Below are 243,793 nucleotides of genomic sequence, written 5' to 3'. Positions count from 1 at the left end.
CCAGAAGGGATTCATGTCCTTTTTTCCTGGACATGGCTCTCACATATCCCAGTTTCTCCAAGTCTTCCCATGGTTTCTCCCTCTGCCAAGTCAACTTTCACAGTCAAGAGGCCTGGGCAAGCACCCAAGGCCTGAGGAGAAAGTCCAGATTTGGCCCATTGCCCACATTTCACTGGTATAGAAACATCACATTACATTGGTTATATCAGGAATATTGATTACTCAGCTGATCATAGAATCACAGAATGGTTTGGGTTGGAAGGCACTTTAAAGCTCATTTGTTCCAGCCCCCTGCCATGGGCAGGGACACCTTCCACTGGACCAGGATGCTCCAAGCCCCATCCAGCCTGATGTAGATGGGAGTCCAGGCTACCCATGTCAGAAGCAGAGGCTGTTCAGATGAATGGGGCTGATCACCTGCATCAAATTAGGGAGCTCTTTTCTCAAATGGAGCCCAGACCTGTTTGGATTGGAGCTTTCCAACCACTGTGCTGAAGAAACAGAAGTTCTGCCATTTCATTTGGTTGCTGTTTCTCTTATCCTGCCATCCTGGCTTTGAATTTTCACTCTCTTATTCCAAGCACACATCTTGCCTGATTTGCTCCATCTTCAAGAGTTTTCCCAGTGTCCTCAGGCACTCAGGGAAGAGGCCAAGTGAGCTGGGCTTCCCCCAGAGCACACAGCTCCAAAGCTGAGCTGTGTTCATTTCTTGGCTGTCTTCCTCTCACATCAGAGAATATTCCAAATAAGGCCTCGCTGGTGTTGCTCAGAATCAAAATAGCTGCTTCTTATTTAGGTTTGATAACCCCTGGAGAAAAGTCCCTTGGACTTTGGCTTCCCCTCAGAGCTGCTGACTGCCCCAGCATATGGTCCTGTTAGATCTTCTCAGTTAAACACTGTTACATCACACTTCTGTCAGCTGTCAGTATTTTCATGTTTTTCTTGGAATGTTTGCTTCCTGTCCTAGACCTTCTGCCTCTAGAGTCAAGTGGTTGAGTTAGAATCTGAGGGTTTATTTTCAAAGCAAATTTCTAATCCTCAATGCAGCACAGAAAAGCATAAAATACCGACTAAGTGTAAACAAAGGGCTCAGAAACTAAAAGCAGAGACCAAAAGAGAACCACAAATATCAGTTCCTCAAACTCATTAGTTAAAAATATAATTCCAGTGTTTTGGAACAAAACAAACCAGGTGGTTAGGTTTTTCCCTGCAGTTTTTGACTGCCAGTTCCAGAGTGCAGAAGGCATTTCTGTTTGTGCCAGTGCTGGATCAATATCCCAGCTCAGTGCAGAGGGATGAGTAGATTTGCTCTCACCAGCAGCTCACTCAGGCTGAGTCCTTACATCTAATACTGATCATGGGCTTCCTGAAACACTCCAGGAAAAATAAGGAATATTAGCATCTGTGTTCTGGCTGACATTTTGGGTAGATATGCCTTGTTTAGCTGGTTTTCCTCATCTAACAGATTTCCCACATAATCCTTTTCTTTCCATACCCTCAGGCATTGCACTGGGATTCCTGGCTGCTGTAGCCCATCCCAGAAGCTCCTGTACAATATTTCTTTGTACTTGCAGGTGTTGCTTGCAGATTTACAGGGCTTTGGAGTTGGGTGTGTATCAGAGAATGCCACAGAATCCCAGAGGAGCAGGCAGGAAGGGACCTCAAGGACCCTCTGGTCCAGCTTTTCTTGGCCGAAGCACAGTCTAGACAAAATCTGGTCACATCAGGGCCTTGTACCTTTGGGTGTGAACCCTCCAAGGGTGGAGATCCCACTGATGGCTTCTCTGAGCCTTGTTCCAGGGTCTGACTGACACTGATTATTCTTTTCCTGATAAGCAGTCTGAGCTTGCACTAATTGTCTCAAAACATGCACACTCTGCCTCTTTTCAAACCCAAATGAAGTTTAATTGAGCTGGTTTTCCTTGAGAGATAATGTGACTGGAGAGCATGAAGTCCCAAATGTAGTGAGACTGCGTGAAACAAAAGAGATTATGGATTAGAAACACAAACCATTAACCTAGAACACCAAGAACAGTTTTGGCTTCTTTTTCTGCCAGCCAAATACTGGAAGGGCCACGAAAAAAAAATCATTTAATTGATATTTCTCGTCCAAGTTTATAGCTAGAGCTGATTAAAAGCCTCTATTTCTTTCCTGCTTCAATTTTCAAAGTTCTAAAATACTTAATTCTACAAAAGAGGTAATGAAAGTAATGACAACTCCATAAGGAAAACTTGCCAGAAAAAGAAAAAATGTTACTCAAAACAAAAATTATCACAGAATTTGGAGCTTTTGTAATTTATCCAGGAACTCTGAAACTTGCTCTCCAAAGCTCTTTGGGATCTCCTAAAGCCTCTGGTGTCCAAGCCAGGGAGCAAAGCTGGAGGTGGACCCTGAAGTGATGGGGGTGCCTCCAGGAATGGGAGCGTCCCCAGAAACACACTCCATCAGCTCCAGCACCTCCTGGTCATCCTGGCAGCGCTTCTGGGGTAGCTCAGAATCCTGCTGGAGCTCCTGAGCTCGTGCAAACCAGCCTGGATTCAACACACCAGCATTTACCACAGCCTCTCTGGTTTTGGAAGCTTGCAGGCAGCAGCATTTCCCATCTGCAAGGAAGAGTTTCACTTCCCACCCAGCATCCACCTCTCCTGTGGTGAGCCCTTGCCTGGGAGCTGCTCTGAGCTGTCCTTTCTTCTGGAGGCAGGGAGAAAGCAGCACCTGCAGCTCAGCGCACCTGAGCACGTCCCAGAGCATTTCTGCATCTGAACTAGGCTAAACAAGTTACCCCCCAGGCACCCTGACCCTTCTGGGGAGTACAAACATCCTAGTCCACACTGCACTCACATTATGGAGACCTGATGTAGTGCTGATGTTTTGAGATGCACATGCAAGCTGCTTTTCACAAGGTCAGCCCCAGCAGAGACAAGGAATTCTTCATTATTAGCGTGAAGACCTTGAGTTTTGAAAAATGCTCTTGCCTTTCATCATCATCTGCATGCTGGATTTTTCCATCTTCCTTGCATTAAATGGTCACTAGAAGAGGCTGGAATTTATGCAGCACTCCTGGCAGTTGTCTCAGGGGTTCTGTGCAATGAACCACCTTCATTTTAAAAGCTCCTTTTAAATAAATGGTCTCAAAAACACTGTACACTTTTAAAAGTGAACAGACAAGGGAGCTTACATGGTATGGAGGGAAACCTGTATTTGGTGATAAATTAAAACATTCAGCCACAAAAATGATGATGGCTAAGAGAAGATGAAGAAAGAAAAGGTAAAACAATGTTAAAGGAAGATATTTTGCTATTTAGACACATTCTCTCTCTCTCCTTGTGTAGAAAATATTTTAAAGGTGAGTCCTGACCCTGTTTGTCCTCAAGTGTTAATACCAGGTGCTTAGACAGGAAAATGATGTTGATCTGCCAGTCACTAATTGCCCTTGGGTGCTCTGTTTTTCTCCATGGCCCTGACAACTCTTCCCACACCAGAGGGAATATTTAGCTCCCATCTTCCTGTGGAGCAGCAATTTCCCTATTTCCATAGCTTAAACCTTCCCCACCGAGCAGCTGCAGTGTCTGCTTGAACTGTGGAGTATTTATTTTGTGGAGGTTTTCCTAAGTCCTGATCAAATTAGTTTGAGAGAAAAGATACCTACAATGTCCTAAAGAACAGCTGTTCCTGACAAATCCACCCCAGGAAACATTTTGTCTGTTTATCCTGTGAATTGGCAGAACATGGGCTGCTGTATCCTGAAATATTCTATCATCTCCCACTAAATAAATAGGGAACTGAACAGTTCCTAGCTACAGATCACAAATGGAAGTGGGAGGAAAGTAAACATCCAGTTTAGCTCTCACCTCAGTGCATTGCTGGCTCCAGCTCACCTGAAGATTCTCCATAATATCCGTAGGAAAAGAGGCAAGTACCTTGTGGGGCTTTTCTTTTACTGGACATCAATTTCTCTGAAGTGCTCACATCCTTCCTGTCTAAACTGATACATTCTACATGGATAGAGACATCTGTAAAAAAGGGAATTATTTTCCAACCTCTGTCTGGCCGGGGGCCAAAGGAAGCTGTGTGATGTTCAATCTTTCATTCATACAGTGTGGCATGAAAAATAAATGTACAGGGGAACTCTAACGGGCTCAATCAGCCACCCCTGAGGCTGCTTTTCAATACTTTAACACGGACATCTTTCCCTTCCATTAAAAAAAATACAAATATATGTATATATGTTTTATTTTAACACGGTGACCTTGAGGGATTGTGAGTTTGGGGTTTAGAGGCTTTTCTTCCCTCTAGGATTTCTAATGATTTCTAATGGCAGCAGGGATTCCTGACTCCTGCATGCCCGATTTTAGCTGCAGGCAGGGCAGCAAAGACAGGCTGTGCTCTGTCAATCTGGTAATGAACAGTAATGACAGACTCTAAGCTGTCATAAGAGGATATGACCAAGCCTTGTTTGGGAATGGAGAACTCAGCCCTGGCTGGTGACAGCCAGGATGGCCTCAGGGAAGGCACCTGCCCACAACAAAGAACTTTTGCCCACTCACAAATAAAAATGACCCCCCCACATGATGCTCCCAGCTTCCATCCCCTGCCCAGCCTCCTGTCTCTCTCCTGTTCCAGAGCAGGTGGTCAGTTCTGGGTTTGTTTTATTTTGTCCTAAGCACTATGTTAGTTCTGTGTTCTCACTAGACCACAGCTTGTGGGGGAGAATTTTAACCCTGGTGAGATTTCCCACCCTTGCAGATTCCCAGCTGGAGATTGCAGCAGCCTTTGTGCAAGCGCTGGGGCTGCCACAGGCTGTGGGATTTTGGGGAAGCAGTGGGGATGTACCAGCCCTGCAGGAGGAGCTTCCCTGCCCTGGGGCCAGGCTCAGCCCCTTCCCTGAGCAGCAGGGCAAGCAGCATTCCCATTTTTGTCCAGGAAGTCACACTAATTACAGAGCTATTGCTTTCCTCATTTAAGCAGGCAGTTCATCCCAGTGCTATTAAAATCCCAACATTTCCAGCTTCCCTCAGGAACACTGAGTGGCTGCTCATGGAGCAGGCTCTTCTGTGGTGACACTGGGCAAGAGACAAATGCTGCACAGTCACTACAAATTCCATATTTTGCTGCCCTCCTTCCCCAGGAGACAGGCCAGAGCAGCCTGGGGCAGGATCTGTGCTCCTGCTTCCTCCTGTGACAAAGAAGGTGCCACAGGAGGGCACAAGGAAAGTGAGTCATTCTTGTCATCATTAATTAATTAGTGTCCTGCTGTTCCCCCAGGTAAACCAAACAGATTACACAGGGCAAAATTGACATAAACAAGTAGGAAACTCTGCTTATAAAGGAACTTGGGAAGACATTCAGTCCCAAACCTGCCAGAGCTCCAGACAGTGTCCCAGTCTCTTTCCAGGATGATTTTGGGTGCTTGGATCCATTCTCCCTGATGATGGTGGTGCTCCCAGACTAAAGGATGAAAAAGACAGAAATTACTCTCCCTGATGAGATAAATGTTTCTGTCTCCAGCCTGGATGGGTGAAGCTTTAGGGTCTGACTAAACCAAAGGCAAGGCCCTCAGTTCCCAGCAGGTGCTCCATGGCAGTCAGTGCATGCCCAGGTTCCCAAGGAGCCTGTCTCCACATCCAGAGAACTGGGGGGATCAGGACAGCATCATTGCCATGCTCAGGCACCTCTGAGTTTGCAGAGACCACCTGGAGCAGGGCACACAGCAGCCCCTGCTCTGTCCCACCTCCCTGTGCTCAGGGACTGTGTCTTTTAAAACTGTTCAGACAGACACAGGTGCACTCTGCAAGAAAAGCCAAATCTCATCTGGATTTGTGCACTTCCTTGTCTCTCAGCATTCCTTGCCTTGGACAGCAAAAGCAGCCTGTCAGAATGTGGCCTTCCCTGGTGTCCCCTGAGCCACCCCACAGGAAAGAACTCCCCAGAAAAGGCAATATTATTAAAGAAAATAAACTTCCAGTCTCTAGAAAGAGAAAAGAGAAATCTTCCAGTCCCTCTGCTCAGAGCAAAGCTGCCTGGGGGTGTGCTCAGCCAGGTCCCTGCTGCCTGCCCTCCTGGTCTCTCCCAGCTTCCTGTGCCTCTCCCAAAGCTGCTGCTGGGGGAGGCTGAGCAGAGGCAGCAGTGATGCTCCCCAGAGCATGGGCTGCCTGCCAAGGAGCCCTGCCAGGTGCTGGCTGTTTAAATTGCCTAATATATTGTATTAAACAAAGATCAATATCAGGATCATGAGCTCCAGGCTTGCCTTGGAGCGTGAGCTTGTCCAGAGCTCACAGCATCCCCCACAGCTGGGCTGAGCACCCTCAGGGCTTCAGGGACCCGAGGCAGATCCTGCTGGTCATGCTCCACCTTCCCCAGCCGAGTACAGAGAGTGACTGCTCCTAAACTGACCCTCTGCAAAGCCTGGGCTGCTTTTTCCTGACCTCAGCAGGGAAACAGGTGGGAAAACCCTGGGATCTCCATGTGCCTGATGATGGGAAAGACCTCAAAGCTCAGAGAAGGGCGCAGGGCGCAGGGCGAGGCTGTGGGAGGTGAAGTCACTTTGGGGCTGATGGATAAAGCCACAAACCGTGCTGCTAGTCCCCATAAAGGTGAGTTTATCACATTTCCAAGTGCTGTGGGCTCAGGTCCAAGCTCTAATGGCTTCATTGTTGTCGGGTTACAATGGGCTGTGATAAAATCTCCAGCTCTACCGAGCCTTTCTTGGCAGGGACTCAGAGCAGCCAGCACACCTCGGTCCCAGCTGTGGCAGTGCCCATCAGCATCCAGGGCACAGCCACCAAATTCCTGTGGCATTGCCAGGTTGGCAGTGATGCCTCAGGTTTGGCTTTTCTATTTTTCCCATTCTGTGCTGCTTTAGTGTGTGGGTCTGGGCTCACATCAGGGGATGCTGAGCTCTGTGCACAGAGCAGGGAGACAAAACAATTCCTGCTCCAGCTGGGCACCAAGGACAAATGATCCAAATCTCAGCCCCAGAGCACAAACCCCGTGGGCTGGAGAGAGAAAAACAAGCAGGGTGGGACTGCAGGGGCTAAAGCTGGAATGGGACAATGAACTGCAAGGTGCAAATGGAGCAGAACTGATCCCAGGGACAGAGCCCGTGCCCGGCCGTGCATTTTGGGGCCATTTTGGTTCATCTTGGGTGCAGCCCTGGCTGGGCTCTGGTGCTGCCCAAGGTGGATCCATGCAGGAGATGCTTTGAATAAATCCCTGCTTTATTCTGGAGCTCTGTCCAGCCTCTGTCCTAGGGCAGCATCAGCATTTCCAAGGCATCAGCAGCAGCCACACAGCACCAAGGATGGCAAAATCTGATCATTAATAACTTGTGCTGGGCCTCTGAGTGAAGGATGATGTGCTGCACTTGGTAAGTAAAGTGTTTGAGGTCTCACAGCTACACTGGTTTATTAATTTGCCTCGTTAATCTAATTTGCTACGCTCTTTTGGGAAAGATTAAATGAATCATATGTAGGCATGAAAATCAGCACAAGGGAAAGAAACTAGGAAGTCTGGCACAAAAAAAAATGAAATTCAAAATTCACTTTAAAAAATTGAATAAATGTTTGTGGTGACCAGAAGCTAAAATAACAAATATTTGTTATGAGGAGGAAAATTCCCCTTTCCTCTGTAGAGAGGTGGGAAACCCCATGGAAACCCCATGCAGGACTGAAAATGAGCAGAATTTAAAGATCTCCATGAAGCTGGGAACCACAAATTGCTGACAGGTTCTGTGGTACACTCACATTTGTGCCTCTGTCCTTTTGTTTTCTCAAGTGTAGATATAGCTTTTCAAGGAAAAAAACCAAAATTACAACATGTGAAAAGCAAAATGCTCAAACAAACCTTGTGGGTAGGTCACCGCAACCCCTGGTAAGTCAGATGTGAGATAAACTTCCCTTGTTTACCCCATCAATTATGTGTGTGGTATCAAGGGCACATGATACTTTGTTATTTTCTGTCAGCCAGACTCGGGGGAAATCATCCTTTCAGATTTTCAGTAATACAAATTTTCCAAATTTGATTTTCAGTCATACAAATTTTCTGCTCAATTTTTTTTTTAATTTTAGCAGAAATTCTCTGAAATAAGATGGAAGCTGTTGTCTGATGAAGAGCCAAAGACAGATTCCAAGTCCAATTCACCTGATTTAGAGGCGGTTGAGACACTTGACAGAGAGGTGGGTTTCAGGATTTAACCCTTGACCACACAGAGGCATTGGCAAGACCTGGAGAAGGGCAGGGTTTCAGGGATTCTCCCAGCCAGGGGTTAACCTTTGCTTTGTTTAAAGGGGAATTTCCAAAATCCCCATGCAGGACATGAGAGAATGGATTTCTAGGCTGAGCCTCCCTGATTTCCCCCACAGAGCAGGCTCTCTTTCAGCTGTTGTTATGTTCAGCTGTTTTGCATGACTGAATTTCCACTCCCTGTCTGCACATGATGTCCCAGCTTGGAGCTGCCACCAGTTTGAGGCTTTAAAAGGTCTGCTCTCTCCTAGACTTCAGAGATTTCAAATTAGAGCTTGTCAGAGAACTCCCATGCCTGGTCCAAGTGGCACATCAGAAGTTTTCCTCCTTTGGCTCCAATGTAAACCCTTGGAACAACCCTTTGAAAAGCACCAGGTCCTGGACTGCCCCCACAGAAGACAATTAACCCAAGACAAGGGTCAAGACCTGCTTCCACCTTCAGGATTTTTTAATCCTTTCATCATTATGACACTTTAAAAGTTGTTAACTGTCCAGCTCACTTCATTTTCAGGAAGCTTCCAGCCAGGCTGAGTATCTGCCTCATTGAAATGGAGCATCACCATCATTTCTCACTCAGATGTCTCAGGGGTCATGGACCATCTCAGCTCCTGCTGCAGAATATCTAATACCTGCAAATAATTGAAGGGGACCTTTCTGAGACAGTCCTTTATCACCTGGGAAGGTGTGGATGGGGTGAAGCATTCCTCAGAGCCCATCTTCCAGAGCAGATTATGGAGGATTAAAGGGCTCAGGTGACCACCACAGTCCTGCAGGAGCAGAGTGGGGACAATAAACACTCCAGACACCAGTGAGGGCTGCAGCTCCACCTTCCCCTGGCTGGCAGCTGCAGTCATTGCCAGGAGCAGCACATGTGGCTTCCAGCTCAGTATCCAGCCCTGCCACTGCCCCATGTGGTGTCCCTGTCCCCTCCCATCCTGTCCCCAAAGCCTTCCTGCCACCCTGGCACCCTTCTGCTTCACTATCCCTTAGTTGTCCCATTTTCTCCCCCTAGGAATAAACCACTTTTTTTTTCCTGGAAGATTTTTAAGGCTTTTATGAATGTTTTCCCTGCTTGAATCCCGAAGCCTATGAAGGGGTTGGCTGTGCCAGGCAGGAATTTATTCCCTGTTTATTCCCAGGTGGAACCAGTGGGATCCACCATCCCCTGCCTCATGCTTGGTGTTTCTCTGCTGAAATGGGATCTGCTTGGCTCTCCCACCCTCCTGTGAGGGATTTTAGTGTTCTCTTCTGCTTCCCTGCTGAGGCAGCAGTGGGATGAACTCCTGGTCTGCCCAGTGCAAGGACAGCTCAGGCTGCCTGTGGAACCTGGGGACAGAGGGGATTGCTGAAGGATCCCAGGGAGATGCCTGGGAACTAACACTCCTGAGATCCCCAAAAAGGAGGAGAGCACCAGATGCCAGATTCTAATTCCTGTCCCGTGGCAGCAACTCAGTGATGAGCTTTAGGGTAATTTGTTTTTCCTCTCTGCTCTTAGCCACATAAAGGGATAAATGGTTCACAATCAGAGATTCCCAAGTGGAGAATTTTAACAGCTTCAGCAGAAGATTCAGCCCTAAGTTTGCCTCCCCCAAACACACAGCAGTGGCCAGAAGGGTCCTTTCAGTGCACATCCATCATGCTCAGGCAACCACACCTCCCTCTCCCTGTGCCTGCTCTCCCACTGCAACAATCAGACCTTTTCCAAAGACATTTACCAGCTCTTTCCCTGTTCAAAATATCCTAAAATAATTGTCAGGAGCTATTTAAAGCCCTTCACAGCCCGGCACAGCACGGGTACAAACAAAACCCTTCTGGGTGAGCCCAGCCTGGCTGTTTCTAACAGGACACACAAAGCTCAGTCACACTGCCCTGGGAGGCTCAGGCACTCCTGAGCACGCCTGCAGCTTTGTGTGGCCAAGCCCATGGATCATGACCCTGCACTTTGATAATCTGCCCTGGTCAGAGGCAGAGCAGGTTTGGGTAATGCTGGGTCACCCTGGTGACCTTTCCAGCTTAACTGGTGAAAAAGCTTCAGCACAAGGGGCTGCATCCCACAGCAGCCTGCAGGGAACACAGAGTGCTGTTCCATGGAGCTGCTCAGGGGCTGGAGAGGGAACCAGGCTTTGCATGTGGAAACAGGGAAAAAGAGGTATGGAAAACAAGCAAGGGGTCTAAGTGAGCCCCAGAGGAATCCAGCTGTGACATCCAGTGCTTTATTCAACAGCAAAACAAAAAATATTTTTTTTTTTGCTGCAAAAAAAATTTCAGACTGGATGGGGAACTGGAAACCCAGGGAGTTTCTTGCCACAAGTGCTGTACAGTGCACAAATGTCAGCAGACAGACTTCCAAGTGGCTGTAAGGTCATTCCTATAAATAAATCATGCCGGCCTGAGGAGCCCTACAGAGCTTCCCAGGAAATGTGCATCCTGGCAAATTGGATCTGAAAGGGGAGACAGGTAAATGACTGCTCCTTTCAATGCTGCAGGAACAGAGAGCTTAAGCAGGACCAACAGTGGCTCCTCCAGTTTTTCATCTCCCTGATGAATAATGCAGCACATCCCATGAGGGGACGGGCAGTGTGTGCCAACAAACTGACACCAAACACCAGCAGGGCCAGGGCTGCCTGCTCATCCACAGGGATGGTAAAAGCAGGGATGCATTCGCTCCACAGGAGTGGTGTTTGCACACTCAGGTGTGCTGGGGTGGGGGATCCCTGGCTTTTTAACCAGGCATCACCCAGTGCCCACCTGCAGCTTGACCTGGATCCCAACACAGGATCCTTACCTGGATCCCTACACAATGTGAGGAAGGAAAAAGGGCACTAAATTCCTGCCAGCCAGCCCTGGGGCACACCCTGCAGATGGACCATCAGTCTGCATGGCTGAAGGACCAGCAAAGAGGCAGCTGCTTCTTTTTTCCATGTCTGGGAATTCATCTGCAAACCAGGCTGGGGTGCCCACAGTGCAGAGGGTGATGTCCAAGCCACAGGGACACGTGAGATGGGACAAATCCCCCAGGGCTGCATGGCACCCTCTGCCACTGCTGAGAGTGAAAACCCTCCCTGCAAAGGAAAACACAACGTGTAGGCAATCATCTGATCACATGGTTCAATATTTGTGCAGCACAGAGCTTGCTATAAACTGCTCTGCCAGCAGAACTTGGGGTGCTGAGGAGGGGAGGCATCAGGGCTGGGGCAGGCACTGGGGGCCATGCAGGGTTTGCATGTCTTGGAATCAACTTCCATGGCCATTACATTGAAACCACCCTCTGTTCTTCCAGGAAATCACTGGATTTCAAAATAATAAACCATAATTATTTTTTTTTAAGTACTATTATGCCATGTTTATCCTAAAGCTTCTGCTGACCTCCAGCAGCACAGATCAGATCCATGTAACACCCTTTAGCCTCAATCCACTTTAAAATATTAATCCTCACGCATGGCACAGCATTATTATCCCCTTTCCTCTGGCTGGGGAAGGCTTGGCAGGGAGATGGGATGAGCTGCTGGTGCTGCAGGCAGCAAGGGGAAAGCAGGATGGGAGAAAGGATGGCAGGGCCAGGGGCTGGGACAGTGCTGAGCTCCCTGCTCAGCTCCCAGGGCAAATCCAGAGGGATGGCACCACCCCAGTGCAGGGGAAGCTCAGCAAACCCATTGCAAGGCAGAAATAATGCCTACCCTGTTTGGGGAAAACAGTGTGTGTGTGTGTGTGTGTGTGTGTGTGTGTGTGTGTGTGTGTGTGGTGCTCACAGGGGTCCCAGGAAGAGGGAAGAGATGAGAATCTTGACTCCATGTTTCAGAAGGTAGGTTTATTATTTTATGATATATATTATATTAAAGGAAATTATATACTAAAACTATACTAAAAGAATAGAGAAAAGATTCATCAGAAGGCTTGAAAGGAAAGGAATGGATTGATAATAAAATCTTGTGACTGACCAGAGAGTCTGAGCCAGCTGGGCTGTGATTGGCCATGAATTAGAAACAACCACATGAGCCCAATCCCAGATGCACCTGTTGCATTCCACAGCAGCAGATAATCATTGTTTAAATCTAGTTTCTGAGACCTCTCAGCTTCTCAGGAGAAAAAATCCTAAGAAAAGGATTTTTCATAAAACGTGTCTGTGACAAGCATGTGTATTAAAATACTCCCATAGTAAAATTATCTGTGCCTTTTTTTGAGTTAACATTAAAAATAGCTACAAATAGGAATGCAAAACAACCTCTGATTTTAATTGTTTTGCTTTGGAAAATGGAAGGGGTGGAGAAGGTTTCCAAGTGAGAGAGAGCTGCACTAAGAGAGAGCACATGTGCTTCGTGATTTCTCATAAAGGAGGAAAACTGTTGATTAACCTGAAAACATGGCAGGAAAGGTTCACTGTGGACTGAAAGGGCTTTTCTCTCAAAATGGTTAAAACAGAGAATTTATGCCCAATCCCAGTTTGGATTCCATAATGAGCTCAGCTGCAAATGGGTGGCAGACGCCTTCCCACCCTGCAGGAGCGGGAGATGGATGAGCCAGCCCCTCCTGCCCTCCCACTCCCATCAAACAGGCCCCCCAGAGGTGTTGCCAGTGGCAGCAATGAGAGCTTTTCACCTGCTCTGAGCCCTCCCCTGTGCCTCAGCTGCTGCCTGGGCCCTGCTCCTGCTGCACGGGGGCCACCGAAGGCTCTGGGCCGCACACTCTGTCACTGACACGTTTTATGGAAAACCCTTTCCTTGGGATCTTTGCTCCTGAGAAGCTGAGAGGGCTCAGGAACAAAATGTACCCAATGGTTATCTGCTGCTGTGGAATGCAACAGGTGGATCTGGGATTGGGCTCATGTGGTTGTTTCTAATTAATGGCCAATCACAGCCCAGCTGGCTCAGACTCTCTGGTCAGTCACAAGATTATTTTATCATTCCATTCCTTTCTATTTCTTTCAAGCCTTCTGATGAAATCCTTTCTTCTATTCCTTTAGTAAGTTTTAATATATCATTTTCTCTTAATATAATATATATCATAAAATAATAAATCAGCCTTCTGAAACATGGAGTCAAGATTCTCATCTCTTCCCTTGTCCTGGGACCCCTGTGAACACCACCACAATGCTCTGTCCTTGCTTTTTCACCAGGTCCCTGGCTGGAGCTCCCTGGCATCCACAAGGACCTGGGCAAGTGTCAGGGCACAGGATTTCATGGAATCACAGAAGGTTTGAGCTGAAAGGGACCTTCAAAACCATCTTGTTCTGCCCCCCAGGCATGGGCAGGGACACCTCCCACTGTCCCAGGCTGCTCCAAGTCCTGTCCAGCCTGGCCTTGGGCACTGCCAGGGATCCAGGGGCAGCCTCAGCTGCTCTGGGCACCTGTGCCAGGGCCTCCCACCCTCACAGGGAACAATTCCTTCCCAATATCCCATCTAACCCTCAGTGTGAAGCCATTTCCCCTCGCCCTGTCCCTCCATCCCTTGTCCCCAGCCCCTCTCCAGCTCTCCTGGAGCCCTTTCAGGTACTGAAAGGGGCTCCAAGGTCTCCCCAGAGCCTTCTCCAGGCTGAGCACCCCCATTGTGCTCAGCACATCTCACTGGGGACCTTGTGGCCATGGTCCATGGGGCACCCCAGCAAAGCCAAGTCCTGGTATCAGGGTACAGGGAACCTGCACCATCATCTGGACCAGCCCATCACCAATCAGGAGCTCCAAAAAGACACTGAGTGAAGCTGCCCAAGGACTCAGCAGCTCCTCCACCCTTCCAGCCTTGAAATCAAAAAGTACCAGGTCACCCTGTGAGGGCAAATGCCCATTTATCCTTCATCAGACACAGGCAAGGGACATGGGGGCCTCACCTTGTCCCAGCAACCAACCTTCAGTCTGGGTGCCTTCAAACACATCCCATTCCCTGGGCTTCAGGTATTGCTGCTGTCACTGAGTGCTCTCTGAAGAGTTTATTAAAATCTAGAAAAGTACAGGAAAATCTAGAAAGCAACACAGAAATATAGAAAGCAACGTGGAAATCTAGAGAACAACAGGAAAACCTAGAAAGCAACATGGAAATCTAGAAAACAATGTGAAAACCTAGAAAACAACATGAAAAATCTAGAAAACAAGGTGAAAACCTAGAAAACAACATGAAAACCTAGAAAATAACACGAAAATCTAGAAAACAATGTGAAGATCTAGAAAACAACAGGGAAACCTAGAAAATTCTAGATAAATATAGAAATCCTTTATTTTTAGCAAATAATCCTTTATTAGCAAAAAATTTAGCAAAGAAAATTTAGCAAAAGATTTTGCAAAAAAATTTAGCAAAAGATTTAGCAAAAAAATCCTTTAGTTTTAGCCTATAAAGGGGTGTGCCAAAGTGTGTCACAGTGTCCCACAGTGTGCCAAAGCATGCCATGGTGTGCCATGGTGTGCCACAGTGTCCCATGGTGTGCCCCAGTGTCCCACAGTGTCCCTCAGGCCTCTCTGTGTCCCTGCAGAGCCAGTCCCCAGCCAGCTCCCCCGGCCTCTCCTGCAGCCATCCCAGCTCCCCTGCAATTCCAGTTTTGCTGGAACCCTCCTGGGCCTTCCCTCTGCCCCCAGTGCAGCCCCAGCTCTTCCCAAACTTGGCTTTCCTCAGGGTGTTACCCCTGCCTAAATCATCCTGAGGTGTGGATTCTGAAGGGATGATACAAGTGCAGATCTCCCCTTCCAGCACTGTAAAAAGTTGTGCTTGGCTTCAGTACTTTGCATTCTCTCACCCTCCTCTGAAAAAAAAATCCAGTTTTTTTTTTTCCTTGTTATTCTGAATCCATTTTGGAAATGACAACTTGAGTCAGTGCCTTTTGTAACTGCAGCTGAAAAAATAAAAAAGGGTAGATGAAATATCTGCAGAGAAGTTTGCTGAAGCAAAAAGAGCCTCACACAATAGCAGGTGTCAGTCTGCACGAGTATTTCTGGCAAGGGAAAAGCACGGGCTGTTCAAATCAGGGATGTTTTGATTATCATTCCCCCCCACAATGACTGTGCAGTTCCAGCTAAGAATTATCCAAAGGTATTAAAAATTATCATTGCCAAAACCAGTAGGAATAAAGAAATTGTGAGCAGAGCAGTGGAAGGGTCTGGCTGGGCTTGCTGCAGGTCCCCACCAGGGAAAGTCCCAGATGGGAGGCCCTGCTTGCTCAGAAAAGCTGTGGCTGCCCCATCTGATTTTGTGGGGCCCTCAAATCAAACCTAACCATGAAATGGAAAAATAAAATCAAACCAGTTGTACTTAATGACAAAGACATGGACCATGAAACAGAGAAAATGAGAGGAATAGAGGAGCCAGGTGCTGTGAGCTGCTGGGTACCAGGGACTCCCAATTCCCCTGCTGAGGAGGGAGGGCTCAGATGTGATTCCCAGCATGAAACAAGCTGCAGTGGAGGTTCCAGGACAGCTGGATAAAGGGAATCACTCAGCTCTCCCTGCAAGGCTGGGTGTTACCAAGGTGGATTTCTGGGATACAGGTGGATTTCTGTGACCTGTGCCAGCTTCAGCTGCAGATCAAAGCAATCCCACAGCTCAGCCTCATGTGCCCCGGTCACTCCAGCTGCCAAGGACTCACTGCAGGGCTGGGGCTGCCACTGGCACCTCCTGGGCTCTGGAAAACACTGTCTGAGGCAGGCAAGCCCACCAAGAGCCTGGGGTTAATTCCACACCATCAGCCAACATTTGGTTTTGAAATTACCCTCCTACGACACTGTTTTTTAATCTGGCAAAATCAATCTCCCTCCTGGGGAACATCAGCACAGAAGAAGTGCCCAGGATGAGTCCCAGCCCCTGTCCCCATGGATTGCACACAGAGCACCCACACAAGCTGGGGAAATGATCTCTCACTGCTCCACAGTTTCTTATTGCTTCACCTGCTTTGAATTGCAAGTGCTTTGATAAATGAACTGAGGAGTTCCCCAGCTTCTCCTTGCCATGGGTGAGCAGCTCAGTGGGAACTGCCAGAATGAACAGGGTGATTTTTCACCTCAATGCCTTCTCCTGCTCCTTTATCCTTGCAAAGCCCCTGCTCTTCCAGCAGCAAGGCACAGGTACATTATACATTTTGGAAGACGGGCTCAACAGGCAAGGTCTGAATTTGGGTATAAAAGCTTGATTTAAGGATTTCTGTGCAAAATCAACGGCTCAGAAAGCAAACACTCCCTGGTAGCAACCTGTAGGAGAGCAGTTAAAAATGGGAATAGCAGCACTGGGCTTTGTGCATCCATAACAGGGAAAGGCACTGGGTTAAGATCACTTAAATGTGGCAAAGCCAACAATTCCCCTGGGTCTGGACAATTCACAGCCATGTAAAAATGGCAGAGCAGGAGCAAACCCCCCCAGCCACCAGGAACAGGTGAGAAAGCTGCTGCTAAAGTAACAGCCTTAATCCCACCAAAATGCCTGGATCAGACATTTGTAAGGATAACTGGCACATCCTTCCTGCCAGGGTGGGATCATTCTCCACAGGACGAGCAGTGTGAGGGCTCTGGAGCTCCAGGGTGGGCACTCCTGGCAGCTCAGTCCCTTGTCCCTCTGCTCAGAATTTCTCCTCACTCTCTGCTCAGGGATTTATTGTAGGGGACTCTGAAATTCAAGGATTAGAAGAGCCCGAGGTGTGCCTGCTCAACAGCACCTGCTGAAACCAAGGCTCCGTTTCTGTGGGAATTAAAACTCCCACTTTGCATGGCTGATACACCCATGGAAGTTCAGCTTTCTGCTCTGCCACGTGCCCAGGCTGTATTAAATCCCTTTTGCATTAAGGGTTATTATTAACAAGTGACAACTATTTTAATGTGCCCAAAGTCAGCAGAGCACTCACCTTCCTGCATGCCAAAACCTTGCATTACTGCAGAGAAATATATTATACTTAGAAAATATATATATTTTCTAATATATATGTATCTAATATAGTATATGTATTATATATAAATATATATATATTGTATAATATATATAATATATTAGAAATATTTCTCTACTTAGAAAAGCAGGAATTGAACCTACACTAGAGGAATCAAAACCCTCCATACTTCCTTTATATTACTTTCTAGTAGGGTCAGCTAAACAAGCTATACCCCAAAAATGATGGTTCAACTCCTTCCCCTGCTAATGAACCCCCAGGCAAAACTAATCTTTATCATTTAAAATATATCACATCAAACATTTATCACATTAAATATATATATTTTAAAGCAGAGAGCTTTAAACATTCCATATTCTATGACTCAAACCTCTCTACAGGTTTGAGATAAAAACTTTGCTGAGCACCAAGCAGTGCCTTCTGTGCTACCTCTCTGCTAAGGCTAAAAAGTTACAGCCACAGCATTTGGGTGATATCATCCTGTTTAAAGGACTTTTTCCATAAGTGCTGAGTATGAACATTTTATTTAAGATGACTCCATTTATGGCTAAAATTGGCTATTCCTTATTAATATTACAGGCTGCCAATGATCCCTGCTCACAGCTACAGCAGCCTCTCACTCTCGAAAATGTGTTAAAAATCACAAACTGCCACCAAAAGAATTGTTGGAACAAACCCCATGGTAGAAATGGGCTTTCTGAAGGGAAAACTTTTAGCAGTACTATTTTTCTTCCTTTGGAAAAAAAAAAGCCACATTTGCCCAAAGCAAAATGTTGAGCAGGAAAATAAATTAGGTAAAAGTTTTTTAAAAATATTGCTTATAATGGAAGACTTTCAAAACACCTGTGTGTTTATTCTGTTACTGACTTGTTCTCTTGTGGATTTTTATATTTCCCTTCCTAACACCTTCTCCAGCAAAGCCAGAGGAAATAAATACATGGCACACAATCCACATGAGGGGAACAACCAACTCTTCAGTACCAGGTGAGCACTGAGAGCCCTGGTGCTGGCAGAGCCTGGAGCAGGGAACAACAGGGTCTCAGGGGAGCTGGAAATAATGAATGCAAACCCCTGCAGTGGTGCAGAGCAGCTTTCCCAGCCTCGGTGGCCTTGAGCTCCTTCGGCAGAGCTCAGCAGGCACCTCTCCCTAATAAACCTGGAAAAGGCAATAAGGTGTTTTGTTTTCTCTGGATGATGCCTAGGGAAAAGACAAGGATGTGCGAGTTACCATCTTACTTAAAGGTCAGAAAGAGGAAAGAACTATTTTCCTAGGTGGAAAAGCAACTGGCACACAGTCTGCTGCTGGATTGACCCTGACCCACCCACAGCACGAGCTGATGGGATTGTGATGATCCTTCTTTCCTGAAGGAAACTCTTCCTGGGTGCAGCTGGCCTGCTCTGACATCCATCTCCACCTGCAGGGCTTGCCCTGGGAAGCTGAGCCTGAAATTCTCTCAGAATGAGGAGCACAATCTCCCAGGCTGGAGCTCTGGGAAAGCGAGGTCTCCTGAACTTCTGCTCCTCCTGTCTTTGAAGCCTCTCTGCTCCCACCAGTGGGAGTAACACCGGCCATTCCCAGAGGGGAATCCAGGATTTTTGTGCACAGCAAAGGAATCTCCTCTTTTTCTTCTTTTAGGAACTTCAGCCAAGATGCTGCTACACAATACAAGGTTAGTTATAGGTAAGAGTGAAGAGCAAGAAAACCCAGGAGTCACCAGTTTGAACATTCTGGCTCTTGGTTCCATGAGGGGTGACAGGTGAGTGCTGAGAGCTCTGCAGGAGCCCCCCAGGGGGACAAATGGGAATTTGAGCCACAGGATTTTCCTGTCACTGGCCTGACCACAGCTCACAGAATCCCAGAATGGTTTGGGTTGGAAGGAACCTTAAAGCCCATCCAGTTCCACCCCTGCCATGGCAGGGACACCTTCCACTGTCCCAGGCTGCTCCCAGCCCTGTCCAGCCTGGCCTTGGGCACTGCCAGGGATCCAGGGACAGCCCCAGCTGCTCTGGGCACCTGTGCCAGGCCTGCCCACCCGCACAGGGAACAATTCCTGCCCAAAATCCCACTTAAATCTCCTCTCCTTCAGCTTAAAGCCATTCCCTGTGTCCTGTCTCTCCACCCCTTGTTCCCAGCCCCTCTCCAGCTCTCTTGGAGTCCCTCCAGGCACTGGAAGGTGTCTAAGTACTTACCAGTTTACTAATGAAACTCTAATTAAATTCTGCTTTCTTCCCAAATCCGTAAGCTACAGAAGCAGCTCGATAAAGGTAGATTCAAATACCCCCACGAATCTAACATGACAGAGAAATGTGTGTGTGAAACCATAGATACTGGAGAGAAAACAGAAAGCCAGAGGAAGATTCACCTCAAAGGAAGCCAGAAACCAACACCCTTTTTGCTGATCTGCAGACTGCTCAGAGGCAGAACCATGGAAGAACCAAGCAAAGCAAGCCTGTTATCAAAAATAACCCTTAAAATAAACCTTGCAGCACCAAAAAAAGCCAAGTTTCAGACTGAATCTAGTTACATTCAGTGTACTCAGAAGCATCTTCCCACTTAACAGGAGTTTTATCAGTTTGCTTATCTTATCTTGATGTACACCAACAGTAACAGCTTCTCTTTACATTTTAGCTTAGGACATGTCAGAGGCAGTGAAATATCCCCAGAGATGTGAGACATGAACTCCAAACCTGCACAGTCATGAATATGCCAAAATTAACAATGCTCACAAGTCTTTCTGCCAACATGTTCCACCCCATAAGCAAAGACAGGACTTGGAGACTCCCAGAGTGTCAATCCAAGCTAATTTCAGGAATATTTGATGATGCTTCCTTTTGTAAGCATATGTGATAGCTCTAATTCATTGAGGCTTCCCATATGGTGCATCCCTGTTCTTCTTACTATCAACAGTCAGAGGGGGAATAAATTTGGAAATAAAAGAAACAGCAGTTCCAGGTTTGTCACAATCAACCAGAAAATATTTCACTGTACCAGGAAAACTCCAGGATTTGGAACAGAAGGACACAGAAGCCAATTTTCAGCAGCTTTTCCTCAGTGCTGCCTTCCTGTTAGAGAGGACACAGCTACAGGCCCTGCTCCTGGGGATCACCAACAGGGACTGTCCAAGAGTCAGAGTGGAAGCCTGGTGTGGCACAGGTGTGAAAATTCACCATTTAAAGCTGCTCCCTGCAGCCTTTTGACAGATCTCAACCCACCATTGTTTTCAACAGGGCTGTCAAGAAAACTGCAAAGTTTAAGCAGGTGTATTTTTACCAGAATATCACCTACATTAAAAACAAAACAAAACAAAAAAAAGCCACACCCTTTGTCCTTATGAATCAGCAGTCATGGTGAATGAAAATACCTGCAGGTAAGCACTGGCTGGAGGCACGATGACACACCTGTCCCACCTACATGGTGCATGGAAAACCAAGCAGAACTTGCAGCATTTTGTTAAATAACCCCAGAATTCAAGGATCTTGTATAAACACGTGTCAGGCATGGAATACTCCCTCTGCCACATCCCCTCAGCCCCAGCCTGGACAAATTTCACACACTTCTGCTTCCCAGTGAGGCTCCTCCACCGACGTGGCACCTGACAAGCATTAAAATCTATGGTAGGATTAAATAAGATTTTATTGTCACATGTAACTGCTTTCTCAGAGATGTACATTTTGCAGGTTTCTGTGCAGAATAAAAATGAAGAGGGTGGCTGCCAACCTGTCAGTTCTGATTCCAGCATGGACACGTCCACACCTGAGCCCCAGGTGCTCACAGGTGGTGACTCCACAGCCAGGTCTCTGTTCCAGGGATTGCAACACTCCAAGACAAAAATCCATCCAGTTAAGGCTAATGAGAACAATGTCAAATAGTTAAAACCAGAGCACTTGATGTTTAAAGATGGAACCACTTGGTAGAAGAGTGGCAATTTTAACATCTCATTTTTTTTCCCAAAGTTATTTTGCTTAATTTAGTACAGGTAAGGAGAGGGTAATGAACAGACTTTTGCCTATGGATATGATCCAAAAGATTAAAATTTCAGTGGGTAAATTGGAGATATTTAAATTTTTTCAGCAACTGCTTTGCTGTTCTGGGTGTAAACTGAAGAAGTGGCCATTGATACCTCAAAGTGATAAACGCTGCAGATAACCTCATCTTAAAATGTGTATTTTCTCATTTACACATCAGGGATAAAGTCCAATAATACAAACTTCTTAGTGGCACAATTTCACATATTTTGGGCAACGTTAGCATACAAGCAGTATTTAAATAAAAGTAAGTGCATCCAAACATGAAATTCTCTAAATATACCACACTTCATTTATCCCAAACGGCAGTTTTCTGACAAGAGCTGTAATTCAAATTAAAATAATCATTTACATGTTTCACCCAGAGGAAAAGAGGTAATAAACCCAGGGGACTCTCCAAACAATCTTCTCCTACCCTATCCCCTATTTATCACATAAAATAACTCATCTAGAAGCGTAAATCCAATACTCAGATGCAAATAAAATGCAAGTAGCAGTCTCTGATGTTTGCAATTTGCAGACTCTAAAGTCCAATCATGATGGAATTTACTACTTCTGTCGGTCATTTACTCCTGTATGTGCACTTCATATTTATGCTAAAAGAACACATGAGACAATAAATGAGGCTAGTGTGGCATAAAGTCATTGTAAACCCAGCGAAACCAGAATAATTCTATTTATGACATTCATCTGGATGATTTACCAGGCATCCCACCCCCCCAACATCCTTTACAGAAAAAAAGGCAACCATCAGTTGAAGTGAGACACATTCTGTTTGTAAAAAAGGTCAAACCAAACCCCTCCTCTGATGAGGGCATGCCCACAGAAGGAGGTTGACCATGTCTTTTCCTATCAGGCTTCTCAGAATTATCAAAATTTCTTTGCTTGCAAAGGTCAATTTGGCTTACCATAGAAAGCTATTCGGAAGGCGGCTGATATATTTATTATTCCCTTTCAAAAATTAAAATTCAAGGCATGATAGTGCAAGAGGTAAGTTTTGATTTGAGAACATTATCTGTAGACTAACTGTGCTTAGTTACTACATCCCAATTTATTGTCTTAAAGAAAATATGGCAACAAAAGCTACAAGATCTCTATAAATTTCATTTTGCCTAAATTTACCAGTACATCCATGAACCTCATCAGTATTAGTACAACTTGATTATCCTAATGATTCCATTATAAAACTTGCAAAATGTATCACAAGGTGAATAAACCATCTAGTGCAAGTCTTCTACATTTCGTGTGCACAGTAATCCTGTGTAGTTCATTTCCTCCGGGTTAAATCCCCAAAATCTCTCGGTAACAATTATGAAAAAACAGCGTCACGTGGATTTGTTCTGTTTTGCCCCCTATCAAATCTGAGAAGTTTGAGTGTTCCTGGAATCACCATCGGGATGTGCTGAAGGTCGTGACTCCCTTGTCTGTGAGTATTCACTGTCAGAGGACTCTGTGGGTTCAAGCAAATTCTCATAATCACTGTCTTCTGATTCGTCAACATTGTCAGGCAGCGCTCTTTGGGAAGATGGCATGGACGCTCCATTGCCAGAATATTTCAATCCTGCACTTGTGGAAACATAACTGGAAGAACCCACTGCCTGAGGCCGAGGCATGAAGATGCTGCTGCTCTCCAGGAGCCCGGGGCTGCCAGAGCTGTCGTGAGTGCTCGTGTTGAAATCCGAGTACGGCGGGGGAGGATCGGACACGTCGGAATCTTCCAGTGTGCAGCCTTCCACAGCAAAGCCAGTGTAGGACACTCGGGGCACAAACATGGGCTCCACGTTATCTGCTGGCATTTGCCTGCTTAAAATTGCCTGCTGCATTCCTACAAAGCAAAGAACAGGGGGTACTTAATGCTTTCTTGGCAACGTGCTCCACATCCCTGAGCTGTGACCGCCTCGCCTGCCCTCTCTTCTTTCCTTCTGCTTGTTACCAAATGCTCGTGCCTGGCACTGCTCTCCAACTCCAGCACTGGCTCCTGTCCTCTCAGTCTGCTCTACCCATCTTTCACACCTCTGATTTTAGGCTTACAGAGTCATCAATGCACTGCCCCTGTCTGTCACATCAAATCTTGTTTAACGCTGCACCCTTCTCTTTGAGCACGACAAACTCCCCTAAATTTAGCAGCGCAGCCTGAACCTCATCAGGATCAGCTCAATTATCCCAGTGATCCCTTTTCAAACCCAAAATGAGTCAGAAAGCAAATAAACTATCCAAGTGCAAACATGCTACACTTTCATGTGCACAGTCATCCTGTACAGATCATTTCCTCCAGTTTAAGCTCCCAAAAAACACAGCTACAGGATGTTTCCACAGCCTGTTGCTGTTTCCATCTCATCTTTTCTCTGTATTTTTCAGCTCCTTCTCACAACAAATAGCACCTGTGCTAGAGCTCAACCTGCCTGTTCCTCTCTACCTGTGTCTTAGTAAAACTCAACTCATTTTTCATCCATAATTGATATTTGATATTGTATCTTAAAAAAATCACTTTGTACTTTCATTGCCCCTTGTGCTAGGGGACAATCTCAAAACACCTGCAAAGAAATCACCATGTCTTCTTCCCTCAAATTATTATTGTCTTCTTGCCTCAAATTATTATTTTAATAACTTCACTCACATTAAAAATCTAAATGATGGAATTATAGCTGGGAGTGTAGCAGGGTATCAGAACAGGAATGTGAAAGTCATCTTAAATGAGCTGATTTGGAAAATAATTTGAGGAAGACGTGCACAGGAATAATGAACTGCAAGAGCTGCAAAATGAGGAACACTTGCATCCTTCTGCAAAAAAGAAACTTGATTTATGTAAACTATAAATCAATATGCATGAAGTGTGCTCAGCTGTGGAGATACAGGTATGTATCATTTCATTGTAGTTGTTAAAAATATGACCAAAATATATGTAACTATGAACAGCACAGTTTAAAAATAGGGAAAACTGGAGAAACCCTACAAAACACAAGGACTCATTAGAGATCTAATAATCATGACCTAAGAGGAAAGGCTGGAATAACTGGGATAATATGACCTAAGAGGAAAGGCTGGAATAACTGGGATAACATGACCTAAGAGGAAAGGCTGGAATAACTTCAGTAGGGAAGACTGAAGAAAGCATTTTATTCTTAAATGTGCCTAAGAGGCTGCTGCAGAAAGGTAAATTTGAGTACTGCACACTAGACAGAAGGAAAGACTTCCTGGCAGGAAGTTTGGTTAAGCACTGGGAGACACTGAAGTTTTTGACTGGTTCCTAAGGGGTTATTAACCAACAAACCTGCCAGAATTGACACTGGAATGTGTAAGGTGAGGGACACAATGGGATCAGCTCTATTTACTGGAGAAACCCCACATGGAGGGTGAGAGCTCCTTTAACCAAGTCACTGAGATGTCTCTTGGGAATGGAAAGAGCACATTCCCTCAGGTGGCTGCAGAACAGCACTCCATTTCTGGGCCACAACAGCAGAAGTGCACTGGGAGATCTCCTGGCATCTGGGAAGTGCCCAGCACTCAGCAAAGCCTGGAACATCCTGCTACATGTACAGAACTACTTCAGTGATCTGGCAGCTAAAGTCTCAATTGCCTTTTATAATGCAGTGTTTAAGTCATAACCTGTTAACCCAAGGTTTGTAGGAACACCAAGCTCTCACACAACACTCCCACAGGAACTGGAATCAAACTCTCCCTTTTCCTCACTAAAACCAAGGAAATTCTACCAGCATTGAGCAAGTGAGGGAACAGAAGGCCAGATTCAGTAATTAACTACTCACATCTAAAAATACTGCAGAGCTCCAAGCTGCATGTTTTCTTGTTTCAGCCCTCTCACATGATTCTCTGCTCTGGCATCAATTCTCAGTCCAGCATTTGCATCTCCCTGGTAGTACCCAGAGTTGAGCACTGACTGCTCTTCCTCCTCCTCCCCCATCTGTGCTGGGATCAGCTCCAGTCACACCAAATATCCACCTCTGCTTCCCCATAGTAGCAGCTCCCTGCCTACTTCATCTACAGCCAAGCAGGAAACAGCAGTGACTCATTTACTTCCACCTTTCAAATGGTCCTGGGCTAATCCTGGCTCTGTTACCTTATCTTTGAGATTCAAAGAAGAACTTGTGCTGACTAAAATGCTCATGTGATAACAGTACCTCACTGCCTGGAGAAAATTAAAATACCAGTCACAGCAGCAGCAGGCCCATTGCAGAGTTTAGGGTGCTCACCCACCTAAACCCCCTTTTTGTCACACACTGCTTTAGGTAACAGGATACAGAAATAATAAAAAACCCCTTGTAGCTAAAATGACAAAATTTCATTATTTGCTTATCATTTCAAAACATGGGTAAAAAGAGGCAGTGTTTGCTGAAGTGTGTAATTTGCTTATGAATTATTTAGGTTTTTATCTTACTTCCCATTTGCCTGTTCTCTGCCCCTGCTCTCTACCTTCAGTCTTCCCTTGCACTCACAAATTCAATTAGATCAGCAATGCCTCTTTGGAAGGAGCCAAGTGCTTCACAAAACTTATCTACTGCTAACCAAAGTCTCCTGAGGCCACACTCAGTTTTTAGGAAGGAAGGACAGTGTGGCAATCAGCCAAATGTGCTCACACAGCAAGGCTCACTGACTCAGGAAATTATGGAGCAGCAAAATAAGATGAACAACACCCACAAAGATTTACTTCAACACTGAGAAGTGATATTTCAGTGCTAAACATCTTTACCACTAAGTCAGCAAATGGGAGTGGGAATAAAGACTTCATAAAGCCAAGGCCAGCTCCTGGCCTGTGAACACAGTACCCTGTTTCTTTACTTCAAAAAGAATCTCTCCAGTATTTGGCTTTTTTTCCCCCCACTTTTCTTTTCCTACAACTGATCTTTTCCTGTGTTACTTACAGAACTGTCTTGCTCATTCTTTCTTTACAGTGTTGTCTCTCCTATATTTTAAGCTTGCTAACACTGGATGATTCCAGCAGAAATCCCTTCAACACACACGTTCACAGCTCAGGTGTCATTCAACACAAATCCATCACACTGCCCTTCCCACTGGCATGTTTTTTCCCATGAGCAATGCAACAATTATTTTAACTCCACAAAACATTTTCTCCTCACAGCACTTGCTTCTGAAAGGAAAAAAGGTAAATAAGAGGCAACTTACTTATTTCTTGTTCTTTTTCATTCTTCTTTTGTGCGATTTGCCTTTTTAACTTGTTTACATCAGCTTGAAAAGCTTCAACAACACGTTCACTTTTTTCTACATCTATACATACTGCCTGGGAGAAAAATGTAAGATATGCTAAGATTGGGCAAAAATGTAGGAAATCGTTTCAGGACAACATTAATAAAGCTACTATCAGGCAAGAAGGCATTGAAGCACAAAACTAAAAGCAGGATTTAACTGCAGCAGAAATACTCAGCCTCAAGATTGTTTTCTTTACTGGCTGTTGCTGCATTATAGGAAAAGCATTTCCAAATAATGCATCATGACAGGAGATTTGCAATTAGATCCAAAGTTGGTTAGTGTCCAGCATCCCTGGAAGTGTTCAGGATGGATGAGGCTTGGAGCACCCTGGGACAGTGGAAGATGTCCCTGCCATGGCAGAGGGTGGGATGAGATGAGCTTTAAGGTCCCTTCCCACCCAAAGCATTCTGTGATTCTATGAAATGAAATATTGGCCATGATCACTTTCAGAGATGCTGATTTCACCACTGTCCTGAGCAGCCTGTTCCAATGCCTGACAGCCCTCTCAGGGAAAAAATTGTTCCTAATTTCCATCCTAAACCTCCCCTGCTGCAATTTGAGGTGGTTTCCTCTCCTCCTGTTGCTAGTTACTTGGGAGAAGAGAGCAACAATGTCTCCTCTCAGCCTCCTTTTCTCCAGGCTAAAGAAGCCCATTTCCATTTTTCCAGACAGCAATTGAAACAACAGCAGAGCACAGAGGACAACTGAGCTCCTGGCAAGAACAGCATCACAGAACAATGCCATTAGCTAATGGACACAGCTCTGAAGAGAAATTTTCCTATTCCCTGAAGCTGCCTGGAAGTGTCTGCCTTCCAAAGGAGGCTGGAAGGTGCAACTTGCCAGTAAGAAAGAGCAGCTCCCCCTGTGCAGGCAGGTGCAGGGGATGGTTGGAGGGATTTTCCTCGCTCCCTGCTCAGGAGGGAACCAGCAGAGCTGAGCTGGAGCACAGACACCAATCCCCCAGGGCAAGCCTGGAACAAGCTGTGACTCCAGCACCATTAGCAGATGTGTGAGCTGCTCCCTGGGCAGCACAGCTCCACTGCTCTTCACACAGGACAAGCTGGGAGCTGACAAGCTCACAATGAGCAGAGCTGACACTCCAGGCATTTTCAGATGCTTTGGCACATTTGGAGCAGGATTCACTCATGCTCCACACAAAATGTTCACAAGTTTTAACTAACAGATGGTGCTCTGCTCATGCTCCATACCCAGAGCCAGGAGTCATTTTTAAACCTCTGCAAATCCCTACAGCCTTCAGCAGGGCTTCTCTTCACTGCAAACCCTTAAAAATGACTAACACCTCCTATAAATCACTAAGTATTAAATCCTTTACTTTGCAAAAGAGAAAAAATTGGTGCTATTTGTACCAGCCACTTTCACAGAAGCCACACAGAAGCACTGCAGAAGCCACTGCTCACATTAAATAGAAACTGAAACATTTAACTTTAAAGTCAGTCTTATTTTCCTACAGTTCATGATAATTCCTTATGAGCTCTAAAAATCTCCATCTCCTCCACGCCTGCTTTAATCAAAGGATGAATAAAAGATGCCACAAATATACAGACCAGTATGGAGTAAAGGATGTTACCTGTACTTTTTCCTGAAGTGCATTATAAACCTGATAGATAGCCCTGATGTCCTTCATCACTCCATCTTTGTCAAAAAAATCAGTACTAAAAAGAAAGCAGAAATCATTAGTGAGAAAAGACAATACAGGTTTCTAGCTCATGCTGTCTTTGAATTTCTGTTAAGCAGTCTATCACTGTATTTTTTTAATGTATCTTATTGCTAAATATGCTATTTCAGAAATAGTATATTGTTAAAAATGTACCATACTGTCATAAACAAAAATTTGTACAGCAGCATATTCAATTCCAAAACTCCTTCTGGAACAATAAAGTCTCATTTGAATGAGATTAAACTTGTGCCAAAATCTTTAAGCTTGTATAATTTCATTGTTAACAGCCAGAAAAGCTACTTTGAATTTATGGCATTTAATTGAAAATACTTAAGAAAAACATCAAGAATTCAATGTTTCTGTGGCAGAGTTGAAGTGCACACAGAATTCCTTGGGGAGGTGGGTGGAAATCAAGTCAGAAGCTTCCAGCCAGAAGGGTCCCAGCGTGGACTGGCCACACCAACTCTGATTTTCTGAAAAGTGCACTGAGTTCCCTTGGTTCTTCTAAAAGATCCAATTCTAACCAGGAAAAAAGCACACTGGGAACTGACCACTCTCCTCCAGACCTGGTTTTCTGCTGCTCAACATGCACATTTGTGGTATTCTCTGTGAGGTACAGAGAGCAGAGCTTGATGGCTGCTTCATTTAGAAAGGAGAAGTCCTTACCCGTGTTCCTTAATAACTTTGGCATAATTCTGAGAAGTATTTGGCACTGAAGAACCTTTGTATTCCTGTTGACTAGTGTTGCCTAGATTAGGAATAGTAAGTGACACCCTTTGATTATACCTGCAGAGAAGGTTCAGAAAGATTTTTTAATTCAATTGAAAAAGATTCTTTACAAAAGCATTGATATTATCTCATGCCTCTGATGATCAGAACTCATCTAATTTTAAAGCTTCTGCATTAGGTTTGTTATAAAAGTAGCTGAATATTACAAGCTGTGTTCAAAATATATGCAGGATCAAAAACCCTTAATACAGAGCTACCTCTACACCTCCAAGAACCTTTATAATGTGCAAACTATCAGAGGTATATACAGGTCCTCTAGAAGAAACATGGTAGTGACATCTGATGTCTCTTAAAATAGATTTTTTTTTGTCTGATGACTTAGAGATTGAAAAGAATTTTTGTTCACCCTAATATTAATTAATAAACTATTTGCACCAAAAAAAAAAAAACCAAACCAAAAAAACCAAAACCCCAAAATAAAACCAAACCTGTCATCATTAATAAGCACCCCAAGACATCATTGAACAAACACAAAGCTTTCTTTAAGTGCAATTGTACAAACTCTGAAATAGTTTAAAAACAGCAGTAAAAAGCAGAACAAAGAATGAGGACTGCTTCATTGGCAGAGTTTGCTCACCTTCTGTTTGGTCTAAAAAGCACATATTCTAAAGCATGGGTTGAGTTATTTGCAGTGGAAATGAAGCTGAAGAGAAGGAAGACGAGGTCAGGCACTCCAAGGATGTGTGTCAGCTGTTTGTGAATGATGTGCTCTCTGTATGACATCTGCTGCTGAGTGTTTCTCCTGAATCTGTACCATCCAATAACGTTCTGCAATCAAATACATCAGGAAAAACCCACAGTGTTACCTGAGAGACACAGATTTACCTTAAAGGGGCTGATATTGTGGTATCACCATTACCCAAAAGCTTTAGCACAACGAAACAAACTGAATTCCTCAAGATTTGAGTTTGAGATGGTCAATAAAGCCCTACACTTCTGGAAACCTACACTTAAATCCCCTGCATTTCTTGAAGGAAATTGCTCCCAGTTTAATCTAAGCACCACAAATCCAACAACTTCTGTACAGGATAAGCCCTGGATCAAAACAAACCATCAGATTTGTGAAGGAAAGTATTTATTCTAGTTAACTACTTTTTTTTTTAATTTGTTTTCCAAACCCATTCTTTCTAATGCCTACAACAAGAGGAAAAGAGAAAACTTACTTTTCTTCTGTCTTTGAGAATCCTGTCCAAACTCTCCTCATTAACTTTGCCTGCATAGTCATAAAAGCTTGAACAAAAAAGGAGAAAGGTAGGTACACAGTTTATACACACATACATAAAGTAAATAATTTCTACTTTGAGTGTTCTGCAAGTAGATGGCATTCTAGACAATACTAAGCAACTTCCAGAGCCTTACTTTTACCAACAGAAATGCACTGTGCAATTTTATTTTTACCAGCATTCTGTAAACCCCTGCTTTGATAATCAGAAGCCTACCAGCCCAGAAGAAATGAAAACAGGGCCATTTCAAATGCAACTCCAAATAAACTCCTTGAGCTCCAATCCTGCCACTGCACTCACATGGCTGGATCCTTGAACCCAAAACAGTCAGCAATAATTCAAAGTATCATGGTCTTTCCACATGGTTCTGCTTCCACAGCTGAACCCAAACCCTGAGATGTTATTTTGTGGACAGGGCAGATTTAGGAATTTATAAATCTACCTATGCAGACAGGTTTAGGTATTCAGGTAGATCAGAGTGCATGATAAAAGAAAAAAACCTTTGAAAATATATTCCTCCTTGGTCTCTTTCAAGAGCTGACATTAACACCTAAAGCAGTGCAGGAAAATGCTCTGGTTTAGGGGTCTGTGACTTCAATTTTTGGGGGATGGGGTAAAAAACCACCAAATCCTGAGCTCAGTGCTTGGCTGGTAAATAAGGGTGGAAATGCCATTTAGGTGTAAGTTGCTGGGAAAACTCAGACTACAACTAATGACAAATTTGAGACACTATGTTATAGTCACACAATTTTTTCAATTCATGTTTGCAATATTTATTTATAATCCTGGTGGACATCCAACTCTTCCTCTGTCTGTGCTTTATCTCCATGTGTGGAGTCTGCAGCATTTTAAATCACTGGGTTAAGAGTATCCTCTCTGTAATTATCAGCCAGCAAAGTGACTGACTGCAGCTTTTCTCTCTAATGCAACCACTGTCAATCATAATGTCTAAGCTACTGTGTCTTCTTAATTGGCTGGAAATCTCTCAAGATGAGAGGAGATTAATTGGGAATTCTTCTCAAAAGGAATTCTAGACAGTGCTTTAGAAGCCAACACTGGGTAACAAGTGAAGACTATAGAGAAAATCTACATGTAAATAGATGGAAGCTGTTCAATAGAATATATTAGCCCCATATTTCATTTAAATTCTGGAGTTCAGAAGATCAAAAGGCAGAAATAACGAGAAAGCTGAAGATGTTACAATAATTAGTTGGGGCAGGTTGGGTTGGTACCACTAAGCACAAACCAACTTGTTAACCCAGCAGGCCCAGGCAGAGCCAGCCTAGACTACAACAATTTCAATTGATTTTGACATTCCTCCTCATCATCAGAGTGGTGTGAGCTGACCTGACTGCTGCCCTACCTCCACAGCTCCACAGAAATCCAATAGATGGGGAAATAAACCCCTTCCAAGCTACATTACAACTGGAAACTCCCACTTTGATTGTCATGGTTGGTGCCACTTGCATGTGTTCCTGTAAAACCCTCAGATGAGCAAACACTGCTAGGGACATTTGAAATGCTAATATATTGCAGGGAGCTCCCTGTTTTTATATTCTGCAGCCACCACAGCAAGACAACAAAAGAAGCTTACCTAAAGAGTTTTGAACAAGGCTCATGGTTATGGATTTCTGCAACAACAAACAAATAAACCAAAGTAAGTGACATATGTCCAACTGCTCCAGGCAAAGAGAAACTACAGTGACATATCTTGCATGAACTTTCCACATCAGAGCTACTGAGCAAGAAACATTTGTGTCAGAGCACACACTGCCCTCACTCTCTCAACACCTGATGCCACAGCACCATACATAGAAAACTGCCCACACTTCATAATTTGACCTTTTACATAGAAAAATATTTCAATAAGCAAGGCATACACTTGCTCAGACACACAGAGATTTATCTGAGCCTCAAATACACACTTTTGATACTATTTGATAGTTACAAACTCCTCACAAAGGCATTTCTGATTTCTGTTTTCTTTTTTTCTACACCCTTCCACAACAGCTTATTTGCATCCATATACATTTGTTTCTTACAGCAGCAAGGAATAAAAAAGGATGAGGAAGGGAATCACTGAAATATTATACATTGTAGTGTCTAAAGAGGCAAGGCAAACAGAATCTCTAATGAGAAAAGGGGTTAAAAGCGATTTCAAATCATTTAGCTGCACTTTATAATTCTGTTATATGAAATATTAAAAAGTCAGGGCAATGTTTTTCCATTGAAAAAGTTGTGATAAATGCTAAGATGCTTATTTAACCAGCAAAGGTTGTAACATGTCAGCAATCTCAGAGGAGAGTGAGAAAATAGTAAAAATCCAATCTTACATTGTCCTTCCAACACTAAGCATGACTCATTTTTTAGGAGCTTGGAGCAACCTGGTGTAGTGGAAGGTGTCCCTGCCCATGGCAGGAGCTGGGGTTGAAGGTCCCTCCCAAGCCAAGCCCCCTGGGATTCTGTGACCACACAGCACAAATATTTGCAGCTGCAGCAGCAGAGCCCCACTGGGGTTCAGCAGAACTTTGCTCAGGCTCTGCCTCCCTGCAGTGATTCCCCAGCAGAGCACCAGGATGGATCACAGCTCCCAGGAACAGCAGCCAGCACCATCCACATCTCAGCACATTTGCTGTCTATCAAAACAAGGCCCTGAGCACCCATTCCAGGCACACTGCCTGACAAACTGCACATCCTCACTGGCAAGAGCTCCTCAGGATGCTGCTCTTGGAGATACTGACTCCTTTATTTGACATAAAATTGTATCAACTCCAATATTTTCACACCATCATGCAGGCATCTGTGGAAACAAGCTGCTAACAAAACCTTTAAGTACAATTATTCCAGCTTAGACCAATTCCTTCCAGCAAATACATTGACTGCAACAACATTCTTGGTTCTTGGGTGATGATGTTGTACACAGACCTTGTGTTTTGAGAAACAGGAAACAAGAAGCCTCCTGCTCAGACCCCATCAATCAGCCAACATTTTAAATTTAAGGTTTACACATTGACTTATTTATATATATATATATATATATATATATATATATATATATATGTATCTAGTACACACACTATGTACACATAGATATATTTAAACACCACCACTAAGGAGACAGAAAAGAAAGTAAAAAGTCATCTGTGACAACAGTGCCACAAAACTGTCAATCTCATGAGCTGAACTGGCAGTCCAAGAGTTAAATTGATGAATAAATATCAAAGTAAAAATGGCAAATAAAAATAATATCCAGCAGGTCTTCAGGAGTGGGTGATTTCCATTCTCACTGTAACCAATAATGTGACAAAGGGGTGATTTAAAAAGGGAGCAGTTTTTAACACCACAAACACTTGGCTTAGGAAACCAGGCCAAGGCTGCAGGTGGTGACATCACTGCCAGCAATAACCAGGATCAGTGACCACTGAAGAGCAAGGTCTAATTTAAAAACCTAAAAATGACTGGCTCTGCCAGTTTTGTCTGAACACACAGAGCCATCAGCAGCACTCTGGCAGTGATTATATGCAAACACAACAAATGTTGTGCATTTATCTTCTGTAATTTAGCTCATAACTGACACTTGCCAGTCAATTCACCACCTAGGGGGTTATTCCCTAGGTTCTCTAGGGAATAACCAGGACAGGAAACTGCTGAACCTTCTGGAGCCCAGAGCACCATTGCAAGTGGGAAATCTCTTGGGATGTAACATGGTGCCACTGCACATGTTCACAGATCACCTGTTTGTGCCAGAGTAACATCTGAGAGTCAATCCAGAGCTGTTTGTGTTCTCACTGAGCTTCATGCACACCCTGCTTTGGTATCTGGGATCACAGCCACAAAGCCAGGTATGGAAGGAGGTTTAAATCTATTTTAACAGCTGGTTTTATATCCAAAAACAAAAAGGCAGTTTTCTTTCAGGGCTTTCCTGTTTTCTATAAACCAAACACACAACAGCTTCTCACTCATGTCTTAAAAATCTCCTTCAACCAACACTTAACAGCAAGATCTTTGATCTTTGCTCAGTTTTCACAACACATCAGCTGCACAGAACTTGTGCTTATCAACAAATTGTCTGACTGATATTCCTTGTCCAGTCTTGCTGTGACAGTTTATGATGTCACCAACTCCCAGCCATCCATCCAAACCTGCTTCTGCCCCTTTCAGTACCAGTATATCAAGCAATGGAGTAATTTTATTTTGAGCACATGCTGTATTTAGGCAACTGTATCAAGCAGGAAACTCCTCACAGTAATTTTTCCATCACGGAATACAGACAAATATCTTCAATAAATAATCTTTCCTCCATAAAAGGAGGTGCATGAAACCCCTGTAACTTGCAAAGATTTGTTTCCTTTCTTCACATCCCAAGCACAAACACACAGACACTGTGGCAAATGTGATCCTGGAGGTCTGACACAGACAATCCTGTGAGTGCCTCACACCAGAAACAATTCTTAATGAAACCTCCTGAAAACATGAAACCTGAGCAGTGCCTGTTTCAGAACAACTCAAAGTTACATCACTTACCTATCACTTGTAGAAATTCAGTGTTGCTGATCTGTGAATCACTAATGCTGACAGTCTCTTCTTGTCTCACCTCTCCCAGCAGAAATCCTTCCTGCAATTTTAAAAGAAAAATATTCCACTATATGCAGCCATTTACTGTAACTTTCTTAGCTTCAAACTGAAACAAAGATGAAGTTTGAAAGACACATCTGAGCTGCAGTGAGTAGAAACTGCCCTGAGGTTTTACCAAAGCTGTTTTTTTTGTTTCGCCAGCATCCTTTTACAACACTACAGGGATGGGCTGTCCAGAAGGAACATTCTACACACAACCCACACAAGGCAAACACATGACAAAAGGGAGGGCTCAGCCCCAGATACGAGGGGGAAAAAGCTCCAATAAAGCCAAGAGAAGAGGAGTTCAAACCTGCAGGGACTTACACAAAGTGTGGAGCCTGGGCTGGACCCTGACCAACACCAGGGTTTGCAAAACCCAGGAGGCAATTTAAAAGTAAGGCAATTTTAAGGTACATTAATTTATTCTCCATCCCCACCCAAAATGAAGAAGGAGACTGAGCTGGAATCAGGAGGTTTTGGCACAAGGTGCAGAGGAAAAGAGCAAGCTCAGGCTAAAAAGGTGCCAACAAAACCCAGCGATTCGGGAACAGCCCGGCTCTGCACTGCGCCCGTGGTCGGTCGCAGCTGCTGGAAAAGCCTCTCACGGAGCTTTTACAGGAGCGTTTTCCTGCCACAACCCGTGCCCTGCGGGAGCCCCACCCCGCGGGGAGCACCCCGGGCACCCCACATCCCGCCCGGGCACCCCACATCCCGTGAACAGCCCGGACATCCCACGGGGAGCACCCCGGGCACCCCACATCCCGCCTGGGCACCCCACATCCCGCCTGGGCACCCCACATCCCGCCCGGGCACCCCACATCCCGCCTGGGCACCCCACATCCCGCCTGGGCACCCCACATCCCGCCCGGGCACCCCACATCCCGCCCGGGCACCCCACATCCCGGGAACAGCCCGGACATCCCAAGGGGAGCACCCCTGGTACCCCACATCCCGGGGCAGCATCCCCCGGACCCCACATCCCTCTCCGACACCCCACACCCCACCCAGACACCCCACATCCCGGGGGGGGGAGCATCCTGGGGTCCCCACACTGCAGGAGAAGCACCCCGGGCACCCCACAAGCAGGGGGGAACATCCTGAGGACCCCACGCTGCGGGAGAAGCACCCCACATCCCAGGGAGCAGCCGAGACACCCCACATCCTACTCGGGAAGGAGGAAACCGGGCAGCCCGTATCCCGGGTACCCCGCGGAGCATCCGGGGCACCCCACATGCCGGACACCCCACATCCCGGCCGGACACCCCACATCCCGGCCCGCTGTGTCCGTCTGGGGCCGCCCCCGCCCGCTGTGACCCGCGGCCGGGCCCCACCGGCGGCGGCGCGGCCAGGAAGCACCGCAGCGCAGCCGCCGGCCGGGGTGCAGCGTGAGGGAGCCCCGCGGGCCCGGGGCGGCGGCGGGGGGCACGTACGTGGTCGGCGCTGCTGTTGGCGCTGCAGTAGCACACGGAGCTGAAGGTGTAGCCGGAGATGGACGCCGCCATGACGGACACACCGCCGCCGCCGCCGCCACGGCGCACGCGCGCCGGACGCACGCCCGCTTCCGGCGGCGCCGCGGGGCGTCATGGGGAGTGTAGTCCTGGGGGGGGGCAGTGGGGTATCCTCATGGGAAGGGTGGGAAACGGTGGGAGCAGTTGCAACATTGAGTTTGGAATAGACCCCCGAGCCCATCCTGTGACCGATCATCAACTTGTCAGCCAGCCCAGAGCACTGAGCGACACGTCCAGGGGTTCCTTGGACATCTCCAGGGGTGGAGACTCCTCACCCTTTCCAACCTTTAACAACCTCTTCTACAGAGACATTCCTCCTGATGTCCAACCTGTCCCTGCCCTGGCCGAGCCTGAGGCCATTCTCTCTCCTCCTGTTCCTGTTCCCTGGGAGCAGAGCCCGACCCCCCCCCCTGGCTGTCCCCTCTTGTCAGGTGTTGTGCAGAGCCACAAGGTCCCCCCGTGTCTCCTTTGCTCCAGGCTGAGCCCCTTCCCAGCTCCCTCAGCCCCTCCTGGGGCTCCAGATCCTTCCCCAGCTCCGTGTTCTCCTCCCTGGACACGCTCCAGCCCCTCAATGTCAGTCTTGTCATGAGGAACATTGATGTGCTGGAGCTTGTCCAGAGGAGGCCACAAAGGTGATGAGCGAGATGGACCCACTCTGCTCTGGGGCTGTTCACCTGGGCAAGGCTCCAGGGAGAGCTCAGAGCCCTTCCAGGGCCTGAAGGGGCTCCAGGAGAGCTGGAGAGGGACTGGGGACAAGTGATGGAGGGACAGGACACAGGGAATGGCTCCCACTGCCAGAGGGCAGGGATGGATGGGAGATTGGGAAGAAACGCCGCAGTTCACACACACGGAGCTGTACAGGAGGCAACTGTACAGCAGGGCTGTTTATCACTCTCATTTCCTTATTAAAACACCTTGCAATAAACCTTGTAACAGCAATAACGTCTGTGACACTTGCAACGAATAAATATCGAAAAGAATATAAATATTGAGCTGATTTTCATGGAATCACGGAGCGGTTTGAACTGGAAGGGACCTTCAGGGCCATTTAATTACAACCCCTGCCATGAGCAGCGACACCTCGCACAGACCGGGTGGCCCCATACCCCACCCAACCCAGACGGGATTTTAGGTGACCGCAAGGATTGGGAAACATTAGAAACCACGCCAGGCTCCGGAGCGGGCCGGATTCAGGTTTTAAAACATTATAAACCACTCAGGTGCCTGCGCCCCCCTCACGGCCGGATCAGCGAGCCCGGCTCCTCCCGCCCGGGAGCGGCCGCGGCCGCTCCGCCCGCAGCGCTCGCTGGTTCCGGGGCGGGCCGGGCATGGCGCTGGCCGGGGACGAGCCCTTCAGCCCCTCGGTGCTGGGCACCAGGGAGCAGTGAGTGCCGGGGAACGGGCGGGTTCCCCAGCGGGGCGGGCACGGGCACGGGCACGGGCACGGGCACGGGCACGGGCACGGGCACGGGCGGGACGGGGCTCGGAGCCACCCGCGCTGGGGAAGGCGGGCCGGCCCACGGCGCGGGGAGGGGACATGGAAGGCGATTAAGGTGCCTCTCTCGACACGAACCGGTCCCTGGTTTATGTGTTGTTTATTTGTTTAGAGGATGTGTGATTCTGTAGAGTGGTACTGCTGCACAGAGGATAGAGTGCCTTTCTCAGCCTTTCATGGAATCAATGGAATAGTTTGGGTTGGAAGGGACCTTAAATCCCATCCATAGGCAGGGACACCTTCCACTGTCCCAGGCTGCTCCAAGCCCTGTCCAGCCTGGCCTTGGACATCCCCAGGGATCCAGGGGCAGCCGCAGCTGCTCTGGGCACCCTGTGCCAGGGCCTGCCCACCCTGCCAGGGAACAATTCCTAATTCCCAATATCCCATCAAAATCTACCCACTTTCAGCTTAAAGCCATTCCCTATGTCCTGTCCCTCCATCCCTTGTCCCAAGTCCCTCTCAGCTCTCTTGGGGACCCTTTAGGCACTGGAGGGGGCTCTGAGGTCTCCCCAGAGCCTTTTCTCCAGGTGAATCCACCCACTGCTCTCCCAGCCTGGCTTCAGCCTTTGGGGATCTCCAGGCATTCCCTGGACTCTCTCCCACATGTTCATGCTCTTCTTATGCTAAGGACCAATGCCTCACTACCCTCACAGTCAATTTCTTCCAAATATCCAACCTAAATCTATCTTTCAATTTTTCTTCCCATCCCTCTTTCATCTAAATATTTCCCAGTATTAATGATGATATCCTCTCCTTTCTTCCCTCCCAACTCCAGCTGGGATGCTGCCTACGAAAGAGAACTGCAAACTTTTCAAGACATTGGAGATACCGGGGAAATCTGGTAAACAAAATAACTTCTGCAGAGTGGTTCTGTCATTTCTTTACCGTAAAAGACATTGCAAAACCTCAGACAGCAATACAACGAGTTGGTGACAAAATGATGGGGAGTTTTCCCATTGAAACCAGCAGTTCCTCTCTGGCCCAATTTCACAGTGAAGATTGCTCAGCTGCACTTGGACAAGTGTCATTACACAGAAATTGAGCTGCTAATTGAGCTGTATGTTACTGGCAAATGTGCTTTTTATCCCTGAGCTCAGGTTTAACTACACAAGTTGCCCTTGCTCCTTCCTTTTTTAATATATGGATGTTTTCACCTGCCAGAGTTGGTGTTTCAGTGAATTTTAAGGCTGCAGGATTTTCAATCTGAAGAAAGCAAACATGAAATATGAGCTATGGCAGCTTTTACTTGAGTAACAGTAAAAAGGGCTTTGCAAAAGCTGAAGAGAATGAGTGACGAAATAAACTTGCTGTACCTTTTTCACATTTTTTTCTCTGGTTTAATTACCTGAGCCCTTGTTTTTTGCAGGTTTGGAGAGGAAAGCATGGTGCGCATAATCAGGTGGCTGGAAAAGCACAAGGTCCCCCTTGACAGCTCTGTGCTTGACATTGGGACTGGGAATGGTGTTTTACTGGTTGAATTGGTTGGTATTTTGCAAAGTTTGTGTATTTTTTATACAGAATCAGAGCAGTTCAAATACAGTTCTCACAAGTGGTAGTGGTAGTCATGTAACCTGTGTGAAACACCAAAAGTGTCAATACTTTAGGCTTCAAAATTTGAAGTATTTCTCTAAATCAATCAGCCTGAGCATCCCTTTTAACTTTATCTTCCTGTTTCCCCACATTTAAATCTGCATTTCTTCCCACTGTTGTTTAAACTCCCCCAGATAAGGAAGTTAAGTTGATTAATTCACAAAGTACCCTCATGTACAAAAACAGACCCTTTCTCTGCACTCAGTTCTGATCATAACACTCATTGTTGATACAAAAATGTAGATAAACCCAAGGGATTTTATGTAAATAACTTTAAAAGTTGTTGACACTTCTTTTGAAGAAGTGTCCATTTCTGTCAGGGTGGGAAATCTGATCAGGTGTGTTCTGAAGTTTTTGTTGTGCACAAGATGTTCAGGAATTCCAGTATTTTTTCCTGGTTTTGATTGATATTTTTTTTGGTGTAATACTGCAGGAGAGTTGGTAAGAAAGGGGCTGTCAGATTGTCACAGCTTCTGTTGTTTTTCATTCCCCTTTGGCTCCATTGGTTCCTGTAGGAATTGGAAGGACTGAAAGTCAAAGCCTGGTTTGAAGTGGAATTTTTATTTAACATGGACTTTGATTTTAGAAGATTTTAAAGCCTTGATGGAGACTGGCTGCTACACCACAGCACAGGAGAATTTATGTCACCAAAAGCAGAAACTGCTCTTCTCACTAAGAGAAATTAGCCTGATAATGGTGATTGTTGAGAGCAGTGATAGTTCTATCATGGTTGAAGTACCCAACAGAAAAATCTTATTTGTAAGACTTCCATTTTATACTGACTCCACTTGCAAATGGGAACTGAATTTTCATACTGTAATGGGAAAATGACAGCCTGATAGCTTTTAAAAACTATTAACTCCTGTGAGAGCACCCTCCTCCCTTACATTAAGCACCTCACAGTACTTTCTTTCATAGGAAATTATCAGTCCAGTTCCCTCTTGAAAAGTGGCTTCAAAAATTACCTTGTTTATTTTTGCTGAGCAATTCAGCATCTCACTTGCTTAGCTGATGTAAAAGGAATTTTTTGTGTTTTAGCTGCAAGGCTTGGAAATCAAATTGGAATTCTTTTGGCAGCTACCATAGGACTGTTCTGCCATTGGAGTTGGACTCCATGATGGGATAGAAATGGCAATACTGGAAAAAACTCAGTCATAGAGGACATGAGTAGCAGCTCTCTGCAAGGGAGCTGCTTGAGGGTACATAAGTATCACATAAGTGGCACCCCTTGCTGTTTTTATTATCCCTGTGAACTTCAGGGATCTGGGAGCTTGGATTCGTGACATAATTCTTTTGCCTTCCAAAAATTCCAGCTCTTCTGAGGAAACCTTGCTGCCACAGAAAGCTCTGGCCTCCTCTGATTTTTATAAGTGATGTAGGAGCCACCACTAATGAAGATTGAATCATCTCTGAAGTGGAGAGTGTTCACCAAGTGGGGGTGTCAGCCCTAAACACAGGGCAGAGCTGATAATGTTCCAAACTCCTTCTGCTCTTCAATCTCCTGCTCCAAGCAGCAGCAGCAGCAGCAGCAGCAGCAGGCTGCTGAAAAATCACCTCCAGGGCAGCTGCAGGGTGCAGTGTGGTCACGTTTGGCACAAGTGAGGGATCCCTTCCTGTCACAGTCAGGCCCTACAGGTTCTGCAGCATTTAATGTTGTTTATCTCTAAACCTTCCTTCTCTGCCCCCGAGACTAGAGGAGTGAATGGGAACTCCCTGAAGTGACTCAAGCCTTTCCTTTGCAAACAGAGGAGCTGTTGTGGGAACCACTCCTCCACCCCCAAACCTTCAGCACAGGCATCTGAGGAAGCCTGCTTTGCTCTGGGGAGGCTCGTGGGCAGGAGCCTGAGCAATAAATGTTCTCCATCCCATGCAAACAAGAGTGGCTTTGTGTTCAGCTGCAATTAGCCCTCAGTTCAGAACAGCTGGTTAGCACCGAGCTCAGGCCTGAGGGGCTGCTGCAAGGAGGAAGGACAGTTGTGGAAACTCCTCATCGTTTTCCTGGCAATTGGGGTGTCAGCCTCTGGAACAAGCAGACAGGCAGCTGCTTGCTTAACAGCACTCCATGTGTTTTTCCAAGCCCCAGCCTCCTCCCTGTCTGTGCTCTGACAACCTGCAGCTGGCCAGAGGATCAGAGCTCTTCCATCAGGTTTGCATCTTGCCAGACACGTGGGATACCCTGAGTTTCTACCTTCTACCCCAAGCTGGTCCCTTCAGCCTCTGCCTCAGGGCAAGGACGTGTGTCCCTGCTCCCCTCTCACGTGCCCAGCTCCAGCTGATGCCAGGAGCCCACCTGCTTTGCCAAAGGGCTGCTGGGATCTCACTGAGTTCCCTAAACTGAGTTATCCTTATCTCCAACAAACTTAGATTAACAAAGTCTCTGTGTGCTATTATATGTGGTGCATAACCTGCCTGAAAATTGCTGATACAGACACCTGGCAGCATGCAAATGGTTGTATTCAAATAGACATTAGCATGAATAGTTAGAAAAATGTATGATTTTGCAGTGGATTTCTGTTCTAGTGCCATGTATTACATCTTTTGGCTCTTAAAATTTGGGTTATAAACTAAATAATTGCTCAATCTCCCATGGTACATGTCAGAGAGGATTTTTTCTCTTATTTTGCAGCATCTGTCACGTCATCACTGAAAATTCCTGGTTTCTAAGTTACTTTTGGTGCAGATAAGAGAGCCTGTTCCCCTCCAGGGTGTTACTTTTCCCAGTTGTGCTCAGTTTTCCATTTGACATAAACCAGCTTTCAGTCACCAGTCATTTTGGTGACGTTTTTTTGGCAGAATAAAGTTATTCCAGCTCATTCAGCTATTGAGCTCTTGTAATGGTAACAGGTATAAAAATGACTAAAAGGTGAGTTGTGGGTTTTTTCCTATTATTAAGAGGAGTAGAGATGAGATGGATTATAGGTAGGGAATGTTCTGGCTGGATAAAAACAATTGTTAGCACACTGATTAAGATTCTCTTGCTTCTGTCTAGGCAAAGTCTGGCTACATGAATCTCACAGGGATTGATTATTCACCTTCTGCAATACAGCTTTCAGAAAAAGTAAGAGAGAAAGAAGGGATGTCTAACATTAAATTAAAGGTAAGTCTTGAGAGAAAGGTAATTGAGGAAATAGAAAGCAATTGAGCCCAAGATTAAATGAGCTAATTGATATTCAGATGTACTCAGTGTACTGAATGAATGATGTCTTTTGAGATTCATTTGTGAGAGAACTCTACCCAAATAAATCTATTTACAGGAAGATTTTTGGTCTTTATTTGTTTTTTATTTGTAATAGTCATTAAGGTGAACAAGAGTTCCCCTGCTTGGAACAGGGTAGTGGTTTACCAAATGGCAAGTTCTGTATTTTAGCTGCTACATTCTGAATTTCAGACTTGAGGTAGAGGAAGAAATCCTTAAGTGCTAGAATGCCTACCATTTGCTGAACAGCAGGAAGCTTGAGAGGCCTTGCTGGAGCATGGGTAGGAGCAGATGACCTCCAAAGGCCCCTTCCAGCCTCAGCCACGCTGGGATTCTGTGTCTGCCTGTCATTCTGAGCTCTCTGCTGTGCTCTTCTACCCTCCTGCTCCCTACCTGTGAGATGTCTCTGCTCCTGTGTGTCAGCTGTAAAATCTCTTTGTGGCAGGCTCTGTCTGTTCTCCTGCATTTGTGCAGTGCCTGGCACATGGCAGGGATCAAAGTACAAATAATGATTTAAAGAATGAGCTTCGAGTGTGTTAGTTTGAGCTTTAGATTCCAGCAAATAGATCATCACACAATGTGTGGAGAAGAAAGAAGCTGCCCTGGCACTGTGAGTTACCCCTCCCTGAGCACACCCATTGTCAGGATTGAAGCTTTGTATCCCAAACTCTTGCTTGACATTAAAGATTCAGCAGCAGAAGATTGTTCTCACAGCTGCAGACTTCTGGTTTAGGTAGAAGACTTCCTGGCACCCTCAGCTGAGCTGTCAGGCTTTGACATTTGCATTGACAAGGGGACCTTTGATGCCATCAGCCTGGACCCCAGCGACGCGGCGGGGAAGCGGCAGCTGTACGTGGCATCCCTGGGCAGGGTGCTGAAACCAGAGGGCTTCTTCCTCATCACCTCTTGCAACTGGACCAAGGAGGAGCTGCTGAATGAGTTCAGAGAAGGTAGGCAGCTGAGCAGAGCCCTCTGCCAACGTGGGGTTGCTGAAGGAAGGGATGAGGGAATTGGAATGTGTGTGTTAGCATATTGACTTTCCCAGATCAGGATTAGAGGAGGTGGAGCGATTAGTAAATGCTCCAGCCTGTCTTCCCTCTGTTTTCCTCAGGAATTACTGCTCCTGTGTTTGCCAGTGCCAAGGGAGGACAGGTTTGCTGACGCTTTGGAGTTGGGAATTTCAGTCTAATTCCCCTGGGAAAGTGTGTGTGTGGCTGGCTGATACTTTTTGGGTCCTTGATTACCAGACCCAGTTCACCCTTTGATTGCTCCGAAATTGGGGTAACATTGTTACCCATGTTTAGGGGAACTGGCAAGTCTGTGACCTTTTCTATCACTTTTGATCCACTTAGGGGTTTTTTTAACATGCCAGTCAGCTCCTGAATCTCATGCCTGAGGCTTGAAACTCAGTGTGGATCTGAAACAACCATCCCTTCTGGGGAACCGAAATTACTGGCAAGTTCTCATCTTTTCTGCCATTAATTTGTGCAAGTCAGCCAGCTAGGATTTTTATTATCCATGGAAGAGTTTCAGCTGTATGGAGCAGTGGTGCAGTGTAACAGTACAGTCCTATAAACTCACAGATTAACTGACTTGCAAGTTTTCCAGACGAATAAAGAATGGTTTGCAAAGGGTTATCCAAGAGGCGAATAAAACAACTTCCTTCTAATAAAAGCATTTCAATTTCTGTCTGGCAGGATTTGAAATTCTGGAGGAGCTGCCAACACCCAAGTTTTGCTTTGGAGGAAGAATTGGAAACAGTGTAACAGCATTGGTTTTCCAAAGGAAAAAAGTGAGGCCATCCATCTTGGACAAATTAGATTAGATGAGAAAAGTCTGAACTTTAAACCTGACAGAAAACCTCAGACACGTCTGTAAATAAATGCTTTTGGAGTGCACAGTAAAATACTATGTATGGAGCTCTAAGGGACTATAAAACATTGCCCTAGAAACATTTCAGCTTTGCATAATTTGCCCATAAATTGTGTCCTTGCTACAACCTCACTTGTTTCAGAGAAGCTGCAAGTTTGCAAGAGAGAGGAAAATCAGATGTGCCAAATACAGAGACCAATATAACTGAATGATATTTGTGTTTGAAACATAAAAATTATCTGATATTTCATTTCTGTGCTGGTAAGCAGTGACCTATAGAGGTAAAGGTATCCTACAAAGCAAAAATCTCATTTCTCTCTTGTGCAGTGGAATAGGGAACAAGCTTTTGCAGTGTGAGTGCTGGCTCTTTAATGAACACGAGGGTGCCTGTTAGGGAGGGAAATGAACACAAAATCCACAGCACTTTCCAAAAAGGACCAGTTGGTACTTTAAATTCACATTTTCAGACTTAGCATAATTGTGTCTCCTCTGAAGTAGCTCAGCTCTTTTCCCACAGAGGGAGTTTTTTAAGTCTCCCTTTCCTGAGTGTGTTCATGCCTGGTCAGTTCCTTTCCCTGATCTCATGAATACATAAAGGTGTGATGTTGCAGCCTCTGGTGTGTGACATATGCCTCCTTCATTATTAACCTGCTGTATGGGAATGTCTTTAGAGCCACAATGACATGAAGTTTCCCAGTGAATTTCTCAGGGTGGATTTTAACTGCATAAATCCAAAAGAATTCAAAGCATAACTATCCATTCCTTGTTCCTTTTTTTTTTTTTTTAATATGTATTTTTTAAACTTCTCTGTGCAATCCTTTTGCTCAATTTCATTGCCTTCATTTCTTCTGTTTTCTAATCTCAGAATATTGCTGTTGCTTGAAAGGCAGGAAAATGAGATTTCTTCATGCCTCGACAAACACATTTGCAGGTGACAATAAACTTGTTCTTTCAAACATCAAGGAGGCCCTCTTAGGCAATCAGGTTTAGTTTCACAGGCAAGGTCATGTTTGCTTATCAGGGAATTGCTTCTCCTACTTTCCATGCTTCTCCTCATTCCCAGGGCTTAGGAGATCTTTAAGGGTCAATAAATACTTCCAGTCCTTTCCCAGGATAGGAATCAAGGCATTCTTTTGCACAGTGGTGAGTCCTCCCTCTGTGATCCATCTGTTGATGTTTTCAAGATAGAAATCTTATTGCTGCACCTTTTTTTGCAAAATGAAATATATTCAATTGGGAGAATGGTTTGTCAGCAGTACTGAAAAAATTCAGTCCCAGAATGATTCTTTGTATATTTGGTCAGAGTTAGGTTCTAATCTGAGTGCCAAAAGCAAGGGCTTGTTACCATTTGTTGTAGTCCTGTGTTCTGCCCCTGCCCAGCAGCCAGCTGGACTGCTAGGAAATGTAACTGGGAATCCAAACAGAGAAATTTTTTTAGCATAGTAGCACAAAGGATTCAAAGTGCACTGCTGATAACAGCCTCAGTAAAAAGCCTGTGACATTTTTGGCATCAGGTAGGGTTAATTCAAGGAAATTTTAATTTTCAAGGACTCTGGCAGGATGTGTTTTGGGCATCTGTTTTATTCCCATCTGTAATTTTTGCTAATGAAGGCATGATGTGTATTTAATCATGGGATGAAAATAAAATCAGGACTGTCATGGATTTTCTTTTAATCAATTACTTGGAATTTAACCATAGATTCCCACTCCACAAGATATGGAAGGGTCAGGGCAAGGATTGTTTTCTCCTTTTCACAGAATTGATTATTATTAGTTTTTTTTTCTGGGTAGTATTTTTATATAACTCGTAAAGCTAAGAAATAAGCTTCTTAAAATTGCCTGAAAATAAGGATTTCTGCATCTGATCTGTAGTTTGCATATTCCTTCAGTCCCAAGCACTTCCAGGTGTCACTGGAGAGCAGAAAAACACTTGTAAAACACGTTTTAGGAGCTTTATTTTAGGGCAACAGTAACCAAAGGCTTACTATTTAAAATCTGCTGTTGGAAACCTGGCATTTTCTGGATAATTGAGTCTAGGAAGCTGCTCAAATACTGACTTAGGCAGTGGGGTAATTTTGGCCATGAGGATTTGGAAATGACTTGTCCAAGACTGTCCTTGATTTGGGGCAGTTCATGAAATGTTGATGCATTTCAGTGAAAAAAAAAAAACAAAACCTGGAAAAAGAGACAGAGGAATAAGCAGTGATTTAGGAGGAGCAAGTCTTTGCTGGAAGCTGGGGGAGTGCTCCATGATGCTTCCTGAAGGTTGGAATCTTCATGATTCCCCAGCTGTGTGACTCTTGGTTCCAGCTGCTAAATGCAGGAGGATAAATGCAGCATTTGCAACACGTTTCACTCCTATTGTTTTGCTATCTGAAAACTCTGCCTGTGATTTCACTGTCAAATATGAGGTTTGTGGGTAGTAAAATGAGCATCTTCCATGGATCCCAGAGGTGGCTGAGCCCACAGGCTGTTCCTGCAGGACTGAGTTTAGGCTGGCTGATGCTGCAGAGCTGGCAAACCTTCCTGGAGTGGTTTTGCATAGAGTGTGGGCAGAACAGAAAGGGTTTGTGTTCCCTGCTTCATTGACAGCATGCTGAAGGATGAAATTCTCTCAGGACTGACCTTTTATTCCTGGCAGATTGAGGATGGGTTTTGGTGCCTGGGCCCAAGCAAAGCACCTCCACCATCATCTGCTCTTGGTACAGCTCAAACCTGGCTCCTGATGCCTCCCATTGCCAAGAAAACTGGGTTTAGGGATTCTCTTCTGAGGCATTTACTGGGAGAGCCCATTGAATTCATTGCAGGGTTTGTGCTACTGAAAGAGCTTGGAGCCTTTTACACTGGAATTTTATGGGGCTTATCACAGAGCTGAACTGTGGATGAAATATCTGAGAGAGGTGAACAAGCGATATTAATGAAATAATTATTGATTTGAGATGTCTGTTCCAGGAGAGTTTCTACACATGGGACTCTGCTAGAGTGTCATATAAATGGGTTCTCAAGACAGAAAGCCTTTGCCCTTTCAGCATCACAGTACCTTCTTTAAATAAGTACTCCTGTAATCATTTTTATAGGGATTAAAAAGTGAGAAATACCAGACATGAAAATCATGGCACAACTGAATGAACACAGAAAATTCAGAGGGAAGGATAATGTTTCCTTACTCTTGACTTCCCTTTTGGTGACCAGCTTGTTATCTGCAAGAGAGGCATGTTCATTTGATGGCCCTTAAGGAGCAGGAATAGTTCAAGAATCCCAGAATGATTTGGGTCAAATGGACTTTAAAAACCATCTCATTCCAACCTCTACCATAGGCAGGGACACCTTCTAATAAACCAAGTTACTCCAAACCCTCCCCAGCCTGCCCTGCAGTGCTGGCCATAGGCTCTTTTTCTAAAGGTTGATTTTTCTTTTTCGAAGGCTTAGGAGATATGAAATGAATATTCTGTTCTTGAAACTCAGTGTAATTTTGTGGTGTAACATGAAGGATTTCTGGGAGCTACAACTGTTTTTAAGAACTGTTGGGTTACATCAGAAACACCAACAGAATTATGGCAGCTGCTTTTCCAGACAGGGCCAGCAGAGATGCAGCATGTGATTACAGGCTCTCTGTCCCATCAGGAGAATATTCCTGCAAATCATTATTGAGAGCATCGTTGCAAAGCGCTGCTGAGGCTGAAATAGCTGTTTGCATTATGGGCTCACCTTCTGGAATTCAAACCCACTGTTGCAACACCATTTCTGAAATCTGGGAAGAGCCAGCTGCCTTGATTGTATCATAGGGTTTGAGGTGTTTAACACCTATAACAAAGGAGATTCAGGGTTGTGGAGTTGTTTGTTTGTTTGTTTGTTTGTTTACCCTGTACTTTTCCAACCAATATAAAAAAGGAGCTTTCAGATATTTGGGGTTTTAAACCTGCAATTGCTGTTTACAACTCATTATAGCTGGGTGAGGAAATGCATGTCCTTCCTCACCCAGAGATCTCAGGTGTGATTCTCTGGAGAGCAAACAATGTTCTCTCGTACAATCTGAATCAGAATTATTTCAGTTCTACACTGGCTGTGAAATCTGTGAGCCCAAAGAGTCAAATGAATGGGCAAATGAGGGGATGAACTGAAATCCCTCACTTAGAACCAGTGGGTTTGTTCCCAGGAGTGCAGGGTGAGGCCAGGTGTGCAGGGCACAGCACACAGATACCTGCAGAGCTGCACAGCTGAGCTGACACAGCCCCTTTGGAGCTATTTTTATGTAAGGACAAGTTCTTGAATAGCTTTTCTGGTGCATTAGGCACAGCAGGCTTCTCTTCATCGCTGACAGTGGCTTCCATGTATTTCTGCATTCCAGGAATGCACTGGCAGCACTGTGGCCATTGTGAGGAAAATCTGCCTGTGCATATACTCTGCTGTGAGCCAGGGTGCCTGGTGTAAGGCTGCCAAATTTTGTGTTATTTCATACCAGACAAAATCTTTAAGCGTGGTATTTAGCAACATACAGCAAAATTTTCAGTGTTTTGGGACTGGGATTGCTTCCCTGATCTTTGCATGCTGAGAGGTGCAGAACATGGCTTGCTGCAACAATAACTGCTTCATTTTATAGGCTCTCCAAGCATTTTAATGTATGGAATCATCTCCTGTAAAACAGGAGAGCACAAAGGAAATAATTGGGCCAGGGCTTTGCAAAGCTGTGTGGAGATCTGCCTTTGAATTCCTGTTGCTTGCTGCCTTTTCTGGGATGAGAGGAGGGGGAGGCTGCCCTGCACTGCCTTACCTGCTCTGGGTGGTGCACGGCTCTATCCCATGCTTTGGCTGCAAGTAGGTTGAGCATGACCTAACCCTTGTGGTAGCAGCTAAATTGAGGAGCAATTAATGGCTACCAAGGGCTTTCAGTGAAAGGGGATGAGGTGTTATAGCCTCCAGACAAAGGAGGAAAAGGAACGCTGGCCTGTTTTGTTTAACACAAATAAGGGAAAAGCCAACCTTCGGCTTAATTTCCATTTGTTAGGTAACAGGATAGCTTGAAACGAGCCCATTTCTCTGTTACTGGAAATTAAGCTGAGTGCTGTCAGGCAAACCAGCTGCTGCCAGGTAACACATAAATCCTGGGTAATCACAAGTGCATGAGCCCGTGCTGGAGAAGCAGAGCTAATAGAGCCCAGTGAGGGAACAGACACAAACCTCAGCACAGTCACTGCAGCAGCCAGGTATGCATGGACAGTGTCATCTGTCAAGTAGCGGTGAGGAGAGTGTGCTTATATGAAGAAATTTTAGCTGTTGATAGGGCTGAGAGCCGAAAATCAAGCAGAAGGATCTTTCACCCCAGTTTTCAGTAGTAATTGGCCTTGCTGGTTGTTGCCTACCCCAGGGCTCCTCAGCTCCATGGGTGCTGCACTGCTGCTTATGCAAGGTGGGGTGATGCTTTGGGGCATGTCTGCAGCTGCCTCGGGCTTTGTGGATGATGGACAAATAACTCTGGGCTTATCTTAAACCAGTTGAAACCCAAATATGACTGACAAAGTGATGGACACACCAGGCTCCCTTATGTATTTCATGGCCTATTTATTTATCCATCAATGTTTCCATTGCTCCCAGTCCAGAGCACCCGGATCAGGTGTCACACCCTCTGCCAAGGCAGGGAGGGAGGCAGCAAGCACAAAGCTCTTACATGTGTGCAGCAAATGGCCTGTGACATAAAAAAGGGGTTTTTAAGTTTGGTGGAGATCCCACAGTATGCCAAATGCAGTCAGAACTACACTCCTCATCTCAGCCCTCTGCACAGCAATGCTTCACCTGTTTAGGGCATCTGTGATTCAGGTACTTCCTGGCACAGAGCACATTGATCACATTACAGAGATATGCTCATTCCCTGGGTGTGAAATATTTATTAAAAATACTTCTGCTTGCTGTTATAAGGATTTTGTGGATTTGAGGATTTCCCCTGAAAGTGAAGGGTGTTCCTGGAGACCTTTGGTGTAGCCAACATGTCCCTGTAGCCAACATGTCCCTGTAAGTATGTGGCTCCCAGCACAGCTGGGTGACTGGGACATCAGCCTGTGTCTGGGACACTCTGACTCTCTGGCCCTGGGCAAGCCCTTACCTATGTTCTTTGCCTGGCAGGAGAAGCAGAAGGATAGACCCATAAATAACTGGGATGGCTCAGGTGCTCGGAAGGACACTGCAGAGTCCTTGTGAAAGGCACAAACTTCTGAAATTGCTGGTAACCCTGGTGCATATGGCATGAATAACAACAAACTGGAGAGACAGCAAAGTGTTGGAAAGGCTACATGGAAAGAAGGCTGTAAATGCAGCCAGACCCTGTGTACAGGGAGTGAAGGAAATGCTGTCTATCCACGCTGCTACATTGACATGTCTCAATGGCTTGGACCCCAGAATCACTTCAGAAGGACCGTGGGGATCATTAGATTTTTTTTCCTATCCACTGTTTCCATCCCCATCAGGAAGGCTCCCAGTCAGTGGGTAGCAAATGCACTGACATCTGAGACAAAACCACAAATTAAATCAGCTCACAAATGAACTGAATGAATTTTCTGTCCATGAAGAATAAACTCTCTTGGCCAGTTCTTTAAAGCTTGAAAGTTATTTATTTTCTTTTTCCCCCTTCTGACAAAGGGAAAAAGCACTGTCCAGAACCAGGGCCTTTGGGCAGCCAGTTATTTGAACAACATTACTGAAAATGCTCTCTGTGCAAAACAGGTTTGTGCTTCACCAACAGGCTTTCACACGTGCTGGGAATTCTCCACAGCCAGCTCATCTGTTGGGAAGCACAGAGGATGAGAGGCAGAAAATGCTGGGTTTGGAGGGAGCTGCAGAAGCAGACAGAAAACAACTTTCTGCTTGAGTCTTGGAGCCCAAGGCTGCCACGGGAATGGATTCAATTATGCTCTGAGCTTTATTGCTGAAATATTCCACTGGGAAACCATAAAAAAACATTTTCAGACTTGATTCCCGAAGTTCTGGAAAAGGAGTTAGCAAGTGTTTTATTGCTACCAGTCTCAACATGTGATAAGAAAAGCAAATACTGAGTGGGATGGAGGAACATGATGCAAAAGCCCCTTCACATCATCAAATCCTTCTCCCTGTTCATCACCCACTCAGACTGGCCACTCCTGCTAAATTTTATGTGTACTGAGCACGGAGCCACTTTTGTTGAGATCAGCCCTCACTGTGTTGGTGGGAGCTGCTCCTTTGTTAAGTATCTGCCCGCTACTTCTGCCTGCCTTCCTCTTTCTTCACTGCATTAAATACTAAGTGGCAAGACTTCCTCGACAGTAATTTGTCGTCCTGGGCAGTGCTCAGCAGGGCAGGACACCCGGAGCACCGCTGAGCTCAGGGCCACAGCCTCTCTCACCATTCATGCCCTTACTTGTCCCTTACTTGTCCCTGCATGCCATCCCCAGCACCGTGCCTGGCCATCCAGCCGGGTGGATGAAATTCAGCCCCAGATTCATTCCTGATGGCATCTGTGTTGTCTGCTCGCATATGTTTACGATTAATGTTTGGGCTCTGTTTTGTAATGAGTCCTAAATCTTCCTTTTAGCTGTCATGTCGTTTCCTTGTTCGCTCGTTACGCTCGCTCTCGGAAGGAGCCCGCATGCTGTGCGTGGTGCAGCCTGGGTGGATGGAAAATGTCACCGAGAGCTCAGTGCTGCTAAAGGCCATTCCCACGTGAAGCCAAGCAGATGTACCTCTAGTACTGCAGGGGACTCATGGCTCCTTCCTAACCAGGATTCAAGGGAACTGAAGAGGGACTTGGCACAAGGGGCTGGACTCACAGGACAAGGGGGAACAAACTGACAGAAGGTGGGGCTGGATGGGATATTGGGAAGGAATTGTTCCCTGTGAGGGTGGGCAGGCGCTGGCACAGGGTGCCCAGAGCAGCTGTGGCTGCCCCTGGATCCCTGGCAGTGCCCAAGGCCAGGTTGGATGGGGCTTGGGGCAGCCTGGAATAGTGGAAGGCATCCCTGCCCATGGCAGGGGGTGGAACTACATGATCTTTAAAGGTCTTTTCCAACCCAAAGCAGTCAATGATTCTATGAAAGGGTGACAAGAATTAAGGAGCGGGATTTTTATTCACTGGTGGGTGCAGGGGCGCATGGTGTCCATCTGTGATGTGCCAAAACTTCAGCGCTACTTTTTGCGGGGACCCTTCCATGAGCTGCTGGTGAGTCCGGTTCTCTTGCTCCTCCCCGGGCCGGCCGTGCCACCAGGAGTCACTCTCGGCCTCCGAACGGGCGGCGGAGCCCCACGCGAGCCGCGCCCGCAGCATCGCGGGCTGCGGGGCCGAGTGCGGGCGCTGATGCCGCTGCCAGCTCCAGCCCGCGGCTCCCCGTGGGGCAGCGCCTCACCGCCGCCCGAATCCCCCTTGTTTATTATTTTCGGACTTTCCCCCCTCGACACACGCTCTTTCTGGCGATGTTCAACCCCGGGGATGCCCGTTCGGGGCGGCAGCCGAGGGCCTCCCCCGCCTCCCCTCGCAGCGAGCGCTCCGGTGCGCGGCTCCCCGGGGCGGGCGCTCCGCAGGTGCGGGCCGGGCTCTGCCGGCGCTGGCTCCGCTCAGGAAGTGACAAGCACATTTCCTCCTCCTCCTCCTCCTCCTCCTTCTCCTCCTCCTCCTCCTCCTCCTCCTCGCTCCCTCCCTCCGCCCGCCCCGCCCGCAGCACGGCGGCGGCGGCGGCAGCGGAGCGCGGTCGGAGCGGCGCCCACAGCCGGCCCGGCCGGGCCGCTCCGCCGCCCCCGCGGGACGCGCTCGGTAAGCGATGCCCGGAGCGCAGCGGGGCCGTGCAGCCCCGGGGGGTGCCGGGGGGGAGCGGACAAAGGGCGGCGGTGCGCCCTGCCCGGGGACGGGGCGGCTCGGAGGGGATGGGGTAGGAGGGTGGTACCCCCCGCCGCCACCGCATCCCCGCGGAACGGGCTGGGGATGTTCGCCTTTGTGCCGTCGGGTTTCAGCCCGCCCCGGGGTGAGCGGGGGGCACGGCGGAGGAGCCGCCCGGGCGGCCGGAGGGAGCGTGGAGCGGTGGGATGTGTGTCCGGAGCGGCGGGGGGTGCGGGATGCTGAGCCCGACGTGCGGGGATGGGGCGGCTCGCCGGAGTTTGGGAGCGGGCAGCGAGCGGTCCTCACCCGCTCCGAGCCCTCTGCCTTTGCCACTGGAATTATTTCCTGCGAAAGGATCAACACGTGCTTTCCTTTCTCCGGGCCGAGAGTGCTGCTCCGGGGGGGCTGAGGCTCGGCTGCCGCCGGGCTCGGTGCAGCCCTGCCCGCGTTCGGGGCTCAGCCCGGGGGAGCCGTGCCTGAGCATCCCTGCGGAGATGCTCTCCAGCTCTCCCAGGGCCAGCGCACCCTTCCCACCGTGCCGTGCCTCGCGTTTCACTCCTGGCACGTGTGAGGCGGCTCGGGGCAGCCGGACAGACGGACAGGCCGGTCCCCGGGGGGATCTCCAGCCCCGGGGCTGCTGCGATGGGACACGGCAGCGCCTTGCTGTGCGCAGTGCCCTGGCAGGGGGGCTGTCCTGGAAAGCCTGTAAGTCCTGTTTCTCCATTCAGTGGCGTCAGGTCGATCGGGTTCTAAGGTACGTGAAGGTTTCACGTACAGCTGTACGCAGAGATTTCACGGCTAAGGGGCTTTTCCTCGATAATTTTAGTTTGCTTGACACGGAGAGAGTTTGTAACAGCGCGGTGCCTGTCACTGAGTTGTGCCGCTGCCTCTCGGTGCCGTGCGGTCTCCACAGACGCTGGTGTACCTTGGCAGCTCATCCCCTCCTTAGGAAATCCTCTGGAGTGAAAAGTGAGCGTAATTTGTTATGAAATAGGCTGATAGACAAAACTTCAGTTGGCGATTGAAACCAGATGTGCATATTTTCCTTTTGAATCCTCGAGCAATACTAAAAGTCTGTTTTGACAGATTAAAAACTACTTGCAAATTGCAGAGGTAGCAGTGTTTTGTGATAATCCAGTAAAAACACGGAGGGCTGCGAGCATCTCTGCCCGGTGCTGGGTATTTCCGAGCACAGGAGATGCTGCTGCCATCACAAAGCACAGATTCCCTTGGCCTGCCTCTGTCGTGGGCAGAAATATTTACCAGGGCTTGGCTGAGGGCTGGAAAAAGAAATAAAGAAACCCCAAAACAGTGTAGATGATGTTTCTAGAGAAAATATTTGGGGTGGGTCATGAAACAGATTAATTGGAGTGATAGTAAAAAACCTGAATTTCAGAGCGGTTTGCTCTGTCCGTACCTCTCGTGGCTCGGTGCAGGTTTGAAGTGAGCTTCTGATTTATTTCTTCATTTTTGAGAGTCCTGTGGAGCCTGAGGATGCTTGTGGCAGTGGGTGTGTCACACCCAGCTCTGGCACGGCCCTGCTCAGGGTGCAGGATCAGGGCTGGATCAGGCACTTTATCGGCAGAAGCATTCAGCCTCCTTGCTTCCAAAAGCAGGGGGGAAAACCCAGCCAAAACCACCTGCCCTGGAATTGCTTCCTTCTCTCCACTTCACCACCCTGCCAAGCCCAGCCACGTGGAGCACGGCCACGCGTGCTGGGCTTGCTGCTGGATCCCTGCTGGCTCCAGGCTTTCTCACTCCCAGCTTCCACCCAGAGGAGGGAGGGAGGGAGGGGAAACTTCTGTGACTTCCAGCCCTGCACAGGGCCGAGGTGTCCAGGAACCACAGTGGTTATAGAAAGCAGATGGCCTTGTGCTGTAAATGCGAAACTTTGCATAGAAAATCTGTGCAAATCAGTTCAGTGGATAATTGATTTGTGCGAGTGAGATCCAGATTTTTGTATATGGAGATCAGGCAGACTGTGGGACACAGCCAGCACCAATGTAGGTTAATTTTCAGCTATGGATACCTGCATAAAATAAATACATGTGTATAAATATGCACACATGCAAATAGGCAAACATATACCAATAAAAATTCCCAAATCTGCATTGGTTAATTATATGCAATATTTTTTTTTCTAGTAGTAGCAAAGGATTGCTTCACTCTCAGCAAAAGTATAGGCAGAACAAGACACACAACTTTTTGCCAAAACACCTGAATTTGTGTGCAGAGCTGACACCATGGGCTGTGTCCTGCTGGCTGGGGAGGGGAGTGAGCTTTATCCCACTTGTCTATTTATTATTGCTGGTTGATTTCTGATTGCTCAAATGGCAGCTGTGTAGTTTGAGACTCTTCCTCCTTTTTTCTTTCTTTCTTATAATTTTTCGCATAGAATTTTTCTTTTACTTGCCAGGATGGAGGTGGTTTGCACTTGCCTTGTAAAATCTCAGATGGAAAAGAGGACACCCCAAGCTGAAAGGGTGGTTTTGGTTTTGTTCCCTTCCCCCTCCCGTGTCACGTGGTTTGTCAAATGATGTTGCTGGGAAATAGTCCTAATGAACATTAATCTGTGGCAGGGCAGACTTTGGACCAACGGGCTGGGACAGGGCGAGGTGCCAGAGATGCTCAGAGCTGTTTGGAGAGCTGGGTCCGGTCTCCTTCCCACATCCCAGGGGAGGGACAGGGCAGGCAGAGCCTTTGTGTCAGATCTGCACCCACCAAAACTCTCTCCTGGAATGAAAATCCCTTCAGAAAGACAAGTTATGTTCCCGTGGCCGTGGGGGACCAGGGCAGCCGAGGAGCTGGGATGTTGCTCCTCTGCAGCTCCTCGTGCAAACTCTCTCCTTGGCTGACGTTTTCTGCTCCTTTCTCTCCCAAAATGGGAGGAGGAGGAAGAGGAAGCAAGCCTGCTGACTCGGGGAAACAGAACTAAAACAAATAAAAGCAGGTCTGCCGAGCAGCAGAGGGCTGTGAGAGCCGTGGGTCTCACGTGTGGTGGGAGCCACAGGTCCCTTTGCAGGGGTCCCTGAAGGGCTGGGCAAAAATATCACCAAAACAACAGTCTGCTCCTCCGAGAGCTAAATATAAACTCAGAGGGCGAAGAGGAGGGAATTTTCCACCGTGCTTCTCCTCTGTGCCTGCCAGCCTGCCCAGTCATGAAGCCTGGGGCTGCTCCCCCCAGGGAAGCTCCTGTCCCGATCCCCAGCGTGTCATGGGATGAGTGCCACCACTTTCTGCAGGGATGAAACCTTCTGTAAATTCCTTGGAATTGGTCAGGACGTGGGCAGACCTGAGCCCTGGAGCCCTGGTCCTGCCCACAGGTCTCCCCACGAGCAGTGGCCGTGTTGTAGTTGTGAAAAAGGATTTCTCCAAGGTCACACTCTGTGCCTGCAGCTGCAGCCTGGCTGCCCATGACCCAGCTCTTTCTGCAGAGCAGCAATGCAGAACGTGGCTCTGCTACAGGCAGCTGCAGGGTCCATGGGCTGGTTTGCTTTTCCAAACTTTTCTGAGCTGGCTGCCTTCAGGGAGACAAAAATTCCCAAGCAAGAGCCTGTTTCTGAAACCTTGCTGGGATGGTGCATCTCAGTACAGGCTGTGGTCTTTTATCATCAACAGGTGAGGTGGGGATTGAAAATTTAGAAGTGTGGTGAAATTTCAGCCAGAATTTCTCCTGGCTTCAGGTGGTTTATCCATGAGTTTTGTAGCCTGTGGCATTGGATATGTGTGATACTGCATTTTATGCATCTGACATATGCTGTGTAAGATAAATAAGATTTGATATGTTACAAGTTTCTTTGATATATTAAAAATTCTTTTCCCAGCTATTTCTGCAGAGCAGCAATGCAGAACGTGGCTCTGCTACAGGCAGCTGCAGGGTCCATGGGCTGCTTTGTTTTTCCAAACTTTTCTGAGCTGGCTGCCTTTAGGGAGACAAAAATTCCCAAGCAAGAGCCTGGCTGGGATGGTGCATCTCAGTACAGGCTGTGGATGTGTGGGTCTTTACTTATCAATAGGTGGGGTAGGGATTGAAAATTGAGGTGTGGTGAAATTCCAGCCAGGATTTCTCCTGGCTTCAGGTGGTTTATCCATGAGTTTTGTAACCTGTGGCATTGGATATGTGTGATATTGCATGTTATCCATCTGACATATGCTGTGTAAGATAAATAAGGTTTGGTGTTAGAAGTTTCTTTGAAGTGCAGGGAGGAGTGAACTGCACTAGACTGACCTGGAGGAGCAGCACCAAACCCTGTGGCTGCTCCCAGCACTGCTTGCTGTGGGTCCCTGCATGGATGGGTGGGAAGTACCAGGCCAGTTTGGCTCAGTAATCACTTCATTTGAGTAATATTTTAAGAACTGGTTGAGTGAGTGTAAAAAATCTGTTCTGGTGCGTTGAGTTTCTGTACCTCCCCCCTAAAAGTGTACCCAAGGGAGACTTGGTCATGGTTTTTGCTTTTAGAGGATTAAATATAGCAGCATCATTGGTGTCACTCCTCTGTAGTCCATTTGAAGCATCCCTTGGGCCACATCATTCCCTGGATTTGTGGCTGCTGGCCATGGCTCTTGCTTTCAGCAGCCAGGGCTCGGGGCTGGCTGTGCGGTAGGTACGGGACCGTGCTGAAAGAGGAGTTTGACTTTTGTGCTTACAAATCCTTACCTCTCCTAGGGTTTGTAAAAAATGGGATCTGGCAAGCTCTGATCCAGCAGCTGGAAAACCTGCTCTCCCTCTCTCTGCTCAAAGCCAGCCCCTGACAGGAAGGAGCAGGGGTTCCTTGGATGGCTGGGGAGGAGCAGGGCTGGGGAGGGGATGGTGCAGGAGGATGTGGCTGCCCAGGTGCATCAGAGACTGGATTTGCTCTCAGTGACTGGTCTGGGCCAGGGGGTCCAGAGACTCACCCCTCATCCTGCTCCTAAAGCCAAGGGCATGACTTAAAGTGTGTTACTTACTTGCCTTTGAGGTATTTTTTCTGTCCTTTACCCTGTGACAACTCTTGCAGTGACCCCACACAAGCTTCGTGCTCGTCTGCCCCGCTTGTGCAAGTGCCATCATCACTGTTCTGCACCAATGGGAAATGTTAATTATAAGGAAAAGGAGTTAATGCAGACAACTGGTCTTTGCTTAGGACAGCCTGGCAGCACAGTTAGGCCAGGTGGAGCTGGCCATTTCTCATTTCAAGTGATGTGGAAAAGTCACAATAACTGTGATTTTTGTGCTTCTGTGGCTGCCTTAACCTTACTGAGAACATCCTTCTGGTGTGCTGGGCAGTAGTTGTCAATGCTATGAAATTACTTCAAGTGTATATATTATTATCCCAGTTACCAAGTGCTTTGGGTTTTTTTTTTGTCCCAGCTGGTACAAATGAACATTGTATAATATTTTCGAAAGGACAAGTTTTAATATTATGAACTAGGTGCCAAAAGCTACAATTGTGTGCCAAAGCTGAAGAGCCATTATAATTATAAAGATACAGAAAACATTGGAAATATCCATTTTTGGGTTTGTAGACTCTCTGTTAACTCAGAAAAACAGTAAAGCCTAGAAAAGCTGTGGCTGCCCCTGGATCCGTGGCAGTGTCCAAGGCCAGGTTGGACAGGGCTTGGAGCAGCCTGGGATGGTGGAATTTGTCCCTGGCCATGGCAGGGGGTTAGAATGAGATGCTCTTTAAGGTCCCTTCCAGTCCAGGCCATTCTGTGATTTTTGGGCTGTCAGTTGTGCTATAAATGAGATGCAGTGCAATGGATGGTACTTCTCAGAGTGAAAGCACCCTGAATGAAGATGTACATTGGCAAAATGCAAATGTTTCATTTAGAAACTCTCACCCACATTTTCGGTTGTGCGTGGTTTGTGTTGTTGGTAGGAATTATTTTTCTTGTGGTGGTTTCAGATGCAAGCATTTGAAACTTAATTTAAAGAACAAGTTCCAGCCCTGCAGCGGGGTGGGTTGTGCTGTCCATGCCCTCCCTGTGCCTGCCTTGTGAACCCCATGATACACCAGAAAGGTGGCAGCTTCAAGGGGAGCTGGACAGGAGCCAGGCCAGCCTGTGGAGGAGCTGCTCTGCCAGGCCACCCCCTGACCCCTGCACATCCCACGCTGGGCACGGGGTGCAACAGCTCACCTGGGCTGTGGGGCAGTGAGCCAGGGGAGCCCTGCCCTGTGGATCACCATTTCTGGTCATTTTCTGAGTTAATTCTTGCTAGAGCACAGACTCAGTGAGCTTAAAGGTCTTTCCGACCTAATGATTCAGTGATTCAGTGTCTTTCAGAAAGGGCCCCAGTGCAGTGATAAAGCTGTAGCACTTTATGGCTGAGAGCCCCTGTACAGTCATTTGTGATGCTGTAGTTTATTGCAATGATTATTGTCTGTGTTATTCAGGAAAAAAATTGCAATTTTCCCTTGCTCTGGATCTGCATAGCTCCATCTTCCTGCTGTGCTGGGAGGTGTCCCACTGCTGGTCTGCTCCCTCTGAGGGACCTGCTCAGCTTCTCCTGCCCTCTCTGAGGCAGCCAGGTCATGCTCAGCAGTTACCACTCCTGTCTTGCTCTGCACCTCAGTCTTGAATCGCCCCAGTTACTCCTGGAGTCCCCTCCAGACCTTGGGCAGAGGCGGGGGGAGGCTCCATGGAGTGCAGAACACAGAGGCTGTGCCATCCCTTCTCCTCCTGGAGACCCCAGATTTATGCAGTGGACACATCCCTGCATGCCTGGGGAATCTACTGCACCATGCAGGAGCCTGGGCTCGTGCCCCTGCCTTTGAGGTGAGTGGCTTTTAAGCAATTTAATTTTTTATGGTGTATCTCAACATCTCTGTCACCAACTGTGCTGGTTGCTTCTCTCTGTTCTGTACCACCACACTGTTCTCTGTATTTAGCACTTTGCTGGCCTCAGCCACTTACAGAGCACTGGTTTTCCTGTTTCCTCCCCAATTACTGCCAGAAATATTGCATGGCATAGGGTGGCAGTGCAGATTCTGCTGCAGTGTCACCAGGTACCTGCAGGGCTGTTTGGGACGTGCCAGTAAAGGGTTATCAGCAGCTGTCATCCACTCCTGTGCACTTTAATGAGGTGTTTTATACCAGTGCTCCCTTTCACCTGCACAAAGGCTCCAGGTGAGAGGAGAGCTCTTTCCTTGGTGCTGTAATTGTGATTCCTGACTCCCTGACCTTGCACTGAAAGCAGAGCCCTGCTCGAGGTCTCACCCACCACATTTACCAGCCTGGCTTGTGCCTTGCTCAGGACCATCCCTGCTGATGGCTCAGAGGCCTTTTTGGCATGATCTGATAAAATTGAAGGTGTAAATTTATTTGGAGCTGTTGTTTAAGAAGGATCTATATTTAGTGCCTTCTGTCTAATAGGTTCATCCCAGGTTACTCCTGACAAATGTGACTGTGTTGTTTTCCCTTCTGCTCAGGACAGTAATGTTTATATTCTCTATTTCTTCCTTTTCTGCACCCTGACTAATGATTCCACCATTCTTTCTGGTTTTGTCAGTATGACTTCTTATTGTCCTTAATATCTATAAAATCCCCTCTATCTTGTTTTCTAACAGAACCTGCTGTTTATCTAGCAGTCTCATTCATTTAAGGTGCTGGCCTTATTTTAGGCACTTCATAATGATTTACAAATTCCAGGATTCATTAATCCCTTTGCTCATTAGGGTTGCAAGATGATACATGTTTTTTCCATGTGATGAAGGTGGACGTTTTTGCTGCCCTATTTGTCCTGGGCAATCATTCATGTTTGTGCACTGACAGAATACCTGGCTTGGTTCCCTTCCTGGCAGCTTTGGAGCAGGGCTGGGATGCAGCATTTAGGTCAGTTCTCCTCAGGATGCTGTTTCAGGAGTGGCCTCTGTGCTTCACACCACGCCGGTGCTGGGGCCAACCCATCTGTCCTTTGGGCTTCCCCTTTCTGTGGCACCAGGGAATCTGTTTCTCTCCTGATTTTCACCCTTGGCATGAAGGAAAGAGATATATATGGGGACTATCCAGAGATGGAGAGCTATAGGGTGGAAAATGCAGATTTTTAATTTATTTTCCCCCTTTATTAGTGCCTATTCACGCTGTCATAACTGAGCTGGAGGAGTGAAGGACAGAACTGTGTTCCTGCCAGCCCAAATAAAACCAGGGGCTGTTTGCATTTCCACTTACTTTTTAAAAATTTTCCTCACCTCCAAAATGGGCTGCAAAATCTGGACTTTTATGGCTGCTAAGCTACAGTGGAGCTCATCCTGCCCTGCTCTATGGGAATCCTCTGTGGGCATTACTCCTCTGCCTGGGCAGTCCCCTGGTGGGTACCTTGTGTGCCAAAGCTGAAGAGCCATTATAATTATAAAGATATAGAAAGCATTAGGAATATCCATTTTGGGGCTGTAGACTCTCTGTTAACCCAGGAAAACAGTAAAGCCTAGAAAAGCTGTGCCTGCCCCTGGATCCTGGCAGTGTCCAAGGCCAGGCTGGACAGGGCTTGGAGCAACCAAGTTGGTGCCTCAGGCTTGCTGGAGCTGTTCCCCATGGGAAGCATCTCACTGCTGGCCCTCAGGGACCCCTGATGGAGCCAAACCTGCAGAGGGTTTGGGCTCTACGTGCTGCTGACACCTCTCAGGAGCCCTGAGCGTGTTACAGCAACAGATTCTGTATTATCCCAGCCTTGCAAGCGTCTCCCTGGATATTAAAAACACCAGCTAAAAGCCAAGTCCAAGCTCTCCATGAATGACTCTGTGGAAATGCTGTTGGGCACGTTTCAGTGCTGCTTTGGCTTTGATTTAGGCAGGTAAACACCGTGAGTGGGTGTTTGCTTTGACTTCTCCCTCGTAGCCAAAACTTCCTTTGAGGGCAGGCGAAGCCTCCAGTGCTGTTCCCCATCACAGCAGCTGCCCAGTCTGCCTGTGGCTGGGTGTTGGCAGTGCCTTCCCTGCATGCCTGGGCCTCGTGCTGCCCAGCAGCAGTGGGAACCCCCAGTTCCCCCAGGATCAGGGATGCCCCCAGCCCAGGGCTCTGCTCAGGCTGTGAATAACCCGGGCAGAGCCTGGGGCCTCCATCTGGCTGCATCCCAGCTGGGATGGTGCTGCAGGATGACATCCCTGGCTGGCATCTCCTGCTTGTCCCACACCCTTTCTGCTCTGTCCCCCTTGAATCTGCCCAAAACCACCTGCAGGATGGCTCTGACACCAGAGATAACCTTTGCCACGTGGCGGGTGATTGCTGGGGGAGCCAGGGTGGGTTCAGCCCATCCTCTCCTTGCCCTGCTGCACCAAGAGCCCCCCCTGTGCTCATCACACGTTCCCCATCTCCACCAGAGCCACAAACCCGGCTCTTTGGCAGCCCCTGCACGTAGGAAGCATCTTCTGGTAACAGATTGTTGTGTATTTAATGAACCCGAGGAAAACAAGGCAGGCGAAGGCTGCGGGGCGAGGCGAGTTTGCTCCTCAGTCTGCCAAATTCCCCCTCCTTCAGACAACCCACAGATGTTTGGCTTCTCCTGCCTTAAAGAGATTTATGGTAGGTGCAGGGCTTGGAAATTTATGGGGACATGGAAGTGACAATGTGGGCAAAGGTTTCCTGGCTCCATAGGGCTCCTTCCCTCCCTGCACTCCGCCTTCCCCTGGTGCTGGTGGCAACGGGTGGACAAACAGCAAGGAAAGTGCCTTTGGGTCGCTAGGAGGAGTAATAAAGGCTCCAGGTTTGTCTTTCAGGAGCCCAGGAGCTCTTTGAAAGCCACTTCTCAGCTGAGGAATGAACCCCCAGAGCCTGCCCAAGAGCCAAAGTACTTTGGTCTAATGCAAACAGTGTGGGGTGTGCAGGTGACAGCAGGCACGTGTGTCACCCTGTGTGGGCACAGACACCATCCACTGGAATTCTTTTTATACTGCCTGCTGAGTTCAGGGAGAAAATTTCAAATTTTGGAAGGTTTTCAGCGATCATTTTGTTTGGCTTCACATGAGGGCTCTGCAGTCTTAAAGGATTTATCCATGAAGGGGAGGTGTAGAAGATAACGTGGAGTCTGGCAGGTGATCCATCCATCCAGGATTTTCCTGCTTTAGATCCAGGCATGTCCATGAGGGCTGTCAGCCTCTACCTGTTTGCCACCTCAGCCTTGCAGAAGGGAGAAATCTGACTTACAAGCAGCATCCAAATTGGCTCTGACAGCCATGGTGGTGTTGTGGGTCTTGGCAAGTGCTCCCCAATTACTCAGTGAGGTGTCCCAGATCCTGCTCCTGCTTCATCTGGGTGGGTTTTTAGTGGTCACTGCTGAGCAGCAGTGTTACAGTCGGTGCTGCAGTGCTGAACTTGCTTTGCATCTCCAGGATTTGCTTCTCACAGGGACCCTGAGAGCTCTGGAGCCAGCAAGGGCTGGCTGAGAATTCTCCTAACTGAGGGTGGGGAGGCCCCTGGATCCCTGGAAGTGTCCAAGGCCAGGTTGGACAGGGCTTGGAGCAACCTGGACACACGGAAGGTGTCCCTGCCCATGGCAGGGGTTTGGAATGAGATTTAAGGTCCCTTCCAAGCCAAACCATTCAGTGGTTCTAACCCTGAGAGCATTATTAGGTGTCTGTAAGCAGATGGAGGTTGTTTGATACAGGTACTCTGAGGGGTTCATGAGCTATTTGGAGTTGTTTATGCTTGAGAAGTGAGTCAGTAAAAGCAGTGTGGTGGGGCTGACTTCAGCTCTGACATCTCAGGCTGTGTATGAGAAAAGAATATAAGGAAGGAACAAGAATTGGGTTTTGTGTCTGTTTACCAGAGCAGCATGCTCTGAGCAGTAATTAAAAGTAAACCCAGACCGTGCTGCCTTGTTCAGCATCCCTAGTTGTTGAGATTAAGCAGCCAAAGCAATTCTCAATTCAGCAATTCCTCAGCTTTTGGGAGCGTGGCCAACACTCACAGTGTCTCACAGACCACTGCAAATTCTTGTAATAAATCTCACAACTGGGGCGGCGGGGGAAACCCACAGAAAGGTGAGATGGACCAGCAGGCTGGACTGCTGCTGCTGCTGCTGCTCTGCTCCAGGGACCACCCTCCCAGGGACAATACTTCCATGGAAATGCTACTCAAAGGTAGAAGCACTCCCCTAATGAGTGGAATAGGCAACAGTTACAGGTTTGCTCCAAGAAAATGTGTAATTTCTGTGGTCACTGGGACTGGGATCAGCTGTAGGCTCTGTCTGCACGGCCCACACTTCCAGGGATGGGGCAGCCACAGCTTCTCTGGTTAACCTATGCTGGACCCTCACCACCCTCACAGGGAAGAATTTTTCCTAATATCTGATCCAAGCCTACTCTCTTTCAGTTTGCATCCATTCCCCCTATCCTGCTGCTTCCCACAGCTCCTCTCTTGCACCTCTCTCTTGCTGGTGGCTGTTTTGCAATGACTAATTTTGCTTTCTTCTTTTCCTTTTCAGTTGCCAGGGAGGAAAAGGCAAAGTCACTGCCAGCACCATTTCCTTCGAGCTAAAGATGTTGAGACAAAGCACCTCTGCCCCTGCCCTGTCCTTTCAGTCCTTCTGCTGCTGCTGTGCCCAGGACTCCCTCCCCTGCCACTCCTGTTCCCTAAGAGCACTAAGGGGGCAATAAACCTTTTACCCAGGTAGTTGCTGTGTAATTTTCCTTAATTCCTTATTCCTTTTCTTGTGAGTGCTTGCCTGCAGTTGAGGTTCAACCCAAGCACGTAGATCTGGGCATGAGCTTGGACTCAGGGCTCTCCCTGGAGATTTGGGGGTGTTTGGATGTGTGGTTTGGGGCTTGGAGTGCAGGGGACCCTCTGCCTTGTGTGACTTTGGTGTCAGGCTGAGGCAGTGCCCAGGCACATGGAGCAGGGGATGGGTTGAAATGAGAGAGTTTTGTTTGCTTGTTCATTCATTTATGGCTGTGGGCAGGAGCCTGGTTTGGCTGTGGTTCCTGGTAGTGAGGGTTATCTCAGGCTCCATCTGTGCTGGCTGCACGTGGCATTTTTGGTTCCTAAGGTGGCCCCATGGGATGGGTGCTGTCCTGGGAGACCTTGAGCTCCTTCTGGCTATGGATTTCCTAGCATGGCTGTAGTTCAGAGAGAAAATTTCAACTTTTGGAAGGTTCTAAGTGATCATTTTGTTGGGCTTCACATGAGGGTCCTGCAGTCTTAAAGTATTTATCCATCCAGGCTCCATCCAGGGCAGGTGAGCTCTGGGCTGTGCTGGGGAGAGCCTGTGTTCCTGTGCTGTTCCTCACAGGCACTGAGCTGATTATGGTTCCTGAGGCTGTGCACATCCATGGAGCCATGCTCACCTCACACACTGCTCCCCCCTTTGCTGTGTTACGTGCAGGAAAGTCCTTCACTTGTTAATTAGTGCTCAAAGTGTGTCCTTGCCTTGTTAGCCCTGGAGGAGTCTGGCCTGGGTGCAAGCAGAGGCAGAGGAAGGCATTTCCTTGCTCCTTTTCTTTGGCTGGTAGCCTCTGAGTGCCTGGAGCATGGGCAGCACAAGATTTTGCCAGGCAGGAGCTGTGCAGGAGCGCACACTGTGTGAGAGCCATGGTGCCCTGCATGGTGTTTGTCCTTCCAGCACCCTGTGCAGCAGGAGGGTCTGACTGCAGGCTCAGGGAGACATGGGCAGGGCTGCAGCCTTTCTCCTGCCAGGGCTGGGCATCCTGGGGCAGCTCTCTGCTCCTGACAGGGTCCCAGGGGACAATCCTGAAGCAGCTGCCCCCGTGGAAATTCCATCCTTTGAAGGCCACGTGTGCTGGCTCGTGATCCTGTTTGCTCAGGACTGGTCCATGGGGCATTTCCGGAGTGTAAAGATTTCTCCTTGGGCCCTCAATGGCATCTTTCACATTTATGGGAGGTTTTCACCCCATAAATAAAGTCAATATTCTCTAATGTCATAGACTCAAGCAAGGGGAACAAACTGCCCAGAGCTGGGCCTGCTCAGCCCTGTTGCAGAAGACAAATTATTGCCCGAGTGAGGAAATAAACCCAGACTGAGCTACATGCAAATGATAGACTTAGTGGATTTTTTCCAAATTCCTAGCACAATAAATCAAGAAATTGAAGATGTACCCCTTGGCATTGTCCAAAGCCCTGAGGGTGAGACAGGCTGTGCCATGAGGAGATTCAGTGTAGCCCAAATCACTTCTAAAAAGTGGAAGGATGGGGACAGAGGCATGACTTTTGTTTTGGGTGAATATTGTCGTGTTGTGCTTGCAGAAAACCCGAAACCCCACAATTTTCAATTACAGTCACCAGTTTTGGCTCTTTCCCCAAATTCTTTGTAGCCCCCTGTAGGGTTTGGGAGGGGGTGACCAGCTGTGCACAGAGAAGTCAAGGTGTGCACAGTGGAGGGAATTTCTGTGTCACTGGTGAGGGTGGGATGGTGGTGCAGCCCTAGAATCGTGCTCAGAGTTTGGCCCGGAGAGATTATGTGGGAAATGGATTTGTAGAAAATTTAAAAAATTTAACACAAGTTTTACATAGTGCATATTTGTATGTAAACTTTGAGATAAGAAATGTTGACTTAGAAATACTATAGAATAGGACAGACATTAAGAGAAAAATTGAAGTAAAAACAAATTTCAAAGGATGGCTTTGTAAATAAGATTAGATACTTTAGAGAAACAGAACTATTAAAATTGTATTGTAGCAGGACTTATTTGTAGTAGGACTACATTTATAGTGTATTGTAATTAGAAAATATCTTCTGATTGTGATGGTGTGAATTATAACATCTGTATTGCCTCACCCTTCTCATGAGACTGAAAATGGAATAAAAGTTTTTTAAAACACCTCTCAGTTGCCCCATCTCTGGGTCAGAAAGGAGCAGAAAATCCAACAGGATTAGCTTTGGTTCTTCAGACACGTGGGTCTAACCTGCATTGAATAAACTCCAGAAATCCCAGAGGCTCCTTGCTCAGCCATTTTCTACAAGCACAGCACAGGGAATGCTGCTGGGGCAGGGCTAGGGAGTGGGGTCCTCCTTGGGTCATGGCTTCTTCACTTTGATCAGCATTAAAAATTCAGCAGGGGCAGGTGATTTATATTCTGAGAGAATTCTCACTGTTCTGCTTGTGAGATGTATCAGTATGCAAAACACAGCTCCAGCTCCTTGTTCCCTGTGCCCTTTCCACTGTAAATAGGTTTTATGTCAGTGTGTGTGGCTGGAGATGGATTATTGAGCTGGAGAGGGGTTGAATGTGTTCTGTGCTGAGGGTGGTGATCCCACAGCAAGTGGAAATCTGTGTGATGCTGGTCCTCAGTCATCTCCACAAGGAATTTCTGGGGGTCAGACCATGGAATCATGGAGCTGGTAGGGTTGGAAAACACCTCTGAGATCATGGAGTCCAACTGTTTCCCCAGCACGGGCAAGGCCACCACTAACCCATGTCCCCAAGTGCCACATCCCCAGGGCTTTTAAATCCCTCCAGCAGGGATGGATGGGCACTCCAGGCTTGGTAACCCTTTCTGTGGGGACGTTCTTCATCATTTGCATGGGGATGTGACACTGGTCACTGCTCCCTCCAGCCATGGCAGAGCATCTGGCAGACAGTTTGCTGCATCTTGAGGTCCTTTCCATGCAGTTCAGTGTAGCAGGTGAGCAGGGCATGGCTGTGCGTGGTGCTGGAGCCTGCTGTGTCACACAGTCATGTGTGAGACCCCCCTGCAGGGAAGGGCTCTTTGTCCCCTGTGAGCAGCTCTAAGGCTGTGCTGGTGCCTCACAAGGAACATGTTTGCTCCCCAGAATTTATCTTTCAAGCCTGTGGATGAGACTTGGATCATTTCACTTATTTTTTTTCCAAGCCAAACACTCCATAGGCGTGATACTGTCTAGAAAGCAGCTCTGAGAGAAACCTCTTCCCACCTGTGCCACTGCACAGATCACATGAGGCTTCTGCTTGGTCTGTGTTTTGAACCGTGTGGAAAGCAGGGTTTACTAAAATTTGGGGATTTCTGTGCCCTAGAGTTTCTTGGGGGCTTTTCATAGAGCTCAGGAGATTGTGTCAACCCCAGTGGCCGTGGCTCTAAACTTAACCTTGACATCATGATGAAGATAGTTCCTTTATCTGATTGCAAATGAGGAAATACATTTCTTAAAGTAATTAATGGTCCCTGCAGAGCATCTTTTTATTACCATGTGTGTGTGTGTGTGTGAAAGCATGCAGGCTATAAATACACAGTGGTTTCCTCCTCAGCATCAATAGGGTCCATCCTGGCCCTGCAGTTTGTGTCCCATGGCACTTGTTTGCATGCAGAGGATGTGACAGGGCAGGGCCGTGCGTCAGGAGCCCTGGGAGGCAGGATGGGGAGCCAGAGATCACATTTCACTGGAAAGTTTCCCTTTTTTACTGCAGTTTCTCCATGGGGATGGTTCCAAAACCCAGCCAAGCAGTGGCTGAAGTTGCTGATACCTGCAAGTGCCTCGGCCCCAGTGCTGGGGGTGGTGGTGGCTGCCAGCTTGGCAGCACTTTGCTGTGTTGCCTGTCATTAGGGCTGTGTTAATTGCAGGGCTTGCAGAGGAGCAGGGAGGTGTGATGATGGTGTGTGCTGCATCCTGGCCAGGGCAGGGAGCCTCTGTCTGTACTTGCTGCTGCTCCTGCCTGGGTGTGTACCCGAGTCTGCTGCTGCAGCATTATCCATCACCTCAGGGAAGGGCAATTATTCCTGGAGAAATCATACCTGGTGAAGGTGCTTGGCTGCTTTCAGGCTGCTCTGAACCCTTGTTTGATCTTTGTGCCAATGGTGCCCCAGTGTCCTCCCAGCACAGAGTTTGTCACTGCAGCCAGCACTGTCAGGGACAGCTGAGATTGGGATAGATGGAAATCACAGAGTCACACAAGGGTGTGGTTCAGAAAGCACCTTAAACACCATCCCATTCCACCCCCTGCCAGGGACACCTTCCACTGTCCCAGGGGGCTCCAGCCTGGCCTTGGGCACTGCCAGGGATCCAGGGGCAGCCGCAGCTGCTCTGGGCACCTGTGCCAGGGCCTGAATTCCTTCCCAGTATCCCATCCAACCCTGCTCACAAATTTTGTGTCATTTTGACGCTCTGAAATGTTTACTTTTCTATCTGACAGCTTTCACTTGGTCACTGGGCTGCCCAGAGGTTTATGATGAAGTTACCAATAAGCTGTAAATTATGATTCCATTGATATCCCACAGAAAGCTGGAGACTGGACCAGGCACCCTTGGGAACAGTAAATCTTCAGAAAATGTATTGATTCCCAATCTTGGCTTTGCACTCTGGATGAACTTTGTCCTCATAAAATAATAGAAGGTGATTTTTCTTTACCAGCCAGCTGGCCTTTAAATGAGCTACTCTTAACACCACTGCAAGCTCTAATCCAAGTAAACATGGCCAGGATGATTCAGGAGCTGGGAAGAGAAGCCATATCAGTTCATGGCTTAATAAGGGTTAATACCTAGTGGAACATTTTCATCTATCATCCTTAAACATCACAATTGGCTTTGACTGGATGGTACAAGATCAGTATTTTGTGCTCTTTGGATTGTGCACATGGTGAGTTTGGTTGTTTGCATTAACAAGCAAAGCAGCAAAACAGAGAAACAGGATTAGGGGAGTGATTTGGGGAAAACGCTGATTTCGGTAATCAGATTTCAGTTGCAATCTGTCTGCTTGACAAGGGAATAAGTCTGCTGGGGAGGATGCCAGGGGGCAAGGCAGGGCTCATGGTCAGGGCTGTATGAGCTGGCTTGCAGTTTTCATTTCAAAAGCCTCCTTGTTGTCCAGCCTTAACTTTTGTTAGGGTTAGGGTTAGGTTCTAAAACTACCTAGGGTTAGGGTTAGGTTCTAAAACTACCTAAGAAATGGATGGAGATCAAGAGGCATGGTGTGGCCCTTAGGGTTTCAGGGCAAGGAGCTGTCCCTCCTTCCTTGCAGACTCTTTGCCTCGTGTTTCTCCCCACAGGGCTCTTCCTAGATGGGGAATCATGGAGGGACTGGGTGGGATAGGTGCATCCAGGGGATTTCACAGCCATAATGATGCTGGAGAGGCTTTTTCTGCTGGACATCTGCTCCCAGCTGGTCTGCGGGCAAAGGGTTTCTGTGAGATCAACCCTGGAGCTCTAATGAGCTCTTCTTTCAATCTTTTGTATCTTCAGTATGGGGGATGCCAGTCCCCTCTTCAAATGGAGAATTCAGAGGGAACTTTATTGATTTGCCTGCAATACTTGTGTCCCTGTGTAGAACCTTGTGTGCTTCCAACAGCTCCTGTGAGTGCCCCATGCTGTGCTGGTGGGGAGCAGAGGGACATCCACAACGTTTAAGATCCTAAAATAAACACATCCCTCAAGCAGCCACCATCAGGCTGGTTTTGGGCAGTGCTTGCCCCTTGCCCAGTGCATCCACCCCCCTAAAGCTGTTCCTCTCTCTGTCTCTCTTTGTGCAGGAGCTTTCCCCACCCCGAGGCTGTCCCTGCACATCCCTGAGGAGCTGGCAGGGCCCAGCCTCTCCTGGGGGATCATGGATTGACAGAGGAGCTTTGCCAGCCCCCAGCTGCCAGCACCCTTTGCCTGGACCCTGATGGAGGCAGGACTGCATTACCATGGTGATGATCTTAACCAAAACTCGGGAAAACAAAGGTGCTGATTCTGTAACATGCAGGACTGAGCTGGTAAGCTTTGTGAAATCTCTGCTCAGAACTCTTTCACTGCCAAGAACTTTGCTGTAGCTTTGTAATAAGGGTTTTCTTTCCTGCAGGGATGGATCTTTGGGTGGTTTGTAGTGCTGATTTCTACAAAGCTGCATTAATATCCAAGGAGCAGGTGATTAGTAAGTGATTGGAGTGCTGTGGCTTTTGCATATGTGGATTTCAGTAAGCACCAAAGGGGATAAACAGCACAAAAAAAATCAAATCAATGCTGTGAACAACACAGGTGAGAAGTTGCTTCACCGACAGAGAACAGATGCTGATCATTAATAGGAGGATGAGCAAGTGGGAAGCAGGATTAAGTGGGAGATGGTGAAGGGCAGTGCTGTGGTAGCTAATTTCTCTGGGAGCCTGGAGAGGTGCAAATCCACCACGCTGAACGAGCTGGCAACAACAAAAGAAAAAAAAACAAATGAGGGGTGGCAGACCAACTGAAGGATGCTGTGAGGGCTGAGTGTACCTGTGGGAGGGGAAAATAAGGGGCACCATGGCTGGAGGCAGGGTCAGAGGAAATGAGGAGGTGCAGGGTGATGGAGAGCCATCAGAACAAGGCTGGCTGGGGCCATTTGCCCCTCTGTTCTCCTGGAGAGATGGGCATGGTCTGAGGAGAAACTGGACCAAAGGCTCTGAGAGTGTCAGATAAGGGTGTGCAGGAACACAGCAGGAAGCATCTGGCAGGATGAGCCATAAATGGGCATTCTGAACATAAAAGAAATAGAAAAGCCTGAGTTTGCTGGGGATGGCAGAGTGTCCAGCTGGGCTCCCCAGGCAGAGAGCACACTGTGCTGGGGTGAAGGCAGGCTGCCCTGGCAGGGAAAGGCAGAGGAGAAGGTGAGCAAGCCAGCAGCAGGGGAAAATACTGCCTTAAAAGGGTGAGATTTGGGAAGGGTATTGATACATTGAGAAACACCCTTGCTGTAGTGTTAGCTCCTGCTGCTCAGGGTGGGAAGGGGGAAGCCTCAGCTTCCAATGCCAGCTGTGCCCTGGGCAGTGTGTGGGGCAGGTGAAGGGCAGCTGGCTGCAGAGAGGCAGGTGGGAGCAATTTCTTCTCCTGCTCAGAGAAGGGCTGGGTGCTCGGGGTGTCTGGTGGTAGAGATGCAGAGCTGTAACACAAAACTTTGCCCTCCTGGGTTTGCCCAGTGCTTCCCACAGCTCCGGGGCTGGGTCAGGAGTGCAGGGACAGTCCTGGGTCCACAAGGGGAATTGCTGGGTTGCCTGGATTGTTAAATTGGGCAGACAGTCACAAGAAGGCTGATCCACTGAAGAAAGCAAGAATGTTTCTGTTGTCTTCATGGGGAAGGCCAAAAAGCGAAACCCAAAGGAAATAAATGTCTGAGCACTGGGGCAGCGCCTCCTGCCAACAGCCAGTGGGCTCCTTTGGTTCAGCTCCCAGTTTGGTATGAAAATTCTTACAAAATGGTAATTATACTCGATATGGGACATATGTCAGGCTCCTCTCCCTCCTGCCTTGCAGACAGTGCCTGCTCTCTGGGGCTGGCACACAGATGTGCACTGGCACTGCCCCTGCCTTCTCTGGGGCTTGTCCCACTTCCATCTCTGCTCCACTTTGGCTGCTCCTTGGAGACAGCTGCCTGTCCTCTCTGCCTCCTGATTAATTCTGCTGATGGATCATAAGGTGGGGCTTGACAGATGGAGATATCCTCACTTCACCCAGAAAAGTGGCACATGCCCCAGAGGTGACTGACCCTTATTTACCTTCTCCACATCCACACCCTGTAGCTGTTCTGTGCCTCCCTATCCCTCTACACTCATTATTTCCAGCATTCTGTATAGGAGGTGGGAGCCTTTATTGGATTGCTCAGGTGCCATCATTTGGTACATTATTATTATTATTATTATTATTATTATTATTATTATTATTATTATATAATCTCCAGTCCTCATGATGCACTGGAGATTCTGGCACAGAGAAACTGTGGCTGCTCCATCCCTGAAAGTGTCCAAAGCCAGGCTGGATGGGGCTTGGAGCAACCTGGACACATGGAAGGTGACCCTTCCCAGGTGGAACTGGATGTCTTTAAGGTCCTTTCCAACCCAAACCATTGTGAGATTCTGTAGTTATGTGAGCAGGCAACGTGTGAAACGTGGATCAGGAGGGAAGGTGTGAGTGCAGTGGCCCAATGCCAGATAAAACACAATTATGGCAGTGCAGATGGACGTGGGGGCTGTGCTGGTGCTTCCCTCAGATGATGTAAAGCCCCAGTCAGACGGGATGGTGTTGCCAGGATAGACACTTCAGAAGCCAGAATATGGATATTTTTAGGGATAATAAAGGAACAATTAGTATGAAAGTGTGTTTTTGCAGGCATAGCTGAAATGGCATGCAGCTGTGGGTAACATATTGATTTATTACATGTGAACCCATCCATGCTCATTTTTAGAAGCCTGATGGTGTCTCTTACGCTGTCAAGAGGAAAATTCTTGAGGAAAAAAAAAAACAGTGTGAAAAGCAACCAGGATTATTTTGTACCCATGCAGTGGCATTTCCCTCTGTTTTTAGTGCAAATCAGCACAATCTGAGTGCAGACTCCCCAGAAGTGCTGAGGTGAGGATACCTTGCCTTAGAAACACATTAAATGCTTGAAAAAGCTAAATAGCTGCTTTGTACCTAGGTGGGGAGGCCTTAATGGGCTTGGATGAGGTTCAAGATACCATTTTTGCTCCTTTCTTGCCCAATCCAGGATTACCATTGAATTGCAGCTCCCATTTTAGTTTCTCCAGAGTTTTGGGACCTCACTGCAGCTCTTCCCTGAGGTAAGGGCTGGCTGCAGGACCCTTGGTCTGCAAGCCTTGTCAAGGACTCTGCCCAGAGTTTAATTAAAGTTGATTTTCTTGAGGAAAGGTGGCTGTGTCTGTCCCCTGGTCCCTGCTGGATCAGGGCCATGGGAGGCTCTGCCCAGGCTGGAGGGTGGTGTCTGATGCCCAGGCTGGGTCTGTGAGAAGTGAAATAGTTTTTCTGGTTGTTTGCAGCACACTCCAAAGATGAGTCAAGGACCTACCCTCTTCTCCTGTGGCGTGATGGGTGAGTACAGAAACTTCTCTCTGTGTTTCCTCTGCTCCCACTTCCTCACAGTGATGGGTGGGAGGCTGTCCTGACTTTTGGATGTCTCCAAAACCACTCCCCTGCAGCCCACCCCACCACACCTGTGCCCCTCTCCCCCCCAGAGGTACTTTTTGTGCCCTGTTGCCATTGCTGAGTGAATTGCTTATCTCCTTTCCCCTCCCCTTTGCTACATCTGCTTATTTTTAGAGCTACTCTTACAGCTGAGATGATAAACATTTGGGGTCTGAGGTTGTGTTTGAGTACCCAGCCCAAGACTGTTTGCATGATGCAAGCAATAAATAACAGCATTCTCACTGAGGTGTTCTACCACCTGCCACAAAGTGGTTGCCCAGGCCTCAAACAACAAGGAAAATGTCTCAATTTTGCTGTTGACAGGAGCCATGATGTAATATGTTTGATGCCATTTATGTCAGAGCTTGCTACCAGATTTTATGCTGAACAGCCACCAAAATGGATGGAGGATTGGTGCCTTGGCTGATGATGCTGAAACACTGATAGTGCCACAGGATGTGCTGCTGTGCTCTTCTCTTTGGCCTTCCTAGCAGGGAGCCAATCACTGGGCCAGGCCTCAAAACCCAATTAAAATTGTAGGTCAAGTTTGAGCCAAGCTCCTTGCTGTGAGAGCCAACCCTCCACAGACAAAGAGGCTGCCCCTGTTGCTCATGGGCACAGCTCTCATTAGTGTTAATGAGAGCACATGCACTGACAGGAGATGTCCCCCAAGCTCCCTGATAGCTCCAGCCATTGGCAGTCTGGGGAGATGGACAGTATTTGTGGGGTTTTTCAGATGAAAATCAAAGTCAAGAAGGGATAGAGACAGCCCCTTCCCTCTCCCCTGCCTTTCAAACATGAGTGAGGAACAAAGAACCCAAATCAGATGGTTTTGTCTTGCACTGTGGCACTGGCAGGCTCTTCAGCAGATACAGAGTCTCTGCCTAATTGAGGAGCAGCCTGTCTTTAGGAGCTTTTACAGAGCCTTCTGCCAAATTATCCTTCTTCTGAGGGAACTGAATGTCACCTCCTTGACCTCAGCTTGCCCTGCTGTGGTCCCTGTCATGCCCAGTCAAGAGGAGCCCATCCTTCCCTCCTGTGAGGGCATTGCTTAGCTTGAGTTTCATTTTAGTTATTTTCTCCGGGAGTTCTTGATGTCCCCAAATGTAGGCCACAATCACAGACTAACCCAGGATGAAAACTTGCTTGGCAATTTAAATAAGTTACTGTCAAAATGCAAAACTTGGGGAATATTTTAGTTCAAAGGGCCAAGTCCCTGTTGGTTGAAAGCACTGGGATAAATAAACACAGTGAAGTTTGGACTGGTAGCTCAGACAACATGAGGCAAAGACTCACAGTCCTACCTATGTGGGAGGTTTGGATGGACGTTGGCTGATTTTTTTTTTTTTGGTTTTAGATAAAAGAGAATCTTAGAAAATAACCTTTTTGATACCTTTGGGATGAGGGCAGCTTTGGGCAGGAGGGCAGTTTATTTCTGGACCCTGTGGCCAAGGGGCAGGAGGGCAGAGGGAAGCTCAGCCTCTGCCAGGGAGAGCATCATCCAAACCCTGGAGCTTTTCTTGTAAGGTACTAAACACTGCAAGAATCTGAAAATGGATTATAGATTGTAACCAAACTCACTATATTGAGTAAACATTCTTAAAGACTTGATATATTGGATGATGCATGGTTAGGTCCAATTCTCAGGGTGACTTAAATAATCTTTTGGCTTTTAGATTTGTGAGAAATATTTCTGCCAGTGAAATGATAATATTACTAAAAATATTGGGTTTTATCTCTACATAGCCCTTTGCTTGGAGGAAGATTAAAGGTGAAATGCCTAAAACTATAAATTCAACAACTACTGCTTTCCCTTCTCCTTGATGGGTCCTTGAAGCACCCAGGAGTGTGAGAATTGTCCTGTTGATGGATAGTTTGCTGGTTTGGTTTTTTTTCCCTCCTTTTTTTCCTTTTCTTTCCTCAGCAGTCTCCATGGCAGGTTCCCAGTGATAATATCTGTGCTAGAAAAAGGTGGCATATTGGAAAATTGTGGCATTAGAGTGGTGAGGGCCTGGCACGGCTGCCCAGAGCAGCTGTGGATGCCCTATCCCTGGAAATGTTCAAAATCAGGCTGGATGGGGCTTGAGGCAACCTGGGATAGTGGAAAGTGTCCCTGCCCATGCCTTTTGCTATCCACCCAAAGACAGAAAAATTCCAATACAGGAAGTCAAAAGTAATAGAATCCCAGAATGGTTTGAATTGGAAGGGGCATTAAAGATGATCTCACTCCACCTCTGGCCATGGCAGGGACACCTTCCACTGTCCCAGGTTGCTCCAAGCCCTGTCCAACCTGACCCAGTAAGAGAAGCTCAGTAGGTGTGTGCTGACAGCTGTGATCTCCTGCTTTCTGTGTAAGCAAGAAATTATCTCTGAGGGAAGCTGCAGGCAGGGTTTTATTGAGGCAGTGACAAGGTGCTTGCCCATGCAGGATCCCAGCCCTGGCCCTGGTTGTAAAAGGCAGGAGGAGGAGGAGGAGGAGGAGGAGGAGGGTGGCTTTGAGGGACAGATCCTGCACTCATCCTCTGGGAAGAGCTCTTTTCAAAGCAGCCATCATTTCCATTTTCCCTTGGAGGGCTCTCTGAGTTTGCCCTCCTAGGGTGCTGCAGCAGAGCAGGGTGAGGGATGGGGCACTCAGGTCGGTTTGTCTGTCCTTTGGCACTGTCACATGGCTCCTCCACCATGTTTGGCAGCATCATTGCTCTGAGCGTGCCAGGGCAGGGCTGCAGCCTTGGGCTCACTGTTGCACAGCTCTTTCTTGGAAGTGGCTTTTCACCATCCTTGGGTGACAGAGGAGAGCCAAGAAACCAGGAGAAAAGCCAGCTCATGGGATCATGAAGGTTGGAAAAGACCTCCAAGATTGTCAACCCCTTCATGGGGGTGATGGCCCTTGAATGCATCCATCCTGAAAGCACCTGCCAGGCTTTCATGCCTCCTCTTGCTGAACCAGGGCTTTCTGGATTTTGGGGTTTTTTTTTGGAAAGGCCATCAGTGAGGAGCATCTTGGTGCACATTCAAACACAGTCACCCTGCAGAGAGAAGGAGCTGCTGGGGGAGTTGTGCTGAGGTGTATCTGGAGCAGGCAGACCTCTCCAGAGCATCCCACTGAAGAGCTGGGCAGGTTTCACTGTCAGGGTTGGGATTTCCCTCCCCCATGCAGGCTGTTGGCACAAGGAGCCCACAGCCCACAGGTGTGTTTAATCTCCAGAGCAGATTTTGGGGCTGTTGTTTTCATTTCCCATTGAAGCACAGCTCTGCCCATTGTATTTTGATCTTATTTCTGCACTGGGAATGCTCCCTGGCACTGCCATCAGCTAATTACAAGCATTAAATGTGTCCCACAGTTAGAAATTATCTCCTGAACATAAACAGGGGGCAGTGGAAAATGCAGGCTGCCTTTTCCCCTGTGCACAGGAACTGTGAGACCAAAATTCCACTTGAACAACATGGAAAAAAAGGGAATTGGATGTGCACCTGTGCCCAGACAAATGTTTGGGTTAGGTTCCAAACAGAATTTATCTGCCAAAAAGGATAAGAAAAATTGATTGAAACCTCTAATTGCTTTACAAGTTGCCACAATAAATTATGTATTAATGTAAATTATTTCATGGGAAAAGAACGTAGAGGAAACTTGAGCAGAAGGATCATGCATTATGTATAAAAAGGAACTGTAAAAATATTATAGCAGCACATTTGTGTCGCTGTAGTTAAAGTTGTGTCAGCATTTTGGTTTTACACCCTTCTCTGTGGTTATGAGTGGCCAGTAAAATTTACTCTGTGTCACCAGAGGGGCACAGCAGTCATATAGAAAGCTCAGGGCCATCACTGAGCTGCCTGATGTGTCCGTGGGCTGCTCCTGCAGCTCCTGGAGCTCAGCCTTTGGAAACCTGGCTTTGGTGCTCTGAGGGTGGATCCTGTGCCCCGTGGGGCAGTGCAGAGCTCTCAAGTATGGAGGACAACACCCATGTCCCCAGTTTTGGGCTGTGACTCCAGCCCACGAGCACCATGAGGGTTTGTTTGACGCAGTGAAGGTTTTGTGAGAGAACAGCTGGGTTTTGTTGAGGTGTCAATGTTTATTTTTTTCAGTTTTAAGTCAAAATCCAGAAGTAAGGTGCTGTTTCATCCAGGGACACTAACAGCCAAGAAGGACCTGTTTAAGCAGGGCAAGAGCCCCTCAGGCTGCACTCACAGCATGCTCTGGTTGTCCCTTTGTTCTCCAACAGGCAAAGGAGAGTTTTCCAGCCAGGCAGCTCACTTGCAGACCAAGGGCTCTCGTGGTGGGTTTTATCCTGGAACAAATTGCTTGCCTCAGGGTAAACCAGGCTGAGGTTTGTAGTTTAAAAAAAAAATTAATACATGTTTAACTGCAGCAGAATTAATGGCTCCAGTGCAATTATCGTTATCAACGTGCGCAGGATGGGACTCTTAGTCTTTAAAAACTGAGCAGAAAACCAGCTGCTTTTCCTCACTAAGGCTTTCCAGAGTTCTTTAATTATACCCTCGGCCCTTAGACTACTCCATTTCCAATTTTTTTCAGGACAACCTGCTTCCTACTTGCACTGAAAACCCATTTTCTGGGCTACCTGGTATTTTGGGACTGGTCAGTGATGGCTGGGGACTTGGAGGGGCCAGGTTGTGCCAGCTCACATTGTGCAAGGGGAAAAGCAAATAACCCCAAGCTGGGGCTGGGGATAGTGGTGCTTTTACCATTTTCTTTGCCAGGTTTGGAAGATTTATAGCTGTTTGTGCTGAAGCAGGGGTGAAAGAGGAAGGTGTCCCGTATCCTCCTCACCAAGGCCTTTTGTACAGTCTCCAGCCAGAGGCTCGTGGCAGCTTGCCATGAAAAATCGGCTTCTATTTCTGTTTCTTTTGTCTGCTGACCTGACCCAAGAAATCTCTCTGCTGGCAGCATAGTACAGAGGAAAAATAATAAAGATCTAAACATAGATGGAGTTGTCTAGAGCAGATTTCTCACTTTTCATTGTGTTTATTAAAATGAGGAGAGCAACAGTTGAAATGCCGTGCGGTTACTGCGGGCAGAGCCAGGCTGTTTGTGGCTGGAGCTGTTATGGCAGCAGCTGGAGAAGGGAGAAATGGGAAAATTGGCCAAGAGTGGTGCAAGGGGCCCCAAATCTGACCTCCTGACTTGAAACCTTAGTCAGAAGCGTTCTGCACCGTTGCATCTTTCCTACCAGGCTGGTACCTGCAGCTGCGGGCTGGGCACGGCTTTTAATTCATCCTTCAGTTGCCTGAGTGGAAATACCCAAAAAGCCCCCAAAATATCGCCTGGTTTAGATACAATCATGTGAAACTTGGCAGCGAGGGTTCTCCAGCACGGCTTTGCTGTGTGTGCAGCAGCCAACGACAAAAACAGGCACTGGGGAGAGGCTGTTGGCTGATGACTTTTTTCCACTGCAGCAGCTGCGGGGTTGTCCTGCCATGGTTTTCCTGCTGAGCGTTGAAGGTGTATCTGCAAAGAGCCCCGTCCTTTGCAGGGCAGCCCAGCCCTGAGGGTGCTTTGCTTTCCTCTTTTGCTGTTAGTGGGATGTGTGTGGGAATGAGATCATCCTCCTTAATCCTCTCTTCCACCGTGGCTGTCCATGGGAAGCTGGGGAAGGGTCTGGAGCACAAGTTTGATAAAAACAGCTGAGGGAGATGAGGGGGCTCAGCCTGGAGAAAAGGAGGCTCTGGGGGCACCTTCCCACTCTGCACAATTTCTTAACAGGAGGGTGCAGCCAGGTGGGGATCTCCTTCCAGGTAAAAATGTAATAAAACAAGAGGAAACTGCCTGAAGTTGCACCAAGGGAGGTTTAGATTGGATTTTAGGGAAAATTTCTTCATGGAAAGGGCTGTCCAACCCTGGGCAGGGGTGGAGTCCCCATCCCTGGAGGGATTTAAAAGCCATGTGGCCCTTGCGGACATGAGGCAGTGGCCTTGGCAGTGCTGGGTTAATGACTGGGCTCAATGACCCTAGAAGGCTTTTCCAACCTCAGCGATTCTGTGATTCCATGTTTTTTAAATTCAGCTGTAAATTCAGGCAATTGTCAGTTGTGGAGCCCAGGACAAACCACACACATCTGAGACATGATTTAGCCCAGAGATAACCAATAGCCACAACATTTTACACTGCTGAATTCCCCTTAGCTAGTGCAACCTGGAATATTCAGAGGCATGTTTTTATCTTCTTCTAGCAGTTTTGCTCCTGCTGGGACTGTCACTTTGTCTCTCTCTCCATCTACACCACACAACCCACTCTGCTGGCAGTTCAGGAAACCATATTCCAAGAGTTAATTAATTTGTACTGGAAAACGTCCCATATGCTACTCTTTTTGTTTATGGACGTAGAAAGCGAGTCGCGGAATTAATTAACGCTAATGCCTGTGCGTGTGTGTTGTTTGTTTTTTTTTCCCCCCTTTCTTTTCTCCTTTCTGAACCAGAAAATGACAGATGGAGAGATCTCAGCAGGAAATGTCCACTCCAGCTCGAGCAGCCGGGCGCCAGCATCTGGGACTGCCTGTCGGACAAGGGCGAGGAGGGCTCGCGCTGGCCTAGGGACACGGCCGGCGCCTGCTCCGTCACCAACCTGATCAAGGAGCTGAGCCTCAGCGACCCCCACGGCCACCCCTCCGCCCCTCCCAGCAAGCGCCAGTGCCGCTCTCTGTCCTTCTCGGATGAGATGTCGGGTTGTGGGACCTCATGGAGACCCCTGGGCTCCAAGGTGTGGACGCCGGTGGAGAAGAGGCGCTGCTACAGCGGCGGCAGCGTGCAGCGCTACTCCAACGGCTTCACCACCATGCAGAGGAGCTCCAGCTTCAGCCTGCCCGCCCGCTCCAACCCACTCTGCACTGGGCAGCCCAGGAGATCGGCTGCTGGAGGCCACGGGGGAGACAGGGTGGACATTCAGAGGTCCCTGTCCTGCTCGCACGAGCGCTTCTCGTGCTCGGAGTACGGCGCGCCCTCGGCCTGCAGCACGCCCGCCTCCACGCCCGAGCTGGGCCGCCGCGCCGCCGGCCTGGCCCGCAGCCGCTCCCAGCCCTGCGTCCTCAACGACAAAAAGGTGGGCATCAAGCGCAGGAGGCCCGAGGAGGTCCAGGAGGAGCGGCCCTCGCTGGACCTCGCCAAGATGACCCAGGTAAGAGGCGGCGGGGCCGTCCCTGCCAGTGGCTCAGGTGTTCTCAAGAGCCTTCAGCGTCCTCCAGGGTGGGTGGGTGGCATGAAGAGTAGTGTGGGTGTTATGGGGAAACACATCCTGCTGGCCAGGCAGAATAACCCCTTCCCTTCTGAATGGATTTCTTTGGCAAATTCATGCGTTTCTATTCTCTTTGCATGCCAAGCGCGCCGTGTTGTCATTTCCTACTGGCACGGGTTTTGAGCAGGAATAGGTTAAACCCCTCATTTTTGAGTTCAGGGCAGAGGAGCCTTGGGCCTGCCATGGTGAGATGAAGGCAGCACCCCAAGGCCCCCAGCCCTGGCTCTGTCAGGTGTCGAATTCTTACTGCTACAGGCTTTACTTGCGCTTAGGCTCTGTAATTTTCCACTCTAGAGATGTTATCACGTTTCATTTTCAGTTGCAAACACAGAGCATAACCTCCCTCTTCGATCTGCTGCTCAGAGCCAGATAACAGACCTACAGCACAAATCAGGGACGATTTTGCTCCTTGGTCTTCTCCCTGCTGGACCAAGTGACTGGACATTAGCAAGAGACAGAGCAAGAGGCTGCATTGAAGGACAACATTTCCCTTCCACACTCATAAGATTTCCTGCAGTTTTATGATTTGACATTTCCCACATCAACAGTTTACAGTCACAAAGTCAATGAGACCATCAGCTCAGTGTGGAATGGAGATAATGGGGGGTGTGAAGGCCCCAGGGCTCTCACTGTGGGAGCAGGGGTGCCCTGGCCACTTCCCAGGGTGGGCTGTCACCTTCTGCTGGCCTTAAAAATTCCCCCATGGTTTTAGTTCCATGCTGTGTTTCATCCCTGTGTTGGGTGTGTTTGCCCTAAAGATTTTTTGTAGTGCTGGGGCCAGCAAAGCCTGTGTGGTGCAAGGCATCCCCTGTTGTCTGCAGGGAAACTGCTGGGAGAAATTCACCATATGGGTGAGATCCAACATTGTGTGTGCATTTTCCCCTTACAAGAACATGATATTTTATGGTGTTCTGGGCTTGGCAGCGCAGTGGTATTGGAGGAAGAGAGCATCTTTTCCTCCTCCAGAGGAGTTGGAGGATAAAAAGGGTGAAGAAGTCACATATTTGGGTGAGATCAGGCAAAAAACATGAGGATTGCTCTTGTCTTTTCATAAATCACAGCAAGAACGTTTATTATGCCAAGCTTATTTTATTAGATAATAAGCTGGATGGACAGTCAAAACCACATACATGTATTGCTATACTTTACTAGCCACAGGGTGGAATAGCACAACTGCCCCTGATTCTCTCTGTACAAGCAGACAAGCATCATTTCACTTCCCTGGAAGTGTTCAAGGCCTCGTTGGATGGGGCTTGGGACAACCCAGTCCAGTGGAAGGTGTTCCTATCCATGGCAGAGGGTGGAATGAGATGGGCTTTAGGGACCCTTTCAGTCCAGACCATTCTGTGGTTGTCTGGTATGATGGAAGGGAAGGAGGAGACTGTTCAGGCTCTGGCTGGACAGGCCTTTGTTGCCCTGTGAAGATGTTCTGAGGCAGCTTCTCCATTGCATCAGTCCAATATTTGCTGGCTGGTTTGAAAAAATGGGCTTGGCCTAGGAGATCCCGAGGGTCAGCAGGAGCTTCCCTTTCCCTCCAATGGATGCTGAGGCCAGGCACATGTTTATAATTTGGATGGCCATGGCTTTGACGTGGGTGGGTGATCCAAGGACGACAAAAAATCCAATGACTTGGATGTCCAAAAGCAGCTCAGTCCATGTTCCTGGAAAACCCTCAGCTTGAGGAATAGCTGTGTTTTCTCTGGCTGCTGTCCCCCACATCAAAACACCTTCCAAAGTGAGAAAGCAATGCCTGAACGCTCAGCATCACTCAGTGTCGGGGTGGTTCAACCTCTGGGAGAAGTGATACCACAAGGAAAGGCTTGGAAGCTCCATGCTGTGTGGCACAAGCTCTGTGGGAATGGGGAAGGGGTTGCCTGGTGCAGCATCTCTCCAAGTGTCCATGGGCAGCCCCTCTGCCAGCCCCTCCTGTCCCTCTGCTCCAGGCTGGGTGGCCGGAGCCGCTGCCGAACGCCCGGCGGTTGCTACAACCAACAACCAACAACAGCATCACTAAGGAGCTCCCCAGTGGGATCCAGTCCAAGCAGCTCCCATGGATATTTTCAGTTTCCAGGCAGGAAAGCCAGCCAGGCTCAGGTGCCCGTGGCAGAGGGTGAATCCCCAAGGCAGGGCTGTGCTGCTGGGTGTGGGGTGGCAGGGCTGGAGCAGAGTGGAAAGAAAGGGGGTGGGCTCGATGATCTTGAAGGTTTCTTCCAACTTTGTGATTCTGTGAAAGCAAAGCTGTGCAAGGGCCAGGGTTTCAGAGCTGAGGACTTGTGGAGAGCAGCACTGGCAGGCAGCTCTTGGCGTGGGAGGACTGGCACAGAGGGACGAGCAGGATGAGGCAAGTCACGGGGAGCATTCTTGCCTTTGGTGGGGCACAGTCAGAGCCCTCCCCAGGATGGGAATGCCAGGAAAACCAACTAATTCCTGGTGGGGAATAAATGTGCTCGAGAAAACCCTGCACATTTGGGCATCCCCCAGGCTGCTTTTAAGGCTTCCAGCCCAGGAGATGCAAAGTTGGGTGATTTCAGAGGAAGAGCTGAAATAATGGCAAGTGTCTGTGTGGCTGCACGTGTGCTCAAGTCTGGGTTTGTATGGGGTAGAAACACCTCGTGTGCAATGAGCAAAGCAAAGGACAGCCAAAGTGTCCAGACTGGACTTTCCAAATATCCACAAAGTACTCACTTTTCACATGGGGAAGCTGAGACATGGGGCTTTCCCTGAGTCCATGGGTGCTAATGTCAAAGTGGGAACAGAGCTTTGAGGTGCTGGGTACTGGATCAGCATCTGGCTCTGGCAGCAGATTGGTTAATTTTTCACTTGTGCTGGTAACCACATGTGTTTGTAGGCCTGAAACCTGGTACCATAATCAAAATAAAAATAATTTGACCTGAAAGAAATGTTTTCTTCATACTGGGAGGGATATTTAGGCCAAGCAGGAGGGGAGGGAGCCGCTCCTGGAAGCAATTACATGGCTACATAACTAGGCTAATTAAGAGAGAAAACTAAATGTTGAAGTTAAGCTGGCAGGGAAAATACTTTGGAAAATATTGCCTTTCATTCCTCAAAATCCTGGTTGTGTCTCTTCTGTCTGCAATTCCCATAGCCCAGAGAGGGAAGGTGAGCCCATATCCCTCCCTTTATTATTTGCTCATATGGCACCAAACCAGACAGGCTTCAACTTTGGGCAGAAACCAAACCCTGCACATGGTTGTCATTGAAATGCTAACAATTCTAAAAAGCCACAGGCACCACGATAATCCTTCTGCTCCTTTTGAATGCACATGAACTCTTTGCCTTGTGCCTCTTTGCCTCAAACTGGGAGTGATCAGGGGGGTCTCTGTCAGGTGAGTGGGTGACAATGAGGTGTCATTTAATTATCTCAAGTCCAGAGGCAGGTGAGGTGGGAAGAAACTGGTTTCTATCTTCACCCTAGTCATGGAGAGTTTGGGTACCTGGCCTGGCATCTCTGACTTCCTTAACATGAGGATGTGAACCATCCTCTCATTTCAGTGTAGGGTTTGGGCTTGCTTTCCATCCTCATCCTTTTATTCTTTCCTTCCACATGAAACACAAGCCCAAGGAGGGCACATCCCACCTCCCTGATCCCAGCAGTTGTTCTGGCAGAGTGGGAATGAATCTCCTCACAGCTTGCTCCCCTTCCCTGGAACAGTGCTCTTGGCCTCACAGCCCCAGGGACTGTGTCTGTAGGGGCAGGCCAGGATCAGAAATGGCTGGGATCAGATTTTTTCCATGAATTGGGAGGTTTTTCAAAGAGCTGGTTTTCCTTTTTCTGATGTAGGTGCATCTAAAATAAACGGGAAATGAGAAGTGTCACAAAGGTGACAGGAGGTTTCTTAGACCCCAGGAGTCCTCCCAGCTGGGCTGATTTTGGCACCAATGAGTGATTTTACCCTTTGCAAGTCACTCAGAGAAGCATCTGGGTGAATTAGGTGAGAAGATGGATTTTCTAAAATAAAATCACACTCTGCCAGGGATGCTGTGTGGTGGAGAGACACCCGCTGCGTTTTCCTCCCCCGTGGTGTGGTGGATTCTTCTCCAGAGGAACTTGACATGTCCCACCTCCACATCTGCTGCTTTCTGACATCCTGGTGTGAACATTTCCTGGGATCTCAGGCACTGTGTGCTGAAACATCTCGTGGCAGCACAAACATTGGGTTTGGTGGCTTGGCTGAGTCACTGACGGGAAGCTGAGCCATGGGCCAGCCCTGATCTTGGTGTGTGCAGATTGCCTTCCTTCACACAGGCTCTGGGCAGCTGCAGAGGACACGTGACACGTCCCCCACACCAGGGACTACCACCCTCAGTGGGAATTTGCAATAATCCCCAGCTCTGGCCACGCAAGCCCTCGCTATCTCTTCCCCATTCTGCTTCCTGCTGTCTGAAATTTTGATGTGGTGGTCACTGACAGATTTCAATTTGTGTTAGGATGGTTCCAAACACAGCTATCCTTGATACAGATGTGGTTTTTAAATGGATAATTTATTTTTATATATGCATTTATATATATATATATATATTTATACATATATATTTAAATGTTTAAGGCCAGGTTAGACACATCTTGGAGCAGCCTGGTCTAGGGGAAAGTGTCCCTGCCCAAGTCAGAGGTTGGAATGTGATGGTCTTTGAAGTTCCTTCCAAGTCAAACCATTCTATTTTTCTAATTTTTAATGTATATATGTATTTGTTCAACCCAGCCATGTTCCCTGCAGCACAAACCCCAGACAGGAGCAGGCCTGGCTGGAAGTGGGGGGTGGTGCTAGAGAGTTTGAAAATACAACTTTCCATGAAAAGAAAGGCACAAATATCTCAGTGGCATGTAAGGCTTTGCACTGCTGACAGGAATTGTCAGATGTGATGAGATACTGGTTCCTCCCAGTTGTAGGATCTGTGTATTGGTAGCAAATCAAGGCTTGGAGGTGGCTCTTGTGCCCCATTTCTGATGGCTCTTCAAGGTTTTAGTCCCTCTGTGAGCCTTCAGAGAAGCTGCAGTTTGAAGAGCTACTTCTCTCATAACAAATGCTGTACTCCTGGTTCTTTTCCTCCTGAGTTTCCTCTAAAATCCATTTAATTTTCTACAGAGGTTGTACCCATGAACACTGAGGATTTCCAGGCAGCTGCCATAGTATTTCTCCTATGCAAAGCTCTGTAATTATGTCATGTTTGCAGTAAATGAGACAGACAGTAGCTACTCTAGAATAAACAAAACAATTAAAATACAATATTGCTCTGCATCTCCATGGCCTATGGAGAGCATCCCATGGTCATGAGTCCAAAACTTCCTCTCTGTGAGGGATGGGTGGGTGAGAGGGTGCTGGCAGCAGTGGGCACAGCTGAGGAGGTGGTGAGGGTGAAGCCCTGGCTGTGCTTGCTGAGGGTGAGCTACAGAGAGGACTTTGTGCCTGTTGTGGGAAGGGTCTGGGCACAAGGGGACCATTGACGTTGTTCCCTGGACAGACAGAGCCTTTCATGGGTGACTTCACTGCCCTGCGAGGAGCACGTGCCTTCAGAGGATGGAGTCATCTGCACCAGGGATCACAGGAGCATCCCCTGAAATGAGGATGTGTGCTCCTTGTGGTTTTCAGGGTTAAAATCAGCTCCAGATAGAGGCAGCAGCCCTGTCACTCTGTGTCACCAATGCTCTGTTAGGCACTGAAGTTCTCCTGGTTCCCTCAGCCGCTCCTGGTGCTCCAGATCCTTCCCTGCCTCCATTCCTTCCTCTGGACACTCTCCAGAGGGTCTCCAGACACAGTGCAGAGTGTAATGCTTGTGGTGGTTGGGAGCCTGGCTGGCCCCTCTGCCTTGTTTTCCCTTCCAAACTTAGGAATGCTGGCAGTTTCCATGAGGATGCAGGCACAAAGGAGTTTGTACACTCCCAGGGCTGAAGCAAGCAGCTCACCAGTTTGAAATGATTCAGGCTGGTCTTGGCACTGAGTGGGAAGAAATTTCAAACTGCAGGGTGGGAGAAGGGACCGCTCCTCTCTGAGCACCCAAGTTTTCCCTTGAGGGGTAAAAATCTCTAATTTTCACATAAGGAGAATTTCTGTTTAAATTTGGGCACCTTTCAGGCTTGCTGGAGAGGGCAGGAGAGGTGGCAGTGATCTTGGTTGGCGTCAGCACCCACTTGAGCTGGTGACAAATGTTTCCAAATGCAGTGATAGGCAAAAAACTGGAGGCTTTAAATTCCATACGTATCCCAGGAAATAGTTTGCTATTGATGTAACTTCTGAGAGAGATTCCAGTTTCCAAGCCCCAGTGTTTTTTAAATAAACAGGAGTGAGAGCCTGCAAAGGTCAGTTTGTAGCTTGGTGGGAAAAAGCCTTTGGGTGAGGATCAAAAGAAACTGGTTTGAGGGTGGGAGGGACACCTTCCACTATCCCAGGTGGCTCCAAGCCCTGTCCAACCTGGCCTTGGACACTTCCAGGGATCCAGGGGCAGCCACAGCTGCTCTGGGCACCCCGTGCCAGGGCCTCCCATGCTCACAGGGAAGGATTTCTTCCCAAAATCCCATTTAACCCTGCCCTATGGGGGTATGAAGGCATTCCCCCTTATCCTGTCACTGAAGTCCCTCTCCAGCTTGAGTGCAGCACCTTCAGGCACAGGAAGTGGCTCTAAGGTCTCTCCCAGTTCCATCCCATTCCATCCCCTCCCTGCTCCTGGCTGTACCTGCTGCTCCTGCCTCCACCCTCCATCCCCTGCTCCCTGCTCCATCCCACCACGAGTTCCAGGGATGCAGGGCTGAGTGCTGCACTCACATGGGAGGACAGGGCTGGGAACACAAACAAAGCTTGGCAGTGTCTGTCCCAAAGATGGACAAAATCCAATTGTGTCCCGAGGATGCACATCTGATTCACCACGCGCTCATTAACCCTCCATCCCCGGGCTTGTGTGCTCTGTGACTCCAAAACACAGCTTTTAGAAAGCACAGGGATTCACCCCTGAAGGAGTCAGCATGCTCAAAAGGGGCATTTTGGCTCAAAAAAAGTCAAAAGGGATTTTTCATGATGGTTTACAAAAAAACCCCAGCACTCTAGGAGCTATTGGGAGTTACTTGGAACCACTTGCCTTGCAAAAAACTCCCAAAGCATTTGAGGAAGGCAAAGCATTTCAGGAAATGGTGCTAAATAACTAAATAATAAATAAACAAATAAGGGCCCTTCATTTTTCCTTTCCAGAGAGAGATGCTCAGGGCTAGCCCAAGGCCAAGGCTGTGACAAAAAAGTGAGGTGTATTTCAGGTCTGCATTGGATTTGCAGGAGGTCTTGGCAGGTGAGGGCAGTGGTTGCAGGTGCCACACACTCTGGATTTTTGGTCATCCACAATGTGATTTTATCCCTTTACTTGCTGGTATTCTCTTTTCACTGCTGCTAAAACTGTGACATGAGGTTTGGTTTTAAATTTTATAAGGTCCTGCCTTAACATTTAGGCCCTGAAGTGAGAACCACAGTGGCACAACAGAAATGTTACTTCTGTGCTGAAAATGATGAAGTATGGAAATGGAATAGGGCTGAGAAAAAGAATAACTCCATGTTAGTGATGTTTCATCCTACCCTGGGACAAGTCAAATCACTGAATTTCCCCAAAGATGAGCCACTCCAAATCCTGGGGTTTTGGCAGTTCTGGGGACAAGTCAGGCTCAGGTTTCCCCTTTTCCACTGAAATCCATGGCACTGCAAAGCCATCACTGGGAGAGCAGCCCTGCCACTGTCCCCACTGGGCTCCTGGCACTGCTGAGTGTGTTGGCATGAGGGGCCTTGCTGGTTTTTGGGTTTTCTTTAATTTTTGTAAAGGTTGGGGTTGAAGTTTTAGAGATGGTATTTTGTGTTTAGGTTGAGATGTTTATTATTTTTATTTCTATTATAAGTTGTGAGTTTTATAGTATTTTATTAATAAGTTATGAAATGGTTAGCTATTTTTATATAAGGTTTTTAAAGGTTAAATTATCTAATTAATAAATGGTACTTAAATTGTTTTAATTTTAATTTAATAATTAATTATTTGAAGATTGTAATGCGGATTTTTTGTTTAATTATAAAATATTATTTAAAGTCATGAAGAAGAAGGTGAAGAGGAAGGTAAAGGAGGAGGATTAGTTAGTGCTTTAAAATCTTAATTTTAGTTTTATATATATATTACTATATTTTAAAACTTTAACTTTTCTATTTAGTGATATTATATACTTCTAATTAAATGATACACTTTGTAATTTTAGTGTTATTAGTTAATTTTGGAAGTTTTCTCTATGGCTTTAGGTCAAATGTAGTGTTTTCTTAGGGGTTAGAGTCTGTTAGTACAGAAAGTTTAAAATTCTCAGGACTTTACCAGGGCCTGCAGTGCTCCAGGGATCTGGATCCCCAGAGGATGCAGAGGAGGAGGCAGAGGTGAAAAGCTGGGAAGGGCAACCAGTAAATAAATAAATAAATACACAGTGATCACTAATGACCTGTCTGAGCAAATGGATTTTTCCAGCTCATAGCAAAGGGTTTGGTGTCTGTTAGGGAAAATATTTGTTCTTGGCAGGAAATGAGGGTTTCCTCCAATTATTGTTATGAATAGGAAAGGGTTGGGAGGCTGTGCTGGGCCTGGGTCCCCACGTGGGGATGCTGTGGGATGCTGTGAGAAGCTGTGGGAGGCTGTGGGAGGCTGTGGGAGGCTGTGGGATGCTGTGGGATGCTGTGGGATGCTGTGAGAGGCTGTGGGATGCTGTGGGATGCTGTGCTCAGGTGGGACAGGGGAGCCCCAGAGTGGTGTTCTCTGCTCTCTGATTCCCTGCATTGCTCTATTTCTCTGTGATTGCTGGGATTTGTCTCTCCAGCCTCTCCCTGGGGCTCTGTAGCACCAGAGGGATTCCCACTGGGGGTCACACCTCAGCTTTTTTCCTTGCAATTATGGAATCTCCCTGAACATCCTCAGTGTCACTGAGGCAGCCACATACTCCAGAGACAGAGCAGAACTGTGAGTAAACCCAAATTATCTTCACAGGCTCCAAAGGCAGCATCAGAACTAAAGACTTAAAGCCTTCTTCTTGCTTTTTTGGTTTTGTTTGTTTAATACTGTGGTCAGAAGTGGCTTGGGAGGATAAGAGACATTTCTGAGCCTGCTCTTGAAAGCTGGTTTTCATACCAAACAGAATAAAAGCAAAATTATCTGCTGAAACTTCGAATGCACCAAACAAACACTGGTGCCTGTTGCAAAATGAGGACTGGGGCTGAGTAAAGGTTGTTCTTTAGTGAGTGAGAAGGGAAAGACTGGGAAGGCAGACCCTAAGACCAGGGCAGGGATGTGGTACCCACTGGGGGCAGAGCAGGGATCCATCCCCTGCTCTGGGATGCTGCTGCAGGCACATTCTGTATCATCTTGGCCTGGTGGAGGTTGTGGGGCTGCCTGTGAACCACTCAATGCCTCTACAGATACAATTTTTAAAGAAAATGGAGTAGCAGATGAGTTTGAGCTCCCTGACATGACAGCACTGTGCCTAACCCAGCTCTGCTGTGCACCAGGCACACGGGCTCCTTTTGCTTCTCACACCCCCATCACTGCCTCTCGTGATTTCCTTCCTCAGCTACTCCAGCACTTCTTTCCCAACACTTCATCACTCAGAGGAGTGATGAACTCAGAGAAGTTCATCACTCAGAGGACTGAAACACTTCTGTGGGAGGACAGGGTCGGTGCAAGCCCCCTGACCTTCCCCCAGAGGCAATGTGGATTTTGGAAGCCATGTGGGGCAGTTGTCACCAGTGTTCTTTAGGGCAGGGTGGCTGTGTCTCCCTCTTTTTGGGGAGGCCAAACTGCAGCAAGGGAGGTGCTGGTGAGACTGGGGCATGACTGAGAACGTGCTTGTGCCAGGGCTGCAGCCTGGACCTGCTGGCAAAGCTGCTCAGGTGCTCCTTTGTTATAAAGAGGAGAATTGGTTATTGGAGCCTCAGGATTAAGCCATGCTTGCTGCAGCTCCCTCCCCATGTCCCTTCCATCTCCACTCCCCAGGAAACCAGCCTGGGCATGGAGTTGGAGAAGATTGTGGGTGCTCCAAAGGCAGTGCAGAGCTTTGAACCTCAGTGATGTGTTTGTGTGTGTGTGTGTGCACGGCCCAAATCATAGCAGCTGCCATCATGAAGTTCTGCAGAGCTTAAAAACCAACTCAAGCCCATTTTCCAGTCTCATTTTCCAGTCTCAAGCACCTCTCCCTCCTCCTCAGCAGCACGGATGAGCCCTTTCCCTGGCACAAATGCCAGGCAGGATTTACCGCGATGAAACAACCAGAGCATTTATATCCAACGATATAAAGATAACAACCCAGGCTGGAGGTGTTTTACAGGAGATGTTTGCCTCAGAGAGTGATTTAAACCTGAGCCAGGCAGAGAATCCCCCAGTGGAGGTGACTTTGCTGGCTCGGGAGGGCTGGCAGAGGCTCCTCATTCCCTCATGGAGCTTGCTGCCCGCTTTCCCCTTCCCTTCTGGCACCGCGTTATTTTCAGCTTTCTGAAGCAACTGTAGCTTTCTGTAGCCCAGTGTGCTAACAGGAGATGATGACAGCCTGGGAGGTAGGGCTGGTGCTGCTGACAGCTTTTAGTGTTACACCTTTCCTGGGAAAATTGTGACAATCACCTGGCAGGGTGAGGGGAAAAAAGAAAATAAAGGTGTTTGAGCAAAAGCCGTGATCCCCACAGAGATCACAGTCCTGCTGATGTTTGTTCTGGTAGAGCCACCATGTTTGCAGGGATGTGTTTTGGGGAAGAGCTCACAGCTGGGTGTTTCACCATGGGAAAATCAGACAGGGGAATTCTGAGGGATTTCTCTGGCTTGTTGCTGGGGCTCTGCAGCTGCCAGCCCCATCCTTGATGAGGAGGGAAAACCTGAGGAAAAGGATGGATGTGAGGGGTAAGTTGCCTCCTGCAGCCTTCTCTGATTGTAGCCTTGGTCCCTGCACAGTGTGGAGCATCACGAGACCCTGTGGGAAGGAGAAGCAGCCTGAGCTTGGTCACCAGCATTCAAGAAGGGCTTTGATCTGGAGAAACCCTACAGCTGATTCCAAGTGACCAAGAATTTCTTATTGATGTATTTTTAGATGATTTTTCAAGTACTTCCACCAGCAATGCCTCATTTTCTCTCTGAGGGCTTGCCCAGTGTGCTGGATTAAGGCAGCTTTGGGAAGGGTTGGGAGAAGAAAAACCAGCACCTCAAATGGTCAAAACCACGTCCCTGTGGTCAGTAAATGTGGCTTTGGTCTAAGGTGCGTTACAGGTGCTCATTGGATGAAGTCAGAATGGCCAGAAACATCTCCCAAAATCCATCTGTGCTGGATTCCCACAGTGTCCCTGAGAGCAGCAGGATTTGAGGTGCCTGATACCCCTTTTTGTCTGGCACTGGAGGCCAAGGTTGTGGAGGAGCTCGGAGGGGCCCAGGGCTGCCTGGCCATGGGGGGCAAGCACTGCATTGTGCCACCAGACCTGCTCTTTGCTGGCTTCAATAGAGACTTGACTGCCTGGTTTCTCCAGCTCAGCACCTCAGCACATGCTAAATTCACCCCATAAATAAAAAATGAGCAAAGAACTCTGGAAGGGCTGCAGACAGGCACTGCATTGATGGTGGTGGCTGATCCACCACAGCTGGAATCCACCCATGGAATGCTGGCTTGGTGATCACCATCCTGGGGGGACCCTCCTCACCCCAGCCACTGGCAAGGTGAGCTGTGGCATTTTGTGGCAGCCAATACCTGTGAAAACTTGCTTTCTGAGCTGTCAAACCTGCCTAAGAGGGAGCATCTCTGCCCAGAGAGTACCCTCTGCACGTGGCCTTCCTCCACCAGCAGCTGCTGCAGCACCAGGACCATCAGAAGGGGTTTTCCATCCTCTTGCATTCCCTGGAATGACTCCAAGGCTTGCAGCCTGTGTGGATTTGAGCAGGGAAAATGAGGCTGTTTGCTTGGTTGCCCGAGTCCCATAAAATGCAAAATTTCACTGAAAGTCAAGTAACTTCATGGCTGTTCCCTGAGATGTTGTCCGAGCTTGGAAATGTGCTGTTGACCTGTTGGGTTACTCTCCAGTCTTCATCCTCCTTCATCCACCACCACAGGAATCACTCATCTCCTCTCCCACCCTCTGAGGATGCTCTATCCCACCTGTAGCAGCCCAGCATGTCCACACCTGGGTACCAAACCCTGGGAAGGGTCTGATCCAGGAGATGAGCTCGAATAAGAAGGAAAAAAATTAACATTCCTAAAGTACCAGAGTTTTGTTTGTAGAAGGGATTTGCACTTCTGAGAGGGCTGTTGACTTTCAGGAGACCTAGGCTGTTCAAGTGCCTAAATTACTGTTGGAAATATGCTTGCAAATTTTGTGAAGTGCTTAGAAAATATTTCTACTATGTCCTCGGGCCTTCTGCAGTGGTAATTATGAGTTGTCCATTAACCACAGTGTGCAGCTCTCTGCTTGAAGCTGCTGCATGCTCAGCACCCAGAAGACAGAGGAATGGCTGGGATTAAAAAAAAATATGACCAGGATGACGTGAAGGCTGGGTGCAATTGCATACTTAGAGAACAAATGTCCTTTTTTTCACACGGGCTTGGGGTTTGTGGGTTTTTGAAGGTTTCAGAGACTGAAGGCCATGTGAAATGTAGCTTCCCCCAGCTTGGGCAGTGGCCAGGCTGGTTCCTGGGGCAGCAGGAACTTCTCTGTTTGGATAGAGCAGCCTCTGCAATGACTTTTTACTATGTGTATGGGGTAGAGGAGCACCCAAAGCCTCTGGTCAATGGGTCCAACTCAGCACAAGGCCCTTTGGTTTGTTAAGAACTGATTGGGGTGTGATGCAGAGCCCCTGCATCTCCCTTAGGGGCTCTGTAACTGGGTGATCTTCCTTTGTTTACAGCCTGGGGTAGGTTATTGTGGTGGAGTTTCTCCCAGCTCACCTGGATTTGAATGAAAAAAACCCTCAAGCAAATGTGCCTAATTCCTTGGAATGCCAGTGGGGATGTTTTGTAGCAAGGCTCTATCTCAGGCTGTGTGTTCAGTCCTGAATTGGGCCAGCCAGATCAGATAGAGGCAGCAGCCCTGTCACTCTGTGTCACCAATGCTCTGTTGGGCACTGAAGTTCTCCTGGTTCCCTCAGCCGCTCCTGGTGCTCCAGATCCTTCCCTGCCTCCATTCCTTCCTCTGGACACTCCTCAGCCCCTCTCTCTTGTCATGAAAAACTGACCAGTAACGGGTGAACATCTCTAGCTAGTGAGGGGCTGCCTTCCTCCCAGGGATTTATGGAATTCCCATTCAGGCCTATCCCATGGGATGTGTCCAGGCCAAATGTCTGAGAAGTGAACGCTCCATCACTCACTGGCTTGATGAGAGGCTCCACAAGCTGCTGAGATCCTCCTCAGCCTCCTCCTGCTCAGAGCACACACTCTGCCACTGGCATGGCCTCAATATTTCCATTGGCACTCAGTCATGAGAGTTTAGTTTGCTCTTTTAAAACCCAACCTGGGCTAAAGGCATTCCCTGGCTGGTGAGCACGCTCGTAGCCAGGCTGCATCCCTGGGAGGTTCTGCGTGCTCTGCTCTAGAGGGTTTGGAATGCCTGCATGCTTCTTGTCATTCTCAGAGTTTGAAACCATGTAGAAGGTGTGACAGTGCATAAACTGAATCAGGTTTCTGGCCAACGTAACCAGGCGTGGAGACTCAGGGAACAGACAACTGTGCTTGCCTGGTCTTTGGTGAAGGGAACAGCCATGAGCCATCACAGAGGAGGGTTTAGCAGGACACAAGCTCCAGCTACTTGAAGTGCTGAAGTTTCTCTTGGATAATATGGGGAGTTGTTGGAAATGTTCATTCATTTTCAGTGAGCTCTGTTCTGCCTTACAAGTGGAACTGGGCAATGCATGGGGTGGAGATGGTGATGGCACCGATCCAGAGCAGGCTGGGGGTGGTTTTGATGCCGTTGCCTTTGCAGGGGCAGGGGGCCACAGGACCTGCCATGGATGGGGAGATGAGGGATTGCAGCATCTCTCCATCTCCTGGGGACCTGCTGAGTGTTCTGCTTGTTTCCTGTTGGGCTGAGGGAGCTCGGGTTTGGGGTCGGGAACGCTCCTAGCTCATGGGATGATCGGACCGCATTATCCCGGTCTCCACCTCAGCTGCCTCTCTCCCCTTCCTCTGCAGAACCGCCAGACTTTCAACAGCCTCACCTGCCTCAGCAGCACGGCCGAGGACGGCTCCCAGCGGCTGCCGGGCCCTCAGGTATGGGCGGCGGCCCCGGAGGTGATGCCGGGCCGGACCCCTGCCTGCACCCCGGTCCCGGAGCCGCCCCGGGCCCGGCCCCCTGAGCACCGGGCCAGCAGGGACGACCTGTCCTGTGAGGAGGAGGAGGAGGGCGCCGCCAAGGAGGAGCACAGGGCGGCCTGGCGGAGCACCGAGAGCCTCTTCCAGCTGGACGGCGAGCTAGACATCGAGCAGATAGAGAACAACTGAGGAGGGAGCAGCTCTTCCCGCCCTGGGCTCTGAGGGCTGCCAGCAGAGCCAGGGAGGGCTCCTGGTTGGCAGCGAGTTTGTGGGATCCTGTCACTGCTCCCCTCCTGCCAGCTGGAGGGGACCAAGCAGCTTTGCCAAAATTTCATCAGGTATTTAGAGGAATTCGTGTGCATGCGTGTGTAAATCTTGAAATTCTTTGTAACTACTGTAGCCAGAGATCAGCCAGGCCGAGGAAAGTGCCTGTCCCACAGGGAAACCAGGCACGGGGATCGCCAAAACCTCAGAATCCACTAGTAAATGGCTTTTGCCAGCATAGGGGTGGAGCTGATGGAGCTGGCCACGCTCCCACAGGTCCCACCTGTGCTAATTCAGAAAGGAGAAACCACCAACCACCCCTGGGACTGGGGAAAGGGGGCGAAAAGCAGAATATTGAGATTTGCAAAGCGAGCACTGGTTGGTGGCACCGGGGTGGCCACGGTTCCTTCCCTTTGGCCACATCCCCTGCGGCCCCAGCACCCCCTCGCTCCCCATGTCCCTGACAGTGCCGTGAGGAGGAAATCACAAGTGAAGTGTTTTGCTTAAATTTAATAATGGCAAGAGCTGGATTTTTACTCCTTTATTTTTAGTTTTCCTTTTCCTGATGAGGAATTAAACAGATCCCTGGCCCATGTGGGGCGGCATCCGCAGCAGCGCTTGCTGGGCGCTGAACAGGGATGCTCAAATGCCTTCCTTCCCTATTTTTTTCCTTCCCAGCCCCCCTCTCTCAACTCTTTTGGGGAAAAAATACCCTACTCAGGCTCTGTGCCACCCTCATTTGGGTTCCCACCACCCTGTTTGGAGCAGGGCTGGGCTGTTTACCCATTTACCAGCAGCTGTGCCCACTTTGATACCCAGGGCATGGCTGCCACCCTCTTTTTTTTTGGCTTTACTGTGAAGGGCTGCCTGCCCGAGGCACGTTGTGGAGGGGTTACTTGACAAAGTCAGCTGGCAAAAGGCTGAAAATCCAGGTAGCAGCACTGAAACCTTTTCCTCTTCCTGTGCCTTTTTAAAGCACAGATAAAGTGGTGACCATTATGTTTGTACGATATGAATTCTCTTTGCTAAAAATAAGCTGTCCACTTGCTAACAGGTTTAGAAGGACACATATTTCTTTTTTCTCCCTCTGGTGGTTTTTTTTTTTTATTATTTGTTTGTTTGTTGAAAGCTCTAGGAAAGCTGTACAAATGGCTTCCAGCATCTTTTGGATTCCTTCTGCTGGTTCCTTCAAGCTCAGGGGTCACTTCCTGAGCTTTGCAAACCTGAGAAAGGAAAAAAAAATCATTGATACCAAGAGCAGCTGAAGACAGGACATTTTTAATGGGGTTCAGCAGCCCCACTGGCAATGCCTTGAGGGCCCATAACTCAGAAAGGCTGAGAGCTGCTGGTACAGGTTCCATTCATCATTTCTGGTTATGTTAGTGCACTTTTTTCCGCAGTGGTTTGGGATGTGTGTGGCATCTCCCACCACAGTGGAACCCATTGGTTGTTACCCCTGTCCTGGCACTGCTGAGGTTTTGCTGGTGGCTGTGGACGTGTCCACTCCCTCCAGGCAAGCAGGACAAGCCCCAGATATTCAGGGAGGGGATGCCAGGGATGTCTTTTCATTTTGGAGAACCCTCCAGCTCTTTTAAAGTGTCACTTTATGCATCACTTAGAAAAAAAAAATATATCCTGGGTTAATTTTTATCCCTCCTGTTGTGGAGGGTCCAGCCACACCAGTGTTTTCCCAGGCTGCTGCCCCTCTGTCTGTGCCCCTGCAGTGGCACCCTCACAGCAAAGTTCTTGGCTTTGAGTCTTCCTGATGCTCCCTCCATCCCTCCCTCCCTCCCTCCCCACCACTGACAGCTCCTGGTCTCGGGGCACACAGCTCCTGCTGGCCACAGGCACCTCCTCAGCTGAGCAACAAAGGGCAAATTCACCCAAACCCACGTCCAGCCGCCGTCCAGGCTCTCACCTGGGCATCCCCAGGGCTGGAATTCCTAAGGGCTTCTGTTTTCTTTCCAAGGGCTGCTCCTGGTGCCATGCTAACCCCCAGAGTGGGAGGGTGGCCAAGGGACCACGGCCCAGCTGTCCTGGACCCGGTGGCCGACGGGCCACGGCCCAGCTGTCCTGGACGTAGCCGTAGCATTCAGTTTACATTCAGCACAACCCGTTTGCCTTACTAAAAATGCTTCTCCAATGAGTCATGGCCTTAGACTGGGCACGTTGGCGTAGGCACAGACTACAGTTAGCGACAGTTTTGAGGCCACAGTGGTGTTCTGCTGGGTATTTCTTGTTGGGTTTGTATGATTTCATGTACTTATTCTCAGTTTAAGAAAGCCTTACTTTTTAATTTTTTTCTCTCTCTCTCTCTCTCTCTCTCTCTGTAGAGGTAAAACATTTGTGGATTTATATATATATAAATATATATATAAATAAAGTAATTAAAAATATTAAATATAATATAGTATGTGCCTCAGATTCAGGGGACATCCTGTTGATTGTAAAGTCAGAAGTGGCGTTGCTCCCCTGGTGTCAGGAGATCTGTCCCCTAGGCAGTGGGAGAGCAGGGCATCCCCTGGGGGTCTTGCTCTTGCTTTGTAAAGGACTTCACCTATTACACAGATGTTTTGGGAGCCCCCCAAACCCCCCAGCAAACCCCTGCCGGCTGCCAGAATGTGATACTAAAGTAATATGCAGACAAGGGATGTTATTCCTTGCTAGGTAGCTAAAATAGGTTCATTATTGTGAAGGGACTCAGTGGCTTGTCCAAGGTGTGACCCAGTCTGGGCAGCAGCTGTTTTGGGATGACACCAAAGCTGTGGCAGCAGCAATAAAGGTTCTTCATCCTGAAAAAAAATAGGATTTTAACACAGAAAGTCTTAGCAGGCACACGGGAGTTTTGCTGTGTGTTTTGCAGATGTAGCTCTTTGAGCCTGTCCTATGAAAGAGTACACGAAAAAAGGAGAAACCAACGAAAAGAAGCGTTTGTAAAATAGATTGTAATTTTTCCACGTGCTAGCATAGCCTGTCTGGCCAATAAAATTGTGTTTCAAGTGCATTGTTTAAAGCTCCTGGCTGCCCAGGCAAACAGACTGACGTAGGATGTTCTAGGATTGTAGCAGTGCTTTGCGGCGTGTGTGGGTTCCGTGTTCGAGAAAGAAAAAGAAGAGGATGGCCAAATAAAAAAAAAAACACACAAAACAAAACAAAACAAACCAGAAAGATGGGAAGAAGAATAAAAACAAAGCCTTCTGAAGCTATGACCTGTAGTAGCCAAGTCTCGCTGGCAATTGCACAAGCGCCGCGGGCCGAGCGTGCCCCGGGAGGGGCTGCCCCAGGTGTGCCCTCCCCGGGCGGGCCAGGAGGCTGCTCCTGCCCCCTCCATGACTTGATTGCACTAGAGCAGCTCAATCTCAGGAAATTGCTTGTTACTTTTACTGTGTAAATAAAGCTTCCTGGTTCAATAAGCCGTGTCTGGCCTCTCTGTGCTGTCCCTGCGGCCGGGCACAGTTGTGGTGTCCAGGGGTTTGGGGACATCACTGACCCTCAGGGTTGTGGCACTGGTTGGAGTCTGATGGGGTTGGAGCTTGATGGAGACCCCTCCTCTCCTTTCCTGGCTGCAGCTCCTTGATATTTCTATAGGTGCTGGGAAGGGTGTCCCAAAAAATGTCCCAAAAAATGGGTGGGGGTCAGGAAAGGCCTCAACCAGGAGCCTCCCTTGGGGTGTCTGTGGAGGAAGGGTCCCAGCCATGAGGTGCACAATAAAATGGACATTTTGTGATACTCACATGCAGGCAGACACGCTGCACCCTCCCCATGGCAGGGGGACATCTCCCATGCCTCCTGCCCAGCCTGTCATTGAGCTGTAACACAGCCAAAGATATAAACAACAAAATGCAAATTGAAGTGCCAAGTAGCACCTCCTTCTTTGTGTTTGAGGAAAAACATAATATCCTGCCTCTTAAAACCTAAACTCAAATCTAAACTCAGAGCCCACAGCAGGCCAAGGGCACATGGGGGTGTTAAATAAGTTCTTGGGGAAATAGGGCAGTATCTCCCTGCAGCCTTTGCAACCCAAAAAGGAAAACGGCTGCACTTCCTCCAGCAGGCAGTGTAAAAACTTTCATGACAGATGGCAGGATGTTTATCTGCCTAAACTTAATCAGATTGAAGTGATAGGCTTAGTATAATAGAACAAAAAAGGGAAGAATTAGGAGTTAAAAAAGAAATTCTCAGTGATCCATCACAGCCTGAACGTTTGACCAGGGTTTACAGCATCCTTCCATGAGTGTGCATGCTGACAGTACCATACACTTTGGCTGAACCACTACCCAGAGGACAGAAGATGCAAAAACAGACCCAAAAAATTGCACTAAGGTCATTTTCCCAGATGTAGTTTATTTTATTAGAACTTAATTCCCAGTCCCCTTTCCCCTGCTGTCCCCAAGGGGTGCTATGCAGCTCCAGGGCCAGCTGGTAGCTCTGAAAAACAAATGCTCCAACACTGCAGAAACAGGCAGCATCATTTTGGTGTCCTTCAGTGAGTGGGGTCATCTTCAGCTGCTGGGACTGCTGGAAACAGAGCTGGAATTATCCTTTACCTCCTGCTTGCAGATGCAGAGAGCAGTGGCTGAATGTGCCAGGGTCTCCCCCCACCTCACAGGGAGAAATTTCTTCCCAAAATCCAATCTAAACCTGCCTTTTTGAAGCTATTCCCCCTTGTTCCATCACTACATGCCCTTGTGAAAAGTCCATTTTCAGCTGGAACTGTGTCTGACTCAGCCCCAACAGCTCAGGGACTGCACATCCAGGACTTTAATGGGGAGAGGCAGGAAACCCACACTCCCTCCTACACAGGCTGCTCACAAACCCCCCCACACAGAGGGAAGGCAAAGACCATCAGTCCCCTGGCCTTTTCCAGCTTTTCCAGGCAGGGAAAAGAATTTCAGGTCCTGTAAACACCTCTGCCAGCACTGATCCAACAGAACACAACAAAACAGACCAGATTCAAAGGACAGGGTTTATTCCTGACAGGATGGTGCAGTTATTCCCTAATGTGTTACTGATTCCTGTGCCCCCTCCTGGGGCTGCTCCAGACAGGCTGGTCCTGGCAGAACCACAGCTCCTGCCTTGCCAAAGCATGTGGGGCTGTCCCTCTCCCCAGGGCTTTTGTGCCACCCAAGGCACACACAGGAGCTTGGTGGCCTCCAGTAGCCCCCAAGGACATCCCCTGTCCCACACAGGTACCCCAAAAGGCACAGGACATGGGGGTTAAACAGGCAAATCTATTCATGAGGGGATGCCCAGGCTCCCTGTTTCCCACCTCCCCAGTGTGAGCAAAGATAAAAAGGGGCAACAGCTCCCCAGCATCTCCCAGAGGAGGCTGAGGCCCCTCACAGGCACCAAGGGCAGGACATTCAAGACTTGCCAGAGGACAGCAGGTTTGGTGTTCCCTTGGATGGGAGGTCAGTAGATCATTTTAGTACCATTATGTGAAATATTTCAGAAGGCAGGTGCCCACCACCCTGCAAAAGGCTTGGCTGGGTTCATTCAGGTGAGATGGAGGTGGGAGAGGATGAAGTGGTTCCATGGAGGGGCTGCACGTGAGGGCTCATCCCTGCTCCTGCTGGGATTTACAGCTCCTGGAGGATGATGTCCACAGCCTCAGCCAGGTTGTTCACGTAGGCATCAGGCTTCACCTCAGGGTGGTTTTCATCGGACGGCCTAGAAGGAGACAGAGGGGCACAAATGAGCAAGGGCAGGATCCCAAACAGCTCCCATGTCCCTGGTGATCCTGCTGCCCACAGAGCCCAGGCAGTGCCAATGGAGCACCCCTGAAGTTCACAGAATTCCCAGAATCACTGGGTTGGGAGAGACCTTCAAGATCATCGAGTCCAACCCATCCCCAACAGCTCAACTCAACCCTGGCACCCAGTGCCACATCCAGGCTTTGTTAAACACACCCAGGGATGGGGACTCCAGCACCTCCCTGGGCAGCCATTCCAGAACTTTATCAGCCTTTCTGTGAAAAACTTTTTCCTGCTATCCAACCTGTATTTCCCTTGAGGCTGTGTGCTCTGGTTGGGTCAGTGCTGCTGGAGACAGAGCCCAGCCCCAGCTGAGCACAGGCACCTTTCAGGAGCTGTGAGAGTGATGAGGGCAGCCCTGAGTCTCCTTTCCTCCAGGCTGAGCACCCCCAGCTCCCTCAGGGTTCCTCACAGGGTTTGTGTTCCCAGCCCCTCTGGATGTGCTCAGTGTCCCAGGGTCCTTCCCAGGCTGAGGGGCCAGAGCTGGGCACAGCACTCCAGGTGTGACCCCAGCAGTGCCCAGGGCAGGGCACAGTGACCTCCCTGCTCCTCTGGCCACACCATTCCTGACTCACATTCCTCCCTCTTCTGTTTGTTTTTCCCCTTTCTCTCTTCCACACCCAGGTCCTTCTCACATGCCCAGGTGGATCCTATGTCCTTTGTGCAAATGAGCTCAGCAAAACTTTGCAAAGCCTCAATTGGAAGAGAATTTCCAATTAGTTAATTAACTAATCCAAGTCAATGAACTGCATTTTACATGGCACTTCTTCATCCAGGCAATAGCAGCACCAGACAGGGATTGCTGTAAGGACCTCACTGCAAGCCTGGGACCCTACAAAATTACAAATAATTATTCTCCCAGAGTTTTTATCTAGAAATAGGCAGAGAAAAGAACTATTCCCTTTCAACCTAGAGACACAGAAAGCCTTCACACCACTTTGGTGAAAAGGAAGGTTCTGCCAGGAATTTTGCAGGACCACCATCTCTTGCAAACCCAGCAGTGCTGGTTTGAAACTCCACCAGAAGAAGGTTCAGCCTCACCCTCCACCAAGTCACCACCCCAAAGCAGAGTGACTTGAAGCCATTTTTTGCCAATACTTAATTAGCAGCACTGGCCTAACGAGGCACAGCTGCACAATCCCATTTTGCTGATTTAGCAGCACTGCTGCTGGGGAGGGGGGCAGATGTGGGAGGCAGAAATTTTCCAAACCTCATGGTCCTGTTACGGCTCTTCGGCTGAGAAACTCAACAGCTGCTGAAGGGAAAACATATGTATTTTATACACTTAATGACCTTCCTTTGGGAGAGAGATGGGAGCCCAAATGTCCACCTCCCACCTCTCCTGCTCCCTGGGAAGGGCAAACCTTTATTTAGCACAGCCTCTCCGTGGGGAAGATGCATTTCCCACAGGATGCAGGGGAGGCACAGAGATGATGATGATGATGATTATTATTATTATTAACAATGTGCAGGATTTGGTGAGCACTTGTCTGTACAAGCACCAAATCACTTCTTCTGTCCCAGCACTGAAGCTCCCCAGGGCTGTTTCCTTCGTGCTCTTTCTCAGCCCTGCTCCTCACAAAGGCATGGCCTCTTTTGGAAGCCCACACTGTGTGCTTGAGGCTCTGCTTGCTGCAAAGTTGGGCTATGAACTAGGAGAAATGAAATAGTTTTGTATTTTCAGCTGATATTCATCTTTCCTTGTGTCACCTGCAAAGCCATGCCCAGCACCAGGCTCCAGGAAACAAACTCTGCATCTTACTGAAAGGGTGGATGGGCCTTTCTTTAAATATCCCAATTCCATCTTGTTACAGGGCTAGGGAGCAATGAGAATAATTATTATTATGTTTTTTTAGGTTTTTTCTCAACTGAAAAAGAGTTTGCTGATGGAGAAAAACCTTCACACATAAAGCAAGTAAAAATCCAGTGTGTATCCACCCCATCAGTGGTAATTATTGCTCATTCCTGATTTAACCAAGTGGCTTTGATGAACACAAAAATAACTTTGGGCATACAGTAAAATATCAATTTTTTGTCACTAATCCTTAATTTGAGTGGAGAACTAAATAAAGCAACGAACAAAACTCTCTTTGCATTTTACACCCTGAAGAATGTTCCTTTCCTAGATTACACATTAGGAGAAAATTCTAAGAACTGCCTGAAATGAACGCTTCTACAAGAAATTTTCAATTACACAGCACTCTTTGATCTATTAAAAGGATTTTGTGATTAATATCTCTGCTGACTACACAGAAATCCATCTGTAACTCAGCTGCTAAATGCCACTCATCAAGGGAAAGTCCTGTACACACTTAATGTGTCCTGTGAAAAGGGAGTGTGTGTATGTGTATATATATATACAATATGAATATATAGAAATATTATATATATGTACAATATAAATAAATAAATATATAGTTATATTAAAATATATAATATATATTTAATACATACAATATATTTATTTTTATTTATTTATATAAATATATATAACACATATATATTAATTTTTTTTTTTAACCATTTGCCCAAATACCATGGGATCACATCACACTCCTGGCTCCACTGAAGTTAACATTAAAACACAATAAATAAAGCTGTCTGAACTCTGCAGGAAAGCAGAGAGCTGGATTAAACACACTTCCCTGCTCTGCTGCCTTTTCCTAGGGCTGTCTGTGCATGGGGCTTTTGTCCCTGTCAGTGCCACCACAATCCCTGTTTCATGTGGCCCCTTCCTTTGTCTCACAGGCATTTTGTGGCTCACAAAAACAGCCAAGGGATGGCTTTGCTCCCCCCTCTGGCTCAGGGCTGCTCTTGAAGCATCCAAAGAAAGGGAACTGCAAGCAATAACCTCCAAACTCTAAGGCCAAGAAACAAAGCTCCAAATGCAGCAAAACAACTCAGGAGCCCAAGCCTGGGTGCCAGAAGTGAGGCAAAAGAGAGAGCTGTGCCATAAAACCTCTGGGCAAACCCAAATGCTGGAGGATAAGCCTTTATTCTGTTGTCCAGAGGGAGCAGGGACCATGGCTCTACACCTGCCTCTTCCCTGGGGAATTTGGGCTTTTTCCCAAGAGCAACACCAGCCACTGGGAGTTTTAAGATGCCCTGAGGTGAAGCAGTGCTCTAGAGCTCTGCCCTGATGTCCTGGGCATTGCTTTGATGGCTCAGAGCCTCCCTGGACAAGGGCACTGGGTGCAGGTGGAAGCTTGAGCCAAGAGCAGATTTTGGTCTCAGGGGTCCAGCTCAGCTTCTCTCTCAGTGACAACAACCCCATGGAACTGCAGGTCACAGAACTGACACTGAAGGTTACCTTTTACTACTTTCTTATTTCATATTCCAGAAATAAATAATAATAATAATTTTTTTAAAAATCTAAAAATATCTTTAATTTGCTAGGTCATTTGAAGAAGTTAGCATTGAGCTAACTTTAGGACAGACTCCTTCTGATTTTTTTTTCTCATATGGGACTCTGGTTACAGAGAAGAGCATAAATCAAAATGACAGAAAATTATATACTGCAGCTGAACATGGAGCTGTCAGCACTCTTGGCCAGTGCACAAACTTGCTTGTGAAAAATCAACTACAGCCTTGGGAAACAGTCTCTTCCATAGAGCAGGACTCCTTGGAGTGGCTGAGCACCACAGCCTGGAAGTGCACAGCATTTGCCAGCCAAACTGGCCATGGCACTGTGAAATGTGACACCTCTGCACTGCCTTTGGTGGCCACCTTGATGGCATACAAAGGGGTCAGGGAAAGGAGTGGCCTAGCACAGGATCCCTCAGAGAGCCAGGGTGGCCCTTCCTGGTCCTTATGGGCACACAGGGTGATGTTAGAAGGAGAAAAGCCACCCAAAAGGGCCAGTGCATGGAGCACATGAACAATATGAGCTGTTTTTAACATGATACAGCTCAGACAGTGGTCCTGAGGCTCCAGTTACTGGTGTCCATCAAATGCTCCTCAGGAGATGCCTGAACATCCTCCTCTCCCAGGGGTTATTTATCACTGTCAGGGCTGCAGCAGCTCTGTGGCCCCCCGTGCCCTGAACCAGACCTCAGCCCACACTAAACTGGTTAGTTCAGATCAGTGCTGCACCTGGAGACCTCAGGGAGGAGCAGGGTGCTGCAGGGAACTGGCTCTGCAATTTTAACTCTTCACCTGGGAAGAGAAGCTCCAGTTAACAGGGAAGCTCCAGCGTCAGAGCTGCTGCCTGCCAGAAAGTGATGGCTTCCTCCTGCTGGAGCATGAAACCAAACTGTACAGGGCTGGTTTAAACAATCAGCTTCTGCAAGAAGAAGGAGGTTCACTTCCTGTGTGGGTCAGATTTCCACTGCTCTGGCAGGCTGAATTCTCTGCCTAGACTCAGCTGTCAGGAATGGTCTTGAGTTGTCCCAGCTTCTGGGCAATTTTCTGGGATGGCTCACCCAGCTGCACCTGAGCATCTCTGAGGGATGCAGGGATCTATGCTGGCTTGCCTGGTCCTTTCAGAACTGCTAGGAGTCTTTGAAGCAAATGCAGAGGAAAGGTGACCCCAAAGCCCAGGCTTTGAGTCAATTCTTTTGTTTCCCACAGCAGTTGGGATTCCAGGTGTGCTCTGTGGGTTGGAGAGGATTGGATGGTGCTGCCAGCCAGTTCCAATGGCACTGCCACAGGGAATCACTGCTGGGGAGGGAATTGCACCTGCACAACGTGGCATGGGACTGACTCTCTACGAGCTGGCAGCAAACCATCCCACCAGGAGCTAAGAGGGGATGTCTGAGCTCCAGGCCCTCCCAATGCTGTCCTAGGGACCCTCACACACAGCCTGGAACAGCCTCCTCAGCACCCCACTGGTGCCCTTCTGCAGCAAACCATGGGAACAGAAAGGAAACAGCTGGGTTACTGCATGGGCAAAACATTTAACAGATCAAAGGCCAAGTGGATGTGATAGATGAGTAATGCCATGATTGACTCTCACAATTAATGGACAAATATCATGTGTACAGGTTAAGAAAAGTTTTATAGATTTATAGTAATCTTGTACCCCCTCACGTGGTTATCAAGGGCCAGCTGGAGTTGAGACACCTGGGAGGGCTGGCTTGTCACTGTGGTGACATCTCACCTCCAGTCAGGATCTGAGGAAGAGATCCCCACAACTGGACAGCAAAGAAGGGGTTCAGGGACAGAACTTTGGGAGGAGTTAAAGGGAAAACCTCCATTGTGAGGGGGCCGAGCACGTGGTGGGGAAAATCTTCTGCTCCTGGTGCTGCAACCTTTTTTCTTTATTCAGTCTTCTGTTGTATTTTTGATAAGGTTTAATAAACCTTCCTGAACTATGAAAAGTGAGGAGCTATTTCTCACATGGAGGTGGCTGACATTGGATAGTCGTGGTCACAGGGGTGGAAACAGCACTGGGATCCAGCTCAGCCTGCTGAAACCTGCCCTGAGAGTGAGAGCAGACAGGCATTGATCCACACCTGGTTGGTATCACAGGTTAAAATTAGCTCTCACACAGCCCTTCAGAAACTGGGGTAGGCAGGAAAACACCAAGCAGGGCCAAAGCAAAGCACCAAAGTGAACTTGAAAAAGACAAATGATCCCACATTGCAGTGCCACAGTCATTGGCAAACCTGATCCCAGCTCTGCACCACTTCTGTCACACAGCAAACCCCATCCCAAAAGTCACCCTCTGCTTGACCAAGGCATCTCTGGGTCACCCTTCAGACTCCCCACAACAGCACCAATTCCTGCTCCATAAAATGAGATAAAAAAAGCCTGAGACCATTTCTCCTGACAGCATATTCTTCAGGGGCTCTTAGCATGGCTGTAAAATATGCAAGACTGGGTTTAACAAGGTTTTCTTTATGAGGAATGCAGACACTGTAACCTTTGCTGGTTGCTTTGGAAAAATGCAATAATTAGACTTGGTGCCATGAGTGAAACTCTGTTTTTTTTGGTTTTTTTTTTTTTTTTTGGTGAAACATGCAATTTAATCAGTTTGGCACTGAAAACCCAGATAAATCACAATGACTGACAGGTCCCTGATGGACAGCTGAGGCATGGTTGTAAAGCACATTTCCTGATCATACAATTAGAGAAAAACCTGCACCAAAGTCAGTAACAGCACCCAGGGCTGGAGCAGCTCCCAGAACTCCAGGAAATCCCATACCTGGACCCTCTCATGTCATGGACAGATCCCTAGGATAGGAAGAGAGGCTTTTGTGGTTAAAAGACTGGATTTTGGAGAGCTGCAAGCAAAGCAAACCTGTGCCAGAGCAAACCAGCATCTTCCACTGCTCCTCTCCTGCCTCCCAGAACTTCACACGGCACTAATTGTGTTTAATTGTGACTCATTTAAATTCAAGCATCCACAAACGGGTGGAAATTACAGCCAAATTGTTTGCTAACACCTGAAGGAAGTCTGTGGGCTTGTGACTTAATTGTTCCCATTTCTGTTAAACTGCTGCAGCTTTAACTGAGCAGAATAAACCAGATTAAGTCCAACACTTCTCCAGGTAATACATCTCAACATGTGGACAGTACTAAGATTGAGGGCATAGGGAGTTATCCTTCTGCATGGTTTACCTAAAATTAAGATTAAATTAAATTACCAAATGCTAGAAATAACAGAATCATGGTTTGTGTTAGAAAGGACTTAAAGGTATCTCTGCCATGGGCAGGGACACCTTCCACTGTCCCAGGGTGCTCCCAGCCCCAATGTCCAACCTGGCCTTGGACTTTTCCAGTCCAGGGGCAGCCACAGCTTCTCTGGGCACCCTGTGCCAGGGCCTGCCCACCCTCCCAGGGAACAATTCCATCCCAAAATCCCATCCAACCCTGCCCTCTGGCACTTGGAAGCTGTTCCTCCCCATTCTGTCACTCCATCCCACATCCAAATTCCCTCTCCAGGTCTCCTGCAGCCCCTTTAGGCACTGGAAAGTTGCCATCCCCCAGCATTTTGTTTTTCTGAATTTCAATACACTTCTTGGGGTGAACACTTGTACTTTTCAAACATACATGTGCTGAGAATTTAATTGGAAGTGTTTAATTGGAATTTGTTAGTTTGTAATCAGTTGGCTGCGTGGAGATGCTCTAACCAAAGCTCTCAGATACACAATTCCAGAAATAACTGCTCAGAAGAGGGTGCTGAGAGCACTGGTAGGGCTGGAAGAGGTGTGTGAGGAGTGCCTGGTGTCCCTGCTGCACTCTGCTCTACCAGGTTTTCCACCAGGTCTTTGTAAACTGCCAAGATCTGGAGCAGGACATCACTCTGGGAAACAAGGAACAGGTGGCAAATGGGGATTGTAACCACAGGTATGAAGAGGTTCAGGAAGAGCAAGTGGGACTTTGTCAAAATGAAGAAGTTAAATGACCAGAGGTGAGAGAACATCAGGAGCTGGAGGCTGGCAGGAGCCAAATTCCATGGGTTTCACATAAAAAGCTTGGGAGAGAGAACACAAGTATTTCCCATAGTCCTCTCCACAGGCATGACATTTACTCGTGGTGATTGCAAATTAACCCTTGAGGAACCCCAGTTCCTGGCATCTCTGCAGGCTGCAGTGCACCCTGCACTCTGAGCACGCAGAGCTGAGGAAGCAGATGATGGCAGCTGCTTTCCTCCACCCATCCCTATTTATTTTCTCTCTCAGGAAACCCAGCACATGTGAACATGCCAGATTAAAAGCTCTGGAGAATAGAAGTCCTGAAAGTCTGTGCAGAGGATATATACACATCTACACAGTAAGAAACAGGCACAAAGGAAGGCAGGATGGTGATGGGAAGACGTGATGTGAAGTGCTGCTGCTGGGACAGAGGGTACTCCTGGCTAAATGCTCTCATGTCATTACACCAGAGCATGAGATTTTATCAGTGCTGACTTCTTTCCCTTACCTCCAAAATCCCTCATGGAAAGTGAAGCTGGTTTGAACAAATATTTAAACAAGCACAGCACTGGTGTTCCGGCAGCTGGGCAGCAATTTTCCTGTCAAAACTGCACAGCTCTCTCATCTTGCACAGCCAGAGCAGTTCAGCAGGGGCCAGGCATTAAAAGTGTGCATACCAGCATTATGGTGGAGGAGAGGGAGCAGCACACATGCCTGATCTGGTTTTGGACTGGTTCCCAGCCTGCTAATCCCAAAACAGCTGCACACGTGTCCTGGGAACAGCTGGCATGGCAGGGAGAGCTGGAACCTGCTGGGCACAGGATGGGGGACACCCAGTCACTCCCTTCTGCCTCAAGGGGCTCTGTCCCTTCTCCTCTGCCCATAATCCAGGGATCTTGTGGGCTCTGAGCTGCTGTGGTCCCATCAAGCCTGAATGCAAAGGTGAAGCCACCATGGCTCCAGGCTGGGTGGTGGAAGACACAGGTGGAAGGGAGTTACTGCATCAGGAACTGCCATCCTCAGCTCCAAGGAAACCACTTCAATCCATCTCACACAGTGATGGAGTGCACTGCAATATCTGTTCAATGTCCTCTGTTAGGCCAACCAGAACAGCCAGAGGAAACACAAACATCTGAGAGCACAAAATGCTCCTGCTACTGCAGAGCTGAACATTCACCCTCAGCCACCTGAGGTTCCCCAGCAGGCTGGCCCAGACCCATTTCACCCAGAGCTGTCTGTCCAAAAACAACATGCTCTGCCCAGGGTGGTCACCTGGACCTCTCCAGGAGCCTCCTGCTCAGGACAGACAGGAAAGGGGAAAGGGGAAAGTACACACAGAACCACAGAATCACTTAGGCTGAACCTAACCAAGAACCATAGAATCACTTAGGCTGAACATAACCAAGAACCACAGAATCACTTAGGCTGAACATAACCAAGAACCACAGAATCACTTAGGCTGAAAAGGCATCTGAGATCACTGAGTCCAACTGTTCCCCCAGCCCTGCCAAGGCCAGCACTGCCCCATGTCCCCAAGTAACACATCTACATGTTCTTAAAACCCCTCCAGGGATGGGGAGTCCACCACTGCCCTGGGCAGCCCCTTCCAAGGTGTAACCACTCTTTCCATAGAGAAATTCCTCCTGGTGTCCACCCTGCCCCTCCCCTGGCCCAGCCTGAGGCCGTTCCCTCTCCTCCTGTCCCTGTCCCCTCCTGGCAGGAGCTGTGCAGAGCCACCAGGTCCCCCCTGAGCCTCCTTTGCTCCAGGCTGAGCCCCTTCCCAGCTCCCTCAGCTGCTCCTCCTGGGACTCATGCTCCAGACCCTTCACCAGCTTTCTTCCCCCTTCTTATTCATCCCATGTTCATCCCAGTTTCTTAGATAACAAGTCTGGATAGGAAATAACCTCTGGAAGAGATGATTCTTTTCCCTACTGACTCTCTTTAAACCAGATGACAAGCTCATACCCCAGAGCCAGTTCTTGGACAGCCAGAGTTAGGGTTAGGTGTAAAGAACCTAACTTTTCATAAAATACAGATAAAGCTTAGTGAGATAAATCCAACCCCTTGTTGGAAATGAGCCATGAATGCCAGGCATGTTGTTGTCAGTGCAATGACCCCCTGGCTGGCCTGGGGTGCACTGGGGGACCAGAAGCTCTCACTGCACATGTGGATGCACCAAGTGCTGCAGAGCAAGCACAGCACAGCTGTTTCCAATAAAAGCAAAGCCTCCCTCTCCCCCTCAAAAGTGAAACAAGCACATTTGCTTGTTTTCTGAGAAAATCTGAGAATTGCCCCTGCTCTGCCAAACTATCCAGTCTAACAGGGTGTTTGCAAGCACCCTGAGACTCAGCTCTGCCTGCTTGGATTAATTATTGATGACCTGCTTGGCTTTGCCAGATGACCTTAGTCAATTCAGTAGAAAATAATTTTAAACGCCCCTGAGAAAGAATTTGGACATAAATATTTTCTTTGTGCATACACACAAACAGATGTGCATCTTAAATGGAGCTGATGCATTAGCTATTAATCAGATTTAATATTACACAGGAGTGAGAAAGATTAATTTCAAGGGTTGAATGTAAAGCTCAGTGGTGCTCAGACATCTTACTCTGTTAGATACTTTTAAAGACCTTAGCCTAAGAGAATATTTCATTGCTTTCCTTTAATATATCACTTACAAAATCCCTGTGTGAAAGGTGTAAAATGAATGCTGGCTTCTACATTTGCAAAGCATCTCACGGAGATTTAAGTCACAGAACTCTGGCAGATGCAGATTCTAGCAAGAAAGGAGCTTTGCAGATTATAAAAGAAAGAAGCCTTAATTTAAGGTTTCAAATGCTGTTTGGAGAAGTTTGACTTAAAAGCTCTTGGGCCAGATTGGCACTGATAATGCAACCCTTGAGACAAGACACTCCAAGTTACAGCTTTAAAAGACTCTTTCTCACCAAAGAAGAATTTGAGCTACCCTAAGGAGAATAATATTTGTCTCCAGATGCTGCTCACTAAATCAGCTTTAATGTTAAATGAGAATGAAACTATGAGCTATCTGTGCCACTCCCAGGAAACCCAAGCAGACAGACATGCAGCCAGTTCTCCTTCCAAAGGGCAGGAACAGCCAATTCACACACGTGTTGGGAACCAGCACCACCCTGCTCCAAAGCCCTTCTCACGTGGGAAGTCAGAAAAGCACCTACACAGGAAAATTAAGGCAAAATTTATATTTTTGTCTGCAAAATTGTTCAGCCTGGACAAGGCAACGGCATGGGGTCTGTCTGACTTCCCTTCCCAGACCAGATTCCAGATAGGAATATTGCATCCAACCACACTCAAGGATGTCAGGAACACTCTAAATGTGCTCATGCTGAACTGATATAACAAAAGGGAATATGTATTTGGGCTAAACCCCAGGAGTTCTGCCTTGGCTTTGAGTCAGTACATGACTGATGCCCTCTGGAAGGGCTCAGAGACACCTGAGCATGCAGAGACACCCAAATAACTCAGCCCTGCTCCTCAGAAACTCCTGCCCCTTCTAAAGCAGAAACTTTATTAAAGTTATTCCAAATTATGGCTCACTTGCTTATGCAACTCTGTAATTGAGATCTTCACAATCTTCTCTTTGGAACTCTGCATGGCCTGAATGTCTGCCTGCCTTCCCTTCCATGACCACAGTGCCAAGGAAATGAAACTTCATTTGCTTGGGAGGTATATTTACCAATAGCTGGAAGTGTTTGAGAGGCTTGGAGCAACCTGGGATAGTGGAAGGTGTCCCTGCCCGTGGCAAGGGGTGGCACCGAGTGGGTTTTAAGGTCCCTTCCAATCCAAATTATTCCATGATTCTATGAAGTGATGGAGCTGGCCAGGTTTGCTTTTTGCTTCGTTTCACAGATGAAAAAACCCAGATTTGCTGAGCTGTTGAGCAGGTAATGCAGGAAACTTTGTGCCTGCAGCCTCCAGGATGCTGAATAGGGTCGCTGGGGCGTAAGACCCTAAACCCAGCAGAAAACAACACAGCTCTGTATGGACCAGCACAGCCAGCCCATACTGGATCCCTTTCATTTTTTACCTGGCAATGGGGACCCCTTCCCTGCAGAGGAAGGCAGGATGTCCTCTGCAGATGAGGCTCACAATGTGGGAAGCTGCTCACAGGATGAGGACACGCCGCGCTCGCAGACCGCGCTTCGCCCGAGGATCCCAGGGCTCCTTGGAAGGGCTGCAGGAAATGTGCAGAACTGCTGCCCTGGAAACACCAGCGCTGCAGGGATGGCTCTGGGCTCCTCCTCCTGCTCCTGGCTCTCCTCCACCCCAGCAGGATGCAGGAGGGAGCCTGGGCTGAGGGAAGGCAGCGAGCACATTTTTCAAGGTGTCAAACCACAGCTAGGCTCGTGCTTAAGCATGGATTATGGAAAGTGCACTGAGCTAACAGTGTTAGTGCAAGGATTAAATCCCCACGCTCCTGGCAGCCAGCCCTTGGGCTGGACACAGAGAACAGGCCAAGGTCTGTACCTGCTTCCTTCCAGCTCTGACTTCCAGCTCCTCAGATGGAGCTGCTCGTGTGTCCCACTTGCTGTGTGCTCAGAGCAGGCTCAGAGCCAGCCCCCGGCTGAAGCCTTCCAAGAGTTTTGTCAAATACCAAGTCATGTCAACAGGGATTTTGCTGCATGTTGTTAAAGAGATAATCCCAAATTTGCAACAACTGAGTGATGAATATTTGGGTTTGGGGTGCTTGGTTTCAGTGCAGGGAGTTGCACAGGTTCAGTCTGTGTCCTGTGCTAACTTACACATCCTCCAGCATCATTTTCTCTGTCAGTCCCTTCCACCTTCATAAATACAATGGTTAATTCTATGGCCACCTCCAAACATTTTTAAATTAGTTTTTGTGGGACTGAGAGGACATTTCCCACAGCAGTTTATTGCTGGCTGCTATCACACGTGCAAACCACAGCCTGGAACCACAAAATCATCCAGCAGGATGAGTTTGTACCACACCTGGCACACTCAGAACAGCACCAGGCACCACTGCTGCTTCCAAACCCTGCCACATTCACCCTCATAGGGCTGAGGTGGTTTCTGAGTCAGCTCTTCATGAGCTCCAAGACCAGATCAGCTGTGCAAAGTGCCCAAGAGGGCTGGGAATGAAAGGGGTGCCCAGGGGCTTCTCCACCTCCAGGGCAGCTGACAAGGCTTTCCCATTTTTAGGATCAGACTGAACTTGGGACATTTCTTAACCATGAAATCAATAAAAAAGACTCAACAGCTTTAGAACAGAGGAGGAAAAACCCCAAACAAACAAAAGCAGTGGCATGGTAACTGCTTCACCTTCTTGGTATCTGCAGTATTTGCTTTTATCTGAGCCTTGTGGTTGAGACCAGCTTCCTCCCTTTGCATCAGCTTCAAGTGAAGACTGATCCTTTGTAGAATGAACAGCCCATAATACTGGTTTTAGCTGTGCTTCTGTAACCCAACCTGGCCTGAATGAAGTCTATTTACATACCATGCTCAATACCTTTGAGAAAATCTAATACTTCAAATACTTCAAAGGTCTACTTTGTACTGGAGGTGGGACAGCCAAGGCTGTGGTCTGCACATATTGCTAAATTCCAAAGGCATTTCAGGGTGGAGTTTGTGTCTATTTGTCTGTGGAGTTAAAAACAACCCAACAATAAGCCAGTCCCCTTCAAATTGCATTCAAAGCAGCACAGAGCAATCTGTGGAGGGCTGATCAATCCTCTGATGTTTTTTCTCAGTCTAAAATGAAGCAGTGGCTTGGGGGTGTGTGCTATATAAAATATATAAAAATATAATAAAGAATTTTTTGAAACGAACCACCCAAGCCCTTGTGTGGAAAGGGCTTTAGCAGATCATAAAGGAAGAGACTTAATCAAGTGAAACATTAAAGGAAATGCTCTAACTTACAGCACCATACATTAATGCTCAGCAATGTAAAGAGTTGAACTGCCTGCTGCTTTCCCACCATAAATTACTACCTGCAGCTAATGGAAAACCTTCCTCCAGACTTGTTTATGCACCTCACTCTCATTTCATACACTCACATGGATGGAAAAAACAGCAAGGCAGCCTGGAGTTGTCTGAAGGCCCTGCAAATGGGCATGTCCTGAGAAAGCAAGGAACATTTAAGAATACCACGTGTTTGGTACAAGTTGCTTGAGCAGCTCATCACATATGCAATACTCTGCAGGTTTTATGATTGTTTATATTGAATTTAATAATTAGCTTTAATGTTAAACCATGCTGCCACTCACACACAGCTGTTTCCTCCTCAGGAAACATTTCCTTCTTTTGGGGGGGGGAAAAATATTCATAGAACCATGGAATGGTTTGGGTTGGAAGGGATCTTAACGACCATCTAGTTCCATCCCAGAGAAAGGGGCAGGTGGCTTAAAGGAGGAAGAAAAATTACCCATCAGAGGGATGCAGAAATGCAGGGTGACATTTGGACCTGGGTTTCCCTACTCTGCATCTGGGAGATGCTAGTTAGATACAAACCCAGAGCAACAAGCCAGAGTCCCAACCACTTTCCCAAAGGATTAATTAAGGAATCCTCCTCCCAGCCCCCATTCAGAAAATTCTGGCTGGAAACTAAAAGTACCAGCAACTGTTTACCCCATTAGAGCTGTGCAGTATGAAAGGACAGCCTCCTACAGCTTCCCACAACTTGGGGCAAGATAAACATCTTTGTTGTAAAGCAAGAGCCTCTCCAGTTTTATTGATGGAGACAGAAAGTGCCAGAGAATGGGAGCTGCTGAATCCAGCCTCTGATTAGCAATTAAGCACTTGGAGAGGGGCAAGGCTCTGGGCACAACGTGCTCCCCAGTGATTCATAGCAAACCTTCTCACATAAATTAGCCATCCCTGTGATTTCACTGCTTGGGTGTGCTCGTGACAAAGGAGCCTCACAGGGCTCTGTGCAGCTGAAAATCTGGGGGAGGCTCCAAGATGGACCCGTGCCCCCCTCACCACGTGTGGACAAGCCCCAGGGTCACGGGGAGCCGCCAGGATGCCACAGTGCATTGGGCATGGTCCCCCTGGCTGGAACTGCCACCAACACCAAGAATGGGAGGGGAGACAGGCAGGGGCTGTGCATGGCTCTGTGGAGCTCCCTGAGGCCACAGCAACCTGGCCTAGTGGAAATTGTCCCTGCCCATGGCAGGGGGCTGGAAATAGAGGAGCTTTAAGGTCCCTTGCAACCCAAACCATCCTGCGGTTCCTCGTGCACCCTGGGCTGGGGTCCAGCCTCATGCACCCACCTCCACAGCAATGCTGTGATCTACCCTGGCACATGGAGGAAAGATCAGACCAGGCATTTTCTCTACAAAAGGAGTTACATAAACTCCAAAGGCTGCTCACATGCACAGTCCATGTCCCTAATTGAAATCTGCAAGGAGGCTGGGCTGATGGATCCTCCTGACACAGTGTGCCCAGAGAGGTTTGCAGAACTCATCTGACACTGCTGAGGGCTTGGCTTCCCCACACACCTCCTTCCCCCACAAAAAACTACAACTGAAAAGTCCTCCTGGTCCTTGGAGGGAGCGCTGGTTTTTATCAGATGGTAACAATGAGTACATCATGAAATCATTTAATAGTTCTCATTAAATGCCTTGCTGGAGAGCAGCCCTGATTTATGGACACTATGCTGTGGGTATAAATAAAGCTGCAGTTTGCTTGTAACACAGCTGGTCCCGAAAATTAATGTTTTGTTTTCCATAACCTTTGTACTCCCCCCTTCCTCTGCTACTATGGCAAAGCTCAAGGCGCGTAACGCGATGGCTCTGGGGAAGAGCAGACACATCCAAGGGCTCTGCCCTGCCTTGGGATGCAGCTTCCCAAGGGCAGCCCTGCTCTCCAGCTCTCCCTTACACGTGGATGCACCTCCCTGTTTCAAAACACAGCCCTCAGGGGCAGCCCTGCCTCTTGAGCTGGAAGTGCTGCTGGAACAGCCGATCTCCCTGAGCCCAGGTCCAAGAAATGCTGATATATTTAGCACTGCTGCATAACTTTCCATCCTTAGAAGCCCAGTGTTCCTTTTTCTTTCTGTGGCCAGGGAATAGGACAAAAGCCACCCAAACCAGATGTACATCCGTCTCCAGAGCAGAGGAAATGTGAGGCTGCTGTGACACAGGACAGTGGCCAGAGACATTTTTTTAATGCTTATATTAACCACGGCACCTAATCCTAAGCAAACACTTCATCAGCTGCACAGTGGGTTTTTTTAAAAAAGACTGTTTAGCCCCAGCACAAGGTGTTCACTTAGAGTGTGACTGAGCACAGGGAAAACTGCACTTCCAGGCCAGGCAGATGTTGAGGAAGCTTAGGAAAGAGTCACTTTAAACAAGGACGGGGAGCAGGGCTTTGCAATCATATGGTTTGCAGCTGGAATTTACAGGCATGATAATTTTATAACCCTCTCCTTGCAGGTTTGAAGCAGTGCAATATTCTTTGCTGCTGCAGGGACAGGGCTGCAGGAAACATCCTCCTGCATCTGACAATTTAATGTGGCCCTGAGCCTGCAGCCTGTGCTGTAAAACAGGCAGTGGGAGCTGGCAGAGCCAGGGGAGTGCAAATGGGCACTTGAATTACACAGGCATTGAAACATGAAGTCTTAAACTTGACCAGTTTACTTGTGCTCACAGCCAGGCCTGTTATATCTGATTGATTTTATGAGTATACACGAGATTTTCTTCATAAAAGTCGCTTTCTAGTGACTTCATGTAGTTCTTTTCTGGTTGAAACCAAGAAAGCTCTTACTCAACCAAGCATTTTTCATGTGTATATAATACATGAGGCTGCAAAACGATTGCAAGAGGAGACTTTCAGGCAGGAGGACCTCAAAGCACTGAGACAGCTGAGAACAAAACAATGAGAAAATCACCTCTAACCATAGCAGGAAATGTGGGAAAGATTAACTTCTTTTAAAGAGTAATATTTTTACATTTCCACAGACACAGCCCCAGTGCATATTCCAGGCACTAACTGTACATGGACTCACAATCTGCCCAAAACCAAACCTCAGCTATCATCAAGCTTAGTTTAGCCACATATTTGGCCTCTAAACACAAAGAAATTAAGAGTTTTTCCTTGGGAGGCAATGCAGATTCTGGCAACAGCTATTGAGTTTCAAACATTTGAAAGTAATTGCTAATGCACAAAGAAGCTGGAATTGAGCAGAATTTTCCCCAGGTTGGAGATCAGTGCTGGTTTCCACTCCAGCAGCTATTGAAGTCACTCAGACTCAGTCCAACATGCCCTACACAGATGTCAGCACTATCCCCAAAACAGAGATACTCACAGACACCTACATGCATTTGGAAGTCCATTTCTCTGTAGAAGGAAAAAATTTATATTCCATTACCTTCCTTTAAAATGATACATAAAGCAGGAAGACAACTTGTTACAATAGGAAAAATGTATTAAACTAGTTTCTAGGGTGTATTTATTCGTAATATAAATTTTCACTGGGTGATGGATTTAGATGAATCTGACCCAAAGACTCTGGCTCTTTTCTCCTACCAGTTCATGTCTTGATAATTAATAAAGATTTAATTTTCTCTTGGAGTTTAGTTATGTAAAAATACATCAGTTTTGCAGAGTTCATTAACTCCAGGGTTTGTACTGAGCCACGGGGTCTCCATGGTTGATCTTGGGCTGCTGTAGGTTCCAATACAATTTTTCTTGCCATGAACCTCTGTTTAATTTTATTGCTCTTTGGGTTTATGAGACAGGCTGGGAAGGAACAGAGGACATGGAGAATCTACTGCTGCTTCTGACACTGGTGTGTGACCTTGGGTACATCACTTGGCCTTTCTTGGTTTCCACAACTGAAAAATGAGAATAACAACACCTTGCTCCTTAGCCTGAGCACCTCAGAACTTCCTTAGGGAAAAAACAGATATAGAAGAGTGAGGTGTTTCCAGGCCCTGCAAGACTAGGCAGGGAGAAGATTCAGAGTGATGGATGAATCTGTGGCCAAAAAGAGAATGAATCAGCCACAAACTGTTTGGGAGGATGCCCTGAGCAGCTGGGAGCCATAAATGGATTTTGGAATTGACTTCAAGAATTTGAGAGTCTGACCTTTTACATTGCAGGACCTCAGGTGTAAACCAGAAATAGCAGAATTTCTGTCTTCCCATCCCCTCTCACCAACATGGATTTTGCACCCCTTAGGGACAGACTGTGTCTTACCTAAGGTGTTAAACTCAGATTTGGTAGGAACCTGGAGGAAGACTGAAAGGCAGTGAGACAACCCTGCAAGGAACACAACCAGCAATAAGAGGAAGAAGAGTGAGACAAAATAAGGAGGAGTTGTTTGTGAGTCAGCATTGAGCCCCTCTGGGCTGCAGCAGCCATGGGGTGTGGGCACAGCAATTTCAGTGATAAATTTGTATATAAACTATGGGATAAATCCTGGTCTCTCTGAGCAGCTTCCTTTGACTTGAGTGGGAATTGCTTCCTTGCAGCTGAGAGCAGGATTTGTCCCTCTATGTGTAATGATAAAAAAAGAGGAAGAGCCTTCTTAGATGATCATCACAGAAAGGATCTTGGCCTTTCTAACACTGATACCAAGAATTCAACTGATAAGCCTCCCTTTGTGATTGCATTTCTGCCAGAATAAATTTAGAAATTCAGGTTGTTGGCTCGTGTGCAAGAATGTTTGCACAAAGTTTCTACTGATTGTGTACAAGAAAGCAATGGACCTGGAATGGATGGAAAGCTTCCTTCCATCCCTATCCATGGAATCACAGGATTGTTAAGACTGGAAAAGACCCCGTGCAAACCCCTGGCCCAGCAACACATCAGGTCCTTCCCCCTGGACAAGGGGGGTGGCAGCAGCTACTCCTCAGAGCAGGTCCTTACAGTCACTGCCCCAAGGAGGGGAGCTGCTGCCAGGAATTAAAGGCAGCCAGCCTTTCCTTGCTTACTGTAAATATTCTGCAGCCTCTTTCAATCCTCCACACTGGAAAATGCTCGCTGTTCCCAAGGCAGGGGCAATCTAAAGCTTCTTCAGCTTCCTTTTGGGGCTCTTCTGGGGTTCTCCAGCCTCCAAGGGACCATGACCAGCAGTCTGACTGTTCCTGAGGGAGGTGGCTTTGGACTCAAACAGGCTGAGCCACTTCTTGCCCAAACAAGAGAATCACAACAAGCATCCGCCTCAGGAAGAGTTAAAACGAAGAGTCCCGCTAACGCCTAAGCGTTACAAATCTTTCCAGTTAAAATAAATTATTCAGGAGATGTCAGCCTCCCATCAGCACCATATGAGCTACATTTTTAATAGTTCTGTGCACTGAAGACATTCTGTCACAATATCAGTGAGACTGAGCTGTGAGACGACGAAGACGAAAGACGAGCTGCTCTCTCCGCAGGGCCGTGGAGCACACGTCGCTCCAGGCAGAGTGGAGGGGACTCAGACAGACAGAAATAATGCTCTGACTTCAGCAATCGTAGCTGCAGCCTCTTAATTTCCCTCAAAAGCGTTGTCCTGATGGATAATTCACCCACCGCCTTCCACTGTCTTGAGGTTTCATTTCTTGTGAATGAATCCACTCTGTGGCTCCACCAGATTTTTCCAAACATAAGCAGGAATCGACACCTGCCTTAAAGTCTCCTGTCTTAACAATGAAGAATCTTCTGCTCCATGTCTCTAGGTATAATAATAAAAGAAGGGAGCTTTTCTCTTTGCCTCAGATGTTAAAATAACCACCTATCAGCCCACTGACCCATAAATCAATTCATTTGTCCAAATCACAATCCACTTGGCCAAACTCTTCTATCTCCCTCCCATCTCTGTTCCAGAAGAGAGGAAAAGGACCACATTTCCCACAGGGAAGCTGTTTGGGGTAAGTAACCCAAGAGCAGAGTCTCTTGTCCCATTTCAAGGGAAATGGGCTGTTGAGGAATGACCCCAAATTCCCACCCTTCTTGCTTCTGAATAGGAAAACAATTTTGCCTGCAGTGCTGCAGCTTCAGCTGGTTCAGCTTTTAACTGAGCAAGGAGACACAACGAGCCACTGCAAGGCTCCTGCAAACCAAAGGAGAGAAAAGGGATGGGGATATGGGAGACCCACAGCCTGTTCCAGCAGCACTGGGAGGCACATCAAATCCCAGCTTCTGAGGAACAAACACCACCTGTGTCTCCTCTCTTACAAATGAGAACAGCTGCTGACACAAGCGTAGCAGCACCTCAGTAGGTCTGGTCTGCTTTTAGGCTGGACCCAGCCAGGTTAATTAAGGATGTTTTACTAACTGGTTCTCCCCAGACAGACTTAGATTAAGAGATGGCTGTTGAGGCCAACAAGGCAGCATATGGAGGATGGAAGAAAGGACCAAGGTTTGGCAGGAGTTGAGGAAAAAACGCAGCTTCTTGTTGATGGTTCCAATGAGTACAAGGTGTGAAATCCCTCTGGATGCCCTCACACACTGCCACTGCTCACCCAGCACCTCCCTGGGACTGGAAAGAATCCTACAAAGCACAAAAATGCTGTGGTCAGTCCTGAGCAGCCAGCAGAAAGAACCCGTACGTGCCCAGGCTGGAATGAAGAAAATCCAAATGCAAATATGCTGATGGATCACTTTCAGGAGTCAAGTCCCCTGGGGAGTGGCAGGATGAGCCAGCATGGTGGTTTCTGAGAGTCAGGCCCGTGCCCTGGAGAGCTGAGTGATGCCATCAAGCCCAGGGAGTGCAGGAAGGGCACTGAAGCCTGAAGGTACAACTGAACTACAAGCTTGGGGCAGCAATGCTCCTGCCTGTGTGAAAAGGAGAGTAACAGCCCCTGCAATAAAGCCAGAACTCCATCATTTCCCCATTTTGATTGATGCCTGCTCCCTCAGCTGTAAACAGCTTAACTCCACTCACCTGCAGCAGATGGGTTTCATCTGCCATGGCTTTGTACCTCATAAACTTGGATGCAAGGGGGAATGAGCTGGCCCTGTGGTCAGCAAGAGAATGCTTGGTAAAGGCCAATCCATCATCCAGGCTGGAGCCCACAGACACAGGAGTGGGCTGGAAGCCAGCTACTGTGTGGATGCACCCAACATTTGGTGGAACAAGGGTAAATAGAGAACAGGAAGAGGCAGGGATTGGAACAGTGCCTGTCCTCACAGCATACAGTGCACGTTCCTGCAAGACTGTGAGGAGGGACACCTGGGGAAATACTTTCCTTTGGATACCTGGGAGCGTGAGGAACCTTCATCCCATCAAGTGTGAGGTGAGCAGAGCACCAGGATGGAGAGGCAGAGCAAGGGTGGGAAAAGCCAGCTGCTGTTGTTTGGGAGCAATGCTGCCCAAGGTATCAGGGAGGTCAATTCCCTTCCTCATCTCCTACTCATCCCATGGAAAAAATAGTTTATCTGACATTCACAAAAGAAACACTGATCTTTTCCAGAAGTACTGAGCAGAGGATTAGCACCAAGATGTACCACAATGAATTAATTCTGGGCCAGGTGCAGTACTGGTTACAGTTATGGTACCTCCAACAGGAATTGTGCTCTCCTAAATGGAATTTTTAACAAGGATAAAAACTGAGCCCCTGCAGAACTCATCTCCCTGAGAAAAGCACATTTCTGAGTGCCCTCTGGAAAGGTGCTCCTGGTCATATTGCTCTCCATCCACTCTAGCAGTCCCACTCGTTCCCTGGGAGGCTGAAGACAGTTCCAGGTATTTCCAGACCTGGTCTGTGTTAACCAGAAGTTGACCATAGTGCAGCAGCCAGAGGTGCAAAAATGCAGTGACCTTGTGAATAGCAAAGACAGACCTCAGCCAGAGCAATTTGTGTTGTTTGGAGCCAGCCTGGCAGTGGCTGCATTAAGAATGCAGGGACTCCAATGTGGAACATGTGTTTGCTGAGAGTAATAAAGCCTGAGCAGGAAAGCTGGGGCTGTGGAGCCTCCTTCCCTCTCTTGGCAGCCTCAAAGTTGCTTCTGGTTTATGACTCTGGGGGTGAGAGCACGATCAGACAGGTGGGCTGGGAGGAGAGCAAGGGTTTGTCCTGCCATCTGTCCCCAGAAATTGTGTGTCAGGAATGACCGGCAGCAATGGGAGCAGCAGCATTTGGGAACATCAGCAAAGCTGGGGTCAGGTCCAAGCTGCTGCCTGCTCTGGCCAAGCCTTGCTTTTTATTTAAACTCCTAAAATCAGTTGCTGCTAACCCCCTGAGCAGCTTTTTTAGATTCTGTGAAACACTGATCTGCTCCAAACACCCCACGTGATGGCTGTGGCAGCGGGGGCCACTGAGGGTCCCTGGCAGACAGGGCTCCCCAGGAACACCCAGACCTGGGTGACTGCTCTGCAACCCCAGGAGATTTTGGGGCAAAGCCAGCCTGGCTATGGCCCAGGGAATTAACCCCAGAAAAAGCCCTTGTGCTGGGGAGCAGGAGGATGCACAGGTTCAGGTCCTGCCCCATGCATGAGGCTGCCAATGTGGGAAGGGTTAAGGTAACCACAGTCCCAGGCTTGTTTACCCCAAGCATTAGAGAGGGATAGTTTGCTGTGAACACACTGATCAATATCTCCCAGCTGCCAGTTTAATCAGGATTAAGTGAGCAGCTATTAATTCTGCTCTTTTCCAACAACATTTAGCCACCATGTGAAAACATTTCTTCCATCACAAACAAATTAACCTTGATATCATCTATCCAGACATCTTAAAGGGACTTAAAAAAGAAAACCCCAAATCAAAACACTAACAAGAAGGGCCAAGACCAATAATCTGGCTTTAATTAGAAGTTTTCCAGCTCACAGCTCCATGGAGGAGCAGCAGGGATGCTTGCTCAGAGCCAAGGTGTGCTTGCCTGGCACATGGAGCTGGGTGTTGAGACAAGGCTGGATGGACACCTGCAAATTCTTTTAGAGTCCTAAAACATTCTGGAGGAGCAGGGAGCAGCCACCAGGTCCCCAAAGCCCCTTCCAGAGCAATGTCAGAGCAGAGGCAGCTCCCTGGGACGTGGCCAGACACAGGTGCCCCCACAGCAGGGCACGTTTGACTCCTCAGGTGCTAACAAAGCAAATCCCTGGAGTGCCCAGCCCTCACAGCAAACCCCAGGAAATATTTACCAGCCTGACTGGCACAGGCTGCAGCTCACCCACAGGCACTGGACATTTGTGTACGTGCAAAGTGCTTCTCCTGTGAGGCACATCCACCTTGGGTGAGGGGTGGCGTGCGGCCACGCATACAAACACAGCACAGCCATTCAGCCCTGGGACTGAACTCCCCAGGCTAAAGATGACAGATGCTTCCAGAGCCACCAGCAAACGGCCACAGCACAGCCACTCTGAAGAGCCAGCTTCTATTTTGTCTCCTTTTCCCTAAAAAGTCTCTTGTTCTCATCCACGGGGTGACTCATGGAGGAAGAGAACACAGCTTAGGAAGAAGGGAAGCAGGACACACAGAAGCCCAGCTCTGAGCTTTGTAAAAGCCCTTTCTCTCAGCTATTCTGCACATGGCAAAGGCACCAGAAGTTCTCTGAAAAAAAGGATGACAGACGGGGCTGGACTTTCTTTCCAAGCTTCCTCTGAAATCACACTTGGCACAGCAGCCCCGGCCTGTTGAAAGAGCATGGGAACGTGCGTGGCAAGAGCTGCTCTCAGGTTGGAGCTCTCTGGGCTTTTCTAAGCCATCTGGGCTCTGATTTAGCTTGCAAGTCTGCCAGTCCCAAATGAAAAGTCAGCTCCTGACCCAAGGGTTCAGCTCAGGGTCGACAGCTGAGGAGTGTCTGAAGCAGTCACTCTTTAATCCTCCTGGTTAACAGCAGCGGGGAAAGGCCTTTGCCAGGGCAGAGGAAAGCTCACCTGATCCTTTCCCATTTCCCAACTCCACTGCCTCATCTAGCTGGAAAGATTCTGCTGTTTCCCCTCTGCTGGCAAAGGAGGGAGAGACCCAGTGCAGGCAGAGCTCAGGAGCTGATGATTTTCACAGTGCTGGGTTACACAACCCTTCTTCCAGCCAGCAGAGCAAGGCAGTGCTTGAAAGGCTGGAGCTCTCCCTCCAACCCTGAACCTGAAATCCCACCTGGATTAAGTTTCCTGCTGCTATTCCCAGGTGAAAACCCCAATGGCCAGGTGAAAACCACCATGCCCAAGTGGTGAGCAGCCTTAGATCAAACAGCTCCAGTGCAAGCTCCATCTGCTGCAAATCCTCATTCTTTATGAACTCCAAAGCTTTGGGAGATGCAGGGACCCCCGTCTCCCTCCTTCCCCAGGGGGACCCAGGGAGGTCCTTGAAGAAGGGACCAATTCCACCATGATTCACCAGCTGGTGTGAATTCTGCCCTCTTGGTGAATCATGCAAGCCACAAAGAGCCGGCCTTGGGGTGGGGAAGCACGTCACGAGTGGTGAGAAGCCTTTTGAGAGCAAACCTCAGAACTCTTTCATTGCAGAGCTCGGCTTCCTTCCTCACAAACCATCCCTGAACTGCAAAGTGACACCCAGCCCTGATTAATAGATGTGTGGCTCCGGGCCTCCACCCTGCCCACTTGTGTCAGGAGCGGCGCTGATATGGATTTAACTGAGGAGCCTTTGTTCACAACGGGCCAGGCCGGGCCATATTTCATCCAGGAGAGCAGAGATTGGAGGGAGGCTGGCACATGGCAGGGCAGGTTCAGATAGCACTGAAGGTCAAGCCAGCTGCACTGTGCAGGGCTGGAAGTTTTCAGGATCATGGATAAAATCCTGCTCTCCAAGGACTGGGAATAATCCGGGTGACAGCCGTTACCCAGAGCTGCCCCTGGGAATGTTAAAATAAGGCTTTGCAGTGCTTCTTGAGAGATCTTAGAGAGTTTTACAAACATCAGGGAACCAAATCTCTCGGTGCTCCCAGGGTGCAACACAAACAGGCTGGGATAACCCACCGAGGCAGGTCTGGAAGTGCCAACGACTCCTGCATTTGTTTTACTGAAAGGGAAACTGAGGCCCCAGGGGAATTGAGCCAACATTTCCTAATTTGAATGCCTGATGTTAGGCAACTCATCTGCATGAAGAAATAATTTATAATTTTTACTACTACTTCTTTTTTTTTTTCTTCTTCTTTTTTTTTTTAAATCAGATTAAAGTATTACAAGGTTGATCCCCTTCCAGACAGCTTGGTTGGCTTCATTGTGTTTCAACACTTGGATTTTTCCCACAAAACCACCACCACTATATTGCAGAAATTTGTCATAGGTCTGCACATGCTTACACAGAGAGCCTTGAAAATGGCAACACCAAATAAGTTTTTCCCACAAAAACAAAAATTCCCTTTGAATATTACAGCTGATAGATAAAATATATACTCACTACTCCATAATTAAAAAAGCCTCCACAATTTTATTGCATATTGCCCTTGATCATGTGGAAGCAAGGAAGAACAAAATCATTAGAAGCTGAATTATTCTCAAAGCCTATTATCATGGTATAATCTTATTAAAGAAAATTCATGCTGGTGTAGCCTCTTACCTTCACCACTTACAGAAGAGCCATGTGGCGTAGTTCTGAGTGCACAGAGATAATAAAATTACAGTGAATTATGTGGCCTGTGTATGGCCAAAGGAGCATAATTCCATCCCTTCGAGGAGGGCTGCTGATTTTTCTCAGGGAGGCGACACCAGCACTCCTCAGTTAGTGTGCATAAAAGGACTATTCATCATTATCTGCAGACAAGCAATTTTGGAGAAGATCTCGTGGCTGCCAGGGCAGAAAGGCACAGCTTGCTGCCACGGCTCGGCCAGCAGCCAGTGCTGCCTTCCTCAGCTTCCATGGCTGTGGGTGCCTGGACTGCCCTGCCAACAGCCCTGAGAGTGTCCCCTGGCACACTATGGGAGCTGTGGAATCAGATGGTCTATCTGTGTGTTAGATGTTCCTTCCAACCCAAACCATGCTGTGAGGGAGGGCAGTGCCACTGCTCCGGCTTCCCCTCGCCCTGGCTGTGCCTGCAGCTGTCCCTGGGATAAAGCACCCAGGGCAGGGAAACCCTACCTGCACCGGGCTGATAACGGGGACAAAGGATGCCTCAAGAGCCCAGGTACAGCAGGAGGCCAGAATAACCTGTCAGCACTTGTGGGAGAGCTGGACTGGCCCTACAGCTCCACTCCCCACCAAAACTGGTGAGATCTGAGCTGGTCCAGCCCACCACAGCACCTGCACAGCTCCATCCACCTGAGCCAGATATCTGGGGACAGGATGGGTGGCACCGTGGGGTTTGGGGCCAGCTGCTGTCTTTCCTAACCAAGCTCTACAAAGGGAGTTTGGCTGCTCATGAGTTAGGGACACAGTACAGGACACATGAGGAGAGAGTTCTTGCGTTCATTGCCAGGCGTGAGAGGTTTGCTGTAAGAGGCTGGGATTATCCTGCTCACTTAACTTTATGTAAACTTTTCAGAACTAACATTTCATTTCACCCTTTTACTAAAAGAAACATTGGCTTGCATTCCTGTTTTGCAGATGATCACACTTGACACTCTTGGGAACGAGGAGCTCATTTAGTCTTGTGAGGTGCCTCTTGCTCTTTTGGGTCTGCACATGTGTCCAGGTTCAGTTTATCTCAGCTAAAGTGGATTTCCTTTGTTTTGTTTTTCTTTTCCTTTTTTATAATATCTAGTTTATGGATCTGTGCTTGGCTGCAGTTCTGTTAAACATTTGTAGATGTTACTCAGCTCCTCTGTTTTCAGTGGAACTCTAATGCATTTATTCTGCTTTAACAAAGCCTTAATCTTGCCCCCTCCTGAACCTGTGCAGGGTTCAGTGTACACCATTACTCCCTGGAACAGCCAAAACACCAAATAAATTTGTCTGCTTCTGCTTGGTTCTCAGCACAAATTGCAATTAGTGAGCAAGGGCTTCACTCTAAATAATTTTTCTCCCATTGTCTGCCCCGAAGCTGGAGAGGAGCAAGAGATTGGAGGAGATTGAGCCTGGCAGCAGTGTAGTTGAAGGCACATCCCTGCTCCCTGCTGTGCTCCCTGAGGATGTGTGTTCAGAAAGCAGGAGGCTTTAGCCATGAGAGCCATGTATTATCACCCTTTGAATGGCCTGCATTGCTGTTCTCCTACAAAAACCCAGGGAAGGCTCTTTATCTGAAACCAGAATTGCATGAAAATTAGCTGAGGCTCATGAAGTGGCATCTGTGGTATCTTTTTTTTAACTCTGCTTTACCTCTCCTCATCCCAACATGTAAATCCTGTCACTAACGAGATTAATGGCACAGAAACCTCAGGAGCTTTTGGAGGAACACAGAGCTGGAGTTTTCTCAGTAAATCACATTCAGGTGCAGCTCTCAGGTGCCTGCTGACTTCCTCAGTTCTCCCCAGGGTTCCATGGCCATGTTTGCACACACACAGACACAGACCCACATGGATTTGAGGCTTCCCCATGTCCCAAAGCCCTGAATTTATCCTGAATTAGACTGAATCACCTCAGAATCACAGAAGCATTTTTAGGTTGAAAAAGACCTCAAAGAGTCCAGCCCCACCTGAAAATCTTTTAAACCCCTCCAGGGATGGTGACCCCCCCACTGCCCTGGGCAGCCTGTCCCATTCTTCTCCTTAACTTTATTTCAGGGTGTTGAGTTGTTTGGACATTTCAGGGTGTTGAGGACTTTGGACATTTCAGGGTGTTGAGTTGTTTGGACATTTCAGGGTGTTGAGGATTTTGGACATTTCAGGGCGTTGAGTTGTTTGGACATTTCAGGGTGTTGAGGATTTTGGACACGGCCTCTTCTGTGTGCTGCCACAGGAGTGACATTTTCTCATGCTCATGAGTTCCCCTTACAGCATCTCCTGTCCCTCCAGCTCCTGGCAGCCTCTTTGGCACATCCTTAGCTTTACTCACTCAGTGCTACTCCTGCTCCCTGCTCAGGGGGTTGGGTATTTCTCTTTGCAGAGCTGAAGGCTGCACTTCAGCCCTCACTGGGCTCAAACCCTCTCTGCCTTGCTTGTGAACTCATACCACAGACTTGGACATCAGGCAAGTAGAACTCCTAAATCAACCTCCAAATTCTGGTGTAAAATCCCCTGCTCTATCAATGCAGGGCACACCCAGGCCTGCACAGCCAAGGACTTGATAAACTGAGCAAACACCAGCTACTGACTGGCTTAACATGGCCAGTTAGGGCTCTCTAAAATGAGATTATCCTGGAACTGCAGAACTCACAGGTGTGCCACTGCCATGGCAGGGCTCAGCAGCTCTGGAGTGCTGCCAGGGGTTTGGGATGATCCCAGACCATTCAGGCACTGATTTGGGCAGAGAGGGGTGACCAGAGAAGCCATGCAAGCAGAGCTGTGCTGCTGTGTCACAGTGTGAGGGCAGAGAGGGGTGACCAGAGCAGCCATGCAAGCAGAGCTGTGTGGGGAGAGCTGTGTGAGGGGAGCTGTGTGGGGAGCCCCAGTTACAGATGTGTCACTGGAGGTGCTGTGACCAAGACCAGAAGGGTTTGCACTGCCAGACTTGCTGCAACAAGGGCCACACCTCAGCCCTGAGCTGGTGTGAGGAGCTGCTGAGCTTGGCTGGTTTCTAGTGTGACCCAGATGAGATGTTCTGACTGGAGGAAGCCTTTGGTTCTGGTCTAGGTGTCACCTCACGAGCTGCCTGGTGACACCCTGACTCATAACCACAGGCTCTTCCTGAGCTCACACCTTCTGCTCCCCAGCCCTGCCCCTGAGCAGCTGCTGCTCTCACAGAGCCTCTTCCCTGCTCCTCGTGGCCAGCAGAGCACGAGGCATTCCCAGCTCTCCCCACACATCTGTCTCTCTGTCTTCTGGGGGAAAGCCAGGCTGGAGAGCAGATCCCTTCCACCAGCTTCTGTCCTGACCATGCTGGGGGCACCTGGAACATCTGCTGGGCTGCTCCTCAGAAATCAAGCCCTGACACCAAATTCACACAAACGATGCACCAGCCTGTCAATGCCTTAACTGCCCATGGTAGTTTTGGGATGCTGCTCCCCTTCAGAGGTGAGTTTGCATTTCCCCCGTGCCCTCCCAAGGAGCTCCAGGTGGTTTAGAACCAGGAAGGGTTACTGCAGACAGCTGAAGGTCATAGCTGGGAGAACAGGGATCACAGATATCCAAAAATACATTTTTTGGTGGCTGGAGAGGCCTCAGAAGCAGTGAGTGTTTGACTTTGCAAACATGTCACTTCTGGTGGGAGCTGGGTGGAGACACCACCTCCAGCAAATGACTTTCTCCTGCCCCAGGCAGCATCCAGAGAACAAGAAAGGGCTGTGTTTTGTCTTAAAGAAGTGCAGAAACAGGTGCTGCCAAAAGAGTGGAAGAAATTAAATCCAGTGCTTTCCAGGGAGAACACTCTGTTTGCAATCCCTTCCTCATCTGGCACTAAAAATTTGGATTAAAGTAGGTCAGTTCCTCTAGAGCTGCAGAGGTGAGAGGCAGAGCTGAGAGCCCTTCCTGACCCCCTGCATTCTGACATTTCAGCTTGAGCTCTGCTTTTCTGAGCACAGCCTTCCCTGGGCATTGCTGCTGTACCAACACTGAGCACCTTCCCCTGTGGCTGCTGGCAGCAAAGTGTGCTCTTTAATCCCTGTCCATCTCTGCAAGGAAACAACAACCTCCTGGCCCTACTCTCTGTGCCCAGAACAAGGCACAAAACGGTGCCTCTTGCTCAGCAATTAGATATGCAAAAGGTTCAGAACTGCAAATTCCCCTCTCGCCCACGGGGCACAGGGCTGGAGGGCACTGAGGAGTCAGGATCCAGAGCTGGAGGGGCAGCATGGAGGAACAATCCAGATCTGTATTCCCTCTGTTTCTGAGAGAACAAGAAAATGATGAATGGATGCATCCTTTGAAGCAACCCGAATTCCACTTGGATGAAGAATTTAATTAAGTGCTGCAGGCTTTAGACAACACATTAATATTTTCAACAGTTTGATCCCAAACAGCAATTAAAACTCTTTCTGATATGTGCTGTGTTACACGTTTTTGTTTTAATTAGAACAAGATTGTAATCCATACTTCAGTTAAGTTCATTACACTTAGAATCTTAATGCAATCAAAAGACCAATCAGTCATTAGCTAAGTCCATTTTAATTAGCATTTACAGAAAACTTTCAACTGTGTGCCTGTCCTTCACAGCAGATGATGAGATGAAGAATCATCTCAAGCTCTGTATTTTGTGTCCCTAACTCATGACCAGCTAAACTCAGCTTGCAGAGGTTGCTTAGAGGCAGCAGCTGGCCCCAAAACCCCAAAATGTCACCCATTGTTCCCTGAACAGCTCAGCTGGGCTGGCCCAGGCCAGGATGGCATGGTCAGACCTGGCCATGGAGGTGTTCTGGGGGTGTTTCATGGAGGTGTTCTGGGGGTGTTTCATGGAGGTGTTCTGGGGTGTTTGATGGTTGTGTTCTGGGGGTGTTTCATGGAGGTGCTCTGGGGATGTTTCATGGAGGTGCTCTGGTGGTGTTTCATGGTTGTGTTCTGAGGGTGTTTCATGGAGGTGCTCTGGGGCTATTTCCTGGAGGTGTTCTGGGGGTGTTTCATGGTTGTGTTCTGGGGGTGTTTCATGGAGGTGTTCTGGGGTTGTTTCATGGTTGTGTTCTGGTGGTGTTTGATGGTTGTGTTCTGGGGTTGTTTCATGGAGGTGCTCTGGGGTGTTTCATGAAGGTGTTCTGGGGGTGTTTCATGGAGGTGTTCTGGGGGTGTTTGATGGTTGTGTTCTGGGGCTGTTTCATGAAGGTGCTGTGGTGGCATTTCATGGTTGTGTTCTGGGGGTGTTTCATGGTTGTGTTCTGGGGTTGTTTGATGGTTGTGTTCTGGGATTGTTTCATGGTTGTGTTCTGGGGGTGTTTCATGGTTGTGTTCTGGGGGTGTTTCATGGTTGTGTTCTGGGGTGTTTGATGGTTGTGTTCTGGGGTGTTTGATGGTTGTGTTCTGGGGGTGTTTCATGGAGGTGCTCTGGGGCTATTTCCTGGAGGTGTTCTGGGGGTGTTTCATGGAGGTGTTCTGGGGCTATTTCCTGGAGGTGTTCTGGGGGTGTTTCATGGAGGTGCTCTGAGGGTGTTTCATGTTTGTGTTCTGGGGGTGTTTCATGGTTGTGTTCTGGGGCTATTTCATGGTTGTGTTCTGGTGGAAATTGGAGCAGTAGGGCCAGTCCAGCTCCCCCACACCTGCTGACAGGTTGTTCTGGCCTTCTCTGTGCCTGGGCTCTGTCCTCACATGTCCCTGTATTCCTGACACCCCATCATGAACCAGCTGGCTCTGAGTCATCACCTGCCCTTCCCTGGCACAGCTACAGAGGAAACCTTCACATAAATCTCTGCAAAATCTGGAATGTCAAGGAGATTGCTCAAATCAGGCTGAACGCAGCATCTTCTCAATGCCCAGCATTCCAGCCAGGAAATGTTTCAGCTGCCTTTGCTGAAACAAGGAGATGGATTTTCCAGACTTCCCCAAAAATCAATGGGCCAAATTTGTGAAGCTCAGGATATACATACATACATACATACACACACACACATATATATACATACATATATATATACATACATATATATACACATACATATATATATATACATACATATATATATACATATATATATGTATATATGTATATATATATCTATGTATGTATTTGGGAACAATATGAAAACTAAACAAGGAAAAGTCAAATTGGAGCTGCTGTTGGACAACTTCCACATGGCTTTTGTAGCACTGATTTTATCTTTTCCCATCAGACTTTGCCCCATGTTCTGGACAAGGCTCCCCACAACAGGGAGGGAAAGGATCTCCCTGTCCCCAGCTCTCTGAAAACCAGAATGCAGGATTTTGTTGCAGGACTATAAATGGTGAATTGCATAGGGCAGGAGGAATTAATTATTTATTCCTTCATTCCTCAGTGCTGGCAAGGCCAAACCCTCCCTGTCTCCTGGGAGTGCATGTGAGAGCCAAGGGCTGTGGACTGATCCCTGAGTCCCCAGGTATTGCTGGGTGAGGTGTTTTATTGTGTAAAACCTTCCTGAAACTCCAAATGAGGAGGAATATGTTGGGACAGAGGGTTTGCCCCTGCACAGCAGCATTCTAAGAGCACACCCACCTGTCCCTTCCCAGAAAAATTACTGATATTGTGTTTCTTGTTGACTTCAGGTGCCTGATAAATCTCCAAGTGTCACCTGGAGAGGTCCCTCCTGCCTCCCCTTTCACTGTTCCCAGCCTCCCAGCCCTTGTAAGCAGGGTAACACCTGAATGGCCCCAGGCACTGTGATCCCTTCCTGCAGAGCATCGGGTTGCTTTTCTTTCAGCTTCATTCCCTTAATCTCCTTCTCCCCACAACACCTGTTCCTCAGGCTCTGCTCACTCACTCCCAGGGCACAGGATGACAAATTGACTGCCACCTTTCATTATTTTTCCTGGGAAGGAATCTTTTCCCTGGCACTGTGGTACATCCCACCTGGAAAACACAGTCCAGCTTCACCCTGTGAAAGGGATTTAGCTGCTGGTGTTGGAAATTTTTCCAGCATCCTGGGCTAAGTTTGGGCCTTAAAAGCCAAATCTGAATTGATTCCCTGCCTCAGCTCTCTGCAGAGGGGATGCTTTAGGAGCAGCACTGATGGATTGCTCACCTGGAGGATGCTGCTCCCACCTGAGGTGGAGGCCAGGGCACACCTGGAGGCTCCCACCTGGCCCTGGCCCTGGTGGGCACCAGGCTGGCAGCCCCAGGGTGCACCAAGGCAGCAGCACCCACTGAAAGGTGCCCCCAGTGCCAGCACCACCTCCAGCACTGCCATGGGACCACAGGAGCACCCACTGGCCCAGCTGAGCCCTCTGTTTGCCACCCCAGAGCCCTCAGGAGGGCTTAATCCTGTTTTTAGGAGATCTAATCCATTAAACAAAGTCATTATGCAGATTTGCTTTTCTCCTGGAGCTCCAGCAGAGCTCTGTGTCACATCTCTCTGTCACCCCCAAGGTTTTTGCAGTGGGCTTGCTCCGAGCACAGGACATATCAAAAATCTGCCTGGCACAGACCAACCACGCTGCAGTTTCACAGATTTTCCAGCAGGAACCCCAGCCATGGACACTGCCATGTGCCTGCCATGCTCTGCCTCCCTCAAACCTCAGCCCACAGCCCAAATCCAGCCTGAGGGAGCCAAAGTCCCCCTTGAGCAGGTGAAGACTGAAGAGCACAGCCCAAAGGATATGTGGTATCTATGGCCTAGTAAAGAAGGAAAGGTTATTTATTTTTTTTTCTTTTTGAACTTACAAATAGAGCAGAAGACAAACCCAGTGGGAAGAAATTCCAGCTCTTTCCTTTTAATTGAAAATAGATCAATAAAATCCTCCTAAGTCTACTGGCTAATGCAAGCACTGGGAGGCAGCTGGAACACACTTCCCAAGGGCAGGGTATGTCACAATCATTGCATTTAAAAGTCACAAGGGTCTTAAGTTTAAAAGTAAAAACTACACTGATGTTCCCTCTTCCTGCTCTCACTCACTACTCCTGAGCTCCTTCTGCTAATGCAGGGAGCCTGATTTTGGAACAGTCCCAGAGAGATCAGAAATAATGGTGAGTCAGTGATGAAGTTTTAAAGGTGTGATGTGGCAGTGATTGGATTTCCCAGTGTGATGTCTCAGCTGCAGTCTGGCAGTGTGCTGGACCTGCTGCTTGTGGGAAATCCCACAGGTTGGACTCAGGAAGAGGGATTTCTTCATGTCTGGTAGATCAATGACCTCCAGCAACTATGAGGTCTCTTCACAGTTTATAAATAAATAAAGAAAAAGGAAGATTTAATCTCCCTACTATGCAGGGCACTGCATATGCAAATATAAAGTAACCTAAATTCAGACATCAAAACCTGCACCTGAAGGTCTATAATTAAGTTTTCTACACATTTTTCAGGTGAGATTGTGGCTGAATGGTCAAAAGTGAGCAAAAAGCCCCCAGTCCCTGCTGCTGGGTGGAGAACTGGGCACCACGCTGGTGTGTGACATGGGACAGGTCACTCAACAGTGAGACAAAAGAAAAGCAATGCACAGCTCACTTCTCACAAGGAGCTGGCCTTTCTTACAGGAATATCTGCTCCAGAGCTGTTGGGAGATGGGACTGGGGGGGTGGAACTGTGGGAAAGCAGCCCTTGGATCCAGCAGAGGAATGAGCTGCCTGTGATGCCATCTGCTGGAATGGTGGCTCCAGGGCCTGGGACCTGCTGCTCTGCTGGAGAGCACAAAATCAGGGCTTGCCCCCATGCTGCAGGTGGGAGGCAGCCTTGGAAGGGCTGCCAGGCCACAGTGATGCTCTGCAGGAGCCAGGGCTGCAGTGGGATTTCCAGCAGCAGAGGATTTCAGAGGATTCCCACTGCAGGTGTGCTGGTCCTGCCAGCCCAGAGATGTGCAGGGAGAGCTGGCAGGGAGGCAGAGCCCAAGGAATGCTGAGAAGTGGATCTGCAGGAGGTCATGGCACTCCTAGCAGTGCAGAGGAGTGTGACAGTGTTCACAGGGGTCTGAGGATGAGGGAAGAGACAAGGATCTGACTCCACGTTTCAGAAGGCTTGATTTTATCATATACATTATATTAAAACTATACTAAAAGAATAGAAGAAAGGATTTCATCAGAAGGATAGCTAAGAATGGAAAAAGAAGGAATAATAACAAAGGCTTGTGGCTTGGACAGAGAATCCGAGCCAGCTGGGCTGTGATTGGCCATGAATTAGAAACACCCACATGAGCCCAATCCCAGATGCACCTGTTGCATTCCACAGCAGCAGATAATCATTGCTTACAATTTGTTCCTGAGGCCTCTCAGCTTCTCAGGAGGAAAAATCCTAAGGAAAGGATTTTCCATAAGAGATGTCTGTGACAGAGGAGGGACACAGCAGCTCCTTGAAGGAGGAAGAGTTTCCTCCATTTGCAGCCAGAGCCCAGTGCAGGTACCAGACTGGAAGCACACGAGGCTGGGCTGCTGCCTGTCAGTGACAGGAGAAGCAGGACTGGGATGGTGTGGCAGAAATCCCAGGATTTTCCCATGAGGATGGGCCAATCTTCATCAAGTCACTGCACAGCAACACCCAAGTCATCCTCCTCCTCCCCCGTGTGCCTTTCAGAGCACCAGGCCAGCTCATACAGGAAAAGCAAGGCTCAGATCCCTGCTTATCTCCCTTGTGCTGCTGCTGCTTCCCCTCTCACTGAACCAAAGTCACCAGGTTTTGCTTCATGCAGACCCTCTGCAGGACAAACAGACAACACCTGGGTGCTTTTTGAGCCCTAGCTATTTGAGAAAGATGTTAAACGCCATATTTCCCATTCCTGGGGTGATTATTTACAGGAGCTTGTGCCTTTTCTTTAGGAACCACAGCAGGTAAGACCAAGACTGGCCCAGGGTTGTTTTTCTCCCTGTCCCAGTAATTATGATTTGCAGATAGGAAATTGCTGACGAGCGTCCCCTTGGATGGCAGACCCAGCAATCTGAGGATAAAGGACATTTCTCCCACACTGCCTCCCAAAACAAGCTTGACAACATAGTGGCAGCCACGTGGGCTGGCTCCTCCATCAGCCTGGCAGCTCCAGGAGCAGCAGCCCCTGCCGAGCCCTCCTGTGGCTCCACAACACTGCTGGGCCTTTGGAAAGCTCCTCTCTCATTCTGTTGTACAAAAGATCCAGCAGGCAAAGGCAGGGAAGGGATTGGCTGCCATGGGGAAGGAGTAAAGGTGGTGGCAGACAAAGTGTGGGCAGTGAGCAAAGAGCAAACTTGGATAAACCACAGGAATAAACTTTTCTCCTGTAGCTCCATGAGACTTCCCTGTTATTTGAAAGGACAGCTGGCCAAAGCAGATAGAGGAGAAGCCTGAACTACCAGCAGATCTTCATAACTCCACGCTGCCAGTATCTGCAGTCCAATAAACACACAGCCCAGCCAGCTGGCCCCTGCAGTGCTGTGCCAGGGGGTTGTTCTTTATCACTGTTTGTTGCTTGGACAAGCAGCAGAACCAAGAGTTTTCAAAGGGAATGAAAAACAAGCCTGAGAAAGTCACTTATCTGGAAATAAAAGCCCTTTAGAGCAAGATGGATGGTGAGGATCACATTTGGGATTTGTGTGTAACCCCAAGGACAGGACCCACCTTCAGAGCCCATTCTGCAGCATGTCCCTTCTTCTGAAGGGGCATCACAGAGCACAGCACCCCTGGGAACCCAGCAGGGACCCCCATCCTGGGTCCCAACACCACACCCAGCTGCCTCCTGTGGCCTCCCAGCACAGAGCAAAGCACAAGAGGGAATCAAGGCACATTTTATAAATAAAGGAACAAATAAATAAAAACAGGAGTCTGAGGCAAGGAGATGGAGAAGGGGGAAAAAAAATGAGGAAAATGACAGGATGAGTGAAGACTGGACACACCTGAGGTGTAATAAGGGGAGGGGGCTGACTGAGTAAAAGAAAAAAAAGGCAAATTCAGTATATTCTGCTCACAGGGCCACACATAGCCCTGTTTAACAGGTTTTGTTGCCTCCAGCATTTCCTGGGCATCTGCCACGGAGATCTGGGCTGCCTCTCCATCCAAACAAATGGGATTGATTAAATCCTATCAGACTCTCAAGGATTTCTACAGGCAGGCTGTTCTGTACATTTGCAATGCGGCGCTCTGACCAAATTCCCCACAGAGCAATTGCTATGGAAAAACTGTTGTTTTACTACCTTGTCAATCCTCTAGGAGGTTCCCATAAAGGCAGCAGCTCCTGGATTTACTTGGCAATCAGCCTCTTTCCCCAGGATGGCCACCTGGGAGCTCGTTCTGCTGTCAGGATGAGATGCTCTGGGAGGGGGCTGAGGGATGGGCTTTGCCTCCAGCCACCCCTACAGGAGTGTGGAATTCTCCCTTTGGAAAACAGGGCTGCACGTGGGCTGGGACAAGCACCACAGCTTTTTCTGCCTGCTTTTCCTTGAGTGCTGCTCTCTTGGATAAAGCCTGCCTGGCTGTGTGTGTGGGTTTGGCTCAGAGCAGGGCCAGTGCTCTGATTCCAGCCCCTCCAGCACGGGCTGGGTTGGCTCTTCCCTCAGACATCTCCCTGCACCTTTCCCATTGCCCAGGTGAAGTCAGAGGGTGAGCACAGCCTGTCCCTGAGGGGCTCTGAGCAGAGCCTGGCTCTCCCTGGGAAGCACTGCCTGGGATGTGTCCCCACAGCATCCAGCAGGGACTGGGTGGGGACAGCTCAGCCCTCAGCAAGGGGGGACCCTCCTCAGCAATGCCACCCTGTGCAGGGGGAGTGGTCTGGCAAGCAGGGCACAGGGGCACAATGCCAGCATCAGAGAGGGCACTGAGGGAGGCTTTTGATCTTCCTGATTTGCCCAGAGGCACAGAGAGATGGTTTCTGCTCCCAGGAGAAGGATATCATCCCTGGGTGTGTTTGACAAAGCCTGGATGTGGCACTGGGTGCCAGGGTTGAGTTGAGCTGTTGGGGCTGGGTTGGACTCCATGATCTTGAAGGTTTCTTCCAACCTGGCCATTCTGTGAATTCAGTGTATAGGAAGTCTGAGAGCAGGCAGGCAGTGTCAGGAGGAGCTGGAGCTGCTGGCACTGCTGATGAGCCTCTGCCGACCCTCCCTGAAGCCAGCAGGAACAGCCCAAGCTGGGGCTGGCACAGAGAACCCCATCAAGAGCCCTGAACAACCAGAATCCCCTCCCTGAGCAACCTGCAGCCAGGCAGGGACAGGCACTGGGACAACCCCAGGGAGCTGAGCTGCACAGCTGCTCATCCATCCCATCAGATCCAGCAGCAGATCCAGGCAGCACCCCCAGTGTGGAATGGCACCCTGCATCATTATTCAGCCTGGGTAAGGGTTGAATGTTTCTATGGCAAACTCCACTGCTGCCCTTTGACTGTCCTGTCCTGCTGGTGACAGGCTGTGCTTTGCAGGGACAAAGCTCCTGGGAATGGCCACACAGGGCTGTGGGAGGAGGGTGCAGCACTCTGGAGCTGAATGGTGCTCACTGCAGCTGGAACAGAGGGTCCAAGCCCTGATGGAAGCCAAGGGAGTCACTCCATCCCACCCTCCTCAGCCTCCCTATTCAGCATCTCCTGCAATGCACTCCCCAAAACCCCCCAAGAGCAACTTCTAGGACACCTCACGTTTACACAGCATGAAAATCCCCTCCCAAGACACAGCATGAACACTGTCACAGCATTTTGCAGCTGAAAACAATCCCAGGTCAGGATTTCAGGAACAGCCCTGCCTCTTGCGACTGTGGGCTGTGATGTTTTAAAAGTAAAAAAGAAAAAAGAACAGGAAGATTTGGGAGGTGCAAGATGTTTTCCAGGAGTGATGGAGAGGCTCCCACTGGCTTCAGACAGGGAGGGACCAGAGCCTGCTCATCTCTGCAGCCTGGCAGGGCTGCCACACACAGCTGGCAGCACTCCCTGGCCCACAGCTGCTGCACAGCTGCAGCACCACCACAGCCACTGCCACAGCCCTGGCTGGCACCACTTCTGCCAGGGCTGCAGCAGGAAACCTGGGAGACAGAAAGCCCTCAGAAGTGGCTTTGGTTTCCTAAGCCTTGGAGCTGCTGCTGGCCCCCAGGATCAGCAATCTGCCTAAGGGGGGTTCAATGTGGGGCAGAGCTGGCACTGAGGGCACTTGCTCTGCTCTGGACAAAGGGAGGTTCATTTTTTGCTGCTCCCCACCATTTCCCCAAGCACATGCAAGAATTCCTTCCTTTGTCTCACTCAGGCCAACTCTTTTGTAACGTCCAGGTGACAAAGCACAGATGGTCCCTCGTAAACCACCAGCCCCACACCATCCAACAGCTCACCCCAAACTTTTCAGGGCTTGGACACCTGCAGAAATGTGATCAGGCATGGGGGGATGGCAGCACAGAGGCTGGGAGCACAGCACTGTGGGGACACTGCTTTGGCAGCAGGGACACTGCAGCCTCCTGGTACCCCCAGACACATCCCAGCCCCCCCTGATTGTCTGGGGGTCTCTCACTGCTCACAGTGACCCTGAGATGTGTTAAAGTCTCTTTTCCCAGCCTGGTGCTCAAAGAAGGAGTCAGAGCTCTTCAGGTCTCAGTCTCAAGGTTGTTTATTGTTCCTTATCTATAAAATTCTTTCTCCTGTCCAGCCAAGGTCTGCTCAGCAGGACAGTTCCAGGCACTCTGCCTGCCCCAGGGCAGTGTTATCTTTTTATACTAAAAACTACCTGTACAATATTTACAATTACTTTCCAATACCTATCACCCATGTTAGACAGTGAGCTTCTACTCTAAACCAATGCAAAAGTGCCACCATCACAGCAGAAGATGGAGGCCAAGAAGGAGAAGGAGAAAGGCTGGACACGCCCAGATCCCTCCCTCTTGCCCCCTGAACCCCCATTCTGGAAAACCCCAAAATCTACTTTTCCACCCCGTGATAAATTCACTGTCATTCTGCTTAAACTGTTGTGGCTTGCAGATCTTCATCTAAGGTTGGAAACTTGCTCCATGGGTCATAATCAAACCCACAGGGGCATCCTGGGCTCTGTGCCAGGGCCTCTGAGCCCCCTGGCAGGGGTCCTGGCCATCCTGGACAGCACAGCAATCCTGGTGACAAGGATTTTTTATTTATACAATTGTTTTGACAAGGCCCCCTCTGTGTGCTCCCGTGCAAAGTGCAGCAGGAAAAATCCTCCAGACAGGCAGCCTGAGCTAACTCTGCACTCCACCTCCAGCAGGGGCCAGTTCCTGACAGTGGTGTAGGAAAATGTGGGAGATTTTACATTAGAACTTGTGCCCCGAAGGAAAAATGCCTTTTGAATTTTATTAGGAAGAATCTGGCTTGTGTCTTAAAGCATGAAGGCCTCAAGTGCTGCTGAACCCCTTGGACTAAACCCCTGACTCAGAAGGAGGCAAAGGAAATTTTCCTTCTTCTTTGGACAATCATTTTCAGCTTTCAGGGTTTGTTGTTTGGGGGTTTGCGAGTGCTTGCAAAAACTCCAAAATCCCAAATGCATTAGATTTGAACAGGAAATCAAGACTCTGTGTTTCAGCTCCTGCTGCACTGGGAAGGCACTGACTTTTGTGGTAAGAAAAGAGTAAATATTCAGCCAGAAGGCAGCACAGCCCATAAAGCCACAAATGCAGACAGGCCTAAAAGTTATGAACTTATCACAAAAAAGACCAGAAACAATTATAAAAACCCAGCCCAGGTATTTTCCTCTCTTATTAAATGATGGCAGCAAATGAAGCTTCCAGGTGCAGAGCTCTGCTCCTTTTCCTGCCTTTCCACAGGTTCTGGATAACCTCTTTTGTTTGGGACAAAAGCCTCTTTTGCCCCAAAGGGATTTTCCTTCTTGTGCTGCTATTCCTGCCTCTAGCAGAGGTTTTCAGTTTGATAAGACTGTGGGGGGGACAGGTGATACCCATGGCTTGGCACAGGGTAACTGCAGTCAGCTCTCCAAATATCCCCAAATACTGGGCACTCTGACCTTCCTTGCATGGGGAATTTCTGAACCTTGCCTCTCCTAACAGAGAATCATGGAAGGTTTGGACTGGAAAGGACCTTAAAAACCACCCAGTTCCAATCCAGACACCAGCAGGGACACCTTCCACTAGACCAGGTTGCTCCAAACAAACCCCATTCAGCCTGGCCTTGGACATTTCCAGGGATGGGGGAAACATCCAGGGGAAAAAAAAAAAACCAAATATTCAGGAAAGAAAAAGGGGCAGGTCCTGAAGAGGGGAAGGAAGGAGCTTTGGTCCCTTCCCACCCACAGCTGAAGCTGGCCAGGTCCTCCTCACCTGCAGAGCCCAGTGAAAGGAGAATGCTTGAGTGCCTCCCCTGTGCTCCCATCTGCATCCCCAGCTCCCAGGGCCTCCAAGTGGTGACAGTGAAAATAACCAGAGCAGCCCAGGCAGATGAACTCCCAAGTATTCAGATTACCAAACTGCACCTCCATAAATCTGTCAGATCCCCTGCTGTTGGAAAGGGTCTGGGGTGTTAAACAAATAGGCAATAAATTTCAGAGGATTTGGTAAAATTAGGATTGTCGTTACTTTTCCATTCCAAGAAGACTAATCTGGGTTCTAATTATCCCAGCTACATCCAGGCTTTTCAATAGCTCATGCACTGATAAATGAAGCGTTCACTCTCACAAATGCCTCTCCTTCCCCTGATGGATGCAATGTGTTCCAGATGGATGGAGAAACCTTTTTTTCCCCCCTCTTTTACACTTGCTAAGCTATTTCCAAACATCCAGAGCAGCACAGGTGTAAATCAGCAGAGCTCTCCCCATTTACTCCACTCCTTGGAGCAGCTGAGGATCCAGCCCCTTATTTCTAACCTTAAAAGCACAGATTACACATAGGTGATGGTCCCATAAACGAGTGAGGTAAGAAAAAACCCCACCACACAAACACAAAAGGCATTAATTGCACAAATCACTCTGGGCCTGCCAGCCCCTGCAAAAAGCCACTTTAATTAGGCTGATTGAAATGCAGACAGGGTTTTTTTCCCCCCCCCTTTCCACTGAGGTCTTTGTACCCATTTTGTATGAACAGGAGCTGGCCTCCCCATCCTCAGCCAAAACCTGTCCTCTCACTCCTCTCCCAGGAGCCAGGACAGGGGGAAGAGGAGCCCCAGAGGAGAGCAGCCCCTGTGGCTGATCACTGCTGCCTGATGGAGGGAGGCAGAGATGCCTTTGTGATCACAAAGGTCAGTGCTGCCCCGCAGAGGAGCGGATTCTCCCTCTGCCACGCCACGCTGTGGTTCCCAGGCTTTCCTCAGGGCACTGGGATTTTCTGAGTGCCTGCCCAGGGCCAGCTGGGAGCCCATCTGCAGCAGGGCTGAGCCCACACGATGGCCCTGAGGCGGTCACGAGTGGCATTTCCAACATATGTTTGCACAAAATGCTCGCGTCCTTTCAGAGCGAGCACGTGAGCACACAGCCCTGTGGCCAGTGCCAGCTCTGAGCTGAGCCTCTTGGCCCTGGTGCACAGGGAAGGATTGCAAAGCTCTGCTCCAGAAATAAATGCATTTATTATGCTTGTGTTTAACGACCAGAAAGGCAACAGAAAAACAGAGATGACTGGAGAGGGGAAGGTGCTGTTCTATGAGTCCCCCACAAGTGTGCAATGGGGAAATGAGGACTCAGCACAGGGAAGGGGATGTGTTTCACCAAGCACTGCTCCTCAGAGTAAATGCACAATATGGCTCAATTCATGCTGTAATGGTCCTTTAACATGCAGTGTTTTTATCTGCATGTGATCTGACAGCTCGTGCTACGTGCAGCAGCGCTGGCCAGCGCCGTGTCTGCCAGCGCCTCTGGCCACTGCCTCACAGCCCCAGAACCCACTCCCTCCTCCAGGCAAGGCCCATCTCCAACCCTCCCTTAAACCACAGCACAGACATCTAGGGATGTGTTTTCAAAGAACTCTAAGAGCTTATGCACATAAGAATACAGCTTTGTACAAAACTACTGCATCACGAAGCTCAGGGGCTGTTGAGAACAGAGCGATCAGTCATGCCAAAAACTGCAGGAAGGGACTTTTCAAAGCAGAAGTCCATTAGCTTGGGTAAAAAGGCAACTCCCCACCTCTCCACATAGTTTATGGATGACAGGGAAGTCGAGTGTTTGCTAGAACATCTCAACCAGCAAGGAAAAATAAAAGTGCTCCGTCTGCAAGAACGAGAGCTGGCTCGTCCAGTGTGTGCTCACTCTCACGTCTGTCAGCTCCACTAATGCTCACTGGAATGAAGGCTCTGTGCTGCAGCAGGACTGCCATTCACTCCTGGAGTGCCAGATTTATCCCAGCTGCTCAGGTTTAGGCCCCTGCCACTCACCCAGCTGCTCCACTTGGGCTGTGCCTCATCAGGAGTGCCAGGGATCAAAAGCTCAGAGGTTTCACAGCCTGGCTGCAAGCAGAGATCTGTCCCTGGGTCAGGCAGGCTTCAAGATTTCATGCAGAAAAAGGGTAAACCATGGAAAAAAACTGGTCAATCCCCTGGGAGCTTGACCTCCTTGTATTTGGTGTTGGCATGGAATTAAATTCCTGACCCTGCCTGGGTATCACTGCCTGCCCCAGGCTCAGGCAGTGCCAGTGCAGCACCTCTGCCACCACAGGCACATCATTTCCCAGCACACAGCCAGTGTCACTGCTGTCATGATCTGAGAGTGCTAAAACCCCAAGAAGGAAGGGCTGGTGTGCCTGAACCCCGTTCTCAGTCTCTACCCAATAAATTGGTTTCCTATCAGATGTCTGTGTTGACATGGCAAAACTCCTTTCCTCTTTTCATTATCAGAGTTGGGTGAAAATGCCCAGCAGCACACATGAAATCAGCTCTTGACACAGTGTTTACACAACAACAGCAGCTTTTCCAGCTTCACTGGGGACCCAGAGACCAAACAGTGCCCATGGTTGTGCTCCAGGCATCCCTGCTACAACAGCATCATAAATACATAATGAGAATTTAAAAGGCAGAAGGGAAACAGATAGAGGAGACTCCTCATATCACACTCAGCTTTCATCCTCTGCAAAGAGCTGCAGATTTCAGCACTGAGGGAAAGGTGCCCTCGTTAGAGGGTGAGCACAGGAGCTGCCTGGCAGCATCCACAGGGAAAAGACACCAAGCTCCAGAGGAAAGCTGCCACCACATTTCATACACACTGTCACTTTTACAGAAGAAAAAGCAGCTCAGCACAGAAGCATGAGGAGCTGTGTTCAAGCACAGAACAGCAGCAGCAAGGTCACCCATGCCATGTGAGCACAGATTTGGACCAAATCCCTGAAGGTTAGCCTGGGAAAAGCTGCTGCAAATATCAGAGAGGTGAAACCAAGGCAGTCAGTCAGCACCTGGGCACCTCAGATGCTTCCATGGCCACCTCCAGCAGTATCCAGGCACTTGAAAATCCAAATCGTGCACAGCTGTGGCCAATATCACCACACACCACTGGGTGGTTTCACAGCCAGAACCTTGAGAGCAGCACAGTAACTTTTAGCACACTTCAAAGGAAAGAAAAATGTCATCCTCACAGGACAGACTCAGCCTGAATGGACTTTAACATCTATCCTAAAGCTGTACACAGGCAACACTCCCAAAACTCCTTTCCAACCTGCAGCTCCAATCCTGTTCCTCCCCCTTCAGGTCCTTCCTTCCCAGTTCCTCTCTCCCCTGATTCATGGCCACAGCAAATGTGCTGCTGGATTATCTGCTGACACATGCATTTAGCACTTCTCCACGGAAAGCAACGAGTTTGGAAGCTTTTCCAACTTCCCCTCTGGATGATGTCACCCTGGGTGGGTGCCAGGCTGGGTTTCAAGTGAAAATCCTTCACTTTGGGGTCAGACATCCTCCTATTTTTAGGCCTGGACTCTGTTGTGCAGCCAACAGCTGAGCTGGACAGTTCTTGTTATTCCACGAGGCTGCTGGCTGTGTCCTGCCCCACAGAGCCCTCTGGAAATTCCCAGTGAGAAATGTGTCCCTGCACTGGGAATGGGCATGGAGAAGGGCCCTGTGGCTGCAGCCTGGGAGCTCCCACCTGGCTCTGACACCTCCATCAGCCCACCCTGCCTCCCCAAATTCCTGTCAGTGCCACTGACCCACAGCCCCAGGTGCCACATCCACACAGTTTTTAAATCCCTCCAGGGATGGGGACTCCACCACTGTCCTGGGCAGCTGTGCCAGGGCTGCACAAACCTTTTTGTGAAGAATTTTTCCCCAAAATCCAACCTAATCCTCCCAAGGCACAGCTTGAGGTCATTTCCTCCTGTCCTGTTGTCACCTGGGAGAAGAGGCTGACACTCACCTGGCTGCAGCCTCCTCCCAAGCAGTTACAGACCAAGAAGGTCCCCCCTGAGCTCCCTTTCCTCCAGGCTGAGCCCCCCCAGCTGCTCCTCATCAGACTCATTGCACTAATTTCCCTAATTGCATCCCCTGATCAGCCAGCGCCTGTGCTGTGCTGTGGCCATTTAAGCAAGTGATGTTTCACTGTGCACACAAAGCAGAGAAGTAAGGAAAAGCCTTTGGGATGAGCTGCAGATCCACCCAAAGAGCAGCCAGGCTCTTCCCTGCTCCTCACAGACACACACAGCCTGTTTTGTAGGGAGACTTTTGGTTCAAAGGCCCAGAGGATGCAGACCCCAAGCAGCAGCACCAGCCCCTGTGCTGAACCAGCTCCTCTCAGCAGGGCTGAGGTGGAGCCAACCCTGCTGTGACAGCCACTGGAAACCACAGACAAGCAACAATTGGGATGGTTTGGGGGCAAAGTGTGACTGTGAGTCACGTCCCAGGCTGTCTGCACCCAGCCAGAGCAGGGCAGAGCTGCCTGCACCCCACAGCCTCCTCCTGTCACCCACCCTGCACTGGAGCTCCTGCTGCAGCACACCAGCACTCACAGACACACACACCAGCACTCACAAACACAAACACACACCAGCACTCACAAACACAAACACACACTCACACACACAAACACAGACACAAATCAGCACTCACAAACACACACTCACACACACAAACACAGACACACACCAGCACTCACAAACACACACACTCACAAACACAGACACACAGAGCCCAGGCTGCAGCACACCAGCACTCACAAACACAAACACACACTCACACACACAAACACACACCAGCACCAGCACTCACAAACACAGACTCACAAACACACACACATCCCAGGATGCAGCACCCCAGCACCCTCACGCATCCCAGGCTGCAGCAGACCCACAGCTGGCACTTTGTTTTTTTGCTGGCTGCTTTGTTTTAACTCTGTCAGTCCCACCACGCTCCCAGAGGGGTGAGAGCCAGCCCAGCAGAGGCTGCTGGAGGGCAGCAGCTCCTGTGCCTCAGGGCTGGCAGCCCCTGTCCCCTGCACCCCAATAAAATCAGTCTGCATCCCTTCTGCAGCTGCTGGAATCACAGAATTGATTGGTTTGGGTTGGAAGGGACCTTAAAGCCCATCCAGTTCCACCTTCTGAGACACCTTCCACTAGCCCAGGCTGCTCCAAGCCCTGTCCAACCTGGCCCTGGACACTTCCAGGGGAGGCAGGCAGCCACTCTGGGTTTGTTGGCTGAACCCACTCGTAGAGAAAAAAAATATAAATGTCACTGGCTGGGCCTGCAGGGACTCTCCAGCATCCCTGGGCACACAGAGCAGCATTCAAACAGGAATGCTCAGGTGCTCTGTGCTTGCAGGGTGCCAGCACAAGGCACTGTTCTGGCACTGCTGCTCATGAGTGTGTTTACAGCACAAGCAAGGGCCCAAGCCAGATTAAACTTCAGATATTGAAGCATTTGCTTCAAGGGAGTTACATCAGCAGCTGACTTGGCCTGCCTCTCTCTTATTTGCTTCTCTCTGCCTTTGAAAACAATGCTCTGCCTTGGTTTTATCAATCAGAGCAGTCTGAGAGGACTCCCTGCAGCACCAAAGAGCCTGGAGGACATTTAGCTACAGGAAAAAGACCAGCAGAGAGGAGGAACCCGTGCTTAAAAAAAAGGAAATCTCTAGTGAAACCCCAATTGTGCAGCTGTCCCAGCTGTGCCCTTTCTACAGCACATTTCAGCACTCTCAGCTGCATTTTCACAGAAATACAGTGGTTTTCCTTTGGTATGGAATTCATCAATGCTGCCAAAGGCTGGACAAGCTGATGCAGCTCAGTGTTCTGCAAGGGACAAGTGTTGAGAAAGGCTCCTTCACTGGGGAATGTTCCACTGCAGCCTTGTGCAGGTGCTGAGAAAAGGGATAAAAACAGGGACAAAAACAAGTGAGGACCATCCCCTGTGCTGTGCTGCTCAGGCCACAGGTGCTGGTGCTGGACACAGCCTGTGGAAGCCCTGGAAAAGCCCTGAACTGCCACCAGCACCAGCTCAGCTCAGGAACTGCAGCAGGAGGGAAAGGAAAACACTTTGGACAAGCAAGCAGCTGCCAAAGGCTCTGGTGCTGCTGAGGCAGGGCAGGAGCTGGGGAGGGAGGGAGGGTGGCTGCCAGCCCAGGCTGGAAGAGCACGTCCTGCCAAGACAGGCAGGCACCAGAGCAGAAGGGGATGAAAGAAGAAAGGCCATTAGCTTTGGGTGCTGTCAGAGAGGGCCTGGAAGTGCTTTAGTCCCATACACCAAACCAGCTGAGCCACGTGTCCCCCCCAGGTCCTGCTGCCTCTGGCTTCAAGGTGGCAGAAACTGGCACCAGCTCCTCCCCTTCCAGCCCTTTATCAGCTTCAGAAGAGGAGAAACAGAAACCTGAGCTGCCTCTGCTGCTGCCTGAGCTGGGAGGATGTGAGGCAAGAGGGGAAGCAAAATTGCAGCAGATGTGGTCAGTGCCAGGCTGCAGAGCGCACACTGCCTCCCTTGCCAGGGGCTGCCAGGGACAGGCAGAGAGCAGAACTGTCAGGGCCTGAGGAATGTTGCTTTTCCTCACTCACCTGATCCATTCCTCCTTTATTTCTCCTGCTCTCATTGCAGATTGATCTCTTTTCTGATACTCAGGGTGTGTCCTGAGCACACACTGCTCCCTCGAGGTTTATTATGCTACCAATAAATAAATTATCTGCTAATAAACCCCCCTCAAACTCCCACTTCTCTTTCAGGCTGAAGATAATTAAATTCATGCATGAGTTAGTAATTTCTGTGACTGGACACTGGAATACCCTGGGAAGGTGGAAGGATGTGATCAGATGTGCACACTAAGGCACTGCAGGATTTACTCTGAGCTTCCTCTACAAAGCTGATTCAAGTATTATGGTAACCAAACTGTGGTCAAGCAATTGATAAAACCATGTGAAGATCCTCTCACAGACAGAGCAAACCATAATTTGAATATGCAGTAAAGGGTGATAAGGCTGTGCCTTGGCCCTGCCTGCAATCAGCCACCACAACCAACTCACTGACTCCAGCTTTAACAAACATTGCTTAAGACATTAACCAGCATGAATTGTAATACAGCTTTTCACAGTGCAAATATGGGTTGGAACTCTTTCCATTTAATACTTGACACAGGCTTAATGATCAGGATGTGAGGCCCTAGGAATGCCTCTGGTTGTGTTTCTGCACAAAGGGAGTGTCTGCCTGCTCATTCTCATGACACACTGCTAGTACCCAAGAGGTGGGAAAGAACTCATAAAATTGCTCATCTTGGCTGGGTTGGTAACACAGGGAGCAGGAAAGGGAGGGTGGAGGGATGCTCCTTCCCTGCAGAGCAGCAAGAGGTGACTTTCTGCACAGAAATTGTCATGAGTGTCACTGAATGACACAGTGACAGCAGTGAATTTATCTGTGTGTGGGGTGTTTTTTAAGAATAATTTTGTAATTTCATTTAATGACAGAACCTGCTTTTCCCAATCCTTAGTCAGTCCAAAAGACTTCTCTGCCCCAACTTCTGTCTTGGTCACGTTTTGATTTCTCTCCTGGTAAGCCAATTTACTACAAATTCTCTGGGTTTTCTTTAACCAGGCAAGAGGAACAGATCACAAGCCACTTTATTAAGGAAGTCAGGGTAATTATTCTCAGAGGATAATTAAAAAGTAGGGACACATGAAGTAACCTGACCCAGTTGTGGAGAACAGTGGCAGAGCTGGCAGGAGATGGCAGCTCCCAGGGCCTCCATCCCTGGGCAATCCTTGATGTCTGTAATGAGGCAGCTCAGGGATGCTCACTGCTGTCAGCATCAGCCATGGCCACCAGATTAATCCCTAATCCAAGGAAGGAAAGCCCAGGAGGGCACTGAGAGGGGATGAATCCACACAAAGCCAGCCCAGAGCCCACAGGTGAGCAGGGGCAGTGGGCCATGAATATTCCTGGCTGCTGCCACACACCAGCAATGGAAAATCCATTATTTACAAATCAAAATCTCTAAATAACAACGAGTAGAAGGGGGGAAGCAATTCTTACCCCCTGCCAAGATCCATCTGATGCACCTGGAAGCTGCTTCCAGAGGCACAGGGAGACACTTGGAAAAGCCTCAAAGTCATTTTTCTCTGCTCTAACTTGCAGCCTACAAAAAGGAATGAGGATATTACACAGCACTGAAGAATCAATAGTTATTGTGGGAATCATTGGTTTGATGTCAAGGCCAATTAGCTGCAAGTGGAATTAGCACATGCCCTGAGCTGGAAGACAAGAACATGCTCTTCCCTAGATGGGAAAGATGTTGGCCAGGTGTGCACAGAAATTCTGGAACTGGCACCACATTTCCCAATGCTGACAAATCTCAGAGCCCTCAGGAGCCTGCAGCAATGGCCTGGTCTGTCCTGGGCACGGGACAAACAGACAGGAGAAGCCTGCAGCCCAGACTGACCCTTTACAAATGGAATTCACACCCAGGAAAGGCCAGCACAGCTATTCACCCTGTGTCAGGTCACCCCACACACCAATCTTATCCCCTCACCTCCCCAACTTTTGCCCTGATTTGTGCCAGCAGAAGTTTTATTCTGTTTCATTATTTATAGCTTTTCTTGGACTGATCTGTGCCTGCTTTGGCTACTGAGAAAGAGTTCAGCACTTGAGATGGAGGGGGAAACAGGAAAACTGTGTCACATTAAAGGAAATAGGCTGCACAGATTTTAATTGACTTTAAAGATCCAAGAGAAGCAGGACAAAAGAGCCAACTTGCAGGACTCCATGCAAGGTGGTACAAAACTGAATGTTTAACCCATGTTTTGAATCTCATGCTGGGAGCAGCCCACAGTGGAGAGACTTTGCAGAGGCCAGGGGGGTGAGAGCCTGGGGAGGAGGCAACCCCAGGGCACATCCCTGCATAGCCTGGGTGGGCACTGGGTGGGCAGCAGACCTGGAAACCACAGAACTGTAGACTCAGAGAGCATCCTGAGCTGGAAAGTGACCCAGGGATCACCAGTCCAGCTCCTGGCCCTGCACAGGCACCCCAGCAATCCCACCCTGGCCCTGGCAGTGCTGTCCATACTCCTGGAGCTGTGGCAGCCTCAGGGCTGTGCCCATTCCCTGGGGAGCCTGGGCAGTGCCAGCACCCTCTGGGGGAAGAACCTTTTCCTAAATTGTCCATGTAAACTGCACTGAGCCCTGAAAGCAGGAGAGCTGCCCCAAGCACCCTTGTGCACCTTGGGACATCCTCTGGGTGAGGAAGGAGGGGGACAACCCCAACCCAAACCTTTCAGTGATGCTCTTATTGAAACCTGTGGCAATCCCACCACACCAGCACTCCACCAACACCCGCAGCAAAACCCTGGCAGCTCTGTGCTTTAAAAGGCTTTTGGACAAACAGCCCAGGATGGTGGGGAAGCCCCAGGCTGTGGCTCACAGTGATGTGCATGAGCCAACGATGCCATCCAGAGGTGCTCGGGTGCAGCACAGAACTCGCTGTCACCAAAGGCTAAAGGCAAAGGCAGCACCTTTGTATATCTTATATATCAGATTTTAAACTAACCTCAGCACCAAATCAGCACATTTTATTTATTTTTAATTTATCCTGCCCGTCGCTTGTTTATTTTCTGTCTCTCCTCACCGCGTGCCTTGATTTTCTAAGTGTACTAAATAAGTCATTCTGAAAAACACAGACACACCTCTGACCTCTCCTGGCAAGCAGGAGTTACTTCATTTTACTCCCAGCTGCTGAGAGCAGGCCTGGCACGACACAGGGAATTGAGAGAGGCACTCATCTGCGTTTGACTGCTCTGCAACAGTGCCTGAGTGAGAAAGCACCGACCCCACACTGGAACAGGAAACACCATCCTTGCTCCCCATCCAGGACAGCCAGCTACTCCCTTTCAGCTGTGAATCCAGGACTCAACCTTGACACAAGAAAATGCCTCTCTAGCATATGATGACACATCTTTATGTGTGTTTGTGTACACAGAGTTTGTGTCAGCTGCCTGAGCAGGGCGGATGCAACATCACCACTTCATGGCACATTTCATGATAGGCAAAGCATGGAACAGGAGAGGTCTGGTCAGCAGAAAAGACCTAATTCACCTTTGTGTGCAAAGATACCCTCTTTGCTGGCACCTGGATCTGTGTAGCAACAAAATGGGGATTTGCAAAGTAATCCCATTAATAGAAGCATAAAATCAACCACTGAATCCTTATTTTCTCCATTAGGAACCTCATGGGGTTAGAGCCATAGAAAGTCCTGAGTTGGAAGGTACCTGCATGGATCATCAAGTCCAGCTCCTGGGACCACAAAGATTACAGAGAAATAATCCCCAAATCAGAAACTATATAATTAATTTTTTAATCTTTGGGATTTCCCAAGCTTTATTCAGATACATATCTCATTTTCAGATGTACTATCCTAAAATAATATAAAATACAATACACTTGTACCTGACTTTTTTTCTTCAGAAACCATCACTTACTGGTCCATTAGAATTAAGGCACAGGGTACTATTTTATCACCTTACACAAACTAAAAAGGAAAATTGAGGAACAGATTGATTTGAAAACAAGCAGAATAACTTTTCATATAGTTTAGGCAAGCATAATTGTCATGTGATGTCCCTCCCCAAAGGAGCATCCTTCTTTTACAGTCTCAGTATTTGAAAGTGAAGAAAAACTGAAAATACAAATGACATCAGATGGCAAAGGTTGTGGCTGATGTCCCTCCCCAAAGGAGCATCCTTCTTTCACAGTCTCAGTATTTGAAAGTGAAGAAAAACTGAAAATACAAATGACATCAGATGGCAAAGGTTGTGGCTGAACCATACCACAAGGAGGCATGGTTCTGGGGAAGGGGAGATGATTAAAATGAGATTTTGGTGCTGGGATCAGAATGTCAAATGGAGGGACAGATCTCTGCACTGCATTTGGAGCCACCTTGAGCTGCCCTCAAACCCAACCTGCTCAGCACTGGTCATGTCCTGTTTAGAGGTGCACTCTGTGCCCCCTCAGCAGCTGGCCTTGTGACAGCTCAGTGAGAGCACAGATCATGGGCACAGCTGCACAAGGACAGGTTTGCTTTTGGAGCCATGGGTGACCCTACAGGACCCTGCACTCTGGCAAGGCGAGAGCTGGGGAAGCAGCTCTTGTGTTTCAGACACCTCAGTGCTGAATGTGTGTCTGGAGGGAAGGGCAGGCATATGGAGCCCTTCCTAAAGCTGTGAGAGAGGAATGACCCACAGGGATGGCTGAGTCAACAGTCTAATTTTATAATCCCAACCCTGCCATGGCTTTCAGACATGTCTTATATCAAGTGTACAACACTTTCAAGCAGCAGCAGGAAAAAAAATAAGCAAACCCCAGGAAATACACCAGTTCTATGTGCTGTGATGAAAAAAATACAGCAGGAATTTAGCAGAAAGTATTTCTTCAAAAGATCAAAGACAGACTGTCCTCCCCTTCCGGCCGCTTTCACGCAGCGTTTTCCTACAAGAAAATATCAGCATCCACCCAAGTCTGTGCTGCTTGGGCAGGCAACAAAAGCAAACCTACATTGAGAGCAAGGGGAAAGGATGGAGAAAAGGCAGGGACAAAGCCTGGCCTTGAGGCTCTGCTCTGGAGGAGCAGGGTGAGCACTGACCTGTACTTGCCCGTCCGCACCTGCAGCGCTCTCATCCCGCACTGCTGGGCTCCCCCGACATCATTCACAATGTCATCCCCGATCATGATGGCCTGTCAGGGCAGTGAAATACAGGAAAAGTTCATTTCTGCCATCTGTCACCCTCCCCTGGCATAACAAACAGCCTGATCTGAGGTCTAATGCTGCCACTGGACAAATTAAACACGATAATATTGTCACCGTATTGATTAAAAGTCATCCTGCCCTGAGGGAAATTCATGCCAGAGCTCCTCCAGCAGTGAACTGGCACTGCACACACCTGTACAGTTTGTAATCAATCACAGAAATCAAAGGGATTTGGGGCACAGTTGAAAGAAAATGGTGAGTTTTATGAAGTTAGGCCTCTTCTCTTCCTAACAATCCATTCCTGCTACGCTCCAAGCAGCTTAAATTAAGCTTAACTTCTTAAATCTGGTGTTCTACAGGCTGGTCAAAAGCTTAAGCTTGTAATCACTGAGAGCCTGATCCCAACCTGTTCTCAGGTTGATACAGAAATTCAGGAAATCACTGCAAAATGGAATTTATTCATTTTTGCACAGAAGGACACAATGCGTACAGGCCTGGCACTGTTTGTGTTACCACCAGTTTCAGTGTATGCCAATATTAATCAACAAAAGTGAGTGGATTACCAAAAAAGTAACTGGTTGTGCTAAGATTTGTCTGGTGCTTAATAAAAAGAGTGCACAGAGCACCTTGCTGCCTCTGTTAAAGATATTTATTGGATCAGAGTGCATCAGCCAAGGGGTCCTTTCTGTTGACTTTCACATCACCAAAGTTTCAAGTGCTTATCATCCTGCATTACAAATTACTGTATTTATTCTATTCTTCAAATTTAAAATGACTGGGGGAATGTCATTTTATAGTTTCAACAAAACCCAGCATATACACAAAACAGCAATTTTCCATTAATGATCCAAAAAATCAGCTTTGCACCTCCCAAAGGTGTTCTGGATTATTCTGCAGAGAACAGAGGCAGCACCTAAAACTGGGGAGGCACATATTTAAAAGTCTGTAAAGTGGTTTATCAATCAGATTTTTTCACCTTTTCCATTAAAGTTGAATTTCGTCTAATACAGAGTTAGCTGCATCTTTAATTATTTTATTTTCATCTTTTAAATCAACCTTTTGCTTCATAAATTTAACTGCCTGGCTTTCACAACCATGGTACCTTCCAGCTCCAGACATTCCTGCCTGAATTTCCATCCCTTCCCCAGCTCTGTTTTGCTTGAAGAATAAAAATACTAAACCTGCAGAGCTATTTTTATGAATTCTCTAATTGCAACAGGATCTTCTCCCACGTATTACATTGCCTGTAAAGGAAATCTCAGGATATACCTAAATTTTCTGAGAGGATTCATAAACCAAACTGAGCTACAAACATGTAAATTTGGGGACAGCTTCTCCTGTAGATAGTTCACCTTTCCTTAGTGCTCTTCCAAACCAGCAATTCAGCATGAAATGAGAGAAAATGATGGGTTAGATTTAAGTGATTAGGAAATAAAGCATTTAAATGTGGATAAGAAATAGAGAATAATTCCACTGTTGCATGGAGAGCTGCAAGAACCTGGCAACACCATTCCCAGCCAAGCACCATTACCAATGCCCCCCAAGCTGCTCCAGGATATTTAATCACTCTCAACCACTGGCTTTAAGAGATTGTAATTCCTTTTTCTTACAGAATTCCTTCCAACACCTCCCTGAGGCTGAGGGGGATCAGACCTGCACCGCCTCATGCCCTCGCTCAGCCCAGATCCCAACATGTGGGAGGTAAAGGCAATTTCAGTCCTAATAACCCTGAGAAGAATTTCCTGTGACAAAAAAGGGCAGAGCAGGGCAGCCTCTCCAGCCAAGCCCTCTCCTGCTCAGCAGGGCTGTATGTGACCCCATCCAGGGAAGTTTTCCTGCAAGACTCTGGCAGCTCTGGAAGTGCAGCTGCAGCGGAGCAGCGATGCCTGTCCAGGCCAGCTTGTGGCACACGCATACAAAAATGTGCTCCAGCCCCCAGGGATTTCACAGATTTACTATCAGTGAAGGGCAATAATCACTAAAGGAGGAGCAATTATTCCAAAATCATTTAGGATTTAAAAAATCATTGGCAAGAAGATAGAGGTCAGAAGGTGCGCTGTCAAGGGAAATAAAAAAACTCTACCTGTCAAACCTGGGTTTAACTTCCTCTCTGACTGCAATATGGTAAGAAGAGAGAGAAAGATATAAAACTGAAAGGTCACATAGCCACTGAAAGCTGGAATTGAAAGATCTCCATTCGTGTTCACATTTTACACAGGGATCACACCATTAATCTGTTCAATCCTTCTGCAAAAGTTACTTTTTTTTATATTGGCTACAAATTAACTAAAAAGAAGGAGAAAAAAAATGCAGTGAGTCTCTGGGTGTAATTCCAATTTCCCTAAGATGCTGAGAAGTGGTGTGTGGCTGCACAGGCACAGCAAATAAAGCACATGTGCCAAAGCTGAGGGAAAACACTGCTCTCAAAGGGCTCCACCAGACTCAGCCCAGAGGGGCAGGGAGAACAGAGGAGATCAACACAACCCCCAGGAATTTGGGCTGGAAATGCAAAATATAATCCCCACAGTCAGCAGTGCCACTGGTGCTGCCTGTGCCACAGACCCTGAGCAGCCAAAACCAATAAATCTTTTAGAGATGCTGTTGGGGTGGTGAGTGGGAGCCTCGGGTAGGTTTTGTCCACAAACAGAGTTTCAGCATTCATTACTGGTCACAGGAAAATGTCTGATCAGAAAAGGAATTACAGAGTCAGGAAATGAAGGAGGTAGAAAGATGAGAATACCCTGATTGAGCCAGCCCTCAGATGGGGGATTTTGGAGGCTGGAGCTCATGCAGGATGCAAAGAGAGATGCACAGAAGGCAGTGTGCTAACTCCACCAGAATATTTAGCCCAGAGAATGCTTCTAGAGTCAGGCATATTTATGCCTGAACAGAATTTTTGCTAGAGATTTAATAACCTTAAGTTAAATGTGCTAGGACCATGAGGAAATAAAGTTTACACACCACACCTTGATGCACCAAACCCCTTTACACCAGAAATACAACACATTTACTTTTCTCCCTGTTCTCCTCACCCAAGGAACACTATCCCAGGCTGCAGGTTCCCACATTACTGTTAATTTTGTTTCTATCTCAGAACCCCAAAAGCGCGGGGCCAGACATTCCCACTGAGATTTCAGCTGGATTGAAGCCTCAAACTTCCCTTGGGCGCTTTTATTTTGGGATGGAAGATGCTGCCCCGTTGGGCTGGTGGGCAAGGAGGGGATGCTGGCCCAGGAGCAGGTGCCCTGTGCCACCCCTGGGTCACCTCTCTCTGCTCTCATGCACCACTGACTCCCACCCGAGGCTTGCAGGTGGCAGCAATGGGAATTGCTTAACTACCAGGAGTTTATGGACTCCAGTATGACCTGCCATAACTCCCATTAAAGCAGGATAATTTGCTACAGAGAGAACTTTTTATGATTGTATAAAACTATCAGAACCTTAACATTATTTAGGTTTTATTGTAAAGCTGTAAAAATCATCCACTGTTAACAGCTGCCTTAAAACACATGAATTAGGCATTTCAGTAACCTTTAAGATGTGTTATTCTTTGTCATAGCACTGAATTGTAAGATAGGTCTGGTTACCTCTAAGAGGTTTCAATTTTCAACTATTAAAGTAATACTGGCAATCTGTTATTTCTAGGCCATTGAGGAAAGGTTAAAATGAAAATTGGACTTCAGGGAGTTCCTCTTATTCTAAGTGCAGGCTGAAAACATCTCAGCAGCAGAAGGCAGAGTCAGGGTCTCAGTAAGAAGCAGTTATCAAGGGAAATGACTGGTGATAACTTTATTGATTAAAGCAGCTTGAGGAATTTCAGAATTGCCACTGTCTCAAATTACTGTGGTGAGACAGCTTTATTAAAAAGGTATTTTTCATTAAGAGCCAAGTAAAAGAAAATTGTAGCATGTTTTCAAAAGCACAGCTCATCTAAAATGGTTTAATGATGGTATGGATTAAATGCATTCCACAGGTGGAATAAATTATCAGAATAAACATTTTGTAAAAGCAAAGGAAAGTAAAACCAGCCCCTGTCATGTTCCTACAAATGCAGAATTCATCCAGGAGAAAGATTTAAATGTAATGCAGTGCATTACAGGAACTTACTGAAGGGACTATACTGAGATTTTAAACTGAAAATAATGAGGTTTTATTACTGTGTACCACAAACTAACCCAACCTGCAAATCCTTCTCCAAAAGTACATTAAAGTCACAAGGTCAAGCACTCAAACATTAGGAAAAGATGCCAGAATTAAGGCAGTTTGCTTGTTTGGAATTTGTTCCTCCTACACATGTGTGAATCATGATGCAGGCTTTACCTCCAGCAGTGTGGATGATTGTTTCCATGGTGGAAAGCATGGAGTGACTGGTGCCTTCATCCAGTGGTGGCTGCTGCACTCCTCCTTGCTTAGGAGCACACTCCCTTCACTTCCAAACTCTCTAAATATAAAATACTATACCTACAAACTAGATATATCAGTACAACAGATTTATGGCATTTACCACTAGAAACAATGATGGAAAGCCAAAACTCTGCTCGTTAGGCACGAGCAGCAGACATGGCAAACAGCAGAGAAGGAGGAAATAGTCTCTTCTGGGGACTATTCCTGCTTTTCTGTACCCAACACAAACACTCCTGAAGCTGATGGGAACCCCTCCCCAGGGCTCACCCTATGGGAGCAGCTTTGCCAGCCTGGTGATGCATCACATCAGGTTTGTTTCCTGGGGCAAGGAGCAGAGACAGGAGCTCTGCACCTGGGGTATTCCAGGGACAGCCCAGACTGGGCTATCTAATGCCTGGGAAGGTATGGACAGACTGGAGGGAGCACAGAAAAAAGGAGGGGGATTGAATGGAGGGAAGCAGCAGAACTAAACCACAGTTTTAGCAAAAAAAAACCTCCTGCAATGATAGCAGGTCTAGACACAACTGGATGAAGAAAATGTCCAGGATGTTATTTTGGTCGTTAACTAGAGTAAAACTAGAAATAAGGAGATGCAGTTGAAAAGGGAAATATCCTGATAAATCTCAGGAAAAGCTGCCTTCCCCCAAGACCCACTGGGCTGAACACCATCCCCAGGGCACTGACAGTTCTTTGGCTCTCTGAAAACTACTGTGGACAAAACATTAATAACTGTGGAGCAGGGAACATTCCTGCATGGGGAAGGAGATGGATTAGATGGCCCACTAGGTCTTTTCCATCTCCCCACTCTGTAATAAAGCAAAACCCAAGCACATACTGAATTACAGGGCCATAATTTTATCTCCAGGCTCCAGGGACCTACAAGCCACCCCAAACTTCCCTCCTGTTGTTTATAATGTCACCCAAACCCCCCTGATGGAATTATTGTGCTGTAATTCACTGCTGTTTGTGAGGCTTCTCATACTCATCCTTATGTCCTGTGTGACAGAACAACAAATCAATAAAGAGGAGATGGGAACAACTACAGAGAGGGGAAAATGGGCTGTGCTGAGGAAGCACAGCATGTTTCTGCAAAGCCAGGAATACAGGAGGGGGTTTTGGGGTCAGCCAGCGCATCCTATTCACCAAAATTATAAAATATTTTTTCTTCTGCTTTTTTCTCGTACTAAAAAAAGGTAGTCAGTGTGATAGCACAGGAAATAAAGGACATTTTGGGATCAATTCCATCACCCTGCAGCCACCAAGCAGACTGCCAGGCATGAGGGCACCTCTTTTGCCTCTCCAGGCATTGAGTCCTGGTCCCATTCTCCTTCAGCCTCTTCTGTGACTTTTCAAAGCTACAGCAAAGCAGGAAAAAAGCAAAAGTGGGCACAAATATCTGGCACAGCCCCTGGGCATGGCACCTCAACCTTACCTGCTCTGCTGGAACTCCCAGTTCTGCCAGGGCTGACTCAAAAAACCTTTTTGATGGTTTCCCCACCACCTCAGCCTGGATATCACAAGCATACTGGGGGGAAAAAAAGAGAGAGAAACACAAAAAATGCTGATTGGCAAAGGATTTGTTCAACTCCATAACTCCAGTCATAAAACCTTTGTGATTATTGATTTTTACCCTTAAATAACACAATGGATTAGCAGGTGAAGGTGAAGATCAGAGAATTCGGAGAACAGAAGTGTTTAAAGTTTTCTGGCAGGAGAGAAAATGCTCTTGAAACACCTCAAGGTACAAATCTTTCACATTCTCCATCATTGAGTAATCTTCAAACTCAGTTCCAGTACTGCTCATTTTGTTAGGAACATCACCCTTAGAGACATAACAAATATTCTTTATATAAAACCATCAAAAGTACTTGAGAGCCTTTAAAAGATATAAAGGATTTCTTAGACCACCTGGCATAATTTTAATGGTTCAAGTGAAAAATCAAATTTCACATCCAGGTTTTGAAAAGTTACACTTGAAAAAGTAGATTTTACAAGTTACATTTTCCTGCAACTAAGTATCAGTGCTATGCTGAAAAAAATAGTTTCTTGCTTGTTCCTAGACAAAAGCCTAACAGATAACATGGACCTTCAGGTTTTCCTGGATATCTTGCACACAATATTCCCCTTTTTTCTTGTCTGACTCCTCCTTTCAAGGGCCTCACTTGCAATAAAGGTACCACAAAGAAAAATGTTCATGGTTTAAGTAAAACAAATTTAAACAAAAAAAAACAAACAAAAAAAAACAAACAAAAAAAAAACAAAACCAAAAAAACAACCAAAACAAACAAAAAAAAAAAACAAAAAAACACAAACAAACAAACAAAAAAAAAACCAAAAAAAAAAACCAAACAAAAAACCAACAAAGGCAGAAAAGCAATTAATCCACCCATCTTTAGAATGCAGCAAATGAGTTTCAATGTGTGGAAACTCCCTCCACCAAGGTGAGTAATTACAGAAGATGACCCTATTGATGCCAGTTACTCTTTCAACAAGGTGCACAGGGTGAGTAAGCACAATTCCAGCTATAAAATACCTCCAATGCCTTCATATATGCTCCAACATCAAGTTTCAGCCCATCAGTTTCTTTATAGTAGCGTCTGGAAATGAAAGTGATAAAGTTCCCATGAAATGAAAATGCTGGCAGTTAAAGACAAAGAAACCACATTTTATTATTTCTGGGCCTTTATGGATGTCCATATGGCTGCATAAAAAGTCAAGTAATCAGAAAATCCCAGGCCTTGGTTTAATACCAGGAGTTAAGGGAAGGACAGGCTCAGGACCGCGCAATGCTCAGGGAAAGGATCCCAGATGCCCACCTGGGAACAACTTCACTGCTTGAAAGGGATTTCAGGGTGCTTAGCCCAGGATGGGCTGGGCTGTGCATCACTGCACAGTGACACAGAGCCCTGGCAGGTCAAAGATGAGGGCTGGCCCCAGCCAGCAGCTGTGACCCCTCCTCAGTGTGCCTGCAAGGAGAGCCCAGACAGGACCATCACTGCTGCCTCAGCCTCCCACACCAGGAAATCCTGTTTATCACAACTAAAAGCCCTCCAAGCTGAATTTTGATCCTTTTAAAAATGCTCCCATGGCCATGAAGCTGATGGAATTAGAAGGCGTCTTTAGAGAGTGTAGCCATGATATTTTCTGAAAAATCCTTTCCTTAGGATTTTTTCTGCTGAGAAGCTGAGAGGCCTCAGGAACAAAATGTAAACAATGGTTATCTGCTGCTGTGGTGTGCAACAGGTGGATCTGGGATTGGTCTCATGTGGTTGTTTTTAATTAATGGCCAATCACAGTCCAGCTGTCTGGACTGTCTCCATCAGTCACAAGCCTTTGTTATCATTCTTTCTTTTTCTATTCTTAGCTAGCCTTCTGATGAAATCCTTTCTTCTACTCTTTTAGTATAGTTTTAATATAATATATATCATAAAATAATAAATCAGCCTTCTGAAACATGGAGTCAGATCCTTGTCTCTTCCCTCATCCTCAGACCCCTGTGAACACCACCACAAGAGAGTTTTTCTGGAACAGCAGTTCACATTCATGCAGGTCTTCCAAGCTCTGGGCAGAGCAAAGACAGGTTTCTGTATGACAGGAAAAAAGCTAGGATGAGCAGTCAGCTGAGATTTTATGCCTTATCCTTCTGCCATTTTCGATTATTCAGCATAGCCTTCCTTTAAAATGACCACTTGACCTTTGCTGGAACAGCCATTAACCTTCCATAGTCTGGCGTAAACAGCTTAATTTTCTGACAGTGCCATGACAGAAGAAATTACAAAGCCAATTCCCACTCTCAGCCCAAAACAGATGCTAAATGTAAATCACTCCATTTCCAGGAGCAGGGCATTCTGCTTCAGTGACTCTGACACTTTTGTTTTCTATGGAATGCACTAAAACTTCTACCAAAACCAACCTTACTGGCCCAGGGCAGGCACCTTGCTAAGGCCCACCCAGCTGTGCTGGTTCTGCAGGCTGAAAATGAAGCTGGGTTTTGTAGATGGCCCTTGGCATCCATGAGGCTTCTCCAGTCAGGAGAACAGTTCTCATAATTCAGAATCTCCCTCCTTTGAGTCAGAGAACTCACCAGAGAACTTGTATTCACATTAGCTCAACAATCAGCCATTAAAATACAATATGCTCTTGGTGAAAACTGAGCTCTGAATATCCCAAAATCTTTATTTTTTAATAAAAAGTAATATTTCAAAGAAGTAATAAAAAGAGCTGTTTCTATCAATGAACGACCAAATAAATACTTTTTCATGCACAGGGTACAAAGAATTTTTGCATTGATGACAATACAGTTCCTAAGAAAAGGTTGATTCTACATTTAATTTGAAATATGGTATTACATAACACCAAATTTGATTATTTCATGTACATTAGCCAGTCTCCTGTTGGCTCAACATTTTCTCCTTATCCTTCTGAGAAACAGTAAGGATTTTTCAGCCCTGTTGGAGGATTAGAGTGTCAGGTAGGGCAGCACAATGAATTTAACTGCTCCTTCCCACTGATAAGTTCTACCCAGCTGGATCAATAACCCACAAACTAAGAAGGGTTTTCATGCCCATTACAGTCTATTGAACCACTGAGCAAAGTTGTCACTGCACTTTCCACAAGATAAACATGCACAGTCTCTTTTAAACCCATGCATCACACAACAGATAAGAATAACTCCTGTTGCTCCTGTTGGGATTTGTCATTATTCAGCACAGGAATTAATAACGTCCTGTTACAAAAATCTCAGAATGAATTATTTTCAGGAAAACATTCCAACTCCCTGACTGAATTTTTTCCTGTGTGTGAAAACAGGAGGTCAAAATTTACCCTTAATGGACAGAGAATAGTTAAAAATGCTGTCTGACATTAAAACTACCAAAACAATTGATCTGCCACTTCAAAAGCACCAAACTGCATCACAAACCTACACCAACAGCTCTTTATCCAAGCATGGCCTGTGGAAAGTTTGGGTTTCCTTCACTATGAAAAATCATTTATATTCAGTTCAGAGAGAAACACATAGATACAGGCAGCAGTTAAACCAACAGTTCTCACCTCTGAGATACTAAATTCTCACTCACTTGGGGGTCACACACATCAAAATCCAAACTCTCCATGATTCCTATGAGGCTTTGAGGCTCTCTTGAAGTACCACAAGTCCTCTTCATTGACAGGCACCTGATCAGATCAGGCTCTCAGCCCAGGCACACAGACTAAAAACTGAAAAGTTGGTACTGGGAGTGCCCACGCTGATTTCTGGCCTCCATTAAAGGAATTATTAAAAAATGCAGAGACTTGAGGAAAAAACCAGAGCTTAACTCACCCTTTTCCAAGGGAGAGCAAAACAGGCTTCTCCATCCCAATCAGAAGTCGGAAAGCCTCGTTCAGGTTTGCGTAGGTGAAGTTTTCTGCTGCATCTCCAAGAACCACACAGTTTGGGTTTGTCTTATCAATCTCAGCAAATTCAGGGACAAGATCTACAGAAGGAGGAAAAAACAAAAAAATGAAAAAAATCACAAATTCCTCACTGTGGATTCTTTGCTTCTTTTTTCTGCTACGGTCAGGATTAAATGCACGGGACAGTATTTCTTGTTGGCACTCAGATGTTTATTAGTTCTTATCTACGTTACAGTCTCACAAACCCTGAGTTCTATAGCACTTCACTCCAACAAACTAAAACTGGAGCTGTATCTCTCTCTAAGGCCTCTTAAGGATAAACTGTCTCATTAAGAAATGACACCTAAATTATTTTTACTTTTAACCTAATAACTAATTACCCATACCCGCAATGCAGACTTTTTTATCCAATTACACAAAACCACCCAAACCCGTGGAGAAGAAGGTGAAGAAGGAGCAGCCTCTACCCTAAAACCTCCATCTTGCTTTAGACATGTTACTATATTCTAAAACCTTAAACTCCAAGTTTCCCACCATGTGATATTACACACTTCTATTCAAACTCCCCACCCACAATCCTGTCACTGTCATATTTTATGAAAAATCCCTTTGCCAGGATTTCTTCACCTGGGAAGCTGGGAAGCTTCAGCTTCTCCATGTTTTGCTGCTCTGGAAAGTGATTTGGAGAATTGTTTAGCCAGCATGTGAGTTGTTTTTAATTAATGGCCAATCACAGCCAGCTGTGTTGGACTGACTGTCATGGGTTTTTTATTATCATTCTTGTTTAGCTTTCTGATGTCTCCTTTCTCATTCTTTAGTATAGTTTCAGTATATAATTTTCTTTTAATATAATATCATAAAATATAAATCAGCCTTCTGAGAACTTGGAGTCAATCCTCATCTCTCGCCTCATCCTGGGACCCACCACAACAATTAATAAAACCCCAATTGGTGACCACCAACAATTGGTGTCCCCAAGTGAGTGACACCACAACACAACCCCAGTTTTATCATTCCATTTTGGAAGCCTTCTCCACAGCCTCAGGTCAAATGCAGTCCTCTCTTGAGGGTCAGTGCCTGCCAGCACAGAACGCCTGAAATTCTCAGCACCCAGGGTTCCAACACCTCATCGATTTCAGATCCCATGGAAGCGACTTGTGGTGGTGTTTGCAGGGGTCCCAGGACGAGGGAAGAGATCAGAATCTTGACTCCATGTTTCAGAAGGCTGATTTATTATTTTATGATATATATTATATTATGTTTTATGTGGTTATGTTATGGTTATGTTATGGTTATGTTATGGTTATGTTATGGTTATGTTATGGTTATGTTATGGTTATGTTATGGTTATGTTATGGTTATGTTATGGTTATGTTATGGTTATGTTGCATGGTGTTGCATTATATTATATTAAAATAAAATTATATACTAAGTCTATACTAAAAGAAAAGAGAAAGGAGACCTCAGAAGGCCAGCAAAGGAAAAGAATGGAATGGAATCTTGTGACTGCTCACAGCCTTGACACAGGTGGCTGTCATTGGTCATCAAGTAAAAACAGCTTCACATGTTGGGTAAACAATTCTCCAAATCACGTTCCAAAGCAGCAAAACATGGAGAAGCTGAAGCTTCTCAGCAGAAAATACCCTGGCAAGAGCATTTTTCATAAAATATGTCTGTGACAAGCAACAAATCCCCGGATTCGTGCTTCCCTTTGCTCACGACAACGCACGAAAAAATAAATAAATCTTGGTCTGAACCAACTCTTCAGACACCTACTCATGCATCCCAAAACAAAGAGGACAACAGAGCCCTCCCCTCCCTCCGTCCGTGTGTCCCCAGGGTGTCCCCAGGGTGTCCCACCGTGGTGCACCAGCAGGTGTGGCCTCAGGCCGCGCTCCCTCAGGAGGTGGCAGGCGGCCGGCGCCGGCGCTGTCACCTGGGCCACCGAGATGTCGAAGCCCAGGGCCCGCAGCTTCCTCACAAAACTCTGCCGCGTCGCCTGGGTTTCGTTGGTGCACAGCTGCAGCTTCAGCCCTGAGGCTTTGATCCTGTGGAGGGAGGGAAGGCAGCAGAGGGGGGTAAGCAGGTGAAGGAAATGAGACAAGAGTCAGGCTCAAGGGAAATACAGGTTGGATATTAGGGAAAAGTTTTTCACAGAAAGGGGGATAAAGTTCTGGAATGGCTGCCCAGGGAGGTGGGGGAGTCCCCATCCCTGGATGTGTTTGGGAACTTTTTGGCTTTCCTGGTTTGCCCAGAGCCACAGAGAGATGATTTCTTGTTGAGAGTTTTTTGCAAGACAATGGCCATATTCAGCCGATGCACAATCCAGCCTGCTTGTAATAATGGACAATGGACACGTTCACAAACAATGAATAATGGACATATTCAGAAATAGGGTCGGTATATCCTTGAAAGAGATACAAGAAGAGTCATCAGGACTCAGCAAGTTTGTCAGTGAGCTTGGGAAAGTAAGAAAAAAGTGAGCCATGGGTGGGCCAGACAACCACAGCAAGACATGTGAAAAATTAGGTGATCCAATCAGCATTCTAATTTAGACACATGAACAGCTAGGATTAACCAATCATGTATTAGCTAGAGACACATGGACAGTAGAGACTCATTATAAATATAGTTTTTCTAGGGATAATAAATTTGGCTTCACTGGATCATATTGGTTATGGTGTGATGTCCCTGAACCTCCACACCCCGCAATTTCTACTCCCAGGAGAAGGATATCATCCCTGGATGTGTATAACAAAGCCTGGATGTGGCAGTGGGTGCCAGGGTTGAGTTGAGCTGTTTGGGATGGGTTGGACTTGATGATCTTGAAGGTCTCTTCCAACCTGCTCATTCTGTGAATTTGCTAAGAAGATGAAGATGATATTCCAAACCAGGAGCAGGATCCTCTGCTGTGACCAGATGCACCCAAATTCCTGACTCTGAGCACTGCAGCTGCCAGTTAGCTCAGTGATGTTTTATCAACACTGGGGTGGATCCAGCCACATTTTTCATTAAATCTCTCATAAAACACCTGTGCTGTAACTTGGTGAATAATCCCAAAAAATCTGGCACTTTAACTGATTCATTAATAAATGTTTACAGGTAGTTGGCTTCTCGGGGGGAGAAAACACAGCCACAAGTGTCCAGAGCCAAGGACATGGCTCCTGTAGGCTGGCACTCTGCAAAACTTGTGTTGTTGCCCCATTCCTGCAGCATCCAAGGCCAGGCTGGGCAGGGCTTGGAGCAGCCTGGGACAGTGGAAGGAGTCCCTGCCATGGCAGGGGGTGGAATGGGGTCTTTAAGGTCCCTTCCAGCCCAAACCATTCTGTGATTCTGTGAATCCCCTGCAAGCTCTCTGCCTCTGAGCAGCTTTGTGTCCCAAGCTGGGGACCTGCTGTGCATGTCCCCAAAAAGCCTCTTCCCCAAGGATGAGCTGTCAGCTGTTTGGAGAGCCAACGTACTTCAAAGTGGCCACAGGAAATCAGAAGCATTGAAAATGTACCACAATCAATAAAAAATAAACATTTGCCTAAGGGACTGTCACTCAGCTCCTCTAATACATGAAAATGCCTACTTTGTCAGTTTTCATGTGAATTTGTGCAAAATCATCTTTGAGGACCTAAGCACATACAGATTCAATACTTAGGTAAGTCTGGAACCAGGCTTATAAATTCTTATAAAATATTATGACTTTTTTTTGTAATAAAACAAAAAAAACCTTTTCTATTAAGGAAGTCCTTGCACTGATTCTCAAGACAACAAAACATGCTGGGTCCATTTTGCAGGGAAGATGATCTCAATTGGATGGTGCAAACACCAAAGCCACCTCCAGACAACAGATCTGATGATGAACTTTCCATCAAAGGATTCTTGGAAATCTGGTTCTGATCCAGAGAGCCCCTTCTGCTCATCAAAACTACACACCAGTGTCTTCTTTAATAATGCTGGTGATTCATTTCTTTCTTATTATTTGTCTTTCCTAATCATAGATATGTGAATTATCAATTACACTTAGTGGTTAATTGCCCTTCATAAAGCTAGCTTTTCTCTTTTAAATTAGGCAGTTAATATATTGTAACTAATAGCATCCACTTGTACATTATAAATATATCTTCATTGATTGGAGCACTGAATGTGAGATTCACTCTCAAGTTAATGAAGCAACTGAGTGAAGAAGTGCAGGTGGTACCCAGGGAATAATTATTGTTAATGAATTATGATGTGACCTTCTCAGAACAATGAACAATTGGTGTGACAGTGGGATGACAATATTCCACATCTGTTATTTGAGACACGGTTTCAGCTGGAGTTAAAAAGCAAAGCAGTGTAATTTGGATACACAACAAACTTTAATAGAGTGTGCTATGGGTGAAAAAAAATTATTCTAAATGCACCCTCTTAGGGAAAAAAAATTCCATGATTCACAACTGACTGGAAGCAAACTCCTTTTGGATTAGAATCTGCTTTTTCTCTTCCTAAAGGTCAGTGTAATGAGTCCAGGGACAACACCAGCCACAGAGCTGCACAGACAAACCAGCACCCTCACAGGTCAGCTCAGTGAAAGCACAGATTCAGCTTTCCTGTATTACAAACTTCACTTTTTTTCTCAGCATTTTGGATGGAAACCAGAGTGAGACTTCTGAAAGGACTGAGCAGAGCAGGAGGAGTCTGGGCACATCCCAGACTGCTTCATGCCTTCAGGGCCACCAGCAATTACCACCCCAACAAATGAGCTCAGGAAATGCTCAGGATCAGGTCTACAAAGAGTTAGGCCAAGCTGGGCAAAAAAACAGGAGTCCTCTGGTGACACATGAAAAGGACTTTTAAAAATATCCTGGAACACTAAATGAAACAAAAATCCACAAAACTCTAGAGAAGACTTATTTCTACAAAAGTATCTTTCCAATGAAAAGTCACCTTTTCCTTCCCAATTAGCATGAAAAGAGCCCTGTAAACTCTGCCAAATCCTGCACAGAGCAGTCACACTCACCTGCACATTCAGTATCACACACACTGGGATGATCCACCCCTGGATGTTCAGCACAGGGATGGTGAGCAGAGCCTGCAGGCCAGCCAACAACTGTTAACTCACAGCTTCAAGAATTAGGGAGAGCTTTTACCAACAGCTCTGCATGGGGGAAAACCTGCCTCAAATCATGTTCACAGCAACACTCTCATTCAGTTTCCCTAGCCTGACAGGTTTTGAATGTGGAGAGACTAAAAGAAGTGGCTTGGTCTGTGTCTCACAGGTGTGATGCTGTGCTCAGTGAGCCTACAGGGCTGCAAAGCTTCCAGGGAAACCTCCAGCCTCTGAACTGACCCACTGCTCACACTCCCAGCAAAGCAAGGCACTGCAATTCCCACTGCTGGCAAGTGTGGGGATGTCAGGAGAAGAATAAAGAACAAGATTTGTAATGTGATGTCTTAGGAGATAAAGAGCAAGGGATTAGGTACCTGCAAGAGCAGAAGAATGAGGCAGCAGGAGATGAAATACACGACACACATTTTATCTAGATCTCAGAGTATTACAGATTTATCAGCAGGTCCATTACAGAAGCACAGGCACACCCAGGAAACCCAGTCAATCAGGCCTTCAGCTGACTTCCACACCTCATGGCTGTGATAAAGATCCCACTCAAACAGCAGGAAAATCAATGCTGATTAGGGCATTGCATGGCCCAGGTACCTGTGGGCATCCCCAGGCTGCCTCTCCCTCACTGTTTGGGGCCAGCAGCAGGCTCAGCATCAGACAAATCCACTTTTTCCACCAAATCCACCAATTTCCATCATCACTGCTCACACCACTCCTAATGCCCAAGAGCAGGAACAGGGGAGCTTCACCTGAGCGAGGCAGAGCAGCCCCTGACCCTCCAGGCTGTGACAAAGGCCAAACTCAGCTAAAGTGCCAAAAGAATTGTCAGAGCCCTTCTTGGAGGGGATGGCAGAACAGAGATGGCAGCAGGGAGCAGATGGAGAGGCCACTGTCCCCTCCAGCTGTGTGTCACTGCTGCCAGTGCCTGCTCTGCCAGGGAGCTGCCACAGCACGCAGGCACTGAAGGAAAAAGTCACAAAAAAAACCACAACTTCCAAGCCCCAAATTAAAAGTGGAGAGGTGAGCACTGAGCTACCACACAAACCCTTCCAAGCCCCAAATTAAAAGTGAGCACTAAGCTACCACACAAACCCTTCCAAGCCCCAAATTAAAAGTGAGCACTGAGCTCCCACACCAGCCTTACCAGAGGAGGGATTTAAGCCCGCTCCAGATCCAAATAACCACTTGGCCACCCAAATGATCCCCAAATGTACACCTGGGGCACCCACCCAGCCCTGAGCACCTGCCCAGGGGAGAAGTGGATGTGAGGGGTTTAACTGCAGCCCTGAGCAGCTCTGTGAACTGACCTTTACCTCATTGTGCTGGAGCAGGACACGGGGCTGAGTGACAATGTCCCCCAGTGCAATTACCATGCGTCAGATGAGCCGGTCCCTTACAAATCACCTCGAACTTTACACATCTGCTGGCTGTCAGCATCTGCCAGGCTCACTCACCCGAAAATAATGAAAAAAAACTCTCATTATTGCTCCATAACAGGTAAAGTGTTAGGACAATTATTGGACATCCTCGCTGACCTTGTGCAGACTTAGCCAGCCGCCCTTGCCAACCTTTATGGGCAGCCTTTGGGCACATAAAACACAAAATCTGCTCTTTCAGGTGATGTAAAGGTTGTGACACCAGTAGGAAAAGCAATGGTCCTGGAATTCAGACTGGGAGTCATCAAACTTAAATTCACATTATCCTGCACATGGCTGGAGCAACTAAAAAAAAGGTATAAGGGTAAACTTCAGATTTCCCATCTTTTCCCACTGTCTTTTGCAGTGAAGATTTTTTCTAAGATGGGAATAGGAAAGTGCAGCCCACAGCCAGAGGTCCTGTGCAGATGGGCAGGCAGTGGGGCAGAAAGCAAAACCCTGGAACAGGCAACAAACCTGAGCTTGGAGACTGTCCAACAACAACTTCAAAGGGGTTTGGAAATGTGCTACAAGAGATTTCCAGAATTGGCTTTTTATCCTGCTTTTGGTTTTTCAGAGTGCTTTGGGTTTTTTGTTTTGTTTTTTTTTTTTTTAATTTAAAAGAAAGCATGCTGAGCACTTTTGCTATTTGACTCTTTTGCACCAGTGGACAAATATGAGAGTGCTTCAGTGTAAACCTCCCAGCACTCTGATACCTTGTCTGAAACACAGGGAATCAACAGCACCTGTAACCAAACCACAAAGGAAAAGCAGGACTTGTGCAGCAACACCATCCTCCCACCTGGGCAGGGGTAATGTCAGTGCCCTCTGCAAGGGTGCTGGAGGCTCCAGCTAAAACCTCTCCTGATCTTGCAGGTTTTTCCCAGGAGAACCTCCCTGGGAGCACCACACACACACCTGAGGATCCAAAAGGGTTTTGTGGCTCAGCACTGGCTCATAGCAATAACCCCTTGTGGGGTCCAGCTGTGGAAATGCCTGGTTGGGAGCAGAGCACATTTGCTCTGCTTAAAAGGTGTCTTTTTGGTAAAAATGTGCTGTATTTTCTCTGCAAATCTGTATTCCTGCCATTCCAGCAAAGTCATCATTTCAGAAGCCTGAAGGAGGCCATGAGTGCCTTTGCCCATCCTTACATGGTTCAAGTCTCTCCTAATTCCATGGAAACACTGAATTCCCTGGTATTTTTTAACCTGGTGGGTGCACTGGAATCAGAGGACTGTGGATTAAACTCCAGGGTTTCCCTTCTCTCTCCCAGTGGCCAAAACTTTCCATTTCTCTGATTTCTGCCATCACAGCACATCCAAACTGCTTCAATCTTGCTGTCACATCTTCTCTGATGCCACTTTTGCCCCCTGACCTCTTGTTTCCCTTCACTGATGTCCTGTCATGGGTCCTGAGTACAGCCAGGCTCATTAAAGCCCTGGTTCTCTGGGGATCCAACTTTCTGCTCCACGTAGCCCTGACAAATCCTTACACATGGCACTTTTTGGCCCCAGTCCCTCCTGCATTCCTGAGACTCATCCCTACATCTGCCATCTCCCATCTCCCCAGCACAATTTCCTCTGCAGCCCCAGATGGCTCACCTCTCTCTAAATATAGAAGGGGATCATTTGGAGGCAATCCAAAGGAGGGATTGCAAAAGGGATTAAAAAAATAGGAGGGCATTAGCTTTGCACATGAATAAAAGCAGATTAATAGGCACACATGAAGGAGCCACAAGAAGAGGCCAGTGTTACTTAAGGGTGGGCAAGGGTGACAAAAGGAAGGGTACAGTTATAAGAGAAAAAACTCTGGAAACACCACTCTGAGGTAGTGTTTGACAGTAAAAACTGAAAAAAAATCACTAGCTCAAAGCAAAATTTAAACGCCCATCAATGCCTTAATTTAGGTGTTTTGATAATTTAGAATTTTTCAAAGGTGGAAAGAAATCCTGGAAGTTTAAACTGGAAATCCTGGAAGTTTTAACACTGAAACAAACACTAAGTCCATCTTGTCCTGAATTCTCTACAAAGGCCATTGAATACAGCTGGATACCAGAATTACTGCACAAATTATCCAACACCATAAATCATAATCCACCTCCCCGAACAGCAGGGAAGACAATAGATTTGTAGGCAGCAATATGCCACAACAGTGAAATCTAGAATTCAGTATTTAATAAAAATAACACATGCTTCTGAAAGGATCTTGCAGAAAGGAAGCACAAAGCAGAACACAAGAAAAATCTCTCTAGTCCATTAAGTTCAGTAACAAGATGCATTTAAGGCTGCAGATTACCAAATCAGCTTAATGTATTACACCTAAAAGACTTTAACCACACTGCAAGTGGTTCAATAAGTAAACTCTGGCAGACCTTAAGTAGCTGGTAAATCTCCACTTTGGGAACTGCCAAGAAAAAAAATCAGATTTTTGGGATTCAGTTAGCATGAACAGGTCTGGGATATATTTAATTGCATTGAGCAAAATGTTTTTATGGACAACAGAGTGAATGATACCCCAATAGCTTTTATTCTGTACAAAAAGGAGGGCACATGATCTTTAAGGTTGCTTCCAACCCAAACTATTCTATGATTCTATGAAGCTGCTAATTACTCCATTAAAAATTCACTCAAAACCAAGTTATCTTTGACAGGGTTGAATTCTCACTTTGTACACAAAAAGCACCTGTTTGTAAAGAAGGAATTCTGTTTCTGAGACCCTGAAGGTTAAGGATGTGTAAACTCCAAAAATGCAAGCACTTACTCATGCAATTTGTGCACAAAGCAGGGGAGCACCCACAACTTCAGGGACACCAATCTTTATAAAGAAATAATGAACACTGCTGATTAGGACAGCAAGTATGGGTTAGGAACAGCCACTGCTGCCAGAAAACTGAGACCACAGCTAATGTTACAGACTGGAGTGCAGCTGAGCATCAATTCCTGGATCCCCTTCTGGCCCTGCCAGGGAACAGCCACATGGCAATACAGAATGCTCCATTTTTGGTGTGTCTGCAGCTTCAGGAGGGCAGTGACACCTGGGGCACCGGGCTCCTTTGGGCAGAAAGTGCAAAGAGAGTCAAGTACAAAAATTAACAGATATTTACACAAGGGTCTGTATACTTTATTTGAAGGTCTCTTTCCAGGAGGAACAACTCCTTTTCTATCAAATGTCCCGAAGGCACAGCAAGCCTGGGAACTCTGAACATCTGCACAGCCCGTGCTAAGCCACATTCTCTGCTGTGACAACAAAGATTTCCTACTCCTCATGGCACACAGACTTCCAAAAGGCTCTTTGTGAGCTCCCAACTCCTCTGAACCCCCACACCCTGAATTGCTTTACAGTCCCAGTTCCATTTGTTCTCCTCACAATCTCCTTCTTGTTAGACTCTCCAGGTATTTTATTTTAGCAGGAGCGTCCAGCTGCTCCCCAGCCTCCCTGCTCCCCAGATTTCCGCTGTCCCTTTTCAAGGGCTCTGTGGAAAGCTGTGCTAACAGATGCACCACCCCAGCCCAACAACAGGATGTTGTAAACCTCCAGCTCCTGTGTGCTTTTCATATGGATATGCTAATGGACACACTATCAGCACACGGCCGTAAATGCAAATGCCAGAGCACAGGCTGAGCATCTTTTATGGGTGTTTAACCACCTTCTGTCTTGTAAGGGAGCAGCTCCCTGCTATTTGTAAGATAAAAAGCAGCTAGCTCACCTCGTGTCAATGCTGTGTAAATCGATTAGGACAATAACAGCACGGCACTGAGGCTCTGCTAGGGCTGGCTCCAGGAGAAGCCTTTAAGTCACCGATGGCCCTTCTGATCTCACCCGTGGGCTTTCTGATCCGCTCCAAAGCATCTGCCAGGGAACTGCGCACCCCGGGAAGAGATGGGTGGGGTTTATGTAACTTTTTCAAAACAACGACAAAGATATGCCAGAGTGAGTTAAACCTCCAAGAAACATTGTGTCTTAAAAGTTTTAAAGGGATAAATTACCTCATCGAGCCACTTTTGGCTTTTTTAGCCATCCACTGCTGAAATATCCCCACCTGAAGATAACAACAACAGTCCCTGGTGAATTTAGAGACGTTCCTGGCTCCAGGGGTGCCAACACCCTTTGGCACACAGGTGCCTGGCTGCCACAGTCTGGATGAGTAGCAAGGACCCAGATTCACCTTATCCCTTGAGCACAGGACACAAGCTCTGCTCAACAAACACTCCTGTGGTTCACTTTCTCAGCCTGCAACTCATCAATCCCCTCTCAGTGCACACTGAGTCCTTCAGTATTTCACAGGTGAGATTTATCAGGGCTGCAGGTACACCAGCAATAAACAAAGCAATCCCAGCTGTTAACACTTCGTGTATCACCACGGGTTATACCAATTATTGATGCCTTGCTCAGGAATGGTCTCTACAGCAGTGAATGTCACCTTGCTCAGGGTGTTCCAGTGTCCATCAGCTTCTCTGGCCATGTTTCTGCTCCATCTCCCTGTACTGATGGCTAAAAACAAACAAACAAGAGGGAAGCAGCCATCACAAATAGAACCCAGGCCAAATTCTGCCGGCACAAATTAGGCTGCTGCTCTCACAAACACTAACTCACATAACTGCACAGCAGAATTCAGCTGAAAACAAGAGAAATAATGCAGAAAATGTAGTTTTAGGAGGGCAGGACAGCTTCAGTCACATGAAAGCAATGACAAATTAGTATGTTTATTTATCATTTTTATTGGAGTGTACTATATGTTGTTACACTAAGTTAATTGCTGTAATGGGGAGGTGATGTAGCACGACAGTCTGAAAAGAACAGGTCAGCTGTCCTGTTGTAAGAGCCCTTATCTGTACTCTGACTTATCAAAATGGGATTTAAGGTTTCTGTTGGGCATATATATGCACTAAAAGATGTTATAAAGCTCCTTTAGCAGAGGACCACAGCAATTTGACATAGTTATAAGGTTCCTTGCTATCTGCAATTATGGCTCTTTAATTGATTTTAAAAAAAGGAATTCATTACAAAGAGCTCTTTTTAGCTTTGATCCATCTGCTTGAAACCACCCAGCTGTACTGTGACACAGACACAAATATTAATGAGCAACTGGCAATGGGATAATGAGTCAATAAAGAGTTTAAATGGTGTGAGCCAGAACAATTACTAACCTAATAAGCAGATAAATAAGGCTACTTGACTTTACCCAAGGAAAATGATTATTCTTCACCACTTATATTGAATGACCTGAACAAAGTGGTTTGGTGGGGGTTTTTTTCCCTTCCTGGCCCTTTTCCATTCTGCTGTTGCCAGTTCCTACAGCTATGAACACTGCTCACCAAATCCTGCCCAAATGAGATCAGCTTTCCCTGCACAGCATTCCAGAGCCTTTTGCTGGATTGCATCTCCAAACCCTCCTCAAAGACCCCTGCAGCCCTTCCAGACAGGTCAGATTAGCTGCTGAGGGCTTCCTGTCACTAACAGGCAAAAAGGGCTTAGACATTCCCAGGATTTCCAGAGAAAATTTTCCTACATTTAGCCCAAGGCCAGAGTTTTACTGCTGTTTCATCAGCATATTTCTGACATTACTGTAAGCTAGACTGCAGTTTAAGTTGCCTCCATGCAGGAGGTTTCAGCAAATGCAGTGACAAAGGTTATTAAATAACAGCCTGCAACTTGACAAAAGATGAAGTTTAAAATTTAAGAGCAAAAAAACAACGTCAAAAGCATCTGGTGAACCACAACACAGGTAATACTGAACGTGTCCTGGTTTCTAAAGGAATGATCTGATCTCTAACAGTATTTATGCAGTTGTTGTTATTCATGCTTGGTTTGGCTGTGCCTGGAGGCCTTGGCTATGGTCTGGGCTGTCCCAGGCTGTGCTCTGCACATGCACAATACCCTGAAAGAACCACAGGCCACAGGATTTCAATAGACATAACTTCTCCCTCTGCCTAGTTTTCATTGAATTTCCTGGGAATGCTGCTCTCCCCTCGGATGTCCTGGCACCTGCAACTTCTTCTGGCCAGGGAAGCACCAAAAACTGGCCAAGAGCCTCAGTAAGGCTTAAACTTGCTTCAAATATTGCTCTCTGACAGCACTGATCCATCTGATAACATCTTCTATGCATCCTACATGTTTTTCAAGAAATATGAACAAACACATAATTATGGGGAAAAAAAAAGCAAACAGCAAAGAGTTCTGTTATTAACGCCAAATTTGGATCTTCTCCAGTTCTGCCTTTCCATGGTGGTTCCACCAACATTTAGGCACATATTTAACTAACCTCATATCAGTAATTTTACTGAATTCAATATTTCTTCCTGCTCAATAATGCACTTGTCCCAAGTGTGTCTGTACTGAGTGGCCCCAGAGGGCAGAAGCTGCAGAGGTGCTCACCAAGCAGTGCTGTCAGTGTTTCACAGAATTTAGACATTTGAAACATTACAAGTGGGGTACATGCAGCACCACAGAATCACAGAATGGTTTGGGTTGGAAGGAACACTGAAGTTCCAATCTCCTGAAATGGACAAGGACACATTCCACTACCCCAGCTTGCTCCAGGTCCCATCCAGCACTTGCCAGGTGAAACAGATCAGGATTCTCCACAGTGGGTAAATGAAACATCACAGAGAGCCAAAAGGCTCTTCTGGAAATCCACAGCCACACAATCAATATCTGTGTTTAAACAAAGCTGTCCCTGTGACCACTGCTCTCCCCTGGCCCCATCCTGCTCCTCTGGTCAAGCAGGGCTGATATAGACACACTGGCAAGTCAACCTAAGTAGTTAAAGTTAGTTAAGTTAAAGTTACTTAGCTCGTGTTACCAGGACAGCATCACCCAGCTAAAAGTGAAGGAATTCCCTACCTGTGGGCACTGGGAGTAACTCACCAAGACCACACTTTGCTTTTGAGTCACTTCCAAGCTGGGCAATCATTAACCCCAGCACGGAAACTCTCCACTGCAGGGTTGCAAGTTCCAGCTGATTTGACAGCAGAGTTAATCAATTTACAGACACACCAGCGTGGGCAATATCTGAAAAACCATTACCAGGGGACAGTGGTGGATCTCCCACACACTGCCAGTTCCTGCCACACGTGCAGTGATACCAGAAAACACAGAACACGGGGGACAGTGTCCTGCACAGTGCCAGCTCCTGCCACACGAGCGGTGACACCAGCACACACAGAACACGGGGGACAGTGTCCTGCACAGTGCCAGCTCCTGCCACACGAGCGGTGACACCAGCACACACAGAACACGGGGGACAGTGTCCTGCACAGTGCCAGCTCCTGCCACACGAGCGGTGACACCAGCACACACAGAACACGGGGGACAGTGTCCTGCACAGTGCCAGCTCCTGCCACACGAGCGGTGACACCAGCACACACAGAACACGGGGGACAGTGTCCTGCACAGTGCCAGCTCCTGCCACACGTGCAGTGACACCAGCACACACAGAACACGGGGGACAGTGTCCTGCACAGTGCCAGCTCCTGCCACACGTGCGGTGACACCAGCACACACAGAACCAGTGCCAGATGTCCTGCACAGTGCCAGTGCGGTGACACCAGCACACACAGAACCAGTGCCAGATGTCCTGCACAGTGCCAGTGCGGTGACACCAGCACGCACAGGAGGTTGTGCCCGCCGCACCGCCCGGACTCTCCTCCCCATCACCCCAGGCTCTGCGGGCTCCCTTCCCTAAAATGACCCCCAAAAGCACCGAGCTGCCCCCGAAAGCTCCCGACTCCCGTGCGGCACTCACACAGCACAGCGGGGGCTGGACCCGCACCATCCCCAGGCGGTGACCGCGCCGTGTCCCCGGCCCCGCGCTCTGTCCCCTCTGCCCGGCCGCCCCCCACCCACCCACCTGCGCACGGCCTCGACCGAGCCCGCGATGGGGACGCCGCCGCCGGCGCCGCTGTCGTAGAGAACCCCGCTGACATCGAGCAGCAGCCCCCGCACGGCCCGGGCCCAGCCCCGGCCCCGCTCCGCCATGGCCGCTCCCGCCGCGGCGCTGCCGGGAAATGCAGTCCCGGCTCCGCTCCGCCCCGAGCCCGCCCCGCCGCGGGGCGCAGCGCGCTGGAGCTGCCGCTGCCACAGCGCTGGAAGCGGTCACGGCCGGCCTGGATGCGGGGCAACCTGCCCTAGTGGGTGGCATCACCACCCATGGCAGTGCAGTGAAATTGGATGGTTTTTAACCCCCCTTCCAACCCAAACCTGCCCTAGCGGGTGGCATCACCACTCATGGAAGTGCAGTGAAATTAGATGAGTTTTAACGCCCCTTCCAACCCAAACCTGTCCTAGTGGGTGGCATCCCCACCCATGGCAGTGCAGTGAAATTGGATGGTTTTTAACACCCCTTCCAACCCAAACCATTCTGTGGTTCATATGACAATCAAGAAAAAAAACCCAACCACTGAGTCATCGTGTAAAGAATTTTACAATCGCAGATAAGATGTTATCAGCTGTGTTCCAGCTTTACGGATAGTATTGTTTTCTCCCAAATATCTTCTCGTTGCTAATGTCATCAATAGCATGGCACGACTCCCAGAATGTATAAGGAGCTGTGGTGGAATTATAGTCCATTTTGTTTTAAGGAAAGCAGAGGAGCCTTGGCAGCATTGATTTGCATCACCGCTTCTGGAATAGCCTCTGGCTTCTCCCTAAAGATAATATCTAAACTGTGAAATTCATTAAATAGACTCAGAAATGGATCAGGTTATTTAAAACAACATTACTAATGGCACAATATCTCAGCTGTCTGCAGCGATAGTGAACACTGTCTTGGATAGTGTTATCAGTGCAGGACACCCGCTATGAATATTGATCCACAGCTTGTTACAGCCATCACTTGCCATCAGGACAGGTCAGGGTTGAAACCCACCTAGCATCAAAGCAATTTAAAGACAGCACTTGGGCTGAATTTTAATGCCTGAGCTGGGAAACGGACCAACTTCAGAGTGCTGGAACTAATCCATGAGTATGTGCCCTTCCACATGCGTGTGTGTTTGTAGGTTCTTGTGTACATACATGTGAAACTGATGAGATTTGAAAACATCTTGTAGCTCACAGATTCATTTCAATGCTGCAATTTACATTCTCAGCTCCTGCAGACCCAACAACTCAAAGAGAAGTATTTGTAGTCTCACATATACCAGATTTTTTTCCCAGTTCACCACCTCTCACATCTCCAAAACCAAGCTTTAGCCACCTGTAGCTTGTGAGTGTGAACTCCTCAGGTCTGAGCTCCCTTCTCTTCTACATTCTCGTGGTTTTCTACCCCAGAGGCCAGTACCAAATGGGCTTTTAGATAATTAACAGTAACAATTACTTTTAATCACATCACCCTTGCACATCATCATCTCATCTTATTGCTTTCCTCTTATCTTAAGGCCTATGCCAAGAATTATTTGTGAGCCAAATTCTGCTGAGGCTGAGACAGCGATGAAGAGGAGGAGGAGGAGGGCAGTGCTCTGCATCTCTCCATTGGAATAGAAGCAGGTGGAGCAGCAGATTCCTACTGAGGGTTGCCTTCCCTGGATGAAGGGTGCCTTTCCCCAATCTATCTGATGATTTGTGGCACCAACAAATGCTGAAATGCCAAGGAGAGTGAAAAGCATCCCCCCGAACAGATACAGATGTGCAAAAATACACTGCAAGTGTGTTTTCAATAAGCAGGACTGGCTAGAAGTGGTCCCAGGGCTGGTGCAGAGTGGGGAGGCCTGGCCTGCTGTCACCTCCCCTGTCCCAGTTATAGTGTCAACAGGCAACCAAGTGTTTTCCCCAGAGACAAGGAGGGTTGGTTAGGGGCTTGCTCAGTGGGTAGGAGCTCCTCCAGCACAGGCAGGCATCAGTTTCCCCTGCCTGCTAACTGGGAACAGTGTGAACACCATGGGAGAGCTCCAGGAGTGGCCCAGAGTCTGAACTACACTGATCCCACCTGCTCCCAAACAAAAAGCTGCTCCTTTCTCCCTGAGGACCAGGCAGTAGCTTCACATCTCAAACAGCGGCTGCTGGCACAGGGAGCACTTGGAGCTTGGATTCTGCCCAGTGCAGGAGAGAGATGCAGGAGCCATCCCTCCTCTCTGGGTGCCTCTGAACACACGGCTCACCCCGCTGGAGCGGCACTGACCGGGACAGCTGCAGGTGGCTCAGCGGAGGGCGAGGGGACAGGTGCAGCCGGTGGCTCTCCGGGCCCCGGGGGACACCAGCTGCCGTCGGGCTGCCGCGTGCGGCCGCATCCCCGCTCCGGCGGAGGTCCCCGCTCCGGTGCCAGGGGCTCCTGGCCGCCCCCTCTGCACGTCCCCCCGCCCAACCCGGGGCAGGTAACGGGAAAGCCCCGCCGCCGAGAGGCTGCGCTGGAGGGAGGCGCCCGCTGCGCCCCCGCGGAGGCAGCGCGGCGGGGAGGGGGCGCGGGGGCGGCGTGCCAATGGCTGCGCTGCCCCCTCCTCTGCCCCCACCCCGCCGCCGGCCCCTCCGCCTCCCCGGCCGACCCTCCTCCCCGCCGCTCACTCCGCGCCGCCAGCGCCGAGCGTGCGGCTCCGGAGCGGCCCGGCCCGGCCCCGCGCTCCGCCGGCTCCGCGCTGGGAGCCAGCAGGTCTCCGGGAAGCGCGGAGGGTGGGGTGGGATGCCGGAATGCCCGGACCGCGGGGCCAAGGCGGCCCCCATCCATCATAAAATCTCCTTCTCCATCTTAGACATCCTGGATCCCCAGAAATTCAGCAGAAGACGCGAACCGGCCTCGGGGAGCTGGGGCAGCGCCCCCCGCTCGGGCGAGCGGGAGAAAAGTTTGGGAAGAGTTGAAATAGGAAAGGACGCTGCTGCTCCCGGCAGCGGGAGGAATAAACTAGAGGCACATGGTAGGAACGCGCTCGCGTTTCTCCGGCCGGCGCTGGCGGGGCGCGCAGGTGGAGGCGCCGGCACACGGGCACCCTCGGCCCCGCGGGACGCGCTCCCCGCGCGGGGTCCCGCAGGACCGAGGGAAGGGGGGCTGGAACTGCGTTTTAAGTCAGGATGATGCGAAGGGAGAAGTTCTCGATATCCGCGCGCCCCGCCCGGCTCCCGGCGTGCGGAGCATCCTCTGCGGCCGGAGCAGGAGGGCGCACATCAGGGCGCGCCGCCGCCCCGCCCCGGCGCCGGACGGGCCGCGGCTCTTAGCGAGGCACCGCACGGGTTTCTTCCCCCCAGCGAGGGCGGCCCCCGGGCGCTCCGTTCCCCGGGGCGGCAGCGGTCGGATGCCCCGGCCCGCGGGACGGCCGGCTGGGTAATTGCTCAGCCCATCCCCACCGGAGGATGCCTTAGCTCCCGGTGATCGATATCCTATTACCGACTCCCGCCTATCTCCTCCCCGCAGCTTGCAGGTGCCCACTTCAAACCTCCTTCCCCCGGCCTGATCCTAATATTGTTCGATTAAAACTTACCTTTAATAGATGACATCTATCGATCTGGCCCTCGCAAATCTGAAACTCCATTAGCGCAGGGATGGGGAGGGGGGGGAGGGGATTTATTTCGCTTCAGAAGGGGACTTTAATAACTTCTTTTTTAATTGGTAAGAAATCCATATCGACGGCTCCCCCCTCCCCACCGCGGATGCGGTGGCACAGCGGGGGACGCGGGGGGCGGGGGGTCTCGCACGACGGGCGGAATTTTTCTCCCCTTTATTTTATTTTTAACGATTGCCCTTATGCTGGGGGGAGGGAGGGATGTGGGAGCAGAAGCGCGGGGTTCGGAACGGGAGGAGGGTGCGCTATCGCCTGACGATCCCCGCGGTCTCACCTAGATGCGCACGCCCCGGCGGAGAGCGGCGCCGAGGACGCGGGGCAGGAGCGCGACGAGGAGGAGCCGAGCGCGGACGGGAGCGGCACCGCGAGCCCGCCCGGGCCGGAGGAGCCGGGCTCGCCGCGGAGCGCCCGGCGGCGGCGGGCAGAGCCGGGCTGCGGGAAGCCGCGGCGGGCGCGCACCGCCTTCACCTACGAGCAGCTGGTGGCCCTGGAGAACAAGTTCCGAGCCACGCGGTACCTGTCGGTCTGCGAGCGCCTCAGCCTGGCGCTGTCCCTCAGCCTCACCGAGACGCAGGTGAAGATCTGGTTCCAGAACCGCCGCACCAAGTGGAAGAAGCAGCACCCGGGCGCCGACGGGGCGGCCCCCGCAGCATCCCCCGCGGCGGCGGCGAGCGGCGGCAGCCCCAGCCCGCCGGGCCCCGCCGCTCTGCCCTTCCAGACTTTCCCTTCCTACGCCGCCGCCAACGCGCTGGTGCCGCCGGCCGCCCCCTTCCCGCTGGGCGCCGGCCCCTTCGCGCCCTTCCTGGGCCCCGCGTACCTCGGCCCCTTCTACGCCCCGCACCTCTGAGGCGGCAGCGGCGGGGCAGCCCCGGGAGCCAGGAGCGCACCTCAGCCCTTCTCACCCAGCGGGGAAAACACCGTCATCGCTTCTGCTGCTTGCGTGGCCATTGAAGTGTAAGAAAGTTGATTTTTCCTAGGCGTCGCGGCAGCATGCTTAACTTTGACACACAGAGAAAAAACCACTCCACTGTAACCACTGGATTTTATTAGCACCTTTGAGATGTAATTATAGGTGTTGGAGATGGGAAAAGTAACCCTCTTTACACATGCCTGACACTAATTCCCTGCAGATTCTTCTCCAAGTTCATTGTTAAGATGCTCCTCGTTGCTGTTCGGCTTGCCAGCACACGTCTGAAGCCTCGGGGGCTCGGGAGCTGTGGCACTCGTTAGCACTGCTGCGATCCCGATGCTGATGAGGGTGCAGGCGGCCGTGTCGAATCCCAGGGATGCTCGGCAGTGAAGACGTCCCCAGGCTCTGACTGTGCTCGTGGGACTCTGCTGAGCCCTGTTTGACCCACGTTTCGTTATCGTTTCTGAAAACTGCCAGTCACGTTCTTGACACCCTACCTGGAGGAGAGCTTTGTTTGGGAAGGTGCAGGAAAATGCAGCTCTGTGTCACTGGAAGACAAGAAGGAAAAATCTGCCTGGTCAGTCAGAAAGTGTTCAACTGCTGCTCATGTCCATGGCCTCTCTGCCTTTCTCTGCAGTTCAGTCCCAATGACTTCACAGGTTTTGGATAAGAAATCTAAAGATCATTCTTTTTGCAGAGACCAGTTGTTCTTGTAATAACACAGCATTAGTGCCAAATGAGGCAGAAAAGAAAACATAAATCAGAGAAAATGATTACATTATTCATTTCTTTAAAAATGGGGCATTTGTGGTAGAAAGTAAGTAAAACACAGAATTTCCAGCATGCTGAGACCTACTTTCCATAACAGAGAAACACATGCTTTTTCTGGTTTTGCTTTTTGGAGCATTTGTTAGAAGGAAAATCACATTTCATCTTCATCGTTACAAGCATCGGAATGAAAAGGAATTTTAGCTGGGGGCTCATCTGTCCCTGAATGGATGGGAAGTAATTGGTTTAAAAAAATCTGTCTCATGCAGTTTTACAAATTATTACAACACAGTACTCCAGACTGTATCCTCTCTGTCTCTGACAATGCTTTAAAGTACACACTGGCTTTCCAACCAAAAAACTTAGCTCATAAATCCTATCTAGCTCTTGTGTTGGTCTAAATAAAAAGGGTTTTTAAATTGTTCCCTGTTTAATTGTTTTTAATTTTACTGGGATGAGGCACTGTCTGCTTTGTGGACTATTTGCCCACCTGGTGTGGGTCTTGATGGTCCCTGTGTTGCATGTCAGTGACTGAGGGTGACACCTCATCCTCTGGGCTGGCTGTGAGGAGATGGGTGAGGGGATAACCCTCTCTTGCCAAAGTCACCCTCCTGACTTCCAGCTTTGCAGGGATCAAGGGTGTGAGAGCCACAAGCCTGAGCTTGGGCCAGCTGAAATGACCTGAGGCTGCCTTTCCACAGCGAGAGGAGGTGCCCAGTGTCTCCTCAGTGCTTTGCAGAGCTATTAACAGAGCACGAAGTTCACCTCAGGTCACGGGCTTGGAAGTCATGGCTGCTGTGTGGATGCCTTTACTTGGAGGTTAATTAAAGTAACTTTTAAGCCCTAATTAAGGTTAGAGTTACAAAAGACGGGGGCATTTCAGCTGCTTGGGGTGCATCCAGAGCTGCCTGCCTTTCTGGCCAGGCAACCAGCAGTCCCAAAAGCCTGAGCCATCACTGCTGACAAACTGTGTCCACTTCTGGCCGCTCATGGGCAGTTAAGAGCTCAAGTCCTGCAGGGTGGGGAAGATATTCCTGCAGGCTGGCCTAGTCCATCTTCTCTGCCTCAAGTTGGGACTAATTAGACAATTAAATCCTCTTGACTATTCATGGCCTCCTACTTGTTATTGTCATCACTGTCCATGCAAAAAAACAGGTCTTGATGTCACTTTGCTGTCACTCTAAGAGGTTCCCAGAGCATGACAGGGTTGGTTACCCACAGTGTCCCCACATCCCTGGTACAAGACAGGCTTGCGCCCTGGTATGGTCATATGGTTACTTCTGCTCCTTGAAAAGTGTAAATCACAAAAAAACCAGGGCATGATACAAGTCAAAATAAATAGTACAAATTGTCTCTTCTTTCAAGATGTGGTTTTTGCTTTTCATAAACCTTTCAAGGCTCTGCTTTGCCAGCAATTTTACCCTTGCCAAAACTGCATTAACTTTAGAGGAAATATTGATTCCTATGCAAGATGGTCTAGCCTTTCTTTTGCTATCACTCTGTTTAGTCATTTCTAGCCCAGATTCCCAAAAGATGTTTCACAGTTACTTCCAGAGAATGTAGCAGTCATGGTCCCCACTTTGCATGACCTGCACCTCTGTATGGCACTGGAAGGGGGACACACATCAGTGGGAATGCAGATTTTTGGCTCTGATCCCAGGCCACCAAAGTCTTCCTGGCTGAACCCTTCCAAGCCCTTTGGACAGAGCCTTCCCTCCCTGCTTTGTTGAGCAGGGGCTGCTTGGGTGGATGATTCTTGTTAGGGATGTGGTGACTGGGCACTTATTCCAAGCAGTCCTGGGAACAGCAATTGCAGTCAAACTTTGTGTTGCCCAGATGAGGCCATTTGCACTGGTAACACTTCTAGAAATGCCCCACTGAGTATCCATTATCTCTAACAATTCTGAATAAAGATTTGTGCAATATTTTCAGGCACAGACAGAAACTGACTTTACTCACAGCTGAATATAGATGTTAAAAGGAATCACGAGTAAGTCCTAAGTGTAAAAAGCAAAAATGCATCTATATTAAATTAAAAGAGCTTTGAATTCAAATGCTCCAGAGAGAACAGGAAAGTTAGGAGCCTCCCTCATGCCTGGGCAACCTGATCTAGTGGGTGGCATCTCTGCCCATGGCATGGAGTTGGAACTTGGTGATCTTTAAGACCCCTTCCAACCCAAACAATTCTGTGATTCAGCACCTGCCAGTGTCTGCAGTGAGCAGGCAGCAGCAGCTGGAGGCAAACTGACCAAACTGCTGCCAATTCTGAGTCCAAGAACCACAAAATCACTTTGGAAACAGACTTCATTTAACCTGATAATGAAACAAGTACAGGGAGGCACACTGTGACATCACAGTTAGGGAAATGTTAGAAATGTCAATTTAACCAGAATTTCAGAACCGTACTTAGGAAAAAATATCCACAATAACTTATACAGTTGAGCTTGCAAACTTGGAAGAATACAATGAAAAATTAAATAAATTGAGGAACGAAAGATAAAATATATTATTGGCATGTCATTGACCAAGCATTTTTCTTGAAGGAAATCAATAGGATTTGTTGTGTAATACATGACTGGAAAATTAAACTAAAGTCTACTTCCTTCCTAGCAATCTCTCTCTTGTTCTCTCTCTCATTATTATTAGAACATGTGTAATAAGATTTGTGCTACCTACACAGAGGTTCTTGAGGTGAGAACAGACTCCCCTGTTTTCCACCTGTGGATTTTTCCTCACTGAGATCAAGTAGGACCATGAGAGGCAGAGATGACCAAGACAAGGAGCAGAGAGAGCTCAAAGGTCTCCTACTCCCCCTGTTTCTGGCAGAACAGGAGTTCCTTCAGAAGAGATGTGGTCACTGATTTTTGTGGTCACTGTGGAGCATGTGAGTCTCACCTGCTGGTGGCAGCAGAGGTTGAGAGGTGCATGGCAGCGTTCTCTGGTGACTCAGGAACAAATGAGAAGTGTTGCTGTGCTCCCAAACACCTCTCAGGAATGGGAGCAAAGTCTGATTTTCAGCAGATTTATAACTCACAGGCAGACGAGATGTCTAGCAAAATATTTGGTGGGTGAGATCCTCCTGAAGAAAAATTGATAATTATCTTCTTGCATCACTAGGCCTGAACCATTTTTGTTTTCCAGTATGACCCTGTATCAGCTGAAGTCCCCTTGATCTTTACAGCACTTTGTTGTCATGGCAAACTCACGTTGTGGGCCCCATTTCTGGTAGTGCACTCAGAAAAAGTTTCTGGGAAGATAATGATGTGTACAACTAATTTATGAGCTGCCTGTTACAGGTTTGCTTATCCTCTTAGCTGGCATCTTTACCATGTTGTTCACAGGAGCTCTTCTGTGGTGGCTGTGACTCATGCAGCCTGTAGCAACACTACCACCGCTTTCTACTGTAGCACTAATATTAAACTCCATTTCTCTTAGATTTTCCCCTTCAAACACTGAAGAGTTCCCAAGCTGGCTTCTTTCTCAAGCTGATAATTGCTTTTCCTGTGTTCTTTGTAATGCCACAGGAAAAATGTAATTAAAAATGTGGCATTCCATGGGGCTTAGGCACGCTGCAACACTGCAGAGGGATTTTAGCAGTATTCAAGATCTGTGCTTTTCCACTGAGCAGCCTCTGACAGATTGAAAACATGTTGGGTAATACCAGATCTATGTACAAGATCAATGCAAATAAAAGATTTTTCTCCTTTCTACACATGCTGATTTATTATAGTAGCTTTGATCATAAACAACTGCTATTGTTTAAAGTAAGACACTGTAAACATTCATTAAAAAAAAAAAGAGATAATATATGAAAATACATCAACTTTGCAAAATGGGAGCCTTCAAAGCTGTCAGGTTTTGTATCTGTGGGTCTTTAAGAACCTGACACAACAAACTAAGAGTTGGGTCAGTTGAAACCTTGTCCTTTCAGCTCTGTGGTCAGTTCTGTGATGATGTCCCAAAATCTGATACCTCCCGTGGTGTTTGTGGGTACCAACTGGACTGACAGCTCCCCTTATCATCCAGTCCCTTCCATGGAATTACCCTGCAAAGCACAAGCATTGCTGAATTCAGGATTTTGCTGCATTTCACTGGAATTGCTCCAGAAGAACAACTGATGAGTCCTAGTACAGTTTGGGTGGGAAAGGACCTTAAAGACCACCTAGTTCCAACACCCCTGTCATGGGCAGGGAACTCTGTTAGACAAGCTGCAGAGAGAAAAGAATGAATTAAATTCTTTACCAGTTTATCTGTCCCTTCTAAGGAACAGGCACTCGATAGCTGAAGAGTAGACAATTTCTGTCAAGGTCTTTCTGAAGATTCCTTCCTTTTCTATGCTTTCCATGCTTCCATATCTCAAGGTGTGTGATTTTTGAAAACAATTATGATGAAAGAAATTGTCTTGAAACAACAGATTGAAAGCAAATTCCTTTGTCCTAAGATGTATCGAGAAAACTTTTAATTTTCTCAATTATCTAATACTCTAGAAAAATCTAAGGATTTTTTAAAGTCCTGCCTGGGGAAGTGCAGGAAGTCTGGGGTAATGACGAGTGACAGGTGATGCAATCGGTCACCCTGCTGATCTTTCACCTCAGTGATGCCCAGCTAAAGCCTGACCTGCATTATGTAACCTGTCCAGTGTCTGAGCACAGCAGCCCTGAGGTCAGAGCTCAGTGCTCACCATTTAGCAAGGTTGGCAATCCTGGTGGCAGCAATGTCACACTCTGCCACAGCAGGGCCGGTGGGGATGTGTGACACTGGAATTCTGAGAAGTTTCCCAGCTCCTGAGAAAAAGCATATCCAGATGTTCAGTGCTCAGTCCCGAGATTAACCAAATTGACAAGGTATTTATTCTTATTACCCAGTTAGAAGTATTTATGTTTGTTTTCTGTGTGCTCTCAGAGCTGCCATCTGGGGCAGATTTTCAAAGTCAGGAGAGCATGTAAAGGAGTTTTCCAGAATTCATTGTCCTGATAAAATCCAAGAATGAAGATTGTGAGTTAGGAAGCACAAGGTCCTCAGGATCCAAATCAAAATACATTCATTCAAGGAAGAAGCAAGGTCACATCCAAGGCACTTGAAACCTGAAATTTAAACCAAGTCTCACTCCAATTTTCCTTGGATTGTATTTTAACATTTGTGAGTTCTATGCTATAAAATGCCATTTATAAAGCTCTTTTAATCTGTCTTGGGAAAGCCAAAAAAAAGATTGTTTTTCCCAAGCTCTCTCCAATTTGTCTTTTTGCTGGTATGATATCCAAGGAATGTGATGCTCATCAGAAATGTGTGTAGAAAGGCTCATTAAATTAATTACAAGTCCGAGAAATGAAGGAGTTTATAATTCATCTTTAGGTTTCAGACAGAAATAAAACATCTCACCTCATTTGTGGAAGGCTCTGGATGTAGGTATTGCTGAGCTGCAAAGGAAAATGACAGTGTAAGTTCAAACATGGGGAACACTGCCTGGGAGAAGACAGCAATTTAAATCCCTTTGTTTCTGTAATTCAGTTATCCATGCTGTCATCTAACAGAGTATCATGGAAATCTTTGTAAAATAAGCCAACATACAAATCAGGGAGGATAAGTATGAACTGTAGCTCAAGGTTTATATTGCAAAAGGAATATCAGCTCTAAGGGTTGTTTGTGGTGCTTTACGCTGGGTTAACTAACACCCATCCAATAAAGCAGCATTATTTTGAGGGGGCTGTGCTATGCTTTGCCAAACTATCTTGAAAGATATGAACTAAAAGAGAAATCTCTAAGTGGACTTGAGAGGCAGATCTGCTTTGCATGCATTACAGTTTGTTGCTGCCCTGCTCTGACACACTGCACTGTGAAATATTCTAGCTGTGCTGCAGGAAAGGCTAAGCTTTCTTGTCCTGCAAGATATGTCTTAATGTAGAGTTCTACTGTCAGTAAACAAGCAGCATAACACAATCATGGGCCATGGAAAGCCATTTTTCTATGTAAGGCACTATGGACAATCCAATAATCCCACCCTGCCTAAGAGCATTTTCCAAACACTCCTGGAGTCTGTCAGGCTGGGGCTCTGCCCACTGTCCTGGGGGTCTGCTCAGGGCCCAGCCACCCTCTGGGGGAGGAACCTTCTGCTGACCCCCAGAGCAAACCTCCCCTGACACAGCCCAGCCAGCCCCTCACTCCATCCCTGGTTACAGAGCAGGGATTAGTACTCCTCCTCTGCCCATCGTGAGGGAGCTGTAGGGTGCTATGAGGTCTCCCCTCAGTCCCTTCTTCTCCAGACTGAACAAACCAAGTGACCTCAGCTGCCACTTGTATGGGTTCCCCTCCAGACCCTTCACCATCTTCATAGCTTCCTTTGGTCACTTTCCAGTAGCTTGATATCCTTCACTGTCAGACTGGGACTGAAGGTTGAGTTCCCCAGCAATGTTAACTGCAAGGTTTGCCTTCAAACCTGCCTTTGGCTCAGGAAAGTGCCTATTTTTCATTTTTGCTGAGTGGCAGCAGAGTTTCAACAGCAGGAGAAAGGGTGAAGCCTGTCCTTGTGGCTTTGCTATGGGTGGGAAGAGAGGTGGAACTGTCCTTGTGCCAGCTCTGCAGATGTGTGCTGGTTTTAGGTAATGATGAACTTGTACCTTGAACTCCTGGCTTGGTGAACTCCATGTCCAGCCTGAGCTCAGAGGTGAGGAACTGTCCCATGCCACTGAGGAATTGAACACTGGTGCCATGGGGCAAAACATCAGCTCTTGAGGAATGCTGGATGTTTCCTGCAGCGTTCCTAAGGCAGTGTTAAACTCGAGTGAGGGTCCTGCAATCCTGCCTTGGCACCAGTGCTTGAGCTGCTCCCACGAGCAGCATGTGAATGCCTGGCACACGCTGAGCCTGGGCAGCCAAACCAACACACAATAATTCCCTGGTATTGACTCTGCCTCAAAACAACCACAATAAGTGGGATGCAATTCCTCAGTCTCCTCACATGCCTAATTCCCAACAACTTCAATGAGCATTTCTGCCAGAGACAGGGCTGTGGAATTACTCCTAACAACTGGCATGACTTAACTTGTTCCTTCTTATAACTTTATGGTTTACTTACATGTCAAATTGTATTTTCTGGATTAGCAGAATGAATATAATAACCCTCTTTCTTCAAGTAGGTCAGAGTTTTCCTCTTTTCTGCAGGGCAAATTACTGTAAAATGTGAACATTTCATGGATTCACTTTTCCATATTTTGGTTACTGTCATGTGTAGTCTTTTAGGTATCTACAGGTAACTAAATAGTACACATTAAGCTTCTCCTTTCCATTTTTTATTCATATAAAATACTTCATCTAGCTGAGAGCAATTCCTCCAAGATCTACAGTAATAGCTGCTACTGTGCACAATGTGAATGGTTTAAAATTCCAGTTTGATAGTGTTTAAAGAAGAAAGTGGATATTTTCTGTGTCTTGATAATAAATACCAAAAACAAAGAAGGAAAGAAAGCGAGCCATGACGCTGATCCTACATAAAGCTAATCAGGTTTAAATTAAACAGAGCTTTAAAGACACTTTCTGTCAGGTCTTGATTAACCAGATACCAGTTTGAGAGTCATTTCATATTTATAATTTTTAAATTGCAGAAAAAGTTCATATCAGCTAAAACCCCACATTTACATATAGTATCTGTGCATTCCACATTATGTCTTTATTTCTTCTTTCAGATCTTCAGAATCCAAGAGCAAGCAAGCCTTTTCTTGTTTATTTATTTGTTTTTGAATCTCTGCCTTCCAGACAGGAATCTGCTGTTTTCCTGCATGTCTGGCTTCTGAATTCACCTCTCTGGGCAGTTTGCCTCCAGCCCCATGAGGCAGAGCTGAACCCAAGATTCAGCACTTCAATTGATCTTGGTTGCCTTTAGTTTGCATTCTTTACATTTTCAGATGTGCATTTCCCTTATGATGGGTGCTACTTAATCCTTTGGACAAGTTTTGTTCTTTCTATATTTTTCTGCTTATTGTGAAAAGAACATGGTTGGATGAATCTAAACCAATTTGGAGGTGAGCTTAAGAATAAGAGCATTTAAAGGCAGGTAAAAGGCAGCTCTTGATTTGAGTCTGAAAGATGAAAGGGATGTAGCTCTCAGCATGTTATTTTTGTGGCTAAATAGGTAGAAGGCATCATTAGCATTACCTGAGATAACAGATCTATGTTAATGAAATGCCATGCTAATGAAATGTCAAAGTAAAAAACAATGTAACCTTAAACCAGCATTTCTTGCCTGGGAAAATCCCATTGATCTCATGGATTGCAAATCCTGGATCCTATAAGGCTATTTAAGAAACGTGAGTAGGCAACAAATAAAATTATGTGATTTTTTTCCCTCACACCAGAGATTGTAGAATCATGGTTTGATTGGAAGGGACATTAAAGATCACCCAGTTCCAAACTCCCCTGCCATGGGCAGGGACACCTTCCACCATCCCAGGCTGCTCCAAGCCCTGTCCAGCCTGGCCTTGGGCACTGCCAGGGATCCAGGGGCAGCCGCAGCTGCTCGGGCACCCTGTGCCAGGGCCTCACCACACTCAATATGGAGGAACTGCTTCCTAATATCCAATCTAGAGCTACTCTCTGGCATTAGGAACCCACTCCAGGTCCTTGTCCAAAGTCTCTCTCCATCTTTCTTGTCAGCTCCTCCAGGCACTGGAAGGCCTCAGTCAGGTCACCCCAAAACTTCTCCAGGCTGAACAATCCCAATTCTCTCGCTCCATCCCTCTGATCCCTTGGCTCCATCCCTCTGATCCCTTGGCTCCATCCCTTGGTGGCCTCCTCTGGACTTGTTCCAGCAGGTTCTTGTTCTTCCCATGCTGGGGACCCCAAAGCTGGATGCAGAACTCCGGGTGGGATCTCACCAGAGTGGAGTAGAGAGGCAGAATGAACAGGGACAATCTGTAATACTCAAAGCAGAGAGGTAATTGCTTATTTTCAGCCTTAAAATGTTAGGCTTTTCACAAAAAGTCATAACTTCAACTAGAAATAAAGGGTTTCAATAGCTCCTAGACAGTAACTGCCTCAGGACTTAAGGAACTGGGCACGGTACTATGGTGTATTCATTCAGCAGTCATGACTCTGAAATGTATTTTGCAATTTAGCACCTAAGGCACAACCTTTTGGTGCTTTATGAACTCATCTTTGGCAGCAGATGCAGGGCACTGTTTGCTGGCAGAATTGGGCTAGTGGGAGACACAAACATATTAGCAAATTGAGCCTTACTCTCTGTGTGTTTATAGAGAGCTCAACATCATCTGCTCTCCTCCCAGCCCTCGCTGCATCAGGCTGACTGCACATTGGGAAAATTTCCTCCGAGGGCGTTGTTCTCCAAAGGCATCAGCGGTGCTCTCCCTGACATCCAAGGTTTGAGCAATTTGGTTAGAAGATATGACAAGGTTCAGGAATATTTTCAAATTGCTTGCTTTAGTGAGGGGAAGCTATGCAAATTCTCTGTGTGTCAACTAGGATATCGTGTTTTCTTTGTGGAAGAAATAAATTGTTTTCCAGCATTGATAAATTTGTCAGGGCAATTTATGGACAAAGAGCAAGAGGCACTAAGAAGTTACCACTGCTAAGACTCAGGGGATTTTTGGTTTGCTTTTTTTTGTTTGTTTGTTTTGGGGGTTGGTTTTTTGCTCTTCTTAGTGAGGTGGATATGATAAAAAGTGAAATATGGTTTGTTTTCTTCTGTACTCTGCTCTTGTGAGATCCCACCTGGAGTGCTGGAGCAGGCCCAGAGGAGGGCACAGCAGTGATTACAAGGATGGAACACCTATGAGCAAAGGTTGAGAGAATTTGAATTGTTCAGCCTGGAGAAGAGAAGATTCCAACGAGACCTCAGAGCTCCTACCAGTGCCTAAAGGAGCTCTAAAAGAGCTGGAGAAGTTCTTGGCACAAGGGCATGGAGGGACAGGGCACCGGGAACAGCTTCTCACTGCCAGAGGGCAGGGTTAGATGGGATATTGGGAAGGAATTGTTCCCTGTGAGGGTGGGCAGGCCCTGGCACAGGGTGCCCAGAGCAGCTGTGGCTGCCCCTGATCCCTGGAAATGTCCAAGGCCGGGCTGGACAGGGCTTGGAGCAGCCTGAGATAGTGGACGATATCCCTGCCCATGATAGCAGATGGAACTGGATGAATTTTAAGGCCCTTTCCAACCCAAACCAGTCTATGATTTTTTTTTGGTAAAACCAGAATGTATTTATGAAGCAACCTCACAGTTCCCCTTAAACGCCCAGATCTTCTGGTTACAAAATGCTCTCCAGTTGTAATTTAGCCCGGGGAAAGGTCAGGGTTGTGCTGGCTCGCTCCAGCCTGTCCCTGCTCACCTGCTGGTCCCAGCTCAAAGCTCCTGCTCAGAGCACTCCGGGCCCTCCTGGGCCTCACTCCCTCCACGTTCCCTCCCTCTCTCCCAAGGCAGCAGAGCCTGAAGTTTGGGGTTCCATCAATGCCCTTCCATGATGAGAAGGGCAGGGCATGGGGACACTGGAGGGACCGTGACAGACTGGGGAGGAAATTGGTGTGTGTAGGCAAAAACACCTGGCACAGGAGCTCCGTGAGCAATTCCTTAGCAACCTCTGTGAATCCCTGGCTGTTGTTCCGAATTATTTTCTGTTAGACATATATTAAAAGATTGGGAAAAAGCTCATGTTCATCTCTTGGGAAGAGAAAGGTCAGAGTTGAGCACACACAGAGCACTTGTCATCACATCCCTGGGGAACCTGTAGCCATCAGTGGAGGAACCACCACCATCCCACACACTTCCTATTCCCAGGAATGTTTTCCCAATTCCTCTCATTTTTTTTCCGTCAGTGCTCGCCCTTTTCTACAGTGACTTCCTCGAGGACACAAGTGCGGGAGAGCGGTGACAGCGGCGGGAGGGTGCGGGGACGGAGGACTTCCGTGTGTGGGCTTCTGGGGCTACAAAGATTGCTCCCAAGGCCAGAGAGGAGACGAGCCGCCAGCCTGAGGGACGGGGATGCCGGTGTGGGGGATGAGGGAACGTAGTGACGGAAGGGGGGACAGGATGAGCCGGTCCGAGGGCCGGGGTGCCGGTGTGAGGGAGACGGGAAGGGGGAATGGAGCCCTCGCTCAGAGGGCCGGGGTGCCGGTGTGAGGGCCAAGGGCACCGCCCCTGAGGGCCAGGGATGGGCGGGGCGCTGCCTCGCGCGCGGCCGCCAATGGGGAGCCCCCGCGCCAAGGGGAGGCGCCGCAGCGCGGGGGCGGTGGCTGCCAATCAGTTCCGATAGCCAATCGATGGGCGCGATTCAGGTGACGTTAGGCGGGAGGGGCGGGGCGAGGAGCGGTGACAGTGGCCCGCGGCCGCATCCGCCTCTTATCTGCGGGCCCCGGCATCGGCAGCACCTCCGGCACCGGCAGCACCTCCGGCACCTCCGGCAGCACCAGGTACGGCCCGTCCGGCCCTCGGGGGCCATTTCTGCCTCTCTCCGGGCCACCGTGCCCCGGTTCTGTCCCGCCGCAGCCGGCCCCGTCGGCAAGGCCCCAGGAGCGCTGTCACTGCGCGGCGAGCGGGGGTGGTGACAGTCCCTCCCCGCCTCTGTGCCTGTGCCAGCCCCGCTCCGCGATGCCACATCCCTGCCTCTGCACTGCCTTTGACCGTGGCCTTGGCGGGGAGATGGTCAGCGAGATCTTGTATTTCACCGCTGGGTTTATTGCTTTTCCTTATTTTTTTTTCCATTTGTTTTGCTGGAGAAAAGAAGGCTTAGAGGCGACTTTATCCTTTCTATAGCTCCCTAAAAGGGGACTGTAGCAGGCAGGGATCGGGCTCTTCTCCCAGGTGACAAGTGACAGGATGAGAGGAAACGGGCTCAAGCTGTGCCTGAGGAGGTTCAGGTTGGACATCAGGAGGAAATTCTTCCCTGGAAGGCTGATTTGACATTGGAAGGGGCAGCCCATGGAGATTTGGAGTCCCCATCCCTGGAGGTGTCCAAGGAAGGGCTGGATGTGGCACTGGGCTGGGGACAAGGTGGGGATCAGGCACAGGTTGGACTCGGTGATCTCAGAGGTCTTTTCCAGGCTCAGTGATTCTGCAGTTTTTGTCTGCCAGCCTAGGTCCTGGAGGTCCTGAGCTGTTCCTGCTGTGGTGCTGGTCTGCACAGGCAGCTTGGCATGTCCACACTGATGTCCCCCTGCTTGTCCCCTTGAGGGTTCACCCCTTTGACTCAGCTGGTAGAGGCTGCAGTGTGGTACCAATTCCTGTCTGCTCTATCAGCCTGAACCTGAGTGTTTTCATGTGTTTGACAACACCCCCCAGTTACCTTGGGGTGTTTTTCAGTGTCAGGTTCATACAACCATTCAATTTACCTGTGCAGTCTGCAGGATCCTGTCTGGATAATCTTGCTCAATAGCTGAGCAAAGCTGTTCAAGTGTTTTACAGCTGTGTTTTGAGTGGTTTTCTGTTCTGATGCAAGACCTATTCCAGTTGGTGTAATTTCCTGGTTTCTGATTCCTGTACTGCCTGCTCCAGTGCACGATCATATTTCTCACACTTGGTAATGAGTTTAATTTTATTTCATTTTGTTTGCTTGGGTTTTTCTCCTTATTATGCCCCTCCTCTTTCTTGAAATTTCTGTTCACCTTGTCCTGCTCATCATCAACCCCAAATTTCCCCCCTCCTTTTAACTCCAGATTCATCTGGAATTCTCAGCTTTACTCAGCTCTTCTCCATGTAATCTTCCACACTTGGCTAAAGTGATGTGGCCTCACTAGCACAGTGTGCAGGACAATTCCCTTCATGGAGGAAAAAGCCCTTTAAAAAAATCTGATTAATATTTTCCAATATGCAAGAAGTAAAGCAAGAACCTCAAACTGGGGATCTGTGATCCTTCATGCAGAGAGGTATCTCTGATACAGGGCAGATAAGAGTTTAACTTCTTTGTACCTTTCATTTCAGGAATGTCTGGAAAATCTCCAAAATCTAGGAGCTTGGGATAGGATTAGGTGCTCTGCCATGGAGGTGTGCCAGGGGCCAGGATGTCACAGACCAATTACAGTTTAGGGGTTGAGCAGGTTGAAATTTTGAGTCATCAAAATTTTTTCTTGCACAGAGAAGTATTTGTCTTTTTTGTTTGCGAAATCCTTGAATAACAATCTTGAAAAGAATTAACACAAAGGGCTAATCTTTAACAGCTGGAGACATGCCCAGAGTTGTGCAGCATTCATCTCTTGCTGGAATGGAGAATGCTGACTCTTCCTCAACACTTGGATTTTGGTAGATGGAGAAAAGTCTTTAGGCTTTGGTTAGAAGTGAGGAGCAGAAATGTAATACCTGAGGAGCCTGCTGAAAGAAATGCCTCTCTGTTCAAGGCAGCACATTCAGGGTGTGGATTTTTTTCCAAAATAAATTAGGGATAAATCCATGACTTACTACCTCTGTCTTCTGCAAGCAGCCTGAAATAACAGCACCCTTGTGTGAGCCATCCTTGCATCCTGCTGTTGGTATTGAGGGGAGGTTTTCAGTCTGCCTGTGTTAGGTGGTGCAGCAGTGTCCAGGCTGCTCAGCTCTTCACTCTGCTGTGCAGTGTCACAGGGAGGCTGCATTTGATAAGCAGAGCACCTGTTGTGATCTGTGATCCTGCTCTGGGGATTAAACCTTTTGCCAGTTTGTCAGTGGGATGTTCTGTGAGACCAGAAACCCGAGCTTTGGGAACTCTTGGCTCTCTGCTGTTCCCTGCTGTGGGAAGAGCTTCCTCAAACAGCTTTTCAAGTGCCAGCTCACATCCTCTTTCTGAGAAGTATCTTTATATTGGCTGAGGAGCAGGCACAGAGAAGAAATCAAAGTGCATTTTCCTCATGAAATCCTACCCTCAGGTTATCCCTAAATGGTGAAAATACAAGGTTATGTATTTAGGGGAAATTGCTGGGAAAATACAGAGTGCTCTAACAATCATTAATATCTGACATATTCTTACTTTACATCTGTTTTTTGATCATAGAACCCCAGAATGGTTTGGGTTGAAAAGGAACTTAAAGCTCATCCAGTGACATGGGCAGGGACACCTTCCATATCACCATCCAACCTGGCCTTGGACACTTCCAGGGACAGCCAATATTGAGGAAGTTTGTGACATGATTTGTCTGATGAAAATCTAGTAGAAAATGGGCATTTCAATAGAACAAGAAATTTGATGAACTTAACTTTCTTCCTGTAGTTTATATTAGTAAATCAGAATTTAAGGCACAGTGAAAAAGGAACACTTACAGGAAAAATGATGTAACTACTTCACAGACTTGCTGAGTCACACAGTTTAATTTTCCTTCTGTTTCTGTAAGTGTAGAGAATAGAAAAAATGACTTGTTTGATGTTAATCCCACATTCATTTATACTTCTTTTAAGCTTTCTTGGCTGAATTGCAAAATAGTTGAGGAACCTGTAATCCTGGCAGTAAAACCACTTCAATCATTCAGACATTTCTTCTGAAGAGTTCTTAGTGCTAATTATTAACTTTCTTTATTTTTTTCCCCTCCAGACCTGTATCAGAATCCCTCAAGTCCATCATGCTTTCCAAGCTAACCCGCTGCCAGCACCTTGCTGTTCTCTGCCGAGGTCTTCATTCCTCACTGAGCTCTGCTACCTCAGTTGCTCCCAAAAAAACCATTCCAAGGCCTCTCTCCTCGGATTTCATCTTTGAACGTGAGGCCAAATATGGTGCTCACAACTACCACCCACTGCCTGTTGCTCTGGAAAGAGGAAAAGGTATTTTATTTAGGTTTTTCCTGGAGGTTGTAGGTGTTGTGGGTCTGTGGAGGTGAATGAGAACATGGCAGAATGATTTTGACCTGATTGATTTCTGAATCTTCGTTGGGTTTTTTTTTGGGTGGGATCAAATTGTTGATTAGAGAGCAGGATCATTATGCATAAGGGCACCTGAAAAAATTGTGGTGTCTCTAAAATGTTTTAAAGTGTTGATAATTTCCAAAATCACTCAGCAAGAAAATTTTTAGGCAACCTAATTTCTTCTGTTACCTTGTGTGGGGAGGTTTAATGTGAGCAGGAGAAGGTGCATTGAAACCCTATCTAAGTCCTTGTGGGCTGTTCATATATTATCACTTAGTTTAAATTTACTCTGGTCTTTAATTATGTATGAGGAGCCTTTTTTGGTCTTGTGTCTTTTTTTATTTTGTGTGCTGACCACAGGTTTGTTTTCCCAGGTGTTTACGTGTGGGATGTTGAAGGTAGGAAGTATTTTGACTTTCTGAGTGCTTACAGTGCAGTCAACCAAGGCCACTGTCACCCAAAGATTGTGGATGCTCTGAAATCCCAGTCTGAAAAACTGACCCTGACATCCAGAGCATTCTACAATGATGTCCTTGGGGAATATGAGGAGCTGGTCACCAAAATGTTCAATTACAACAAAGTTCTTCCAATGAACACAGGTAAAGAAATATTTTGTTTCCATTTTAGTTCCTGTCTCTGAGATTCACTGGCTGTGTAACATTTTCTGCTGCACTGATGGCCTGTTTTACGTGCAAGAGTGATAATGGTGCTACTTTATGCTTTAGGAGTGGAAGCTGGAGAAACTGCCTGCAAACTGGCTCGGAAATGGGCCTACACCGTGAAAGGAATTCCAAAATACAAAGCTAAAATCATTTTTGCAGGTATGTTAAGTGTGTGTTATGAGCTGAGGACTTGAGGATCTGGACACTGGGTTACTGGGAGGCAGCCTGAAGTCAAAGGCAAAGAAAGAACATCCAGTCCTCCATGCTCTTTTAATCACTGACAGTGCAGGACTTTTTATTCCTGAGTTGTTGTTCCTGCATAACTTTTTTGTGGATTAACTCCTCAGATTGGTGCCACACTTCTCACAGATTGCTCAAGAGGTTAAGCTGCCCTCTTGGCTTCACCTACCAGGGCTTTTGTCCTGTATTTTCCAGGTCTTCTAGAAATTGGCATTATCAGAGTTATTTTCAATTTTCCAGACTACTAACAAAACTTAAGGAAATTATTTTGTATAGTTGTCAGGTCTTAAGAGTATAATTTTCTTTTGGTTTTTGATATAGCAACAGAGTGTATTTATGCCATCAATGCAAAATGCTAACCATTAGGAGGGGGATCTTAATATCTTGTTAGATAACCCTTAAAATGCATCACCAAGGGGAAAGTGTGATGTCATTTAAAGTGTTCTGGCTCTTGGTCAGTTTTGTACCAATTTCCCCCTTTTTTTTTCCAGCTGGCAACTTCTGGGGCAGGACAATGTCTGCCATCTCCAGTTCTACTGACCCATCCAGCTATGATGGCTTTGGGCCCTTCATGCCAGGATTTGAACTGATCCCATACAATGACCTACCTGCTCTTGAGGTATTTGACAATTTTTTGTTCTTTTATATGGAATCATTTTACAGTGTCTCTCTGGTAAATAGCAAGGAAAATCAGAAGTTTATACTTTGAAACATGTACTTTAACATTATGATATCTGTAAATAGATATATATAAGGAATATGTCTGTTATAATTATGGATAGGAAATGTGGGTAAATTCTACTTTGGTTTTGATTTTCAGTTATGCTTTATGATGTGAAAGAAAAACAGCATAATCTATTTAATTTCCCACCCACCTGGTCTAGTGGAAATGTCCCTGCCCATGGCAAGAAGTGGGATGGGATGAGCTTTAAGGTCCCTTCCCACCCAAACCATCCTGTGATTCTATGACTAGAATTCACTGCAGTTGCAAATATTCATTTCCAGTTTCAGAGCATCCTTAAAACCATGCCAGGCTGCTGTTTCACTTTCACAAGCTCCTGAAATGCCAGTGATGCCCAGTATTTGCCTGTGTTTTCTGAGGTTAATCCTGTCAAGCAGCTGGGGAGGGGTGACCTTGATTAGGTACCATTTCTGTGAGTAAAAACCTCAGTACCTGTTGGGGCTGCTTCATACAAGTGAGTGGGCTTTGGAGATTGAGGGATTATAGAACAGAGCAGCTTTTCTCCTTGGACTTGGCTTAGGGGACACAAAGGTCTCTCAGTGGGCTACAGCTGCAGTGTGGAAAGGCTTGTTCAGGTCTAAACCTACAGCAGGCTGCCCATGGTGAAAGGTCTGCAAGTGTTTAATGCCTTCATTAGAGCTGAATTCATTCTGCTCATGGGGCAAAGCTGAGAAAAGCTGCAGTAAATTCATGCTAGGAATCATTAGATCTCTTGTGCCTCGTGGACTTCTAAACCTTTTTGAACTTGATAGTGGATAATGTACCTGTGGACTTTGCTTTAAGGTAAAATTGTCTGGAGGGGCTCAATTCTTTTTTTTGTTTAAAGGAAGAGTTGAGCAATTGTTTGTATTGTATGGGGTAATATGAACCTGAGGGTATTTCTGAGGTGATTTATGACCTGATAAACTGCTTGTCTGGGTTTGCAGTTTGCAAGGCTTGTACTTCCCAAGCCAGCACAGCAGCTGATTTCACACTTCCAACAGTGACACAGCATTGGAACTGAAGTGGCACTCAGAGAGAGCTGTCTGAGCAATGCTGTTCTCATCCTTGGAGGAAGAACACCAGGGCTAGAAGCAGGTTCTGCTACATGTATTTTCTGTATTTGACCTGAGTAAAAGCTTTTTCTTTTTGTCTCTCCTCTCCCTGTGCCCAATGTTGCAGCGGGCCCTTCAAGACCCCAACGTGGCAGCTTTCATGGTGGAGCCAATTCAAGGGGAAGCAGGTGTGATTGTTCCTGACAAAGGCTATCTCACAGGAGTGAGGGACCTCTGCACAAAACACAATGTGAGAATTCACTGTAGCATTAAACATGCAACACTTAACACTATATGCTGTGTTTACTGGTGTAATTTGTAAGGTCACCCTTCTATGCAAGGTGTACAACTTTGTATGCAATTCAGTATTTCCCTTTTCTTTCAGTGGAATAATGCAGGGATACCTCTTGTGTTTCCTGGCAATATCTCACTAAAGAGTACTTCTTAGCAGTGCACATTTTTCACTATTTCTTACTATTGTTACTGATTTAAGTTTATAGTTAATATTCTTCAACTGGATTTATTTTAGATTAATTTAACTTCTAATTTCTTTTCCACAATGTAAGCTTCCAATTACCATGGCTATCCAAGACCTTGGTTGCTGATGTGCATAACTGCTACCAAGAATCAGTAACAATATAATATACAATATAATTATCAGTATAATTATCAATTACAATAATCAGTAACAATATAATAACCCAATAATGGGTCACAGAATGAAACACTGAGGAGAATGGTTATCAGTGATCTCTGATTTAAAAATCAGTGGTCTCTCTGTTCCAGTAGAATTCAGATTCCTAATTTGTAAGTGCTACTCATAATTATTTTCATATTTTCAAAGAAAGACATTGACATATTATTAATAAAGTTGTCTTCATTATTGCTGTGATACCTCAAAAAAATTGTATTAGAATTGGGTTAGGAATGACAGTGAAAGTAATTCCCTGTTCTGTTTGGATTTTTCTTCTCTTTAAAGGTTCTGTTTATTGCTGATGAAATACAGACTGGTTTAGCCAGAACAGGGAAAATGCTGGCTGTTGACCATGAAAATGTGAGACCTGATATAATTCTTCTTGGAAAGGCCCTTTCTGGTGGCTTATACCCTGTGAGTACTAAAAAAATACCAATAATTTAAAGTAACATAAAATTCCCCAAACATTTGTTGAATAATCTTTTTTTTCTTAGTCATCAACACTGAAAATCTGCCAGTTGGAAGAACAATAAATGTGATGTTTGTTGTACTTGGAAATTGTTGTTTGCAAGACTAACTATGATTTATGACCAGACAGTCCAGCTTGAGAGAGACATAATAAAATAATGGAATACCAAATACTACCTTTATAGCTGAACAACTGGCATTATTTCATTTGTCTGGCATGCCTGCATGGCTGATTTTATCCTCTTGGAGTGACTTAAATTCCTGATGATTAGGCTGGAAATTACAATGCCTTGAACTATTTTGGCCAACTGACAGGATTTCTGAGTTGTTAAACCAAGTATTGAAGCTTAAACTCTTGAAATAATATTCAGTTTGGAGAAATTCCCCTCACTGGGATTGAAAGTTGTGTTACCACTATAGCTAAGTGTATTTAAGGGATTAATTATGGGATTGTCAGATCTGCTGTTCTGCTGGGAATGTAAATGTAATTTATCACCAGAGGCTGAAAACTTCCTGAGCTCTGAGGGAAGGTTTGCTTTAGATATATTAAAGTTTCCTGTTGTAGGTATGTGAATTTGCTGTCCTTGCCATTTTAGGTCTCAGCAGTGCTGTGTGATGATGAAGTTATGCTGACCATTAAACCTGGTGAACATGGATCCACATATGGAGGAAATCCATTAGCCTGCCGTGTGGCCATGGCAGCACTGGAGGTTTGTGTGTGGGGCTGAAGGTCTGGAATCCAAATTAAAAAGGGTCCCATGATCTTTTCTCAAAATAAATGGTATTATTTTTCATGCTGTGAGTAGAAATCTAGCTTTAAATAAGTATGGAAAATTGGTAGTGGTTATCTGTAGATCATAAAATAAATTCTAAATTTTTTATTGGAAATGTGGCCCACTTCCTGTGTTCTTATGATCCTAATGTCTTAAATGTCAAAATAAAATTCATCTAGAGGAAGTTTCAAGGCAATTATGTAAATTTGGCCAAATACCCTCATTAATTTCATGAAGGCATTTTGAAATTGGCTTATTTTACTATATCAGCAGAAGCTGCTGCTCTGTGAGCTTGAGAACAGGTATGGATCTCAAATAAAAACTGCAATGTCCTGTCCAGAAGGTGCAATTCCATTATTTTGTGGTTGCTTAATTGACTACATTGATGCAGGTCACACAGAAAACCTCATCACTACCCAGTACTCAGACTTGGAGAGATTCAGAGCCTTCAGAGGTTTGCTGTTTACTTGCAAATAACAGCAAACAAAGAGCAGTTTATTTAAAATAAAATTTGAAAGACATTATTGTTTCTTGTAGACACGAATGAGTAAAGGCTCGATACCAACCTGCTGGGGCTTGCAGCCTGTGCAGGGACACTGTGGCTGCAACAGCTTTTGTGAATCAGCAGGTTCAGTGTCATCACCCATCCTTCCCCATGGTAAACAAAACAAATGCAGTGCCCTTCAGCTGATTGTAGATCTGACTTCTCTTTAGGTAATTGAAGAAGAAAATCTGGCAAAAAATGCAGAAATAATGGGTAATCTGCTAAGAAGTGAGCTCATGAAGACTCCATCTAATATTGTGACTGCTGTAAGAGGAAAAGGGCTCTTAAATGCAATTGTAATTCGGGAAACCAAAGGTAAGGAAATAAAACCAACTGCACAAACACAGCATGGAGAAGTATTTTTCAACTTAGATTGTAGGTAGGGGATGGCATGTAGACATGATGTTTGTGTTCAGAATATGGCTATAGTACTGCAGTACCACTGAAAATTAATTTAAGTTACTGTGTGCTGTTAAAAATAAGGTTTTTTAATTAAGAAAGCTTAAATTGTAGGTGGGGGATGGCATGGAGACATGATGTTTGTGTTTAGAATGTGACTATAGTACTGTAGTACCACTGAGAATTGATTTAAGTTACTGTGTGCTGTTAAAAATAGAGTTTTTAAATTAAGAAAGGCTGAACAATTGTTTTTAAATTATTTGAACTCTTATGATTTGATAATGTTCAAACCTGATGGTGAATCTGCCTCCCAACAAATACCTTTATCTCTCCTCTTTGGGAAAAAACTGTCTACAGCTGGTACACCAGTTCCTGCCAGATTATGGGAGCATGGGCTGGAATGAGTTATTTTCAGAAGAGTTTGAAGAGTACAATGAATACAGGAGGATATAAAGGAGAAAAAAAATAATGATGGAGAACAAGTTTCTAGGGAGAAATTATAGCACAGTAATATTGCATTATATCAGAAATCTGAATATCAAGGTGCTTGATCAAGGGTGGTGTCATTTTCCACAATGATGCGCTAAAATCCAGGTTACATAAACATAACCTTATCTGAAGTCCTGTCCACACGTTCCCTTACCTCCTCCTCACATGCTTCCCCTTTTAAAATTTATTTTAAAGTCTGACTGAGTGCCAGACAAGCAGTGAGCTGTGAAGGAGCAGAACTGTGTGTGCTGAGGCAAAGGACGTGTCTGGAGCAGTGTCACTGTGTGCAGATTCCAGAGAGTGACACCCGCATCGCTCCTCTGCCCCTGGCACACAGCGCCAGGTGCTGCCGGTGTGACACCTCCTGTGCTGTGCTGGCAACGTCCTCAATGTCCTGCTGATGTTCTCCTGCTGATGTTCTCCTGCTGATGTTGTCCCTCTCTCTCTCCCTGCCGTTGCAGACTATGATGCCTGGAAGGTGTGTCTGCGGCTCCGCGACAATGGGCTGCTGGCCAAGCCCACGCACGGCGACATCATCCGCCTGGCCCCGCCCCTCGTCATCAAGGAGGATGAGATCAGAGAGTCCATCGAAATCATCCACAAAACCATCCTGTCCTTCTGAAAGCATGGTTCTTACAGCCTGGCTGCTGACTGGTCCAAGAGGGTGTGTTGAAATGTGTGTGATGAAGGCCTGCTCTTGAAGCAAGCATCTCTCATTCCTTTTATCTAAGAGGACTTGACTATTAAAACATAGCTGTATCTTTAAATTATAATGGCTCTGTAGAAAATACAGAATGATTTTAAAGAATTTCCAGTCTTGAAACACTTGGAAATAAAGTTCTGTATGTACTGAACAACTAAGTTGGAATATTTGAGGGAGATACCTATAGAAATCTGCTTAATTGTTATAAGTCTTGCCCAAAGTTTAAAGTGTGATTTATATATATATATTTTAGGTTGCCTTGCACTCTCATATCACTCTCCAAAACATGGCATTTGGCAATTTTTGCCTCTCAGCAAGATGTCTGTAGGATGGAAGCACTTATCATTGTGGGTGAATTTCTGTTTTTCATGTGCCGCTTGAAAAAAATGTCTGAGGCTGAAGGTTTGACAAACTGGGTGTTATGCTGGTGGACTTGAGAAGCATCGAGCTGTGTTCTGTGTGTACAATATTTTGATTGTATGACAAGAGATGCTGTTTTCAAGCCTGGCCTCAGTGTTTGGCTTTGCAATTTTGTAAAATAAATCTGAACATTTAGATCTGTTTTTACTGTTACGAAATTTTCTGTCATCTGGATGTTTATATTAAAACACATTTTGCATTAAAAAAAAATACGTGACATGCAGTGAAAATATTCTGAGTCTTCAGAAAGAGCAAACCTCGTAGAAATTTGGAGAAATTTAAATTCTTCTTAGCTGGTCACGCCCCCGGCCCCGCCTACACCCGGAACGCTCCAGAAGCCCCAGGGATCCGGCGCGGTGAATTTCTCGTGTGTTCCAATAGGATTGATTTCTGCAGGGCTTCCCCGTCTCCTTTGTGGGCACTGGGTTGTGGCAGAGTGGTTTTCCATGTTAGGAATAAGATAAAAAATTCAGGGAGGTGTTGCCGAGGAAGTTTGATGTTTTTGAACGCTGGGCTTATGGGCAAGGAGGGAAATACCTGAGAGAAACCACGGGGTAAACAGCACTTGCTGGAGACCTTTCAAAGCCCCAACAGGTAAAGCTCCAAAATTCTTGGCAGCACAAAAGTTGACTTTTTTTAGAGTTACAAGGCTGGCAAGGATGAAGGACATGCTCAAGTTTGTTCCTGCCCCAGCTCTGCCACTGTTTGCCTAATTGCCAGAAGGCGCTGTAGGGCAGAAGGTTCCAGTCTGTGTGTTGGTGCTTCCCTGTCCCCGCTGTCAGCAATGTGTGTGTCACACTGCCATTGTGCCCCTCAGGCCACAGAGCATCAGATTTTCCTTCTGTGCAACAGCCATCCACGTACCTGAAGTTTGTGCTTGTTCTTGTTTCAGTTCTTACCCCTTTTCTCGCTTTTTTTTTCCTCCAGAGGTGCCGTTTTCTAGAGCCCTTGATGTTCTGTAATTCCCTGCTCCCCCACTGCAAGTCAAGTTCTCATGGTTTGGGTGCTGTCCTGTAGCTCATGCCCACATTGTGGAGGATTATTTTTTTGTTGAAACTGTTTTGAAGCACAGCTTTGAAGCTGTTCCCCCTCGTTTATTTTATTTGTGTAATAAACAAGAATTGTATGTAAAGCTCTGTGACTTGCTTTACTCATTTGGACTCTCTGAGAATATTTCTCTGTCTGCTGATGATCAATTTGAGCTCAACCCACTTTCTGGTTGCAGTTTTAATAGGCTGAGACTTTTCAGAAGTTGAGAATTTTTTCTTTTTCTCCAGCACACCATTGTTGAATCTCTGAGCTCTTAATTTGTTTTTTAGTTGCTTCATGAGTCCAATTTTTTTGCAAGCTTATGAAAATTCCCAAGACAAGTCATCCTAAATTGCCCTTATTTAATGATGGGGTAATTGAGTTTTCCCTTTTAACCTGAAAGCTCTTTGGCTCTCTTAAGTAATCAAGGTCCAGGGTGTGTGTCTGGAACCAGAGCTAGAGCAGACAGAGGGTTTTGATGGTTTGGTTTATTACAGTTCAATGCCAGAACAAGTACAAAATTACATGTATTTCTTCAGAAGTGAAGACATACAGGACGTGTCTTCCAAGAAACTAAGCCTGTCACCAGCTAAGCTCCACTTCAGAAACAATAAAAACCATGTTGGCAGAAGTTTGTGAGCTAGGAGGTGGAGCTGGAGGGTCAAAGGGAATGTCAAAGCTCCTTTTTCTGTGCAAAGTGATAAAATGATAGGCTATCAGAAAGCTTTTGGAATGATGTGTCTGTTTTGGGGGTTTGCTTTATTATGGAAAGTGGTTTTTGTGCCTTCTGGCAATCCTAAACTGGGATTTGGCCAGTTGTCAGTGGCACCGCCTGAACCTCTCAAACTCAAATTCTGCTGCTTGCATAACTAATGTGTTTGTAAAACCTGCCTGTGCTTTTGTTGTCTGGGATCTTAATTAGCCTTAGAAAATTTCTTCAGGGCTTTTATTCCCAAAAAAATGCAGACAACCAAAGTGCCTCTACCCGCTGAGTGCCAGAAATCAGTGCTCTGGGGTTTGTACTTGTTCCGCTGATTGCTCAAGTGGAGGTAGCTCAGCCAGAGGCTGGTGTTGAGCAAATTTTAACTTGAAGGAGGCAAAACTGAAAATAATTTACAAATTAGTGTAATACACACACTGGAATGTGCAGAGAAAACGTATGTTTCATGAAATGAGTTTGGGTTTTGCATCATAATTGTAGGCGGTGAAAAACTGAGAAGTGCAATCTCAGAGAATTCCCTTTCTGAACCTTTCTACTGTATTTTTTTTAAGGTTGCATTACATAGAGATGCAAGTATGGAAATGGCATTACTTTTTTTCTGCTGTAACTGAAATTTATTTTTAAAATGGCACTTGAAAGAGCTCTGTATTGCCTATCCAGAGGGCTTAGTTTTCTTTAGCAAGAGCTGTACAGCAATAAAACTTTTTAAAGGCACAAATATGTATCTGCAAAATGTTGCTATAAGAATTTGGCTGAAAAGGCCTAATCTGTCTCCATCATATCACTTGCACATATTTTTGAGAAGTAGCTTGTGATGTTTCTTTAAATCAGGTATATGAAATGCTTTTCTAAATGAATAGTGACCCTGCCTTCAGTGCTGGGCAAACACACGAGGTAATCCAAGCACCTCAGAGCCAAACCAGCATTCCTGAGGCACCCAGGGCAGCCCTTGGCTTCACTGGGGGCTTTGTTTGTGGAAATAATGCTCAATTGTGCTGGCACCTGTGCACTTTGGCAAGGGAAAAGCGTGTGGGTTTTGGCATGAAATTGTTAAATATATATACTGGCATAAAAAGAAAAAATTACACTGTTTGTGGGTAAATGTAAACCAAGATATAAGGGAACCATGTGAAACACTGAGAGGCAAGAGTCACACAGTGAACAGGGGGAGATGGGAAAACATACAATTCAGGGTTTCTCTTTTTTTCCTCCTTCCTGTTGGCAATCTTAGGAATCATGCTTATGAACATTGTCCTTGACCTGGCTTCTTTTCAGCTACAAAACCCATGAACTTGTGTCATCAGGCAGTATTTTCTAAAGTTAAGTAATCTATTTTGGTAATTTTTAATAGGACCCAAGTGCCTGGTGGTCATGACCGGGTAAAGAGCTGCACATCTTGAACCTGTTAGAATTTTCCATGATGAAACTATCTCTGTTTTGTCTTCTAACAACAATGTTGGGAGGATGAGCTAAGTAGAAAAGCAGGCGTTAGTTATTTCTTTGTTATTTTTAATTTTTTGTTTTGTTTTGTTTTGTCTGTAGCTGCTTCTTCAACTTTTCCACCCTTCCAGCAGCAGGTGGAGCCAGAAGCTTGGCTTTGAGCTAAGAGTTTACTGCTGGGTGGAGAATTTTTGGAGTTTGTGAACTCCTGGGGGCTTGCTTTTGGGCTTTACTAACTCCAAGGTGTGACACAAGCTTCAGTCTCGGCTCTGGGTGCTCCCTCAGTGCATAACTTGTGCTGTGCACTCCTGTGGCTGATGTTGAGTGAAGGGGATTGTTAGAAGAGTTCCTGTACTTCCAGTGTGACAAACACCCAGCAATTCTGACTGATAAAGATGTGGGGACAGCTGAGAGGGGGGAAAAAAGAGGCTTTCCTTCTCACTTCACTGAAGTAATGAGAAGGTGGAGATTTGAGACAAAATTTTAAACTTGTGAACTGCTTTCCCTAGACGTCCCTGTCGTGTTTCCATCCTAAGTGGAAGGCTTAATCAGCTGGAGTTGCTGTGTTTTTGCAGTGAAAAGAAGTGTTTTTGCAGTGAAAAGAAGTGTTTTGCAGAACATACCCTCAGCAGGAAAAGCAAGGGAAAAAACATTACCGGGTTAAAATCCCCTTGTAGTACCCTGGTGGGAAGCTCATGAAGCTTTGGTGTTGAGGATCACTTGTAAGGGGACCTGAGGGTCACCAAATGCTTGAAAGTGGTAAGATTTCATGGAATCATTAAGGTTGTAAAAGACCTCTAAGACCATCAAGTCCAACCTTTCTGCTTTGCCTGTCAAACACAGGGAGTTACAGCAGTCAGATTGCTCATGGCTCAAGGAAGAGCAGCTGACTTAGCCACAGGTTGGAGTGCTCCTTTGTTTTTAATTTCCAGGTGAAGTTGTTGAGCTTTGGATTTCATCCTTGAGGCAGCCCAGCATGGTGAATGTACTGTGGTGCAGATAAGAGGTGACCATCAGAAATCCTCTTCAGCTGTTGTTGCCCTCAAAGCTTTCTGTCCCTCTGCTCGGGCTTGCTTGGAGAAATCCGAGCAGAGATGGTGCTGTCTGGAAAATCCCCAGGCTGTTATCGACACTAGTCCAAACAAATACGGGTAGAAAGCAACTCCTACTCGTTCCTGTCTAAAATCCTAGTAATCTGCTATGATTTAGGCTGCAGAGAAAGCCCCTCAAGAGCAGTGACCCTTGGCACAATGTGCAATCCAAACAAAGGCCTGGACCTTGGATGAACTCCCAGACCTTCTCCAGGTCTGACACATGGGAGACCTAATCCTCAAATTAATACAGTCATTTGGAGGAGCTGTGAAATGAGAAAGGGGAGTAATTATCCTCTAAACACTCAGTTCCCTGTCTGCCATAGGTATTTCCAGCAGGCACTGAGGCTGCCCTGCCTCAGACGAGCTGTGCTGGAGCCTAGTTTGGTGTAAGGAATAAAACCATGGCTCAAATTGGCTGTCCTGGGAGGAATGACAGTGGTGTATATTCCATCTGGCTCTTGCTGGCAAGATGACCAATGCCTGGTCAGTGAAGTGTTTGGCAGTTAGGGCTGTGCTGAAGGAGCTGACATGGATGTGGTGGAAGTTTTCAAATCATTTTCCTTCAGAAGTCATCCTAAAACCATCGAGGGAGAAGATGCCCAGGAGTGCTTCCCTACATGCATCGGTGTTGGGACAAGAGCATCTATTTTCCAGTATTCCTTAGTAGTTTTTTATCTTTAACAGTCAGAACTCATTAAATACAAATTACTTGGTCTTTTGAAAGCATGTCTAAATAATGTGTTAGTAGAACAGAAACATTAATTTCTACCCTGATGGAGGCAGGAAAGCTGAAGAAATCACAAAGCCCATGAAAGCTTCAGTGATTATCCTGTGCTCCTCACCTTCTGCCACCAGTGCTGCGGCAGCTCCTGCCTTCTCTGAGGATAAAAACTCCCCTTTTTGAATGATGAGGGTAAGGTGAGTCCCACAGGGACTGGCCAGCTTTGTCACCACAGGTGTCAGCAGCAGCAACCATAGAGACTCAGGGGAAAAAAAAAATCCACACTTATAAATGGATTACAAACTTTGGTCAGGACTTAGATTTAGCAGAACATTCCTAGTTGTACTGCATTATAGATGCATAACTGTACGTTCCTTTGTGTGTGTGTGTGTGGGAAGCCTTGTTGGAGCAGGTGGTTTGAGAAGTATCCTTTATTTGTCTTTTGCAGGGACAGGAAGCTGTTGTGGTTCGAATTCATTTTATTGATTCCTTGTTAAGTTTGTTCCGCTGTACCCCCATGTCCTCCCTGAGTTGTTTTACCCCTGGGTTTTACCCTCCCTCAAAGCTGTCCCTCATGCCATTCCCCACCCCTTGTTCCAGCTCTTTCCCTGCCTGTCAAGGCAACCCAGCCCCTTTTGTTCCTGAACCTTCCCTGCCACTCTCACCTCGGGCCAATCCCTGTCTGCAACACCCCTTTGGAATTCCCCTTCTCCTCAAAGCCCCACTGGCCCTTGTGAGCCATCCTCTCCACCCTCCTACCCCAATTGGCCCCAGACACTCGATGGAATCCCCTCGCTCCTCCTCTGAGGGTTCCCTATTGGTTTGCTGTTTGTATCCACCCCCCGACTTGTAGCTGTATAAAACCTGTTGCACAAGGGAGTTGGGGGTTTTGCTGTCATTCTGCTCGTGTCGGCTGGGTGAATCTGTTATTGTGGATCTTCAAGACGGAGAAGCTCCACTTTCCTTCTCTGCCCGGTCCCCGTTGTGGCTTGTGTCTGGCACTGTAGAGCAAGTAGCAAGTGGCTCTAAAGGTTGTGCCCCTGGTAAATCCCATCCCGAGGCAGTTCCCCACTGCTGGCACAGCCTCAGAGCTCTGAGAGCCAGCCCAGGTTCTGGTGGGATGCATTAGGAAGCCACTGGAGAAGTGCTTGTTCTGTTCCTACTTGGGTTTTCAGATAAAAAAGCTCTAGAATAGTGAGTTTTGGCTGCTCAGTCTGGCCTAAGGAGCAGGGCAATTTTTACCAGTCAATGCTCAGTTCTTCTGAGCAGTTTGTGTTTCTTCAGCTGCTCTGGGTAGGGAAGGGAGTGGTGAGCCGGGTCACTCCTGGGGAACTGGTGCCTGAGGAGCTGCAGTGACCTGTAGACAGTCAACCAGCTCCGTGCAGGACAGATGCCCCTGCCCTGCTGCTGCACCCAGCACCTTTCCCTTCTGCAGAACAGGGATAAGCCACCTGTATTTCTTCTACCACCACATTTGATGGACTAGAAGTTCTTGAGACATCAATGAGTGCCATATGGAGGGGCTTGACAGCTGGCTTGCAAGCAAAGCTGAGTTAATAGAAAGTATTGATTTTTGAGTGTTATCTATAGCAAGGAAGAAGACAAGGCTGTCCACATTGAAACAAGAAAAATATATGAAAATTTTGAAAGCTAGACTACATGCATAAGTAGATGTGTATACATGCCTTATTAAATTTCTGTAAAGCTTTTTCCAATTATATTGATGCTAATTGTTTTGCACCAATGAATATAATAAGTTATTGTGACATAGTTAATGACTTAAAATCACGCTTAAGATTATATAAGCTGGAGAACATGCAGAATAAAAAACTTTCTTCTTCTTAAACCCTGATCACATGTATATGTCATGTCCAACCTAAGAGTAAGAATTCCCCCTTCCTCTGGAGGTGCCCTGTGCCTGGCATGACAGGACCCTGATTCCTCCTCTGGCCTCTAAGCAATGCCATCCCGGAGTAGGCCCTGAGTAAGGGATGCCCCATGCACATAAAGGGTTGCAAACTTCTACATAGCAGAGTATTGTAAAGGAAAAGTCAGAGAGGACAGGGAAAATCAGGGTGTTTGTGCCTCTCTGCACGAGGCTGGCTTTTTCTAGAGGAGGCTCTGCATGTGCATGGACTAGAGTAGTGTAACTGGGACATGTTGTATTGTCTGGACTGCAGTAAATGCCAGGCAGTTGCTGTACAAACACAGCCGTGGCCTTGCTGATACAGTCCTTGATTTCCCCTTCTCATCTACAAGAATAGTTCCTTCGCATCAAGGCTGAAGGCAGTGTGAGAAAGGGACTGGCATTTGCATCCAGTGCAGTCTCAGCTGAAGAGCTCGGGTTTGAGCTCCCAGCTCTGGAGTTAGCCTTGGAAAGCACAAAAATGAAAACAAGATTGAAGCCAAGTGGGGTTGGGTGTTCCTGTGCAGTCGTTGGGTTAAGAGCAGACCCTACCTACATCATTACAGACATCAGGTGATAACAGAGCAGCCTCTCCAAGCACAGTTGCTTCTTGCTAGTGAAGGAGCTGCTGAAAGAAAGTAAATTTGGACAGCCATGCTCTTTGTGGCCCTGTGGAGATGAGCTGGGGTCATGTAACAGGGCTGAGGACTGGTACCACTGTTTATGTCTGTAGGTGTGAGGTACAGCTTGTCATGAGGAAACCTGGATGCACTTCATCCTTGACAGGGAGAGCCCCTTGTGCTTTCAGGCTCCTCATGGGGAGTGGGAGGCCAGGGAACGAACACAGGGTGCTCAGACCTGGATGGGGGATGGCTTTTTCTGAGCTGAAAGTGACCACTTTGCAATTGACACAACATGGGTTTGAGAAGGAACGTTTTGGTTTAATCTAGTCCTCTGCCCATGCTGTTCTTCAGCAGACTGGTGGGTGGTTACATGCTCAATCAAGAGCAAGAAAATTAAAATGAAGAAAAACCAGTTTGTTGGGGAGGGTGAAACAGGAAAGCCTTATAAATGTGATTTCCTGGCAAGAGATTTTGAGAATATGGAAACTATAAGTGAGATTGAAATGAAAGCAAGCTTTGAGATACCTTAAGTTACTGAACAACTGGAAAACAATGGTATGGCTGTGCTGGCAGTGTGGGTGCAGGAGCTGTGAGGGAGCTCCAACCCCTGTGTGGGTTCTGCCACTGTGTGTGAGAGGCATCTGTGGGCTCCTCCCTTGTGTGTTCACTGGGGTGCAAAGGGCTTGGAGACAAACGCAGGGGCTCCGAGGTGAGGGTGGGCACCCTTACCTGTAGGCCCCGAAGTACTGGGTGACACACTGGCTGTCTGGGGCACAGGGCAGGTGGAAGGTTGTCACCATGGTATTTTCTGAAAAATCTCTTTGCCAGGATTTCTTCTCCTGGGAAGATGAGAAGCCTTAGCTTCTCTGGGTTTTGCTGCTCTGCAATGTGATTTGGAGAATGGTTTACCCAGCATGTGAATTGTTTTTAATTTATGACCAGTCCCAGTCCAGCTATGTCAGACTCTCTGGTCAGTCACGGGTTTTTGTTACTCACTCTTTGCTAGCCTCCTGATGTTTCCCTAATCTTTCTCTAGTATGGTTCTAGTATGTAATTTCTTTTAATATAAAAAGTGGCTGTGGTGCTGCTGGTCCCTGGGACATGGTGGGTGCTGGGGGCTGGCCAGGGCTTGCTGGCAAAGCAGAGGCTGAGGGTGCATCTGGGCTCAGGGGTGTGAACATGGCTCAGGAGCTGAGCACTGCCCTGCAGGGCCACTGACAGCAGCTTCTCAGGGCCAGCAAAGCCTGAACAGCACGGCCATGGTGCTTGGTGGGCGGCCAGGAAGGGAAGATGCACACTGGAAAAGTGCTGCCAACCCTGGGGACATAGATCTGTGCTCGTTGCACTAAGAGAAGCTTGGAAGAAGTCTGAAGAAAATGATGGAGAAGACATGTAGGTTCTATTGTAAAAAATCTTTATTTCTTTTGTATTCATAGCTATCTATCTATCTATCTATCTATCTATCTATCTATCTATGTCTATATCTACTTCTATCTATCTATTTCTGTATTTGTTTCTGTGTGTTTGATGGGTAAGGGAGATGGGCGCTTAGGGTGGGCTGCCAGTTTGTCCTGCTGTGTTTTTGTGGGCGGCTGTAGGGCTTTTTTGCCCGCCGTTGTTGCTGCCAGATGTGTCTCGTACGAATCGGTCCAGCCTGGGAGCGGTTGTCCATGGAGGATGCGTGGAAGATCCATGGAGGCCTGTATGGAGGTCGCGGCCGTGCTGCTGCACTGTTGGCAGCCAAAGTGCCCTCAGACGGCCCCGGCACTGCCTGTGTGGAAGTGCTGGGGCTGCTTTCATCAGCACTGTGGGCTGGGCCGGTGTCAATCCTGCGTCGTTTTGTGGGTGGGCCGTACAATAGCAGCGAGTCACTGTCTTTGTTTGGGTAGCCACGTTTGCGGGTCTGCCGAGGGCAAGAGGAAGAGCTGCCGGTCTTGGCAGGACCCTTGCCCTGGGAGAGCTGTGGTGCTGCCTGGCAGGGAGTGCTGGGTTTGCAGGTGTCAGCACTGGGGGCTGGCCCATCCTGGATCCTGCAGCGTTCTGCAGGAGGGCTGTACGTTGTCCCTGACTGGATCTCTTCCTCAGAGTCGCACTGCTTTAAGGCCTGCCGAGGGCTGGTGGAGCAGCTGCTCTTGAGGAGCAGCGTGCCCTGGGACGGTGTCAGCAGTTCCGTGCTAGGGCCCACAAGCTCAGATTTGCCAGTGGAACCTGCAAAGAGGGGCAGCAGCAGGCTTGTCAGGACAGCCCCCAGGCTGCAGGCAGGAGAGGCCGCTGTGGTATCCAGCACCCTCCTGGAGCCAAGCCATGGGCCAAAGGCCCTGCTGCCAGGCCCATCGCGGTCCCTGTCTGCGTTGTATGGCACCGAATGTCTACCAGTGTCTGTGGCAGCACAGGTGCTGCACTCCCAGGAGCAGGTGGTGTTCCCCAAAGAGGAGCAGAGTTGGTGGATGCCCTCAGCAGCACAGGAGCTGCAGAGCCACAGTTGCCAGGGTCTGGAGGAGCAAGGAGGTGGTGAGGACAAAGTGTCAGAGCAGGGGAATGGCTGGCAGAGAGAGCCCTTGTGTGTAATGCTACATGGCTGAGGCTGTGGGGAGACAGATGCCCTTCAGATGCCTGCATTGCTGCTTTGGCAGCTTACCCGTGTGCCTCCGTGTGCTCCCTGCCTCCTGGACAAAGGCACGTTGCGGCATCGCAGCGGCCGTGCCTCTGATGGGAGGGTGAGGCCTCTGGGTCAGTCTGCCATGATGGGGGTCTGCCAGAGAAGGAAGGGAAAGAGCTGAGGCCACATCAGGCAGATCCCAGCAGTCACTGCTCTTTTGCCTGTCCCATTTCCAGCAACTCGTTGGAGCTGAGGGCAAGAGGGACAGGCCAGAAGGCGGCCAGGCCTGGCGGGGCAGTGCCTAGGCTGGCAGTGTGCCTGTGCCTGCTGCCTTGTGAGCTGGGAGGAGAAAAGCCAACCTCTTAGAGAGTCGTATCCCCATGGTGAGCATTTCCATCATGAAGGGCTCTTGGTTCAGGCAGCACGGGCATCGGAAGTCAATGCCAGCATGCAGAGCCAGTCTCTGGATGCAGTGGCGGTGGAAGCGGGCGTCTTGGCACGCTGGGCACCCCATGGTTTTGTAGGAGATGTTGTGTCCCACAGTGTCCAGGCAGATGCTGCAGGTGTTGTCCTGGCTTGGACGTGGCCGCAGTGCCTGCTGAGGGCGGTGCTCCCAGCAGAAGGACCTGTGAGGGGATGGAGGGAGGTGGGTGAGGGAGGGCTGAAGTGCAGAGTCCTTGGGCTGTGCTGGCAGTGTGGGTGCAGGAGCTGTGAGGGAGCCCCAAGCCCTGTGTGGGTTGTGCCCCAGTGTGTGAGAGGTTGCTGGCAACCGTGGGCTCCTCCCTTGCATGCTTTTTGGGGTGGAAAGGGCTTGGAGATGAACGCAGGGGCTGTGAGGTGAGGGTGGGCAGCCGACCTGTAGGCCCCGAAGTACTGGGTGACACATTGGCCGTCTGGGGCACAGGGCAGGTGGAAGGTGCGGTCACAGCCCGTCTGGCAGCAGGTGATGGTGGCCCCCATCTTGCAGCAGATGAAGCAGCTCTGGAAAGAGCACAGCAGCGCCATGAGTGTCAGGACTGGAGCTTTGATTGGTGTGTTTGCATCTTCAGGCAGGGAGCGGGATGTGGGCAGAGGCAGCTCAGAGCCCCCAGAGGCACCTGCACACGAGGCCCCTGCATGTGCGGGGCCTGGGGCTTCTTTGGTGGGGAGCAGGAGGAGCTGCCCAAGGCTCTCGTGGTGCAGAGCTGCCTGCTCCTGCTGCCAGGTGGTCCTGACCTTCTGGGCTGCTTCTCTGATGATGCGCCTGGTGTCCCCAACGAGAAAGCGTCCAGTGTCCTCTTGTGGGTAAAGCCCAGTGGCGAGGATCTGCAAGGCAGGGAAGGCCGGGAGCTTGTTAGGTCCAGAAGGCAGGGCCCTTGTGGGCAGAAAGCTGGAGGGAGCCCCAAGAGAATTCACCTGGCAGTAGGTGTGGACACAGAGCTTGAACTTGAGTCTCTTGTCCCCACAGATGTCGGTGTCCTGGGTCTGGTGGCACAGCATGCACGCTGCAGGGACAGAGCAAGCGGCCCGGGCATGAGCAGGTCTGTGGGGCTGGGCAAGTGTCCGTGCAGGATCAGCCCCAGGGCCCTGCTGGCTCTGTGCCGTGCTGGCTGAAGGGCAGAGCAGGTCAGGCGTGGCTGCCCCAGCAGGTGCCCAGAGCCCAGGCCGGTTGGGGAGCTCGTGGCTCAGCCTGGCATGGTTCATGGCTCCTCACTGACTACCCCAGAGCCCCCTGTGCCAGTTCCAGGGAGCTGTGAGGAGGGAAGCTTCTGCTGTCACCTTTTTCCTTGGGACCAGTTTGTGGTCGTGCCCTTTTGCATCCAGAAGAGGTTGATGGCGAGTGGCCGGAGCGTCTCTTGCGCTGCCCTGCTGGCATTTCTCCTCCTGAGACTTGTGCTCCAAGCCTGAGTGAAGGGACAGATGCGTGTGAGCTGTGTCAGAGGCAGCAGAAGCCTCTGACTCACCCTGATGCCTGAGCAGCCTTGGGTGAGCTGCTTCTCCACAATCTGTCTTTGACTCTGAGGGTGGTGTTGATGTGCAGCCGCCTTTGGTGGCTTAGGCCAGGGTGATGATGTCACCGGGGCCACTGTGACATGGCCAGCACTGATGTGTGTGGTGATAGGTGATGGTGATGCCATGCCCATCCCGGATGGTGATGTTGCCGTAGTGGCTTCTTTGGAGGGGATGGAATGAACTTCTGCTGGGACTGAATTTTGTATTTGTGACCAATGTGGGTGACACAGGGCTGTGTGAGCCCCAGCAGCAGGGAGCAGGCAGGTGGCAGCAGCTGCTGGCAGGGACCACAGATGGGCCAGCAGATCCCCCAGATGCCAGGGAGAGCCCACAGCTGACACCAAGTCTGCTGGGCTGCACAACTGCAACTCGGTGCTGCTGCTCTTGGAGCGGCAACTCCTGGGGCAGCTGGTTGTGAGCCAGTGTGGCCTTTTCATGTGCTATAGGATTTGTTGTGATTTGTGTTGCTGATTAAAACCTCTCATGCCACAAGTCTTTGTCCTGTCATCTCCTATGTCAACTCTGATATCCTAAAGCAAGTTGCAGACCAGGATGTGTTCAATGTCCTTATCAGCATTGTTAGCTTCCATGAGATAAAAACGTGCCCAGTGCTGGTGTCTGAAAAACCTCAGAAGAGTTTTCATACTCTTGGAGGTCAACTGTTGCCCTCATTGTTGGGTACTCTGTCTTTGATGCGATTTTGTCTGGTGGACACGTATGTGTGGAGCTTGGTCTCATTGTCCCAGCAGTCCCAGGAGACTTGAAGGCAGTGGCTTTGTTCCCTCTTTGGGCAGCTGGGCTGTGCAGGGGCAGCTGCATCTGTGTGCCCAGCTGGCACCCATATCCTGGCCAGAGCTTGTGTGAGAAGAGAGGTTTATTGGCATGAAGGGGTAATGCCACCATAGACACCTGATGGGAGAGACATGCACAGAACCCCTCCACCAGCTTCTTTTTGTCATTCTTCACCCCACTGCTCTTTGATGTGGAGCTAGAAAAATGCAAACCTTGGGTTTCTCTCATGTTGGTTTTCTTAGTGCCACTTAAAAACTTTAGTCCAACAGCTAATACTCTTAAAATAAAACCTATCAACAATAAACAAGCACAACTATCTTACAGTCTAACAAATCATAGTAAAACAATTAATATTTCATATACTAAATACTAACTCAAATCTCTAGAATTTCTGATCTATTTTAAGCAAATAATTAAAATCTAATAACACCCATAAACACTCTCACAAAAATTTTAAAACTCGCACTGTATTTACAAAGTAAATTCATAATTATTATTAGAAATCATAAAAGAAAAATAACAATCATCCATCCATTCATCATACAAAAACTGCTCACAATATGGGAAGAAGACCTACAATGCCAGTACTTGCATGGGAATGGGGATAAGCTGTCTTCCTTTGCTATATATAATCTGATTTTTCCCTGAAATCCTGAATTTCTGACCTGTTTTCTGCTGCTGAGCTATTCACTGGTCTGCTGAAAGTGGGGGCTTTCCCATGCAGTGGTGTGATTTATATGCCCCCTTGCAGTCATGCCTTTCTAAGTCTGGCAGTACAGAGCCAGATTTGGATGTGACCATTTTTTTTCTTGCACAGATTAATAAAAAATGGTTCGGAGTCTGTCTGACACAGTTTCATGTTTGGAAAAAAAGAAATGGTGAAGGTTGAGCTTCTCAGGGCCAGCAAAGCCTGAACAGCATGGCCATGGTGCTAGGTGGGCGGCCAGGAAGGGAAGATGCACACTGGAAAAGTGCTGCCAACCCTGGGGATGTAGATCCGTGCTCATTGCACTAAGAGAAGCTTGGAAGAATTCTGAAGAAAATGATGGAGAAGACATGTAGGTTCTAGTGTAAAAAACCTTTATTTCTTTTGTATTCATAGCTAGCTATCTATCATCTATCTATCTATCTATCTATCTATCTATCTATCTATTTATCTATCTATGTATTTATGTCTATATCTACCTCTATCTATTTCTGTATTTGTTTCTGTGTGTTTGATGGGTAAGGGAGATGGGCGCTTAGGGTGGGCTGCCAGTTTGTCCTGCTGTGTTTTTGTGGGCGGCTGTAGGGCTTTTTTGCCCGCCGTTGTTGCTGCCAGATGTGTCTCGTACGAATCGGTCCAGCCTGGGAGCGGTTGTCCATGGAGGATGCGTGGAAGATCCATGGAGGCCTGTATGGAGGTCGCGGCCGTGCTGCTGCACTGTTGGCAGCCAAAGCGCCCTCAGACGGCCCCGGCACTGACTGTGTGGAAGTGCTGGGGCTGCCATCATCAGCACTGTGGGCTGGGCCGGTGTCAATCCTGCGTCGTTTTGTGGGTGGGCCGTACAATAGCAGCGAGTCACTGTCTTTGTTTGGGTAGCCACGTTTGCGGGTCTGCCGAGGGCAAGAGGAAGAGCTGCCGGTCTTGGCAGGACCCTTGCCCTGGGAGAGCTGTGGTGCTGCCTGGCAGGGAGTGCTGGGTTTGCAGGTGTCAGCACTGGGGGCTGGCCCATCCTGGATCCTGCAGCGTTCTGCAGGAGGGCTGTACGTTGTCCCTGACTGGATCTCTTCCTCAGAGTCGCACTGCTTTAAGGCCTGCCGAGGGCTGGTGGAGCAGCTGCTCTTGAGGAGCAGCGTGCCCTGGGACGGTGTCAGCAGTTCCGTGCTAGGGCCCACAAGCTCAGATTTGCCAGTGGAACCTGCAAAGAGGGGCAGCAGCAGGCTTGTCAGGACAGCCCCGAGGCTGCAGGCAGGAGAGGCCGCTGTGGTATCCAGCGCCCTCCTGGAGCCAAGCCATGGGCCAAAGGCCCTGCTGCCAGGCCCATCGTGGTCCCTGTCTGCGTTGTATGGCACCGAATGCCTACCAGTGTCTGTGGCAGCACAGGTGCTGCACTCCCAGGAGCAGGTGGTGTTCCCCAAAGAGGAGCAGAGTTGGTGGATGCCCTCAGCAGCACAGGAGCTGCAGAGCCACAGTTGCCAGGGTCTGGAGGAGCAAGGAGGTGGTGAGGACAAAGTGTCAGAGCAGGGGAATGGCTGGCAGAGAGAGCCCTTGTGTGTAATGCTACATGGCTGAGGCTGTGGGGAGACAGATGCCCTTCAGATGCCTGCATTGCTGCTTTGGCAGCTTACCCGTGTGCCTCCGTGTGCTCCCTGCCTCCTGGACAAAGGCACGTTGCGGCATCGCAGCGGCCGTGCCTCTGATGGGAGGGTGAGGCCTCTGGGTCAGTCTGCCATGATGGGGGTCTGCCAGAGAAGGAAGGGAAAGAGCTGAGGCCACATCAGGCAGATCGCGACAGTCCCTGCTCTTTTGCCTGTCCCATTTCCAGCAACTCGTTGGAGCTGAGGGCAAGAGGGACAGGCCAGAAGGCGGCCAGGCCTGGCGGGGCAGTGCCTAGGGCTGGCAGTGTGCCTGTGCCTGCTGCCTTGGGAGCTGGGAGGAGAAAAGCCAACCTCTTAGAGAGTCGTATCCCCATGGTGAGCATTTCCATCATGAAGGGCTCTTGGTTCAGGCAGCACGGGCATCGGAAGTCAATGCCAGCATGCAGAGCCAGTCTCTGGATGCAGTGGCGGTGGAAGCGGGCATCTTGGCACGCTGGGCACCCCATGGTTTTGTAGGAGATGTTGTGTCCCACAGTGTCCAGGCAGATGCTGCAGGTGTTGTCCTGGCTTGGACGTGGCCGCAGTGCCTGCTGAGGGCGGTGCTCCCAGCAGAAGGACCTGTGAGGAGGATGGAGGGAGATGGGTGAGGGAGGGCTGAAGTGCAGAGTCCTTGGGCTGTGCTGGCAGTGTGGGTGCAGGAGCTGTGAGGGAGCCCCAAGCCCTGGGTGGGTTGTGCCCCAGTGTGTGAGAGGTTGCTGGCAACCATGGGCTCCTCCCTTGCATGCTTTTTGGGGTGGAAAGGGCTTGGAGATGAACGCAGGGGCTGTGAGGTGAGGGTGGGCAGCCGACCTGTAGGCCCCGAAGTACTGGGTGACGCATTGGCCGTCTGGGGCACAGGGCAGGTGGAAGGTGCGGTCACAGCCCGTCTGGCAGCAGGTGATGGTGGCCCCCATCTTGCAGCAGATGAAGCAGCTCTGGAAAGAGCACAGCAGCGCCATGAGTGTCAGGACTGGAGCTTTGTGTGGTGTGTTTGCATCGGCAGGCAGGGAGCGGGATGTGGGCAGAGGCAGCTCAGAGCCCCCAGAGGCACCTGCACACGAGGCCCCTGCATGTGCGGGGCCTGGGGCTTCTTTGGTGGGGAGCAGGAGGAGCTGCCCAAGGCTCTCGTGGTACAGAGCTGCCTGCTCCTGCTGCCAGGTGGTCCTGACCTTCTGGGCTGCTTCTCTGATGATGTGCCTGGTGTCCCCAACGAGAAAGCGTCCAGTGTCCTCTTGTGGGTAAAGCCCAGTGGCGAGGATCTGCAAGGCAGGGAAGGCCGGGAGCTTGTTAGGTCCGGAAGGCAGGGCCCTTGTGGGCAGAAAGCTGGAGGGAGCCCCAAGAGAATTCACCTGGCAGTAGGTGTGGACACAGAGCTTGAACTTGAGTCTCTTGTCCCCACAGATGTCGGTGTCCTGGGTCTGGTGGCACAGCATGCACGCTGCAGGGACAGAGCAAGCGGCCCGGGCATGAGCAGGTCTGTGGGGCTGGGCAAGTGTCCGTGCAGGATCAGCCCCAGGGCCCTGCTGGCTCTGTGCCGTGCTGGCTGAAGGGCAGAGCAGGTCAGGCGTGGCTGCCCCAGCAGGTGCCCAGAGCTCAGGCCGGTTGGGGAGCTCGTGGCTCAGCCTGGCATGGTTCATGGCTCCTCACTGACTACCCCAGAACCCCCTGTGCCAAGAGCCAAGGAGCTGTGAGGAGGGAAGCTTCTGCTGTCACCTTTTTCCTTGGGACCAGTTTGTGGTCGTGCCCTTTTGCATCCAGAAGAGGTTGATGGCGAGTGGCCGGAGCGTCTCTTGCGCTGCCCTGCTGGCATTTCTCCTCCTGAGACTTGTGCTCCAAGCCTGAGTGAAGGGACAGCATGCGTGTGAGCTGTGTCAGAGGCAGCAGAAGCCTCTGACTCACCCTGATGCCTGAGCAGCCTTGGGTGAGCTGCTTCTCCACAATCTGTCTTTGACTCTGAGGGTGGTGTTGATGTGCAGCCGCCTTTGGTGGCTTAGGCCAGGGTGATGATGTCACCGGGGCCACTGTGACATGGCCAGCACTGATGTGTGTGGTGATAGGTGATGGTGATGCCATGCCCATCCCGGATGGTGATGTTGCCGTAGTGGCTTCTTTGGAGGGGATGGAATGAACTTCTGCTGGGACTGAATTTTGTATTTGTGACCAATGTGGGTGACACAGGGCTGTGTGAGCCCCAGCAGCAGGGAGCAGGCAGGTGGCAGCAGCTGCTGGCAGGGACCACAGATGGGCCAGCAGATCCCCCAGATGCCAGGGAGAGCCCACAGCTGACACCAAGTCTGCTGGGCTGCACAACTGCAACTCGGTGCTGCTGCTCTTGGAGCGGCAACTCCTGGGGCAGCTGGTTGTGAGCCAGTGTGGCCTTTTCATGTGCTATAGGATTTGTTGTGATTTGTGTTGCTGATTAAAACCTCTCATGCCACAAGTCTTTGTCCTGTCATCTCCTATGTCAACTCTGATATCCTAAAGCAAGTTGCAGACCAGGATGTGTTCAATGTCCTTATCAGCATGCTCAGCTGCCATGAGATAAAAACGTGCCCAGTGCTGGTGTCTGAAAAACCTCAGAAGAGTTTTCATACTCTTGGAGGTCAACTGTTGCCCTCATTGTTGGGTAGTCTGGCTTTGATGCGATTTTGTCTGGTGGACACGTATGTGTGGAGCTTGGTCTCATTGTCCCAGCAGTCCCAGGAGACCTGAAGGCAGTGGCTTTGTTCCCTCTTTGGGCAGCTGGGCTGTGCAGGGGCAGCTGCATCTGTGTGCCCAGCTGGCACCCATATCCTGGCCAGAGCTTGTGTGAGAAGAGAGGTTTATTGGCATGAAGGGGTAATGCCACCATAGACACCTGATGGGAGAGACATGCACAGAACCCCTCCACCAGCTTCTTTTTGTCATTCTTCACCCCACTGCTCTTTGATGTGGAGCTAGAAAAATGCAAACCTTGGGTTTCTTTCATGTTGGTTTTCTTAGTGCCACTTAAAAACTTCAGTCCAACAGCTAATACGCTTAAAATAAAACCTATCAACAATAAACAAGCACAACTATCTTACAGTCTAACAAATCATAGTAAAACAATTAATATTTCATATACTAAATACTAACTCAAATCTCTAGAATTTCTGATCTATTTTAAGCAAATAATAAAATCTAATCACACCCATAAATACTCTCACAAAAATTTTAAAACTCGCACTGTATTTACAAAGTAAATTCATAATTACTCTTAGAAATCATAAAAGAAAAATAACAATCATCCATCCCTTCATCAGACAAAAACTGCTCACAATATGGGAAGATGACCTACAATGCCAGTACTTGCATGGGAATGGGGATAAGCTTTCTTCCTTTGCTGCATAATCTGATTTTCCCCTGAAATCCTGAATTTCTGACCTGTTTTCTGCTGCTGAGCTATTCACTGGACTGCTGAAAGTGGGGGCTATCCCATGCAGTGGTGTGATTTATATGCCACCTTGCAGTCATGCCTTTCTAAGTCTGGCAGTACAGAGCCAGATTTGGATGTGACCAGTTTTTTTCTTGCACAGATTAATAAAAAACGGTTCTGAGTCTGTCTGACACAGTTTGATGGCTGGAAAAAAAAGAAATGAAGTTTGAGCTTCTCAGGGCCAGCAAAGCCTGAACAGCATGGCCATGGTGCTAGGTGGGCGGCCAGGAAGGGAAGATGCACACTGGAAATGTGCTGCCAACCCTGGGGATGTAGATCCGTGCTCATTGCACTAAGAGAAGCTTGGAGGAAGTTTAAAGAAAATGATGGAGAAGACATGTAGGTTCTAGTGTAAAAAACCTTTATTTCTTGTCTATTCATCTCTATCTATCTATCTATCTATCTATCTATCTATCTATCTATCTATGTATTTATGTCTATATCTACCTCTATCTATTTCTGTATCTGTTTCTGTGTGTTTGATGGGTAAGGGAGATGGGGGCTTAGGGTGGGCTGCCAGTTTGTCCTGCTGTGTTTTTGTGGGCGGCTGTAGGGCTTTTTTGCCCGCCGTTGCTGCTGCCAGATGTGTCTCGTACGAATCGGTCCAGCCTGGGAGCGGTTGTCCATGGAGGATGCGTGGAAGATCCATGGAGGCCTGTATGGAGGTCGCGGCCGTGCTGCTGCACTGTTGGCAGCCAAAGTGCCCTCAGACGGCCCCGGCACTGCCTGTGTGGAAGTGCTGGGGCTGCTTTCATCAGCACTGTGGGCTGGGCCGGTGTCAATCCTGCGTCGTTTTGTGGGTGGGCCGTACAATAGCAGCGAGTCACTGTCTTTGTTTGGGTAGCCACGTTTGCGGGTCTGCCGAGGGCAAGAGGAAGAGCTGCCGGTCTTGGCAGGACCCTTGCCCTGGGAGAGCTGTGGTGCTGCCTGGCAGGGAGTGCTGGGTTTGCAGGTGTCAGCACTGGGGGCTGGCCCATCCTGGATCCTGCAGCGTTCTGCAGGAGGGCTGTACGTTGTCGCTGAGTGGATCTCTTCCTCAGAGTTGCACTGCTTTAAGGCCTGCCGAGGGCTGGTGGAGCAGCTGCTCTTGAGGAGCAGCGTGCCCTGGGACGGTGTCAGCAGTTCCGTGCTAGGGCCCACAAGCTCAGATTTGCCAGTGGAACCTGCAAAGAGGGGCAGCAGCAGGGTTGTCAGGACAGCCCCCAGGCTGCAGGCAGGAGAGGCCGCTGTGGTATCCAGCGCCCTCCTGGAGCCAAGCCATGGGCCAAAGGCCCTGCTGCCAGGCCCATCGTGGTCCCTGTCTGCGTTGTATGGCACCGAATGCCTACCAGTGTCTGTGGCAGCACAGGTGCTGCACTCCCAGGAGCAGGTGGTGTTCCCCAAAGAGGAGCAGAGTTGGTGGATGCCCTCAGCAGCACAGGAGCTGCAGAGCCACAGTTGCCAGGGTCTGGAGGAGCAAGGAGGTGGTGAGGACAAAGTGTCAGAGCAGGGGAATGGCTGGCAGAGAGAGCCCTTGTGTGTAATGCTACATGGCTGAGGCTGTGGGGAGACAGATGCCCTTCAGATGCCTGCATTGCTGCTTTGGCAGCTTACCCGTGTGCCTCCGTGTGCTCCCTGCCTCCTGGACAAAGGCACGTTGCGGCATCGCAGCGGCCGTGCCTCTGATGGGAGGGTGAGGCCTCTGGGTCAGTCTGCCATGATGGGGGTCTGCCAGAGAAGGAAGGGAAAGAGCTGAGGCCACATCAGGCAGATCCCAGCAGTCACTGCTCTTTTGCCTGTCCCATTTCCAGCAACTCGTTGGAGCTGAGGGCAAGAGGGACAGGCCAGAAGGCGGCCAGGCCTGGCGGGGCAGTCCCTAGGCTGGCAGTGTGCCTGTGCCTGCTGCCTTGGGAGCTGGGAGGAGAAAAGCCAACCTCTTAGAGAGTCGTATCCCCATGGTGAGCATTTCCATCATGAAGGGCTCTTGGTTCAGGCAGCACGGGCATCGGAAGTCAATGCCAGCATGCAGAGCCAGTCTCTGGATGCAGTGGCGGTGGAAGCGGGCGTCTTGGCACGCTGGGCACCCCATGGTTTTGTAGGAGATGTTGTGTCCCACAGTGTCCAGGCAGATGCTGCAGGTGTTGTCCTGGCTTGGACGTGGCCGCAGTGCCTGCTGAGGGCGGTGCTCCCAGCAGAAGGACCTGTGAAGAGGATGGAGGGAGAATGGTGAGGGAGGGCTGAAGTTCAGAGTCCTTGGGCTGTGCTGGCAGTGTGGGTGCAGGAGCTGTGAGGGAGCCCCAAGCCCTGTGTGGGTTGTGCCTCAGTGTGTGAGAGGTTGCTGGCAACCATGGGCTCCTCCCTTGCAAGCTTTTTGGGATGGAAAGGGCTTGGAGATGAACGCAGGGGCTGTGAGGTGAGGGTGGGCAGCCCACCTGTAGGCCCCGAAGTACTGGGTGACACATTGGCCGTCTGGGGCACAGGGCAGGTGGAAGGTGCGGTCACAGCCCGTCTGGCAGCAGGTGATGGTGGCCCCCATCTTGCAGCAGATGAAGCAGCTCTGGAAAGAGCACAGCAGCGCCATGAGTGTCAGGACTGGAGCTTTGTGTGGTGTGTGTGCATCTTCTCAGGCAGGGAGGGGGATGTGGGCAGAGGCAGCTCAGAGCCCCCAGAGGCACCTGCACACGAGGCCCCTGCATGTGCGGGGCCTGGGGCTTCTTTGGTGGGGAGCAGGAGGAGCTGCCCAAGGCTCTCGTGGTGCAGAGCTGCCTGCTCCTGCTGCCAGGTGGTCCTGACCTTCTGGGCTGCTTCTCTGATGATGCGCCTGGTGTCCCCAACGAGAAAGCGTCCAGTGTCCTCTTGTGGGTAAAGCCCAGTGGCGAGGATCTGCAAGGCAGGGAAGGCCGGGAGCTTGTTAGGTCCGGAAGGCAGGGCCCTTGTGGGCAGAAAGCTGGAGGGAGCCCCAAGAGAATTCACCTGGCAGTAGGTGTGGACACAGAGCTTGAACTTGAGTCTCTTGTCCCCACAGATGTCGGTGTCCTGGGTCTGGTGGCACAGCATGCACGCTGCAGGGACAGAGCAAGCGGCCCGGGCATGAGCAGGTCTGTGGGGCTGGGCAAGTGTCCGTGCAGGATCAGCCCCAGGGCCCTGCTGGCTCTGTGCCGTGCTGGCTGAAGGGCAGAGCAGGTCAGGCGTGGCTGCCCCAGCAGGTGCCCAGAGCCCAGGCCGGTTGGGGAGCTCGTGGCTCAGCCTGGCATGGTTCATGGCTCCTCACTGACTACCCCAGAGCCCCCTGTGCCAGTTCCAGGGAGCTGTGAGGAGGGAAGCTTCTGCTGTCACCTTTTTCCTTGGGACCAGTTTGTGGTCGTGCCCTTTTGCATCCAGAAGAGGTTGATGGCGAGTGGCCGGAGCGTCTCTTGCGCTGCCCTGCTGGCATTTCTCCTCCTGAGACTTGTGCTCCAAGCCTGAGTGAAGGGACAGATGCGTGTGAGCTGTGTCAGAGGCAGCAGAAGCCTCTGACTCACCCTGATGCCTGAGCAGCCTTGGGTGAGCTGCTTCTCCACAATCTGTCTTTGACTCTGAGGGTGGTGTTGATGTGCAGCCGCCTTTGGTGGCTTAGGCCAGGGTGATGATGTCACCGGGGCCACTGTGACATGGCCAGCACTGATGTGTGTGGTGATAGGTGATGGTGATGCCATGCCCATCCCGGATGGTGATGTTGCCGTAGTGGCTTCTTTGGAGGGGATGGAATGAACTTCTGCTGGGACTGAATTTTGTATTTGTGACCAATGTGATGACACAGGGCTGTGTGAGCCCCAGCAGCAGGGAGCAGGCAGGTGGCAGCAGCTGCTGGCAGGGGCCACAGATGGGCCAGCAGATCCCCCAGATGCCAGGGAGAGCCCACAGCTGACACCAAGTCTGCTGGGCTGCACAACTGCAACTCGGTGCTGCTGCTCTTGGAGCGGCAACTCCTGGGGCAGCTGGTTGTGAGCCAGTGTGGCCTTTTCATGTGCTATAGGATTTGTTGTGATTTGTTTTGCTGATTAAAACCTCTCATGCCACAAGTCTTTGTCCTGTCATCTCCTGTGTCAACTCTGACATCCTAAAGCAAGTTGCAGACCAGGATGTGTTCAATGTCCTTATCAGCATGCTCAGCTGCCATGAGATAAAAACGTGCCCAGTGCTGGTGTCTGAAAAACCTCAGAAGAGTTTTCATACTCTTGGAGGTCAACTGTTGCCCTCATTGTTGGGTAGTCTGGCTTTGATGCGATTTTGTCTGGTGGACACGTATGTGTGGAGCTTGGTCTCATTGTCCCAGCAGTCCCAGGAGACCTGAAGGCAGTGGCTTTGTTCCCTCTTTGGGCAGCTGGGCTGTGCAGGGGCAGCTGCATCTGTGTGCCCAGCCGGCACCCATATCCTGGCCAGAGCTTGTGTGAGAAGAGAGGTTTATTGGCATGAAGGGGTAATGCCAGCATAGACACCTGATGGGAGAGACATGCACAGAACCCCTCCACCAGCTTCTTTTTGTCATTCTTCACCCCACTGCTCTTTGATGTGGAGCTAGAAAAATGCAAACCTTGGGTTTCTTTCCTGTTGGTTTTCTTAGTGCCACTTAGAAACTTTAGTCCAACAGCTAATATGCTTTAAATAAAATCTATCAACAATAAACAAGCACAACTATCTTACAGTCTAACAAATCATAGTAAAACAATATTTCATATACTAAATACTAACTCAAATCTCTAGAATTTCTGATCTATTTTAAGCAAATAATTAGAATCTAATAACACCCATAAACACTCTCACAAAAATTTTAAAACTCGCACTGTATTTACAAAGTAAATTCATAATTACTCTTAAAATCATAAAAGAAAAATAACAATCATCCATCCCTTCATCATACAAAAACAGCTCACAATATGGGAAGAAGACCTCCAATGCCAGTACTTTCATGGGAATGGGGATAAGCTTTCTTCCTTTGCTATATAATCTGATTTTGCCCTGAAATCCTGAATTTCTGACTTGTTTACTGCTGCTGAGCTATTCACTGGTCTGCTGAAAGTGGGGGCTTTCCCATGCAGTGGTGTGATTTATATGCCACCTTGCAGTCATGCCTTTCTAAGTCTGGCAGTACAGAGCCAGATTTGGATGTGACCAGTTTTTTTCTTGCACAGCTTAATAAAAAACGGTTCTGAGTCTGTCTGACACAGTTTCATGGCTGGAAAAAAAAGAAATGGTGAAGGTTGAGGGGTTGTTGGCAGGAATTGTTTTAAAATTTGCTTTTCACAGATGATGTTATGGGCATGATTAAATAGTTTAGTCATAGGTAATAGCAATGGGAACAGTGATTCCTTCATGTTATATCCAATTACATCATTCCTCCCAATGACCTTCTGTGCAATTCCCAATGTTTTCCTTTAGGAAATACAGAGCATAAATAAAACATTTTGCTGTGTAGCAAATGGCAACAGCAAATTTTGTAAGATGTAAGAAAGAATGTGTTTTGTAAGAAATTTTGGAGTGAATGTTGTGCTGTTCATCTGTATTTATTCTTTCTCCAGGACAACTGGACTTTCCCAGGATGTTTTTCCTTCCCCGACTCTTTCTGTGGCTCATCCATTACATTCTCTAAACCTCACTTAAAAGAAGATTTCATTCATTACAACTTCATCACCTTTAATTTCTAAAAGGTCTCATTATACCCTTAATTTCTAAAAGGTCTCATTATACCCTTAAATACCTTGGCAGAGGTACCTCAGACATTCCTGAGGTTATCTGGGAATAGTTTGGGGTGTGTTTTTCGTGTCTGGGTAGCATCTAGGGACTGCTTTTACAGATGAATTAATGGCAGGTTTTTGTCTGGGCACAGCAGGGATGGTGCAGTTGTGCTTGGGAGATCCCAAAATTCTGAGTGAACATGGCTGGCATTGAATTTCCTACCTTCAGACCCAGCAGTGCCAGCTTTTCTCAAGGGCAAAAGAAACATGTTTTCTGTATGTTTCATTTCTGCTCTTCCAAATTTATGAAAGACATGAGGTGAAAGAATATCCCAGGCTTTTTTGTTATCTTAGGAAGTTGTTCTGTTTGAAGCCACCTGATGACATGCCATTAAGCAGTGAACTGTTGGACACGGTTTTCCTGAGCCAGGCAGAGGACATCAGAAGCAGTCCATTAGACTGACTCACATTCCATTGCCTGGCACACTCCCCAGGCCAAACTTCTCCTCTTTTAAACAAATTACTCCAAATATGATTAGAATTACTTGCCCTTATTTGGAAAGTTTACCCCAACATAAAGCTCAAAGGCTTTGAAACAAAGCTTTTTCTTCAGCGTAGGAAAAATGTGCCCTTTATTATATATGTACAAAACCCAGCAGATTTTTTTTTTCCTGAGCTAGAGGTGTGTGTAAATCACAGGGTTGGGATAGAATGGCAGGGAGGGGATTATGGTTTCTTGGGTCTCTATAGGGAAATCTGCTTTTTTTCCCATCGTCTGCTCATCCCAGCTGGTTTCTATCACCTCCAGTGGTTTGCAAGGATTATTTATTTCTGCTACTTGTAAACCATTTTTCCTTCATGCAAATCTTCCCTCAAAATGACCTTTTCTCCTTTATATACAGATTACTCAGCCCAGCATCCTCTCAGGCCTAGGATGCACTGTGACTGAGCCCTCTGTTACCATTTCCCAGATCTCATGTGTCTTCATTTCCTTTCCTGGGGGGAGCCTTACGATAAAAATGCATTATCTGGAGTGGGGTGTTGTAAATGTGTTTTAAGAAATGAGATTAACAGGGAAACTCAGTGCTACCTGGTGCTAAACATGCTCTTCCTGGATCTCACAGAATCCTTGAGTGGTTTGTGTGCTGCAGCTGCCTTGGCCAAATTCTCTCTGCATCCTGCTTCCCAAAGAGACAATCTGGGCTGTCCCAGCAGCCCCAGTCCCAGTAACCAGCTGTACCCCACCCTGCCCTCAGCCACACTCACATAACTCAGTAATGGCACACATTTATAACATTCCTGCTCAATGCCTGGGCTTGCAGGTTCTGACTCAACACAGCAACTCCTTTCTCACCAGCTGCCTGGGAGTAGTTGGTATTTTCAGACCTACAGGGCAAAAAAGAGATTGATGTGCTCCTGTCAGCCTTGCCCTTGCTGAAGATGGGCTGCAAATGCTGCTGAGGCAATGTGAATCAATCTGAAGATAATATGTCCACGATAAATTAATTGCAATTTAAAGTTTGTTGGTTTTCCTTTCTGAATCCCAAAGAAAGCAAGAGGCACTGTATATAGCACAGGTGGTATATTGCTAGGTGAGGTAACAGAATAAACAAAGCTTGGAAGGACTCAGATCTGGGTGAAGGAAAAAGAAAACCTCTGTCTTGGAGCTGACGTGAGGGGTACCGAGAGGGTCATTCAAACGTGATGATTTTTTCATTGTCTATATTGTTGTCTCTGGGGACGTGAGCTTCTCCTCAGGGATTTTGGGGGGAAACCATGCTGAGTTTTGTTTCTTTGGGGGAAGAGTTTTCAGTTAATTTTGAGATTTTTGGTTAATGTACTAATGAGTGTGGTGGGATTAGTGTTGGTTAATTTCTAGTGTATTTACTTTTTGTGAGGTAGGATTAGGAGAAAGGTAAAGTAGGTTTAAAATTTTAAAGGGTATAAAGAAAGTTTTATGAACAGTAACTAAGAGTAATAAAAATTAGAACAAAACTTTTAGAACACTTTGCTTTATAACTTTTTTCTTACTGATAATGTAAAGAAACAAAACTTAAAATTTTAGTTAGTAAACTACTTCTAGAATTATTTTTTTTTTTTTAGTTAGGGAGAGGAGTTCTTTTTGTTACTGGTATGGAGACTTTTCTGTAAGAAAAAAACAGTTCTTTTGTTATTTCAGTTAATAATAAATGCACTTTTACCCTCACGCCCAGATTATCACCCATTCTGTGCATTATCTGAGTGCTCTGATGCTGTAGTGTCTTGGAGTCCAGTCTGTTTGGCTTCTTCTAAAATGTGCCCAGAGCACCCAAACAACACCCCCACATGTCAGTGCCTGTGTGTGGGCAGAGCTGGGCCATGTCTCCCTGGGATCACCTCCTGCCTGAGGAACAGGAGAGGCTTCTCACACCCAGCAGGCTCTCTCTGCACATGGCCCTGCTAGGAGTCAGCTTTCCCTCAGAGCCACAATTCCTGCTGAGCCTGGGAGCCAGCAGAAGCTCAGATAAACGTGATTAAGGCGCTCTTAATTCAGGGGCAGGTTCTCCCTCCCTATAACCTCAGAGCAGAGGTGAATGTTGCAGTGATACTGCACATCCCATGGCTTCTGTCCTCCCTTAAAACACCTGACTGGTGGGACACCTCACAAAGAGTAACCTTTCATTTTCCAGTAGGCATTTTCAACCAGACTAGACATTTAATTTATTACATTCATGAACTCTTGAATAGGATTCTTGAGTAGGACTCTTGAATCCCACCCTGTGCCTGAGAGCAATGTCCAAACCCTCCTGGAGCAGTGGCAGCCTTGGGGCCGTGACCATTCCCTGGGGAGCCTGTTTTTGGAATGCAGGACACATTTTACAATGCTGGAGGTCTGTTCAGAACCAGGATATGAAATTGGTATCCCCAGATAAGAAGCAGAAAATAGGAGGCCACATGAGGGGTGAAAATGCTCCTTCAACAAGGCTTTTCCCTCTGTGAGTAAAGAAGATGAATACATTCCAGAGAGCTGGTGGTGCATTTGATAAAAATCCTCATTGGCTCCTTTTTTATTCCTGACCTCAACGAGCAGTAGGAACAAGGAATGTTGCAGCCTCCCAGAAACTGGAACCCCACAAGTTTTTTAGCTGGCACTTTCCTCTTGAAAGGTTCAGCTTATGATGTCAAGTTGGATGTGAACAGCAGCCCAGGTTTTATGAGGATGTGTCAGGTTGAAGGCAGTGGAGTTGCACTGTGCACCTGTTGGTGAGGCAGGAGCAGGCATGTATAAACAGGGATATTATCAGGAGCAGCAAAGCTGGCTGGAGAAACACATCCAAGCTTGCAAGTCCTGAGTTTTAGTACTGGAAACCATAAATTTTACTCCTACATTTTGTTTTAAATTTTGTTTTCACGAGGAAACAAAAGTGCACCCGATGACCATCCCATCTAGTCCCAGGGTGACAAAATTCTAAAATATTAGTCTCTTGAATTCTTTTAGGAATTTCTCTGCAAATGTTCATGCCTTCCCTCTCAGCCTGCCCCTAAGGGGGAGGGGAATGCTGCTGCCCTTTTACAATTAGGTTGTTGGAGGCACAGAGGAGCTGAACTGCTTCTTGTCACACATAAAGTCTGCTCCAGAGCATGGAGACTTGGCTTTGATTTGCAAGACCCAGCCCTCTGCACTAACCAGGGCACAGTATTTCCTTGTTCTTTTGCCTTCTGAAAGGGCCACTGAGGGTTTGGCTAAGAGCCCTTTTTAATAAATGGGGGGCAAAAAGAGGAAAGAGAATGAACACTTTGGCTTATCAAGTGTTGTTTGCTGAAACTGAGCACTGGATTGTGGCTCCCAGATCAGAGGTTGGCTCTGTTGTGTGTTTGTATGTTGTCTAACACAGTAGATAATTAGTCCCAGTTGGGATACTTTGGATGTACAAATTATGCAAATGTATTTACTACAAATAATAAAAACACTTTAAAAAATGGGCAAACTCTCTCCTGCTGTCTAAAACAGTTTTTCATTTGAGTCTCAGCATTTACAGTTAAAATTCAAATCATTCATTCCATAGAGCAGCCTTTGCCTTCAGGTTTCCTAATCATCTCCTCTGGGAAAGTAATAAAATACATTTTTCCAATTATTTCCATTACAGTTCTTCTAGATAAAAGAGGGCTTATTCCCAGTCTTGATCTATCAATTGTTGCTTAATCCCTTCAAAACCCACTCTCATTCTGCTCAGGGCTGGCACAGCTGTGTAATCAGTAGTGAACAGAATTGTTGCTCATGGGTGATGAGGCCAGTTAAAAATGAGCAGTCAAGAAGAGACTTAGATGTTAATAATGCTTGGTTTGATCCAGTGACCTGATGATGGGATCAGGTTTAGGCCAGTGACACAAGTTTTGAAAGCCCTTGTCCAAAGCCCCTCTCGAGCTGTCTTGGAGCTCCTCTAGGCACTGGAAGGGCTCTGTGGTGTCCCTGGATCCTTTTCCAGGTGAACACTTCCCAGCCTGCCCTTGTAGCAGAGATGCTTCATCCTTTGGAGCATCTTCATGGCCTTCTCTGGTCTCTTCTAGCTGGTCATTGTAAATAAAGAGAATTACCACAGAATCAAAATGATTTCCTTAAGATTTCTAGGAAACATGCAGCCAGCTAAAAAGCAACTGAGACTTTTTTTTTCTTTTTTCCTGATTTTTTTCTGACCAGTGCTGGAGCTGTATGTCTCTAGTTTGACTGGAAAAGAAACATCATGGATAACAATCAGGGGACTTACAAATAACATTTTATCAGGAATAATGTTTTTATTATTACAGGACATTGTGCCTCACACAGTGTGGTTTATTTAGTCCAAATAATGACTGACATTCCAGGGTCCTCCTACAGTGTCAGTAATTATTTGGACTAAATACTGGTGTCATTTCACAGGACTCTTCTCTTAGCTGAATGCATGATGGTAATTTCCATGAAAGCTTTAGTGAATGGGTATATCATTAGGAACAGTTAAAGAATGTCTACAGTCAATTAATACCAAGTTCCTAATGGAAAATATTCCCACTGGAGGCTGTGACACTAAGAAGTGAATAAAAAGTAATATTAAGTAAATAACAGCAACAAAGGAGAGATTCATTTTGAAGAGCTTCTGAAGAATTAGTCACAGAAATTTCTTTAATAAGTTTCAGTCAGTTCCCAGACCATCAAAGAACAACATGATGCCTTTCACACTGCAATCTTCTCACAAGTTTATTTATAACTTCCCATCTACTTTTTCTCCAGGGCCCATATTTTCCCATTTTTCCAGGAGCACTGACAGCAGCCTCTTCCAAACTCTCAACATCAAAATAACAAGGATACAAATAAGGCACATCAGTCTCATGACCCCTCAGATCAGGGAGCAGAAATGCTGGAGAGCTCTTCTTTAAAAGCTGCAGAGTATTGTAAATGCAGGCAACCTGATGAGGGGAGACAATGATGCATCTGACTTTATCTTATCAGAAGACTAATTTATTACTTTATCATACCATATTATATTAAAGAATACTATACTATACTATACTAAAGAACACAGCAAGGATACTTACTTGAATGCTAAAAAGACAATAATGAAAACTCATGACTCTTTCCAGACTCCCGACACAGCTTGGCCCCAATTAGCCAATGAGTGAAAACAGCTCACACTGGAATCCAATCAAGAATCACCTGTGGGTAAACAATCTCCAAACACATTCCACATGTGCACAACACAGGAGAAGCAAATGAGATAAGAATTGGTTTTCTTTTTTTTCTGAAAGATCCTCATATCACTGCTCGTGAGATGGAGCTCTCCTAGGGAAGAAGAGGAGTTTGGTCCTGGCGTAGCCACAAAAACCAGTGATGGCTTCACCTGCCACCCTCTCTCCTTGGGAGCTTCCCAGGAAAACCTGGACAAGGCTTGGAACAGCCTGGTCTAGTGGAAGGTGTCCCTGCCCATGGCAGAGGGTGGAAATGAGATGATGAGATGAGCTTTGAAATTTTATGACTTTCTGATGTGGCCCCACCAAATATCACTGCCAAAACCAAGGGGATTTGTCCTTGTATTGTATTTTTGGGGTTCCCAGGTGAAAGAAGGAATGATCGATCTGACTCTGTGTTCTCAGAGGGCTAATCTATTACTTTCTAATACTATATTATATTAAGAATACTAAACTAAACTATCCTAAAGAAAGGATAGTTACAGAAGGCTAAAAAGATAAAAATGAAAACTGGTGACTCTTTTCAGAGTCCCGACACAGCTTGGCCCTGATTGGCCAAACAGTGAAAACAACTCAGAGCAGAATCCAATGAAAAAGTCACCTGTGGGTAAACAATCTCCAAACACATTCCAAAGGAGCAAAACACAGGAGAAGCAAATCAGAGAATATTGTTTTCCTTTTTATCTGAGGCTTCTCAGCTTCCCAGGAGAAGAATCCTGGGCAAAGGGATTTTTCCAGAAAAATATGCCTGTGGCATCCTTGCTGCTTGTTTTGGACTGTGACTGGCACAGTTTAACTGCTGTGGAAATCACACTCTCATCCCTAGTCCCTCGCACACAGAGCTTATAAGGAGGCTGTTGTTGTCACCTAAACAGAAGCACAGTTTGCACTAAAGTCACTTTTGAAGCCAGCTCTGCTTTCTCCACACATGGCACAACGATGTTGTTTTCAATCTAAAAGACTTCTACTACCCTTCAGGGAGAGGAGCAATAAGCAACACAGCAAAAGTCAATTCTTTCAGGGAAGACACGTGTTAGGATTTGTGTCTGCTCGCTGACAGCCTCCCTTGACATGAATGCAAAGAGCCTGCCAGGCCTGGTGGTGAATGAGGGGATGCCTTAGAGATTTAAGACTGCAAAGTACCAAAATAAAGACATAACAATTCCACAGTACACACACACCACAATGCTCTCAAAGGGTAATTTCACAGCAATCTGTAGGAATCCATAAATATCCTGCTGTCACATGTTGTTTGTTAGAAAAATCTACAAAGTTTCAGAATAATTAAAGGATAAGTTACATATATATGCCCAGTGACTCAATAAAGTCACTTTCAAAGCTGTTTTGACGTAACATTCACCTTATTTACAAAGAAATTGTTTTGCTGAAACAGTTGGGAAACTGCTTTTAATGTGTCCTGTCTTTATATCTATTCCTAATTGAGACACTAATAGAAATCCTCCTTATCCAAAATTCCCAATGTGTTGAACAAGCTACAGGGAACATTTTGGGAGAGCTCTCTCAGGGCTCTGTCAGTGAATACACTCAGTGCTTTAAGTTCCATACTTCTTCCTAGTTCTCCCTGATACTTCCCCATAAGAAAAAAGTCTTTTAGGAGCCACTTTCCTAAGACTCAAGTACAAATCTGAAGCATCACTGAATGCCACTGCTGTGAGCCATGAAAACCCTGTCCCTTAATAAGAAACACTGAGAAAAGAAGGTAGAGTTGTCCAGAGAAGCACTCACATGACCAGAAGATCAAGAGTGGACTAAGGTGACTCTTTGGTTTTGTCTGTTCTGCAGAGGTTTTCATGCAGGATTAGGGGGGGATGCTGAATTTCCCAATCCCTTGGAAGAAGGCATCATCCAGGCTCACTGTTGTGTCTTCTTTGAAGGAGAGATCTGGCAAGAAGAGCAGGGGCAGAGCAAGGCTCTGAGGCTGGCATGACATTTTTGAGGAACTTCAAGTGATTTCTTGGATGTTTTGTGGAGTATAAATTAATCCATCGTAATTGAGATTGCAAAGAGAGACATATAAAAAAAGCCCAGAATACTGGGCTGAGGAGCCCAGCCTAACATTGTGATAACATTGTGATGCTCAGAGCACTGCTGATGTTGTGTTTGCATATTCATCAGGAGGCACATTTGCCTGATCAGCAGCGATCAATAACCCATTACCTTTGGAAAGCCAGCAGAGGACACGGAGCAGCCTTTGAGGTGATGCAGGAACATGATTTCTGTCCAAAAACCCCAATTGTTTCCTGGTTCTAACAGATAGCACTGACCAGCCTGGGTCTGAGGTGCTGGTGGGGCACAGGAGCTGTGAGAGGTTCATTTCTGCAAATCCTCCCCAATCCTGGTGGGTGTGGGTTGTATAAACTGATGTTTTAAGAGGGATCATTATGCTGTGTTTCAGAACAATAAAGGCAGCACACTGAAGGCAATCACAGCAATGTTCCTGTGCTGTGCATCTCAACTCAGGGGAAGAGATTCCAAGCTCATGCATTATTCATCTGCAATAACTATCTTTTAAATTTTAAGAGGTAACAACAATCAGTGCTCATTCACCGCTGCCATCACTACCCTTAACAAGGACCAGCCCTGTAATTTCAGTGCACAAGAATATTCCTGGAATCTCTCTCCTTCTCAGGCTCTTAGAAAAATGAAGTAAATAGTGAAAAAATCGGGCTGGTTATGCATATCCTTTCCCTGGAACTTTCTCAGCATCATGACTGCTTCCAGTGGTGGAATCTGCTGACAACTTTGTGAGCTGAAGTGCTGCAGTGAGAGAATTTTAAGTCAAAATTGTAGAAATACAAACTCCCTTCCATTTGTGATGTATGATGGACGTTTCTCTGTTTTTCTTTCTGCTAGGTGCATTGTACAGGCTGGTTTCTGAGGATAAACATAATTAGGTGTGGAAATAATAGAAAATGGATTTAGGCCATGTGCTTTTGTTGCTTAGTTTAATGATTTTGAGGTACATGTCACATTGTGAATGGCTGCATTTCCTTTTTGGATTGTATTTTATCAGCTGGACCCATTGCTTCTGGCACAGAATATGAGTGTTACACCAAAAACGTTGTGAAAGATCAGGAGGAATCACATCCAGGGGCTTTGAGACATCCATTAACCCAATATCAAACTGGTGAGAAGTAATTTTTTGTCTTTCCTAACTGGAATAAAGAAAATTGAGTACAACACCACTTGGAGAGTTGATAATCCTGGGTGAGGCAGCCTTGGCAGGCTGGACTCACTCTGTTGAGGTGTTGTTTATTTGATTTTAATTTTGAATATGGATGAGACACTTTGGTTTGCAGAGCTGTTTTCTTTATGTGAGGATAAGTGAGATGCTGCTGGGATCCAGCATTTTCCCCTTATGCTTTCAAATCTTTCACAAAGACTCAGACATAATCATTGTCCCCCAGTTATATAAGCAAGTGTCCCTCAGTTCATCAAGCACAGAGAAATATTACCTGTGCCACTGCCATTGTTAAAATGGATTGCAAGAGGAAGGCATAAAATAAGATTTTGACAGCAAGAGAGACAAAGAGATGAAAAAGAAAATGTGATTTTCTCCAGAACATGCAGATTATTTTCTAAATCCTAAAGAGTGACTATTTCTGGAGAATACAAATCAGGCAGCACAAAGGAAGAAAAATAAATTGGATGCACAGCCAGGTAAATGTGGTTAACTGAGTACTTTAGCTGCGTGCAGGTGCCTCTTGTTCTCTAAATGCTGTGTTCATCCACCCTTTTCCATGCACACCTGCAGTCAGAGGTGAGGGCTTAAGGCTGCTGCCATTTGCACCTGTGGCACCTTCAAAGTCATCCCAGTTTGATTATGGACACTGCAGGGTTTTTCTTCATCTTTTTATCAGTGACATTGGCTTGAATTAGAACAATTTTCCGTGAGCCACAGAGCGAAGAGGCTGCTCCAATGGGCTGCTGATGTGCAGCTGGAGAGTTGGATGGGGCCAGTGGCGGCCAGTGAAGCTCAGCAGGGATAGAATCAGAACCATTTAGGCTGGAAGAAGCTTTTAAAAATCATGAAGTCCAGCCATTAACCCAGCATTGCCAAATCTACCACTCCTTCCATCCCCTTAGCATTCAGTGCGGCCTGTGAGCAACAAAGTTATGAACCATTCTGAGCATTGACCACTGCTGAAGAAGAGATTAATATGATTTTCATTCTGTTAAATACGAAATTCCAAGGAATCTAACCAGCTGAAAGGCTGTTTTATTTTCAAGTATTTATTTTCACCTTTCTCTCTGCTAATGCCTCATAACAGGAGTTTTGGTGACTCAGGGAGGGTAAGCTCATCTGCAGCTCGGTGAAGAAGTGGTTCTGCTCTGAAATGCAGCTGTACAGGCTGAACAGCTCACACATGGATTTGGGGGCTGTAATGAGGAGCAGAAGAGGAGTTTCTGTTCCTCCAGACAGGGACACGATAAAGTCTTCCCCAAGGTGCAGAAAGGAATGTCCTTGAGTCCTGCTGGGACCACCCATGGTCACAGCTCAGCATCTCAGCAAGGCAGGTGACTCACTGCCTTGAGGAGCACATTTGGAGGGGCATTAAGGGGTAGAAGCTTATGATCACTGAATCCAACTGAATCTCTTCAAGAGAATTAATATCTCTTAATGAATTAATATTGAAGATGCAGTTCTAAAGCTGTGGATTAATTTTCCATCAGAGTTCCAGTGCAAGAGCAGGTAAACCCACACTCCATTCTGGATTTTCCTCCAGAAAGCTTTGAAGGAAACTCTTGGCAGCACTCTTGCAGTGTTTGTAAAGCACTGCTTATGGTCTGCCTTACTTTTTTGGTAACTCTCTGAAGGTCTTTGCAGCACACCCTTGCAGAGAGTGGAGGGTTGGAAGGGACCTTAGAGATCATCTCATTCCACCCCCTGTCACAGGCAGGGGCATCTCCCACAATCTCAGGTTGTTCCAAGCCCCATCCAACCTGGCCTGGAACACTTCCAGGGATGGGGAGTCCACCTGATTTGCAGTGTCTTGCTCAGTATTTCATGTGAATAAAGATTGTACAGAGTAGCTACAAGCAGGTGGACTCCTGACCCTAATAAAGTCAATATATCCCCTCACTCAGGCTGTGCAGGATCATTTTTGCTGTGAAGATAATACTGCTGGTGGTGTGCTTCTGTAACTTGGCAAAATGAAAATGCTTTCATTTGTAGTTAAGAGCCTTGATGCCAATGCCATTGGGGGAAAAGGAAGTCACAGTCTCACACATTTGCTGGTGGAAAGCTCTGCGAAGTGATATATTTCCTGTCCCTTTGGGTTCATGGCTTTGGAGTCCTTTTAGGGTGCCAGCTGACATGATGATATAGGTTCACCTTGTTTCCTACATGTCCCCAGAATAAATGTTCAAGAAAATGGAATTTAATAGATCAGGGAAAGATTAATGTAGCAGTAAATGGGCAGAGGCAGAGGAATGTCTTTGCGAGCTGCTGTTCTCTCATCTTGACTCTCTCATCAATACTTTTCAATCTGCTGTGCTGAGAGGGATATCACTTCTAATGCCCTAAGGTCACTAAAACCTCACATGAAATCTGTAATCCCTGAGCTGACAGCACAGCAAATGATTTCTCTATTGGTCTTTATAACTGTAATTGCCACTGAACAGGATCTTTATATATTTCTCACTCTAAATTATGTGACTGATGACACGGATGGTCTCTGTACAAAGATAAACCTGATGGTTTCTGATGGTGTGAAGCTGATGAACAGTGCTATCTGTTGGCTTTTATGTCTTTCAAAAACAATTTCTTGCCAGATGGTCTTCTGAGATTGTACAATCTTCTCCTCTATAGCTGAAGTAACATTGACATTGTAGCATAAACCTTAATTTCCTAGGTATTGTAACCCATAACCACATAATGTAAAAAAAAAAAAAAAACTAAGAAAAAAATCCCTAAAAAAGAATTTTCCCTGTTGTAGTATAAACCAGAAAAAATTGCAATGCTGAAGAGTTGTGCAGCTTTGTAAAGCTACTGATTCGTGGAGTATACATGGCTTAGGGCATAATTAACAAGATACTGAGATTTTTATTAATTAATGTCTTCGCTTCACGTGTGCTCATTCCTGTCTGCTGAAGAGCTGTGGTGTCTAACAGCTGCTAATTGATTTATTTTAGGTCATGGAGACTCCAGGGATGGGGCAGCCACAGCTTCTCTGGCCAACCTGTCCCAGGGCCTGACCACCCCCACAGGGAATAATTTCTTCCCAATATCTAATCTAAATCTCTCCTCCTTTGGTTTAAAGCCATTCTCCCTTGTCCCGTCACTATCTGCCCAACTTTCCCCCTCTTCACTGCATATTTTGGCTTGGCAGTGCTCCTGGTGTCATGAGTGCAGCTGCTTTTTTAGCAGAGGAGCAGAAATGTTCACTTTAATTAGGAGCAGGTGGGGAATTGGCGTTTCCTGTGTGCCCTCTGCAGTGCTGAGCTCAGCAGCAGCAGGACAGCTTTCCTTTATGGGTAAAAAATGGCAGCCTTTGAACTGCTCCTCAGGTAGCAGAACTTCAATGTTGTCAAAAGACTTTTTTTCCCTGTCTTTTCTTTGTTCCCAGCATTGTTTTCCCATATTTTTCAAACAGATGAGAAAGCAGTGGGCTGGACTCTGGGCTGGTTGAGCTGCTACCTGTGACTCAATAAAGATTTATTGATTTATTGCTGCTGAGAATCTGGTTTTATACAATACTTATTAACAACTAAACCCCACCAAAATTGCTGAGTCTGATCCTGCGGATCCTTGGTTGCTGCAGTGAAACAAAGTAGTTTCATTGTCAATAGCTTTATGCATCTCTTCTGTCTAAGATGTGTCCCACAGTTTTATGAAAACTCTGTCTTTAAATTATCTTCCATTGAGGATCAGCCTGTTGTAGCCCCCGGTAATCAGAACAAACCAAATTAATACATTTCTTACAAAACAACACTCCGAATGTTTTAGATAAAAAGTGATTTGGGGTGGAAGGCAGGTCATTTTCCAAAGGAGACAGCCACCAGTACAGAGCAGCACTGAGCTAACAGAAAATATGGTTGTTTTTAGAGCAAATACCATCTGTATAAAGCCATGGGAAAACTCTCAGCAATATCATAAATGTGACCGTGGATGAACTTGGAGGATCTCTCCAGAATCTTCCCAACATGAGGAGAAAAACCATTCCAGGGAAGTCTCTCATCTCGAACCCATGTGGAAATTATGCAAGGAAGTATTAATTTCTGGAAAAATGTTCAAAGCAGTTGAAAAGTGAGAAAGGAAAGCAGCATATGGGGATAAGGCAACTCAAACACCAAACAGGAACAGAGGTAGCTCCACAGTCAACAGCACGACTGACACAGCAACCAGCCAGGAAGCCAGATGCTGTGGCTATAGAAAATGCCTTCCACACTTGGCATTTGACTCCTCTAGCTGCCAAGGACAATGGAAAAAATCCACATGTGGGAAGTCACACCACAGGATCCAGAAGGCAATTGCATATGAAGAGAGCTGTGTTTGGAAAAGGCACGGCTGCTCCATTTTTTGGGGAAGGAAGAGGGCAGAGGAGCTTTTGTGCAGGGGAAATGACACTCCAGTGTTTGTTCTTGTCAGTCCTGGTCAGGGGGATGTGTTTGGGTGCTTAGGTGACAACCCCAGTGCAAGGCTGGACACATGGCAGGTTGTCACTGGCAGTGGCACTTGAGGTGCAGGGAGCAAAAATCAGCTGAAGGCAGTTGTTGGGGTTTTTTTTGAGGAATGAAAACACAGAATTTCCTGGAAGAGTCCCACTTCCCTGTCCTGTGTGCAGGCAGACACCCAAAGCTTGCTTTTACAGGGAGGGAGGCTGGGGGTGTCAGAGCCATTGAAAGTTCAGCAGGGTTTAGGCAGAGGATTGGGCTACACCTGTGTAAACTGAGTTTTTTGTCTTAATCTTCAGCAAGCTTCATGTGTGTGCTCTAGCTGCCACAAGAAGGTCAGGCAAAAATCCCTTATTTTCTGAGATAAAATGATAATTAACTCTTCAAAAAGTATATATTCCCAAAGAAAGGGTGGTGTGAGGTTTGGAGGAGTCTGTTTTCCAAAGATGCAGGACAGCCCTTTTTATGCTCTCACACATGCTCCCATCTGCCTGCATTTTTGCTTTTTTTTTTTTTTTTTTTTAATGAAAGAGGAAGCCCAAACAAAACTTTGATGACTTTTCCTGCCTAAAAGAAAAACTCATTTGAAGAAAAAGATGGTGATTTGCAGTGATTCTGTTCCCTCTGTGGGTTAGAGGCTGGACAGCTGAGCCCAGTGGGGGTCGCATCCTTTGTCTGTCTGTCCAGCAGCACCACCTGAGCTTGGGCAGCATCACTCCAGGTGGTTCCTGGAGAAAGACTGAGAGACAACTCATCTAAAATAAACCCATCCTGTTGGCTCATTGTCTCTGGTTTTGAAGCCTTCCCATTTAACTCCCAGCTTTGCAGGAGGATGGTTATTCCCCTGATTCAGTGGAGGAATCTGCTGTCAGAAAGTATAAAAGCTTAGCTTAGTTCTCCTTGTTTTTGTAATCACACTTGAGTCACATGGTTTTAATTACTGCTCTGCATTAATGGAGAATGGCTAAATCTGTTTTTTTCAGTCACCAAAGAACAAGAAGCTTGGCAAGGAGACTTTCTATTGGCAAGTCCCCTGCTCCTACTGGGAAGACTCTAGCAGGAGGATGTGTCATTTAGAGCAGTTTAAAGGAAGTCTTTATCTTCATCTGCAGAGAGATTCATATTTGAACTCTGTCTGCCATGAGAAGGTCAAGCATGAATCCCTGATTTTCTGAGATAAAACTGGCTTGCAAAGCCCCTGCTGTGGGCTGGGAGTGAATCCAGTGTGGATTGCCTACTGTGTCCAGCTTTGGTTATCTAAAGACTACAAAGGGATCACACACACTCCCCTCCCATGAACAATTATGAACCAGAGGCAGAAAAGA

At 47.6% G+C, this 243,793-nt stretch overlaps 6 protein-coding genes and 3 pseudogenes across 14 annotated transcripts; 4 read left to right on the top strand and 5 right to left on the bottom strand.

Annotated features, from left to right (window-relative positions):
- Window positions 1-21,241: 21,241 nt before the first annotated feature.
- Window positions 21,242-36,200, bottom strand: ABRAXAS2 (abraxas 2, BRISC complex subunit). 2 transcript variants are annotated; one of them, XM_071446176.1, is made up of 9 exons: window positions 36,079-36,200; window positions 34,556-34,646; window positions 31,626-31,662; window positions 29,972-30,038; window positions 29,386-29,576; window positions 28,686-28,805; window positions 27,930-28,014; window positions 26,258-26,372; window positions 21,242-22,943 (listed from the first exon to the last, which is right to left on the bottom strand). In XM_071446176.1, the coding sequence occupies exons 1-9, from the start codon at window positions 36,148-36,150 to the stop codon at window positions 22,474-22,476; spliced, it is 1,248 nt and encodes a 415-aa protein (XP_071302277.1). In that variant the 5' UTR covers window positions 36,151-36,200; the 3' UTR covers window positions 21,242-22,473. The 2 variants fall into 2 exon arrangements, with proteins under 2 accessions (XP_071302277.1, XP_071302278.1); XM_071446177.1 differs by lacking the exon at window positions 28,686-28,805.
- Window positions 36,201-37,418: 1,218 nt separating this feature from the next.
- Window positions 37,419-45,972, top strand: EEF1AKMT2 (EEF1A lysine methyltransferase 2). The gene is made up of 6 exons (XM_071446139.1): window positions 37,419-37,540; window positions 38,427-38,492; window positions 39,018-39,132; window positions 42,231-42,338; window positions 43,171-43,387; window positions 44,135-45,972. The coding sequence occupies exons 1-6, from the start codon at window positions 37,485-37,487 to the stop codon at window positions 44,260-44,262; spliced, it is 690 nt and encodes a 229-aa protein (XP_071302240.1). The 5' UTR covers window positions 37,419-37,484; the 3' UTR covers window positions 44,263-45,972.
- Window positions 45,973-52,936: 6,964 nt separating this feature from the next.
- FAM53B (family with sequence similarity 53 member B) lies at window positions 52,937-99,115 on the top strand. 5 transcript variants are annotated; one of them, XM_071446481.1, is made up of 6 exons: window positions 52,937-53,079; window positions 64,541-64,725; window positions 70,509-70,733; window positions 73,761-73,812; window positions 80,340-81,034; window positions 95,319-99,115. In XM_071446481.1, the coding sequence occupies exons 3-6, from the start codon at window positions 70,665-70,667 to the stop codon at window positions 95,625-95,627; spliced, it is 1,125 nt and encodes a 374-aa protein (XP_071302582.1). In that variant the 5' UTR covers window positions 52,937-53,079; window positions 64,541-64,725; window positions 70,509-70,664; the 3' UTR covers window positions 95,628-99,115. The 5 variants fall into 5 exon arrangements, with proteins under 5 accessions (XP_071302582.1, XP_071302583.1, XP_071302585.1 ...); XM_071446482.1 differs by lacking the exon at window positions 64,541-64,725 and having other exon boundaries at window positions 52,949-53,079; XM_071446484.1 differs by lacking the exons at window positions 52,937-53,079; window positions 64,541-64,725; window positions 70,509-70,733 and adding an exon at window positions 70,900-70,995.
- A 1,541-nt stretch (window positions 99,116-100,656) lies between these two features.
- Window positions 100,657-177,612, bottom strand: LHPP (phospholysine phosphohistidine inorganic pyrophosphate phosphatase). Of its 4 annotated transcripts, XM_071446485.1 has the most exons (7): window positions 177,448-177,608; window positions 164,952-165,139; window positions 163,018-163,171; window positions 160,231-160,294; window positions 159,130-159,222; window positions 153,189-153,280; window positions 100,657-101,372 (listed from the first exon to the last, which is right to left on the bottom strand). In XM_071446485.1, the coding sequence occupies exons 1-7, from the start codon at window positions 177,573-177,575 to the stop codon at window positions 101,282-101,284; spliced, it is 810 nt and encodes a 269-aa protein (XP_071302586.1). In that variant the 5' UTR covers window positions 177,576-177,608; the 3' UTR covers window positions 100,657-101,281. The 4 variants fall into 4 exon arrangements, with proteins under 4 accessions (XP_071302586.1, XP_071302588.1, XP_071302587.1 ...); XM_071446487.1 differs by lacking the exon at window positions 153,189-153,280 and having other exon boundaries at window positions 177,448-177,609; XM_071446486.1 differs by lacking the exons at window positions 153,189-153,280; window positions 160,231-160,294 and having other exon boundaries at window positions 177,448-177,612.
- Window positions 177,613-180,009: 2,397 nt separating this feature from the next.
- On the top strand, window positions 180,010-183,011 carry NKX1-2 (NK1 homeobox 2). Its single transcript, XM_071446298.1, is given in 4 exon segments — window positions 180,010-180,055; window positions 180,058-180,177; window positions 180,278-180,439; window positions 181,360-183,011. Coding segments are annotated over 4 exon segments (897 nt in total). The 3' UTR covers window positions 181,929-183,011.
- Window positions 183,012-194,011: 11,000 nt separating this feature from the next.
- On the top strand, window positions 194,012-204,884 carry OAT (ornithine aminotransferase). The gene is made up of 10 exons (XM_071446106.1): window positions 194,012-194,167; window positions 197,251-197,477; window positions 197,933-198,157; window positions 198,284-198,379; window positions 198,952-199,079; window positions 200,364-200,486; window positions 201,216-201,344; window positions 201,995-202,108; window positions 202,886-203,030; window positions 204,065-204,884. Exons 2-10 carry the CDS (start codon window positions 197,279-197,281, stop codon window positions 204,223-204,225), a joined length of 1,320 nt encoding a protein of 439 aa, XP_071302207.1. The 5' UTR covers window positions 194,012-194,167; window positions 197,251-197,278; the 3' UTR covers window positions 204,226-204,884.
- An 8,101-nt stretch (window positions 204,885-212,985) lies between these two features.
- On the bottom strand, window positions 212,986-215,977 carry LOC139599067 (uncharacterized; annotated as a pseudogene).
- Window positions 215,978-216,893: 916 nt separating this feature from the next.
- Window positions 216,894-221,055, bottom strand: LOC139599066 (uncharacterized; annotated as a pseudogene).
- Window positions 221,056-224,473: 3,418 nt separating this feature from the next.
- On the bottom strand, window positions 224,474-226,112 carry LOC139599065 (PHD finger protein 7-like; annotated as a pseudogene).
- Window positions 226,113-243,793: the final 17,681 nt, after the last annotated feature.

Source organism: Agelaius tricolor, unplaced genomic scaffold (assembly GCF_023055355.1).
Source record: "Agelaius tricolor isolate 1412-34295 unplaced genomic scaffold, bAgeTri1.0.p SCAF_22, whole genome shotgun sequence".
NCBI classification, from domain to species: domain Eukaryota; kingdom Metazoa; phylum Chordata; class Aves; order Passeriformes; family Icteridae; genus Agelaius; species Agelaius tricolor.
Note: the sequence above shows the minus strand (reverse complement) of the source record. Positions and strands in the feature narration are given on the sequence as shown.

Bases quoted from the DNA above. Each gene is read 5' to 3' on its own strand.
- LHPP (XM_071446485.1), bottom strand. From the start codon at position 177,575: ATGGCGGAGCGGGGCCGGGGCTGGGCCCGGGCCGTGCGGGGGCTGCTG. The intron at 165,140-177,447 runs GTGGGTGGGTGG...CTCCCTCCACAG, and splicing joins TCGGTCGAGGCCGTGCGCAG to GATCAAAGCCTCAGGGCTGA. The intron at 160,295-163,017 runs GTGAGTTAAGCT...TTTCATTTCCAG, and splicing joins TTGCTCTCCCTTGGAAAAGG to ACGCTACTATAAAGAAACTG.
- OAT (XM_071446106.1), top strand. From the start codon at position 197,279: ATGCTTTCCAAGCTAACCCGCTGCCAGCACCTTGCTGTTCTCTGCCGA. The intron at 197,478-197,932 runs GTATTTTATTTA...TTGTTTTCCCAG, and splicing joins TGCTCTGGAAAGAGGAAAAG to GTGTTTACGTGTGGGATGTT. The intron at 198,380-198,951 runs GTATGTTAAGTG...TTTTTTTTCCAG, and splicing joins AGCTAAAATCATTTTTGCAG to CTGGCAACTTCTGGGGCAGG.
- FAM53B (XM_071446480.1), top strand. From the start codon at position 71,460: ATGGGCATTCTGAACATAAAAGAAATAGAAAAGCCTGAGTTTGCTGGG. The intron at 71,601-73,760 runs GTGAGCAAGCCA...GGTTGTTTGCAG, and splicing joins AGGGAAAGGCAGAGGAGAAG to CACACTCCAAAGATGAGTCA. The intron at 81,035-95,318 runs GTAAGAGGCGGC...CTTCCTCTGCAG, and splicing joins ACCTCGCCAAGATGACCCAG to AACCGCCAGACTTTCAACAG.
- EEF1AKMT2 (XM_071446139.1), top strand. From the start codon at position 37,485: ATGGCGCTGGCCGGGGACGAGCCCTTCAGCCCCTCGGTGCTGGGCACC. The intron at 39,133-42,230 runs GTTGGTATTTTG...GCTTCTGTCTAG, and splicing joins GTGTTTTACTGGTTGAATTG to GCAAAGTCTGGCTACATGAA. The intron at 43,388-44,134 runs GTAGGCAGCTGA...TCTGTCTGGCAG, and splicing joins GCTGAATGAGTTCAGAGAAG to GATTTGAAATTCTGGAGGAG.
- ABRAXAS2 (XM_071446176.1), bottom strand. From the start codon at position 36,150: ATGGCGGCGTCCATCTCCGGCTACACCTTCAGCTCCGTGTGCTACTGC. The intron at 28,015-28,685 runs GTAAGGACTTCT...CTTTCTTTTTAG, and splicing joins AAAGTTATTAAGGAACACGG to TACTGATTTTTTTGACAAAG. The intron at 22,944-26,257 runs GTAAGTTGCCTC...TTTGCTTTGTAG, and splicing joins TGAAAAAGAACAAGAAATAA to GAATGCAGCAGGCAATTTTA.